General features: G+C 51.2%; 4 protein-coding genes across 6 annotated transcripts; 1 reads left to right on the top strand and 3 right to left on the bottom strand.

Annotated features, from left to right (window-relative positions):
* Positions 1-4,720: 4,720 nt before the first annotated feature.
* Positions 4,721-24,020, bottom strand: LOC102446958 (trophoblast glycoprotein-like). Its single transcript, XM_075908738.2, has 3 exons — positions 23,741-24,020; positions 22,928-23,241; positions 4,721-6,904 (listed from the first exon to the last, which is right to left on the bottom strand). The coding sequence occupies exons 2-3, from the start codon at positions 23,209-23,211 to the stop codon at positions 6,067-6,069; spliced, it is 1,122 nt and encodes a 373-aa protein (XP_075764853.2). The 5' UTR covers positions 23,212-23,241; positions 23,741-24,020; the 3' UTR covers positions 4,721-6,066.
* A 16,274-nt stretch (positions 24,021-40,294) lies between these two features.
* TMEM222 (transmembrane protein 222) lies at positions 40,295-52,884 on the bottom strand. The gene is made up of 6 exons (XM_075909194.2): positions 52,643-52,884; positions 49,651-49,735; positions 48,055-48,086; positions 47,000-47,096; positions 46,384-46,514; positions 40,295-44,089 (listed from the first exon to the last, which is right to left on the bottom strand). The coding sequence occupies exons 1-6, from the start codon at positions 52,765-52,767 to the stop codon at positions 44,002-44,004; spliced, it is 558 nt and encodes a 185-aa protein (XP_075765309.1). The 5' UTR covers positions 52,768-52,884; the 3' UTR covers positions 40,295-44,001.
* A 13,623-nt stretch (positions 52,885-66,507) lies between these two features.
* Positions 66,508-128,738, bottom strand: WDTC1 (WD and tetratricopeptide repeats 1). Of its 3 annotated transcripts, none has more exons than XM_075908836.2 (17): positions 128,411-128,738; positions 116,126-116,185; positions 103,732-103,879; positions 100,113-100,196; positions 99,159-99,205; positions 97,939-98,050; positions 93,434-93,621; positions 88,561-88,743; positions 88,153-88,247; positions 86,447-86,562; positions 85,301-85,376; positions 82,542-82,635; positions 79,895-80,068; positions 72,745-72,980; positions 71,761-71,929; positions 70,860-71,052; positions 66,508-69,623 (listed from the first exon to the last, which is right to left on the bottom strand). In XM_075908836.2, exons 3-17 carry the CDS (start codon positions 103,837-103,839, stop codon positions 69,426-69,428), a joined length of 2,073 nt encoding a protein of 690 aa, XP_075764951.1. In that variant the 5' UTR covers positions 103,840-103,879; positions 116,126-116,185; positions 128,411-128,738; the 3' UTR covers positions 66,508-69,425. The 3 variants fall into 3 exon arrangements, with proteins under 3 accessions (XP_075764951.1, XP_075764949.1, XP_075764950.1); XM_075908834.2 differs by having other exon boundaries at positions 82,542-82,638; positions 128,411-128,737; XM_075908835.2 differs by lacking the exon at positions 116,126-116,185 and having other exon boundaries at positions 82,542-82,638; positions 128,411-128,737.
* A 16,447-nt stretch (positions 128,739-145,185) lies between these two features.
* SLC9A1 (solute carrier family 9 member A1) lies at positions 145,186-210,626 on the top strand. Its single transcript, XM_006134233.5, has 12 exons — positions 145,186-146,284; positions 190,923-191,383; positions 197,631-197,881; positions 200,299-200,516; positions 201,465-201,667; positions 202,454-202,543; positions 202,928-202,998; positions 203,756-203,929; positions 204,117-204,231; positions 205,035-205,136; positions 205,646-205,718; positions 207,703-210,626. The coding sequence occupies exons 1-12, from the start codon at positions 145,933-145,935 to the stop codon at positions 208,026-208,028; spliced, it is 2,436 nt and encodes an 811-aa protein (XP_006134295.2). The 5' UTR covers positions 145,186-145,932; the 3' UTR covers positions 208,029-210,626.
* The last annotated feature ends 36,256 nt before the right edge of the window (positions 210,627-246,882 follow it).

The following is a 246,882-nucleotide window of genomic DNA, read 5'->3' as shown; positions in this document are numbered from 1 at the left end:
CTGAGGTGGCCACAAACCAACCCGCCCAACCTACCCAGGAAAGGCCTCACCACTCAGCCATTGGGCTCCAGCCACTATGGGTGGTAAGGGGGCACCTTTGAGCTCTCCTCACTAGGCCCACCAGCCTGACTGCACCTGAGTCTCTCCTGCTCCACCTGCCGCCCTCCTGCCCTGGAGAGTCATGGGGAGATGCCAGACAGGACCAGTGCATCGAGGGACCCCTAGCAGGGTTCCCGCTAAGATTTTCCATCCATGAGTGGAGTGAGTTTTGTCTTGTGCACCAATTAGGTCATGTGCGCTTGTTCAGATAGGTGCCACTGTGGCGCACACCACCCCCCGTGGCACTGCTCCCCAGTGCTATGAAATTTGTGGTTTTACCACAGAGTAACTAACATGCATGGTAAAAACATAGTGGAGACAGGACATTGTACTTTCACCCAAAGGCAAAGCAGGGGAGGGAGTCATTCATTTTTAAAACATCAGCAGCGCAAAGGGGTGATCATTTAAAAAACATCTTTGATTTTGGCAGCACAAACCAGTCAACGTATTGGGATAAAGATCATCACTGAAATGTACCATAAACATATGTAGAATACAACAGTGTATAAAATTAAAAGGAAAAAAGATGTATGCAACAAATGGAGTAATAAAGGATGCGTTTCAATGTTTGCAGGCTGAGGAATTACTTACACAAGCAAGAATCTGTAACCGATTTTCAATTAGTAGGGGTGTGGGTGTTACTAGAAGTCCAAAGTATTATAGAAATGTACTTGTATATGGATTCTTTGGGAGAGGGAACAGTACGTGCATGTAACTAGTGCACCCTACAGGCTCAGAAAGAAAGCAAGAACCACCCAAAATGTACTTCATGACTTTCAGGTGCATAACGCGTTCTCTTTTCATTCTTGTAGCTGTCGGTCCTGGCTGCGTATTTATGTTTAGTAAAAAGTAGAGTAGAAATTTGCCTTTGCAAAGGGTTCCATAGAAGATCACATACTATCCTTAGGCCAGATTTGTAAAAGTATTTAGGTAACTAGTGGGATGTTCAAAAGCATCTAGGTCAAGGGTGACCAACCTGTGGCTCTTGAGCCACATGCGGCTGTTTGCTCACAGAAATGCGGCTCTCAGGGTTACAGCTCGTTCAGAGCCGCATGCCCGCTTTGTGCTTGCGCCCCAGGTCCTGGAGAGAGAAGTGCATGGCTGGGGTGGTGGCAGCTCCAGTGAGACCTAGGCATTGGGTTAGAGTGAGGGAAGCTGGGGGGTCCTGGCTCTGGGGGAGGGGGAGGGCATTGGGTTAGAGTGAGGGGAGCTGGGGGTGCCTGGCTCTGGGGGAGGGGGAGGGCATTGGGTTAGAGTGAGGGAAGCTGGGGGGTCCTGGCTCTGGGGGAGGGCATTGGGTTGGGGGGTCTGGGGGGACCTGGCTCTGGGGGAGGGGGAGAGCATTGTTAGAGTGAGGGGATCTGGGGGGGACCTGGCTCTGGGGGGGGGGCATTGGGTTGGGGGGCAGGGAACCTGGTTCTGGGGGAGGGGTGTGTGGCTCTTTGTACTACTCTCCATGGCTCTTTTGGCTCTTTGAGTCTAACTGGCCGGCCACCCCGATCTAGGTGCTTTCAACCTGGTCTTTAGTGAATAGTTATGTACTCAAGTGGTAACATATGAAAAAGCACTAAAGTGCTGCCCAAGTGAATCAAAATAAATTCACACAGGACATCTCTCTCGTTGTCAGATCAAAGGAAACTGAAGTAAATGTTGACACCCATCCAGAAAGTCAGTCAGCCTTTAAATCAAATCATCCTAAAATGATAGAAAAACAAAAATGGAGACTCAACTTTATCATTACAAAATCACAATAAAAACCAGAAGAGCTTATATTAGAAACATATGTTCAATGATTATTCACTATTAAAATCTAAGGTAAATAGCACTCAGTCCTCCATCTGCACGGTGTTTACAAATGTAAATGATGAAGGGCAAAGACTCGTAAGAGCATCCTTTGAAGAGGTAAATTAAGGAGACCCTAGTGGGGGTTTCCTTGTCATCAGGAGAACAGAAGGCCCAAGTCTGTCGATTGCCATGAGGCTGTAGGCAGCCCTAGCCCCAGACGGTGGATTGTTTTTAACACTACAACGAACAAGGCCAGGCCAGGGGGGATCTGTACGACATTTACCCAACCTGGTCCCTTTGCAGCTCAGTGCAGAACTGCATCCAGAGCGGAACTGCCCTGCCAGGCTGGTCCCTCTGCCTCGTCTCTCTCCCTTCCCCGGGCCAGGATGCCACTGGGACTCTCCCTTGAAGGAGTCCTGGGGGTGGGCAGTCGCTGCCTGGCTGGGACTCCCCTGGGGACGCCCCATTCCGGTCCAGTCTGGCCTGTGGCAGAGCAGAGCCCGAGGAGCAGTAGAAAGTCGACCCCAGCATGAGGGGAAAAAACTGCGCAGCCGCTCAGGTGTCTGCAGCCGGCTCCTGCTCTCACCTAGCAACAGGGCCTGGCCCATCCCCACTCAGTCTGGGACACCTGGCACGGCACTGCGGCCCCGCCCAGCGCTGGCCACCTCTGGAGCAGCCGCGAGCCACCCACGCTTGCTCCGGCTCTGGCCCAGCCCCCTTCACTGCCGGAGCAGCCGCGGGCCACCTGTCACACGTGCTCCGGCTCTGGCCCCAGCCGCTGAAGCTAGGGCCAGGCCCAGCCAAGGGTTCCAAGGGCCCAAAGCAGGATGCTGGGAGCGGAGCCCTGGGCCTGGCCAGCGGATGCTCAGCAGCACTGGGCCCCAGGCTACATGGTGACTGCCCTGCTGCTGGAGCAGCTGAGCCAGAGAACGCAGTTCTGCTGCACAGGTGGGCGAGCCTCAAATTCTTGGTGTGTGGCCCCCCCCCACACACACACCCCTCCCTTGGGGGGAACTCTGACCCCTACGCACTGGGATCCTCCACTTCTCCCAGCCTCTGACAGGAAAGGGGGGAGTTTCACTGCAGTGGGGAGGTGAGGGGCCCCCTTCAGGAAGATACCAGGGGTGCTGCATGACTCCCCCTCCCCCCACCAGCCCAGCCTGCAGTGCACTTGCAACAGCATCTCCTCCACTGTGCAAGTTTCCTCCCAGCAGCACCCCAGCAAGAGCATTCAGGACTCCAGCTGTGGGAGCTTCCCCTCCCACCTTCAGAGCATCCCTTATCCAGCCTTCCTAATGAAGCAGCGGGTGCTGGCTGTGGTAATGCTCCTGGGTGGGCAGGGCTCAATCCCACAACCCTGGGGTCCTCAGGCCAATGCCCTAACCTCTAGGCCGCTCCAGAACCCACCCTACCATCAGGGCGTCCCTTATCTGTCCTTCCTAATGGGGCAGCTAGGGGGGTGACACTCCTGCATGGACAGGGCTCAAACCCACAACCCTGGGGTCCTCAGGCCCTGAAGGTCCCCTCCCCTGCCCCCCAAGTGCTACTGGGGCTGTTTTCCCTCTTGAGGTCATGGGAAGTGCATCTCAGAACAGAGGTCAAAGGCCAAGGAGACGGGGCTGGGTCAGAGCCATCTCCAAGCTGCGCAGAACTCTCCTGGCAGCGTCCTCTCCATGGGGCCGGCCTGCAGGTGGGAGCCAGTGGTTCCCCCACGCGGAGACTCATCTGACCTGGGCAAGCGGCGCTTGCCTGGGGAAGAAGGAAGCAACTGACAGTCCCTCCCTGCAGCTTCGTAGAGGAGCCAGGCAGGCTGTTCCTGGTGACTAATGGCGTCCTCGCCCAGACGCCCAGTACAGCTGGAAAACACCCCTAGGCTTGCGGGGAGGGAGCTCTGCCAAGAGCTGGGGGGGGGATGCTGCCGCCCTATGGCAAGGCAGAGAGCTGGGCTGTGGAGTCCCAGGGGCTCCCCACCTCCTGCAAGACACCCAGCAGCGGCCAGCGCAAAAGGGCAGCTGTGGTTTGGAACAGGGGAGAACAGCCTCGGACTCCTGGCAGCCGAGAGCCCTCGAACAAGACTTACAGCAGCATTTTCAAGAGGGGCCTGGCCACTCCAGGACCCCTGGAGCTGGGTTTCTGAGGGCCTGGGCTCCTGCAGCACTCTGAGGACTAGGCCGTAGCTGTCGCAGGGTGGTCTCCAGGAGCGGAGGCAGCTTACGTACATAGGCACTTCCGCCGCAAGGGGCCTTCCCCTCTCAGGCTCTAGTGCACCAGTCTAGACACACGTACCAGAGGAGCACAGAGCGACATGGCAGCCTTGTACACCCCTTTTACCTTACTGGCAAGAAGCCCTCAGCACTGGGCAGCAGTGAATGGGGCTATCAGTGCCTCAGTTTCCCTAGGTGGCCAACAGGATAGAACGCTGCGCTACAGCATGTCCCCCTCCCCCCCCCCGCCCAAAGAATCAGCCCCTGCAGAAAGCTAATGGGTCATGCTCTCAGTGTGTCACCATGTGCCACAACCTGCCCCACCACCTATGGCTGTTTGACTTCACCAGGTGCAAGGCCAGGCTGTCCCCAAATGCTGATCACAGTCTCTTACCGCAGGAGTTCAGCCAGGCCAGCTGCTCAGGAGCATGGCCAGAGCCCCTGTGGCTTTTACTGGCTCATGCCAAGACGACCCAGGGGGGCCAGCCCTGGTCCACAGCCCACGGGCACAGTCCAGCCCTACAGCGCTTGCCCTGGGCTATGCTCAGAAGCCATGCTAAGGGACCCCCACTGCTCCCCACCTCCCCCCCCAGGCTAAGGGATGCCTTTCATTTCACACCACCAGCAAGGCATGGTTTGAGAACTCGTTTATTGGTCAGAATTGGGCAACAAAACCAGATCGGAACCGGTTCTCCCCCGCCCCAGGGAGCAGCCAGCCGCCAGCCGGTTCAGGTCAGCACATACAGCAGGAGCACTGACACCCAAACGGGCACCGGAGCGGTGGGGGAGAGGTCTCGGGGGCAGCGTTTTGCAGGGACTGTCCCAGACCTGCCAGCTATTGAGGCTTTGCTGCACTCAGCACCCAGCGCCAAGCTGCCAGTTAGGCACGTGAGTCAAAGGCCTTTGATAATCAACGGAGGGGGACTCCTGAGTGCCTAAATCCCTTCTGAAAGTGCGATTAGGCTCCTAAGTCAATTGGGCATTGCCCCTGAGTGCAGCAAGGCCGCCCTAGCATTGACAAGGGGGCTCAGTTCGTAACAGGAATTTGTCAGCTGGGCCGGTTACTCTGTGAGCTCAGTGCATTGAGAAAACCAAAATCCCCCCTCCCACACCGTCCATTCATTCCCCTGCTTTACAATATTTACAGTAATAAAACCCCTAAAGAGCCCCCCAACCCCCCGCCCATGTCAAACTTCCCCTCTACCCAGGGATTGCCTCCTGGCCCAGCTGCAGGATGCCTGAGAGAGATTCCCTGGCACGCCCAGCGTTCAGTCATCATCTCAGAAAGTTGCCGGTCATGAACAACTCCGCCCCAGTCCGTCACACCAGCCTTTCCTCCAAGGATGCTTGTGAAATCCCAGCTGTCCCACCACTGCTGGCTTGGGGCCCCCTAGCGGGCACTCCAGACACAGCCCTGGCTTTTCACCTTCCTCTGGCAGCATCGGCCTCCAAGCTCAGCTGACCCCATCCACATGCTGTTGGGTGAAGGCTGATCATCGTCCCATAGCCCGGAGGTTAATTATTGCGTTATATCGCGGGTTTGCATTGATGCTGGAGGAGTGGGGGTGCTAAGCTAACAGAGCCAGCGGGTGGGTCTAGTTCTTGTGTTCCCAGGATAGCAACTCCCTGCATTGGGTAGAGCCTCCTACCCCCACAATGCCTGAATGGAAGCTTAAAACCAAAGGGAGGCAGAAATCCCCTTTACAATGTCCACAAAGATCTGGCCAAGGCCAAGACCCTCTGCCAGAGGACCCCTCGGGCCGCTAACACGGTGCAAGAGACCGACTGTGCAGGGGGCAGCTGCATCTCCCCCGCAGCCGGGTCCCTCAATAAAAAAAGTCCCAGGTCCATTACAAGGAGCGCGACAGCTGGTCCCCAAGCAGGTGAATTGGTTCTGGAGATGAGCAGCCCCCGGCCACCCCTGGAAGCTCACAAAGCCACCCGGAGAGCCTTGCATCGGCTCCCAGGAGGAACGCGGTCAGATGTCCAAGGTGGAGACCTGGGTGATACGGGGGTCAGAGTCGATCTCGTAGCGATAGCGATACTCCTCCATGAAGTTGCGGCAGGCGTCCCGTGTGCTGTTCACCCAGGTCTTGATGCCCTTGCGGTTCAGGTAGAGCACGAAGAGGAAGACCACGCCGATGACGCCCAGGACGACGCCCAGGAAGACGTACGAGGTCTGCAGAGCGTTCTTGCTGTGCTGGCTGGAGTGGCAGCCCAGCTCGACCCCAGCCAGGTCCAGCAGGGACGTGTTCTGGAGATCCTGGGGGAAGACACAGGCCAGCTTCTCCACGTCGGCCACCTGCTGGCTCTGATTCAGCCAGCTCACCAGGTCCTCGATGTCGCAGTTGCACAGGAAAGGGTTGTCCCTCAGGAAGAGGCGGAGGTGCAGCTGCCTCCCCAGCTCGGCCAGCGCCTCCACCCGCAGGGTCTTGAGGGCATTCAAGGTCAAATCCAGGTGCTCAAGGTCAAGGCCAGCAAAGGTGGCGTTCTTGATGTCCACCAGGGAGTTGTTCCTCAAGTCCAGGTGCTGGAGGCTGGAGAGGCTGGAGAACATGCCCCGCGGCAGGTAGACGAGCTCGTTGCTGGTCAGCTCCAGTTTGGAGAGGCTCCGGAAGCCACCCTGGGCTATGGCAGCTGCCACGGGCCAGATGGCAGAGGAGTTGTAGAGGGAGCGACTCAGGTTCAGCTCCCGGATGGAGTTGTTCCTGGAGCTGAAAGCATCGGGGTGGATGGTAACCAGGCAGTTATTGCTCAAGTCCAGGTAACGCAGGCTGGGAAGGGCAGAGAAGGCTTGCGACGCCACACTGCTGATCCTGGGGCGGGAGAGAGAAACGATCAGGGCGAGGATCCTAGGAGACCTAACAAAGTAGGACTCCAATTCGGCCCCTTGGCGATAGCCCACCACGTGGGACTGGGGCCTTTCCTAGGTCCCCCTTCCCACCCAGCTCCAGAGCTGCTCCCACACAATGACCCATCAATGCCTGCATGCAATGAGTTTGCTAAGTCTCAGTCTGCTTCCCAGGCAGCAGGGGTGAACGGGCCCTGGAGAATGAACCCCCTTGGAGGGATGTGAATGGGTAACTGGTAAGCATCACCCTTACTGGATAATGCTTATTGGATGCTAGTTAATGGGTACCCGGGAGCAGCCGCCCCCTGCCCTGCCCGTAGCCTGGGGAAGGGGAGGAGGAAGCTGGCCGACCTGTACATGGGGGGCTGGGAGCAGGAGCTGGCTGCCCTGTGTGCAGAAACTCCCCACCTCCCACTTGGGGCTGAGAGCCGGCAGCAGGAGTTGGCATCCTCAAGCACAGGGGAGGGCCAGCAGCAGCCCCACTTATGGGGTGGGATCCTGTTTAATTGGTTAAGCAGATAAACCTAAGGTTTAACCGGGTAACTGATTAACTAGGATTTCACATCCTGAGTCCCTTTGCACCTCTAGGGGTGCTCCCCCAGGCATCAAGCTGGATAGACAATCAGGGCCGGCTTTAGGTAGCGTGGTGCCCAATTCGAAGAGCTTCGATGGGGCCCTGGCAGCTATGATTTTTTTGTTGGGGGAAAAAAAAAAAAACCACCGCACACACACACACACACACACAAAAAAGAGTCATGGCCCCTTTAAATCCAGGGAAGCCGCCGCACTCCTCCTCCGGGGCCGACGCCCCCTCCCGCAGTGTGCCCGGCCGGCCACAGAGCCGTGGGAGGGGAGCAGCCAGCGCGGGGCCCTCTTATGTGCGGTGCCCTATTCGGGGGAATCGGTCGAATCGGCCTAAAGCCGGCCCTGTAGACAATGGCGATGCAACATAAGAGCAGCCAGACTGGGTCAGACCAAAAGTCCATCTAGCCCAGCGGCCTGTCTGCCGATGGTGGCCAGCGCCAGGCTCCCCAGAGGGAGTGAGCAGAACAGAGAAGCGTCAAGTGATCCATCCCCCTGCTGCCCAGTTCCAGCTTCTAACATGCAGAGGGGAGGGACAGCTCAAGCCACTAAACCCAGAGTTGTGAGCTCAATCCATGAGGGGGCCATTTAGGGATCTGGGGCAACCTTTCAGGGATGGTACTTGGTCCTGCCGTGAGGGCAGGGGACTGGACTCCATGACCTCTCAAGGTCCCTTCTGGCTCTATGAGATAGGTGTATCTCTATATTGTGTGTCCCTGCCCATCCATGAATGTATCTAGTTCTTTTTTTAAAGTCCTGGCCTTCACAACATCCTCTGGCAAGGAGTTCCACAGATTAATTGTGCTTTGTGTGAAGAAATACTTCCTTTTGTCTGAAAGAGGGTTGTGTTGCCAAGGCCCGTGTTGTTGCTGTGCTGTGGGCAAATGGAGGATTTCAGCCTATAGGGAAACCTGTATATACAATGACACATGGGTTCTCCCTCTGGAGATATTTCATGCATCCGGTCATGGGTGCCCTACCCTCAGATTCTTCAGGAAAAAGTTTTCTACTCCTACCTCTGCCTCACTGTCTGGTCTTGGACAAGTCACATCCTTCCTCTATGAGCTTAGGCCCCTTCGCAAAGGACTTTGAGAGAGCGGGGATGAACACTACCACAAGACCTTAAGTGTTACTTTGGAACCTGTCAGTGTCCCTTTAAGGGCAGCAGAATTTTAATCACACTCACAGAACCAAATTCCGCTGTCACATGCACACATGCTAGTCTCCAAAATGCAAATGTCTGTGGGTGGAATCAGGTCCCTGAGGATCTGCAGGAGTTAGCCACCCTCCCAGAAGGTGATGAACTCCAGATCCTCCTCAGCATTCATGCCTCCCACATGGGAGCAACAAAAGGCCCCAGCGTGGCCAAAAGGCCCTTTTATGCACTGTTTATTCCCATCCCCGCTACCAGGGATAGTGGGGGCAGGGGGATGCCACTTAGTGTTAGTCAGTTGCTGGAGCGGGAATCATTCCTGCCCTGAACGGGGCTAACATAGGGCTCAATCCTGCAAACTGCTGACCAACTGCGGTTCCCATTGACTTGGCGGAGCGTTGAGGGCACTCGGTACTTGACTCGCACCGGGCCTAGTTCTCCCCATAAAGGAGCTGGCTGGAGGCCTGAAACATTCCTGTGATGTCTGGGAACTGACTGATCCCAGAGGGATCTTTAATGTGGATTTGGGACGGTCCTGATTCTGGTTCCATACAATAAACAAAGGGCTGCCACTCTTCTTAATCAGCGGGTATAAATCAAGAGCCTGGGTGCTCCGGTGGACTAGAAAGCCAGGCCTGGTTTCTGGGTGCTTGAGGCACAAGTAACAGAGCCTGCTCCTCGTGGTTCATGGGATTACTGAAGGGGAACAAGAGAGGTTTGCCCCAGCCCCGAGACATAAGCCAGAAGGAGCGGCTTTCGCAGAGGAGCTCAGGCCAGGTTCAGCGCTGACACCAACTTTGCAACACCCGAAGTTTCAGGCTCCTGCCGGGCCAGGTACAGGCAAATTTCTACTAAATACCGGCCAAAGGCAGAGGGGAGGCTGCAACAGGCTGGAAATTACTTTTCAGAAACCTAGGGGTACGTGTGCAGCACTTTGAGATATGCTGGTCCCTTAAATCTGTGTTTGAACAGCCCTTGGCACTCACCTGCGCCCCTTGCCCTCCCCAACACCTGCCATCACACACCCCAACACGCCGCCCTCCGCCCCAACCCCGACACCTGCCGTCACACACCCCAACACGCCGCCCTCCGCCCCAACCCCGACACCTGCCATCACACACGCCAACACGCCGCCCTCAGCCCCAACCCCGATACCAGCCATCACACACCCCAACACGCCGCCCTCAGCCCCAACCCCGAAACCTGCCGTCACACACCCCAACACGCCGCCCTCAGCCCCAACCCCGACACCAGCCGTCACACACCCCAACACGCCGCCCTCCGCCCCAACCCCGACACCAGCCGTCACACACCCCAACACGCCGCCCTCAGCCCCAACCCTGAAACCTGCCATCACACACCCCAACACGCCGCCCTCCGCCCCAACCCCGACACCAGCCGTCACACACCCCAACACGCCGCCCTCTGCCCCCACCCCCCGCCGCCCTCCGCCCCAACCCCCACACCTGCCGTCACACACCCCAACACGCCGCCCTCCGCCCCAACCCCGACACCTGCCGTCACACACCCCAACACGCCGCCCTCAGCCCCAACCCTGAAACCTGCCGTCACAGACCCCAACACGCCGCCCTCCGCCCCAACCCCGACACCTGCCGTCACACACCCCAACACGCCGCCCTCAGCCCCAACCCCGAAACCTGCCGTCACACACCCCAACACGCCGCCCTCCACCCCAACCCCGACACCTGCCGTCACACACCCCAACACGCCGCCCTCAGCCCCAACCCCGACACCTGCCGTCACACACCCCAACACGCCGCCCTCCGCCCCAACCCCGACACCTGCCGTCACACACCCCAACATGCCGCCCTCAGCCCCAACCCCGACACCAGCCGTCACACACCCCAACACGCCGCCCTCAGCCCCAACCCCGACACCTGCCGTCACACACCCCAACACGCCGCCCTCAGCCCCAACCCCGAAACCTGCCGTCACACACCCCAACACGCCGCCCTCCACCCCAACCCCGACACCTGCCGTCACACACCCCAACATGCCGCCCTCCACCCCAACCCCGACACCTGTCGTCACACACCCCAACATGCCGCCCTCAGCCCCAACCCCGACACCAGCCGTCACACACCCCAACACGCCGCCCTCAGCCCCAACCCCGACACCTGCCGTCACACACCCCAACACGCCGCCCTCAGCCCCAACCCCGAAACCTGCCGTCACACACCCCAACACGCCGCCCTCCACCCCAACCCCGACACCTGCCGTCACACACCCCAACACGCCGCCCTCAGCCCCAACCCCGACACCTGCCGTCACACACCCCAACACGCCGCCCTCCGCCCCAACCCCGACACCTGCCGTCACACACCCCAACATGCCGCCCTCAGCCCCAACCCCGACACCAGCCGTCACACACCCCAACACGCCGCCCTCAGCCCCAACCCCGACACCTGCCGTCACACACCCCAACACGCCGCCCTCAGCCCCAACCCCGAAACCTGCCGTCACACACCCCAACACGCCGCCCTCCACCCCAACCCCGACACCTGCCGTCACACACCCCAACATGCCGCCCTCAGCCCTCAGCCCCACCCCGACACCTGCCGTCACACACCCCAACACGCCGCCCTCAGCCCCAACCCCGAAACCCTCACACACCCCAACACGCCGCCCTCCACCCCAACCCCGACACCTGCCGTCACACACCCCAACACGCCGCCCTCAGCCCCAACCCCGACACCTGCCGTCACACACCCCAACACGCCGCCCTCCGCCCCAACCCCGACACCTGCCGTCACACACCCCAACACGCCGCCCTCAGCCCCAACCCCGACACCTGCCGTCACACACCCCAACACGCCGCCCTCCGCCCCAACCCCGACACCTGCCGTCACACACCCCAACACGCCGCCCTCCGCCCCAACCCCGACACCTGCCGTCACACACCCCAACACGCCGCCCTCCGCCCCAACCCTGACACCTGCCGTCACACACCCCAACACGCCGCCCTCCGCCCCAACCCCGACACCTGCCGTCACACACCCCAACACGCCGCCCTCCGCCCCAACCCCGACACCTGCCCTCACACACCCCAACACGCCGCCCTCAGCCCCAACCCCGACACCTGCCGTCACACACCCCAACACGCCGCCCTCCGCCCCAACCCCGACACCTGCCGTCACACACCCCAACACGCCGCCCTCCGCCCCAACCCCGACACCTGCCGTCACACACCCCAACACGCCGCCCTCCGCCCCAACCCCGACACCTGCCGTCACACACCCCAACACGCCGCCCTCCGCCCCAACCCCGACACCTGCCGTCACACACCCCAACACGCCGCCCTCCGCCCCAACCCCGACACCTGCCGTCACACACCCCAACATGCCACCCTCCGCCCCAACCCCGACACCTGCCGTCACAAAGGAAATGACGTGACCCAATGCTGATTTTACCCGTCTAGCTCCACTGACTTCCTCCTGATGGACCCAACCAACTGTAAGGTCTGAATCCATCCTGTTCTGTTTGGTTATAGATTAACTAGCTGGAGTTACCCGACATTGCTCGGTCCCGCTCCCTGTCGGCCGATTCGCTTCCCCTCCCACCCCGCCAGCCCTGCTTCCTGCCAGCCGGTTCTCCTCCCGATCTCCACCGGCCAGCCCCGCTGCCCCCAACCCGCCCCCGACCAGCTCTGCTTCGCGCCAGCCACTCCTCCCCCGATCTCCCCCACTCCCACCGGCTGCCCCCCCCCCGATTTCCCCCAGTCAGCCCCACTGCCCCCAACCAGCTCTGCTTCCCACCGGCCGCCCGCCCCCGATTTCCTCCAGCCAACCCCACTGCCCCCAACCCCGCTTCCCAGCCAGCCCCACACTCCTCCCAGCCAGTTCCTCCCCCGGCATCAAGTGTGGCCAGGTTTCTTTTTTAAGACTACCTGGTAACCATAGCCACGGGAGGCAGGGCAAATGCCCGAGCCGTTGTGCTTGTGGGGGCGGGGCGAGCCCCAGACAGGGCTTTAGGGCCGCAGGCAGCCGGCACGTGACCTAGGGTGGGTGGGGCTGCCCCTGCAGCGCAGCGCGGTGGGTTATCTTTGATTTTCACTGGTTGAGATCAGGCCTGATCGGGTCCAAAAGTACCTTTAAACCTTCTCCTGGAGGAAAGGCTATCCCATGCAAAGTTTGGTTGTGGTAGGTCTTATAGGGTATGTCTAGACTACATGCCTCCGCCGACAGGCATGGAAAACAGGCTACCCGACATAGTCAATGAAGTAGAGATTTACATATCCCTGGCTTCATTAAAATAAAAATGGCCGCCGCGCTGTGCCGGCTCAGCTGGTCGTCGGCACAGCGCACGAGTCAAGGCGCGGATCGATCAACAGGGGAAGCCTCTGTCGACCGCTCCTGTAAACCTCGTTTCACAAGGCATAAGGGAGCGATTGACAAAGGCTTCCCCTGTCGACTGATTCGTGTCTTGACTCGCGCGCTGTATCGACGATCATCTGAGCCAGCACAGCGTGGCAGCCATTTTTATTTTAATGAAGCCAGGGATATGTAAATCTCTGCTTCACTGACTATGTCGGGTAGCCTATTTTACATGCCTGTCTGCAGAGGCATGTAGTCTAGACATACCCATAGTGTCCAAGTTATTAGAGCACAAACATTCTCCTTTATGTACAGGCAGTCCCCGGGTTACGTACAAGATAGGGACTGTAGGTTTGTTCTTAAGTTGAATTTGTATGTAAGTCGGAACTGGTACATATTGTAGGGGAAACTCTAGCCGAACATTTCTCCAGAGCTCAGTTCTATTCTCCCACACCTCACTTCCCTCAGTCCTTTATTCTCAAGCTGAGGTGTCTGCTGAGAAAAGCCGCTCCGCATCTCCCTGGTCTGCTGGGGGGGGGCGCTAGCTTCGCGTCTCCCTGGTCTGCTGGGGGGAAGCAGCCAGTGCGGGGTTGCCTCACCCCGTTTGTAAGTAGGGAGCCGATGTAAGTCGGATCCATGTAACCCGGGGACTGCCTGTATTAGCTATTCTGGAGGGTTTTCCAAGTGGCATGTAGATTTCCAGGGGGGTTGAAGTGACCCTTTTGGGAGGGCTATCTGACGTCTGTTTGCCGGGATCTGGGGTAATGTTTCTATTACTAAGAGGAGCTGGTTTTACCAAACCCCGTCAAGGGGGAAATGTGAGCTCTGAGCAAGCACCCCTCCTACTGACCCGGACACAAGCAGCAGGTTCATGTCTCTCTGACCCAACAGGCAAGACATTCCACTAGCTAATGCCCTGGATTAGACAGAACCAGAGCCTAGAAATTTGATGCCAAGACCTGCTCCCATAGAAACCAATAGCAAGACACTCAGCAAGGTATGTCTACACAGCAATTAAATAGCTGCAGCCGGCCCATGCCAGCTGACACAGGCTACAGGGCTGTTCAACTGTGATGTTGACGTACCCGGTGCATCTTGCCATTGGTTTCAATGGGAAATTTGGTTCTAGGGACCCTAAAAGGTGGAGGGTCTCAGAGCTCAGATGGCAGCCTGAGCATGAATGTTTACACTGAAATCAAACAGTTTCTTAGCCCGAGTCAGTGTCTAATTGCACTGTAGAGATACCCCTTTTCCGCCAGGCCAGGCCAGGGCCACCCTTTGAATAATAAACTGTGCTAAGACGGCAGCCACCTCTGCCCACTCGGTGTCCTGGCTCATTGCCGCCGTGGCTAAAGACAGCTCCAAAGCTTTAGTCCCTTAGCAGGGTTTTGGAGCCACTAGGGATGTTTAAAAGTGTTTATTTTTGTAAACGTGTAACCACTGACACTTACGCCTGCCCTCTCTCCCTTCCCCCGGCACTGGTGCCTCTACATCAGAGGCAACAGCTCGGGGTGGGGCTTAAAAGCCAGCTCCTCACATGTACCAGCTCCCTCCTGCTCCCCCCACGCTGCCTCTGATATACAGGCAGTGGGGAGGGAGAGCTTCATGTAACGGTTAGGTTCATGTCAACGGGTCCACAGTCACATCCCTAGTAGCCACTGGGGGAGCATATGCAGGCCCACCCAGGAAGGAGAAGCTACAGCAAGGTTTCTGCTCAGACATCTAGCTACCCAGATGCTAAAGAAATGCTGCTGGAGAAAGCTGCAGCCTCCTGACCCCCACAGGGGCTGTCCTGTGCTTACACCTCAGACGAGGAGGTCTCCCGCCCGGCCAGTCCTTTCGCAATCAGCTCCTGCACCCTGGCGGCACACAACGGAGGAGCCAAGTCACGAAGCAGGGCTGGCAGGCAGTGTTAATTTCTTTGGTAGATAAATGGGACACAGGGAACAGGGAAGTGGGTTCTGCTTCCTTACGCCACCGGGGCCTTGCCTTCATGATACTGCAGCGGTGGCCAAAGGTCCTAGTCAGGAGCAGAGGGCCCTGGTGGTAGGTGCTGGACAGACATATCGGAAGACACGGGACACGCCCCAAAGGGCTCATGACACAGGGTCTGATCCAAACCCCACTGAATCCACAAAGGCTTCGCACAGAACTCACGGGGCTGCGGCTCGCACTCCAGGAGCAGGACACAGAGGTGCGTGTGATGTGAGAGCCACTGGGCGACATCAGCCATCGCGTGCTCACGTCAGCGTTAGGGAGGTTAGCGATCGTATAACTGAATAGTTGTGTAATCGCATAAAATACCATCGGTTACATGACTATTCGATAGCCAGTGCGCTCCAGCCCCACTCCCGAGGAGTCCCCTACCACCCTGGGCCGCTGCCTCTGTAGCGGAGGCAGCAGCGTAGGGTGGCAGGGGAAGCTGGTCCTTGAGGGGAACCAGTTTTAAAACCAGTCCCCCCATGGACCAGCTGCCTGCCGCCCTGCGCTGCTGCCTCTGATACAGAAGCAGCAGTGCAGGGTGGCAGCAGCCTTTGCCTGTGGGGGGGTCAGGGCCTAGGCTCCCAGCAGACAGAGGCTGGCCCCCAGCAGCAGCCCCCGTCTATGGGGGGGTCCAAGCGCCCCGCAGACAGAGCCTGCTCCGCATCCTGCTCAGACCCCCCCGCAGCCTGGGCCCGCTGGAGACAGAGGATGCTATGTGGGATGTGGGAGCAGCCTCTGTCCGTGGGGAGCTTGCCCCCCTTGCTTTGCGGCAGCCTCCCATGGCCCCTCCCTCCATGCTGCTGCCTCTCATGGACGTGGCAGTGCAGGGCGGGGGGCGGCAGCACCACAGAACCAGTGCTGGGCTCCTCTCCTCCTCCCCCCGATGCCTCCGATATAGACGCAGCGGCGGGGAGCGGAGGGGGGGGATGCAAGTAAAGATTAACCGATAAGCCTCAGCTTATCGGTTAATCATATAATTGGCTACTCGCTGACATCCATAGTGAGCGCAGTCACAGGGACTCGTTTCCCCGTCCCCACCGCCCCCAGCCCAGCCTGGCTCTCTTGCTGAGAGCCCCATGGCTGGAACACTGCTGGTGACTCAACTACATCTCTGCCATCGAGAAATGGGCTTGTGTCACAAGAGGATACGACTGAGGTGGCTTCCGGCACCTTCCAAGCAGCTCTGCCGACACAGATGCATTACCCCTCACAGCCCTCTTGGAGCCAGAAGTACCATCCGCCCGTCCCCACCATCCTCGGAGAGACACAGAGGGGCGTCAAAGCGAGTGGCTATTTCTGAAAGTTTAGGCCTCAGTGACGTGATTGGACGATGACTTACCCTGGGTAGCAGCCGCCTGCCGTGGATGGTTTAGACCTGACAACGCCTGCCTCTCAGCAGGGGTTAGACGAGCTGACTCTCGTGGCCCTGTCCCACCCTGTGGCTCTAGGATTCTGGCTACGGAATCCTGGGACTTGGCTCCAAGTTCTTGGCTCCGAGCCGATGAGCTCGCTCCGCCTTGCCAGAGCCCCTCAGACACGCTCACGTCCCGCTGCGAGCGAGCGCAGACAAAAGAAAGCAATAAATCCCCAGTCCTTTGTACCGTCCCTCTGCGAGGAAGGCGGGCACAGGGCAGAAAGCAGACCTAGCCTGGTTTATTCCAGGATGCTATCTAGCCTGCTCTAAAGATTGCACTGGTGGCTGATGGAAGCCCGCTTCCAGCTGCCTCTGGGTGAGCGAATGCGCTGCGGTTTTGCCTCCCAGCCAGACCAGTTGCTCGCCGGCAGAGCTACCGCTGGACGGGCGGCCCTCACAACTGAGATATCAGGCCCCCGCTTCTTCCCTTCTCTGCTCCACATTGGATGTGGGAGCTTCTCCAGAGAACCACAGCGTGGGCAGCAGTGCGAGGCCCTGCCCCCCATGACCTCACCAGCGTGCCCTGGTCCAAGCCAGAGGGAGCTCCACCGAAGGACAGCAGAGCCCGCCAGCCTGGTTGCACAGGGCCCGGCAGTGCTAATGGGCAGGTGGCTTGGGTGATGTGGTCCCTTGCCCACTAAGGAGATGATCACTCAGACTTGGCCTCTGGCTGGCAGCACAACCTGTGCTCACTAGTGCTGGCTGGCTGTGGGGTGGAGACCCAGGCTCGCTGGTCCACTGCCTCGCCCCAAAGCCAATTACCAGGCAGCGGTCCTGACTTCCTCCCCAGCGGGTTGCAGGGCACTGGCAGGTCTCCGCCGACAGACAGAGAGAGGTTCCCACAGCGCCAGCCCCGCCGGAGTCTGTTTCCAAGCAGCATCTCCTGTAAGCTTGTTGCCATGGCAATGTCAGCACGTCTCCTTCCCTGGCGGCGGGGCGAGAAGCGACGATCCAGTGGAACGGACCAGGTGGGACCCGGAACATGGGGACCAGGCACCAGCCACATCCGGCCGACTGGTGGCTCGCCCACATGGACCTGGCAGAGACAGGCATTTCATCAAGCCAGGCCAGCTGCTGGTCCCCAAGTCACCACGAAACCTTCCTCTCCCTGCTGAACACTGCAGTGTACCTGATCAGGCGGCGGGCTCCAAAGGGATCTTTTAAAGAGGCCGAGGCAAAAGGGTCTGATTGGTTCGATTTCTAACCCATGGGCTTCTCCTCCGACAGCTGGTTTTGAAAAGTTACTGAGGACACAAGGGACATGAGTCTGACGGACTCAGCTCAGTCCCCCCCGTTCCCCCCCGTGTTTTGCTCGTATCACAAAAGTCACTCCACACCAGCCTGAACAAGGTGGGAGCCCTGGATCGGGGCGGAGAGGAGAAGAGCCAGGAATAATTGCCACTCGACACCAGCGCCAATACGGCTGCAGGTGCTAGAACTGGTCATTGATCAGTGGGGCCCGGATTCATAATGCAGGACGGCTACCTCTGCCCCAGGGCATGCTGGGAAACGATGAACGGCACGTGTCTAGCTCCTGCAGGAGAACAAAGTCACTGCCAAACTTCCTCCCATTCTCCCGTGAACAGGTTCAGCCGAATCAACCGCCCTGTGGAGCGATTGGCTCAGAGGGACGAAGGATCCAACATTCCTACTAGGGTGAGGCATTGTGAAGAGGTTGCAGATATTCCTCCCAGCAGACAGCTTTCCTGGCTGCTCCCGCCTCCTGTCCTAGCCAGTGAGATCTCAGTTTAGCGGCTGGCTGAACGACCGGAAGGGGCAGAAAAAGCAGCATTGAGAGGAGGTGGCCAGCATTCCCTCTGAACACCTGCTAGATCGGGCCCAAGGCGTTCCTGTCAGGGACACAATGGCGGGTTTTCCCTTCCTCGCTCCTGCACCAGCTGCAGCCGGCGGGACCGAATGTTTCCTCCTCACCGCACCTCCCTATGCTGGAGGCAGAGTCTTTGCCCTTTGGCCCCCTCCCTTCCCATACCTGGACTCCCCAGCCAGCATCCTCTGGCAGCTCCTGATCAGAATCATGGGCCTGTAACTCCACAGCTAGGCCCGGCCTGAGGATCTGAGCCCCCTCACCTCCAAACCCAGACGGGTCCATCCCACGCAGGATTACGAGAACAAGCCCCTCTCCACTGAGCCCTGAGAGGTGAGGAAAGCTGCAGCAACGGGCTCCTTTAAACCCTGCCAGCCTTACCCGACAGACTGGTAAACACGAGGTCAGGGACAAGCCAGAAGTATCTGCTTGGGGCACTGGAGCGCTACAAGCCAGACCCCTGAAGTGCACTTAGTACCATGGCTCTCTGGATCTGGGGTCTATGACCCCATAGCCTTCATGCTGGGGGAGGACCTGGCCCCCATTTACTGAACCAAACCCATGGGCTCTTCAGAGAGCCACCTGCTCTGGAAAGCCTGGGAGGGGGTTGTATCTTTTCGCGTGACTGGCATTTATTGTGCACATGTAACGGGGGGGGGGGGTGCAGAAGCAGGCTTACCGCCCGGGAGGGGAACAGTGCACTGGCAAGAGGCTGCTCCAGCCAGCCATCTGGCAGGTGCCCTTAGAGGTAAAGCACCCATGCAAGTCTCCCCTCTCCCCCACCTGCAAGTCATCCAGGCTAGCTCTGTGCCGCGGGGCCCCACATGGAACGGGGAGCTGGAATGCCGACAGTCGAGGACGAGGACGGCTGGGAAGGGAAGGGTTTACACTTACCCGAGTGACGTCCGATCAGAGGAGACACTGACCTCAGCACCTGTGCCTACTGCAGTTACTAGCCCCTTCCCCAAAGCACTGGCAGGTAAGAGACTGGTTCAGGTGGACCACGGTCTGACCCCGTCTGGCAGTGCCTGGGCAAAACAGCTCCCCATTTCCCACCTGTTTTCAGGCTTTCACAGCAAGGCTCATTTTCACAGCAAGGCTCGAGGGCCCGGCAATACTCTAAGCCAGGGGTCTCTGACCTTTTTAAGCACCAGATCACTTTTTAAATTGAAGTGCAATGTAAGATCTATCCCAAACCCCAATACCCCGGCCCCACTTCCTTCGTGCCTCTTCTCCGAGGGCCCGCCCCTGCTCACTTCGTCCTCCCTTCTCCATTCTCCCTCCCTTTCACCAAGCAGGAGCAGGGGGTTGGGGCGCAGAGTCTTGGGCTAAGGGATTTGGAGTGTGAGGGGGCTCTGAGCTGAGCCTGGGGCAGGGAGTTGGGATGCAGGATGGGGTTCTGGGTGCAGGCTTTGGGAGGGAGTTTGGGTTCGGGGGCTCAGGATTGGGGCAGGGGGCACAGGAGGGGGTTCATGACTGGGGCAGGAGTTCGGAACTGGTTCCAGCTGGGTGCTGCTTAGCTCAGATGGCTCCTGGGTGGGGGTGCAGTGGGGCTAAGGCAGGCTCACCCCTGCACTGGCCCTGCACCACTCCCAAAGGCAGCCAACAAACTCCCTCCCATCCCAAGCCCTGTTGTACTCCCCGCACCCTGTTCTGTGGAGATAGAGTACAGGATGGGAGCGGGCACCCTGACATCTGCACCCCTCCTCTCCCTTCCCTGCTCTGCACAGCAAGTAGGAGGCTCCCAGGGCGGGGAGGGGGCACAACAGGGCTTGGATGGAGGGAGTTTGCTGGCTGCTTTTGAGAGTGGGGCAGGGCCGGGGCAGGCGTGAGCTTCCCGGGGGCGAAGGGGGCAGCTCTAAGGCAAAGGCAGGAGGTGCGCAGCAGTGGAGGGAGGAGCCACTGAAGTGCTGCACTTGACAGCCTCCTGGCCAAACCAGTCAGGATCCCCTGTCAAAGGCTCCAAGATCTACCAGTAGATCCTGATCTATTGGTTGGTGACCACTGCTCTAAGGAGCCTTCCACTCACAGAATGCTGGTTTGACTCCAGCCGAGCTCGGCAGAGAGCATTCAGCTGCCAGCACGACACCAGTTAGTGAGTCTCACCCAATTCCTTCACAAACCCACTGGTGCAAAGGGCACTTTGCTGGCTGTCACGACGGACAGTTCAAGGAGCATGGACGGTCTGCACACCCCTTAACATGCCCCACACTGGCAGGGTAGCTGGTTTACTGCTGCTGGCTTCTCAGCAGCTAAATCAACTGCGCCAGTCATCAGGGCTGTCAAAGCAGCACTAAATTCACTTCTTCCACACCGCATAGGCCTGTCCCTGAAGGTAACGCTCCAGGAAGTGACTATAACTGATTTTCACTCCTTTCTGCCCATCTGCTACAGACACCCCCCACCGCGGTCCACGTGTTCGCTCTGGCGCAGACGGCCAAGTCACAGCACGTGAGCAGAGTACAGGCAAACAAGGCAACCCTATTCAAAATCCACCAGCACGACCCCCTGGCAGCAATGCCGAGACATCTCAATCAGCCTCCTCAGAAAGACCCCGTACAAATAGTCACAACACGCAGCGAAACCGGCAAGAAGGACCAGGCCTGACAGGCAAACTCAAGTCTCAAGTGACCCAGCAAAGTACTTGCAGTATCTTTCGTGCACCAGGAATGACAGGCAGGATCAGTCCAGTCTGCCCAGTAACCTGCCTCTGACAGCAGCCAGCACCAGCTACTCCGGCAAAGGTGCAAGAAACTCTGCAGTTCTAACTTGCTCACAGAGGAAATTTCTTCCTGTCCCTTTGGTTAGGGGTTCCCTGAAGCATTGCGGAAGGGAGAGAGGACTTTGTTACAACAAATAGTCTTTAAAGTGCTACCAGACTATTTGTTGTTGTTGAAGTTTTTCCTGTTACAGGCTAACTCGGCCACCCCACTGCAGCTTTTGTTATAACAGAAAGAGGATTCTTTCCTGAGGCTGCTAGGCACAGACAAGTCCTGTGGTTCCCTCTGGCTCCTGGACGAAACGTTCATGCTGCTAGTCCTCACACAGGGTCTCCCCAGATCCTGGGTTGGGCCCTGCTGTTGCAGAAGGATGGGCTCAGCACACCACAGTACCCAACCCAAATTCCCAGCAGAACTATTCGGAGGCCGCTCCTTCACATTTGGATTTAGTCACTTTCACCAGATGTTTTTCTGGTGGAGTCCTGCAGGAAAGTCACACTGGAGCAGCTCTGCACCCTTCGGAAGCTAACTCACTCCCAGCCAGGCTGAGCCGACTCTCTGCCCTGAAATCCGGCACAGCGCACAAGACAGAGCTCTCCAAAAAGCAGCATGCCCTGCCTGCCACGTGTGCACCAAGGCCAAGAGCTCCCTCCCGCCACCCTGAGCTGAGGACAAGTTCAGATTCAATTCAGCCTATGCCAGCTTCACTGAACCCATGAGACCTTGCAGATGGTGGGAAGTGGGACTCAGGCTTCCCCACAGATCTGCCCCCACCCCTCAAGCGCTTCGTCCGCTGCTGTGTGCCAGCCTGCTCTCCAGATACTTCATCACATTGCTTTCCTGCACATACCAAGATCAAATGAAAGATTCCTCAACAGGTCCTAGGCTCTCTAGACACAAACAGCCTCCTGAACGTGACCTGCAAGTGCCAAATCCAAACAGGTGCCAGCCTGCGGCACTGCCAACGGGCGCTTTGCAAGGCCAGCGAGAGCTTTACTTTCCTGTGGCTTCGCTCCCCAGGACTGGTTCCTGTAAGGTCTGGTGCACTGTGACGGGAGCCCTGTTTCTCCGGCTTGGGAGAGCTGGAGATGAAGACTTCCCCATGGGATTCAGCAGCACTTCTAATAGTTATAGCAAAGGAGAAATCAGACAGTTTCATGGGACTGAGGATCGGAGCTGCTAATTCCCATGTGAGCAAATTAAAGGCTCAGAAGCAGCTCAGTGTGCCCAGGCCTCTAGGTGTGAAATCATGGACGCACTGGAAATCTGGAGGCTGCCTTAACCTCTTGGGCCTGCTTAGCCAGCCCACTCAGAGGTGACCTCCTTGTGTCCCTTCAAGGAGTCAATGGGCTCTGCATGCGGCAGAACCAGAGAGAGCCCAAAGGCGCTTGCATATTTCCCCGTGGATGCACATGGAAGTAGGGTAGGTTGTACATTTATCACATACGTCGGCACATACACATTTCTATTGTGTAAATCTGCGCCCGCAGGGGTGCACGGTGCCAAGAACCTGCAGCCATGCCCTTTACAAACGCAGTGCAGACCCCAGAACAACCTGGCCAGATCAGTGCTCCATCTAGCCTGCTGCGCCGGCTCTGAGTGATGATTCAGAGAAAGACGCAAGAAACCACAAAACTGGGAAACTCTGGAATGCCATGCCCAGAAGGGAAGTATCTTCCTAATCCCCACCAGTGCACAACTCTCTCGTGCCCTGAAGCATGAGCATTTAGATCCCTTCTGAAATAAGCTGACCCTTCCTTATGCACAGTGGTTATGTGGATGATCGTTATTGATTATAAGCATCTCATCCTTTTTGGAATCCTGCTAAGCTTTCGAGTGCAGGGGCATCTTGTGGCAGTGAGTTCCGCAGGTCAGTGCAGCATAATGTAAAAAAAAAAAAAAGTAATTGTCTCTCCTCCATATGAGGAAACTTACGCTGCCCCACACACCATCCTCACCAGCAGTCTGGGGCATTACCTGTTGCTGGCCAGGGAGAGGGTGACAAGGTTGGGCAGCCCCCGGAAGTCCTGGCTGTTGATGCGAGTGATCTGGTTGCCGGTGATGAAGAGGTTGCGGGTGTATCTGGGGATCTCAGCCGGAACAGCGCTCAGCTCCTTCAGAACACACTTGACAGTCCGGGCTGGTTCCGAACACTCACAGGGGACGGGGCAAGCCTGGCAAGCAAGCTGGGCAAGAAGAAGGCTCAGGAGCAGGAGCCCCCAGGACCCCAGACTGGCAGGGGGGGGCTCCCGGACGGACATTTCCAATATGCCAGTCTCAGCTGTTTCCGCCTGCAGACAAAGGGGAGGGGGGGGGTCACTAGAGTCCAGCATGATGTAAACCAAGCCAAGTGCCCCAAAGCCTCCTCCGAGAGCTAGTAACAGGGATGCAGGGTCTGTGCAGAGACTCGGTACCCCCAGGGTGCCGGGCCTCACTGGCACCCAGAGTGGAGCACTGCACCCCGGTCAGCACGCCCTGCCCCCTTACACGGTGCCCCATCCCCTCACAGTCCTTCCCCCATTTCTATCCCCTACCTCCCTCTCCTCGAGGCCCCCCTGCCGCCACCCCCCTGCCTTCTACAGCCCCCCGCCAGCGCCTTTGCGCCCCCAGCTCCCCCCCTCGCGCCCGCCCGGCCCCACTGCACACCCCTTCCCCACCCCTTCTCCCCAAACTTTCTGTGCATTTTGCTCCCTGCCCGGATCCCCCTCCCCACGCGTGCCGTCTGGCCGGGCGGGCGCGAGCCTCCCCCGCGGCTGGGGACGGGCAGCCGGGACCCCGCAGGCGACTCACCGTGTCCCCGCTGCGGGCAGGACTCCGCTCCCCTTCCCAGCGGGCTCGGCCGAGAGCGCACAATGGGCTGAACGAGATTCAAAGGCAGCGGGCGGGGCCGGCGGGGAGGGGACTGGCCGGCCCGCCTCCTTCCTCCCAGCCATCGCGGGCTCGGCCCCCGCCCGGGGTACCTGCCGCCCCGCGCCGGCCCTTCGCAGCCATCCCCCCCGGCGGCAAAGGCTCCGCGCCCGGCCCGGGTGCCACGTGCTGCCAGCGAGGGGAAAACAAGACAACGCCCCGCGTGGGCTGCACACCCACCCGCGCCAGACGCAGGCCCACGCGCGGGCGGGCAGCCCCGCACCTCGCCGAGAGCCAAGCCCCGGGCAGGGCGCACACACAGGCCACGTCTGCACACGCCTGTGTGCGGGGTCAAGGGCCCTGACCCACAGGAAAATCCCGCACTGACGTGGCCCCCGACTCCCCACGTTCCTCTTGCCCACCGGAGAATAGAGGGGCCCAGCCGGGTAGATGTCTGTGTGCTCCAGCCTTGCCGTGGGGCAGCAGGGGGGCTGGAGCACCAGTGCAGGTGCCCCGGTGCTGGGGGGCTGGATCCAGGCAAGCCGCCCCGGGTCTGAGGTTCCCCACCCCTGACTTCCAGAGTCTGGCTTAGCCAGGCAAACCAAGCCTTGTGTATGTCTGCATAGACACACACCGGCTAGTCTAGACTGGCATGATTTTCCGGAAATGCTTTTAACGGAAAAGTTTTCCGTTAAAAGCATTTTCGGAAAAGAGCGTCTAGATTGGCACAGATGCTTTTCCGCAAAAGCACTTTTTGCGGAAGAGCATCTGTGGCCAATCTAGACGCGCTTTTGCGCAAAAAAGCCCCTATCGCCATTTTCGCAATCGGGGCTTTTTTGTGCAAAACAAATCTCAGCTGTCTACACTGGCCCTTTTGCCCGAACGGGAGCAGCGTAGTATTTCTGCAAAAAGCACTGATTTCTTACAGTGCTTTTGCGGAAATTCAAGCGGCCAGTGTAGACAGCTGGCAAGTTTTTCCGGAAAAGCGGCTGATTTTCCGGAAAAACTGCCCAGTTTAGACACAGCCACCATATACAGAGAGCCTGGCTGCCTTAGCCAGGCAGGCCAAACCCAGTGTATGTCTGCATAGACACACACCAAGTACAGAGAGTCTGGCTTGGCCAAGCCATGCTCAGGTTCACACTAGGGACGGAAAAATCCTGGTTTAAAAGTGAACCTGTTAAAAGTAATGTTTCACCAGTTCACTGTGATCCCATGGTCGGGGGAGGGCCTAGCTGGGTCTACCATTCCAAGGACTGCTCTGCCTAGGCCAGGCACGCTGCACAGGGGTGTTATGAAAATTAAAGATTGTGAACAGTTGAGATACTAGGGATAAGGGGGCCAGATCAATCCCATAGCTAGACGTTACCTTCCCCACCCCTCTTCTCTTGCTTGGCTGAACACTCAGAAACGCACACACAAAAGTATAAACATTCCCAATGACTTAAACCACCAGGTGCACCTAGAGACATGTTCACTCCCTAGAGACATGTTCACTCCCTCTCCCTGCATTTTGCTACCTCTAGTCCCTGGATCACAGTCATAATTTACACCATGGACCAAACTTAGCTCTTCCGAGGTCCAACATCATCTGAAGATTAAGTTAAAAGACCAAACCTGTCATGAGAAATGTCACACAACCAAAGCAGAAAAGAAGCCCCACCAAGTGATGATGGGTGAAATGATTTGTATTACTGTAATACAGAGGCGCCCTGATGGTAGCTGTTGTTTAGGTGATTGTAGCTGTTGTTTAGGTGTTGTCCGAGTGAAGATTACCATTTCTAACTCTGGCGTTGGATGTGGGATAGAATTCAATCTGCTAAATATTGAAGTTACACCACGGACAGAACACTGGATTGTAAGAGTTTTTTTAGAGGAAAACAACTAGATGAAGAAATTCATGTTTCCACTCATGTTTTATTGGTGGGACCCAAACTCCCCCGAGGCAGAAGAATTCCTTGTAACTCACTGCAGCAGCATCTAATAACTATTTTTGTTTTTATAGCTTCTTTCATCTTGAAGGACTGAAAAGCACTTTACAGACCCTCTGGGGCCAGAAAGCCTCCCTCACCCAGGGAACTGCATGGATCTACTCTGAAAGGCTGAGTTAAGCCTACAGGGCTTTGGGCCTGGGGCTTCAGAGAGCCCAGGTGTTCCAAATCTGAGGCTTAGCCCTGGAAGTCACACCCTCCAAGTGGCACATGCAATACACAGTTCGGCTACATCTACATTGGCAAGATTTTGCGCAAATACTCTTTAACACAAGAGTTTTTGCGTTAGAGTATTTGCGTTAGAGTATTTGCGCAAGAAAGCGTCTACACTGGCATATGCCTTTGCGCAAGAGATGTGCTTTTGCGCAAGAGCATCCATGCCAGTGTAGACGCTCTCCTGCACAAGAAAGCTCCAATGGCCATTTTAGCCATCGGGCTTTCTTGCACAAGAAATTCATGTTCCCTGTCTACACTGGCCTCTTGCACAAGAACAGTTGCGCGAAAGGGCTTATTCCTGAGCAGGAGCATCATAGTTCTTGCGCAAGAAGCACTGATTTCACACATTAGAACGTCAGTGTTCTTGCTCAAGAACTCCTGGCCAGTGTAGACAGGCAGCATGTTTTTGCACAAAAGCAGCCGCTTTGGCGCAAGATCGCACCAATGTAGACACAGCCTTCGTGTTTGTATGTAGTATTGGTTCCAAATTGCCAGCCCTGGTGACTGAAGGCCTCTCCTTCCCTATGCAAGCACACCAAAGCAGGAGGCAGGACAAGCTTCCTCCAACAGGCCTGATTCCTGCCTTGAAGGGAGTCTATGGAGCAGGGAGCGGAGCTCAGTTCCATGGACTGTTTAGCCCCAGGCTTTTCTGCAAAGGGACAAGCAGGGAACCAGGTATTGTCAATTCTAACAGTGTTATGTGTGATGGGGACAACTTCAGTCACTCCCAGCTCAGGATGGACTCAGACTGGCCACTCAGAGACAATCCCTATCTCCCCCTCCCCAGCTGTTCAGTCCTCTCGATTATATAGATTTATGGCAAAGCACCGAAGGTTCAGCCCAATGAATTAGCAGAGGGGCTGAATATCGCTTGATTTCTCATTTTGAACAAAGACCCCACCCACAGGGAGCTGGTAGGAGACACAGACTGTACCTGTGTGACTCAGTGTCCCAGGAAGGTGAATGGCATTTTTTATTTTGGAAGGACAGGTTGAACCTCTCTAGTCCAGCACTCTGGTTCGGCAACATCCGTGGTCCAGCAGGATTTCAGTAGCCAGATGTCCACTTATCCTGGGTGTGGCCAAGTTTCCTGCGGTCCCATAAAGTTTGTTTACAGCCACCAGTCCTGGTTCTGTGTTCTGTGCTGTTATTTCATTCTAATTTACCCCTAAATGTCTTCTAAGAACCCAGTAAGCAGGGGAAGTGTTGATGATGCTGCTAGTCAATATTGACCTCCCGTGGTTTGGCAAATTCTCTGGTTCAGCACCAGTCTAGACTAGAGCGGTTCAACCTGCTTTTGTTTCCTAACAGCTTTACAAATCAGGGCAAGGTTCACTTCTGCTTGGATCTGAGGATGCTGCCAAGCTGGTAGCTGGGATGCCAAGGGAGAGGATGACTTGTTTGCCTAGCCCAAGAGCCGGATCTGAATTCCCCCACTCACACAGGGACCTGCCAGTAATACACTATAACCTCATTCTGTAGAGAGCCTTTCACAGCTAAGGAAGAATAGCAGAGGGAGAGAGAAATGAAGGTGCAGAAGCAAGGGACGCAAGCTGTGTGCTCAGCTGAAATGTGAAAACAGACGAAGAGTAGAGCAGGTGGAAAAATAGAAGGAAGCTGCTCCAGGTGGCAAGAGCTGCAGAGAATGTTCTCACACCACCCATGGAAGGACAGCAAGGAGGCTGGTGTTATACGAGTGAAGAAAAGCGACGCAGAGTGAAATAAAGGTCCCGGTCTTGCAGTCCTTCCTCACATGAATAGTTCCACTGGACACAGTATACTTTTGTGGCGGGCTTTAAAAAACAGGGATCTTGCAATGAATGGGGAGTGAACATAATGGATGTACAATCCAAGGATGCAGAACATAAGAACGGCCATACTGGGTCAGACCAAAGGTCCATCTAGCTCAGTATCTTGTCTGCAGACAGTGGCCAATACCAGATGCCCCAGAGGGAGGGATCACAACAGGTAATCCTCAAGTGATCTCTCCCCTATCTCCCACTTCCAGAGAAACAGAGGCTAGGAACACCATTCCTACCCATCCTGGCTAACAGCCAGTGATGGACCTAACCTCCACGAATCTATCTAGTTGTTTTTTGAACCCTATTAAAGTTCTAGCCTTCACCACATCCTCTGGCAAGGAGTTCCACAGGTTTACTGGGCACAGAGTGAAGAAAAACTTCCTTTGTTTGTTTTAAACTTGCTGCCTATTAATTTCATTTGGTGACCCCTAGTTCTTATATTGTGGGAATAAGTAAATCACTTTTCCTTATTCACTTTTTCCACACGAGTCCTCTATCTCTCTATCATACCCCCCCCCCTTAGTCTCTTCTTTTCTAAGAAGTTAAACATTAGGAAAAATGTGCTATGGAGCAAATCCTATTTCCTACATCAAGGCCAAATAGGTGGGGTTGGTATGGGAGATCCCACAAAGTTGTAGGGGGTGGAAATCTGAGCAGTCCACAAAGCAACAATGGAATCACTAACCTTTTCAAGAACAGTGTCCCCCGCCCTGCCTACAGCCAGCAAGGGCCAGTCGATCAATGTTTCTGTCTTCGCTCCTCCACCATTGCTGCCCCCAGGTCTCCTAGGCACCAGATGCAGCGCCCCGCAAGCAGCCGAACACTATGGCATGCAGTGGGATGGAAAAGAAACCTGTACCCACCTTCTACTCTTGCCCTTGGGGGATCACTGTCTCCTTCTGAGTTCAATGGTTGGATAAAGGTAACTTGATCTGCAATTCCCAGACTGTGCCTGGCACTGAGATAGCTGCTGAGCAAGCAGCCAATGTACCATGCTGGTGCCAGATAGAGGGGAGTTCCTGGATGTTAGAGCAATGGCTTGGGACTTTCTCCACAGCTTGCTGACTACCGGAGCGCACCTCTCTCCCCTTTTATAAAAGTGAGCATATCCTTCCATCGCTTCTCATCTCCAAAATCAAGCTTCTGCCTGCACTCTGAGTGGAGCCAGGGCTGTAGGTCACCAGCTCTGCTGACCGTGCACACCAGGCTCATGAAGCAGGACACACGGCCAGCCTGGTCTGGAGTCACAGCTTTGGGCTATATCTACACTGGCGGCTTCTTGCACAAGTAAATTTACAGTCTAGAGTCGGAAAACAGGGCTTCTTCCGGAAAAGTTATTCCTCTCCCCACAAGGAATAAGCCCTCTTGCACAAGAGCTCTTGCACAAGAGGGCAGTGTAGACAGGCAACATGAATTTCTTGTGCAAGAAACCCCTATGGCTAAAATGGCCATCAGAGCTTTCTTGCGCAAGAGAGCGTCCACACTGCCATAGATGCTCTTGTGCAAAAGCACGTCAGTGTAGACGCACTCTTGTGGAAGACTTTTTGCACACGAACTCTTGCACAAAACAGTTCTTGTGCAAGAAGCTTCCAGGGTAGACATAGCCTTGGTGTTTAACCCGAGGGCCTTGCACTAGGTATTTGTGACCAGCAGAAAAACAGGAACCCAGGACTCCCCTAACCCAGGATGCCCAGACCCCCAGGATCAAAGAGGGTATCTCCACCCTCTGCAAAGAAGCGGACAGATGTCAGTGGGAAGGTGTTTCCGTCTTGTGCCACAAAGGAAGGGTTATAACCAGCAGGGGAGATTCAGTGCAGAACCAATCTGCACCTAGACACTAGGCTACATCTACACTGGCGTGATCTTGCGCAAGAACTCTTTTGTGGAAGAGTTCTTGTGCAAAAACTCTTCCAGAAGAGAGAGTCTACACTGGCACGTGCTTTTGCTCAAGAGTATCCATGCCAGTGTCGACGCTCTCTTGCGCAAGAAAGCTCCAATGGCCATTTTAACTATAGGGCTTTCTTGCACAAGAAATTCATGTTGCCTGTCTACACTGGCCTCTTGTACAAGAACAGTTGCGCATGAGGGCTTATTCCTGAGCGGGAGCATCTGAATTCTTGTGCAAGAAGCCCTGATTTCATACATTAGAACATCAGTGTATTTGCGCAAGAACTCGTGGCCAGTGTATACAGGCAGCAAATTTTTGCGCAAAAGCAATTGCTTTTGCGCAGGATCACACCAATGTAGACACAGCCTAAGACTATGTCAACACTGCAGGCTTCTTGTGCAAGAACCTTTCTGTGGAAGAGATCTTTCGCAAAAGTTCTTGCACAAGAGTGCATCCACACTGCCATGTGCTTTTGCGCAAGAGCGTCCATGGCAGTGTGGACACTCTCTTACACAAGAAACCTCTGATGGCCATTTTAGCCATAGGGGTTTCTTGCACAAGAAACCCCTGTTGCCCGTCTACACTGCCTTCTTGTGCAAGAGGGCTTATTCCTCGTGGGGAGAGGAATAACTCTTTCACAAGAAGCCCTCTCTTCTGATGCTTTACTGTAAATGCGTTCAGTGTAGACGCGCCACAAGTTTTTGTGCAAGAATGGCTATTCTTGTGGAAAAAGCCTGCACTGTAGATGTAGCCTAACTGGCCAGTTGGCAGGGTGGGGCCATATGGCAGAGTACTGCTTGGACTGGTACAAATCAGTGTGATCTAATTAATCTTAAAGTGCCCTTTCTCTGATGGTGGACAGCTTTTCTGCCCACCCATCTTGTGCTGCCATGATCCTGCTAAATCTCACAAGCTGATTGGGGTGGGTAAGGGTGACCCACGGAGAGTGGCAGGTGCTGCAGCCATGTAGGAGTTTTCCTGCTGAGTCAACAGGCAGCTGGAGCCCCACATGGTACCAGGCTGTAATGTCAAGGTCCTACCTGCTGACAGCCATTAAACAAACATTCCTTACGAGTAGGGCTATTAAGCCTGGTGCCCACCTCCCTAACTTTAACGTTCTGATCCCTGGCTTTCAATGTCAGCTGGATACAGCCTTCCCCTGCCTGAGTAGATCAAGCACTACACTTGAATGCAGGGGACCTGGGTTCTGTTTCCAGCTCTGCAGTTAGCCTGCTTGGTGGCCGTGGGAAACTTTCCTCGTCTGTAAAACGGAGATGGTGATGATACCGATCTCCTTGCAAAATGCTTTGCGATCTAGGGCGGGAGCGCACTCAGAGGTAGGGAGTGCTGCTGCTGTTATTATTATTATGCAGTGTTGCTCTGCACTGTTAAACAGCTGCTGTCTTTCCCCCCACCCCCCAGACGCAGTTGCAGCTCAATGCTGGATGAAGGGACTCCTCGTGAGTGAGGCTTTAATGAGAGTGCCACAGCCCACCGAGATGCTGGTGTGGAAGGCACCATGGCTGTGCCAAGCACTGTCACCACTTCAGTTCAAGTGGCAGATTGAGAATAAGCCGCCATAAGGCCATCTGGGCCAAACTCCCCCTCCTCTCCTCCCACCAGATCTATTCCCAGTGCTCTCTGCCCTCCCCTCATGTTCTCTCCTTTCATGTGCCGATCACAGAGTTCTCCCTCTGTGCTGGGGATGGAGCACTGAGCTCCCATGTGCTGAGAACTGAAGGGTTTTAGCTACATGGCCAAGCGGGATCTCTAAGCTTTTCTACCATGTTTTTGATCAGGGATGAAGTCTGAAACCTTCCTGGTGAGATCCGGACAGCTGGCAGCCCTAAACCCCAGCCTTCCTCGGCCTTCCCTGCCCCAGGGCTTCCAGTCCCCTCCCTCCCCTGAAAACAAAACGGATTATTTGGTTGCCCTGCATGACAAGGGGGGATGCAGCGGGGATGCAGCCCGTGAGGCACCAGGGCCGTAGGCAGCCTAGACACTGCTGCTGTCATTTCAAAAGCTCTTAATGTGCTAATGCTTAAGTGCAATTTGATATCATTCACCAGGAAGCCCTTTGATGCAGGGGCTGCTAACTGGATGAGAAAGACATCCCCCTCCATCCAGCTGTGATAAAATGACCCCACTTCAAAGCCAGCCTCCCAGCTAACCTCCCAACTATGCTCCTGACCACTGGTGCACACAGTGCGCTCCCTCCCTTTCACAGCCTCTCCCGCTGGGTGTGTTTTGTCCTGCCCTCCCTCCCCACCGGAAAGAAATTCTCTTTTGCCCAGGAATGTTAATTCACAAGGAGAATGTCAGGGGTTCTCCCTGGCAGCCAGGCGTCCGGCATGCAGTCCTGGAATGGAGCTGGGCCCTGAAGGTTTTGAGAGAAATGCACAGAAAACCTACTGGCCTTGGAAACTTTGGGTCTCACTGCCATGGGGGAAAGTTACCAGTTCAAGGCCCAGTGCTAGTGTGTTGGTGCCATTGTGCTGCCATGCGAGGAGCGTGGAACCCTGCATTAGTGTTGTGCATATTCCACAGTGCGCTCAGCAGCTGGTACTGTGAACCCTGGGCACAGGGGCATTGGGACAATTTTTATAACAAGGGTGCTGAGAGCCATTGAACCAAACCGTAAATCCTGTGTATAACGAACGGAAAGCACTTCAAGTCAGGGGATGCTGCAGCGCCCCATCTTCCAGCACCTATGCTCACATGTGGATTCTGTACAAGTTCCAAAGTGGTGAGCTTAAGTATGTGTCTGTTTTGCATTAGGCTCGTGGGCCACAGCTCAGGTTGGGGTTGACTATTACAGACAGCATGCTGAGACTGACCTGAGCTAAATCAAACCAAAGGGAGTTCTCATTAAAGGCACCTACCCTGGAGCAAATGATGGAGATCTGTTTAGTTTAAAGTGATGGCTTCCTTTCTGGAAGTCAAAAGGGTTAGTTTAGAATTTGTTTTTCCAGCAGGGATATATAAATATCTAATCTCAAACGGCCCCGTTCCCTCTCTTCTCAGGCAAAACCTGGTTCTGCACTGTAGATTCTCACTCTGGGCCACAAGTTGCCTAATAGAGGACAAACAGAGCATCATGTTGCCCTTTCCTGACTAGGTACAAGGGAGGGTGCAGAAACGTATACAAGTTGTAACCTGGCATCACAGTCTAAACTCCCCTTTTACAAAGTAACAAACCCCTCCAGGCTTTCTGTCTGCCTCCTTTCAACAGATGAGGAAGGCTGCAGGAGTCACAGCTCAGGCTTAAGGAATCAGGGCAGACGCCTCTAAGGAGAGAGTATGTAATGTCTTTGTCTCATGCCCAAAAACACCAATTAAAAGTGATCTGCAAAGGACAAAGGAATCAGGTCTGAGCCCCTTTTCATTGTTATGATAAAAAAGCTTTAAAGTTTTTGTTTAAAAAATGTCCGAAGGGGGAGGGGGAATTCTGCGTGGTTTTATTTTTTAAATATTAGAAATTCCAGTGCAGGATGGGGGGAGGACCATTTGGAGGTATACGGGGGGCGGGGGAGTTACCATGTTTTTCCAGAAGCTTTATGGATGACTAGAAAATTAGTATGATGGCAACTTCACAAGTGTATTTTTTTTATTGGGGGTCTCGAGAAACTAGAAAACTGGTGCAAAAGCTCTTGATGTCTTCCTGAAGAGGCTAGGCTGCTAAATCTTTCATCTCGCACCTGTTTGTCAGAGAGCTGAGTTAAATTGAGTTTAACAAAACAAAATGAAAACCAAAACGCTTATGTACAAAAAATCTCTCTCTGCTTCCAATCACTTCACTTTCTTGGTACTTGTGACTTGACAATCCTGTTAGCTTTGCAGTCCTCCACAGAGCCTTCCAGACAAAGAAACAAGGTTTTTTAAAAAAATTAAAAAGTAGAACATTCCCCAATTGAAACATGAATAATAAGTCTTCCAGGTTTTCTATGTGCGTCATAAACTTGCCTTTAAAAGTTACCTTTACCTATAACAGCTAAGTATTAATTATTATTTATTATTTATTATTGTTATTATTACTGGGGGCTCTGTATACTTCAAAGAGATGAGCCTACATGTTAGTCTCCAAGGCCCGAATGCTCAAAGGTAACTCCCATGGAAATGAATGGGAGATAGGCACCCAAATAACTGAGGATCTGGACATAAGGGCTTCACTTGCAGACATGTTTCCAACCACTTAGGAAATAATTTCATTTTCACTAAAGTCCCTTTTCCCACATTGTGACTGTGTAAAGAAGCCTTAAGATAAATGTGAATCTGGCCCTTATGATTTCCTAAAATAACCCAATGCTTTCTAAATGCCCATTTTGTAAATTGAGCTCTAATTGATTAGTGCCACTTTCTGGTGTTGGAAAATCCCGCAGCTATTGATGGTTGTCAAGGTGAATTTCTCACTCTGCCATCAAGTGCAAGGCAAAAGGAGCCCACAAGGGTGGTAGAACCCACATGCGGATATGAAAAAGAGCATTTGGAAGGTCGGCACCAGATCCCTGGTCAACACTTTCAGCTCACACTGAGCACCAGGGGATGTGACCACACTTAGGTCCAGATCCACAGAGATATTTAGGCACTTAACTTCCAGTGAAATCAATGGGATTTAGGAGCCTAGCAGATCAGAAAGTCACATTCCCATGTCCTGATGCTACAATGACAGAGTGTGGCTATTTTAGCTCAGTCAATTCCATACGTTCTCTGAGAGATGTAGCCCAAATGGCCTGATTCACATGATTTTAAATCCCATTGCTTTTATCCTGATGATTACTGCACTAATAACTGCATTGAGTCTGACGCTTACTGTGGTACATGCCTGAGTGATTTGGAAATGCACGGAGGCTTAGATCTATATAGTAAAGCTGTAAAAATAATGAATTCCCCAAGGGGGTTTCTGGTGATGACATAAGTCAATCAAACACTGCTCTGGGGACTTCTGATACCATCTCAATGTCTCCATGGTCTTATTTTCTGGAATGTCACTGCAGCCCATTCATTACTTTCACTCACATTTGGAAACTGTGCATGGAGCTTTCTAGTTGCAAATTGTTGGTTTACATCTAGCCCAGGGCTGTAATGACTGAAATTAATGCTCAGTTATTTGGAGGTAATTGTGAAGAGCTCTATCTTTTTTACAGGGTATTTTAAAAGGGCTTTCATCTTTGTCATGTCTGTGATTCTCAAACACATTGTGGTATTCAGCCTTGTAACACTCGGATGTAGTGCAGCCTTTTGATCGTGATGGATACTGAGGCTATGTCTAGACTGCAGGGTTCTTTCAGAAGAAGCTTTTCTGGAGAGACTTTCAGAAAAAACTTCTCCCGAAAAAGCACGTCCACACGCTGGCAAAGCGCATAGAAAAAGCGGTCTGTTTTTTCAAAAGAGCAGCCATACTGAATGGACACTATCTCGCATTTAAATTGTGATTACTATGCACGGAGTGGCAACCAGGGCACCTGTGCTTTTTCCTCTTCTTCCGAAAGAACTCCCTCGTCCCCGTCCACACATACCTTTTTCCGAAAGAGCTCTTTCGGAAAAAGGTATTTTTCCTCATAGACTACCAATGTCGGAAAACCCCCTCTGTTCCTTTGATTTTCTTTTGAAAGAACGTGATTGCAGTGTGAACGAATTTTAAGTTTTTCTGAAAAAACTCTGTAGTGCAGGAGCCGCCCTAGACGAGCTGCCGGCAACTGGCGCCCTAGGCGCAACGCACGATCAGCGCCTCTGCCTCCAAAGTCCCTGGCCTCTGTTTGTCAAAAGCTGGAGATGGAAGGCAGGAGACAAGTCGCTTGATTATTGTCTTTGGTCCACCCTCTCTGGAGCACCTGGCACTGGCCACTATTGGCAGACAGGATACTGGGCTAGATGGACCTTTGGTCTGACCCAGTCTGGCCGTTCTTGTGAGCCTCCACTTTGTCTTTGGAGCCTCCAAAGCCCTCAACGGCCGTTTATCTTGGTGCCTTAGGCGACTGCCTAGTTCACCTGCTGTAGTGTAGACATACCCTGAGACAGAGAGAAGCAACTTGCCAAGAGTTATACAGGAAGCCTGTTGCAGTGCCAGGAAGAGAACCCAGAACTCATGAGTTCCAGGCCAATACCTGAGCCACAAAGCCATAGTTCCTTCAGTTAGTTCCCACTCTCGTTCAGGCTAGAGAGGGAGTGTGTCCTAAAGGACAGGACTGGACTGGACTCAGGAAAGCTGGAGTCTATTTCCAGCTGAGCCACTAACCTGTTAGGTAACAGAGGGCAAATCACTTCTCCCTGGGCCTCAATGTCCCACCTGTAAATAGAGCTAATACTCACCTCCTTTGTAAGGCACTCTGAGGTCTACTGATACCAAGCACTAGATAGGAGGTTGGGTTTTGAATGATTTGTTCCCAGTAGGGTTGCCAGATACCTTCACAAAAAATCCCAACCAGGCAGGGAAAAATTGGTGGGGGGAGGGGGAAGGAGGAGAAAGTTGCTGCACCTTTAAATTACTGTGCTCCTCGCTCCCCTCACCCTCGCAGATGCCGCCGTCCATCCATCTGAGGAAAACAGAAAATACCGGACATTTTACATGTCCAGTATTCTGTTTTTTTTACAGGACAGAAGGCCAAAATACCGAAATGTCCGGGTGAAAACCGGACACCTGGCAACCCTAGTTCCCAGTGATCATCACACAAATCGGACTCTCAGCAGAGCACTGAGAGTACATCTACACTGCCCTAGAGGGGTAGTTTCCAGCTGACACAGATGTACAGGGGCTGCCAGCACAGGAAAGGCAGACAGGGAGGCATGGCGGCATGTGCTAGCTGCCCAAAGACAAGCCCTTCCGTGATTTTAGGTATGTGCATTGGGGAGAGGAGGGTCTTAGAAGTCCCATGATCAAATTACTCCACATTTGTTCCACTAACTCTCCTGCTGCTGACATGGTCCAGCAGTTTCTAAGGCACATCACTAGAGCTAGGGATGTAAAATCCACTCAATTGGTTAACCAGTAAAACATACTGTTTAACCGGTTAACTGATTAAAGGGGTGGGGAGAGGCTCCCCAAACTGGCTAGTGAAGCCCTCCCACCTGCCCCTGTCCATGGTAGGTGATCTGTGAGCCTGAAGTAGCTTCCTGCATGCAGCAGGCGGGTAGCCCTGCTCCAGCCCCCATTGCTTAACCTTAACTGCTAAGATTCACCAGTTAAGGGTGAGGCTCACTGGTTAAACATTCACATCCCTAACTAGAGATCTGCAGGGATACAAAATTTGTATCTTCCTCCATATCCACAAAAATGAGCTGCAGATATCCGCCGATTTGCAGGGCTCTATACATAACCTTGGCACGTGTATTTTAGAACACACTGGAAATAGAACCTGTTAACCAAAAAGCTTGTCTCATCCTTAGCCATGATGGAGCTAGTGCTCCTCTGAAAGTCAAGCTTGTCCACCCACAGGTGTTGTATCACTTTGTTGGTTTAGAAATCAATTCTGGTCAAGCAGTATAGTCCTCTAGCGGGGCCCCTGTTATTCAGGTGTAAATGTGCTTCGAGCACTATTACTCATTCCTATACATTTAATATTGCTGCCATTTACACACAGCAGCCCAGAAAAATGCAGGAGACAGTAGGGGGCAGATTCCTGAAAGCAAACTTGTAAAATACTCTCATCCCCTTCTCTTATGATCTGAGCTATGAGCCAAACTAGTTAGCCATTCCCCAAGCCTAGTGCCTTGGCAGAGCCAGCGCACCGTAACTCTACTGGGAAATGCTGCACCTCTCCATGTGGCTTGAAATGCTGCACACGCATGATTGAAACGCTTTCAACGGAAAGAGAGAGAAGATGATCCTGGTGTCTTTCTTGCAGCACAAATGGCAGCTAGGGAAGGGAACAGCCACTGGTATGGCTTCACGGGTCAGCAAGTCAGCACTGCGCTTAGTCATTGGGAGAATCATAGCTAGTGCTGCTTCAGGAACAGAGGTTGAGGTGGGGCCAGCCAAAACAAACAATGCTTCAAAGAATTTAATAAAGGAAGAATCAAGACAGGCGCCTCTCCTGCGATCCTGCAGCACTAAGCTGCATTTCATTAGGGTAACTTTGCCCAGTCACATACCTTTAAGCCCTGGTGCTACTGTGAGATTCCACCTTAACGTGGGCTCTGCCACATAAAGCAGACAATACCCTGTCACAAACAATAAAGGAGAACCTCTCCAGAACCCAGGAAGAAAGGAACTAGCCACCAAGACTCTTCAGCCGGGAATAGAGCCTTAAAGATGCAAGCTAATGAGAGCAATGCTGGGAACTGGTGCTAGATGGCAGCCCTGACGGGCTAAAGACTGTTTGCCATTTACAGAACAGACATGTCGGGGCTGTAGCTACCAGGGCAAGCTGCCCACAGCCTGGTCCCCACCAATGGAAGCAGCATAGGACAGTGTCCATACATTACCCTTTCAGTCCTTGTAAACGAGTCCAAAAATGGACAGAAACTGTCACATTGCTCCGAGGCCAAACAGCCCACGGTCACGTCTACTGGGTCTTTCCACTGCCATTGTAAGTGCTCTTGAGTTTTGCTGCTTTTTAAGGTGGGGCAGCAATAGGTTACCAGAGAGAGGAACACATCAAAAGCAGCCTGCTAACTGACATCAATGGGATGCAGAAACTTCTCACCAGTGAAGTTCCTTGAGTGAAGGGAATCAAAGGCCAATGTGCAGCTGCTAATAATTTTGAGCTCTGGAGGAAAGAGTGTTTCCATGTGTGCTTCCCTGCTCTCCAAGGGGCTTATTCAATACTGGCTCACTCCTTCCCAGGCCCTCTCCCCAGCATCTGATTAAACTGGCTGAGAACTTCAGGTCTGGTCGTAGTTTTGACAGGGTCTTTTGCAAAGCAGGACTCCTGAAGCCCCATGCAGCTCCCTAAACACGTACTATCAGCCCTCTGATCTGCATGGTACATGGGGGAGGGAGAGGAGGAGAGGAAGGAGGGGAATTGCAGAGTAGCCAGCTAGCAGCACAAACAGCAATGCAGGGAGCAAAACAGAGCCTTCTCCCGCTAGAAAGGAACTGAAGTTGAGCAGTCAAGGAGGCAGTATACAATCAGAGCAGTTACAATCAGATGTTTGGCAGTGGTCTTTGTGCACCCTGGATACATGGGGCCCTTGGTAACCACAGGTGGAGGCTTCAGCCCCCAGGGCCTGTGACAGAGAATGAGGGGATTTGGACAGAAAAGACTTCACTGTGTGCACTCTTGACTATTTTATAATTAGGGAGAATTTCAAAGGCCCAGGAAGAGTAGATGTGACCTATTTTTAAGGCTGGCCACGGGATATCCGACTAAATGGGCAGCTGGTTGCCTGATATGTACCAATCCTTCTATTCCAAGGCCCATTTTACACCCTGCAACCCCAGTGACTTAGGTGGGGGATGTAAAGGACAAAGCTCCGCCTGTGTGCACGCTACTATTCCATTCAGCCTTGCCACAGTGCGATTAGACCACAGCTCACATTGCACAGCTGTGAGAACTCCCTTCCCAAGCCCTGCCCCCAAAAGCTTCAGTGAAATTAAAGAGGCAGGACCTTTGTCTTGCTAGAGGAAAGTGGAGGATGGGTGTGCAGCAGGATAAGGAACTAGCCAGAGTCTCTCACAAGCCTCCTAGGAAAACAGGGAAGCAGAAGAATTAAACAATGAAACCAGGAATCTATTCACAGCTAAGTGGGCTAAACCTGCCCAAGCAAAAAGGGGCTTATCTTCTATCCCAGAGCATTCTTCTCCCAGGAGGTTGGCTCAGTGCCTGCTCTATCGTTTGTCAGTGATCTCCAAGGATTAGCAATTCAAACCTATTGAGTGGTAACAGCAGGCAGAGGGGATGGGGCAGGCCCAGTCACCAGGGTCAACAGCATTAATGGGAGCTTGGACACAATCAAAATGTTGAGCCCCATTCCAGAACAGGGAAAGGGCCCACTTACATGCCCCATTTTAATCTGGCTGCAACTGGCTCCCCAAATACAGTCGTAACTGTCACGAAGACAGACTGTGTGGTACTGAGTGGGGGAGGGAAAGGACACATGCCTGAAGAGCCCCATAGCAACAGCCCAATGCACAAGGCACGGAAGCAGGAGCTCAAGACCATACCTGTGCTGACTGAGCACCAGATAAGCAATGAGACGCCTTCTTCTGTGGTTCTGCAGGTGGCCTATGTAGCACCAGGTGGAGCTGGCACATGGCCAGCTTGACCCTGACCCCTCAGCTGGTTTCTGAAGAGGAAGCCAGAGCCGCTCTGTGTGAGGCAGGATAATGCTTGGGCCATTATTCAGTTCCACCAAGAATCCCTTTTTCTCCTGTCACAGATGGCAGGGTGGAATGCTGAGATGGCACTTGGATGACCTTTGGTCAGGACACCTGCAGTGGGGTGAAATCACAGACTATTACCGCTAAAGCAGTTTGCAGCCCTGACACCCACAGGATAGGGTGAGGGCAGAGTGAGCTGTGCATGGGTCATACACACACCTCTCCCGGGTCCTGCCATGAGGGCAGGGGACTGGACACTTCCAGTTCTAGTTCTATGATCCCTTGCTGACTGCAAGAGGAAGAAAGGAGATGGAACACTGGAAGAACTGGCGCTTGGAGACATACACAGAAATGAGTTTATTTTTCCCACCACTGGAATTATGAAATCACAGCAGCAGAATTCAATATTTACAAAATAGCCCTGATATAATGAGAACAAATCACAAGGTCAGGGGCCTGACAAAGAACAGAGGCAAATCCAAGGAGCTTGGCAACAGACCTGCTTGAGACAAGCAATGGATAGGTCAGGGGGCCCTAGACCCTCGTGGGAGAGTGTTCGTAAGAGGGAAATACTGAACAATGGCAACACCTCAGCAATAGGTGTTAATCCTTTACACCGCTATTCAAAAAGGAGCAGCATGCCCTTTGTAGGCAACATGAGGACAGCTGCAAGTCCATCAGTCAAAGCTACTTGCCTACACCAAAGGGAAAAATAATCAGATGTGTAGCTACTTCCAGGAGCAGCTCCCAGTTAGACAGCATGGGTCATAAAAAACCCCACCTGTCCCATCTGCACTATAGTAGTGACCATTATTATTGTCACTTCTGGAGCTTGGTGGGCCTGAATTTTACCAGTAGAGACAGGTGCCTGGTTCTCTGCTTATAGCTGTGGGAGCAACAGAGCTGTGCCAAGTTTCCTTTGGCCTGTCTTACTAAGTGTGACAGCTTGGCACATTCAGAGGCATCAGGGTACCCAAATCTTGGGGTTCCTCCTAGATTGTTCGCCCCCTTAGGCTGCCCTGAATAGCTATGCGTGACTCCTGCACACTCCTTCGGTGTCTGTGAAACCAGGGCCAGAGCCTGAGCAGGAGCTAGTCCTTCAGGTAGGACTTGTAGAAAGCACTGACAACAGCACCGTCGCTGCTGCAATCAGGTTCGTGCATTCATTCCCAGTCTGATGCCTGTATCAGCTAAAGGTGCACTGCACAATCCCTTCAGATCGGACAATCCTCTAGGTGGGTGCTATTAACGCGTTTCTAATACTCCTGACAGTGGGGGTATTGTGGGGGGTGTACGCAAGATGAGATGGCAAAGATACTTTCTGAACACACAGAAATGGGGATTGTGGCCAGTAGAAGGGCTCCTACTTCAGCCACTGAGAGTGTCAAAGCTTCAACTTTGGCAACACTTGCATTGCTTACGGGACATCTCTCACAAGTCGACCCAACATGTATCAGGACAGCTGCTTCTGCACCAAGCAGGTTGGGGTCTAGCTCTGGAAGAGATTTCTGGAGTTTCCCTGATACCATTCCTGGCAGGTCACTTCAAGCACTAAGGCTATGTCTACACTGCCCTCTCTTGCGCAAGAAAATATGAGTATCACCATGCCTCATTTGCATACTTAATGAGCCACCATTTTTGCACAAGGGGCAAAAAAGCGGCAGAACGGCTCTTGTGCAAGAGGAGGTTTTTTGCAGAAAAAGGAGCTGTGTAGATGGCTTTTTGTGCAAAAGCCCCTTGCGCAAAAATGGCAGCTCCTTAAGTATGTAAATGAGGCACAGCAATATTTACCACTATGCCTAATTTGCATATTTTCTTGTGCAAGAGAGGGCAGTGTAGATGTAGCCTAAGTGTCTTTCCTATTCAATTGGCCAGGCCTGTTATCTCAGTAGTAACTTGGCCAGGTGATAACTGAAACAGCATAGGGTAACTTGGTTAGACACCACACTCTCACTGTAAGGTTCACTTTGATGGGAGACCTTTAATATCTAATCAGCCTAGACTTTATTTAGCAGCAAGCAGCCTATTCTCCACTCGTGCTCGAAATAACTGACCCTTGGAGAGACAAGAAGAGGATTTGAGTTTTAGGTGTAAGGGAAAGACAATGCAGCATCTATGTGACCTTCTTAGGCTAGCAAGGAAAGTGATGCTAAAGAAAACTGGATGCCAGAGACGGAGCTGTGCAAGGGAAGTCCCTTTCCTCCTCCGGAGCTGGAGGATTATGCACAGAGATCTCTGAAAGCCACAAGTGTGGTCTGGAATGATCTTTCAAGAGGCACGGGAACCAGTGAAAGTGGCATGCAACTAAGCAAGGGTCCCCTTAGAGAGAAGGATCATGCGGTTGCCCATAACACAAGTGTCTTGAGGTGGGGATTCATTGCTATGGTAAAGAATTGTCCTTTTAAAGCAGCAGAGTTGAAAAATGAATCCCCCTCTGTGATTGTGTAGGCATGCTTGCCGCAGTTCATAACAGACAAGTGGCCACTGTAAAAGCCAGCCATCACAATGGGCACGCTGGACAGCACCCTGAGCAGAGAGGTTAAGGAATGCACAAACATGGAAACTGATTTTCTTAGGAAGTGCCTCCAGGTCAGGATTGAGGCACATTTATTGGCTTACATCTATGGGAAGCTTGCCCAGCCTACATCTGTGCTGCCTGGACTCTGGTGAGCGAGCAGATTCTAGGGATATCAAGTTGGTCTCTTCACCAACAATCTTTCTTTAGCTTTCATAAGGGATCCCACAAAGCAGTCCGGTGAATGCTTCTACATCAGTGTAACGTAACACTGATCTTTTCAAGGTATAATAATGCATCTGCCTTGGAAGCAAATAGATCTTCATGTTCAATAACTTGAGACCAGCTGTAGGAAAACCGCCACCACCCTGAAGTATGGCACAGAGGCTACCTTCCATAAGCCCTTGCTTAAGGGAAACAGCAAACTGAAGTTTCTCAAGTGCATGTCTTCAAACACTTCAATAAATATTTTATACTCACCGTCAAGTGGCTTGGAATTCAAAAGTTTTACTCCAGAGCAGAGCAAATAGGTTTTAGAAACCCACAGCTCAATGTACCATCCCACAGGTATGCTGCTGCCGCCGCCATATCACCATCCCTATTGCAATGGCATGGTTAAGCTGTAGTACGCAAGTGTTAGGGTCTACAGAAAAGTAAACTGTTGCAGGAAAACAAAATGGAAAGAGACAGAGCAGGGGAGGTACACTGTGTGCGTCAGGGACCAGATGTGCAGATTCTGATCACTTGTCTCTGGAAGTGCACAAACTGCTAGGAGCCACTCCCAGCCTAAAATCTATGCGTGCTTTAGTGCAGTTTCCCTCATTCAGAGGCTGCTAGTTGATAGCAGAGCTGTCCTGCCACAGGAGAATGCTCATGAATGTTATCAGAGGAACCACCAGCACCACTGTTTCACTACCAGGTGCAAGGGAGATTGTACGCAAGTACAGTGGCATTACATACCCCAGCAGGTGAGCATGGCCGCTAGGAGACTCCAGCCTCCACTTGGAAATGTGTGCTATAGAAGATTTGTGCAATAAAGGCACTCTCCCTCCCTACCCCAAAATTCAGAAATTCACCATATCTGGGAAGTGTAACCGATAAGCAGCACGTGATGAAGTTTGCTGAGAGGAAATAAGTAGCTATGTAAAGGCAGCCCCAGATCACAGAAAACCTTACAATGAGTATCTGCTTGTGCTAAGGAGGCTGTCCAGGTACTAAGAGGCAGGTTTAGCCCTTGCAACATTACCCTGTGTTGAGATCATAGCTTGCAGGGTGCACTCCCAAAACCAACCAGCAGGAGAGGTGAGCAGCCAAATTCAGAGGCCCCAGCCCCAAAATATGGGGAGACCCCAATGACATAATACGGAACAAAAGACATCACTCCCAGGATGGACACATCAGAGCCATTCCTATCAAGTCAAGATTCCATCTTCTTTTTTAGTGACTCCCAGCATTCTGTGTCCCCAGCCTGTTGGATCAGCAACCACAGTTTCATCCCTTGTGTACCAATGGGAAGAGAAGTTCACAATATCCATCACCGCAAATGAAGGGTCAGAATGACTGTCAGGATCACCCCCAAGAAAAGGACAAAGGGAAGCCAGGTCTTCACGAACCCTCCTATGCTGCAAGAGAGAGAGAGGATTAAAGAGATTAATTGGATAAGGACCTATGCAAGTGTGTATGGAGGTGGGAAGGGAGAGAAATGTCTGGGGATAACTGGAGGAGTTGCAAGCCAGAAAGGGAAGAACTATGCTACTTTATACCCATCACCCTAATTTGTACCTTTGCATCATGCAACTTACATATGTCACATCCCTGATGTTCTGTTCCTCAGATTTACACATGAAACTAGTGGACACAGGAATAACCAGATCTCAAAGGCAATTTGGTTGTGCCACTGCAAGGGATTGAGAGGTCTTCTAGTTCCATCCCCTGCACTCAAGGTAGGATTAAGTATGGTCCAGACCGTCCCTGACAAGTGTTTGTCTATCTTGCTCTTAAAAATCTCAAACGACAGAGATTCCACAACCTCCTGGTGATTTATTCCAGTGCTGAACTACATCAAAAGTTAGGAAGTTTTTCTTAATGTCCAACCATTAATGTTAAACTGTTGTTGCTGTAATTTAAGCCCACTGGTTCCTGTCCTATCTGCAGAGGTTAAAGAGAATAATTTTTACTTTCCTGTAACAATCTTTTATGTGCTTGAAAACCATTATGTCCTCTTCAACCTTCTCTTCAGACTAAACAAACCCAGTTTTTTCAGTTTTCCCTCCTGGGTCTTGTTTTCTAGACCTTTAAATCACTTTTGTTATTGTCTGAACTTTCTCCAATTTGTCTGCATCTTTCCTGAAATGTGGCACCCAGAATTGCACACAATGTTACAATTCAATAATGAGCATGAAGTAAAGCACAAGAATTGCTTCTCCTGTCTTACAACACTCCTGCTAATACATCCCAGAATGATGGTCGTTCTTTTGGCAACAGTGTTACACTGTTGACTCATGTAGCCTACGATCCTCTATGACTCCCAGATCTCTTTCCACAGTACTCTTCCCTAGGTAATCATTTCCCATTTTACATCTGCAGCTGATGGTTCCTTCCCAAGTGAAGTACTTTGCATATGTCCTTATTTAATTTCATCCTATTTACCTGAGACCATTTCTTCTGTTTCTCCAGATCATTTTGATTTTAATCCCATCCTCCAAAGCATTTGCAACATCTCCCAGCTTATCATCCATAAGTGTAACAGGAGTACACTCTACATCCTTATCTAAACCAGCGATGAAGACAGTGAACAGAACTGGACCCAGAACTGATCCCTGCAGAACCTCTCTTGATGTGCACTTCCAGCTTGATTTCTGCTGTCAGTTCAAATCCAGCCCAGCAGTTAGCACTGGCTGGCTATTTGGTGGCTATATGAAAGGAGATTGTGACATCAGATCAGTTCTTAGGTTTTAAATTCCCACGTTACAAAAATGCAATGAAATGCCATTACAATTGGCAACCTGAATGGACAGGCCAAGGAGTGAATAAGACACAAGGACTGAAGTCCCTAAAAGCTCCTAGAGATTCCTCCAGAACAGTACAGAGCACACTAGCAGGACAGCAATGGGGAAAGCTTGTCCTCTAACTGCCATGCTCAGCCTGTTCCGTGACTACACAGATTGCATTCGCCAGGACTGAGAAATTGGCAGTGAAGTTATTAAAAAAAAAAAAAAAAGCCCAGGTGAACACTTATGGTGCTGAAAGAAATTCTGGTAGTAGAGGATTGGGAGAAAAATCCAAAAAGCAGTGGGTAAAAGTCCTAACAACAACAACAACAAATGGGATTCATTTTATTGCAACACAAAAGACAGAAAAGAAAATCTGTGACTGTGAAATTCTGTGAACATTACAAAGGCAGCCAAAGATTTCATGGGAACCATAAACTAGGATTTGCTTTAGATCGAACTTTTCCTAGGCCAAGCCCCCCAAAAGGACTTCACAATTAAAAGTATTAAACACCAGTGTCCCAGGAGATACAGATGTCACCATAAGCTCAGCAAAACCTCGCACACCACACCCTGCTCTTTATCTGAGATATAGGGTTGCTCAGAACACTCATGATCTCTCTCCCGGTGAAACTCAGAGGCCAAGCTACCACTCCTGAGAGCTTGCTCTTAACATACCGGTAAAAAGGATGGCAAACCTGCCAACTTAGCTTAAGCACTGAGCCCACAGCTGTCTGGCCAAGGGCAGGTATGCTCTCAGCTGAGACCTATCATCCTCAATACACCATTGAAAGACATATAAATGAAAACTTAACCCCTTCTCTCTGGGGTAGTGAGAAAGGCTGAAGGATCAGAAACTTTGAGAAGCTAGCACTTCAGTAAACAGATCCTCTTGCCTGCTGGATCTGGACTGGTTCGCAGCTCACCTGACATACTTCCCATGCAGGAGGGAGAGGAAGCAAAGTTTGACCATGTTCCAGGAGGTGCTGTTATCGTATCTCATCAGGTTTAAGGCCAACGCCACATGAGAGTGACAGTTGTCACAGCAGAGATTGTGCTAGAACAAAAAGGGAAATTGAGTTAGAGTTTTCCTGTCTGTTAGGTCTGGGGCCAGATGATAAGTTCTCCGGGGCACGAAAACAATCTAATAGAACTTAAAAAGACCCCAACCCCACTGAGAGGGTATATTCCCCAGGACCTACTCCTAGTTTAGCAATAAGTGGCAGGATTCTGAGATTCCATATTTCCTTTGAGATGGAGGATGAATGCAAGAAAATAAGCCTTTTAATAGGCAAGCATGAAAAAACAGAGACAAGAGGACTGAGCATAACACAGAAAACAGCCAAGTACTGACTGTGATCACATAATGCTTCTTAACTGCTTCATAAAAAGGGATCAGCCCATCAAGATCAGCCCTTCAAGCTTCATTAGGTGAGCATTTTTTAGAGAAAAAATACACAAGGTAAATCCCGTTTCACTGTACCTGGTTAAATCAAGACCAGCCCATGTGGAGGCTGGAGTTTAACTTCAATAATGTCTTACCATTCGGTGCTTGTACTCTTCTGAGGCATCATGCACAGCTGTATCCCAAGCACTGGGACCACTGGAGTACACTTTGTTTGGATCCAGTTTCCAGTATCTGACAAGACAGCCAACAGGACTGCTAGTTTAATTGCTATACCTTCTGTTCTTTCATAGTGCCCTTTCCTTCCTCATTAGGAGGCTATTTAAAGCAGTAGTAAGCAGAGAAACCCATAGTCATTCCTTAATGAGGCTCAGTGAACTCAAGGAACTGCATTGTTCAAGAGAGGTGCATGTGATAAGACGGCAATAGGAGCCAGGCTTAATCTCCCAACCTAAAACAGCTTCATTTCATATGGCAAGATAGTATTGTACACATGGAACAAATTAGATTCTGAACTCCAGTTTCCTTGGGGAATTTAAAAACTAATTCCATCAATATATTTATTTGAATACAGGAGGCCCCCAAGATGCGACCGCCTGAGTTCCAACCCCTCGCACTTACAACCATTTTTGTAAGCGTGGAAGAGGCCAGAAACCCCCGACTTACATCCTCGGCCTGTATTTACGACAGCGCACGGCGCCTACCGTAAATGCAGGTTTGAGTTTCAACGCCCCCGACTTGCGACGCTTCCTCTAGAACGAATTGTGTTGCAAGTCGGGGGCCTCCTGTAGAGTACAAAAAATTAGAAGTCAATGTACAAATATTTTGATTTGCCCCATGATGAATAAAAACATGAGTATCGACTGCTTATCATTCAATTTTAGATATCATTTACTTGTAGCAACTCTCTGCCACAAATTCTACTTTAACAATGTCCTTACCATAATAGTCATTAAAATAATTAGAGATTCAATATTTGCACACCAGAACTTTGCAGTCATGCCTCTAATCAGATTTAATGTAAGGTTTTCTCTTGGGAAGCACAGACACACTAGCTGCCCTTTTGAATTAGGGCATTTGATCTCTGAGAATGTTACCTACATTATTACATGTTTATGTTGGTTTCAGTGAAGAAAGAATATTTGCATATTTAGTTGTTAGACATTTAATAAAAAGAAACAGTAGCACTTACTTCACCGGCTTCCCAAACGCCATGTTGTCTTCCTACAGAAAGGAGAAACATCTCTTAGGGGAACACAGACCACACAAAATTCAATATGTGCATCTTTTCTGTAAGGCTTATTTCATGGCATGAATAAGTTCTTTCCTCGGTAGTCTCATTTTACCTAGACACAGATCTTATTTGAGTGTACTCAAGGTTAGACTCTCATCGATACTGATGCAACTGCTGTTGAAATAAGTGTTTGGTTAAGTGTACTAGATACATTGCTACATCTTCCATATTTGATATATTTACCTTACCTTTTCCTTCTTGATTCCATTTACTTCTGTACTGAAACATATTTTTTACATATTGATAAAAGCTGTACACATTTGTGTCAGTGTGAATTACATCAACTGAGACTCCCTTACACTCAAAGTCCATCAAATTAAAAGTAAATATAACAAATGCTGGAAAATGGGGATGTTAAATTGTGGGTAATTGACTAATCAAATAGACTATTCAACTAGTTGATATGGCATCTCCGCCTTTGAAGTGTAGAAACAGCCCTTGAGCTGTTGCTATACTTTCAAGGTGAAAGCGCCACATGAAGCCCAGGGTCAGCTGGGGACCCCCGCTAACCCCAGGCTCCGTGCAGCACTGCTGCTTTGAAATGCTGCAAGCCTGGCATCAGGCTCAAGTGGCAGCGCCACATGGCTCCCTGTGAACTTTGAAACCTTGCCACTTTGAAACGCCGAGAGAACAGCCTGACACTTGCTTTGAAATATCCTCTTCTTCCTCCCCTAGCTGCCTCTCTCTGATAGAGACAGCAAAGAGGAAACTAGTCAACAAGCTTGCTTATCAGATAGTCAACTAATTGTTCACATCCCTACTAGTAATTGGGCATGAATTACCAAGGAAGTCATAACATAAAATACACCTTTTCCTAACTCAGTCAATCTGTAAGTTACCACAAAACTGAACTCCTGATGTTGACCCCAAAATGACAATATTCACCTGTGCTGTGGGACGCATCAGACTGACCCTTGCCACTGGCATCTAATGCTTCTCTGGAAGTAAAAGGGGTCAAAATACACACTTACATTATTGCTCAATAAAGCAAATTAACCTATCCTTGATTGCAATATCCAACTTAACTGCACTGGCCAGCAGTCAACACAAAGGTGACTAACATGGCTGCTTTAGACTGCCCTGAATCCAATACAGAGTTAGCCAGTGGAAAAAATGATACACAGCAGTATCATTTAGGGGGGAGGGATAGCTCAGTGGTTTGAGCATTGGCCTGCTAAACCCAGGGTTGTGAGTTCAATCCTTGTGGAGGCCATTTGGGGCAAAAAGTTTGTCAGGGATGGTTCTTGGTCCTGCTGTGAAGGCAGGGGCTGGACTCAATGACCTTCAAGGTCCCTTCCAGTTCTAGGAGATAGGCAATCTCCATTAATTTAAAATTAAATTTTTAAATTAAATTTAATTTAAAATTTAGTAATTTCAAATTTTCATTTCACTTTGGAAATGCAAAATATTGAGAGAAGTATTTGAGGAAGGCGGGAACTAGGCCAACCCCAAGTTCCTCATTTACCAACTAGAATAGAACCATAATTTACTTACGGAGACATAGTAAGGGCCCGCAAAGTCCCGAATGACTCCCGCCGATGTACAGATACCCATGTGGCCGATGATAGGGAAGAGCCATCTATCAAGGCAACAAATGAAATGTCTGAGTCAAACGTCTCATCCTGATCACCGCCCCATCCCCAAACAGGAGACTTCCAGAATGACTACACAACAAACTGTGTGGTACAAAATAGACAGAACAAGCAAATTAGATGTAAATGCAGATGGTAAGGGGAGAAGGAGATATGATCTCTAGTAAACCAGAGCTGAGCACTCATTGACAGAAGCAAGGTTACATAGACACACATACAGGCAGGAGAATATGAAAACAGATAAGAGAATCGGGGCCTGATGCTGCTCTCAAAAGACACCGTTATGCATTAGATATGTAAAAGTATAACCACTCACACAGTAAACCGACAAGCTGAGGCTTATCTATTACTGTGAACTGTTACACACAGACTCTCATCCAGTTCCCAGGGAGCCAACAGTCACCCTGAGGGCTCTGTATCAGAGCTGGCAGTGCAGGGCAGCAGCTGGCTCCCTGGGATTGGAGTAGGAGCTGGTACTTGCCAACAGCTAGCTTAAAAACTGGCTCCTGGCATGCACCAGCTCTCAGGGAGTTGGCTGCCACCCTGCACTGCTGCCTCTGTATTTCTGGTACGCTGCATAAAATACTGTATCTTTTCTCCCTCATCTCAGCTCTGCTACAACTAGCTCAGGGTAGGCAATAATTTTTGATGAGGGGCCCCTCCAAGAATAAGGTAGTGGTCAAAGGCTGCACTTTTCTAGGATATTAAATGGAGGGGGTGCAGGATTTGGAATGGAGATTGGGTACACAAAGGAGTCCAGGGTAGAGGACTGCAGAAGGGAGTGTGAGGTCTGGAGCTGTGACCAGGGGTAAGGGATGCAAAGGGTTTGCGTTATGACCCAGGACTGGGGTGCAGGAGGGAGTGCAAGAGTTTGGGACGTGACCTGGGGTGTAGTTGAGGGTGGGATGTCAGGTGTAGGCTCTAGCCGGGAGGCATTTACTCTAGGTGCCTCCCGGCCAGCAGCCCAGTGGTACCCTTGGGAAGGTGACCTACTTAGCATGCACCATAAAAGGAGAGAGTCTTTGTGCACCTGCACTGTAAGTGCATCCCAGGCAGCTCCCACTGGCTGGTTTCCAGCTAACAGGAGCTGCGAGGATTGTGCTGGTGGCAGCACATGGAGACCACTCCCTGGGGGCACACATTGGCTATGTCTACACTGGAGGCTTCTTCCGCAAGAATATCTTGAGCAAGGGTTCTAGTGCAAGAAGTCTTGCGCAAGAAAACGTCCACACTGCCATGTGCGCGCTGTGCTTTTGCGCAAGAGTGCCCATGGCAGCATGGACGCTCTCTTGCGCAAGAAAGCTCTGGAGGCCATTTTAGCCATCGGGCTTTCTTGTGCAAGAAATCCCTGCCAAGCGTCCACACTGCCCTCTTGTGCAAGAGCTCCTGCGCAAGAGGGCTTACACCTGTTAAAAAAGGGCGTAGCTCTTGCGCAAGGAGACCTCTCTTACTACGCCGTACTGTAAATTTCCTTGCGCAAGAGCGGGAGGGCAGTGTGGATGCTCTGCAGATGCTTGCGCAAGAACGGCCGTACTTGCGCAAGCAGCCGCGAGTGTAGACATAGCCATTGTGTGGAGAGGCACACGTTTTGAGCATGTGGGGGTGAGGCAAACAGAGAGCCTGCCTGAAGCTCCCCCCTGGGCAACAGGACACTGATAGCCCACAGGACTGTGGTGGGCCACATCTGAATGTTTAATGGGCTGGATCCAATCCATGGGTTGTATTTTGACTGCCCCTGCCCTAGCCACTAAAAGAATTAGCAAACAAAACAAAGTAATTTTATTATGGCTTTGGATATTTTAGTAGGATTGCAGCAAAAGGTTATATTGCTTCCATATGCCTCTGTGTAGTGAGCTAGTTTTGCATGTACTTGTTTGGACATCACTAGAGATTAGGGATGTAAGGAAGCAGTCGACTATTCGGTAAGTATATGCTTATTGAGTAGTTGAGTCAACTACTCACTCCCCCCTTGCGGGCTCTTACTACATTTAACAGGCAGAGACGAGCAGGGTTAGCTCCTGGGGCCAGTGGGAGCCAAGACGGCTTAGTCCCACCTTACGCCACCCCCAGTCACTAACACCACTGAGAATCTGCAATTTAAACGTAGCAGGAGCTGGGATGCGGCAAGCTGGGCTCTTACTACATTTAAACTGCAGAGCGGCAGCAGGGGTAGTGAGCGCTGCCCCCTCTCGCCATCAACTACTCGAGTAGTCAATGGAAACTCCAGCGACTACTCGATTAGCTGATTAACGACACTACGAAAGCTCATCATCTAATAAACCATCTTGTTAGTCTTTAAAGTGCTACATTGTCCTGCATTTTGCTTCAGCTACCCCAGACTAACACGGCGACATCTCTATCACTAAACTAGAGATGGCTGTTTGGATGGCTTCTCCCAATCACAGGAAAGAAAACTGGAAAAGGCACCAACAGCGACAATGCCCCAATCAGGGTCCAGCCCCCCTCTGGCCCCACCGCCCTGTCCCAGCCAGATCCTGGAGCAAGCCCCACGGTCCAGCCCCCATCTGGCCCCACCATCCTGTCCCAGCCAGATCCTGGAGCAAGCCCCACGGTCCAGCGCTGGCAGCGGCCCCCCCCGCTGTGGCGAGGGTAGGAGAGGATTCCACCACCGGGCTGCAGCGATCCCGGCCCACCCGCGGCTGCCCAGGTGCAGCAGCCCAGCCCCGGCCCCAGGGGGCGCCCTTACACTCTACTCCCCGCCCCCCGAGTCCGCTGCCGAGCCCTGCCGCAAGGGAAACCCAGGACCCTGTCCCCCGGGCCACGCCCCCCGAGCTCTGCGGGGCGCGGCGGCACCAGGCAGGAGGGGGCGGGGCGGCTCCCCTTGCTCCGGGGGCGGCCGCGGGCGCTGAGGGGCCGGCCGGCCGCGCACTCACGTCAGCACGGGGATCGGCGTCCACACCACGCAGTAGGGGAAGCGGCCTCGCTCGGGCTCCAGCCCGGCCCCCCCGCCGCCATTAAACTGCTTCATCTTCCCCCCCGCGGCCTCCGCTTCCGCCATCGTCGGGGGAGCGCGTCACTTCCGGGGGAGCGCGCCCGCTTCCGGGGCCGTCCGGTAACTAGGGGGAACGGGGCCTTCCCTAGTTCCTCCGGCGTCTGGTCCCGGCCCTTCGCCCTCAACCGGGAAGCCCCGCCCCCCGAGCTCCCTCGCCCCGCCCCCCGAGCTCCTGCCAAACCGCCGCGCGCCTCTCGCCCCGCCCCCCGAGCGCCCGCCAAACCGCCCCGCGCCTCCCTCGTGCCCCAGACAGCCCCATGCACCTCCCCCACCCCACCGCCCGTACAGCCCTACCCGTCTACTGCTGGGCTTCCCCTACAACCCCCCACCACCAGCCCCACACCTCCCCCTCCTAGCCCGAGCTAGCGCCCCCTACAGCTCCCCCCCCCCTCCTCCCTACAGCCCCACACCTCCCCCCCTCCTAGCCCCTAAGCTAATGCCCCCTACAGCCCCCCAACCCCAGGATAGCGCCCCCTACAGTCCCCCCCTCCCCCCCACACAGCCCCACACCTCCCCCCCCCTCCTAGCCCCTAAGCTAGTGCCCCCTACAGCCCCCTCCCCCCTAGCCCTATCTACTGCCCCTGGCTCCCCAGCCCCATGCACCTCCCCCCCCCCCCCGGCTGTCCCTAAAGATCCAGCACCCGGTGTGAGCACCCAGGCTCCCTGTATAGCCCCAGCTCTCCCAGCCCCCCACACGTGCCACCACTCATGGCCTCCTTGTGCCACCCCCAGCTCCTGCTCTAGAATGGGAACGGGGCTGAAGGGACGCAAGAGGCTGCAACTTACCCCGACCGCATAGTGGGCAAAGAGACACCTAAATAGTTTTAAAGATTTGAGCCTATTTGCTTCTGCTGTCAAATGTGGCAGTTGGAGCCCAAAGCCCTCTGAGGCTTTGGGTCAGAACCTTGCATTTCCTTCAGCCTCTCCCCCAATAGGACATTTGAATGTTCATCACCTCCAGGGTAAGATTTGTCTGCACTGGGGTGCTAATTCAAGCCCCTCGGCCTTGCAGGCCACCTCTTCTAGGTTATGCCCGCCTATGGGCTGGTGGCTGCCTTTAACATCTCACCTTTGTCCTCATCTTGCACCTGCTGAGTGTCACATTTTCACTGTTGGGCACAAAGGGAGACTTTTATGAACCAGGGGGTTAGAAACACAGAATGAGCCTGAACAAAAATGCCAATTCCAAAAGAGTCCCAGACTTGCAGCCACTTCACATTTGAACAGTTTTTTGTCCAAGCCCTTCTCGAGTTGTACTGAACCATACCATGTCTGCCTTTCAAAAGGACAGGGACTTTGCTATTTCCCATCCCTCTCTTCACCACAGCCCTGTAGCAAGTCTAGAATAAATAATTGAAAACCCCCCCCACCCCCCATAAGGATTGTGTCTTATTAAATGGGAAGGAGTTTGCACACATAGGGCCCAGTCCTCAAAAAACCCCACAGCCTTATGCTCTTAAAAGCAAATCTTTCCCCTACACCTCCAAGATAGTGTAATAGTTCTTTAAGTGCTGATTTATACATGCTAGATTCTCTGGGGAAAGGAAATGAAACATTTATATGAAGCAGAAGTTACATCAAAGTTCCTGGCTAGATGCCCAAAAAGGGGAATCTCTTCATTTCCTAACAAAGCACTACCCTACAACAGCTTGTGTCTAACCATGCCAAACTGAAGCAGCAGGCATAGTTATGTATTGTTCGTTAGCACTGCTCCAGAGGGATCATCTCTTTCTCTCTCCTGATAAGAAGTCTGCAGCATCATCGATGTTTCATCTGCATTGTGACAGGCCAATGGAGCTGGCTGGAGCACTCCCAGTTTGGAGCCAATACAAGCTGTCCTCTCTGCAGGAATGACAGATTTTTCTGCTTTGCCTTCTCTTGCAAGTTGTGTCAAGGTTTCAGAATCCTTCCTTTCTGAGACATGCTGAGAATTTATTCATCCATTGTTGCAGGAAGAGAGTGGGTGGTGCTTTTTGTTTTAGTGCCATTATCACCGTAGTGCTTTTTGTTCCTAGACAGTTCCCCCAAAATAGGGCGTTGTGTTCTCAGTTGCTGGGAGACCCTTAAAATCGAGGCAATGAGATTTGACATAGATGGATGGCCGTAACCTTTACTGATCATGTCTGCATCACATGGGTATCCACTCAGCAGCACTGGGGAAACTCCCACAGGCTTGGCCCTTTTCTGCATGCACTAGATTCAGTGTAAAACTTGAGAACAGTTATCTGGGTCTTTTCTTTAGGTTTTTCCAAAATCCTGGCTGGGAATCTGTAAGGCAAACTTGAGGACATTTATACTGGGTACAACAGTTAAAAGGAATTAAGACAGAGGGGAGAAATTGCTGGTTTAGGTGCAACGGTATCAGGAAGAAAGGAAATAGGTAACCATCAATCAACAAGAGGACAGAAAAATCAGGTAAAATACAAGAACAGCAAGGAAAAATATAACATCCCTGGTCCTTCCATTGTGAATCTAAGCCAAGGATCCCAAAGCATTTCATAAACATTAATCAAGTTTCAATTCACACACATGCCTGTGAGGTACAGAAAGGATAGGTGCTGAGTTTAGAGTAATATTTACAAATCCAGACTCAAATTAGAAAAATAAGTGCTTTATTAGGAAGTTGAATTCAACTACACGAGGAAGCTGAAAAAGAAATTTGTTTATTCCAGATTTCCACTACCACAACCTTCTCAGTAGGTTACTGAGTGATAACTTGCTGTATTAGCAGGAACATGGGTTAATTGATTGCTGTTTCCTGAGAGCAGGACACTTGATCCTAGCTCCTATCAAAAGCTGATGAGCTACCTGGATGAGCATCATGCACCACACACTCTATGTACCTCTTCTATTATGCCTCTAGAAGCCATTGATTCCTCCTTACAACAAGGAGGTGGCTATTTCCCTTCAAGATTAGAAGACTGCTATAATACCAGCACCCTGCCAAGCAGTGGGAGCAATGAGTAATGTCTGAAATGTTGCAGAGTGGGAAGCCAGCTGGTGGAGCTCTGGTTCTAATAAAAGTCTTGGACTAATTTCTGTGCTTGCCTTTGTTCTGCACAAGGTCTCTTTAAAACACCAAGGGGTTGCAGTACAACCCAAAGCACTGCATTAATAAAACGGCTGTTTTGCGAGATGCAGCTTGTTTTTAAATAGAGGCTGAGAGTATTATTCCCAATAGCCAGCAGAATATAAACTTTCAGATCAGGGGCTCAATTTTAAATAGGAGATCTTGCTCTTTCCTATGCTGCTGTTTCTGCTGTATTGCCTAGATGTCTCACTGTTAAACTGAATTAGCAGAGCACTGGCTGCCTTAAAGTTAACAGCATTATCTAGAGATGTTTTAGGAGAGAGGTATCAGGAGAAAAATAAGAGAGGGAGGGTTGTTTATATATGCACACATACACTGTAATTAGGGATGTTAATGGGTAACCAATTAAACTGTTACCAGGTAAGCATCACCTTCCCACCAGTGGCCCAGCCACAGGCAGAGGGTTACTTCAGCCCCGCTGGGCTTTCTGCTGGCTTTCTGCAGCCGCAGCCCTTGCACGGGAGCTGGAAAAGCCAGACTAGAGCAGCTCCTGGCTGCAGTGAAGGCTGCTCTTGTCCAACCCCAGTGGAGGAGCGGGGGCGGGGGGGGGGGGTCTACTCCATTACCCCACCAATCCCCCTTTAATTGGTTAAATTGTTACACAGTGCCAGCACTGCATTTACCCAATTAAATGGGATTTTACATCCTTAATTGCATTTATTTCAGGCTGGTGAAAGGTGCCAGCTAGAAAACCTTGGAGACTGATCCGCTAGTCACAGAGCATATGCAGTATAAAAACCCACACTGCAAGCTTCCCAAGCATGATTAAAGGTTTGCCTTGACTAAGATTTAAAGGTGTGCTGCTAGAAGATGACACCTAACATATTCTGAGAGGCTAGTATAGACAAAGCACTGTATATTTCCTGCTAACCAGTCCACTGGAGCCTAGGGGTCAACTGAACCAGCTAAGCATGTCAGTCTATATTGCCTTACCTACACTAATCTGTTCGAATATGGCAGTTATTAGCTAACATCCTACCTTAAACCTTGGACTAGCCAGTGCTTTGGAACTACTCCTCCTGGGTAAGAGAACTAAATTAAGTCTACCCAGCTCATCCACTCCCTGCAGTTGCTCAAAAGGAAGCTGACTGTCACAACAGTATCTCTGCTGTGAAGATTGATCTAGCATGAACTGGGATGTCACCCATCAAGCCATTTCCCAGACAACAGTGAAGCCTTCAGGTTGTGACATTTTTCTTCTAGGTCAGGCTCCCATTTAGTAACCTTGAGGTAAAAAGTTCTTTGAGATGTTCCATTACCAAACCTCATGAAGCAGCAGCAACAGGAGAGTGTTCTTGCCAAAAATCATTCCCACTCCCAGCAAGTGAGGCCTTGCTTGTTTCATGTGGCTTATATGTTCATGTCTAAGGAAGATGATTAACAAACAAAACCATCAAGTGTTTGTTGAAGAGAGACTTTGCTTTGTTTTCTAGACCACCCAGATAGATTAATGGATGAAGGGTCATTGGCTGCAGCACTTAGCAAAAGCATGAAGGGAGGAGGTTAAGATTTGATAGTTCTTCTCTGGCACCACTGCCCTCAGGAGCTAGAATATCCCTTTCAAATAACCAACAGTTGTCAGCATTGCAGTAGACTGCAAGCTGCATGGCACGGAGGCCCATGACCTCTCGGCACAGAAGTAACCAGGGTGGCACCAACAGGCTGGCTTCCCATGTGGTGTCAGAGAATCACAGAAACATAGGGCTGAAAGGATTCTGAGAAGTTGTCAAGTCCTCTCCCCTGTGCAGAAGCCAGGAGCAAGACCACCCTCCAACAAGTGTTTGACCAACATGTCCTTAAAAGCCTGCGGGGGGGGGGGGGGGGATTTGGCATTCCACCACTGCCCTCACAAGCCTAGGCCAGTATTTAACTATGCTTAGAAAGTTTTTCCCAATAGTCAACCTAATCTCCGACTCCTTTTCCTGCCTTCAGTAGAAATGGGGAACAATGGCAGGACCACTTCTAGCAATAATGAGTTTGGTCCTTTGACAGTCTATGTCTTTGGCTCTCTGCTGACCATGCCAACATCCAGTCCCCTCTTGCAGTGGTGTGGGTCAAACTGCCAAAGAACACTAGGAATCTTATTGCCCTGAGGAAGAATTTGGAATTGTAGCCCAGGAATACATATTTCTTCCCCAGAGTCCACTTAATTCCCCTCTCCCCCCCTCCCGTACATGCACAGGAAATAATTCTCAGCAACAGAGAACATTTACTTTGTTACACTCTACAAAGCCCTCCTCTAGGTAGAATTCCATCTATTTGAAGAGGAGGGAAGGGACAGCTACAAAGGACACTAAGTCTTGCCTCATAACAATTGGTAGATAGGTGATGCTCTCATTGCTGCTTAGAATACAAACACCCAAAGTCAGCAGGCTGAAGTGAGTGTAGTTGGAAGAGATGATGCAAGGAATTCTTCCATGCACAAAATTAGAATTGGGGAAAACAGTTTGACACACAAGAGAACTGCCAGCATGATTCATACATCACAAGACGAATGGAACATCAGTCATGCACAAGAAGCACTGTCTTAAGCAGCACTTGGGATGTTAAAATTAGATGAATCAACTAATCAAGTAGTTGATGGAATTTCAATTAGTCGATAAGGGCGCTTCTGCTTTGAAATGTAGCAAGAGTCATCTTGTGCATTTCAAATGAGGCTCTTTGTGCATTTCAAAGATTGAAGCAGCATTGAGCCTGGGACCAGCAGGGGACTCTTGTACATTTCAAATGTGGAACGCTGCTGCTGTGCCCCTAACCCCTCCCACAGTGCCAGAGCTGGGGGAAAACCAGCTTTTAAGCCAGCTTCCCTCGTCACCTCCTCCCCATCTCCTCCTTGCTGCCTCTTATTGGATAGTTGACAAGCTGCTTACATCCCTAAGCAGCACCATATTCCATTACTTTTTCCATCCCACCTTTATGTTCTTATGCTGGTGGGTTTACTACCACCGAGCCCGCTGCCTTGTGTTATTAGGAAGTGTTCTGCTGCCTCGTAGGCTAGAATTTACTAATGGAATTGACACTTGATTGCAAGAGCCGGTAAATCTCAGTCATTGTTCCCCAGGAGCACCAAGACCTTTCAGAGACAGGAACATGTCAGGCCTGCCCATTTGGGGCAGGAATAGCTTGAGGAGCATATCAGCTTGGATTCGCTCAAGCAGATGGCAACGGGGGCTGCGAGGAATTCAATTGCATCTCCTGCTTACTTCCTTTTGAGCATTGGCTAAGATGTTCATACCAGAGGCTTGAAAGAAGCAGGCATGCAGCCAGCTCTTGTTCATTGAGCTGCCTTCTCTTGAGCCTGGCCTGCTGTGACAGCTGAAGAATTACAGGAGCTGCCAGAAACAAACCACTCAGCAAAAAAAGGCCAAAATGTTGACAAACAAAGCAGCAGCCACATCGGGGCAGCCAATACCAAGGGCAAGAGGCTGGGGAAATAGTTTGGAATGGCAATAAGGTAAAATCTGACAGAGGACACTTGAAAAATACTTTCTATCCCCGTGAAAGGCTATGGGTGGGGGGGGGGGGTGCGGATATGTTGTTTTTGGGGGGTCTCCGTCTTCTGCAATCTGACAGCCTCTACGCGCAAACAGAAACGTCAGATTTTTCAGAAAACAAAAGCCCAGGCTGCTCCCTCATCCTCTCCATGACCAGTGAGGCCTTTTCTGAATCAGTGCCATTTCAGAGCCACACTGGCCCCTCCCTGCCTCACTTAAATTGGTGCTTGCCAATGCATCGGCAGCTTCTAGGACAGGGGTGGGCAATTTTTTATTGGGGGCTATTTCCGAAATTTTTTATGTGGCCCCAGGCTGCTCCGGAAGGGGCAGGACCAGGACACTTCCCTGCTTCCCCACCCACAGACCTGGACTGGTCTGGCATGTAAAGTCTTTGCCCCCCCATAGGTGCCCCCTAGGCACCCATGCCCCTGGCAGTGGGAGGAGACTTTGTGCGCTCCCCCTTCTAGTCCCAAGTCAATCAGGGCCTGGGGGAGGGGGAGCACACAAACTCTCTGGTTCCCTGCCCGAGCCCTGCAAGGGAGCACCACACAGAGTCAACTGCCAGCTTAGCAGCAGCTGGTGGTTAACTTTAAACGCAGAGTCCCTTGCAGGGCAGGTGGAGACTTCACATGCTTCCCCCACCCTGAAGTCCTGATTGGCCTGGGGGCAGGGGAGAAGCACTCAAAGTCTCCTCCCACCCTGCAAGGAGGGTGCGGTGCTTAGAAGCACTGCACTCCTCACAGGGCAGGAGGAGACTTCGCACTCTCCCCCTGCCCACACATGCCCCCTGCCCCCAGGCCAATCAGGGCTTGGGGTAAGGAGAGCATGTGAAGTCTCCTCCCATCCTGCCAGGAGCATGGTGCTTCTAAGTGCCACGTGCCCCTTGCAGGGCAGGAGCAGGGCGGAGAACACTTTGCACTCTTCCCCATGCCCCTGGGGGCTCTGATTGGCCTGGGGGTGGGGAAGCAGCAGGGCCTCTGCAGGTCAGATCAACCCACTTTGCAGATCAGATCTGGCCTGCAGAGGCCTTTTTGCCACTCCTGAGCTCTGTGTTTCCATTGCTCCCCCCTGGGGCTCTGTATGCCAATCTCAGAAAGCCAGAGGTGGGATTGTGCAGCTCTCATATCCACAGCCACCACTTGGTTTCAGTAAACACCCAGTGAAGATCTCTGGTAGGGGCCATGCCTGTTCTTTGTAACGTGCTTTCTGTACCCCTCTGCCACTCCTGTTAGAGAGGAGAGAGACTTCTTAGTCCCACAGACTGGGAGTGGCTACAGGCTTGTTCCTTACAGAAGTGGTGAGCAACCCATGGGTCACGGATATCTTTCTAGGGGGCCACCAATGGCCAGGCCCAGCCCCTGGCTGCCAGGATCTAAGCGCTGCGCTGCTCAAATTATCTTGGGAGTCACAACACAAGTATATGAGGGTCACGGTTGAAAAAAAAAAGTTGCACCCCACTGCCTTACAGTATGAGCCATTGGCTTAGCAATGTAAATCAAACTTACCCTACGTGGCTGAATTGAGTCCAAGAGCAAGTCCTCACTGTTCCCTTCCTTGGAGTTACAAGAGGCCTGAATTTACCTCTTCAGCATGTAGGTACACAACCTACACTTTCCATGTTCTTAATTTCATCCCACTAGCCTGAGTTCTACTTCTTCTGGTCCATCTTTACCACCATCTTTGTCCATAAAATTCAGCCCAAGCGCGGATGCGATTATTAAAACATTTTAACAAGGGACGAGTTGATAGAGTGCATCTGCCGCTGTAATAAACTGCCCTGACTGGAACAACTGCAGGCCAGAAGGCTCCTGCTGGAGTTACTTCCCCCTCTAAAGACATGCTCCCAGAGGAGGCTAAATAGCAGAGACAAAGCAAAACCTGCACACACCGTTGTGAGTCATTCAGAAACACACTGATCCATCAGAGACCACTTGGTTCCCTCCTCAGTGCAAACCACCCTTTCCTACAGCTTGGGGAGAAAGAAGCTGTGCTAGTCTGAAGAGAAATGAGGACCTGGAGGTTTTTCGCCTTCCTCTGCAGCATGGGGTACAGATCACAGCTGGAGGATTCTCTGCATCTTGGGGTCTTCAAAGTATTTGAAGGCTTCAATATCTGAGATATAGGTGAGAGGATTATTCTAGGAGGGGGTGGGTGAGATTCTGTGGCCTGCACTGTGAGAGGGGGTCAGACTAGATGATCATAATGGTCCCTTCTGACCTTAAAGTCTATGATTGCTTTTGTCTAGTAGAAGGTTGTGAGAACTCAAGATTCAGTTAATTTTAATAACCTGAGCCTATAATTGAGTGCAGAGTGGGGGTTGAGTAACAGCACATTTCCAGGAGGTTCAATTTTCTGGTTAGCCAGTAGCAGAGCCTGAGCCTATATCTTAAGATTAGTGCTGAAGAGCTGGATCTTTTAATAAACAGGCAGATGAAAGATGTGAGAGGGAGAAAAGGGAAGTCAGGTGGTTGGACAGCTATTTCACACCAGGGCTGAGAACCACAAACAACCCAAATGCCTGACCCTGGAAAGTACTGAACCCCCGCAACTCTGGCAAAGCCATGGGTACTGTGCATCGCTCAGGAACTGGCCCTAGGAAGCTGGGATTTGCTCGCTGTTTGACAGAAGCAGATATTTTCCTGTATAAGGCGAGGTAAGAAAAGTCTTGTGACAAACTCTCGTCATTCACAGCAACATCAGAACGGTTTGAATTATTCAAACGTACAGTAGCCTGTAAGTCAAAATGTAGGTAGGAAAAAGCCCTCAGTAGTTGGGGGTTAAAGAGTCTGCTGTTGAAGGGGAAGGTGCTCTCCAACTCCTGGGGCTATTTACATTCGGGATGTTAAAATGTGTTTAAGTAACCGTGTAACTGTTGACAATTTCAGCAGTTACATGGTTATACATAGGGTGGCAGTCAGCTCCCCAGGAGCCGGTGCACACCGAGAGCCAGCTAAAGCCGGCTCCCCTTGCATATCGGCTCCCACCTGTCCTGATACAGAGGCGGGGGGGAGGGGGAGAGGAGGAGGGGGCGAAGCAGTTCTGCAGGAGCCTGCCTGTAACCGTATACATGGTTAAACTGTCCCATCCCTAATTTACATGCTGCATTCCTATAACTTTTCGCTCAGGGCAGTAAGCAGGACAGGATCACTACCACAGTACGAAGGAGGAGATGAACTGGCTTTCCTGTAGAATCCAGTTACTGGGTAAGGGGTAGAAGGCAGCAGAGATTTTTCGTCCGTAACAACTGGGATTGGTACTGCCTGCCACTCAGAATGCAGCTGAGCTCACTGTGCTCTGTCAGAGCAGAGGTGGCTATTACAGAGACATCTCAGATTGCACATATCAGCCCAAGGATATAGCATGGAATCAGTGGGCCCCTAAAATGGCAAGAAATCACTGCCAAGGTCTCAGCTTAGGGCAGTTTCCAGAGCTCGGGATGGCATTGTCCTTGCACTGAGCTGGTGGCTGCAAGGTGGTGTTGAAAGCAGCACAGAGGAAGGGGTAGGAGACTGTCTGGCACGCATTCTGAAGGAAACAGCTTCCTAATGTTCGCTGGAGAGGGCACAACTCTGGATTTTGCCCAGCTTTAATGCACTAGGTACATAAGAATGGCCATACTGGGTCAGACCAAAGGTCCATCTAGCCCAGTGTCCTGTCATCCAAACAGTGGCCAATGGCAGATGCCCCAGAGGGAGCGAACAGAACAAGTAACCAAGTGCTCCCTCTCCTGTCACCAGCCTCTGACAAACAGAGGATGGGGACACCATACCTACCCATCCTGGCTAATAGCCATTGATGGACTTATCTGCCATGAATTTATCTAGCTCTTGTTTGAACTCTATTGAAGTCACAACATGCTCTGGCGAGGAGTTCCATAGATTGACACTGCGTGGTATGAAGAAAAGCTTCCTTTTGTTTGTATTAAACCTGATACCTATTAATTTCATTTGGTGACCCCCTAGTTCTTATGTTATGGGAATAAGTAAATAACTTTTATTCACTTTTTCCACACCAGTCGCGATTTTATAGACATCTATCATATCCCCACTTAGTCTCCTCTTTTCTAATGGAAAAGTCCCCGTCTTTTTAATCTCTCTTCATATGGGACCCATTCCAAACCCCTACTCATTTTTGTTGCCCTTTTCTGAACCTTTTCCAATGCCAATATTTTTTTTGAGATGAGGCAACCCCATCTGTATGCATTATTCAGAATATGGGCATACCATGGATTTATACAGAGGCAGTAAGATAGAGAATAAGACAGACTATTCCTTTTTTAATGATTTCTAAAATTCTGTTTCCTTTTTTTTCCCCCTGCTGCTGCAGTCAAACTACCTACAATGACTCCAAGATCTCTCTCTTAGTGGGTTATAGCTAAATTAGTCCATCATTTTGTAAGTATAAGGGGGATTATTTTTTCCAATGTGCATTACTTTAGGTTTATCAGCATTACAATTCATTTGCCATTGTGCTGCCCAATCAGCTAGCATAAGATCCTTTCGAAGCTCTTCAGTCTGCTTTGGTTTTAACTATCTTGAGCAGTTTAGTATCACATGCAAATTTTGCCACCTCACTGGTTTACCCCTTTCTCCTTTATAAATATGTTGAATAGGACTGGTCCCAATATGGACCCTTGGGGGACACCACTAGTTACCTCTCTCCATTTTGAAAATGGACCCTTTAGTCCTACCCTTTGTTTCCTATCTTTTAACCAGTTATCAGTCCATGAAAGGACCTTCCCTCTTATCCCATGTCAACTTACTTTACTTAAGAGCCATTGGTGAGGGACCTTGTCACCTATAAAGAATGGCTCAGGTTTAGATATCTCCCTGACATCCTCAGCCACGAAGATTGCAAATAATGTATTTAATTTGTCCGTGTTCCTTTAGCATCTAGATAGTCCAGTGGCCTCACTGATTGTTTAGCAGGCTTCCTGCTTCTGATGTACTTTTTGCTATTGCTTTGAGTTTTTTGGCTAGCTGTACTTCAAACCCCTTTTCTGATTACCTTTTTAAGCTTAGTTTGATAAAGTTTATACTCCTTTCTATTTTACTCACTAGGATTTAACTTCTACTTTTTAAACAATGTCCTTTCAGCTCTCACTGCTTCTTTTACTTGGTTAAGCCAAGCCACAATGGCACTTTTTTGGTTCTCTTACTGTGGTTTTTAATTTGGGGTGTAAATTTAAGTTGGGTCTCTATTATGGTGTCTTTGAAAAGTTTCCATGCAGCTTGCAGGAATTTTACTTTGGGTACTGTACCTTTTCATTTCTGTTTAACTAACTTCACTTTTGTGTAGTTCCCCTTTCTGAAATTAAATGCCAAAGTGTTGGACTGCTGTGGTGTTTTTCCCACCACAGGGATGTTACATTTTATTACATTGTGGTCACTATTTCCAAGTGGTCCAGTTATATTTACCTCTTGGACCAGATCTTGCACTCCACTTAGGACTAAACCCTCCTCTTGTAATTCCAGAACCAGCTGATCTAAGAAACAGTCATTTAAGGTGTCAAGAAACTTTATCTCTGCATCCCATCCCGAGGAGATGTGTACCCAGTCAACATGAGGATAGTTGAAATCCCCCATTACTATTGAGTGTTTTATTTTTATAGCCTCTCTAATCTCCCTTAGCATTTTATTGTCACTATCATTATCCTGGTCAGGTGGTTGTAATATAGCCCTACTGCCATATCAGACCACAGAATTTCTACCCATAGAGATTCTATGGAACCTTATGGTTCATTTAAGATTACTTCATTTGATTCTACATTTTCTTACACGTATAGTGCCACTCCCCCCGCAGCATGACCTGTTCTGTGTGTCTGATATATTTTATACCCTGGTATGACTGGGTCCCATTGACTGTTCTCCTTCCATCAAATTCTGCGATGCTTATTATATCAATATCCTCCTTCAATATGAAGCACTTTTGTTCACCCATCTTTAGACTTCTAGCATTTGTATACAAGCACTTTAAAAATTTGTCACTATTTAGCTGTCTGCTATTTCCTGACGAGATTGAATGGCACTCTTTTTTGATTGTTTCTCATCTGATCTTACACATATTTTATCCTCTTCCATCCTCTCCTCCATACTAGAACAGAGAATCTCTATTAATAGACCCTCCCCTAAGAGATGTCTCTGTCTGATCCATGTGCTCCGCCACACCTGTCAGCTTTCCCCAGTCCTATAGTTTAAAAACTCCCCTACAGATAATCTCAAGGTGGCAAATCTGCTTTTACAGGGTGCTTCCAGTACCAGAAAGCAAAGCCAGCTCAGTTGCTGAGGAAGGAGTGAAGCAGACACCTCCCAGCACCTGGAGCAGTTGAACTCATTCCTTCAGACACAGGGGGCCACTGAAGAAGAATTTCAAGAGTTCCATTTCCTCCCCTGGCAGAAGTAACAGTTCAATTCCTTCACCATCTTCACCCCTCTGCCCCAGAGTGGGGCCCTCCCACCTACCTTTGAATTTGGCACAAGACATGAGCTTCCCTTTCCCTCAAGCTAGCATGTCTCTTTAGAAGACATAACTAGGTTAAAACAATCACACATCCTTCCACAGGGCAATCTCACCAGCAGGCCAGTTAGTCCCCTCCACTAAGTGTCCTGTGTAGCCCATACAGCTGAAGCCCCAGGATATTTTTGTCAGAATTTCTGGAGATCAAGTTAGGCAGGAGGTTTCTGTTCCCATTTTGTGCCCAAGGTGAGGCACAACTCCCACTCTGCAGGACAGCAACGGCGCCTCCCACTCCACAGTAGCAGTCAGTTCTACATTAGGAATGTAAAACACCAGTTACTCAGTTAAATGGTTAAACGTTAGGTTACCTTGTTAACTAACTAAGCAGGATCCCAGGCGGGGGAACGTTCCAGCTCAGCTGGAGCAGCCCTGTGCCCGTGGGGCTACTCCTGGGGAGCCAGTTACTCCTTCACATCCCTATTCTTCATCCATTGAGGACTACTGACGATAGTCACTACTGGCTCTCTTAGAAAAACTTCTGTTATACCCTCCCCTAAGATGGCAGGAGCCTGCCTAATGTGTTTATTTAATAGTCATCCTCAAGTCAGCTGTTTCTCTCCCCCTCCCCGCCAAACACAGGCAATGGTATAGGCGGAAAAAAACAAGGGCAGCACAATCCCGTGAACAAATGACACCAAAAAGAACTAGAACAAAAATGTTTAATTGCTTAACCCTTTCTCTTCCAGGGACCAGAGAAACAGACAGTCTGTTCCTGTTAATGAGGACAGGAAGGCCTGCATGTTATCTCTAGAACTGCAGGGGCAGAGGTTGGCAGACTGTCATCTCTAATATTTAAAAAGCTATGAGCAGTTTCCTTTGCATATTGCAAAGACATCTTAGAGTGTCTAAGGAGATTCCCATTGCTAAAAAATACAAAAATAAAAGGAGCAATCTCTGCCTATCCTCAGTTAGAAAGAGTTAACCAAAAAAGGGAGGGACTTCTTTTCAAGAAGGGTAGAAGAAAATAGCAAAGGTAAATAAAAGCAACATCTCTTCTCCCAGGATGTTTTTCCTTCACCAATAAATATGGAATCTGTTCAAAATGAGGAGGTGTGGCTAGGACTCCTCCTTTCAACCCCACTATTATTTTTTTCTTTTTAATCAAAGCAGCCATTAAAAAAAGCTATCAACTGCAGAAGCAGGAAGTCTTGTTGCTTTCACACTGCAGATGGCAGGTAGAAGAGCTACACCGGTGCTTGGAAAAGCCAGCTGCCATGGCATACACTGAATGGAAAGAGAAACCCCAGGAGAGCATGTGGTTCTGTTGTCTTCAGAGTTTCCAATCTCAATAGATTAGAGTTTAAAAAAATTTAAAAAAAGTTGAAAGATGTATTTAGTGAAAGCCTGCAAAGTTTAAGGAGAGGGAGAAGATAGATGAGTCTATATGAATATTTTAGGCAAAAAAAAGAAAGGCCACTTAAAAAACCAAACCAGTAAGCCATTTTCTGCTGCCCCGGGGTTTTTAACATTGAGCACCTGGGAATATCGGCACACTGCTGTTGGGAGTAGCCTGTATACAACTGAACGGTCACAACTGTGTTAAGAGTCAGGTTTACCACATTGGTGGTAGGTTAAAAAAACCCACGCAGGCAAGAACAGGAAAGGCATAAGCCCCCTCCTCCACCAACTGATGGCCTGTCCCCAGAAAGTCCTGTCTGGATTGAAGAAAATCTGAGGTTATGTTTACTTGACAACCCTCTGTCCTAGTCCCCTGAGGCTCTTAGGAGTACAAGGACACTCAGTCTTCCCAGTGACCTAGAGAACATCAGGGCTGTGCCTCCCTTGTGTAAGATGGAGCAGACATTACCTGCTTTTTGCCTTAAAGGCAGAGATGACATGGTCCCAGCTAGCTCCACCTTCATTACAGCAGGTGCAAGATGGAGCACTGCCTGCTGGGGGCCCACTAAACGCTGCAGGGTACATCCTACACTATAAAGGGGGCAGACCATGGGATAGACCACAAACCTTTAGGTCACAGTTGGCTCATGCTAGTTGTACAGAAAAGCAGGTAAAAAGTGTGCTGAGGTGGTAGGAGGAAAGCTAGTCACATTGATCAACCAACACCCAGCCATTCCTGCCTTCAATGCATGGCAGCCAGAGAGGAAGGAGGGGCCGCTCACTCTTCCACAACAGGTACAGGAAGATCAGAGATTCCATGATGTGGGCCCTGATGTGCCCAGACACAACCCCCACACTCCTGGACCAATGGTAGCGTATTTAGACCCTTAGCAGCAAAAGGTAAAGAGTGCAAGAAAGTAGCAAAATCTCCAGGGGCTCTTTGGTTTTAGTTGATAGTCATAAAAAACAGTCGTGTAAGATCAATTTGATATTACCTGTTTGGTAAGGGCAAGAGGGGACACAGGGCTGCAAGTTACCTGGGGGAAAAGAGTGGGAAATACAGTGCTGTGTTCTAAAGGTATGAAGCACCAGGCCTGCCCTTGCAGACACAGAGCAAGGAAAATGTGGGGGAAAGCCAGGAGAGCTCCTGAGAGGATCACTGGCCCACCGTTCCTCTCTGCTTGTTGCACAGGAGGGAGGTCACCTGGGGATGAGGCAGGGAGCGGTCACCTCAGCTGTGGCCAGTAGTGGAGATTCTGAGAAGCTAGCTGCACTAAAAAAAATTCACCTTCTAGAAGCTCCAACTCCAGATGCAATAGTGCACGACAGCAGCATTCCCAACACCAGAGCACAGGTGCTAGGAGAAAAAGGTAAATGGCTCTAGAAAGCCTTCTGGGTGAAGGAGATGGAAGCCTTGGAAGAGGGCTATTAGCCACTTTCCTTGTTAGCTTTGCTCACAGCAGTCATCAAAGCCTCATACCCCAGACCAATATCCTCCCGCTCCTGTTTTCTCTACTCTCTGCGTTCACAAGCCAAGAGAACAATAATGGATATTAGAGCTGGGAGGGCAGGTTGCCCCCTCTCCCAAATGCATGTACTCAATGTATCCTTTCACTCATCAGCTAAGGTAGATGCCCAGAGATATGGATTGGCCACCACCTATTGCAAACGCAAACACAGCCCCTTCCAGGGCCATACGTTAACAGGTGGCGATCAGTTGAACACTAGTTGGCCACACAGATTTTTTCATTATGACCAACAGCCAAAGACCAAGGACCCCGGACTGGTGGTAGAGTAGCTAAGCCAAGCTTCAGGGATCAAGATCACTGCAGTAAAGTCATTCCATAATCCCTGCCCTAGTTTTACATTTTATTTAGGATGTTAAGAATCCTCTGCAAACGCATGAATGTAGCCACTGCCCCTTCTTCCAGCTCACACTGGAGAAAGTCACCAGGTTATACTGCTCACAGACAACTCAAAATCCCTGCAGGGACTAAATTCCACTAAAGGCCAAACCCAGACTGCATTGCCATGCTGCTCAGTAGTGTGACGGGGAGGAGAGGGAGAGGTGGTGGCGGTGGTTTGATGGGAAGGCCGCTCCTGCCCCTGCCAGCTTGTCCTACTCTGTGCATAGTGTGAAACAGTGCAGTCAGAGAAAGGTTAGAACCAAGGAAGTCAGGTTCCCCTTCAACAAAACAATTACAGGAAGGACAAGCAGTTCTGCTTTAGCTGGGCCGGCACTGGACTTGCCCCTCTGAGCTGTCTTCATCGTCTGAGCCTCCAGCCCCCCCACTGGTCAGTCCTGTGATACGGTAGCCCATGTTCAGCAACATCACCTCCAGGGGGTCTGCGTTCATTCGTCTCTGGTTAGCTTGGGAAGCACCTTCCATGTCTTCCACTACACGCCCATTGAGGGTTTCCGTCTGCAAACAAGAAAGGAGACAGCTTGGGGAGGGCAGGCGCACGAGGCAACACTAGGACTGATTTTTGCTCATCTCTACCACTCCCTTATGAAACTTTAAGGTCAGGTCTCCTGGACTGAATACAGGGTGAAAGTCATGTAGTGACACAGACTGGCGAACTGGTCCACTCCCTAGTGGGTATATGTTCACATGACAAGCCCAACAGTCTGATGCACATGTTGGGGGGAAGGAGAGGGAGAGACGGGGCAGGGACTATATTGAACTAGGATTTCAGTAGGGGTTGGATAGAATGGCTCAATAGCCCTGCTGCTGGCCATCCTTAAACATTTCTTTGCCCAGCTGCCTGTGCTTCATCTTGCTGGCCCACTAACTGGGCTGTGCCAGCTGGGGCATCAAACTCACAGCTCAGGCAAGATGCTACGGGATACTGCAGCACAGAGCTGCAGCAGGGGTTTCTGAGATGGGGCGGAGAAGGAGAAAAGCAAAGGCTGAGGTGCCGACTGACAAGTGCCCTTCCTCTCCTCGACAATTCTCCTTTTTAATTCCCTAACATCCTGCCTTTGGACACATTAAAAACGGGAGACTTGGGTTTTTAAAAAGCCAACCCACGAGTGCTGAAAAAGCAAGAGACTCATTCCAGGCCAGGGGAGGAACACTGGCGAAGTCCAGTGAAAAGAAGGCAGGAAACCTTGGAGAGCAGAGCCTGTACTATGCTACCCCTGGATCTAGTTAGACCTCAGCCTCACCAAGACATCTTTCCTCTGCTCCAAGCCTTCCTATAACACCAGGCCTTTCCTGCTCAGTTTTGCCACCCTTGCCCCCCAACATCCCAAAATCTTAGCATCTTCCTGGATCAGCCAGACCTGGCCTAGTTCAGAAAAGCCTGTCCACAGCCTAACCTGGAGCTCACTGGAAAACAAGTGTTTTGGCAAGAAGTGCAAAGCTGGTTCTCCCTGGGTTTGCCTGCACTACTTTGCTATGCACAAGATTTGTTCTCAGAGTATTACTGAATTGCAAGTGTCCTTCTCCCTTCTGCAAACTGGAACAGTGAGGCAGGCACAGAGTGAAATGGGAAAGCCAGAATAAAAGCCACAAGTCTCACTCCAAATCCATCCAACTATCCCATACCCAGTAATCAGTCTTTATCTTTCGCCTGCCCCAGGACAATGGCTTCCAGCATGGAGTCCTAAACCCCCTCATCCTGCCTCTTTATAGATGCTCTGTTGCTGCTCTTACCTCAGGCCTGGGATTCCAGAGCCGTACAACTGGGTCAATGCCGCTGGTGGCCAGGAAGCAGTAACTTGGATGGGGTTGGAGACAGTTCACAATAGACTCATCCCCCTGCAGCACCCGCACCAGGTTGGTAGTTTCTTTCTCCCAGATGAAGAAAGAGCCATCGTCGGAGCCGCTGACTATGTACTGCGCATTGCTAGGAAGGAAAGAACAAAGGGTTCCGCTGAAATCACAGGATAGTTATAGGAGACAGCATCAGGCCTAGAAGAAAAGGGTGGAGGAAGGCTCTGTACACTGCAAAGATTCACATTCATGGAACAGGCGGCTGTTCCAAAGGGTGTGAAGGATAAAGGTGGGAGCAGATAAGTCCATTAGGCAGAGAGGTCAGTTAGCCACCACTGCCTGGGTTAGCCTTATTCGCACCAACATACAAGGACAGGCTCAGGGAATTGGCTAGTGTGAAAACTCTTGCACATGGGTTTCACCAGTCACTTAAAGACTCATCAGCACAGTCCAGAGCAAGAAAACCAGATGGGTCTCCAGCACCTCCAGCGTCAGAGAACACTGTCCCAGCACCGCAACGAAAGGGACGTTTCTAAATGGGGACAACCTTAGTTTGTCATTTCTCCCATCCTTGGAACTCACATGGCTAGGCACTAAGAGCTGGAGCACTGAAAAGTTGTGATGAGCAGTCCCATCTCTGTGCTGAGCTACCATTTAGCCAGTAATGCATGGAGGAGGAGTGACACTTCAGCAGTCAAAAAACCCACAGACCAGGAGTGAAAATATATTCTCATAGCCACCCCTGCTGGGGCTCCACATCATGACAGCTACACTGAACCGCAACACTCGGCCATTCTGTGCAACTGAAGTCCCAAACCCTTACCATGCAAGGTCAGCATACCTGCCAAAGAAGTTGGCCTCCTTGATGTCTGTGGTGGTGTTACAGTGGCCACAGTACCGGAATTTGTAGTCATAGCTGCGTTCCCTGAGCACCATCTCGTCATCCGAGATGGAATCTTTGCGCCCGGTTGCTCGCAGCCGAATTGGCCCGCCCCCTTTCTTGTCTTCAGCTGGAAGGATAGAGCAAAGAGATATTTTCCTCCACACATCTCATGTTGGAACAGAGAATTCTTCAGCTAGGTTAGTATTTGTGAGAGGCATTCAAGTGACAGTGCTAGTTGAGAGCCAAGGCCAGTCTATCCAGAGGACAGGTACTTAGCGCGCACACTTTCTCGCCTCTGTACCTCAACCCTCTTCTTGCAATACCAACTCTAGAGCTCATGTGCAGCTCAAGACCAAAAATGATTACAACTCTTCACCTTAGGATCAGTCCATATAAGGGCAGTTTTCCATCTCCCAACTGACTCCCTTGTTGTTCGCCTCCAAAGACCAAGGATCCAACCAATCACAGCCAGGGGTGGGCAAGTCTTCCCTGGCCAAGTGACAGCTACTGGCAGGACGCGTGCACTGCGGCTGTCCATACTTTCCCTGTTCTCTGGCATCAGGACCTTCCTCCATAGCTGAGAAGTCAACCCTATGTATAAGCCCCAATTCATAAGCGCAGTCTCAGGAGCCAGGAACCTCTCTTGAAAGGGATGGTTTTCCGCAAAAAGGACAGACCATAATACACTACAGAACTTAGAACTCTCCATAAGTGACCAAGTAATGGCTGCAAGTCACCAGACTGCTGGAACAGTCCTTAAGGCATCTGTTATGGTGACAACTTTCAGTCAGGAAGTCAAACCAATCTATGGAAAAAAACTGCTTGCATCTCAGTGAGCCCCACTTTAAAGAGGGGTTGCAAGTTAGGGCCAGGCCCCCTTCCTGGGATATGCTGGATTCCAACCCAAAGGGTAGAGACACTGTGCTGAGCACTAGCACCCACCATTATCACTTTTCGAGAAGAGGGCGGCGTTGATGTCTCGGTCCAGCGCGTCACAAGCGCTGCTATGCGCCTGGTCCGGGAACTTCCCCTTGAAGTCATCCAGACACTCCAGCGCTTCTGCCACATACTTCAGTTCAAAGAGACAGCGGGCCAGGCGGAAGTGGGCTTTCAGGTGGCCTGGGTTCAAGGAGATGGCCTTCAAGCAGTCTCTTAAAGCATCGTAATGATCTCCATCCCTGCAGAGAGAAGAACAGTCGCTGGAGATAGAAGCAACCTAAATATCCACTACCCTCTTCCAGGCTTTGGGCAACCGGAACGCTTATCTACTTCTCAGCTCTCAATAGAGGAGTGGGGCTTCCTATTGGCTCGAGCATCTCCAACAGCACTTCCTTTGCTGGCTGGTTTCATCGCCCAGCTGTTATTTGTGAACTCAGCTGACAAACACCCTCACACAGAAGACGACGGATCACCGCCTGTTTGGAGGCCAGACTTCTGCCCCCCACCCTAGGGCGGCAGCACAACTGTTTCCTGTGCTACTATTTCAAGTCCTACAGATCAAGACCCACTGTTGCAAACTTATCAATGGTGGGCATTCCCCTCCCAAAGGAGCAAGGCCCCGCCAAGCCTGCTGAAAGGAGCCTCAGGGCACAGATACCTTTCCATGTGTGCAGTAGCTCAAGAGTTCCCTCTTGTGGCCAGACAGTGTAGCAGGACATTTCCCTTTGCAATGGAAAAGATAGATGCCCACCACAGAGATCTCAAATCTGGATGGTTTTATTCCTGATGGACATTTATCTCCAAAATTACATTCTCCTCCAGCTATTGTTTATATCCTCATGTTCATCCGGAGATGTTTTTATTGCTTTAAGTTTCTTCTATAACCCAAACTGATACCTATTGATCCAAATCATAATATCCAAATAGGTATACAATTATCTAGGCTAAGCACGCTTAGTTCCTCCAGAGGACCATGCCAGTCTGCCTCAGCATGCATCCCAAAAGCAGAAGCATGACAAATCTTTCGTTTTGGTATTCATTTATATTAGATGTGGGCTGAGGAAGGGGACACCAGCCAGGCCTGTGATGGGGCTGACAGGCAGCTGTATTAGCAACTCTTCCAAGCTGTCCTCATGTGCCAGCCTCAGCATATTTAAAAATAAAGTTTAAAAGCTGCTCTTTACATACTGCACTACGGTAGCACACCTGTGCCGCTGCAGTGCTTTAGCAAAGATGCTCCTATTCTAACAGGAGAGCTGCTCCTGTCCGCACAGTAGACCCACCTTCCCCGAGAGGCATGTGATACATCAGCAGAAGATTTAGCTTCACAGTGGGTTAGATCAGCATAACTGTGTGGCTAAGGGATGTGGATTTTTCACACCTGTGACCAGTGTTCCCCGTAACCTGTGCACTCATGTGGCTCCTCAGGATTCAAATGCCGCCCAGCTGATTAACAGAGTGCCCACTGCTAGGTTTGGTGTTTCTACTGGTAGTGCACATTCACACATGCCTCCTGTGCACATAAAAATTCATTCTACTCACGGATGGAAAAGATCAAAGAGAACACTCCCCCATTAACAACTGATGCAGGTCTGTAGCATAGTCCTGGCCTAAGCCCCTATTTGGGATGCAACAAATAACCTCAAAACGGAGCAGAGCATAGTGCTCTTCCAGAGTTGGGAACAGTATCTGAGACAGGAGCTGACCCAAAAATCTCAGTGACATGGTAACTCAGGTGCCCAAATCCAGGCTTTAGAACATTAACCTCGATAGCTCTTTCACCGCTTATTAAAACCCACAAGGAAAGAGGTGTAATCTAATCCGAGGCCAGCTCTACACCCCAGAGCTTTATCAGCACAAGTCATGTGAAAAATCCACTCCCTCAGTCACGTAGTTAAACCAGCCTGACTCCATGTAGACAGTGCTAGGTTGATGGGACAGCTTCTCTCGTCAGTTTCTCCAGGAGGAGTATGCCCATGGGAGAAACCGTCCCCACCAACAGGAGAGTGTCTTTACTGGAGTGCTAGAGCAGTGCAGATGGGCTAGGGCAGCGTTTTAAGGGATACACCTGTTCTGAGCAGGTCCTCGGTTTGGCACCATGAGGTGGACCCTTTGTTTTTCCTTCCACTATCAGAGAGTGTGGCCAGACAGACTATAACCCCATATCATCCATCTTATTTGCCTCTCTGAAGCACAGGGCAGAGAAGGAGCAATAATATCAGCATAGTCTATGCTGGCTCATCTGATCCTGAGAAGCTGAAACACAGATATGTGGATAGAGAGCAGCTAAGTCAATAAGCTGGCCTCGAGGCTGCGGCTGGCACCTATGTTGATTCGAACACACAGTCCCAGGAAGAGGAATTTCCCACTGAGAAAACAATGTCCAGTACTTCAAAATTTAATCATCTCAATTCTCTCTTACAAGTGTAAATTAAGTTCACAACTCCCTTGTAAGAACTGGTCTCACAGCAGACAGACCAGCATCAATTGGCATGACAGATAAGAAAGAGAAATACGTGACTTCATGATTATAAAAGATGGGCCCAGCACACACTCACTTTGAGTGTCATTCTACCCTCTACCTGCTGGTCGGGTTAGGTGTTTGACCTCCCGAGGTTCTATGGGGACGCCCACCTCATATTTTCGTCTTTCCTAGGAATTGAGGGACCGGCCCTGGCCTGACATGCTGGAGTTGAGAGGCACAGAAGGGGGTAAAAATGGTACCTGGATGTGGTCCTCTGTCTTAAGTGTACACATAGAAAGAGTAAGCTGTTACTTGGTACCATTATTTCTATTTTTCTATCTTTATCTTCTTTGTAACCATTTTTAAGACCTATATTTTGCTAATAGTTAAGAAATAGAGCAATAGCCATTGTAACCATATGATTTATAAGCTTCCTCAATAAACCTGTAACTGTTTAAGCTTTAACCTGACTCCTTCAGTTGCTGTAACAGAACCAAGCACAATTTAAAAGAACTTCAGCCGGTCATAAAGGGACAGATATAGGGAGAGCTTGGGCGTTTGGATTTGTGTCACACCCAGGTGGCAAAATTCAGTTGGGGCGCTTCTCAGTCTCCCCGAGGCTGCCCGCTGCGAAGGAATTATGAAATTCTAGCAGCTAAAATCTGAAGCGTAATAAGCTCTTCCTATAAACTCGGGGCGTCTGTTGGCCTGCTGGCCACCCTCTGCGATGGGACCCCGGTCCTAGCAGTAAAGACACGGACGTTAAACCTTTTCTCGGAAACATACACACACACACTGCCCTAACCGTCGGCTGACAGAGTCAAGCAGGCCATGTAGGAGCCCAGTCAGAACATGCACTTTTAAAAATAGTATCTGCACAGTCTGACTCCGTTTTGGGGACTCGTATGGGTGGCACTTGGAAGAGCAAGGCTACCCCATCCAACTTGACCCCTAAGGGAAGAGGGGCACAAGGCCACCAGCTTTATGGGATGAACCCAACCATAGACATGTCTTTTTGCCATCCCTGCTACAACAGCACAGCACTGCCCACAAGTCCAAACTTTGAGGGGGGCCTAAGAGGACTGTGGGAGGTAAGAGATTGATTGCTACTGAATGGAATTTGGAAGCAGGTCGTCAGCCCAGAGGCTTCTTATTTGTGGAGCCATATTTGCAGACCAACAGTTCTGCCAGCCGTATTACCACCTGCAACTTCTACTGCAAAGAAAAAAAAAATCAAAGCACTTAGCAAACATTGGATTCATTTCAGACTGTGTAAACAATGAAGTTGCACCCGCCTGAATTTAGCCCATAAAGTGTCAACTCTTGTGAGGTAAGTGAATACTGGCCCCTACATTACAGCTGGAAGAGGGTGATAGTGAAAGGTTAAGTGGCTTATCTGTGAAATTAGCAGCAGAACCTGCATTCACACAAACAGAGCACTTAGCACGTTTATACACCTTCAGAAGCAACTACACCTTCAGAAACATCACGCTGTCAATTCAGCAGTGGATGCAGGTTCCCCTGCTCAAAACAGGCCTTTACAAAACTTATTCTAGACTTGACCACAAAGCATTATGTGAAGTAGAGACAGAGTAGGGTTCTTGGTATTTTAAAGAGCTAGTTCTGCTGTTAACTTCTCTAGCATTCCAAAAATGCTTCAATCTTCATGGTCAAACCAGAAACAGCCAGAAGGATCGGTTATCAAGAATTTGCTATTCCAAAGTAGTAGCTTCCTTCCCCCAGTGTTACAAGATTTTATGCAAGCTCAAAAGCTTTGTATTTAAACTGGTTGCTTAGGAAAGTTTTCCTGTAAGTGCAAACTGGGGGGTTTTCAGATTCAAAGGGACAGAATGTTGGTTTGAAACACAGCTATTGAGCATAAGCAGTAGTTTTAGGGAGAGTGAGGGACAAGCTAAGACCTTACAATCCAAAGCCTTCCTCTTTCTATACGGGTGCATCTACACAGCTCAGTTACTTCAAAGTAACAGTGCGAGCGTCTACACAGCAATTCTGTTATTTCAAAATAATTTCGAAATAATGCACCGCTTATTTCAAAAACTATACACCTCATTCCATGAGGAATAACGCTTCTTCCAAAACAGCCATTGTGGAATAGCAGTAGCATGGAAGTGCCACTGCTGCTATTTCAAAATAGCTCCTTCCCTAGGGCCATTCAAAGTAATTACTCCCCCGTGCCTCCTGGGGCTCTAATTAGAGGTAGCACATCCACATTAGGGAAGCCTGCCTCAGACTAATTTCGAGGCTTCTCTGTAGTGTAGGGCTGAGTCTAGATTGGCATGATTTTGCAGAAATACTTTTAATGGAAAAACTTTTCCATTAAAAGTATTTCTGCAAAAGCACGTCTAGATTGGCACGGATGCTTTTGCGCAAAAGCATCCGTGGCCAGTCTAGATGCGATTTTGCGCAAGAAAGCCCTGATCACCATTTTAGCCATCGGGGCTTTTTTGCACAAAATAGTATTCTTGCGCAAGAGGGCTTTTTCCCGAGTGGGAGCGTGAAAGTATTTGCACAAGAAGCACTGATTTTGTACATTACAAAGTCAGTGCTCTTGCACAAATTCAAGAGGCCAGTGTAGACCTCTATGCCTGCTACTTATAACCACTTAAAACCTCTTTCTGTCATTAATCTGTTTTACATTTTGCCCAAAACAATGTGTTTTTAGCTGAAGTGCTTTAGGGTATCTGAGCTCAGGTTACAAAGGCTAGAGCACGTCTTACTTTCCTATGAAGCAGCAGCAAATTTATTGAGGAATTTGCACAATGCAGGGGAACCTGGAGTAGTGCAGGATGGTATATTTCTGGGGTGCAAAGTGCCTCTCTGATATTGTCCAGCTACTCATGACCTCATGTAACATGGTTGGGTGCGTCCCTGCTTGCGGTTGGCTGAACAACTGCAGTGCCTATTAGCACCACAGTGAGAGAGACAGTCCAGGATGGTGGGTTTGGTGGTTCATGGTCCAAGTTGCACTCTGGGTATCCTGTCACAATCACACATTAAGGAAACATGCTGGAGCTTTAACTGTTCACCTTCCCAGCTCAAGAAATATCCTGCTATTCACCTTGGCCCAGTATAATGTCAGATGTGCCCATCAACTGAGCCATCCTATTTCCTTAGTGAAGAGGATCATTTTTTTAAACACCTCACTAATTAAATTTGCCTCAAGGCTCAACCTAGGTTTTCCCTTTTACCATTCCATTCCACCACCCAAGAGACTTCTCCCTCCTTGGTTTTTACATCCTTCTGAGGCTGCTCCCAAGCTGTGCTCTCAGCAATAGAGATCACAAGTATTTTAAAAATTAGGATTTTAAATTGCATTTAATCAGCTAATCGAGTAGTCGATGGAATTTCGATTGACTACTCAATTAGTCAGTAATAGGGGGAAAATGCAGAGCTAGCCCCGGTACAGCTCTGCCTTTTAAACGTATTAAGAACCGCCAAGCTCTTAATAATGTAAAAGGAAGAGGCGCAGCAGGTGTGTGCGTGGGGCACCGAGCACATGCCAGGAATCAGCTTCCTGACTCATGCCTGGTCCCCTGGCTACACCTCTGCCTCCCCTGTTCTGCCCCACCCCATAGAGATGGTGCTGGGAGGAACCAGCTTTTAAGCTGGTGCCTCCCCCGTTCCCCCAGCACTGGCTCCTGCTCCCCCACCCCTCTGATAGAGGCAACAAGGGGAGGGGGAAGTGACTAGTTAAGTGACTACTCGGTAAGCATATGCTTATTGGGTAGTCAACTAGTCACTTACATCCCGATTTTAAATACGTGGATAGTAAGTCTCATTCAATGGCCCTACTTCTTGGGCAGACAGACGGACAAGGTGAGATTGTGCATGCATGAATGCCTGGCTAAACAGTTTTGCCATTTTATGAGAGCAGCCCTGGCTGCTATCAGAAGGGATGTTAACCACTGCAGATGCTAGCAGTACGCATTCAGCAGTGGATCAGATACAGCCTTTGGCAGCACCCAAAGCATTTACCATAACCCTGCAGCATCACTGAAAGAATCCCAGGTAGCGTACAGTGTGATAGATGTGGCTAGTTCAGGTAATAGCCAGAATGGATACACCTCATGTTAGATATAGTCTGGGTAAGTCTGCCAGAGATGGTGATTTGGATTAGGCTAGCAGTGGGAATCTACAACTAACCTGCAAGGGGTCATGGGCTTTAAGGCAAGTACAAGGATTGAACCAGATGAGGAACATGACCCCTCTCTCCTCAGGGGATAGATGTCTAGGAGTCCTTCCATTGGATTGTTCCCTATATCAGATCACAGAGCTACTGAACCTGCTTGACACACATGCGTTTATAGCTTTCTTTTTACAAAAAAAACAGCAAGCTACACAGTGTACCAGTGAGCAATGGGGTGAACTAACAACAGCATCTTGTGAGCAGACACTATCAGGAACCAGTCTCCAACATTCACAAATCTGTAATTAACCTTTATGTTGCATGGTAGGTTTTATCCAATTAGATGAGCCCCACTCTGCAGCAAAATGTGGCAAGAAGCCCTGCTGCGAGCAATGGCACCCATGAGAAAGGAACTCTGTTGGGTCATCCAAGTCCAGAGCCCGAAACTTTGTGTAGCTATGATGCCCCAGCCCTTTGGTAAAGGGCATTTGACAGCACACAATTGTGTTAGCCTTCCACAAAAGTAGCTCCAATTGACTTACCACTTGCGCTTCATGTAGGCAGCAGCTCTGTTTCCATACAGCATGGCGTTGTTGGGTGCTTTCTGAACTGCTCTGCTGTACAGCTGGATGGCTTGAGTCCACTGCTGGCATGCAAATGCCTCATTGGCTTGCTGCTTTATTTTTTCCAGGTATGGAGGCAGCTCCATCTGGGGACTACAGGGATGGACAGGCATGGGGTTACAATCACTATGGTAACACTGAAGAGATTAAACCTGGCCAAACAGACTTCCAACAGATGAATTCCATTGCACTGAGAATCAATGGAGTAGACCCCACCCCAGTCACACGGCCGCCTCTGGTGGCCAGGCTGGCAGCTATCTTGCCGAAGGCCACATGCGAACCCAGGAGCAGGTTTGCATGACAATCAAGTTGGTCCGGCGAGACCCCCAACCCCGAGCCCTGAGTTTCCCCTCCCCCTTCTTCCCCTTGCTTCCCCCTTCCAGCTCCCTCCTCCCAGGTTTCTCCCTCCTCTCCCCTCTCCCGCCTCCTTTCCCCAGTCTCACCAGAGTTTCATTCCCTCCCCCCCCAGTTTTGTTAAATAAAGAGAGTTTGTGTTCAAATAAAATACATGTATTTTCATGACACCAGGAAGGGGGGTTAGGGAGGAGTAAGCGGAAGGACATGAGGGAGGAATGAGGCACAAGCCCCCAGTGGGGGCAGACCAGGGAGGCTCTTAGTGCTCCTCAGGGTGGAAGCTCTCCTGCAGGGCCTCCTGGATACTGACAGCCCCCCAATGGACCTCCCAGATGGCAGCCTGCAGAAAGTGCAGCCAGGCTCACAGCAACGTGTCCAAGAGAAGCACCAGGGTGCCTAGAGGCAGCTCTGGCTCCATGTTGCAGAGTGCTGTGGTGTCCCGAGTGAAGGCAACCAGAGCACGCAGAGACAAAATGCTTTGCTGTCCCTCATTGAGGTAGACAAGCAAGCAGGGAAACCTGAGAACTGGCTGTCCGGGGGGGGAGGGGGAGGGCGGCTTTAAGCACAGACGTCAATTCGCTTCAGGCAGCAGCCCTACACAGTAAGTCCTGATCTGGTGCCCTGCCGGAACTGGTTCTGGCCAGCCTTAAATGTGATTCGGAGTCCACTCAGTGTGGATGCACTATTTCAAAATGCATTTTGTGTGCAGACACGTTATTTCGAAATAAGCTATTTCAAAATAACTATTTTGAAATAACACTGTAGTGTAGACCTATCATGAGAGAGGACTGCCCCAGCTGGCTCTCACTGCAGCAGGTTAGGGCTAAGTGAGAATCACCTCTCCATGGCTGCTGCAGCTCTGGCGGGCATAGCCAGGGGAAGGGTGCATGTCCCCTAGCTGGGGCAGGTCCAGGTTCCATTCTGGCTGAGGAACTCGGAGGCAGAGGAATAGATTGTGCATTTCCCCCTCACTCCCTGATTGAGGGGGAACAGCTATGTTCCTGTACAAAACTGGGGAAGGAGGGAGCTTCAACCTCCCCTGCCCTCCCTAAAAGGTCCCTGGAGGTGCCCCAAGCCAGCCCTTTTCACCTGCCTGGTGATGGTTTCTTTTCTGTGTGGTTTTATGCATGCCCCCCCCCCGCACAACCAAACACTTACTTCACTTTAAGTTACGATAAGAGGAAGCTGCATTCTGTTTAAGAGGATTACTAAATTCAGTAACAGCAAGGAGTTCTTGAACAGACGGACTCGCTCCCTCTCAAACAAAACCAAGCCTCTTGAATATATAGTAGACTACAATGTAACAATTGGTGCTTCTGTTATCGATATGACATATTTAAACTCTACTTGAAATCTACTAGGTATCACCTTGTTTCATCCACAGCTTGCAAGTTCCACAAGTTCTACTGTATAACCAGTATTTCTTCTATTGAGTTTCAAGTCTGCATTCAGCTACAACATTCTTTTAAAAAGTCAAATAAGCTAGCTCACCTGACTGCACTAACCAGCTATTTGACATTTTAAAAGATTGCTGATGAAGCACCTTAATCTAGAGGACTCCCCCAAAACCAGACGTGTTAAACTTCAAAAGTCTGCCTCTACTTTCCCAACTACAAGAGAGAGAGAAGCAGGGTATATTTTGGTAATGGCAAAGACTTATTCAACCCAGTCACCCATTCAAATACAGGCCGGGATGATCATGATTGAGTCATGACCCTCCAAGTGTTGTTCTGTGAACAGAGGCTGCCAAATCATTTCACAGCAAACAAGTGCCCCCATCCCAACAGATCCTATTGCCAGCAAAGGAGAGAAGGGCAGCATGGACCATTGAGACAGCCCATGCTGCCCTCCACCCCTCAAACATGGTTCTTTCAGGTTAGGAAAGAGACTGAGCTACGGATAAGTAAAAGAGGTTGGTTTCCACATGTGATAGGCCAACTGTGGATTTAAATCAGCAATAATTCACCACAAACATAAAAAGAGAAAGATCCTGATGGCCATGATTTCCCCATCTGGCTCTGGCCTTACCTGGCTCCTGTTTGTAGCCGGTTTACCTCCAGCAGTTGAGTGAATCCCAGAACAGAGCTCCTTGTGCAATCTTTGCATTAGTAAGCAAAGAATTCCACTTCACACCTGCGTCAGTAGCTATGGCTCTCACTGGGGGCACAGGGCAGAACCAGGGCACCTCGGCCAAACAAATGTGTCACCTCACCTGAGAGGTGTTCTTCCCTCAGACAGTCTGAATCCATTGCTGTGGAGATGGATGCCGTTTGACACTCCATTGGCTGATGTCTTTCCATTCTGCACTTCTGGGGAGAGGGGGAGGAAGAGTGTAAGAAAAAAAATTCAGTAAAATGGAGAATAAAATCCAGCTATGGATTTCACACCTCCGTGGGCTTGTCAGACTTGTAACTACAACTCCACTGACTTCAGCGAGTATGGTGCCTACCTCAAAATATATGAAAATATAAGTCTTGGGCAGGATTGGCTGACCCCCTCAGATATCAGCTACAAATACTCTACTGGATCCATCACAACAGAACTCCCAAGCAAGAAAGATGAATACATCTAGCGCTTCTCCAATCTTTTCCTGCCTCCCTATTCCCACATAAAATGGGGGACAAGATAAAGGTATTCAGAACCAGTCAGCAGATTGGGCCTGGCACAAGCCAGGACCCACTGTATTTTCATTTGATTCGTAGAGGTTCTAAGGTTATAGAATGGCTATTTCAGCCACCTCACTGAGTTACACTGCCCCAGCTAGCCTTCTGCTTTTATAAGTGACTAAAATACACACTGATAAGTTGAGTTAAAGCAAGACACTGTGACGCTAAGGAAGGTGGATGTGGAGCGAGATGCTACAGAAGAAAGCATGGTGACTGGACGCCATGTGGGCTGCAGTCTAGCCAGATTAGATTTTACATTTTTATGAAGGTGAGAGACAGAACATCTCCATTTAATCCTTAGGCGGCAAAGAGCAAACAGGTACTGCCACCATACCTGGAGCTTTAACTTCACCTTCACATTTTAGAAGCTCACTGGAACACCAACATGGCAATATTGTTTGAAGACACTAGTGCTTGCCTCACATTAGGAGGTGGGGGGAAAAATGGGCTAGGGAGGGACATCACTGAAGTCAGAGGGGAATTTATGTCTGAATTTGAATCCATGAGCTCTTGGCTCTCAATCCTGCCCTCACTTCCACTGGTCCTCTTGGCAGTGATTTTTTATTTGGCTACCAATTCTAAGGATTAATTTAGCTCTGATGAGGTTCGTTTCTACTTCCTAGCCAGCTTGTCTGTTGGTTGCTGCTCCTGTATGCAACTAACTGCTATCAGAGGAGTTACTTGTGGCTTGAGTATGTAAGGTGACCAACACCAACCTTAATAGCTTGGAGCATGAACAACAGTACAGACTCCCCTGAGACTGCCAAAAGATTGGGTATGGAGAAACTACGTGCAGGCAACGGTGAAAGTAATGTACATTTCTTCCAGATATTGTCTTATTCCCCCCTCTCTTCCCCCCCGAGGTGTGTGCGTGATACGACAGAACCTGTGAGAAATTCAAGTGTGGGATGGAGTAAAGGTGGGGGGCTCGGGGCGTGAAGGTTTGAAAATCCAGGAATTAGGGCAACATGCAAGCGGGTCAGGGCAGAGAGATGAGGGAAGCTCAGAGCAGGAAGGATGTGGGGGCCTGCAGGATTCAGGGCAAGGGGCGCAGGGGCCTGCAGCAGCAGTCCACACATGTTGCTTTTCTTCTCCTTCCTGCTTCCTTGGACTCTCAGCGAGTGACGGGAAATTGCAGAGCCTGCCGCGTTCCTCCCTTGCCCCTCCCCCGGGCAGCCAGGAGCAAGAGGAACCAGTAATGTGTGGCTGCATCCCCTTCATCCCCCAAATGGCAGTGGAGGTGGAGGGGACTCAGGACTGGGGCACTCCGGGATGTGGGACTCTCCAGCCAGCCCCTCTAACCTGCCTGTTGCTGATTGTGGCAGCTAGCAGGAAGCCCCGGGAGCCAGGCAGGGAACGCGCTGCCCCTCCCTCTGCACCTCTGGCAGGTTTCTTGCCAGAGTGCCACACCAAGGCACACTGGCTTACTTTCACCTCTGTGTGCAGGTGCCTTCTGCAGGCTAGACTGTCACAGCATAGCCTTTGCCTCAAATTTCTGTTCTCCAAGGTGGAGTTTGTTTGCTGCAAGTGCAGCGGAGGGGATAGAGTTAAGGAACAAGGCTACTCAAGTCTTACTTCCCTCTAGGTACCATTCAGTTGGAGGTACCTTTGGGTAAGGAAGTAAAAGGAAGACCAGCAGTCTGAAACTGACCCTGTCTGAAGACACTAAGGCAGTAACGGGCAACCTAGGTTAGTGAATGGGCCGCAAGTGGCTCTCCTTCACCTCAGTGGGCCGCAAGGGAGTTTTGCTAACGCTGCTTGTGTATCTAGCATTTGTGGAATGTGCTGACTGAACAGTAGCAGTGCTTGGATTGGCTGCAGAGGGAGCACATGGTTCTCAGTCAGACAATGCTGGGTGCCATCAACACTTTGGCAATACCGGTAGGAAAACCAATCTACATGGACAGAAGCCAGTTGAATCTGCACATGGGCAGTGGTAAATAAAATGTCTTGTGGGCCACACACAGAAGCCCAATGGATTGTATGTGGCCCTCAGGCTGCAGGGTTGCCCACCACTGCACTAAACCATCCCTTACTCTTTAGGCAGAATTTGAAGAACCCCTACATATTTTTGGGTATTTCAGGGACTTCTGCTTATTAGGCACCTGTTTTATTGCTCTGTAGAAGGGCTTTAGACACTATAGCCCTTACAGCACTGCAGAAAAATCCCTGCTACTGCACTGTCCTAATTCACTTTCCCAGTTCCTGCCCAGCTCAGATTTCACACTGGAAAACGGAATCGTGCCACACATGGCTTTGCTATGCTTCTCTCTCTCTCTCTCACTTCCCACACCGCACCACTTACCCCCTGAAGAGTGGCACTTCTTTGGCAGGAGAAAAGTGTACGGTCGCTGTTTGTAAGTCAGGTCAAACAAGTAGACCTACAAGGCAATGGGAGAGACACCAAGGACTGAGTGCACTGTAGGTGATACCATAGTGATGAGCAGGACACAACACCCAGCTGTACAGTTTGGTAGAATGTGTATAGACATGCATCCAATAAGGAGACAAAAGGATGGCAGTAGCAGCGCTAGGACCAGGTAAGAGGTCCAGAAAGAATTGGTACCTGTTCTACTAAACTAATGGCAATAAAGTCCCCTTGATACCAAACACGCTATACAAGCAAGAAATTGACAGTGACTAAATGGTTAGTAAGGGCACAAAAGTTTCAGCTACGGTGTTACCAGGATTTAAAAAAAAAGTCTACAAATGTAGACATCACATTATACAAGTGGCTACTTGAACCATTTGTCCTTGGGCCCATGACCTGATTGCAGGTCCCCAGATGACCCGGGTTCCATGGCTGCCCCTTTGAATGGCCGCAGAGGTGACATTTTAAAGAGGCAGCCGCCGTACAGCTGATCCATGGATCAGTTGTTCAGCAGTTACCCCTTTGAAAAGCCACCTGGGGATTTTAGAGACAGCAAAGGATTGAGGGAGGGGGAAATATATCGACTAGTTGACTAGTCAAAATACTTTCCAATAAGCAAATGCTTATGGGATAGTCGACTAGTCTTTTACAGCCTTACTTTACAGACATCCATGAATTTCATCAAATGCTTAGTAGGTGCAAGCCATTGCCTCTGTGGGAGGAGAAAGTGCTTCCTCCGCTAGAACTAGCCAGAGGCAGCAAAATAGGAGTTAGTGCAGGTTTCCTGGTCAGTCATGAAACAATTTCTGCAGCTCTTGCAGACAGGCAAACGTCAACTGCAAAACTAGAATGAAAATGATATTTAAGTCTAACACTACACCTATCGCTGATGTATGAGGGGAACAAATGAATAAATCTAATACACCAGCCACTTAAATCAAACTGTATTACAGACATGCACAAATAGCTCAGGGCAAAACACCCTGACATTACTCTCTGAAGTTTGAATCAAAACATCGTGACCCAACTAATTCAGTCTTATATAAAACACTTATTACTGAACTTCACTTAAGATCCTACCTGTTCCCCTCCCATATTGACCAATAGCTCTGTCCCATCAGGGCTGAAGGTGACATATGTGGCTACTAGAACTCTCAGTCGGTTGTTGTAGTCAGGGAGCTTCACTGGAAGGTGCCCTGCAGAAAGGAAAGAAACCAAGTTACAGCTCCCTTGCTTAATTGGTAGCCCCTGGTCATCATCTGCTCCTCACTGGCCACTAGGTGTTTTGGATTCTGCTCAAAGAGATACATGAATGAAATGTAGTCACATTTCAAGCTATTTCCCAGTTTTCTATTGGGATATATAATAAGTCTGAAAGGTTCTAACCCAAGGCAAGACTACTTGCTCTGAAACTTACTCGGCCACCTGTTCAGGGCCTTTCTGCTTGGTTGTGCCCAGGTGTAAAGGAACAGCCCCTTAAGAGCATGTTTGCTATCCTGCTAGGATCCAGAGGCAGCCAACACACTGCTTCAGTGAAAATATCCTGACACTCCGGCCATTCACGGGAGTCAGCCGTTCCCCAATTCACGAAAGATTCCATTTGAACATAGGTTTTTTTCAGCTCTAATGGTTCTGTGTGTCTTGGCTCATTGGCACATCAAAACATGGGCTTCTTGGACACACAGCAATTAAATTGCTCAACCCCCACATGGGTTCTTTCACTTCAGATGGCATTCAACACTTTTCTAGTCTAACAAAGAAGGATTAAGGAATTAAGGAACCCTATCCTATGGTGAGACCTTCTTAGAAATAAGGCTTGCCAGGGACATAATTCTTATTCTTTTTAATGGAACTGTTTCCTGGCCTAACCGACCGTTTTCACACTGTTTTAATACAGTGGTTAGGACCAATCCATATTATGGGCTTGGCGGGATAGGGGGGTGATTAGAGCTAGTGAAGGGAACAGAAAATCTGGTGGCCAAGTCTCCCTGAGAGATATTGAAAGTAAGGATGTTAAATATTGACTGATCAAATAGTCGATGCATTTTTGCATCGACTATTCGATTAGTCAATAGGGCACCTCCAACTTTGAAGTGTAGCAACAGCCCTAGAGTTCTCGACCCCGGGTTCTGTGTGGCGCTGCCGCTTTGAGGTACCCCCTCCCCTTCCCCCCCTTGTTGCTTCTCTCTGATAGAGGTAGCCGGGGTGGGGAGGGGAGGAGTGACTAGTCAACTATCCTGTCGACTATCTGATAAGCATTTGCTTGTCGACTAGTCATTCACATCCTTAAGTAAAAGAGGCCAACTTTCCTCTCACATTGTACCACAAATGCTTTCCCTTCTAGAGGGCAATGTATAATCCGTGGTTTATTTAGTTCTTGACTCTCCAATGAAACTGTCTAAAAGGGGACACCTGTGGTGTAAGAGCATCGAGAGCAACTTCTTCACATCAACTGGCCAACATGAACATCTCTAGGCCAAATCCATGTGCAGTTTACGTCAGGTGATGTACTCAACCCACACTTGAGAAAGGAGCTATAGCCATCCAGTCCCTCCACAGGTTAGTCAATGCATCAGTATAGCAAAGCAGGACAGTCCCAATTTTCATAATACGATAACCGGTGCTAATAGCAACTGATTGTAAGCTCTCTTGCACAGAGGTGGTTTTTGGGGCGGCATGTTGGTGCTGCATGTACAAAGACTCCTACAATAGGCATCTGATTAGTGATTCTGGCTCCTAGGCACTGCCTGATAGAAACAGTGGTCACATCGGAGCAGCAGTTGTACCTGCCACGTAGTACTGTGCTGCACCATCCGGAAGGGGTTTCTGCCGGTCACAAAAGGTGTGGACTCCCGCCGAAGGACTCTGCTTCATGCTTTTTCTAGCCAGAAAGGAAAGTGGGTTTAGGATTACAATGCTGCACTGCCTGAAGTCAACTGCCTGAGATATGCTTTCTGACTTGCAAGGAAAAAGAATGCACAAGAATGCTAGGCAGTTCCACCACAAGAATGTTGGGCAATTCCACTTACCTGTGTGTAAGGGACACTGGGGGAGGAAAACTTAGTACCATTGCACAGCTGAGGAGGATTGCCAGCTCCTCTAGATGCCCCATTCCTACCGTGCAAGGCCTCTTTCAGGTCTCGTGCTACTCACTTCCCTGTTGAGAAGGTCCTATGAGTGATGGTTGCCATTACCTGTGATTGTGGATCATGCGTATGTCATAGAGCCGTACGAAGGGTCCACTGGCTCCCACCGCTAGGTAATTGTTATCCTGAGGGTTGACAGTTAGGCACTTGGCCTCCACCAGCTGCCCACAGTATTCGGTCAGGTCTATCAGGACGTCTGAGCGTTTGCTGTTCTCTCGCAGATCATATTGCCTAAAAGGCAAAAGGGAGAGCTCATAAACCAGTGTCCAGCATAGCAACAGAGGGGACTTTAGCTTGGGCACCATGGAAAGCAGAGGAAGAATTCAGATACCTCTATATTATTACTGCTAAATAGTGACCTAGATTTCACAAAGAACTGGATTGTGTCTGAGGAGGAAAGAGGACACCCTTCCCCCTCCAAGACTGTTCCCAAACAGTCGTGCTAATACAACAAAGAGTCCTGCAGTACCTTAAAGACTAACAAAACTATATTTGTTAGTCTTTAAGATGCCACAGGACAATGGCTGCCCCTAAAAGTAGTAATGCTAAAGCTTCTAGTGTCCCAGGTTACTGCAAGCTCTTTGGTTTGATGAATTCAGCTTCACACCAATGTTTTCAACTTCATGTCTCTATCATGCGTGAATTTATTTAGCACCAACAAGAATGCTCAGTCTTGTCCTAACACACACAGAGGGCCCAGTGTTAAACCTGGAGTAAGCTGCGTGGAGGTTGGTATCTTTAATTTTTCTAGAGCAGGGGTGGGCAATAATTTTTGATGGGGGGGAGGGGGAGACCACTCCAAGATTTTGGAAGGTGGTCGGGAGCCACACTATCATGGTATTAATGGAGATGCGGGGTCTGGGATGGAGGTTTCGGTGCAAAAGTGAGACTGGGGTCTGGCAGGGAGTTGGGATGAAGCAGGCAGTTGTGACCTAGGGCAGGGAACTGGAGTGCACGGGTTTGGGATGTCACCTAGGGTAGGAGGGGATTGTGATCTGGGGCAGGAGACTAGGGTGCTAGATCTGGAAGGGGGTATGGGTGTAAGAGGGGGATAGAGGATTTGAGTATGTCAAATGGTGTGGGAGGGGAGGGCGTAGAGAGTTGGGGGCAGGAAAGGGCTGGGGTGCTAAAAGCAGGCTGTGGCCAGGATGGCTTCTAAAACTTCCCCCTTCCCCTCCAGTTTCAAGACAGAGGCCTACAGCCACTTTTCTGAATGGCACGTGGGGCAAGCTGGGGAGCTGCCTGGAGCTCCCCACTGCCTCCACGGACCGGATCTGGAGGCTTGGCAGGCCAGATCTGGCCCACGGGCCACATTTTGCATAGACCTGTTCTAGAGTCTTAATGAGGGATCTGCAGGGAAAACCTCACAGGCCTTTACATCAAAAAGGAGCAGAGCAGGCAGATGCAGATACGTTCTTTTCCTAACCTCTTTTTCAGTAGCAGGAAATGCTCATTTCCTTAGTTTATGAAAAGATCTCTTATTTCAAGCTGAATTATGCAGTTTGGAGGGAGGAAGGAGGTTAGGGGGGCAAAGGGAGGTGATAGACTAGTCTAAGGATGTAAAGGGTTAACCAGTTACCCAGTAAGCATCACCCTTACTGGGTGATACTTACCAGGTAAGTGATTAACTGGCAACCTGGCTGAGCTGAAGCACCCCCTACCTGTCGAATCCTGGATAATCAGTTAAATATTGTTTAACTGGTTAACTTTTTAAATAGGATTTTACAGCCCTACTCTAGGCCCATGGTCACCAACAGGTCGATTGCGATAAACTGGTCTATTGCGAGGCCTCGACCAGTCGATCGTGAGGCATCTTGTCAGTCCCGTCCCCATTTCCCTCCCACCCCCGAGAAGCCCCACTACCTACCTCAAGTGAAAATGGAGGTAGTGTCAGCTTCCCAGGGATGGACACAAGTCCCGCAGCTTAGCACCACTTCCGGTGATTCTGGAAGTGCGCTAGCTGCTCTACCGGGTGTACTGCGGGAGGGAGCATTGGCTCCCTGCACCACACGGGAGGGGTGAGTCAGTCCCGGGGGAGGCGCGCGCAGGGGGTGTTGGCCCCAGGGCAGGCTTCCCTGCACCAGTGGTTTCCCTCAGTGTGGGGGGAAATCCTGGGAAGACGCCGATGGTTTCCCTCCAGGGGGAGGGGAGGGGGGAGAATCCTGGGAGGATGCAGATGCAGGGTACTCTCTGCCTTCACTGGCACCCCACTCCCCAGACCACACTCCCCGGCCACAGAATGCTGTCCCCCCTCCCCTGTCCCCAGCCACAGAACGCTGGCCCCCCTCCCCAGCTACAGAACTCTGTCCCTATTCCTGTCCCCATTCGCACCCTGTCCCCAGCTGCAGAAACCTGTCCCCACTGGCACTCTGTCCACTGCTGCAGAACCCTGTCCCCTGCCCTCCCAGCACCCTGTTTCCTCTCCCCTGCCCCCAGCCGCAGAACTCTGTCCCCACAAAATGTATAATTATAAATGCTTCATTTTAGATTTAAATATCATGAATAAAAACCAGACCATTTATTTCATAACTATAAACAGGTGATTTTAATTTTATATATCGCATAATTTAAAAGTAAACGGTTTATCAGAGTGTGTAAGTAAGGGCTGGGGATAGCAAGTGATGGACAGGAGGAGAATAGAGAGGGCGGGGCTTCAAGGAAGGGGCAAGACGATAGATCTTCGCCTGTTCTGAGATTTAAAAAGTGATTTTGGGTGTAAAAAGGTTGGAGTCCACTGCTTTAAGCCAATCTCTTTCATTGTAGGCGTGTGCAGATTCCAGCACAAAGGGGCCCAAACCTGGTTGGCCTCTAGGCATTACAGTAATATTAAAAATCGAAGACACGGCCTCTCGTTCGCCTCTAATCTGAGTTCTGATCTTTCTTGATAAAACACAACCTTGCCCCATTCACATCCGTGGGGAATACTGCTGCCAAGGAAATTTTTCGAGCCATTCATATCACCTGTCTCTGAAGCCCTCCACCGCCTCCCCTTTAACTGGAAGTATCTCAGGGTATGTCTACACTGCATCCCTAGTTCGAACTAGGGATGCAAATGGAGACCATCGAAGTAGTTAATGAAGCGGGGATTTAAATATCCCGCGCTCCATTAACATGATCTCGCCGGTGCGCTAGTTCGAATCACAGCTGATTCGAACCAGGAAGTGCGCGCCGGGACGCGTTAGTCCGGACTAAAGCCCTAACGCGTCCCGGCGCGCACTTCCTGGTTCGAATCAGCTGTGATTCGAACTAGCGCACCAGCGAGATCATGTTAATGGAGCGCGGGATATTTAAATCCCCGCTTCATTAACTACTTCGATTGTCTCCATTTGCATCCCTAGTTCGAACTAGGGATGCAGTGTAGACATACCCTCACTTTCACGGATCTTCACAATGAATCCCAACCCTACTTGTGTCTCATTCACTGGTGAATGAGAGGCTGTGACCTCCGTTTTTAATATTACTGTAGTGCCTAGAGGCTAACCAGGTTCAGGCCCCTTTGTGCTGGGATCTGCACACACACTAACTGGCCCTCAACACCAGCCTCCATTGTCCAGTTGTTAACTTTTCAAACAAACAAGCACCTCTGTGCTGACTCCCCTCCCTTGCTGCCCCTTTTGTTCTAGATGAGGAGGGCCCCAGAGCTACCTCATCAGCCACCCTTCAATCCCTCCTCACCTGGTGTACTGAGGCTACTGCCCTACCACCAGTATTGCCTCACTGCTTCCCTTGTACTCCCCCCCCCACCTTTTGTCCATCTAATACTTAACTGTAAACTTCTTGAGGCAAGACCAACTTTGTGTTGAGTACAATGCCAACCGCTGTGGGGTCCTGGTCAGTGACTAGCATTCCTACATGACACGGCAACACAAATCTACTAGATATTTGAAAGAACTTGCGTGCCTGTCAGGGGCGGCCCGTCCATATAGGTGAATTAGGCGGTTGCCTAGGGTGCCAAGTTAAATGGGGCACCAAACGGTGGCGTGATATCATTGAGGGGTTTGGAGGTGAGGGTGCCGATTGCATGCTTTACCTAGGGCACCAGTTGCTGGCAGCTAGTCTAGGGCTGCCCCTGGTGCCTGTTCAAGAACTCCTCCTAATGGTAAGAGCCAGGACCACCACATTCGGTAATCAGCTGCCTCTTATCAATATTTAAAGCAAGGTAAAGGTTTGGTTGTGCCAGGAAAATGGGATGTGCCTGGAATGGGACTGTTTCTCATAAAACCATACAGAAGAGACAGACTCCCCCTCCATCAGAGACTGCCTGAGCCTCCCATGCCCCAGGCAACCTTTAGGAAAGGTGGGGGGGGGGGGGGAGTAGGAGGGCTGAAGCTCCTCCCTACCACACACTGATTCATACAGGAACATTCTGGCTTTATCAGGGAGTGAGGGGACATGCAAAGTTTGCTGCATTCCTCACCCTGGCTGGGGAGCGCAGGGGGCAGATGAACCTGGACCTGCCCCAGCTGGGGGACATGCACTCCTCCCCTGGTTGGGCCTGCAGGAGCTGCAGCAGTCATGGAGAGGCACTTCTAACCTGCCCCAAAGCTGCTGCAGTGGGACATCTAAGGTAATCCTCTCTCCCCAGGGCAGCCTGCATACTGAACCGGTCATCCCCAACCCCACCCCAGAGCTAGGATTCAAATGAAGCAAGCACTTTTTTTTAAAAATTAGAAAAAGAAAGAAGAAGAAAATCACCCCCTAAGAAGGCCCAAAAGAATGAATTGATGTAAGGACCTGAGCAACACTGGGTAAATCCAACCAAAGTTCCTCCATTTATGAATTGAGCTATGCCAGCCCCAGTGCTAACCCAACCAGAAGGGACAGAGAATTGAGTGAACTAAAGGAATCTATGACAGCTCAACATGACTACTCTGATAGAGATCTTACAGCACTCCCCGGAACAAGCACCAAAACGTCGTACCTGATTAGCCCATCCTCGGCTGCGCTCCAAAACGTGTTGGGCCACATAGGAGCAGTAGCAATACGCTTCACCCTGTTGGTATGGTCGCCAAACATATGGATGGTTTCCTTGACAGTCAAGTCATGAACATGCACTTTGGAGTCTGCAGCCCCTGTGATGAGGATCCGATCCCCTGAATGTGGCAAGAACTGTGGGAGGAAGATCCGACATTCAAACCTGGAAAAGCTTCAACTGCCACTTTCTAGTCATCCAACCTTGATCAGTTATAACCCAATTGCTGCTGCGTCTTTTTTGCAAGTTATATCCCAAAAGCACTTGGATCACACCAGGCATCAACACAACAAAACAGGAGCTCTTGGTTGGGAAACCAAAGCTTGTTGGATAGCAGGACATTCTTATTTGCAACAGGCAAAGCAACTCTTGCCTTCCTGCATAATTTAGAGAGCGCCCACTACTAGACTGTAGAGCTCTCCATGCAGTGCCAACTCTGGCTACCACTGCTCATGCTCCGCATGATACAACTGAACAGTCTCCAATTTCCCTTCTGTAAAGAGGCATGTTTTGAAAGCAAATTCTTCCTCCATTTAAAGATTTCTGTTGCATTTCACGGGGAGATGTAAATCACTCCCAACTGCAGGAGAATAGCGATCTAAGCCACGTTCTTAAATTATGCTAATTAAATGTAGTAATGGAGCAGATCAATCTTTTTAATTCTCACAGCACCGAAGCTGAGGCAGGGAAGTGCTATTATCCCCATCTGTAAAATGAAGAAACTGAGGCACATTCAAGACAGTAAATAATTTGCCCAAGATCCCATGAAATGTCTGTGGTGGAATAATAGGTCTCCTAGGTCCCTAACCACTGGATCAGCCACTCTCTGTGCAGATGAAGGAACCATCTGCATATATGTTCCTTGTACATGCTTGATGTAGAAATCTTTGAAAGTCTCCAGCTATGAGACACACAACAGTTCTGTTGAGACCTTTTTTTAAAAAAGGTCTCAATTGCTGTAACCACCACTACTAGTATTCTATGAGCCTGTAAAATATACAAACTGGAAGGGACTTCGAGGGGTTATCAAGCACCATCCAGAATCATCTTTTAGATGTCTGTCCATCTCTGGAGATATTTAAGAGCAGGTTGGAGATTCCACAACCTCCCTAGGCAATTTATTCCAGTGTTTAACCGCCTTAACAGTTAGGAAGTTTTTCGTAATGTCAAACCTAAACCTTCCTTGCTGTCGCCCCCTCCACCCCACCCCTTTCTCCCATATTTATTTAGTTCTGGACATCCACCACTTTGGTCATCTGAAGAAGTGGGCTGTGCCCACAAAAACAGATGATACCATCTACATGTTTTGTTAGTCTTTAAAGTGCTACCAAACTATTTGTTGTTTAAGTTTATCCTGTACAGACTAACCCCCTGAAGCTTTTGAACATGCAAGGCACTGCATTCACCCGTATGCAGTGGAAATCCATCAACTACACAAAGAAACTTGCACAGATCCAAATTGACATAATCTTTCTTTCCAAGTGCAAACAGATGAACATCATACCTAAGGGTTTAAGGATGAAAAACCCATTACAGTCTACATATTCCATGCACTACAGCCAGAGATTATGCCCCACACTTGCAAAAACACTAAGGAATCACCTTATCAGCATTCTATACAACAAATGGGGGGGGGGGGGGGGGGGAGGGAGGGGAGCTCTCAACATTAGAAACCATCATAAAAAACCAAGCCTCCACACACACTTCATCTTTTCCAGATTTTACTACAATTCAACAAACCGCCTACAAGGACCACTTGATCGCCCTTCAGAAGAAAAAGGACAATAAACTATCCAAACTGCTACATGCCTCAGGATCTCTCATTCTAGATACTTGCAACTCACCCAACATCATTATCAACCACTCTTAGGACAGATTCCTCTGCTGGGCTCTCGAGCACTCTCCTTCTGCCCCATTACCCCTACGAATATGATTCAGTTCTGCAGGGATCTGGAATCCTATTTGTGTTGCCTCCGCCTGAAGGAATACTTCCAGCCCACCAACGTACACCACACTGACCTTGCCGCTCCCCCCCGCCGATCCCATAAGAGGAAAGCTTCTATATGGACTCCCACTAACGGTCCTAATGAGAGAGTCTTGATTTCTACATCAACTGCTTCTGCAAACATGCTCGAGCTGACCTGGTCAGCAAACAACATATAACCTCAGTCATGCAGAACGCAATGCTATACACAGCTTCAAAAACAAAGAGGCTGACAAAGGAGGCGCTGTAGTCATCATGAACAGACCAGATTATGAACAGGAGGCAACCAGACAACTCACCAATACCAGATTCTACAAGCCCCTCTCCTGTGATACCACTAAGCAATACCAAAAAAAAACCTGAAACAACTGCTCATGAAGCTCCCTGACGCTGCTCAGGAACAAGTTTACACCAACACCCTCCCTAATCCCTGATCAGAAGCTTTCTATCTGCTACCCAAGATACACAAACCTGGAAATCCCGGATGACCCATCATCTTAAGCATTGGCACACTTTAAACAGGATTATCTGGCTATGTTGACTCCCTCCTCAGACCCTATGCTACCAGCACTCCTAGCTACCTCCGCGACACCACCGACTTCCTGAGGAAACTTCAAAACATCAGTAATCTACCTGAAAATACCATCCTAGTCATTATGGACGTAGAAGCCCTTTACACCAACATTCCACTTGAAGACGGATTACAGACCATCAGGAACACCATCCCCAATAACAGCACTGCACACCTAGTTACAGAACTCTGCAACTTTGTCAACTACTTCCGTTTGAGACAATTTGTATCTTCAAGTCAGCGGCACAGCCATGGGCACCCGCATGGCACTACAATATGCCAACATCTTTGTGACTGACCTTGAACGTTTCCTCAGCTCCCGTCCCCTAACACTGGTACTTTACTTACGCTACATCAAGGACATCATCATCTGGACCCATGGAAAAAGAGACTATTGAAGAATTTCACAAGAATTTCAACAACTTCCACCCCACCAACCACCTCAGCCTAGACCAGTCCACACAGGAAATACACTTCCTGGACACTACAGTACAATTAAATAGTGGACACATGTCCACCACCCTATACCGGAAACCCACTGACCGTTACACTTACCTTCATGTCTCCAGCTTCCATCCCAGACACATTTCTCAATCTATTGTCTACAGCCAAGCCCTAAAACACAACCCGATTTGCTCCAATCCCACAAACAGAGACAAACACCTGCAGCAGTGGTCCCCAACACGGTGCCCATGGGCGCCATGGAGCCCGCGGGGGCATTTGTGTGCGCCCGCCAAGTGCTCAGGGCTGGCCTGGCCCAGGGCACGTGGCGCATGTATGGTGCCGGAGCTGGCCTCGCGCGCACGGTGAGCGCCGGCCCCGGGAGCGCCGCTTGGAGGGGGCGCCAGCCCCGGGGGAGCTCCAGCCCCAGGTGCGCGGCCCTTGGGGGGGGCGCCCCCACCCCGGGCACGCAAGTGTCCCCGCCCTCTGGCACCTGGCGGGCGAACGGCTATGCCCCCTGGCGCCTGGCAACCTCCAATGGTTGGGGACCACTGACCTACAGGATCTATATAGACAAACTGGACAGTCCGTATGGGAAAGAATTAATAGACACAAATCAGATATCCATAAAGGAAACATAAAAACCTGTTGGGGAACACTTCAATCTGCGTAGGCATTCATTAACAGATCTTCAAGTGGCTGTTTTGTTACAGACCAATTCCACAAGCCAAATACACAGGGAAGGACTGGAACTACAATTCATTCACATGCTTGATACTCATGCTAATGGTTTAAATAAAGGTACCAGATGGCTGGGACATCATCAACCTACCAAACAATGAAGGTGCCAATGGTTCTTTGTCTGTATAGTATCTGATGTTAATACTCCCTCTCTCTAACTGCCTAGTAATAGTTCTTATCTGCCATTTTTGACTATCCGGTCTTTAGGTGCTTATAGACTATTTTTTTTCCTGTTACATTCCAGCTCTGCTTTTCCCTTGATATTTTTATACCCACTGCCTCTTCTCTCTTCCTCCCCTATTTATTTTAGTTCTGGACATCCACCACTCTGGTCATCTGAAAAAGTGGGCTGTGCCCACGAAAGCTCATGATATCATCTACAACTTAAAGAACAACATATAGTCTGGTAGCACTTTAAAGACTAACTCAGCTACCCGCTGAAGCTTTTAATTTCTATGTATATATGTGGCCCAAACAGAGACTGAGACGCATAATACAACATCTCATGCATCTTTCCCTAATACCGTAAGTCTTAAAATATTTTAGAGTGCTCTTTGGAGGATTTGCTTATGGAAAAGCATTCCCCTAGCAATGTTTTAAAAACAAGTCCATTTTCTTTTTAGTGAAGTTATTTTAATGTATGTCATCAAAACGGAGACCCATCTAGCTGTGTCCTCCTTCCAGTTCTCATTTTCAAACACCTGGGGCCCCACTCACCTTGACAGAGAAGATATTTGCAGTATGCCCCGTGTGCATAGAAAGAAGCTTCTTGTGATGCAGGGGATCCCAGACAATGGTGTGCTGGTCATCAGAACCAGAAGCCAGCAAGCTGAAAAAACCAAAGACAGGAGAGGGTTATAAACATTGCTCTACACCCAACTGTGATTAGCTTCTCAGCCAGCCAGCCTGTGAGCCCACATTCTGTCCTTCACAACAGGTCCTCAAATGTGCCCCATACCAGAATCTGTGCAGTGATTCATAAGCATTAAATGGCAGAAAAGGTGTATTTCAGTTGAAGAGGCACAGAACAGGTTGGAACTGCTGTCTGATCACAAATGCCAAATTCCTTCCTCAAGTACATGAAGCTTCCACTGAATTATGGATTTGGGTGAAAACCAGAGGCCACAACCACAGTAAAGACTCTCCCTAACATGAGTTTCCCAGGTGGATATGGCTTACTTCACTTGCACTAGGTATTAAACACAAATGCTTTATCTTAAAATAGTGCAAAGGAGGTTATCAGATGGATAGAGGGACTCTTCAGATGGATATCAGATGGTCAGAGGGACAGAGTTCAAAAAGAGAGCTAGACAGATTCATGGAGGTTAGGTCTATCAATGACTATTAACCAGGACAGGTAGGAATGGTGACCCTAACCTCGGTCTGTAAATGGGCAACAGGAGAGGGATCACATGAGGATTACCTGTTGTGTTCCCTCCCTCTGGGGCATCTGGTATTGGCCACTGTTGGCTGACAGGATACTGGGCTAGATGGATCATTGATCTGACCCAGTATGGCCATGCTTATGTTCTCACGTTCTTCAGCCCTCTCCCCTGCACTCTGCTTCCCCACCAGAGAAGGACTTGGATTACAACACAGGAAAGAAAAAAAGGCCACCACTGCAGCCCCATACAAGGATGCAAATCCCCACCTGTGCCACAACAGGATGAAAAAAAACAAGACCCTAACCCTCCAAGAAGATCCTTCACTTCCTACCAGTCCTAGTTTCTGTTACAAGAGAAGCATTTTCATATACAGCCAGCAGAACAAGCCTCAGTTGCAAAACCGGGATTCTACTATAGTTCAAGACTTATAGCCTGAACCTTCCTCTTTCCAGTAAAATAAATGAAGTGACCTCTTCTGATATGATCCACAGCCCACTGATGGGAGAGCCTGGGGCTGTCAGTTCCTCCACCCCTGAATCGAGACATACTTACTCTCCTTTCTCATTCCATTCTAGACAGTTGACGCATCCAGAGTGACCCTGCGCAAAGAAGGGGAGAGAACGTTATCAACTGCAGACTTATCAAGCAGTACTATTAAAGACAAGGACACCGCAAGCTCCCCACATAATCTGATACAAGCAGCCTTCAGTGTCAGACACCCCTCAGACAAGCACCTCCAAGAAAGGCATGCTCTAGTTTGTTGGGGAAAATACCACCTTTACAACTTGATCCAATAGCAGCTCTGCCTTAGCAGCTAATACAGAGATACTGCTGCATGCAAGGAACAGTGTCTTTCAAAAGCTCTTGGCTACACTGAGAATCATGTGCACAGACACTGGGGGGCATTGAAGGAAAGTGCACTTTCATTGCCACCGGCTGAGAAGCACCTTGCACTGGGTAACTAGGCTGAAAGTATATTGCACATCTAACAAATGACTAGAAGATAAACTGTTGGAGTGCCCAGTGAACTTTCTGGGAGGTTGGAGGGCGGAGGGGGGGGGAGGAGGAAGAGAGGAAAATGGTGTTGAAGAGGGGCATGGAAGGGAAAAAACTGAATTTGTACCAACGTGAAGACAAACACACTTTCAATTTGTACTGGGAGTACCAGACTGCAGGGTGACAATTCATGCGTCAGTTTCTAAGAAACTTACTGCAGTCACAAGCATCATAGGAAGAAGTAGTCAGGCCCTCAGGCTTAGCTAGGAGAGGTTTGCCCATGTCAAGACATCTATGACTAGGATTGGTTCCAGGCAGCTAGTGTTATAAAATGCACAGACACTAACTTATTACACTGTTGCTGACTAGCACTGTGCCAGAAGTGCTGCATGCTGAGAAGACAAACCAGCACTCTTAAAAGTTTATAAGTCTACAGGGCTCAGATTAGTGGGTGTTATGCAGTTTAATGTGGCACAGGTAGGTAATTTTGCTCTTCTGCTGTCCCCTCACCTGCAACTCTGCTTCGAGGCCCAGACGTCGGATGAATGGGTCAGTGACATGATAGTGCCGCTCAAAGCCCAGGGCGCCTTTCTCCTGTGTGAAAGACAACCACTCCATTTACTACACAAAGCACAGACCATTCCCTTATACCAAGCAGGAGAGTCAACCATTTAAAACACACTCAGAAGCCCCCCCCCCCCTTCCAAAATGGGTCACAGCACCAGCTAGTTGCCTTTCCTTTGGCAAGGGCACAATTTTCTTATCAGCCTGAAGAGAGCACTTTGTACTCTCCAGTTCAGAAAGAGAGAGAGAAATCAGTTCAGTACCACTAGTGGTAAAACCACAATTGCCAGGCTCAAGTCCTGCAACTGAGATAAGGATCAGGGCAGCCCAAGGAAAGGGAAAACACACAAACACACACAAAGCAACCCTGTCTTTTCTGGTTTACTTTTACCACAATGATACAACCAAGAGTTTGATAAGGGGAGAGGGGTTAATCTTTTAGCAAAAACAGGCCAAAAACCAGAAGCTTCAAGTCACTGCTGAGGATAAATACAAGCACTTTATTAGAGCTATTCAGAAAGGGCTGCTATGACCTATACCTCTTTCCTGAGGAACTAAGTGTCATTTTAGAACAAAACACACACCCTCCTTGCATTTTCACTGTTCTCAGGTTCGTCTCATTCTGGGACCTTTAACAGGAGACAGTTGAGATATTGACCCTTTCCACAGAACCACAGTACCGGCAGCACAGACTGTTCTACAGAAAAGAGAACAGTTGCCACAATGCTGTGCCAGTACAGATGAAAGGGAGGAAGACACAGGATGGTTGTTTTCCTTGTCTTCCTTAATGAGATCATCAATGTGTTAGCAGTTGGCTTGGATGTAGGGAGGCTAACTGCAGAGGCAGAGCAATCGGAGTTACACCATCCACCACCCCAACTCTTTATTCATGAAATGCAGAAAGGTGCTACACTATTAAGCTTTTTATATAGATCTTGTCTCCTTAGTATCCGAAACCCCTTATGGAAGCATGTTAAGTTACAAGATCTTCAGGGAGTAGCCGAGTTAATCTGTTACAGAAAAAAACAACAGCAAACAAATGGTCTGGTAGCACTTTATAGACTAACAAAACATGTAGATGTTATCATAAGCTTTTGTGGGCACAGCCCACTTCTTCAGATGACCAGAGTTATGATTAGAGATAAGGAAACTCAAAATAAATAGGAGAAGGGAAAGGGGGTGAGAAGAAAGATGTTCTGTCACCTACCCCCCCCCCCCCCCCCCCCGCCTCTATGCATAAAATATCAGGAGAAAGGGTGCTAAACCTGAGTAGATAAAGATCAAAGTCAGTGGATAGATAAGGCAGGAAGGATACCATTCAGAAAGTAGACTAGACGTTCTCTACGTGAAAGAATCAATGGACACAAATCGGATATACATAAAGAAAATACTCAGAAGCCAGTGGCAGAACATTTCTGTTTACTGAACCATAATCTCACAGATCTGAAGGTGGCGGTCTTGTCACAGGCCAGTTCCTCAAGCCAAATCCACAGGGAAAGCTTGGAATTACAATGCATATGCAAATTCAATTCAATTAATTATGGACTTAATAAAGATATGGGGTGGTGGAACCTTTATCAGTGAAGGTGCTAACTACTTTCTGAATGGTATCCTTCCTGCCTTATCCATCCACTGACTTTGATCTTAATCTACTCAAGTTTAGCACCCTCTCTCCTGATATTTTATGCACAGAGATTGGGGGTGGGCGACAGAACATCTTTCTTCCCTGCCCCCTTCCCATCTATTTTTTCAAGTTTCCTTATCCTCTAATCATAACTTCGGTCATCTGAAGAAGTGGGCTGTGCCCACAAAAGCTCATAATACAATCTACATGTTTTGTTAGTCTATAAAGTGCTACCAGACCATTTGCTTGCTATTAAGCTACAAGATTCACATCAGTCATGTATAGTTCTTTCTCCCCACAAAGATAGTTTACTTTTAAATAATACAATATGGTTTAAATTTGAAAAAGAAAGATCAAAGAGTGCATCTTGCAGTCAGAACAGAAAATGGCAGGGTCTGATGGTTAATTCCTGTAGAAGTTCCTTGTACGCTCTTGGATTAGCCCTTGAGAAAGCTCCAACTAACACAAAATGGGATCAGCTCTTGCTGTGCACAGTTCTATTGTACTTGAACACAAACAGTTAGGGTTGCCAATCCTAATTACAAAATACAGGAGGTCCAAGGGCTGTTTAGGAATGACAGAGGGGTGGCTGGGCTGAATGAGGAGCACTGTGACGCTGTGCACCAGATCAAATTACCAACCCGTAGCACTGCCCTGGTTGAACTATGGTAACACAGGTGTCTGTTCCTTTTTCTGTTTGTCAGAAGCTAGAAATGGGTAACAGGATGGACACTTGATATTACCTGTTCTGTTAGGTTGCCAGATACTGTCACAAAAGATACCGTACATGGCAGGAAGAAAAAAAATTGGTTGAGCAAAAAATAAAAGGGGACCAAAGTTGTTGAGCAAAAACAAAACAAAAACCCCACAGCCACACACAAAAGAATCATGGCCCCTTTAAATCACTGGTATTTTCTGGGGGTTTTTACTGGGCAGAAGCCACAAGTGACAGACTGTCAGGGCCAACAACAGACACCTGGCAACCCTACTGTTCCGTTCATTCCTTCTATGGCACCTGGGATTGGGTGCTGTCAGAGGATAGGATACTGGGTTAGATGGACTTTTGATCAGACCCAGTATCAACACAGGACACTATTTTATTTTAAAAAGGGACATCCCTAATAATACAGGGCTATTGGCAACCCCACCTTAGCCCTGGAACTTTAGATAATCTTTTAAGTGTATCCAAACTATTGAGCACCTAATATTTTAGTCTGAAGAGAGTGTACACTTTAATAACCTGCAATACGGCACTAAAAACCACTGCGGGAACAGGGCCAGAATGCAGGAAATTAAAGCAGAGCATTGGACCTTCTGCCCAGTGTTTGGAAAGGAGGCACATTGTTATAATATTTGACTGTTCCATCCCATTCACTCTGAAGCATTTACAAATTTATGACACTACAACTGCAAGACACAATGGTAATGAGTGCCTGAGGAACACACACACATACACACTAGCACTAAACAGGTTAGGATGGAAAGGAAAAAAAATTAAGTATCCAAATGAACCTGCTCAGGAAGCTAAAGAATAGAATTATCACAAATGAAACTTGGTCAGGACTCAGAGGTTAACATCTCTAATCTGTATACTAACGGGGTTCTAACTGATCACAAGTCACCAGAATCTCTTGGGTTTTATCTAAAGATGGCGACCCCATCAGTACAGTATCCCCAGCACTACTTGGGAATTATTTTGATATTTACTCTGATTGAAAGTGCCCGACCCCTCACTTCAACCGTTCCCAAACGCCCACTCCACAGCACAACTTCCCAGCCAAGTATCAATCCTTCGCAGAGCTAATAAGACCACAGCAAGAGGGGGTATATGGTGGATATTAGTACTGTGAAAACAAGCTCCACAGAAACTGCTCTGGCATGAACATTAAGCTCTCCTTACCCATCCCCCCACCACAAATAAGAATCTTGGCTGACACATACCTTGATCTGCCTGTGGATGAGGTCTTGAGTAATGTTTACTTTTGCCATCTTCTCACAATGGGGCAGACAAAAGAAAGCTACAGGAGGAGCTGCAGTGCATCCAAGCATTCCAACAAAGCAGAGCTCCACAGTAAAGACATTTAATTACCTACCAACAGAGAAGAGAGAAACTTAACAGGTCATTTATACACACCACTAATTAAGTGTTGTCTCTAATGGCAATGCTGAACGCCCTTCACAAAAAAAACTGGTGAGCACTGCGCAAGCCTCCTTCAGGAAACTCAGGAGTGGAAGGCAGCATGACTGACAGTAAGAGCACATCTCCAGTTTAGGAACACTCTGGGAACAAGCCTACACAGAACAACTGTTTCTAGGGATATCCTGTCAGCAGCAGAGACCTTGCAAGTACCAAGACTGAACGATGAAAGACTTGGGGTCCCTCCCACCCCCATCCCAATCAGTGTACTAAAAGTACTTAAACTCTTGAGCTAGTCTATGCTAGAAGCTCTACAGTGTCACATCTGTGCCAAAGCTGCGCATCTGGTGAAGATGCTCCATGCTGAAGGGGGACACTTCCACAGCAGCATAATAAAGCCACCTGGGCAAGAGGCAGTAGCTATGCTAGCAGGAGAAGCTCACATTGGCACTTAGGTCAGTGTAATTTCCACCACTTTGTGGGGAGGGGGACGGGATTATTCACACCCTGGAGCGACAGATGTTAGACTAATAAGTGGTACTGTGTACAAGCCCTTTCTTATGTGTTTTCTAGCCCTTCTGCTTTTAGCCAAGAGGCTCCATTTTTAAAAGGAAAACAAGTTGCAACTGAATACAATTGATTATGAACTAGGGAGTCAAGTGGACTTGGGAAAGGCTCACTTCCGAATCTCAGCACAGCCCCTCCAATTCCCTCAGGGCCGCTCTGCACAAAGGCACTGGCTCAGTCTCGGGTCCCACACAGCGTCTCAGGACAACCCTCCCCCATGCTGCCACTCTGCATTCTGAAAGGGACAGAAGTGGCAGCCCGCCCCCCGGGTCTCTCACTTTAAGGGTGCAGAGTGGCAACAGGGGGAATGGAGGGGGCTTGTAAGGAGGCGGCTCTGTCCCTTTCAGAATGCAGAGTGGCAGCACAGGAGAGGGTTGTCCTGAGACCCTGCAGAGGATCAGAGACTGAGCCAGCGTCTTTATGCACCAGCTCCTCTGTCCCTTTAAGAGTGCAGAGTGGCAATGGAAGGGAAGTGATCGAGTAGTCAATTACCCAAAAGCTCCTGCTTATCGGGTAGTCGGCTACTCGTTTATATCCCTATTATGAACAACACTAAATTACTAGATGGACCTTTGGTCTGACCCAGTATGGCCGTTCTTATGTTCTAGAAGAGCCGAAGCATTCCTTTGGTATGATAAAAGATAATTAATGATCAGATACCACCACCATCCTTACAGTCCAAATTAGCAAGTGATGACATTTTGAATGCAAGGAGACATATTTTAACCCCCTGAAAACTTAACCACATTTAACATAACTTGCCTAAAGGGTTTGAAAGCTTAGTCTCAGCATACAAACAGTGAAGTATGTTTCTTGTCTCTCAATCCTGGTCCCAAAAAGAGGGCCAGTTGATGGAGTATAAAACAAAACATCAGCTCCCAGTGATGCTACCCTCATTCAGTTACCAAGGATGCTGTAACTCTCACTGTTTCAAATGTTTTTAAACTCAATTTTGAAAGGACAGGTTTAATACACAGTCTGTTACAGGATCCAGAAATAAAGATGACATTCTCTTTAGTATTTGATCTCATGAATATAGCTTGCTCTCAGGAAGCAATGCCAAATAAGGGTAACATTAAGGGTCTTGTTTAAAACCTGTAAGAGTCTAAGCCAGTGTTTTTTTAAACTGTGCTCAATAACTTCCCTTCTCCCCACCCCCGGCCTTTTTTTTTTTTTGCTCAACAAAAAATCCTTGGTGTTCCTCATAAAAAAATATTGTTTGGTGTTCCTTGGTCTAAAAAGTTTAAGAAACAACGGTCTAAGCAGAGACTGAAATTCAGGCTAACATTCCCTGCTATCAACTCCTAAACATGAACTTGTTAGTAGCGTGTAGTACTCATTGGATGAAAGAAACGCATCTTGGTGAGTGGGGTTGGGGAGAGAAGAAACAACAAGGTGACAGTCTGTCACCCCAGAAGTCTGGGAACAATTCCTAGGATAGGTCAAGAGACGCAATGAAGGTTAGTTACTGTCTTATTCTTACCTCTGCTCACATTTTCAGACAAAATTTAGTAAATAGTGCACATCAAAAATCCAGGGCTTGAGTAGCAGAAGCTATTGCAGATCAGGAGGAGAAGGGTGTTTGTACTGTATCTTGTAATGGACAATGCTTAATGGGCCTTTGCAGTATTTAGGATTTAGTATTTAGCAAGGTTTCCTCTGGACATCTAGGCTGATAGTGTCAGTTTGCCACCACATATGCATGATCAGTCCAGATTTTGTTGACACATGAAGATTTACCAGAAAAAGCTAGTATGTATGTCCATTAAGAGTTTTACATTTTAAGTATTCTTAACATTACCCATATTAATCCCATCTCCCAGACTTGATGTTAAAAGGCGGCACTGTGAATGCATGATACGAGTCACTAATATTTCAAATCTTCGTGTAAGATAGCTGAACTATCAGATTTTTTTTTTATAACTAACCTCAGGTTACCCAAGCCAGTTTATCAAACAATGTTGTTGTGTCAGTCTATGGAAACATATTCCACAAGGAATAGAAAATCTTCCTCTGCTATAGTCAGCATAGCAGCAAACTCAGTGGCAACAAATGAGGTTGTTACACTATTCCAGATACTTTTTGCGAAGAAGGGGGATGGGCAGCTGCTCTTACTTCCCCTTCTATGCCCAACACTGAGCAAGGGAGATCAGCCTGAGTCAGCAACTCTGAAGCAGACACAGAACTGTAGGGCCCACAACCATTACTTGTGCACCAGGCCAGTCCTGGGCAAATAACACCAATGTGCAAAATAAGCTGCTTTATCAGAGAAACCAGAAAAGGCTGTTTCCAGTCAGTCACTTTTCTGCGAGGCTCAGAGTGAAGATAAGAGTGTCTACTAGCCTCTCGGAGAAGGGAAAAGAGTTCCTCACCTTGTACAGTAACGTTTGTTCTTCGAGATGTGTCCCTGTGGGTGCTCCACTCTGGGTGCCGGTGCGTCCTCGCGACGGCGACCGGAGACTTTTTCTAGCTGTTTCTGCCGCGGCGCGCAGGCGCCGTGGCGCCCTCTAGTGTCGTTGGGACTGAAGGGCACCTGCGCGCGCGCGGCTCCTCCATTCCTTCTCTACCCGCCAGAGTATCAGGCTCCAAGCAGGGGAAGGAGGGAGGGTAGTGGAGCACCCACGGGGACACATCTCGAAGAACAAACGTTACTGCACAAGGTGAGTAACTCTTTCTTCTCCTTCGAGTGGTCCCCGTGGGTGCTCCACTCTGGGTGACTACACAGCAGTTGTCGGCTCGCGGAGGTGGGTTTGGAGCCGTGTGGTAGTAACTGTGGATAGCACCGCTTGTCCAACTGCCATAGAAGATGCTATCGAAGTGGAGAGAGCATAGTGTTGCGCAAACGAGTGGTCAGATGACCAGGTAGCAGCATTGCAAATGTCCTGCAATGGAACATTACGAAGAAAGGCGGTCGTGGAAGCTACCGCTCTAGTGGAATGAGCTGTGATAAGTCCAGGTAAGTCTTTGTTATGTAAGGTATAAGAGGTTTTAATGCAGGATGTAATCCATTTAGAGATTCTCTGAGATGAGACTGCTTGTCCCTTAGATCTTTCAGCATATGAGATGAAAAGTCTAGGCGAGGCTCGCCAGGGTCTCGTGCGATCTATGTAAAATGCCAATGCTCGTCGGACGTCCAGAGTGTGCCACACGGTGTGGATCGGTTCCGTGCGCGGTTTCGGAAAGAAGGCAGGTAAGTGTATGGGTTCATTCACATGGAAGGGAGAGGGTATTTTAGGTAGGAACTTAGGGTGCGGTCGGAGTACCACCCTGTCCTGTAAAAATACGGTGTATGGAGGGTCAGCCATTAAGGCTGCAAGTTCACTCACCCTCCTACTGGAGGTAATGGCGACGAGAAAAGCCACTTTCATGGACAGATGAGACAAAGAGCAAGTCGCTATTGGTTCAAAAGGGGGTTTTGTGAGGCTCTTAAGGACATGGTTCAGGTCCCAAATGGGGACTGGTGGCCGAACCGGAGGGAAGGTGTTCTGCAAGCCTTTGAAGAAGCGCTTGGTCAGCGGGTCAGTGAGAAAGGAAGAGCCTCGTAGAGAACGGTGAAAAGCAGCTATGGCCTCAGCATGGACCTTGATAGTACTGAGTGCTAGGCCGGAGTGTTTTAGAGAGAGTAAGTAGTCCAATAAGGTATGTATAGGAGCAAGATGTGGTGGGCTTGCATGGGTTTGAGCGTACCATTGGGAGAAACGCGTCCACTTGTAGCGGTAGGTTTTCCTGGTGGAGCGTCTCCGACTATTAATTAGTATGTGTCTCACTTGTTCCGAACAGGCCGTTTCAGCATCTTGGAGCCATGAAGGAGCCAGGCGTGGAGCTTCAGCTTGGGGATGTCCAGGTGAAGGGTCCGACCGTGGTTTTGTGAGAGGAGGTTGCGATGTGGAGGGAAGGGATACGGTTCTGTTACCATCATCTTGAGGAGGTAAGGGTACCATGTTCGTCTGGGCCAAGCAGGTGCCACCAGAATCACCCGTGCCTGGCTCAATCTGATCTTGTCCAGGACTCTGTGAAGGAGTGGGAGAGGGGGAAAGGCGTAGAGGAGGGAGGCGTCCCATGCGATGGAAAGGGCGTCCCCGAGGGAACTTCTGCCCAGAGCTCCCCTGGAGCAGTAGAGGTGGCACTTTAGATTGTTCTTTGTGGCAAAGAGGTCCACTTCTGGTTGGCCCCAGTGAAGGAAGATCGGAGTTAGGGCATGTCTGTCGATCTCCCACTCGTGCTGGTCCATGAACATGCAACTTAGGGTGTCTGCCGTGACACTGAGTATTCCGGGAAGATATACAGCGGAAGGGGTGACCCCATGTGAGAGGCACCAGGTCCAGAATTTGGTGGCTTCCGAGCATAGAGAAGGGGAACGGGCGCCACCCTGATGGTTGATGTAGTACATGCATGTGGTATTGTCCGTCATAATGGTGATGGTCTTGTGGGCTATATAATGAATGAAATATTGGCATGCATATCTGACTGCCCGTAACTCGAGGAGGTTGATGTGGAGTGTGTGTTCCACAAATGACCATTTGCCTTGGGCTGTGATGCTTCCCAAATGGGCTCCCCATCCCATGAGTGAGGCGTCTGTTATAAGCGTGAGATTGGAAGTTGGACGTTGAAAGGGGACGCCGTGTAGCATGTTTTGAGGAATTGTCCACCAGAGCATGGAATTGATAATGTGTGGTGGGATAGCAACGTACTTGGTGATTTGGTCCCTGAAGGGTCTGTGTACCGTAGCGAGCCAGGACTGAAGAGGTCTCATGTGAAGTCTGGCCAAACTGACGACGTAAGTCGTGGAGGCCATGTGTCCGAGGATTTTGAGGCAGTGGCGGACCGTGACAGTAGGTACCGCTTGTATCGCTCAGATAAGGTCGCAGATTATCGCAAACCTGTGTTCGGGAAGAGTGGCCCTTGCTGCGATTGTATCGAGGAAGGCACCTATGAACTCCAGTTTCTGTGTTGGGCGTAGAGTGGATTTTGCATAATTTACATGAAACCCGAGACTGAGTAAAAGGGCTACTGTGGTATCTGTCATGGCCTTCGTTTCGTCGAAAGACGCAGCTTTTATGAGGCAATCGTCCAGGTATGGGAATATTATGATGCCTTGGCGTCGCAGAAAGGCCATTATTACCGATAGGGTTTTGGAAAATACCCTGGGGGCTGCGGAGAGACCAAACGGGAGCACTCTGTATTGGTAGTGTTGGGTACCCACTGTAAATCGGAGGAAGCGTCTGTGAGCAGGATGAATTGTAATATGGAAATATGTGTCCTGAAGGTCGAGAGCCGAAAGCCAATCGTGTTGGTCAAGTGCAGGAATGATAGTTGAGAGGGTAACCATCTTGAAATGGTGGTATGCAATGTATTTGTTGAGGCGCCTGAGATCTAAGATGGGGCGCCAACCTCCTGTCTTCTTCTGGGTTAGGAAGTACATTGAGTAGAATCCCCGGCCTCGGAATTGTGTTGGTACGTGTTCTACTGCGCCCAGTTGAATGAGGTGTGAAACCTCCTGCAGGAGTACAGCTTTGTGAGAGGGGTCCCTGAAAAGGGATGGGGTAGGAGGGCGGTTGGGCGGGGTAGAGGTAAAGGGGATGACGTAGCCAGATTGGACTAAGTTCAAAACCCACTTGTCCGAGGTAACGAGGGACCATTGGTGGAAAAACGCTCGGAGGGGGTGGTGGAACTGAAGGGCAGCAGTTGGGCGGGTCGGCGGAGTGGCTTCCTGGCTCTCGACCAGGCCTTCAAACCTGCTGCTTGCCGGCTGAGGGATGAGGTGTGGCATGTTGTTGTTGACGTTGACGTCTATGACGCTGGATCTTTGTTTGCGGAAATCATATTTGGGTTGTTGGCGGAACGGTTCTCTCGGCCGTTGGTAAGGCTGGTATCTAGTTCTTCTAAATGGAGGAGTATACATTCCTAGGGTCCTAAAGGTTGTACGGGAGTCCTTCATAGAATGCAACACCTCATCGGTCTTGATTGCAAATAGGTTGGTGTGATCGAAGGGTAAATCCTCGACCTTTTGTTGGAGGTCCCTAGGGACGCCGGAGGCTTGTAGCCATGACATTCGGCGGAGCACTATCGCCGAGGCCGTGATTCGAGCCGCAGTGTCTGCCACGTCCATAGCGGACTGCAAAGCTGTGCGGGAAATGGTGAGACCTTCCTGCATAATACTAAGCAGGGTTGGCCGTTTATGCTCCAGGAGATGTAGGAGGAGGTCCTGGAGCTTTGAGTAATTGGCATTATCATAGTCTGCGAGCATAGCAGTGTAATTGGCCGCCCTAAGGAGCAATGTGGACGAAGAATAAACCTTTCGGCCCATAATGTCCACCTTTTTGTGGTCCCTGTCTTGTGGGGTTGTTCTTAGGTTAGGTTGTTTACCCTTGTGACGTACAGAATCCACTACTAAGGAGTTAGGGGGTGGGTGGGTGAAAAGAAAGTCCATATCCTTTGGAGCGATGAAGTATTTGCGGTCTGCTCTCTTATTTGTTGGAGTGATGGACGCTAGGGTCTGCCAAATATTGTTAGCTGGGTCCATAATGGCCTCATCCATAGGGATGGCAATTCTGGAAGCAGTTGGAGGTTGAAGCGTGCGAAGGAGTCGATATTGTTTGACCTGCACCTCTTGAAGATCTTTTTCCTGCGCTACGGCAACTCTTTTAAACAACTCTTGGAACTTTTTTGTATCTTCTCCCGACAGTGGGGCATCTGTGGTGACCACTTCGTCTGGGGAGGAGGAGGAGGAATTGTGTAGCAGAGATCTGGTCTCGCCCACAGAGAGGGAGTCATGGCCGCCTGAAGGAGCTGGATAATTTGGCTCTGTGGGCGATGTGGTGGCAGGAGGAGAGGCTGGAAGTGGCCTGGAAGTGGTAGAAGAGGGTCAATGGTGAGACCTCTTTGGATGTGAGTTCCACGGTTGCCATTGGGTGGCATATGGCAGGGGTGGATAGGCATACTGGTGTGGATACCATGGATGCGGAGGGGGAGGGTATGCATATTGAACCGCAGGCATTTGCCAGGATGGAGGTCTGTGAACCGGGCTAGAATGTTGCGACGAAAACCTGCTTCTGGGTTCGGTGCCGATGTCACTAGCTAGCAAGAAGCGGCCGAGGAATGGTGCGATCTCGCTGAGTGGATAGAGGAACCCGGGGACGGCGGTGCCAAAGAGGTGTGGCTCCGCACCGGGGATCGGTACCGGCTTCGGCTTTTGGGACGATGCCGAGCGGTGCGGTCTCGGTGGAGATGAAGGTGCCGACATGCATCTCGGCACTGAAGTGTTAGGAGGTGGATTATCGGTGCGGGCCCTTTTCGGTGCCAAGCCCGGTGCCGTTTGGTGGTGCTTCGATGCCGAGCGCTCTGTAGGCGGCCGTCGGTGCCAAGGACAGCTTAGGTGCCGTAGCGGTCGGTGCCGCTGATTTTTGTTTTGGCTCAGAATGAGCTCTCTTGTGCGGTGCCTGCGTCTTAGACCGCGGTGCACCAGAGGTTCCCGGCATGTTCTCAGTGCTCACCCGCAATGCTGAGGGTGTCAAGGATATAGCTGGAGCCGGAGGGAGTACGGTTTTTGACACCGCAGAGGAAGAGTGCGTAGGGGTTTGGTCCTTTTCCATACCCTTAGTCGGCTGAGGCGGAGGCGAGTCCTCTGAGGAGGGATGGAGCGACTTCTCATACAAGAGAGTCGTCAGTCTATTGGCTCTGTCACGGCGTGCCCTCGCTGTCAATTTAGAGCAATGCTGACACTTTTGGCTCTGGTGTGCCTCCCCAAGACACTTAATACAGGCGGAATGTCCGTCGGACGCCGGCATGGCATCCCGACATGTCTCGCAGCATTTGAAGCCCGGCGAGATGGGCATGAAGGGTAGGGGAACAAGCGGCAAGCCGCAACGAGAGAATTTTTTTTTTTTTTTTTTAAAGAACTAGTTGGGGGGGGGGGGGTTCGAAAACTTGGTTGATGAGGTAACTAGGGGGTAAAACGAAGAATTTAACTGTTTTTTTCCCCACAGAAATAGGGTAAAGAGAGGGCTCCGTCTGCTGCCGAGGACGGTAGAGAAGGAACTGAGGAGCCGCGCGCGCAGGCGCCCTTCAGTCCCAATGACACTAGAGGGCGCCATGGCAGAAACAGCTAGAAAAAGTCTCCGGTCGCCAGCGCGAGGACGCACCAGCACCCAGAGTGGAGCACCCACGGGGACCACTCGAAGGAGAACTTCAAGTTTTGTAAGCTTACTACTGAGCAGTCGGCCTTTACCTGCTCTCCCAGGCACTTTTCCCAAGCAATCGGCCTCTACCAACACTTCTCCCAGAGCAAATACCCATGGTTCGCCCATCTAGAATGTTGCATTTCCAGGCTATAGAATCCCCTATTCTCAGTGTATGGTCAGTATTCTACATACCTTTGCAGTCCCTTAAGAATGCACCCTCCCATGACAGACAACACTAATTACCTTTCCCCCACCTCTCTGATGAGAGCCCACAGTTCTACAACTCTGCTCAGGACATCACACCTTATTTGCCACAGCAGTAACATGACAGATCCATCTGGATTTAGCATCTACAAGATGCTGCCCTTCAGGAACCTGCGACCGGTTGATAAAAATGCTTCAGAAGCAGCACTCCTCAACAGATATTCACCCCAAGATACATAGCACACAGATAAAAGGGTTATTATCCCAAGAGATCTGCACAACTGTGTCTTGCCTAAACCTTATCACTTCCAAAAACATAGGCAATCCTTGGTGCCTCAGAAATGCCACAAGGCATCTGTTTCAGACGGACCAGCCTATTGCGTTCTCTGCCTCTCAGTCTCTCTTCTTGCAAGTCTTTCATAGAATCACAGAGGTGTTTGACTGGAAGGGATCTCAAGAGGTCTTCTAGTTCAATTCCCTACAGTCAAGGCAGGACTAAGTATTATGGGCCATCCCTGAGAGGTGTTTATCTAACCTGCTCTTAATCTCAAATGATGGCCTGTGCTTAACCATTGACAGGAAGTTTTCCCCAATGTCCAATTGAACTGCCTGTGTTACAGTTTAAGTCCATTGCTTCTCATCTATTCTCAAAGGTTTGCAAGAACAATTTGTGTCTCTGCTCCTTGTAACAACCTTTTTTGAAAGCTGTCCCCACCGCCAGTCTTCTCTTCTCCAGACAAAAACAAACCAATTTTTTCCCAATCTTTCCTTAAGGTCATTTTTTTAGACATTTAATATTTTTGCTCTCCTAGGGACTGTCTCCAATTTGTCCACATCTTTCCTGAAATGTAGTGTCCAAAACTGGACCCAGTACTCCTGCTGGCACCTTATCAACACACACTACAAAGAAGAATTACCTCTCGTATCTTGCTTACGACACCCCTGCTAATCCAGCCCAGAACCATGTTCACTTGTTTTGCAATATTGTTACACTGTTAAATATTGTTACACTGTTTTGCAATATTGTTAAATCAGTTAATTTAGCTTGCAATCTGCTATATTCCCCCAAATCCCTTCCTGCAGTATTCCTTCCTAGACAGTCATTTCCTAGTGCACGTGCATGTATAACTGATTGTTCCTTCCTAAGGGGAATACTTTGCATTTGTCTTTATTGAATTTCATCCTGTTTACTTGAGATCATTTTTAATTGTAAAAACTTATCCTCAAGAGCACTTGCAACCCTCCCCATCTTAGTATCATCCACAAACTATCAGTTTGCTCTCTGCGCCATTATCTAAGTTAAGATATTGAACCCTGTTTCCCCCTAAGCAGCTAATGGCCACTCTCCACAGTTCCCTCCTCCTTCCCAGACATGGATTTTTAACCATTTCATGTCCGTCTGATCTGGCTGGAAACAGGCATCAATTAGAGAACTGTCAGCTTGGTATTTTGGGTAAGATCCAAACTAATATTGACCTGGTAACATGGCTGACCAAAGGGTCAGCCAAACATTTTATACAAGGGAGCAGAGTTCTAACTAACTCCTCACTGTATTGGATCTATGTGTTGACTAGGAGCCAGACAACTGAAATGGAAAAAAAAGGGGGGCTGTGTTAGCTCCTTGATGACCAGTGTGCATGTGGGAGGTGAGAGTGGGGAGAAATCAGGAGCACAGTTTGGAATTAATTGATGAGTTTAACTTCAGTTAACTCCCCAAACTGGTGGCTGACATCTGCTCTCCCTTTGTAGCCTGCGCTGACCTTGGCATTTTTACGGAGCGCTGCCCGAGACACACCAGGTCAATCTTACACAGGAGGTCCTAGGGTTGCCAGATAGTTTCAATAAAAATACGGGACACACTTGACATGACATCACAATGTACATGACATCTTATTTAGAAAATAACGGACATTTCTATTTTCTCAATTTGTTTCCCTTCCAGGAAGCTCAAATACTGGACTGTCCGGTTCAAAACCAGACACCTGGCAACCCAGGAGGTCACATTAGATCAGCAGTTTTCAGACTGCGGAGCATAATTTGCTATGGAGGAATGTTTGGTGGAGCTTGCAGAGGGAGCAGCATCTCCAATGCCATCCTATCCATGGGATGGCTGGCCTCAACTGTCCTAAGCCACCTCGGAGCCCAGGGCATCATGGGAGATTACCAGGGAACCAAGGGCCTAGTGCAGGCAGCAGGGGTTGGGCCTGCCCCCACACTCACCAGCAGGAGCAGGAGCTGCAAGAACCAGAGAAAGACCCAGCCCCAGCCCGCTCTACCCCACTGTCTCCTGGCAACAAGAGGCAGGACAATGAGGCTCCAGCTCACTGTGCTCCCCGCCTTTGCCCCAAGCGATGCAGCATGGAGCCGGACTTAAGGTAGCAGAGTGGGCAGTTTGATCCATTTTCTGCTGCCCTGGTGAGGGTGCATATGTGGTGTTGCTCTGGGAAAGGGTTTGGAGGAAAGGATTCAATGGGGTAGAGGTAGAGCAGGGGTTGGATTTGGGAAGGTGGGGGAGGAGAGCAGGAGCAGAGGGGTTGTCCCTGATAAGAGGCAAGCATGGGGGGGCACAACCAAACATTCTAACTCAAAGGGGAGAGAGTGTCTCAGCTCAAAACGTTTGAAGCCCACTGGATCAGATGCTCACAGTTGTCTTCTGGCACTGGGAATTTGTATTTTATCTCCAGCCACTGTACTGCTTTCTGCTTGTTCTAGTAACCCCTTTTAATTGAGCTCTAGGTGGTCAGAACGTGAAGCAGGAGAGTTGAGGTACACGAATATTCATTTTAAAAAAATGCAGATTTCCCTCCTTCTCAGACCAACACTAATTGCATTTTGCCAAGAATAGGGCAACTCCCAAATTCTGCCACTTGTTAACAGTGGCCCAAAAGAGGCATGTGCAGTCTCTCAAAGTTCTACTAGGAGTAAATCTTTGCCCTTTCCTGCAATTTTGAACACCCCGACCTACCAGTTTGCCAGAGAAGCACAGAGACAAGTCAGTTGTTTGCTATTTTTCCAAGGACCAGCCAACTGTTTGGCAGCTCATTTGGAATGAGTTTGGGAGATCACAGTTTAGTTCTCGGTAGAAGTGTCTACATAACCACCAATGAAACCTTTTATTAGGATTCTCCGAGCAGTCAATGGGGCTCAGCTACCCCTTTTTGCTTGTACTGATGGTCATTTCAGGGCATAGTTTAGGAATGTTAGTGCAAAAAGGCACATAAAAGCCCCACTGCTTTCCATACTGTACCTGTTCTGCAGCTATATGAGGAATTTCTGTCTTCAGGTCTGCCAATCCCGCGTATCAATACTGAATGACAAGAAAAGGGAAAAGAGCAAGTTAAATCTTACAAGACACTTGTCTTTCCTAAGGACAGCCCCAGCTTAAAGTCAACCATCTTCACTGCACAAGTCTACAACTGAACCTTTTGCAGTTCTATTAAATACCAATTGTTGCCAATGCCCCGACCCTGGAAAACGCATAGGTACATTTTTTAACATTTGGCTGACACAAGAGTAAGAGAGGAATGGCTTGGGACAAAATGGTCAAGCTGGAAAGCAGGAATGTATGCAGTTTACTTTTGCATAGAAAGATTTTTGTTTTGATCCTGAATTTTGTAAGATTATTAAACACTGGTCTGGGAGAATTTTGTAAGTCTGTCTCTTGGAGGCAGTGATGGCTTGAAGAGGAAGTATGAACACTGCTTTCTTCATCTAACCTTTTGTTGCTCTTTAGGCGTTCAGAACCCAGCCCGCAAGATCTTAACTCTTCCTTCAAGAGAACTTATTTTAAACTAAACATCTGTCCAATTGAACTGCAGGCAATTGTCACCTCATAGATTAATAAGGGGACTGGGAACCAGAAACTCCTGATTTCTAATCCTACACCAGGCATGGTCTGTAGTCCTAGGAAAGCCATAAAAGTGTAGGACTACAAGAGATGTGGAGAAGTCATCTAGTCCAGATGCCAGTACTGAAGCAGTGCCAATGATCTGAGAGGTGTTTGTCTAAACCAGCAGTTCCCAACCTTTTCCAGATGGGGACCCATTTTGACAATTCAGGAAGACTTGGTGACCCAAGGCAATTCAAAAACAGGGGGAAGAAGGAGGGCAGAGCCACTCGGGAAGACACTTGGCGAACCTTTTGAAATGTAACAGCGACCCATATTTGGGTCCCGGCCCATAGGTTGGGAAACACTGGTCTAAACTCTAAACTGTTCTTAAACTCAGGGGATCCCCACAACCTCCCTTGGAAGGCTACTCCACCGTTTAACTAGTTTAAAGATTTTCTCCACATATCTGACCTTAATCTCCCTTGCTACAGATTAAGCCAATTACTTCTTGCCTTACCTTCAGTAGACATGGAGAACAATTGACCATCATCCTCTTTGTCAGAGCCCTTAACATATTTGAAGGCTCCACAGGTCCTATTCTCTTCTCCAGTCCTCACAAGTCATCTTGTCTCAAGACTAAACAAGCCTTTCTTTATAGGTCAGGTTTTCCAAACCATTACTCATTTTTGTTGCTCTTCTGGACTCTCTCCAGTTTGTCCACATCTTTCTTAAAAAGGGTCAGTGCTCAGACTTGAACACAATATTCCAGCTAAGCCTTCATCAGTGCCAATACAGCAGGACAATTTTCCATACCCTCACAAGTGTCACACACACAACACTCCTTATGATGCACCCCAGACATACTGGCCTTTTGTACAACTGCATCATTGTTCAGTCATTTGATTTGTGATCCACTGTAGCCCCCAGATCCTTTTATAGCACTACCAGGGATGTTAAAATGCATGTATTTATGTAAACATGTAACCACTGAAAAATACAGTGGTTACACATTTACAAGCATGGGGGAGCAGTTCCCTGGGAGCTAGTGCACAGGGAGTCAGCTTTTAAGTCAGCTCCCAGTGAGGCCACCAGCCCCCCTCACACTCTTATGCTGCTGCTTCTCTATCAGAGGCAGCAGCACAGGGGGTGGGGCAGGAGTAGATGCTCGCAGGGAGTTGGCTTTTAAGAGGCAGTGGGAGGTGGGTGGGAGCTGGCATGCTTGGCTCCTACCTGCTTCCCCCACCCCCCATGCTACCTCTGATACAGAGGAAGCAGTGGGGAGGGCCTTGTGTGTAACTGTGAAGGTTAACAGATGACCCCAGGTTCATCGCTTAACCATGTACACTATCACATCCCTAGAGCACTACTACTGCCAAGCTGGTTATTCCCTATTTTGTAATTAGGGATTTGACTTTTTTCTTCCAAAAGATAGTACTCTGCATTTATCTTTATTGCATTTTCTCTTGTTGATTTCTCCAATTTATGAAGATAGTTCTGAATTCTGATCCTGTCCTCACCCCTTTCCCCAGTTTGATGACATCATCCTCGAATCACAGTCTCTGCTCCACTTCCATCATATTTGTGATGCTTACCTAACCCACAGGAGTGGCTGCGCCGGTTAGTTAGTGTTTAAAGTGTTTTGTGGACTATAAGCACATGCTCATTATCAATAAACTAGAGTGCCACTCTGCCGGCCGGGCTTATCTTACTCTTACGATAGAAAGATAATAATCCCCGATTAATTTAGAAACAGATCCCAAAATAAAGATTAGATTAGAGGTTGTTAGATATACTTCCCAGGAGATCCACAAAGTTTAGGCATGTTAATTTTTAATTCTTCTTGGCCAAACTATAATTCCATGTCCCACGAAAGGGCATACACATTTATTACCCCCAACAGAATGCAACAGTCAGTGTATGTTTCTCTGGCACTGTGGCGTCCAACCAGCTCTGAAGCAGTAGCCACTACTGTAGTGGCTACTGCTATAGCGAACTAGCCACTCAACTGGCCAAATAGCCACATGTGGCTAGTGCAGGAGTGGGCAATAATTTTTGATGGGGAGCCACTTTAAGATTGTAGTAAGTGGTCAAGAGCTGCACTTTTCTAAGAAGGGGGTGCAGATTCTGGGATGGAGGTTGAGTGCAGATGGGAGCTTGGGATAGGGGATGGGATACAAGAAAGGGTGGGGGGGTCTGAGAGGGAGTTTGGATGAAGGAGGGGTTTGCAGCACACAAAGCTTCCCCCTACGCCTCATCTCAGGTTATAGCTACAGCACCTCAAAACTATGACCCAGAGCAGATTAAAACTGAAATGGGACAGAGAGGTCATAGGGAAAAAAAACAAGGAGCTCCAGGAAGTAGCTTGGGACCAAGTACTTTAAGGAAGACAACTGACCAGCAGAACAATAAGGAACACTGATTTGCTGTTACAAGGCTTGGGTTAATATGACAACTAGTTTCTACCATTTTCTTTACTAGGAATCCCTCTTCACTCACTGGGTTTCTTTCCCTGCACTCCATATGACATCCTCCACTGAAAAAACACTAATTGAGTTATTTTGTTACCTTAAGGTTCAGTATTGGCATCTTGTTGACACAGAAAAATCAGAAACTTAGATATTCTCAGGTTTCCTGATTTCTCCCCTGCTCACCTCTAAAAGAAGAGATTTATTTTCCTACTACAGGATAGGGAAGACTAAGCAGGTCAGGGGTATTAGTAATGAAACAGCTTTTTTGCTTCCAGGACCTGGGCTGGATTCAAACCAGTGACAATAGTGACTTTGGCTTTTCTATAGTTTGTGCAAAACAAGTGGGTGTTTTTCAGATCTGTTCCTAATGGAATATCATTGTGAAAAAAATCAGCAGCAGGACATCCCCTCCTGGTAGTCTCAGAGAGGCAAAGGAGCAAATGCATTTGGAACCTCCCCTCTCAAACAGGCATTGCCATTTCTGGGGAAGAGAAAATTGCTCCCTATTGTGCCACATTTAAGGATAAACATACACTATTACAGCCAATGTAATATCTGTTCTGTGGGTAACTTCCCTCTGGTAACATGTAAGATAGAACTTTTGTTTACTAAAGAAAAAAGCAATATAAATAGGCCAGGGTAGAAAGCCACATTGGAGCACATTTTCCATACAAAATGTAATGCAATTGTCCTTATGATCAATTTTAATTATCCAGAATAGATTTTTCCTTTAGTTACCTGCTGCTCACTGTTTCACAAAGTCTGAAGATACTGCAGATGGGATTTCATCCTTACACATCATCTCTCCCACCCCATCCCCCAGCTACCCCATCCTCTGTAGCACCTTTTCCATAACTAACAGAACATAAGAATGACCGTACTGGGTCAAACCAAAGGTCCATCTAGCCCAGTAGCCTGTCTGCCGACAGCAGCCAGCACCAGGTGCCCCAGAGAGGGTGGACCGAAGACAATGATCAAGCGATTTGTCTCCTGCCATCCCTCTCCAGCCTCTGACAGACAGAGGCCAAGGACACCATTTTATCCCCTGGCTAATAGCCTTTTATGGACCTAACCTCCATGAAATTATCTAGCTTCTCTTTAAACTTTATTATAGTCCTAGCCTTCACAGCCTCCTCTGGCAAGGAGTTCCACAGGTTGACTACATGCTGTGTGAAGAACTTTCTTTTATTAGTTTTAAACCTGCTACCCATTAATTTCATTTGGTGTCCTCTAGTTCTTCTATTTAGGGAACTAATAAATAACTTTTCTTTATCGGCCCTCTCCACACCACTCATGATTTTATACACCTCTATCATATCCCCCCTCAGTCTCCTCTTCTCTAAAATGAAAAGTCCCAGTCTCTTTAACCTCTCCTGATATGGGACCCGTTCCAAACCCCTAATCATTTTAGTTGCCCTTTTCTGAACCCTTTCCAAGGCCAAAATATCTTTTTTGAGGTGAGGAGACCACATCTGTACACAGTATTCAAGATGTGGGTGTACCATAGTTTTATACGGGGCAGTAAGATATTCTGGGTCTTATTTTCTATCTCCCTTTCTTAATAATTCCTAGCATCCTATTTGCCTTTTTGACCACCACTGCACACCGCGTGGAAGTTTTCAGAGAACTGTCCACGATAACTTCAAGATCTCTTTCCTGATTTGTCATAGCCAAATTAGCCCCCATCATACTGTACATATAGTTGGGGTTATTTTTCCCCGATGTGCATTACTTTACACTTATCCACATTAAATTTCATTTGCCATTTTGTTGCCCAATCACTCAGTTTGGTGAGATCTTCTTGGAGTCCCTCAGTCTGCTTCTGTCTTGACTAGCCTAAACAGTTTGGTATCATCTGCAAACTTTACCACCTCACAGCTTACCCCTTTCTCCAGATCATTTATGAATAAGTTGAAAAGGATTGGTCCCAGGACTGACCTTTGGGGGACTATCCTGTGCAGGTGATGGAGAAATGACAAGAGCTAAAAAGTCTCAGAGGGGTAGCTGCATAATTTTTTTTTTGTAGATATAAAAACACAGAGTCCTGTGACACCTTAGAGCAGTGATCTCCAACCTTTTTACACCCAAGATCACTTTTTAAATGACAGACCAAGCCAAGATCTACCGCCCCTTCCTTGAAGTCCCTTGCTTGAAGTTCAGCGAGGGTGCACCACGCGCCACATGGACTGGCGCAGAGGAGAAGCTGCCTGGCCAGCTTGCTGTGGCCTTCAGCCCGGAGGAGGCTGAACCGCGCTCCAGCTGATCGTGCGGCTTCCCCTCTGCACCTGCCCACGTGGAACTTGGTGCACCCTGCCTGAGCACCATGGCCAGCTGGCCAGGAAGCCGCTTCTCTTCACTCCCGCCTGGCTGCCCTGCCCTCAGCCCGGGGAAGCTTGCTACAGCACAACTGGAGGCTGACACAGCCTCCCTGGGCTGAGTGCAGGGCAGCTGGGCTGGATCAAAGAGAAGCAGGTGCCCGGCCAGCTGGCCATGGCGCTCAGCCAGGGTGCACCAAGATCCACGTAGGCAGGCGTAGAGGAGAAGCTGCAGATCAGCTGGAGCACGGGGCAGCCTCTTTCAGCTAAAAGCCACAGTCAACTGTCTGGGGTGTTTCAGCCCTCCTGGCCTCCCAGCTCCCATCATTCCTCACAGCTACTCACCTGTGTTGTTGCTCGGTGAGTAGCTGCTCCTCAAATGAGGAAATCTAATGTAAATATACTGCGCAGGGGTGCAGTTCAGAGAGGGCTCAAGAGCTACTCTAAGAGCCCCTGAGATCTACCGGTAGATCGCGATCTACTGGTTGGTGACCACGACCATAGAGACTAACAGGTTTGTTAGGACATAAGATTTTGCAGGTAAAATGCACTTCAAATGAATTGGAGTGGAGTTTACAGTAGGGATGTGAACAACTAGTCAACTAGTTGCTCCCCCACTCCCCGTTGCTGCCTCTATCAGAAAGAGGCAGCATGGGCGGGGAAGAGAGGGAAAGGGTGCTTCAAAGCCTTAGCGCCGCATGGAGCCTTGGGCCAGACCCCAGGCTCCATGCGGCACTGCCACTTTGAAACGCTGCCTGCAGCCCGGGGTCCTCAGCTGGCCCAGGGCTCTATGTAGCATTTAAAAACAGTAGTGCCGCATGAAGCGTGGGGTCATCTGATACCGGGCTCGATGCAGCACTGTCGCTTTGAAACACCACGGGGAACATGGGGCCAGCAGGGGACTGCTTGAGACTCCCCCACCGGCCTCATGCTCTCCGCAGCACTTTCACCTTTGAAGTGTAGCAACAGCCCCAGGGCTATTGCTACACTTTAAAGGCGGAAGCACCCTTATCGACTAGTTGATACAAATTGCATCAACTATTTGATTAGCCAAATAATTGAAATTTTAAATCCCTAGTTTACAGAGGCATGGGTATATATTAGGGCTGTCGATTTATCTGCGTTAACGCCTGTGATTAACGCAGGGCAGGATTAAAGCATTAAAAAAAATTAACACAATTGCAGGCGTTAATGCTGCACTGCCTCTCTGAAGTGCTGCTCCGGCGCTTCAAAGGGGCAGTGCACTAGGAGCCTGGGATCATCTAGAGGGACCAGCTGATCCCAGGCTCCACGTTCCGCTGCCCCATTGAAGTACCACTCTGCCACTGCAAAGGGGCAGCACTGCACAGACCACAGGCTCCTCTGAAGCTACCCCTTAGAAATGCTGCCGCTGGGTTTCAAAGAGGCAGCTGCACTGAGCCTGGTGTCAGCTGAGAACTCCAGCTGATCCTGGGCTTCCGCAATGCTGCCCCTTTGAAACACCGCCACAGCGTTTCAAAGGGGCAGTACACTTGATTAATCACAATTAAATTTAATATTTTTAATCGCTTGACTGCCCTAGTATACCTACGAGATCTAAAAAGGCAGCTAACACTTTTGCAATGCTTGAGCTCTTAAAGTTTGCGGCCAAAGTTTAATGATCTGCTGAATTCTACAGGCTTAGGCCTTGCCAACCTGCCAGTTAATGTTTGTGGAGTTACAATACATTAGGAACACAGACAGCAGTAGTTTCCTAGACGGGCACTCCCAAAGCACTCTACAAAAGAGTTACAAGATTCACCAGACTAGTTTTCACCCAGTGGCCCTGCTAATCATTCAACACCAACTGCTCCCAGCAGCAAGATTTAAGTTACTACAGTCAAAATGCAGACTACTGTAGTCCTTTATCTGTTTTGTATCTCAAGGTCCTACCGAAAACAAGGAGTCTGGTAGCATTTTAAAAATTAATGTAGAAGGTATTAGGGCATAAGCTTATGTAAGCTACAACTCACTTTGACACATGCTGGGAAAAAAGTGTCACACTGCTTTCCCCGTATCCTTTTTTCCCCTCCCCTCTTTAGCATCTGATGAAATGAGCTATACCTCACAAAAGCTTATGCCCTAAAACCTTAATAAATTAGTTTTTAAAGTGCCACCTGATTCCTAGTCTGTTTCAGCAAAAACAACAAACATGGCTACCTTCAGGGTCCTATCAGATTTTTATATGAAAAGATTTAGTTGAATCTACTAACTAGCTATCCTTCCCCAAATTATCCTTACACTCCCCTCGCCCCTCTTCTCTTTTCCCCCAGACAGGTCTTATACATACAGTATCATACATATGCATAGAAAAGTTTCCTTTGAAGTTAACAGTTTTTGCACTTCAAAGTTCAAATCTGATATCAGTTACTCTTCAAAAAAATTTCATCAATGTCAAGTGAATAGGAGTCATCTGGGAAATCACAGAGTTTATTGTTAAATGAGTGAGCTAATCCCAAGTCTCTTGACATATCCATCCTTCTCAAAATCTCAATTCAAAGCCACCATAAAAAAATGTTTTTATTTCTATAGGTTGAACCTCTCTAGTCCGGCACCCTTGGGAACTGACTCGTTCCAAACCTGAGAATTTTCCATACCATGGGAATTTTCCACACCAATATAATCTAGCAGCATTACCAACATTTCCACTGCTCACTGGGCTGTTAGAGGACATTTAGGGGTAAATTCGAGCTGAACAACAGCACAGAATACTGAGAGCTAGGACTGGTGACTGTAAACAAACTTTATGGGACCACAGGAAACTTAACCACACCCAAGATAAATGGACATCCAGCTAATTGACATCATTCCAGACGATGGATGTTCCTGGACCAGAAAGGTTCAACCTGTGCCTCCCCGTGGACCTTTCAGAAATATCATTTATCTCAAAAACTTCCATGACTTTCCCCGCTCAAGACACAACTTATTTTCCGCCTATCCAATTAAGGATGTTAATTTGCGGTTAACTAGTCGAGTAGTTGATGGAATTTCCGTCAACTAGTCGATGTACATTTCAAAGGAAGAATGTGGAACTCCATGTGAAGCCTCAGGCCAGCTGGAAGTCCTGCTGACTCCAAGCTGCACATGGGCATGCCTGCTTTGAACTGTACAAGAGTCCCCAGTGGGGGCTCTTGTGCATTTCAAAGTCACAGGGGACTCAGAGTCCCCTGGTGACTCCCGGCTCCATGCTGCGCGGAGCCCAGGGTCAGCTGGGGAGTCCCCAGCCAACTATGGGCTCCATGGCACTGCCCCTTTGAAATGCCCAGGTGGCATTTTAAAGGGGCAGCATCACACAGCTGAGCCAGGGATCACCTGTGTGGCGACTGCCCCTTGGAAATGCAGTCTCGGTGTTTCAAAGGGGCAGCGGCATGGAGCCCAGGATCAGCTAGCGACTCCCCAGTTGACCCCGATTTCTGCACAGCATTTCCCCAGAACCCAGGGTCAGCTGTGGAGTCCCCAGCTGATCCTCAGTTACACCGAAAGGAAGCACGGCGCCTGGAATCTGCTGGGGAGTCCCCAGCTGACTCCAGGCTCCACGGTGCTGCCCCTTTGAACACCACTTCCACGTTTCAAAGGACAGCGGCCACACAGCTTATCCCAGGCTCAGATGTGCAGCGCTGCCGCTCTGAAGTACCTCTTCTTCCCCCCTCCCCACTTTGCTGCCTCTATCTGATAGAGGGAGCAAGGGCGGGGGAAATCAAGTAGTTGACTATCCGATAAGCATTTGCTTATCGGATAGTTGACTAGTCCTTAACATCCTTACATCCAATGCAAACAGTTACTCAGCAAACCTACAACGCACTAGTTACACTCACACCAAGGAGTCCTGTGGTACCTTAAAGACTAATAAATTTATTTGGGTGTAGGAAGATGTCTGCAGCTGCACAAGTTTCATGAAGCTCATAGACTTCCACTTTATATGGCTAAATCCAGTACCTTGCCTGGTGACAAGTTTCAGAGAGGTAGCCATGTTAATCTGTTAGTTCCACCCCCCTTTTTTACCATTGCCTACCACAGTGTTATTGCTCTTCAATAAGATTCTCTTTAAGAGATTCAGAAAAAGAAAAAAAGCTAGTGGGGCTCAGAAACCAAGTATGATGGTGTTAATCAGCATGAGTCAACCCCTAGGGACAAGGGGAAGGAGATAGTAGGGACAGAGTTGTTATCTAAACCTTCAGTCACCAGAGGAAGAAGCTGGTTAGCATGGGACGGGGCAGGTGGGAGAGCAGCTGAAGATCTGGCAGATTCAGCTCACAGCATGGAGGGGGTCCTGGCTTTCAGTCACAGGGAGCTTGGATGTGCCCAGAACAAAGCTAGCCATACAACAATAGTGCAAACTTACTCTAAAATTGCACCCTTCCATTGCCAGTCATCCCTAAACTGTCATAATCACCCTCTTGGGATGAGAAGGAGAATAAGGAGCCGCTAGATGCAAGCAGCTCATTTGCCTGGTAGAAAAAGGGGTCCAACAGCAGGAGCAACAAAAGTCTGGCAACCCCTTCAGGCACAGTTTATAAATTCTAAAGGCAGGAGGGACCATTGTGGTTATCTAGTCGGATCGCCTGCCTAACACAGGCCATAGAACTTCCCCAACAGTCATTCCTTTTGAACTAGGGATGCGAACAGATAAAGGTTATGCTTAATGTGTAACTGGTTATTGGGCAATGCATACCGGTAACCCGGTTAACCAGGAGCCCTGCCCACGGGTGGGGGATTAGCTCCAGGCCCCCAGCCGCACTGGAGAGGCCCTCTGTTGATGGGATTCCATTTAACTGGTTAACGCAGGAGTGATGAACCTTTTTTGAGTTGGGGGCCACTGACCTACAGAAAAATCAGTCGGGCAAGGGATAGCAGGGGCTGGAGTGCCAGTGTGGGCTTCCGTATGCTGGGGGTGGAAGGAGTCCTGAACCCCAGGGGCTGGATCCAGGCAAGCCATGGACTGCATCTCACTGCTGGGCCTAAGGTTCCTCACCCCTACATTAACCCGTTAAATGGTAAGTTTAGCAGGTTAACCGATTAACAGGATTTTACATCCCTATTTTCAACTAAAGCATGTATCCTTTAAGAAAATGTCCAGCCTTGGTTTAAAAATTGCCAGTGACAGAATCTACCACAACCACTAGTCAATTGCTCTAATGGTCAGTTACTCTGACTGTTCAAAATGTACATCTTGTTTGTCTAGTTCCACCTTCTGGCCTTTGGCTCTCTAGCATCCAATCTAGCAGACAAAGGTGAGCCACTTGCAGGTACTTCGACTGATTTAATCATTTCAAAGTGAAAATTAACTAAACTGAGCTCCTTGAGCCTATCACTACATTTTACAACCCTTTCATCATGTTGGTGACACGCCTCTGAATCCTCTCTATTTGATCAACATCCCTGAACACAGGGTTCCAGCAGCAGTCCCAGGAGTGCTAAATGCATAAGTAAAATAACCTCTGTACTAGAAATCTGCTTGGGCCTAATTTTTAGGCCCAACTCAAGCCTGAAGGAGCGGAGTAGATTTTTTATCCTACCTTGACGCTTTCTACCAAAGGTGAGCCAAAGCCACACTTGCCACCATTCCTTCCTGACCTCTGATCCAGGATGGCAGCTATCCACGAGGGTTGTGGCATGCCTTATTCTTGCCTTCCACCATCCTTATCCCCACCCCCCTGTGTTTATGCACTGCAGATGGAGAGGCACTACCACCCCTTAGCATGCTCATGCTAACACAGCAGGCTGGGAATGGTGGACAGCAAAAGGGCTGTCACCGGTGTGTATGCAGCTGCCACTACACTGACCTCATGAGCAGGCAGAAGAGAGTAATCTAACCCCAACCCGGTCTAGTTCGTTCCCCACCTGACCCTCCCCATCACTTGCAGTTGGGTCCCATTGGGTTCAGGTCATGTTGTAGGGTTCCACTCTCTACTCCTAAAATCCTGCATGTGACATTCCACAGGTATCAGCTTAGGTGGAGAAGTGCTTGTGGAGGAGTACTGTTTTTAAACAAACTCAGACTTATAACAGGCCTTCAAACTCAAGCATCCAGAGCTGGGTGTCTGTGGCATAACCCCAGACACCGAGGAGAAATAAAGAAGGTGACAGTTGCTTGGCTGGGAATCAGGAGGATGGGTGGCAGCATATCACCTGTCATGGGAGAGGAAGCCAGACAGCTGTCTATGGAAGAAATGTCAGGGCAAGGGACATTGCCAGTTAGGGATGAAGAAGGAAGTGGGGAGAACAGGGAAGACATGGGGGGCACCAGCCAGGGAGGGAAGCACTTACTTAAGGGAGTGGACAAACAATTACTGCCAGGGGGGCACGCATAGGCAGTTGGTATGCAAGGGGCAGGCAGGGGGAGTAACAGAGGGACAGTTACCTGTTGGAGGGCAGGAGCAGAAAGAAGCGAGGCAGTACAGATCGGAGCAATTACCGTGCTTGGCAGATGTAGGGCAGAGTATAGCCGGGAAAGGAATGGGCAGTTACTTGTTGGGCGGAAGATAAAGCAGCGAGGATGCAAAGACAGAACAGCCACCGCGGTGTCAGACCAGGAGCTGGTGACCCGACAGGGCAGGGAGCCTAGTGGGGACAGGACAGGGCTGTGACCTGGCACTGCTGGGAGGCCACTGAGGGCGCCAGGGGAGAGGGAGCTGGGTGCAGTAGCAGAGAAAGGAGACAAGTACGGGAAGGGGAAACCAGTTGCCTGCCAGGGGTGGAGGGGAGGGGGGGGGAGGGGGTAATTCCTCGGTAGGGGCGGGGGAGGGGGGGCAGTTTTCTGACAGGCGGGGGAGGGGGGAGTTACTTGGGGGGGGGGGGGCAGGCCAGCGCCGCGAGGACGGGGGGCAGCTGCCTGGAGGTCACGTTGTAGGGCACGGCGGGGGGAGCGGCGGGGAAGGGGGCGGGGAAGGGGGGGCCGTTACCTGTCAGGCCTCCTCAGCGCAGGCTCGGCAGCGGGTGGAAGTTGAGAGGCTCCATCCATGCAGGGGGCAGCCCGGCCCCTGTGCCAGGACAGGGGGACCCCTCAGGGGTGGGGCCGGCCGCCGCTAGCCCCTCGCCATGCTCCGCAGCCCCCGGCTGGCCGGGGCTCGGTCCCTCCTCAGCCCCCCTCCCCTGTTTATCTCCTCCAGCTGTCTGGGGCTCAGCAAACTCCCCGCGCACTGCGCCTGCGCCACGCTAACTGCGCCACCACTCCTTCCGCGAGGCCGCCCGTGCGCCACGCCAAGAGCGCAGAGCCGCTCTTAGAATTCCCCTTGCCCGCGCCTCGTAACGTCTTGCTGCCCGCGCTCGGAGTGACAGCGCGCGCGGTCCAAAGGGAGTTCCAGCCCGCGGGGCGGTTTGGGCCAATCTGCGCGCAGAAGCGTAAAAAGGGCGGGACAGGGGGCGCCGCTGCGCCTGCTGGGAATTGTAGTTTGTTAAAGGAGGGCGGGCGGCCCATGTCAGAGTGTATAAGAGTTGATAAGTGGCAGCCCCGCTGGGCGGAGCCATGTGAACTGGTGTCTTCCTTCCCCTTCCAGGACTTTCCTAGGCAGCACCAGACTCACCTTCTTAGCTAGGGTTGCCAGGTGTCCGGTTTTGAACCGGACCTTCCAGTATTTGAGCTTTCTGTTTGGGAAACAAATTGAAAAAATATCAATGTCCGGTATTTTCTAAATGAGACGTAATGGAGATTGTGATGTAATGTCAAGTGTGTCCAGTATTTTTGTTGAAACCATCTGGCAACCCTATTCTTAGCCCACCTACCTGCTAAGTCCCTCAGCCAAGCTGAGCTTCAACCTCTCCCCCCCATACCCACCGGCTACGTCTAGACTGGCATGATTTTCCAGAAATACTTTTAACGGAAAAGTTTTCCGTTAAAAGCATTTTCGGAACAGAGCATCTAGATTGGCACGGACGCTTTTCCGCAAAAGCACTTTTTGCAGAAAAGTGTCCGTGGCCAATCTAGATGCACTTTTCTGCAAAGAAGCAGAAAAATCCGTTTTCGCCATCGGGGCTTTTTTGTGGAAAACAAATCTCAGCTGTCTACACTAGCCCTTTTGCGCAAAAGTTTTGTGCAAAGGGACTTTTGCCCGAACGGGAGCAGCATAGTATTTCTGCAAAAAGCACTGATTTCTTACAGTAGGAAGTCAGTGCTTTTGCGGAAATTCAAGCAGCCAGTGGCAAGTTTTTCCGAAAAAGCGGCTGATTTTCCGGAAAAACTGGCCAGTCTAGACACAGCCACCCAGTCTTTGGGCCCAACTAAGATCTAGCCCCCACGGCCCATAAGCTTCCCCAAGTGCTGGTCACCTCCTTGCAGTAGGCATGCTTCCCTAGGCCCTTCTATGCCTCACTGTCCTGGCAGGCAGCTTCAAATCCACGTCACGCTCTTGTTCACCATGGCTACGTCTAGACTATGGGGTTTTTGTGGGTACCAGAGGTATCCTGCAAAAACCCCGCTGTGTCCAAAGAACACATTTGCTCTTCCACTTTTTTGCGTGGAAGAGCAAACGCGCTCTTTCGAGGAGCCCTGTATACCTTGTTTCACGAGGCATAAGGGCTCCGCCGAAAGAGAAGGTTTTTCCACCATTTGGCCTCATCTAGACAGGGCCAAATGTCAGAAAAGCTCTTCTGAAAAACAAAGCGGAAAAAAGTGAGAAAAAAAAAAAGCTGAAAAAGCCGCAGTCTAGACCTAGCCCATGACACCTGGTCTGCTTGGAACCTACCCTCCCAGGTGCCCAGGCTTCCTTACATGCCTTCTGGGTGTGGTTCACTGTCCCATGGCATGGCACTGAAACCACTTACAAAGAGAAAGAATGAGTTTGCTCTACTGCTGGCTTTAAGGCTCAGAGGCTCATGTGCAAAGCTCCAGAGGTCTTAGGTTCAGTTCTGCCTGTCAGCGTTGCACTACCATCCTGCTCTAACGCCTTATGATTTCAGAGTGTCCTGAAAGCCCAGTCTAACATGTGACAGGGTCATTCTCTTCCTGAGCCCCCTGACTTCTGTTCCTTCCAGCCCACCTGGGCTGTCCTGTCTCAGCTTACTCTAAAGCACAGGCTACTCTGAACCTCCAGTTTACTGTATATCACTTCTCTCCACCTGCTGCTGTAACATCTCCAATTACATTGAGTCAGGCCAGGTAAGTAGATGTGGCTAAATCTCGTAAGGAAAATGCAAATGCCTAACCTTGCCTATATGGTCCGCACACCAAACTGTCTTAGAAATCAAACAGACCTTGTCTTGTCTTAGGAAGCTCCATGCAAGGACCTTTTTGCTGTGTTAAAGTATTTTTTCCAGGTGGTGGCACTGTTTGCAAAAATGTTCCCTTCATCATTCAAGCATACATCTCTGCAGTTCTGGAAGAACTAAACATTGCTCTTTGTTTTAGAGACTAACAAAGATTTTTTTGTGCCCCACTTTTCAGATCAGAGTCATGGGGGAGGAAGTACAATGCCGATTAGGGCTCGTCAGGATAAGTGTGGTTAAGTCATAATCAGCTGATTAGAAAGATGCAAAATGTTATACTTAACAATTCCAAGAATCACTACAGTCCATTTAAAATAAAATATCCTCTATTTTGCAATTCAATATTTTAAACTATTTATTAATTAATACTTTAAAGTGCATTTCAAACCACAATCTCATGACTCCAGGTTCAGCTATGGCACTATTTCAGGAGAAAACTGATGCTGCCTTCTCCAACTTCTGCAGCAACAGCTTCTTAAAACAGCTTCTATAGGTAATTTCCATGACATCCCTCCCATACACACATGCACATTGAAACCCAGAGAAGTCATAGACGCAATGATCAACCACTACCTCTAATTATGCAATCTCTCACTCTCTTTTTGTCCTCCTCCTGTGGCATTTCTCTACGAAAATGAGTATACTATCATCACATCTATCCACTTTCTTGAGAAGGTCTCCCATGACACAATTGACTTTCTCCAAAAACTCTGCAACATTAACAGCTTTCCTCAGAATACTGTCCTTGCCACCATGGATGTCACCTCCCTATACACCAACTTGACAATGGCCGCATCTCTGCTTGCCTCAGATATCTACACGACAATGGACAACACTCAGATACCGACCCCCAAAACAATTACAAAACTCAGCCACTTCATCCTCATCCATGTCAAATGCACCATGAAACCAGTGATACATCAACAATATTTCCATCCTCTGGACAGATAACCCAAACTCCCGCATAGATTTTCACCACAACTTCAACAACCACCTCCCATTCATCAAACTCCCCTTAGAACAGTGTTTTTCTATGACGAGTGTGTGACTAGGTACTGGTTCCTGAGATCTCCCTGACACAGTCTAGGAAGGCAGCAAGCCTATCCTTTGTATCAAATATCATGGACTGAATAGAGACACTGGATTTATGGCTTATTACAATGTGTAACGCACTGACATCCCCCCTTTTCTCCCCCTGAGACTGAAAAGGTGGTAATTGGACACTTCATCTTGAATGTCTCTTACAATATGTGTTAAAGTCTCAGAAGGGTAGCTGTGTTAGTCTGTAACTTTAAAAACAATTAGTAGTCCTGTGGCACCTTAGAGCAGTGGTCACCAAGCAGTAGATCTTGGAGCCTTTGACAGATGATCCTGACAGCTTTGGCCAGGAGGCTATCAAGTGCGGCACTTCATCTGTACCTCTAAGCACTGCCATGTTGCTTCTGCTCTCTGCCTTAAAGCTGCTCCCCAACTCTGGGAGCTTCTAGCTTGAGGGCAGAGCACAGAAAGAAGAGGGGGGTGGTACTGATGTCAAGATACCCCTCCCTTCACCCTATACCCGCATCTCCACAGAGGAGACCAGAGGCAGGAATGGAATGAGTTTGCTGGTTGCTTTTGGGAGTGGTGCAGGGCCAGAGTAGGGGTAAGCCCGCTTCAGTCCCCTGCACCACCACCCAGAAGCCACCTGTGGTGCCCAGCTAGAGCCTGCATGCCAAACCACAGCCCCAGTCCTGAACACCTCCTGCCTTAGCCCCAAACCACTGCCCTAGCCCTGAATCCTCCTGTACCAAAACTCCCTCCCAGGTCTGAACCACTTCCTGCATCTCAACTCCCTGCCCCAGGCTCAGCTCAGAACTCCTCCCACATTCCAAATTCTCAAGATCAGAGTCCGCATCCACCTCCCCCATACCCCAGCCCTCTGCTCCCAGCCTAATAAAAGTGAATGAAGATCAGGGAGGGAGGGAAGATGGTGTGAGCAAGGGCGGGAAGGAGGTGGGGCAAGGGTGTTTGGGTTTGAGGTATATCAGGGATTGCATTTAAATTCAAAAAGTGATCTCATGCTTTAAAAGGTTGGAGACCACTGCTTTAGAGACTAACAAAAATCCATGTAGTATCATGAGTTTTCCTGGGCAAAACCCACTTCTTCAGCTAAGCTTGAGTGGAGAAAAAAATGTTAACAATGTGTGTTAACTTCTTATGCTAAACAATCTGGTTCACCCTGTATTTAACTATTTAACAGGCTGAATACCTTTCCCAGACCTGCTTGTGTAGCTTCAAAGCTTGTCTCTTTCATTAGCAAAAATTGCCCCAATAAGATATTACCTTACCCACCTTTTTTCCTAATATCTTTGGACCAATATGGCTACAATACTACAAAAAACAGATTAAGACATTTTTTAAAAAGTCAGAATCCATTATTGTTGCTCCTATAACCTAACCTTCTTTATAATATTTTCCATTTCTTTAATGACTTCCATCTGGGGATCTCAACGTGCTGTACAAAAACTAATTAAGTCTCAGAGGCCCTTGGAACATAGGTGTCATTATCCTACTTAACAGATGAGGAAATGGAGGAACACGGGGCCTGATTTTCAGAGCTGATAGGCCCTGGCATGCACAATTCCAGATGAAAGTCAGGAGAACTGCAGCTTTTCAGTAGCTCTGAAAGTCAGGTCCTGAGAGTCTGTGACTTCTTTAAGGTCACCCAGAAAATTGGTGGCAAAGCAAGGAATGTAACCAAAGTATTCTCATTTGGTTACTCTACTTGTTATATGAACGGTCTTTTCACACAACTCAGGGCAGGAAGAATGGAATAAAACTACTCTGAGAAATGATCATTTTTCTATTTTGCAAAGCTCACATGAAAATAGTTAGACATTTATCATGTCTCCAGAACATTTACCCAATGTTGCTTGGATCCTTAATTCAATTAATTTTGGGATTTTGGAAATGAAATAATAAAAATGTACATGCTTAATTGAGTCATTGTTCTGGGGTGGGGCTGAGAGGTTCAGTATGCAGGCTGCCCTGGGGAGAGAGGACAACCTAAGCCCTGTCTCATTGCAGCAGCTTGGGGCCAGGTGAGAAGAGCCTCTTAATGGCTATCGATCCTTCAGTGGGCATAGCTGGAAGGGGCCAGAGCAGGTTCAGTTTCCTCTGCTCCCCAGCCAGAGTGAGGAATGCAGAAAACTGTGCACTTTCCCCTAGCTCTGTGACAAGGGGAACAGCCGGCAATGTTCCTATATGAATGGGAGAGGAGTGTTAGCCCCGGCCCCCAAAGAGTGCCTGAGGAGTGGGAGGCTCAAGGCAGGGGCACTTCAGATAGGGGGGCTGGGGCCACACCCACAGCCAGCCCCTTTCATTTTAATGGAGTTGCCAGAGCTGGCTTAGACTTGCTAGGGCCCAGGGCCAAAGCTTTAGAGCTTCCATTTAGTGGCTGGGTTAAGGTTATAGGTCCCCTACCTGGGGCTGAAGCATTTGAATTTTGTCCCCAGTGCCCAGGCTACTGGGGCTCAGGTTTTGGCTTTGACTCCACCTGAGACCGCAAAGCTTAGGTGGACTTGGGTTCTGGTTCCCTCTCCTGGGGTCCTGTAGTAATTTTTGTTGTCAGAAGGGGATCACGGTACAATGACTAGAGAACAGAACCCCTGCGCTTTACAGCAATGTTAAGTAAGTGATACTGAGTCTATGTATTTTGTGAAATTCTGTATGCGCAAGGGGTTGAAATATAATATGAACCAAATGAAATTCTCTCATTAGGGTTGTTATGGCATTACTAGGAAAACAGTTCACATGGGATTCTGATCAAGAGTTCTTACATGAGAGAGAACCAAGTAGACTTACTGTCTCCTTTTATCTGACTGCTTCTATACACCATATAAGCTCTGTAACGTCAGCTTCATATTTTCATTATACTCTATTTTTCATTTCCATTTGTAAATTAGCCTCTGTACTTAAATAATTATGCTTTGCACCTATATAGCAATTTTTATGGGAGAATCTCAAAGTCTTTTATACACATTAATTAATTAAGGCTCATAACACTCTGTGAAGTAGACAAGTATCATTATCACTTCTGTCATGCAGATGAGGAAACTGAAATAAAAAGAGAGAGGGGATGTGATTTGCTGAAGTCGGTTACAGAGCTGGACTAGAATCTATATTCGCAGGTGTTACGTGTTAGCCCACACCAATTATAATGAAATGCAAAATTAAATAGTATGTTATTTACATACTTTTACATATTCTTTTGGTGCACGCATCAGAAGTAGAGAAAAGAACAGCAGTGCCATTCTAGGCTTCTTTAGATTCAGTTTACAAGGGGATGTGGAAAAGCATCAAGCAGAAAGGGGAAGGCTGGATCTCATCTACTGTGCTCAACTGATTGTACATTACTGATTGTAAGTAATCAGTCGGGAGAAACAGGAAAAGGATGTAGGAAAAGTCTTAAAAGGAGAGAGGCAGGCATACTAAGATATCCTTTATAAGTGGAAAAAAGCAGTAGGAACAGAGACATAAATGGGTCAGATACGGGAAAAGACTGTAGAAGAACTACAGAAGCCTTAATAGCTGTGTGGTCTATTGGCCAGTGCCTGGGCTAAGTAGTCAGGATTTCTGGTTTCTATGTTCAGCTCTGCTACTATCCCAGTGTATGTTTTAGGACAACGTAGTCCCCGATTTACACCATGGCTACGTCTAGAATGGCCCCTTCTCCGGAATAGTCATGCAAAGCAGGTAAGTCAGAATAGGGAAATCCTACTTTGAAGTAGGAATAAGAGATCCTCCGGAAAAGGGCTTTATTCCGGAGGATCGCGCCAGTCTAGACGCTTTTTTCTGGCTTTTCCCCAAGCCGGAAAAAAAGCGGCGGACATGTTTATTTAAATCCCGCGGGGGATATTTAAATCCCCCGCGGATTTCCCTATTCTGACTTACCTGCTTTGCATGACTATTCCGGAGAAGGGGCCAGTCTAGACGTAGCCCATGTGTGTAATGGATATAAATAATGCTTCCCTTGGGGTGGGGAACCTTTTTTGGGTTGGGAGCCACTAACAAATCAGCAGTTGGGGGCCACAAAAATGAAATGCAAACAAACAAAAGCCCCGCACTCCCCCCAAAAAACTCTTGATGTGATGTGATGTTCTTCTATTATTTTGGTGTGATGGATGAGTTTGCTTTTCTTTGCTGGGCTTCTGAGGCTTGCCCAGCTGCGGCCTCCCCTTTCTTCCCTTTTCTGGGCGTCTCATGCAGGGAAAGGGCTCAGGGAGTCCCCTTCCCTCCCACTCCTGCATGCCTCCTTACCTGATTGCAGGAGGAGTTGCTAGCAGCATCTGGCCAGATCTGGATGCTGTTGGAAGCAGCTGTCTGGTGTGGCTCCCTGCTGCAGCCACCCCAGGAGGGGAAGGTTTCCCTGCTACCACCTAGCGCAGTGAGCACTCAAGTGGAAAGGGGGGCTCCTGCTATTTCCTTGCTATCAATTGGCTACTGTGCATGGCTGCTCCCTTTGGCAACCTCACCTGTGCATGTCTCCTCACCTATGTTCAGGATGGGGAGCCACAGCACTGTATGACCACTGGACACACATACCCTCCACCCTCAGTGCTGCGTGCACACTGGATCCTCTGTAGGCCAGACTGGATTGCCCAGGGGGCTGGATCCAGCCTTCAGGTTGTAGGTTCCCAACCCCTGGCTTATGTCCTCATTAGTTAATGTCTGTGAAGCACTTTTAGATTCTTTAATCAAGGATGCTATAGAAGGGCAAGTGAATGTTGTGAATTCCTCCAATATGGCTCCAGTGCAGCTGAATTCTGCATGAATGATATGCAAATAAAACCGAGAAAGGGCTCTTGAAACTGGCATAATGTAGGCTGCTCTCATGAGTTCTTGGTTGTGGAACATTAAGTGTATTTGTTTGGGATGCTGTGGGAGGGTTTTTACCTTTACCGTCTGAAAAGGAAATTGGGTGGATGACAGGTCCTAGCTTCACTGATGAAGAGACAGGCTGCTCAAAGGGAAGAAAGTGTTTTCAGAGTCTGGGGAAGACAGTAGTAACCCTGGATACAGAGTTGATTATTTTCATGGCACTGGCTTCTTCCTCTCCCCTCCCCCCAGAATACAGCAGAATAAGTTCTAGTCCAGAGGTTTTCAAACTTTTTTTCTCATGACTCAGTGGAAGAAAATCGTTGATGCCCATGACCCAACATAATTTGATTAAAGTGTGGGCTCCAGGATGGGGCAGGGGATGAGAGTTTCAGCTTTTTTTGGGGGGGGGGTAAGGCTGTGTCAGGAGGCAGCTCCTGGTCAGCAGTGCAACGGGAGTGGGGGGGGAGGGGGGACTAAGGCAGCTACCTGCCTTTCCTGACACCACAGATCATGCTGTGTCCCAGAAGCAGCCAGCAGCAAGTTCCCAGCCAATGGGAGTACAGAGCTATTACTCAGTGCAGAAGCAGTGCACAAAATCCTATGCGCTCTTCTGCCCCCCACCCTCACCTCGGAGTTGGGCATGCTGCTGGCTGCTTCTGGGGCACAGCACAGTCTGTGGGGCCAGGACTGGCAGGAAGCTACCACTGATCACCTTATAGCAACAAGACCCAGTGCCTGACATTCCAGGACCCAGTACTGGGTTGCAACCCATAGTTTGAAAACCACTGCTCTAGTTTGTTATTACTGATGTAATGTGCTTGACTGGATACTTTTAAAGGCCTGGGTTGTATTTCTTTAGTCTTGCAGCTCAAGAAGCATAAACTGAGTTAATTAGGCTTTCTCCTGATGTGAAAGTAAATGCATATTCTAAAATCCATAAAGGGTAGCTCTGGTAGCTCTTAAAATGCTGAAGATTGACTCCTATAAAATGTGAGTCATGAATAATTAGTAATCTACCCTGAGACAGTTGCTGAGGAATTGAAGAATATGTTTATACACTTCAAGGTAGATCTAATTTTGTATGGGCAAGAGAACGCTATTATAGACTTAATTGTTTGTACCCAATTTCTCATGATACCTGTCAGAGGGATTATGGGCAGCAGAGAACATCATTCTGCAGTCTCTGGAGTTTGCACTAAATTACAACTATTTTAGAAAAACAACAACAAATGGCCTGGTAGCACTTTATAGACTAACAAAACATATAGATGGAATCATGGGCACAGTCATCTGAAGCCATCTACATGTTTTGTTAGTCTATAAAGTGCTATCAGACCATTTGTTGTTTTTTTTCTGTAACAGACTAACTCGGCTACCCCCTGAAGCTTCTGAACTATTTTAGAAAGCAGGATTGTACCACACAGTGGATATACTGCAGTAGATGTCACCCAGCTACAGCAGTTCTCAGTCCAATTGACTGTGAAATGTCTGACCAAAATAGCAAAAAATGAATGTGGAGCCTACATTCTACCTGGCAAAGATCCTATTTTCAGAGTCTAGGGAATTTGCAGCTACTTACTACTATTAGTGAGTGATCTAGATAAAGTCTGGCACCTTGTGAAGTTGGAAAGATTTGACCTAGTTACTTCCATAGAAGGATCACACCACCTTAGCCTCTGAGCATTATTTCTGGAAGAGATCCAGCCCTGGAGAGGTCCCTGAGCAAGTGTCTCTACTTCCCTGCATGTTCTTAGCAGAATTTTTTTGTTTTGCTGCTACATTAACCAATGGCAAAACTCGTCGGCTACGTCTAGACTGGCATGATTTTCCGGAAATGCTTTTAACGGAAAAGTTTTCCGTTAAAAGCATTTTCGGAAAAAGCACGTCTAGATTGGCAGGATGCTTTTCCAGAAAAGCACTTTTTGCAGAAAAGCGTCCGTGCCAATCTAGATGCGCTTTTCCGCAAAAAAGCCCCGATCGTCATTTTCACGATCGGGGCTTTTGTGCGGAAAAGAAATCTCTGCTGTCTATACTGGCCTTTTTCAGGAACAGTTTTCCGGAAAAAGACTTTTTCCCGAACGGGAGCAGCATAGTTTTTCCGGAAAAGCACTGATGATTTTACATTAGATCGTCAATGCTTTTCCGGAAATTCAAGCGGCCAGTGTAGACAGCTGGCAAGTTATTCCGGAAAAGCGGTTTATTTTCCGGAATAACTGGTCAGTGTAGACACAGCCTTATGGTTAATAGTTCAGGCATAGGCCCCTACTCAGGAGCATGTGACAAAGTCCTTCCTATAGGTAAATATAAAGCCCAGGACTTTCTTGCTGATGAATTTGCTTGTCTAGAATGTATTCAAGCAGAAGTAAGATGTTAGCACATCTGGTTGTTCCTGTTCAGACTCGTGATTCATTTGAACAGTTCTCCTCTTTCTAGTCATAGATTAGTCAGGTTTATTCTTTGTTGGTTCTCTTGAGTAACTCAAGACCGTTAGTCCTCCCACTCTGGAGTAAGGATCTGTTGAGCAACGTATTCTTCAGTGATACTCAGTTCCTCCTTGCCCAGTGTTCATCTCTCCTCTTGTCTTCAGTCTCAACAGCAGCACATTATGCTGGGAGGAAATTTAAAACAAAGACGATTCAGGTAAAATCCAAGGTCCTCAATCTGCTATGCATGGGTCTCTGGTTTGCTTCAGTGGGAGTGTTGCAATCTGAGGATTTGCTTTATTCCCAGAGTATGTGAGTGCCTTTAAGCTTAGTATCTAAGGTGCCACAGGACTACTCATTGCTTTTAAAGTTACAGACTAACCCAGGTACCCCCTAAGACTTTTTACCGTGCAAGGGACTTCATTTAGCCGTTTGAATTGGAAATCCATCAACTTTATAGAGAAATGTGGACAGATACAAACAAAAATCATATTCCTCTACAAGTGCAAAGTAATGAACATCATACCCAATGGACTGAAAGAGAAAAATCCATTATCATCCACATACTACATGGACTACAGTGAGAGATTATGCCACACACTCAAAGAAACTGAAGAACCACCCAATCAGCATCCTATACAACAAACAGGAGAAAATCAAAATGTGGCAGTGTTTCAAAGTGGCAGTGCCGCATGGAGCCCGGGGACAGTGCCCAGCTGATCCCAGGCTCCACGTGATGCTGCTGCTTTGAAATGCCATGAGGAGCCTGGTGCTGGGCTCCCCGTCGCATTTAAGGTGGCAGCACTGCACAGAGCAGCTGACCCTGGGCTCCATGTAGCGCTGCTGCTTTGGAGTATCCCCGCTTCTCCCCCCCTTGCTGCCTCGATCTGATAGAGGCAGCAAGGTGTGGGGGAAGCGACTATACGCTGCCCCCAACTTGCGATGCGATTGGTTCCGGGAATAGCGTTGCAAGTTGGGGGTGTTGTAACTCGAGCCCACATTTACGAAAGGTGTCATACGCCATCGTAATTGCGGGGCCAAGGATGTAAATCGTGGGATTTTGGCCCCTTCCACACTTACAGAAAAGGTCATAAGTGCGGGGGATCGTAAATCAGGCCGTCATAAAGCGGGGGTCTCCTGTAGTCGACTATCCTGTCAACTATCTGATAAGCATTTCCTTATCTAGAGACTTTCATAAAAAAAACAAGTTTCCACACAAACTTCCATGTGGCTGGACTTTACAAAAACTAGACAAGCCACTTACAATGCTCATTCCACTTCCCTACAGAAGAAAAAGGCCAATAAACTATCTAAATTCCTACACGCCACAGGGTACTACTACTCCGGTACCCTCAACTCACCTAACATTGTTAATCCATCCAACCACACACTGAGCGGGGCAGAAGAGTCTGTGGTATCTTGGGGACTCTCTGCCTCACCACCCCCACAAACATGATACAGTTCTGCAGTGACCTGGAAGCCTATTTTCGCTGACTCTGACTAGGGATGCTAAATTTCAATTAATTAACTGATTGAATAGTCGATGGGATTTCCATTGACTTTTCGTCGATAAGGGTGCCTCCGTCTTTCAACGGTAGCAAGAACCCTGCTGGGGCTCTTGTGCAGTTCAAAAGCAGAATTGCAGCAGAACCAGTGTGAGTGGAGATTACTTCATTCCCCACTCACACTGTTTCCTGCTGTGCCTCTACCTCCCCTGTTCCCTGCGGAGACAGTGCTGGGGGAAACCAGCTTTTAAGCCGGCTCCCCCCAGCACCGGCTCCTGCTCCCTTCCCTCACTGCCTCTCTCTGACAGAGGCAGCAAGGAGGGGAAGCAACTAGTCACATCACTAGTTGACTATCCGGTAAGCTTACACTTATGGGATAGTCAACTAGTCACTTACATCCCTACCTCTGACTGAAGGAATATTTCCAACACATCACTGAACATTGCATTGACCCACAGGATCCCTTCTACGAACCCTACATGAAGATTTCTACATGGAAGATGGTTGAAATGACATTCTGGACTTCTACACTGATTGCTGCCACAAACGTGCACAGCATTGTGAACAAACAACATCACATGACACACAACCTCAGCTATGCTGGACGCAATGCTCTCCGTGGCCTCAAAAATAACTCTGACATTATAATCAAGGAGGCTGACGGGGGCGGTGGGGAAGAGGGGACTGTAGTCATCATGACAAAGTCAGATTTCAAACAGGAGGTTGCCAGACAACTTGCCCACACCACATTCTACGGGCTTCTTTCTTTTGATCCCTCTGAGGAATCTCAAAAGAAACTATACCATCTGCTCAAGAAACTCCCTGCTACTGCTCAGGACCAAATCTACACAAACACCCTCCCAGAGCCCCAACCAGGGGTATTTTCTCTACTTCCCAAGATCCATAAACCTGGAAATCCCGGATGTACCATCATCTCAGGCATTGGCACCATTACTGCAGGATTATCCAGCTATGTTGACTCTCTCCTCAGACTCTATGCTACCAGCACTCCTAGCTATCTTCGAGACACCACTGACTGTCTGAGGAAACGACAGAGCATCAGTAATCTTCCTGAAAATATTATCCTGGCCCCCATCAATGTAGAAGCTATTTACACCAACATTTCACATGAGGGTGGGCTACAAACGGTCAGGAACATGATCCTCGATGATGCCACAGCACACCTGGCAGCTGAGCTATGTGGCTTTGTCCTCACCCACAACTATTTCCGATTTGGGGACAATTTATACCTTCAAGTCAGTGGCACTGCTAAGGGTACACACAATATGCCAACATCTTTATGGCTGGCCTAGAACAACATTTCCTCAGCTAGCACCCTTCCTCTACTTACACTACATTGATGGTATCTTCATCATATGGACCCACAGGAAGGAGACACTTGAAGGGATTTCAACAATTTCCACCCCACTATTGACTTCAGCCTGGACCAGTCCTCACAAGAGATCCACTTCCTTGACACTACAGTACACATAAATGCTGGTCACATAAACCTCTGCTGGAAACCTACTGACTATTGTTCTTACCTACATGCTTCTAGCTTCCATCCAGGTCATATCACACGATCAGTTGTCTACAGCCAAGCCCTAAAATACAACCAGATTTGCTCTAAATCCCACAGAGACAAACATCTATATGATCTTTATCGAGCATTCTTAAAGCTTAAATATCCACCCGGGGAAGTGAGGAAACAGATTGACAGAGCCAGACAAGTACCTGGAAGTCACCTACTTCAGACCCAATAAGGAAATTAACAGAACATCTCTGGTCATCACCTACAGCCCCCAGTTTAAACCCCTCCAGTGCACGAATGACAATCTAAGGATGTTAAATTGCACTTACTGACTAGTCGAGTAGTTGATGGAATTTCCATTGACTATTTGATTAGTCAATAGGCACTTCTGCATTCCTCCTTGGAAATGTACAAGAGCCCCTACTGACTCTGGGCTGCACATGACGTGCCAGCTTTGAAATGCACAAGAGTCCCCAGCGGGGTTCTTGTGCATTTCAAAGCTGCACAGCATGGAGCTTGCTCACCCTGGGCTCCATGCTGTGCTGCCGATTTGAAATGCGGTACGAAGCCCGAGTTCAGCTCCGTGGCATTTCAGTGGAACCTGGGCATTTCAGTGGAACCTGGGATTTCAGTGGAACCTGGGATCAGCTGGGGAGTCCCCAGCTCCACAGTGCCACCTTGAAACGCCGCCTTGGCATTTCAAAGGGGCAATGCCACACAGCTGAGCCTGGGCTCAGCTGCGCACGGCTGCCCCTTTGAAGAAACCCTTTCTTCCTCCTTTGCTGCCTCTATCTGATAGAGGCAGCAAGGTGGGGAAGTGACTAGTCTACTCAACTATTCAATAAGCTTTTGCTTATTGGATAGTTGACTAGCCTGTCACATCCTTCTGACAATCTACAACCTATCTTGGGAAAATAATCCCTTGCTCTCTCAGATCTTGGGAGACAAGGTAATCCTCTCCTACAGACAATCTCCTGCTACCTGAAGCAAATACTTACGAGCAGTCACACACCACACCTCAGATACATTCACCCAGGAGCCTACCCCGCAACAAACCCCACTGCCAACTCTGTCCACATATCTATACAAGGAACATCATCACAACACCTAACCATATCACGGCTCATACAACTGCACATCCATAAATATGATGTATGTCATCAAGGACCAGCCATGCCCGTCTGCCATGTATATTGGCCAAACCAGACAGTCTCTGCGACAAAGGATAAATGGACACAAATAAGACATCAGGAATGTAGGGGAACATTATAAGCCTGGACATTCAATCATGGATTTACAAGTAGCCGTTCTTCTACAAAGGAATTGTACCACCCATTTGCAGAGAGAGTCTGCTGAACTGGAATTCATTTACAAATCTGACATTGTCAACCTGGCTTGAATAAAGATCTTAATTGGTTAATGCACTATAAAGCCAGTTTCCCCTGCCTTTGATATTTGCATTTTCACATCTAAAGCTATGAATGGGCCACATTTAGTCTACTTAATTAGCTTCATTAACACAGGCCCTACAATTGACAGGTAACTACTTTTGCTGTTATTATCTTGTATTCTGTTATTTCCACTCCAAGTCATCTGATGAAGTGGGTTTTACCCACAAAAGCTCATGATCCTATATATTTTTGTTAGTCTCTAAGGGTATGTCTACACTACCCCCCTAGTTCGAACTAGGGGGGTAATGTATGCATACCGAACTTGCTAATGAAGCCCGGGATTTGAATTTCCCGGGCTTCATTAGCATAAAGCCAGCGCCGCCATTTTTAAAAGCCGGCTAGTGCGAACCCCGTGCCGCGCGGCTACACGCGGCACGGACTAGATAGTGGAACGAGGCGTACAGATAGTTCGGATTAGGAAGCCTAATCCGAACTATCTAGTCCGTGCCGCGTGTAGCCGCGCGGCACGGGGTTCGCACTAGCCGGCTTTTAAAAATGGCGGCGCCGGCTTTATGCTAATGAAGCCCGGGAAATTCAAATCCCGGGCTTCATTAGCAAGTTCGGTATGCATACATTACCCCCCTAGTTCAAACTAGGGGGGTAGTGTAGACATACCCTAAGTTGCCACAGGACTAGTCATTGTTTTTAAAAATTATAATGTTTATCCTACCACCCCCTCGTGAAGGATGGACATATTCTCCCCATTTTACATTTAGCAAATAAATGTGTGTATTTTGCCACTAAAACAATACAAAAGAGTGGAGTAAGCTCAATGGCAGAGCCAGGAATAAAGTTCACATCAGCTGACTCATGTTACTCCCATGGTTTTATTTTACAGGGCAATATTTCTGGTACTCTTTGACGGGAATTTACAACCAAGAACCAGATTTGTAAATGTATTTAGGTGCCTAAATATACAGATAAGCACCAAGTGGGAGTTTACAAAAGGACCTAAGCATCTAACTCCAATGGGAGTCAGGTGCTTTTGTAAATCCTTGTAGGATTTACAAAAGCACCTGAGTCTTTAAGCGCCTAAATACATCTTTTTAAAAATCTGGTCCCAAGAAGCTGTGTAGGTCTTAAAGTTTGGCCATGTCTGTATTGGCTGTATTTTTGGTAGTAAATCTCTCTTCTACCGGTACACATGCATAAAAACTAAATTAAAACAGTCTATATTCCCTGGGTTGGCTTTGCTTTCACAACGTCCAGGGTTCCTGGGTGTGCTTTGCTGCATGAATTGCCTGGCCGAGTTTATTTTATGTACATGCTGGAACTTGACTTCCAGGGAGCTTGCGCTAAGCAAACAAGTTGTTTGAATGAGACCTGGTCTAAGCTCCTGTCTGTTTTATGTTATCTGCCTGTCTCTCTAGCGGAGCGCTCCTAACCGCGGCTCCCCTCCCTCCTCCGGCTCCATTAATGACCCTACAGCAGTTTTCCTAAGAGTTGGATTTTGTCCCACGGCCCTTTGCTACAAACTCCTCCCCTCTCGCACTGCTGTTCCTGCTCAGGGGCTGCTACCACCTACTCCTCTGAGAGGTGGCGGCGTTCCGCACAGAGGGGGGCGCTCTCCCGCACCGAACGCTGCGCCTCCCGGCCCGGCCCGTCCCTTGCGAGCGGGGCCGGGCCGGCAAAAGCGGCCCGGGGAGCGCGCGCGCACTGGATGCGGGAGGGGCCCCAAGAAACCTGCGCGCCACGTGGGTCGGGTTAGGGCCGGGCCAGCCGCGGGCCCGGCTGCGGGACCCTGTGCAGTGCTGCTCCCGGCCGGTGGGTGCTGCTGTGGCTGCGGTGGAGCCTCGGCCGCTGCCTGCCTCTCCCCGCGCCCTTGGCTCGGCGGCTATAAGGCTGGGAGCCGGCCGGGCAGGGGGCTCAGTGAGCGCGGCTGGAAGAGCGGCGCTGCGCGGCGGCGCTCCCTGGCACCCTCCGCGGAGCGGGACGAGCCCCCCTGCCCGCAGCAGCGGGGAGCCCCGGGGCGGACCGCCAGCCCTCCCCTGCCGGAGGGAGGAACCTGGGCGAGCCCTTCCCCAGCCAAGGGGAACCGGCTTTTCCGGGCTGCACCCTGCGTGTCTGCAGCGGGGCGGCTCCAGCTGTCTCCTCCCCCCGCCAGTCCTTTGCTTCTGCACCTTCCCTCGATTGGCCGGGGGCTGCTGCTGCACCTTGGGGCCCCCGCCCTGCCCGCGCCGGGGCGGCTGCTGCTGCGCCCTCTCGCCGCTTTCCTGAGCCTGGCGGGGAGGGTGCCGTGCCCGTGGTTCCGCAGGGTTCTCGCTTTCCTGCCCGCCGGCTCGGTTCTGGTCTTATGGGCTCTTTTTTAAAATCCTCGCCTGGGGGGGAAGCGAGCGCTGCATGCGTGTGGCCCGGTCCCCTCCTCCCTTCCCGTCCCCTCTGCAGCGGCGCCTTTGCGCTGCCCATGACGCGCTGTGGAACAGGCTGCCTCTGAGCTAGCGGGGCCCGGGAAAGATGCAGGCGAGGCGCGGCCGCCGTGTCCCTTCCCTCCGCGCTTTGCCCTTCCTGTTCATTGTGGCAGCTCTCCTGGGTCTGCTGCCCTTGCTTCACAGCCATGGCTTGCAGCACATGCTGACCTCCGAGCCGCCCTACCGCGACCCCGCAGTCCTCAGTGCAATTGAGCCCGGGGATGTCACCGCAGCTCCTCCGGACGTCTCCCAAGAGATTCGCCCGCTGACCAACCACTCCAGCCCTGGGCACTCCAAGCCGCGGAAAGCCTTCCCGGTCCTGGGCATTGACTACACCCATGTGCGGATCCCCTTTGAGATCTCCCTTTGGATACTGCTGGCATGCCTCATGAAACTGGGTACGTTGGCACCACTTTTCTGCATGCCGGGTGGGGGCATGGGGCAGTGCCCAAACTTGCAGGTTTAGGAGTTGGGAGGTCTGGGCTCTCTTCCTGATGAGTATCCCATAAGAGTGGACAGATTGTAGGTCCATCTTGACCAGCATAGTGCCTTCCAGCAATGGTCAATGCCAGGTGGCCCAGAGAGGATAAACAGAACTGGTACTCATCAAGCGGTGCATCTCCTGTTGCCCATTGCCTGCTTCTGCCAAACAGGCTAGGGACACTCTGTGATCTTGGGGAAGTTACTCAACCTTTCTGGTCTGTAAAATGTAAACACACTTCGCACTTATAAGATTTGTTGGTAAAGCTCTCAGAGATCCTTGGATGAAATATGCTATCAAAGTGGCTTCTGTTGACCGTTCTGTTACAAAGAAATTCATATGACTCTTTTAACAATCATTTGTTCCCTATTATTGCTGATCCTCCCTAAAGAGGAAGGATAGCCCAATGGTTAGGGCTCTGCCCTGTGACCAGGGAAATTTCTATTCAATTTCTTGACCTACCTGAGAGCTTAAGCAAGCCCCACTTAATAGCTCTGTGCCTCAGTTTCCCATCTGAACCATGTTCCTCTTTCTCAACCATGTTGTAGGATAAATATATTAAGGATTGTGAGGTGTTCAGTACTCGGAATGTTTGGGTGCCTGAGTATCTAGATCCCCTGGAGAGATGACTAACTACCCTGAACGGCTCTGGTGTACTGAGTTTCTGACAGCAGATTTCTTAGGACTTCTTTAGCAGGGTTGATACCTGTTGAATTCTCCGAGAATGTGATGTGAGCACGCAGGGCCCTATCCCATGTCAAAACTGGCTTTGGTGTCACGCAGGGGCCAAACTGGCCACTGGGCAACTGGTGATGCTTGCTTATACTGTATTATGTGGTAATGCCTAAAGCGCAGATGAAGCATTTGCCTGTTCCTGTTTTGGGATGGTTATGTGAGAGAGGGGGAAGAGATCTGCATTTCCTTTATTCCCTTCCTGATTTTCACCATTAATTATTTTACACTTAACACTGCTACAGGTTCTCGGGAACTCTGTAATGCGCTGACTCTTATGCCAGGCTCCTAGTTAGCCTCTGAGTGCTGACAGAGAGAGTGGTGCTTGCCCTGGGAAACCTCATGATTGGCTCTGACTGTTGTCTAATGTTCTAAAGGTTCTGGTGTAACCGACCGCAAGGCCTGGACTGGTGTAGGAATGTTAAATATCGGTTAATTGAATAGTCGCGTAACCTCATGAATTCTTATCCGTTACTTGACTATTCTGTAGTCCCTCGGGGTGGGGCCAGCAGCCGAGGAATCTCCTTCAACTCCATGCTGCTGCCTTTGTATCAGAGACATCAGCGCAGGGTGCCAGGTGGGAGCTGGTCTGTGAGGGGAGCCAGTTTAAAAACCCGCTCCCTTCATGGACTGGCTGCCTGTCGCCCCGCACGACTGCCTCTGATACAGAGACAGCAGCGCAGGGTGGTAGTAGCCCCTGTCGGGGTGGAGGGGCTGAGCTTCCGGACCTGGCGCAAGCCAGAACAGAGCTGAGTTGCCTGGCCACCTGGCTCCTAACGTACATTAAATGCAGAGCCGCAGCAGGCATAGGTCCCAGACCAGTCGAAAGCCAGGACCGAACCGGGCTAATTACTGGCAAGGTGTGGGGAAGGGAAATGTGTGTGGTCTATAGCATTAACCAAGCTTTTGCTTATTGGTTAATCGACTACACTGTTACATCCCTAGACTGGTAATTCAATGTAAACTGCTGATCATGGCCTGAGATTATAGAAATGTCTTTCCCCCAGAAAACTTGGGTCTAGATGGGAGTGTGTGTGTAGATATGAACGTTCTTTAAGACTCTTCTGTAGGCCTCTCAATCTCTTATTTGAAACTAGGAATATAAGTGTTAACATTTAGGCCCAGAAGGCTTCCTTGTGTGTGTCTGTGTAAGATCTAGTGGTAAGAGCTGGTGTTGAGAATTGGAACTCCTGGGTTTTGTCTTTCCCTCTCACTCCGACATTTTCTGGGAAAGTCTTTTCAGGTGACCTTAAATATCCTTAGAAGAAGGTGCCAGACTAATGAGCAACACTGTTGCTTTTCACTTCAGAGCCCAGTCCCTCCTCAGCTGGCCCTTAGTCCATATATTAAGTAACTAGAGTAATGGAGTCCAGTTTTTGGGCTGCATTTATCATCTTCCTTAACTCTGTTGGGTGGAGAAATCAGAAACCTCTATGCAGCTGCTGGTAGAAGGGGGTGTTGGTGGTGGTTCTGGCCTTTAGCCTCACAGAACCTGACTTTAATCCAGAGTCACAAATGGCATGCCAGTCACAAAGTGCGCCTGGAGAAACTGGTGTGAAAAGCGCCATGACATGCGGCAGAAATTCCCTGTAAGGAAATGCAACGTGCTGAAGGTGGGAAATGGGGTTAGCGCATTTCTAATTTCCAGTAGGTTTGCTGACTGCCTTCTTTTGTGAGCATCTTCATTTATCAGAGTGATCTACAGTGTCTAGGCAGAGGCTGCAGCACAAAGCAGCTTCTGCTATAGACGTAAAATCCCCTGTAAAATGTTAACTGACTAAACTATATATTTATCTGGTTAGCTGGCCCACTGTGTCATGCCATGGGTCGGGGTGGGGGGGCACTGGAGCAGCCCCCGCCCATGGTGCAGTTAGGCTGGATTACCGTTGGCAGGGGCTGCTCAGGACAGGTGCCGGTGAACTGGTTACCGGTAAGCCTCACCCAGCATCGTTTTCCTTGTGATATCTTTGTGTGGTAGTTTAATCTGTCCCAAAACAACGTTGCAAGCGACGCAGTGTCCTACGTGCTTGGGCTAACGGCCCAATCTTGAGGCACCTGATTCCTTGGAATCTCAGGCACGTGCATAGTGGCTGACCTTGGAGCACTCTTCTGGTGACGTGCTTCAAGGAGCCGCTATCTGGCAAACTTCAGTTACCTGACGGCCTGTGAGAATGTAACCAGCTCTGGAAGTGAGCTCTAGTGTGGAAGTGAGCGCTAGTGTAACACAACCGCATTGGTGGCCAGGATCTCCACCAGCCACGTAGACGGGAATTATTGCTGGCTCGCCAAGTCCTAGCACCTGAAGTTAGGACTGATGCTGACTTATCTACAGTATATTTGAGAGTTTGTCCAACTGTTTGTTTGAGAACTCCTCCCTAAACAATAAGAGCAAGGACCACTAAATTCCGTATCCAGCTTCCTCGTATCATAACTTAAGGCAAGGTCAGGGTTTGGTTGTACCAGGAACATGGGACATTCCCAGAATGGGATTGCGTCTCCTAAAACCATACAGAAAAGAGACAGAATCACCTGGCAGATGAAAGAGGCTGGCTGGGGTGGTATGGCCAGCCTCTCTCCCTCCCAGGTGCCATTTAGGGGGGAAGCTGTTCCCCAATTCGTATGGGAACATTGCTGGCTGTTCCCTGTTGTCACTGAGTGAGGAGAAAGTGCACAATTTCCTGTATTTCTCACTCCGGCAAGGGGCAGGGAAACCTGGACCTGCCCTAGCCAGGGAGCTTGCACCTCTCTCGCTGCTGGAGCTGCAATGGTCATGGAGAGTCACTTTTCACATGGCCCCATGCTGCTGTGGAGAGAGAGGGTTAGGATAGTCCCCTCTTCCCAGGGAAACCTGGATACTGAGCCCCCCATTCCCAGCCCCCCGCCCCCCCAGAGCAATGATCTAAATGAAGAAAAACAAAAGTGAATTGAGTTAAGGACCTGAGCAATGCTGGGTAAATCTTCTAGTTTATTAAAAGGGAATTTTCATAAAATCATAGAATACAAGAATTGGAAGGGATGCTGAGAGGTTGAGTCCAGTCCCTTGCCCTCCTGGCAGGCCCAACCACTCTCTAGATCCGTGTTTCTCAACCAGTGGTGCGAGTACCCTTAGGGGTACTTGAGAGAAGTCTGGGGGGTACGTCAACACAACTGAAAAATTGAATAGCGCTTTATTATTTGTGTACTTTTTACATCCAAAACTTTCATGGCCCGCCCGGCTATGATAAAGTTGTTTAAGCAAATGTATTGCAATGGTAGAAAATAATTTTGTGTGTCTGAAAACTGTGAGGGATACTTATCATTTTTTTTGTTTTGAAAAAGAGGTACTTTAGTGTTTCTCAACTTTATTTTAAAAAAAAATCTAGCTCATTCCTGAGAGATGTCTATCCAAGGTGCTTTTAAATATCTAGTGATGAAGATTCCACAACCTCCCTAGGCAATTTATTTCAGTGTTCAACCACCCTGATAATTTGGACATTAGGAAAAACTTCCTACCTAAACTTCCCTTGCTGCAATTTAAGCCCATTGCTTCATCAGTGGCCAAGGAGAACAATTTTTCTCTCTCCACCTTGTAACACCCTTTTAGATACTTGAAAACCTCTATCATATCCCCTGTCAGTGAAATGTTGTATATTGGGTTATAGGGGTGTAACTTGAATCTCCTGCTAGGCCCACTCTTGCTTGTGGGAAATGTAACAATTTTGCTTCACCTGTCCAGATGGAGCCATACTTCTATATAACCATAATAGAGTATGGAAACATTGCACCCTGATCTTCATTTGCTGGCATAGTTATATGGCATCTGGCCCCAAGTAAACTAATGGAAACCAAATTATGGCAACATTATTTGCTGTTTGGTAAGTTCTGTGTGTAGATAGGCTCATGATCACCACCCACTCAGGAAGAGATAGTGATAACATAACTTCTAATTAGGGATGTGAATGGGTACCCACATACATGGTTAACTGATAAGCCTGGGCTTATTGGTTAAGGTGCACAGTTACATGCCCTCTCCCCCTCCCCCTTCTCCTCTCCCCTCCCCCCGAAGGCAGCAGGTGGGAAGCCAGGTGGGAGGCGGTGCTCGCTGGAAGCCAGCTTTTAAAATGTCAGTGGTTACACATTTATCTAAATAAATGCATTTTAACATCCCTACTTCTAACCAGTGATTCTTCAGTGCAAAGAATCCTCCATCTGCATGAAGCAGGCATCAAATATTTCCCCTGACTTTGGCATAGAGTATGTGCTCTGGTAGGGCAAGTTGAGAAGAAATTTTAAGACCGTTTCTGACATGGCCTCACTAGAGACAAAAGTGGATTCATGTGCTGTTGATTCACTTTCTCCCCCACTGTTTTCATTTTGATTCTTTAAGGTTTCTCCTAGGTCTGTCTTTAGTCTATACCTGCTTACCGTGTTTGAGAAACGCTGCTCTAAAGAAAGTTCACTGAGAGTATGTTGACACAGCAGGGCTAACGTTGGAATAAGTAACGCAACTTCAGCTACGTCAATTGCATGGCTTAAGCTGAATTTAGCTTCGTTCGGCTTTTGGCGCTGTCTACACAGCAGGAAGTCAAAGGAAGAACCCGCCTCCTTCAAATTCCCTTACTCCTCATGAAATGATGGTTACAGGAGTCTCAGTAAGATGTCCTCCAGCTTGACATTATTTCGGAATAAAGGCTTGTAGTGTAGACTAAGGAGGTTAAATTTAATCGACTAGTCAATAAGTAGGGGAACTTCAGTGGGGCTAGGTCCCAACTCCGGGAGTTAATGCCAATGTGGCTCTGCCTTTTCTGGCAGGCTCTTAATACATTTAAAAGGCAGAGGTACAGCTGATTCCCAGCTCACACCTGGTCCCCGTAGAGATGGTCTTGGGAGGGGGGAAGGAACCGGCTTTTAAGCCAGCTCCCCCCAGCACTGGCTCCTGCTCCCCCCTTCGCTGCCTCTGATAGAGGCAGCAAGGAGGGGCAAGCAACTAGTCGACGGACTAGTTGACTATCCGCTTACATCCCTAGCGTAGATGGGGACTCTGTTGTTTTGGAATAACATCAGTTATTCTGAAATAATGCTGCTGTGTAGATGTACCCTAAGTGGGCTGTGGGCCCGGTTTGAGAGAGCGGCTAACGAGCTGCTCCGGTTTTACTGATTGGCTCCGCAGCCACAGAGCTTCATGGCTCCCGTTCACCATTTGCAGCCAAGAGGCGCAGTGGGAAGCTGTGGCCTGGGTCATGCTGCTTCCTGTGGTGTCCCTTGACTGCAAATGGGGAACTGCAGCCAAAGGAAGCTGCGAGGGAGCAGTAGGTAAACAAACTGGAGCAGCCCTCGGCCCGTGTGGAGAAACGCTGCTTTAGAGCAAGATGAGTTGATTCAAGTGCTATCATCGGTGACTTGAGCAATCAAGGTTAGCTAGAGGGAGCTGACCTTCGGTGCCAGGGGCTCTCTAGGACACAGGCATATAATTCAGACACAACGAAATATCTTCCATTTCCATACGCATGGCAAGAATGAGCAAGGAATGCACATAAAGGTTTAATAACAAATTCCAGGAATAGTGCCTATCATGTCTCTTTACAGTGCCAGAATATAGCACAATAGCTCAGGAACTGCCAGTCATTCTCCTTTATCACACTTGCTGTTTGGCCTTAGGTAAGTCACCTCACTTTCCCTACCTGTGCAGTAAAAATACTTTTCAGGCATGTTGTAGTTTTCACTTCATTACTCAAGCACTTGGAGACACCCTCACATGCCAGATTTGTTCTGTAGAAGGGCAGGAACAATATTTTGCCTATGTTGGGTATTGACCAGGTTTGGCCAAATCCTTCTTTCTAAGCCTTTTGTATTTCACTGAAGGATGCTTTGAATGTGAACTTAAATAATTTTGGCTTTGCTCTTGGGAGCAGCTTGCTCCATGTTCCCTTTACAAGTCTGTTTGGCGGCAGGAGGTACGGCCTGTCACTCCTCTCCTAAGACTTGCTTAGCTCAGTGATGGGACAATTGAGTTGTACTTGTCTGCATGGTGGTGATTAGCTGTCTCCGCCATGCTGCGAGTCTCTGAGTGGCAGTACCTATTGGTGGGTATGCTCTTCCACCCTGCCTTTCTCCGTCTAGCATCTGAGACGTTAAATCACCAGCTGATGCAGCCCTGTTTGGTTGGAGCCTGCTATAATTACTGAGTCATTGCTGCTTTTACTTGGCAGCACTTGGTTATTCTGAATGTCTGGTCTACAACCACTGCTACATCAACTTTTCTCTCGAGCAGCCGACATCAACTAGTGCTTAAAAAATGTCCATGTAATCATTAGCAAAGTTAAATTAGCTGTAAAGTGATCTGAGCTGGGCGTCTATTTTGAAAACAAATATGTGTGCAGACTTTCCTCCTGTTCCACTTAGACATCCAGTCCCTGCATTATGGAGAGTGGTCCATGTGCCAGAGTGGACTGGTGTCTGTTAGGCTAGGCTTTTGGGGCCAACTTAGATCTTGTATTTCAATAACCCCGTGTTACTGTCTCAGATGTCCCTAACTCCAGCAGGCGTCTTCCTGCAATGACATCTGATTCCTGTAGCCAAATATTCAGGACTCTTGGTTTTATTGTTCTGATTTAAAGTGCCACATGAGCACCTATGATAAAGAATTAGGACGTTAGTGCCTCTGAGGACTTGCAATTTGTGCTAAAAAAGGGATTGCAAAGATTGAACCTGCAAGTGGAGTTGTGGGGGGTAGGGTAAAAGATCACAGGATACTTTTATTATATACATGTCTTGTTGGTTGATTGCTTCATTTGTAATGTATGGGCTTTTCAAAAGTACTTACATTTCACTAACTGCCAGTGCTTCTAAGACTCCTAAATCACATAGGTGATCTTGAAAATTTTACTCTTTGGTTCCTACGTGCCTAAGCCACTTCTGGAAATGGGATTTCAGCACTTTTGAAAAGCCCACCCATTATAGAAAGAAGAACTCACAAGATGTGTGCACTGGTATTTATTGTGTTGCTAGATTTTTAAGTATCTAAGGTGTGAGTCAAATTCACTGAGATACATACCAGGCTCCTCATTATGCTATGTAGTATGTACCACCAGTGTGTGGGAAGTTTGACTGAATGACGGGAAATGAGAGAAGCTGCATAGTGCACAAGATTGAGAAGGTATCTGGGTATGAGGTCAGGCATGCTAGAAAGCACTGACTCACAGGTGGGAGGAGACCCAGGATGCATTCTAAGGCATGTCAGAGCTTATGCCGTGCAGGCGGCAGGGGTGGGGGAGAGCTTTCGCTGTTGCTGGACTTTGAAACCAAAAATCTAAGAAATGCTTTGAAGAGTCAGAATTTACTGGTGTAGTGACCTCACGGATCTCCTGCTCCTTCAGTGAGAACTGTTTGGCTGCATGCATGTGCTTCTCTGTGTGTTGTGTTGGTTTGTGCACGTAGCTGCCAAGTCAGACTCTGAGAGAGACCCCAAAGACCACAAAATCCGCTAAAGATCAAAGGTGACTGGCTGGGTTTATTGTCAAAGTACAGTGAAAGTTTCAGTCAACTCTTCCGACCCAAGGTCCTTTTTAACGAGGGGTTACCACCCTTTTGGAATGTGCTTTCAACTTATGACCAGGGCTTGACAAACTATTGAATCTACTCGCCCACGGCGAGTAGATTTCAGCCGGCGCCCCGTTTACCGGCGGCATGCGCATGCGCAATGCGGCCCTTGCGCATGGGCAGTGCGGGGCTGGCAAGCAGCTTTCGCCGCCGTTTGTCGAGCCCTGCTTATGACCAATACCAATTACTGTTCTATACCTGTGCCCGTTACCAATTAGTGTTTTACACGATCAGCCTTGTCCGGGCCAAGTTCTGTGAGCAGGGGCCTGCCTCTTGCTCACCGCTTAGCTTTGCTTTGTGTTAGCAAGGCTTGGACTATTGTTTAACCAGGAGTGTGCTAAACCTTGCTACATGCATCTAGTGACAAAATCGTAGCGCAGATTTCTTTAAGTATCCTTCCGCGTCCTAGAGTAACTTCTCTTCCTAGGAAAAAATGGGGAGCTGCTCTGAATTTGGGAGGTTAAATATTGGTTATTTGAATAGTCGATTAATCTCATGAATTCTTCGTCGACTCTTCTATTGACCCCGGGCAACCCCTGTCCAGGGGAGGGGTATGAGCTCCCAGACCCGGCACAAGCTGGAACGGAGCCAGGCTGCCTGCCCGTCTGGGTCTTAATACACTTTAAATGCAGATCCGCAGAAGGGGTAGGTCCAGGACCCAGCACGAGCCGGGACTAAGCTGGGCTGCTGACCAGCCTGCTAAAAAATTTACTGGCAAGGGATGGGGGGGAAATACATGTAGTCTATAGCATTAAGCTATAAGCTTTTGCTTATCAGTTAATTGATTATACAATTACATCCCTATTCTGAATGCCACAAGAAGCTTCTAACAGATTGGAAGCAGAGCTGGCAGAGTGTCAGAGGAATAGTGAGCAAGAAAAGAACTGAAGTCCAGATCGGTCCCTTGTTGTGTCAGCTGAAGTCTGACTGAGAGCATCCGGAAAGGAGACCAGAAATCTGACCAAAGGACAACAATCCAATTTCTGACGTGACCTCTATCAGGGACTGGTCAACTAGCCATGGCTTGAGAGAAGCAATTTGAAACCAGGATATCTGTATGTTTATCCCTCTCCTCCATCCTCCTGTTTTGTTCTGTTTGATTACAAGTTCTTTGGGGAAATATCTTCTGATGTGTATGGAAAGCAGTGTATGGAAAGCAGCTAGCACATGGAAGGCCTCATGTAGTGGGAAATTATAGAGTAGCACTAAGGCAAGTTGCCAGAGTGAAAGGTGTCTCAACTACAGAGCTCTTGTCCATTGTTCGTCTAGGTGGGGCTCTGTGGCGGGGGAACTTGGGGCCCATTGAATCCAGTAGAGCAAGGCCAATTTACAGCACCAGCTGGGAAGCTGACCCATTAAAACCAAGTCAGGTACATATGGGAGGGATCTGGACTCCAGTTCGCTATGCGGCTGCTTTGGTTAAAACACCCCAAACCATGTTCCCTTTGAGATTCCTGGTGCATCCTCAGCAGCTCATGGGAGACTGAGGGGATCTCCTCCTGGTTTGGCGGGTAAAGCACACACTGTGGGAGTAAGGAGCGCTGGGTTCTGTGCTGCCTTTGCTGATTTCTCCCTCCCCCCCCCCCCTCCCCAGGGCCTGTTTCCCCAGTCAGGATAATGCCTTCCCTGCCTTGGTACTGAATCTCGATTCATGAACACGAGTAAATGATTCTGAGACTCTTGTCTGGCTGATGCTATAGAAATGCAAATTATTCTTAATTATAATAAACATTCTTTTCAGAAGCAGACATGTTGGACTTTCTCGCTTCCTTATCCGTGAGTGATCCTAATGCACGCAGCGATTTCTTTTCACACTGTTTGCCAGCATGGCTGAGGGCTGAAAGGGGGCTTAGCTGTGGCCTTCCCTCCCTTGCTTGTCTGTCTGTCTGTCTGCTGCACCAGTCTAAACAGAAGAACGATGCAAATGGTTTCGTCCAGGGGACTGTGGAAAGTACTCGTGTGGTTAGGGCCTGAGCGGGGAAAGATTCCTGACATGAAATCTGGTTTATTTATAGTGTGGGAAGAGCATGAGCACGTGTGTAAGCTCAGGCCAGCGCTGGACCGAGGCATTCTGGCACCCTGGATAGACAGTTTAATTGTGCCCCTGGGTTGGGGGAGGGAGCATGTGTGGCTCTGCTCCTGCGTTGGCGCGTAGGGGAGGGCTCACGTATCGTGCCCGACCCGGCCACTGCTGCTGGCGCGCCGCCCGGGACAGGCCGAGCCTGGCCGTGCAGGGCCCCGCGGCCACGGGGGAAGGGTGCTGCTGGCTGGCGCTGCGGTGGTTAACTCAGGGTGACCATTTGAAGCTGCTGTAGCCTGTGATCCAGGAGCCGGTCACGCGGCGCCTGGTGGCAGCTATAAGGGGCGCTGTGTGCCCCTTACAGCTGCCATCAGGCGCCCCCCATAGGTTGACGCCACGGGCAGCTGCCCAGCTAGCCCATGCCTTAATCCGTCCCTGGCTCAAGCAGTACCCGTTCCCACCTGGAGAGCACTCCCCTGGAAGCCCTCGTCCACTAAATTGACCACTCCAAAACTGAAGCTAGTGTGGAATGTCCCGGCTGGAAGTCTCGTACTGAACAGTTTGAGGGCACATCACAAAACTGCCCTTGGATCTACCTCTCCCGCCCAGCAGGTTTCTGGATGGAATTCAAGGTGGGGTTAGGTTAACCTATAAGGCCGTACTTGGCGTGGGGTTGTGGTTCCTAGGATAACAAGGAAGATAGTTGGACCAATTTACGTTGGGACACCCGGCTGCCTCTCCATCACATGCAGTCTTTAAACCAAGAATAGTTTTAGATTTGCTATCACTCAGCAGAAGTGACCGGTTTGAGGCGGAGATTATTGGGTGGGTTTCTCTGGCCCCTGTTAGGCAGCAGGCCAATCAAGATGGTCGTAATTATCTCTTCCATCTTTAAAAACATTGAATCGGTGTGAGATTTTTGCCCTACTGCCAAACTGTAATCATCAGAAGCACTTGAGCTAACATTCCCTAGCAAGTTAATTGCTGGGCTGAGTGCTGGTAGGTATGCCAGATACCCTAACATAGCATGTGCCCCTGAAAGCTCATGATTCCATCTACATATTTTGTTAGTCTCCAGGACTGTTGGTGGCTTTTTAAGTTTAAATGTGGCGTGTTTAGAGATTCTAGGAAGGCCAGATGTAAGTGCAGAATGGAGCACAGGGCAAACGTAAGCTAGATGTTGGCAGCAGTACTGAGGGAGGTGTGTGTGGGAGGGGAGACAATGCTGTTCTCACTGGATTATAAATAGGTAGAGATCTCGGATGCTGAAGACATAATGTTTAGTTTTTCTTTTTGAGGATGCTTTTTTTTTTTTTTCATTAGGCAAAATGGGTCTTTTGTTACTGTTGACAAATAGGCCTGTCTTGTTGTAAAGCTATTCTCCCCTCAAACTTCTCTTCCTGCTGTGAAGCTGCAGACTTCTCCGTAGGAGCGTGTCCGTAAAATGCTTCCAGTAATGTGGCAGGTTTTGAATCAACTTTGCGTAGCTGGTCCAGTGGTTCTGTGATTGGATTGTGGCTACTGAGGGAGGGAACTTTAGAAGCAGACGATAATGAGGAATGAATTATTGCAGCAACGCTGTAAACATTTTGATTCTTTCACTCCCCAAGGCTTAATTTGTTCAAATAAAAACTGAAATCCATTAGGAATAGGCTGCATTTTCAAAGTGTTACTGAGCTTGCCTTAAGTAGCATTGGCTAGGGAGGAACTTTCCTTCCATGCTCCCACCTGTTGCTACGACAAGACTGTAGCATTTGTGTGACCTTTTTGGGCCTGATCTGCTTCGGTTGATTTTTTTTCAAAGGGCTCATGGTGAAAGGCCACCAAAGTGAGCCACACACCCCTTTAAAGCAGCAAGGCGGTCTTGGCTGTGGATTGGCTTTGGAAGCACAGTGGGGTCTGAGCCATGACGAGCCCCTTGAGGCATGTTGCTGTACTGTGCTCATGTTAGCATCTGAGTGCTTTTGGCTAGCATCTGTCTGGTATAGACAGACACCCACAGAGCGATGTAATGGAGAAGTCAAGGGTGAAGAAATGGTTGCCCTCAGCAGAGTGGCTGATGGTTAGTTCCTAGGGGATTAGATTCCACAGTCTTGGGCCTGCTCATGAGGCAACGCCATTTCGTGCCTCCATTTTTAACCCCTCCGTAAGTTGGATCTGTGATTTAATGGGTCCTTGGGGCACTTGGTATTAAAGTGCTGTGAGCTCCTCAGGTGGAAAGTCCAATAAGTGCAAAGTATTTATAACTAGAAGAAAGCAAATGCATTTTCCTCAATTAGGAGTGACTCATAGGCATTACAGCATCTAGTACTGTCACCAAGTAGGCTGTGCAAGTCTCAGTACAATGAGCTCCTGGAGACAGCTGTTGTGTTCTATTCAATGGCAGAGGGGAAATGAATTTCTCTAGCTTTACCGAGCCGGCGAGGGACGTGTTTGCTAGAGCAAACTCCTTTCTGTTAATCTGCAGTGGGATGTTTTTCTTTCCATTCTCAGAAATATTCCCGGTTTGGGAGTCGCTTTCTTGCCATACTAAATGTTAGCGGCAGACCCAGCTGAGGTGGCCGCTTCTAAGCCTGATATATGAGGTTTCAGCGGCAGAAACTCCGCTGCTGCACGCTGAGGCATATATAAACCCTTCAAGAGAGAGGATGGCATACGGAGGCATGTCGGTGCTTCAGTTTCCTCTGGGGAGGCCTCTTTCCCTTGTAATCTGAATTCCTTTGGGTTTGAAATTTACTTAATTCTCCTTTCCATACCCCAAAGTTTAAAACAACAAAGCATCAGCTCCCAGTAGTGATTCTGTTTAACCTGTCTTCGAAACTGAGCTGGCTACACAGGGTATAATCTGAGCTGCAATCATGGAGCTGAAATAAGCGGGGACGCCTCAGCAGGGTTAGCTCCCAGTCTCAGGAGCTAACCCTGCTGCGGCTCTGCTTTTTAAATGTATTGGATCTGCTCAGATCCAGACAGACATCATCTTTCTATGCAAGTGCACAAAGATGGACATTGTACCCAAAGGACTGAAAGTGAACAACCCATTAAGAGCAACATACTGTACTGATTATAGTGAGAGACTGTGCCACACACTATCCAAGAAATTAAGGAACCACTTGATATTCTTCCGTTTCTTGTATAGGATACGGATCAAGAATGACATATCTAACCTTGAAACATGTTAATACCAACCCTGGAACTTTCCCTTGCAACAAACCCCGTTGCCAACTTTGTCCACATATTTACTCTGGTGACACCATCACGGGACCTAACCATGTCAGTTTATACGATCAAGGACACACATTCCTGTTTGTCCAGAAATATAATTGATGCCATCATGTGCCAACAGTGTCCTCCTTCTATGTAGATTGGACAGACTTCTCAGACACTTTGCCAAAGAATTAATGCCCACAAATCAGACCTCGTCACAAGGAAAAACCTGTCACCGTGCATTTCAACCTACCTGGACGTAATCTTAACGACCTTACTACATGCATCTTACTTCAAAGAGATTTTAACACCAGATTACAGAGAGAAACTTCAGAACTTTCTTTCATGCTTACATTTGACACTTTACGAATGGACCTTAACAAAGATGCTAATGACCTTACACATTATAAAGACAGCTTCCCCCCCTTATCATCCCTGATTAGCCATTCATTTACTTATAAACAGCTATTCCCTCCCTCTCTCCCTCTCCCTCGCCTCACCTTCTGTTCTAAATCTGATTTGTCAGTTTAATAATGTGTTCACTTTTTTCCTTGTATTCCTTTGGTATATATGGTCATGCCAGTTGTCTTCCAGAATATGATCTGAGGAACTGTGTCTGGCCCACGAAAGCTCATCACCTATTAAACCATCTTGTTAGTCTTTAAAGTGCTACATTGTTTTTCCTTTTGTTTTAAATGTATTAAGAGCCTGCTGGCTGTTAATACATTTAAAAACCAGAAATGCAGTGGGAGGAGGGGGGCGACTCAGCACAAGCTGGGACAGCTGATTCCTGGTTTGTGCCGGGTTCCCCCTGCTGCAGACCAGCCTTTTAAATGTATTAAGAGCCTACATTTAAAAGGCAGAGCCACAGCAGGGTTAGCCCCCAGGGCTAGGAGCTAACCCCGCTGCGGCTCCCCTGCTTATTGAGGGGAAAATCCATCCCCTAGTCGGTTAGTTAATTCACCTATATTTAACATCCCAAGGGCAGGAACAGCACAGCAGTGCTGAGAAGGGCAGATGAAGTGCTGGCACTTGATAGCCTCCCAGCCAAATCTGTCAGGATCACCTGTCAAAGACTCCAAGATCTATCAGTCGATTCCGATCTACTGGTTGGCGACCACTGAGTTAATAGAAGCATGGACGTTTTTCATTTTATTTCCCCCTCCTTCCAAAATTAATTGAGTTAGGGGCCTGAGCAATGCTGGGTAACTCTTCTCGCTTAAGCATAAGACGAGAGACAGCAGATGGGTGCAGACAGACTGGTGGGGGAGTACAAGGTAACAAGTGAGAGAGTACTGGTGAGTGTGATAGACAGCCGTTACTTCTGTGTCTGAATATAGCCCTAAAACTGGTAACAGCAAGGCCCCGCGAAGCTCCCCAGCGCGAGGATTAAGTGCTGGGGATTTCTGTAGATCTGCTCTGCAAAACTGCACTTCTCTCACTTCTGTGCAACATTGCCCAAGAAGCAGCAAGTGGAGCCTGATGCGGATGTGGAATTTACAAAGTGGCTCATGTCTCCCAGAAAGCCAAGGACCAGCATGCATTGCCAGTTGTGCTGTTGGTTTTTGTCTGAGAGGCAACAGGAGTGTTTCTATTGTGATTCCCATCTCTGTGTGAAGGGGAGTGGTGGAGAGACCAAAGCTATTTCCTTAGTAGCTTTATCTTCTTCCCTTTCTAATTGGAGAACAGCTGTGCTGTTTTACTTGGTAAGTTTATTTATGGCCTCTTTGACTTGTGAGTCCTATGATCCTAGTAAGTGCACCATTTTAAGCTGTTGTGCAACAGACGAGAGGCCAGGAATTGCAATTATTCCTTTAAAATGAGGACTACTTGGACCACCTTGTTCTAGAGCAGGGGTGGGGGAACCTTTTTTTGGGCTGGGGGCTGCTGACCCACAGAAAAATCAGTCGGGGGCCGCACAAGTGAGAAGCCACCCCCCCCCCCCCAAAAAAAACCCTGCAAAAAACGCTGACATGGTCCTGACCGAGAAGGAAAAAGACATTCCCTTCGCCCACCAGAGCCTTGGGGGGGCCTAGGCTAGTAGATTGTGTGTTCCAGCCCTGAGAAGGGTGATCTGGAGCACCAGCATAGGCTCCCAGGAGGGGAAAGCCCCAAGCCTGGGGTTCCCCACCCCTGTTCTAGAGTGACTTGTGAATGGAATAGCGGCTATCAGAAATCAGCCTTAGCATGCCACATTGCAAAGCTGTTGAATAATTGTGTTTAAAAGCTGCGTTGTGACCCTGTAAAGGTAACTTGCACAAGTTTTATGATAAAACTCCCACAGCTGCAGCCAGCTATGCTAAATGGTCCCTCCTAGTCTGGTTATTTGTGGCATTTGGCATGTGTTGCGACAGTTGAAATCTGGGAAAAATGTGTAGGTCACATCAGAGACCTTTTGCTGTGGAGTGATGTTTACTTATGCAGCCTTCTTTCCCCCCACACTCCTCCCCCAGTATGAACAACTCTTTACTGGAGTTATTTTTATTAGCGGTATTGTCTTTAAGCTGAGCACTTGGGCAGCTGCCTGGGGAAAAGATTCAGGTGCTGCCCAGCTGATTATCAGGCACCCACAGCTATTGTGGTGCACAAGCTATTGATGGTGCACATCTGCACATGCCTTGGTGCACACAGTAATACTTATTCTACACATGAATGGAAAATTGAGAGGAAATGTTGTTTTAAGCCTTGTCTAAACGTGCACGCTGTAGCGCATTAACTATATTGTTCTAACGCTCCTGTCATCTGAAGAAGTGTCTTGTGCCCTTGACAGCTCATGATACCATCTACATGTTTTGTTAGTTTTTATGGTGCTACTAGACTATTTGTTTAGGTTTTTTTATATTGATACGGTTAAAGCATCTGTGTTCTAGATGCAGTGATATAAGCATGCTCACACTGGTATAGCTTATTTCTATACAGGGAGAGGAATAAGCTATACTAATGTTAGGCACCGTTATACTGGTTTAACTATGTCAACAGTAGGGGTTAACCATTATAACTGTATTCTAAAAAAAACCCTCCCTAACTTACATAGTTAGACCAGTGTAAAACCTGGGTGTAGATCATGCCTTTTAAATAGTTTTGCTAATCTCAATTTGTTGGGAGAGGACTTGGGAAATCTGTCTGTAATATGTATAATTTAGGGAGGGTTTATGATACAGTATCCCAGGGAGGAACATGAGTCTGCTTGGGTCGGACTCCATAGTTGGACTAGATGTAGGATAATGTTTTGTCCAGCCCAGTGTCCCATCTCCAGCAGTGGACAGAACTAGCAGCATCGAAGGAGCAAAGAGCCCTGTTGTGGGTCATTCTGCAATAAGGTGACGGGAGAAGTTTCTGCTGGACACCAGACAGTTGGTAATGGGCTTCTGTGATGCTTCTGGACATAGCTGCATTTCTTCCCCCCTCCCCTCAACAACTATGATCCTTTCCAGTTTAGATGGAAATGTGTCTTCTCTGGGTGACAACTGAGGCTTTCGGGATAGGGTTTTAGTCCCTTATCAGCAAGTGGAAACTGCTTGGTATCTCTTAACCCCAGCTTCAGAGGTTTTCTTGTGGCTGCAAGTGACGCATTATCTAAACCTAGGATTGGGGCTAAAACCTGCTGATTTCTATGGCTGGTTCCAACACTAACTCACTCTGTGGCCCTGAGTGAGTCACTTAATTCCCTTTTTATAGATGGGGAAGTGAGACAGAGGTTAATATCTACTCCAGAGGGGAGTCCCAATTGATTTGTTAACATCTGCCAAGTGCTCTGCAGATGAGGTGTGTCCAAACATGACTTGTTGCTTTAGTTCTCGAGGTCCTGAAAAAGAACAGAAATGTCTTGTGGATACTCCTGTTGGTAGATGATTTTATGGAACCCCAAGGTAACTCATGGAAGAGTCCCCTCTGATCCTGGACTCTGTGTACAGTCTGGCTTGTTGAACTTGCTAAGTCCGCTGCTGCTGAGACAAAGATGCTATTGAAATAATGACCAGGCTTGCTTTGCATACGTGGGGGGTGACCGAGAATATCTCAGCTGCATGGACCGTGGCAATACACTGTCCTCTCCTGGATTCCAGCACCGTGGGCCTGGCTAAAGGGAGCTCTGTACCAACGGGCCCCGGCTTTTCCGTTCTTGTCAGAGGCTGTTCCTGTGACTCAAGGCATAAGTGTTGACTGTCTCCTCTGTGTACTTCTCTGTCATATGACAGGGGCATGTGTTTCAGCGTCTCTCTGTGCACTGCTTGTGTTTATCTCTTTCCTCCCTCTGTTTTATCAGCTCCCTCCAGAGTCTTTTCCTGTGCCCCATGAAGGAAAAAGAGTAGGTTCTCTTAGTTTGTATTGTAGCTTGTTCTTTGCCAAATTGGGAGGATTTAATGGTAAACCTTGACCAGATCCATCCTGGGCAGGAGGAAGGAAGGAAGGCCCTAGCAATGAGCCTTCCAGTCCTTGCCAGTGAGACAAACAGCAGGTTTTCTTCTAAAACTGTTGTAGAAGAGACTTTACCGTGGTTAGCAGAGCCATGACCAAGGCCTGATAGAAACACTGCTCTGGCAGAGGCTGCAGCGCACAGGCGCTGTCCCCCTTCCCTTCACCCCAACGTGGGTGAGCTGAAATCTATTACAAACCAATGTCAGATAATTTCAGACCCTCTTAGTTGTGTAGAGCTAAGTCGGTAAGTAAGCAAGTCAGGCTCCTTGTGGTCTCGTGCAGGAAACGGATGCACCAAATATGGGTCTGAGAGTTGCTCACCCCTGCAACGCTCAAAGAAGCATCTGAACAATGGATCCACCCAAATTCATTCATTCATATTGGAGGTGGCAGAACAAGGAAGCAGTCAGACTTGTTTAGAACTGGTTCGGATGAGCCAAGCTTCCTAGGCCAGCGTAATCATGTTAATTGGTGGAAACTTGAGGTGCCTGTTTAGTGATGGCCTGGAAATTTACAGGCTTGTAAGAACAAACCACAAGTAAGATTTGCAGTCTGGTTTGCCGTGTGGGTGGAAGTGGGTTGGCTTGTTAATTGTTAATTGTCTGCTATACTCTGCAGTTTTCTGGCTTTAGGGCCAATGCTTTTATAGAGGGCTGGAAGGCAGGGACAGTAATCAATCAGAATTCACTCGCACCTTATTTCTAAACAGGAAATCGGATGTGTGGTGCTTTTTGACTTAGTAATCACTAGCTGTAAGATTGGATGGAGGAAAAGAAGCAGGACTGTTAGACACTAGTGTTATAGCACTGAACCTGCTAGGCCAATTACGGCCTTAGCACATGAGCAGTAAGCGTCAGGCAACAGAGATTTTGGCGTTAGGTGTGATGGATGGAGGACGGGCGAGCCGACTGCCCTCCAGTCCTAGCACATCCTGCTGCTGGAGAAGGTCATGGCCACCATTTGTGCTGAAAGGGACTCTGATGGCAAGTGACAAACAAATGTTGAAACCCCTCCCCCTTTCCATTTGAGGGGCTCCTGGGTTTGTGGCTATTCGTCTCTGGCTTGTACCATTGGTTGAGAAACACTGCTGTGAGTATCCTTAGGAGTACTCGAGAGAAGTCTGGGGGGGTACATCAACACAACTGAAATCTGGAGAAAACTGTATTGTTTTTGTACTTTTTACACCCAAAAATTTCGTCCTCTGCCTGGCTACAATTAAGTTGTTTAAACTAATATGTTGCAACGGTAGAAAAGAATTTTGTGAATCTAACTGTAGGTACTGAGGGTACTTATAATTCCCTTTTGTTTAAAAAGAGGTACTCTATTTAAAAAAAAAAAAAAAAAGTTGAGAAATACTTGCCTATCCTGCACAAAGCTTATGTAAGCTAACTTCTCCTCTTCCATCCATCCAGCGGGACCGCCTTCCGGGGCCTCTGTCTGTTGCTGGTTAGGATTTCTTTCTTGGCTGCTTCTGCAGCATTTTGCTGTCAGCCTCTCTTCTCTCTCTCTGCTGTGAGGCTTAGCTCTGTTACAGGGTTGACCCTCTCACCCGAACTGAGGCCAAACACTGCATGAACGGTTCCAGGGCTTGCAGACCTTCTGTTCAGCGTTAAAGCCTCTTCAGCCCTCTAGCAGCTTTTAATGCCTTAATGTCACAGCCTTTTAAAGAAGGGATCGGAGCACCCTACCATTACATCACTGTGTTCATCCTAAAGGATTCTATATACAATATATGCAGTGCCACTGAAATGTCACCACCTTTGCGTAGCAGGGCTGTCACCAGGCAGACAAGCTGCATGCAGCACCCTGAACTGAGAATGGGATGGTGGATTTTGGTGGTGGACGCACGGGTAAGCCTCCACCAGCAAGATCCACAGACCGCACGTTACTTCTAAGATGTCATCTAATAGACCAGCTTGCAGAAATGGCCTTCAGCTCGGTTCATCTCCCTCAGAAGGGCAATAAGCTAATTCAATCCTATTGAGACTTGAGCCTGTTCCTCCAGGGCAGTGGTTCCCAAATGCTGTTCTGTAGAACCCCGGGGTTCCACAAAATGAAAATGAGGGTTCTGCGAGAAAATTCCGTTACAATAACGTTTTGATTAAAAGAATCATATTTAAGCATTTATGAACTTTATTGAAAACCATTTTCATTTGTTTGCCACAATAAGTGTCCCTGTGTCATGCCAGCTTAGCCAAAGAATGGGGACAATGTCACGCTCAGCACTGCGCACACAGTCACCGTAAATCCTCATATTCCCTCTCAATGGTCTACTTTTTCAGATCCTTATATAAGACTATTATTAGGGGTTCCACAAAATTATTTTGCGTTTAAAAGGGTTCCATGGCCAAATAAAATTGGGAAACGCTGCTCCAGGGAATAAAGATCTTCTGGAGCTGATGCTGGGCTGCATGAGAGAAGTGGGGGGGTCACAAGAACCTGCAGAAGCTGCAATACCTCTTGTATCTGTGCGGAGTGCTGGTGGCAGCTGCATTTACTCTGAGCAAAGTTCATCATTGCAGCCACTGCAGAGGCGCAGCGACCCAGAATCCCTGCAAACTCCCACCTCTGTTCCTCATGAGCTTTCGTGGACAAAACCCACTTCTTCAGATGAGCTGGGGGGGGGGGGGTATGTAAGCTGAGGGTTTGCCTCTTACAAGCAGAGAACTGGAGAAAGCAGTGGGCAGTGTCTTGTGGGGGCCTGTGTGGTTGGTACCTACAAGGCAGTGCAGTAGGGATGCTGTGTACGGACATGATTACCTGGCCGGGCATGAACTTGGGGACACTGGGTAGTGTTGCAGCTTGCAGGCTTGCAATGATGCAGTTTCCCAGGCTCTTCTCTTCCCTTTGCGCTTTGCATGGTCCTGTGCTAGAATTGTTCTGCTAAAAATGATCCACCATTGCAACTGCTGATGGAGGGGGGTTTGCTCTTATAATAGATGGGGCTCCAAATCGGCTGTCACTCTGCTGTAGAACTACCCCAAGCAGGGTTAGACAACGTGGTGCTTAAAGTACCCAGCAGTTGCTTTTGGAGCCCCATCTACACCAGTGTTCCTGTTGGTGGAGCTGCACCCATTCATAAACATGGGCAGGAAATCTGAGCTAAAGGATTCCCTCCTGAAGACCAGGCTCTTGGCACTGATCCACATCTCAGTCACCTGAAGCTGCAGTAGGGTGTGATTCAGAGCAGTAGCCATTCCTCTGCCTAGGACTCCTCACTATGATTGTGTCACCTCTTGATGGGCTGAAACAGAGACATCTGATTGACTCAGTCGTGTCGGCATTTCCCTCTTGCTGTTTCTCAAGGCGATCAGCTCTCATCCTAGGGGGCTTGTTGCTCTGAAAGGGGAGGATCTGCAGCCTGTGCCCCTCTTCTCCTGTCTAGATGTCTCAACCTTTTTAATATCTAGTGAGATTCAGCTGTTTAACGACTCAATCTGCCCGTTCTAGCTACTGCTTGTGGCCTCTGCATATCCTGGTAGCTGGCATTCATCAAACGCTCTGAGTAGTGTAACTGTTCCATACAAGTAACACCCAGGTGAGTGTCCTAGACCAAACAGTTTGTGGAAGTTCCTGTGTTTTGGGGCTTGAGAGATCTGGGAAGTCACCTCTTTACTTCTAGGGCACGGCTAGGCTACAAGTTTTTGTCGGGAAAAGGTACCTTTTTCCGATTTTTGTCAAAGAGGCTTTTCCAACATTTGGCCCGTCTAGACTGGGCCAAATGTTGGGGGGGAAAAATCTCTTTTGGAAGCCCCCTTGTTCCTCGTAGAACGAGGAATACAGGGGGCTTCCGAAACAGCACATTTGCTCTTCCACAAAAAAAAAAAAAGTGGAAGAGCAAACCACGTTCCCTGGATGCGGAGAAGTTTTTCTTGGATGCCTCCAGTATCCCAACCTTCCCCTTTCTCCCCCCAAACACACACACACAGTTTAGTCGTACCACTAGTGAGAAGGGATGAATGTGGCGAGCTAGAGCAGCCATGTAAAATTATTAAATCTATGGACTCTGGCAGCTAAGGTACTTACTCACCATTAAACTAATAGTGAGTGAGATGCTGATGTTTTACATGCCCTGGGGTGGGAGTACTTTTTTTTTTCTCCTTTTTTCAAGGGGGGTGGCTGGGTTACAGTAATTTCCTTTTCAGTAGTAACACTAAGCTTGGAGTCATTCATAGCTTGAGGGGCTGGCCTGATATCACTCGCATTGTTCTCTATCTCATCTGCAAAGTGACTGGCTCTGTGCAGGCTGCTTTTTCTTACGGGATGGGGGAGGGTTTGGTTTCTTGTTAGGCATGTGAATTCAGCAAACTGTACCAGGTACCTGTTAATCTGCTAATACGGGAAATGTCCCCTCCTGCAATTCATTAGTGTCTTTGTTTGCAGTAGTAAAAGAAGGTGTGACTAGCAAGGGCAGTGTTTTATTGTTGTAAGGTGGGGTCTCTACATGAGCACAGATATGGACTTTTTTTTAAATTCCAGGAAGGAGTAGGAAAGATCACACTTTTGGAAGCTGGTAACAAATCTTCATAGCTGTTAAACAGAAAACATCATTGCATCTTAAATTGAAGCAAGGGAGGTTTAGGTTGGACATCAGGAAAAACTTCCTGCCTGGCATGGTGGTTAAACACGGGCATAAATTGTCTACGGGAGTTGTGGAATCTCCATCACTGGAGATATTTAAGAGCAGGCTAGACAGACACCTTTCAGGGATGACTTAAGCAGGGCTGGATTACCCAGTAGGCAGACTAAGTACGTGCTTAGGGCACCAGCAAAGCAGGGGCACAAAAAAGAAGAGACTTTATGGTCTAGTATTGTTTTTATTTTGAATTACATATGGGGGGCACCATAACCTTTTCAGTGCTTAGGGCCTCTAAAGGTCTTAATCCAGCCCTGGATCTAGGCTAGTGTATCTCAACATTTTTTATAAAGTACCCCCCTTTTACACCCCCCAAAAGTACCCTTAGTACCTACAGTTTTCAGACACACTTTTTTTTTTTCTACCATTGCAACACATTTGATTAAGCAACTTAATTGTAGCCGCACAGGCGATGACATTTTTGGGTGTAAGAAGTACAAAAATAATAATAACTCTGTAAAACTTAAAACAAACATTCAGTTTTCTTAAAATTTCATTTGTGTTGACGTACCCCCCAGACTTCTCGAGTACCTCTAAGGGTACTCACGCCGCTGGTTGAGAAACACTGATCTCTCTAGGTAGTGCTTGGTACTGCCATGAACTGGACTCAATGACCTTTGCGGTCCCTTACAGTTCTGGTGTTCTATGATCTTCCTTGCTTGGTACCTTCCAATGACACGCTCTTGAATTCAGTGCAAAGGCAGGACATGCCTCGTAGCTTTGGTCACAGCAAAGCAGTTAGACACTTAATGGAAAACCTGCCTATGTTATTCTGTAGTTGGCGTTGGGGCCCAATGCTCAGTCACTCTCCATCAGCCAAGGATCTGCCTCTGTGAGATGGAAAAAAGCCCAGGTCTGTACATGAACTAAATTGGGAGTGTTTTAGAAAGATCGTCTCCTACCCGTCTCAGTCCAGTCATGCAGGGCAAGGTGTCTTCTCTAGCCCTGTGCCCCAATCGGGTATGAAGCGCTGCTTAACGAAGTGCAGCAGAGCTGTGAATTTTTCCTTTCACCCACCCAAATGCTCTGTTGGCTTGAATGTCAGCAAATAGGGCTGATGGTGTACGGTGTCCACCAGCTGCAGACTGGAAATCGCTAGAAACTACAAACCAGGGTGTTGACACTAGTCGATCTTATCTAGCTCCAGAAGGGGCCCATGCATGAAACGGCTCAATGAGTCCACAGTTCAGTTAGCTGATTGAATTTGGCTGACATAACAATGATTGCTGCTTAGCAGCCTGTGTCAAAGTCAAGGAGGTTAGGGAAAGTTCCGAGGGAGCTTGCAGCTGACTTCTGAGGTAGCCCCAAGACTTCCCCCCCCTTCCTTTTTGCCTCTTCCCACCCTTTTCAAGGAGGATTTTGGGTGGATTTTGGCTTCATAGTCTTTGATTAGAACTTTCTCTTGCCTCTTGGTGTTTTGGAGGAGCAAACTGTCTGGCGCTACCCTAACGTACATCACCTTGGGGAAGGAGAGCTGCAGTGGGAGGTGAAGCCAAGAAGTTTGGAGAAGGGGGCAAGAGTGTGTCGGGGTGGGAAACCTTTTTTGGGTCAGGAGCCGCTAACCCATAGAAAAATCAGTCAGGGGCCTCATCACACAACGGGGGGGGGGGGGGGGGAGAACCAAAACAAAACACCCAAACCCTCACAGACATGGCTCCCAGGTGAGTAGCTTGTGTGTGTTCCAGCCCCGACTGGGGTGGGGGAAGCTGGAGCACCAGTGTGGGGTCCCCATGAGCTTTGGGAGCCGGATCCAGGCAAGTGAGGCCGAATGTGGCCCCCGGGCCTTAGGTTCCTCGCCTAAGGGCCTGGCAGATGCGGCAGAGTTGTGTGATCTCATTAGGGCTGTTGGTTGATCGCAGTTAACCCATGCAATTAATTCAAATTAATCACAATTTTAATTGTTCTTTTAACAATAGAATACGATTTGAAATGTATTAAATATTTTGATGTTTTTCTAAATTTTCAAATACCCTAAATTACAAAGTGCCCAGTGTTCACTTGCTATTTTTTACAACTATTTCCACTGTAAAAATGATGAGAGTATAACAACCTCTTTGAGGTGAACTGAAAAAGAATACTACTATTATGAAAGTGCAAGTTACAAATGTAGTGTGTATGATTGATTGGTTTGGGGGTGGTTTTTTTTTTGGGGGGGGGGAATTACACAACTCCACTCAAAGCAAAGTAGGCTCTAAAGCAGGAGTTGGGGAACCTTTTTTGGATCTGGGACCACTGACCTAGAGAAAAATCAGTTGTGGACCACACAAGTCAGATGTAAAATAACCTCAACTGAGGTGCCTCACTCCTCTGGTGCACCAGCCCCACCTGGCGAGGGGTGAGACAGGGAGGACTATGGTTCAGGGTTCCCATGGGCTGGATTTACTCTTCTGAGGTTCTGGAGTTAGTGGATTTTGTGGACCCACCCCCGAGCTGGGAGTGGAGGGGGGCGGAAGGACAGACACACAAATGCAGGACAGGGCTGCCAGTAAGTGGGATGGGGGTGCAGGATCTGAGTGGGAGGTGGAGTGTAGGAGGGGGTGCAGGTGAGAGGTCTGGGTGGGAGATAGGGGGCAGGAGCAGACTGGGAGTAGGGTGTCTGGCCGAGAGGGAGGCACAGGACCAAGCTGAGGGTGTGGGGTCTTGGTTGGGGGTATGAGTGTGGGGGAATTAGGGTGCAGGATCTGGGCATGAAGGAGCACTTACCTGTCCCTGCTGCTCCCATTGGCCTCAACTTTGGCCAATAGGAGCAGTGGGGAATGCCTCCGGGCAGCTGTCACTGAGCTGTTCCCCCAGCTGGGAGGTGCGGAGAGGCAGCGCCTGGAGCCACTTACTCTTTCTCTGTGAGTGGAGTCTGGCAGGAAAGGTTGGGGCTTTCTTCACTCCCCACTCAGAGGGCATGCAGGGAGATGGGGAAGCCAGAACTGGTGCTCTAGCCTCACGGTGGTCATGAGACTGGAGCACCAGCGTGGGTGCCCCAGTGCTGGGGAAAAAGCTGAGCTTGAGCTGCGGACCATGGGCTTCTGTCTGAGAACCACTGCATTAGAGCAGGGGTGGGGAACCTAAGGCCCCTGGCTTTCCTGGATCCAGCCACCAAGGCTCAGGAGACCCCCCCCCCTTCCTCCTCTCCCATGCTGGTGCTCCAGCCCCTCCCACCCTCTGCAGGGATGGAGCGCACAGAATGTGCTAACCTGGGCCCCCTTAGGCTCTGGGAATGTGGGGAGTGTCTTCCTCCTTCTCATTTGGGGGTCATGTCAGTGAGGGTTTTTGTTTTTACACTTCTCATTTGTGGGCGATCCCTGACTATATGGGGTGGGTGTGTGTGTGTGGGGGGTTTTTTTTCCAGTGGGTCAGAGGCCCCCAACCCAAAGAAGATTCCCCACCCCTGCTTTGGAGTAAATCTCCTCTCTTCCCTGCCACACTCTAAAGCTGTGGTCACCAACAGGTCAATCGCGAGCTACTGGTCGATCTCGAGGCCTCGATCAGTAGCTCGCGAGGCGTTCTGTCCGCCCCACGCCCATTCCCCTCCCACCCCCCAGAAGCCCCACTACTTACCTCAAGAGGTAGTGTCGGCTTCAGAAGACCCGCAGCTTAGCGCCATTCTGGCAATGCCAGAAGTGCGCTAGCTGCTCTGCCAGCTGCCTGCACCACACAGGAGGGGTGAGTCAGCCCTGCGGGAGGCGCACAGGGGGTTTCTGGCGCGCGAGGGGGGTTGGCCCGGGGCAGGTGTTCGCGCGGGGCTTCCCAGCACGGGGACAAGCGCGCGCAGGGCTTCCCTGCATGGGGGGGATGCTGGCTCTGGGGCAGGCGTGCGCACGTGGCTTCCCTGAGCGGGTGGGAGGGTCGGCTCCCTGGGCAGGCGCGTGGGCGCGGGGCTTCTCTTCAGGGGAGCGGCGGGTGGCTTCTGGGCAGGCACGCGCGTGTGGCTTCCCTGCACAAGGGAAGTTGAAGGCTGCTATCAAATCCCCCCTCACTCTTCTCTTCTGCAGACTAAATAAGCCCCAAATCCCTCCTCATAGATCATATGCTCCATCCCCCTAATCATTTTGGTTGCCCTCCACTGGACCCTCTCCAGTGCATCTACATCTTTCTATAATAGGGGCCCCAGAACTGGGTGCAATACTCCAGATGTGGCCTCACCAGTGCTGAATAAAGGGGAATAATCACTTCTCTAGATCTGCTGGAAATGCTCCTCCTAATGCATCCTAATATGCCATTGTACTCGTATAGCCAAGAAGGCTACTGTTGACTCATATCCAGCTTCTCATCCACTGTAATCCCCAGGTCCTTTTCTGCCAAACTGCTCCTTAGCCAGTCAGTCCCCAGCCTGTAACAATGCTTGGGATTCTTTTGTCCCAAGTGCAGGACTCTACACTTGTCCTTGTTAAACCTCATCAGATTTCTTTTGGCCCAATCCTCCAATTTGTCTAGGTCACTCTGGACCCTATCCCTACCCTCCAACATATCTACCTCTCTCCCTAGCTTAGTGCCATCCGCAAACTTGCTGAGGGTGCAATCCATCTCCTCATCCAGGTCATTAATAAAGATGTTGAACAAAACTGGCCCTAGAACTGATCCTTGGGGCACTCCACTCGAAACTGGCCACCAACCAAACCTCGAGCCATTGATCACTATCCATTGAGCCTGATAATCTAGCCAGCTTTCTGTCCACCTTACAGTCCATATATTCAGTCCATACTTCCTTAACTTGTTGGCAAGAATATTGTGGGAGACTATCAAAAGCTTTGCTCAAGTCAAGGTATATCACATCCACTGACTTCCCCATGTCAAGAGAGCCCATTACCTCATCATAGAAGCTGATTAGATTGGTCAGGCACGACTTGCCCTGGGTGAAGCAATGTTGGCTATTCCTAATCACTTTCTCTTCCTGTAAGTGCTTCAAAATTGATTCCTGGAGGATCCCCTCCATGATTTTTCTGGGGACTAAGGTAAGGCTGACTGGTCTGTAGTTCCCTGGATTGCCGTTCCCTTTTTTGAAGATGGGCACTACATTTGCCTTTTTCCAATCATCCGGGACCTCCCCCAATCTCCACAAGTTTTCAAAGATAATGATCAAAGGCTCTGCAATGACATTTGCCAACTCCCTCAGTACCTTTGGATGCATTAAATCCAGACCCATGTATATGTCTAGCTTTTCTAAATAGTTCTTAACCTGTTCTTTCTCCGAGGGCCGCCTAGCTCCTTCCCATACTGCGTTGCCTAGTGTAGTAGTCTGGGAGCTGACCTTATGTGTGAAGACAGAGGCAAAAACATTGAGGACTTCATCTCTTCCCACTTCATCTGTCACTAGGTTACCTCCCTCATCCCCAGAAGGGGTCCCACACTCTCCCTGATCACCCTCTTATTGCTGACATGCCTGTAGAAACCTTTCTTGTTCCCCTTCACTAGCTGCAATTCCAATTGTGCTTTTGCCTTCCTGATTACTTTCCTGCATTCTCAAGCAAGATATTTATACTCCTCCCTAGTCATCTGTCCAAGTTTCCACTTCTTATAAGCTTTCCTTTTTGTGTTTAAGCTCGCCAAGGATTTCCCTGGTAAGCCAATCTGTTCCCCTACCATATTTGCTTTTCTTACTGTGCATCGGGATGGTTTGTTCCTGTGCCTTCAATAAGGCTTCTTTAAAATACTGCCAGCTCTCCTGGACTCCTTTCTGTTCATGTTAGCATCCCAGGAGATTGTGCCCATCAGTTCTCTGAGGGAGTCAAAGTGCAGGGTGTGTATTTTGCTGCTCTCCTTTCTTCCTTTGGTCAGGATCCTGAAATCTACCATCTCATGATTGCTGCTGCCCAGGTTGCCACCTGTATCTGCTTCCCAGCTTTGTTAGTCTTTAAAGTGTTACCAGACTCTTGGTTTAAAAAACAACAAATGGTCTGGTAGCACTTTATAGACTAACAAAACATATGCTGTAGATGTTAAGTTTATCCTGTACAGACTAACTTGGCTACCCCTCTGAAGCTTTAGTTCCTCCCTGTTTGTAAGTAGCAGGTCAAGCTAGGGAAGATTAGCAAGGGGGAAGGGGGTGCCTTTCATCTTATGGATTTTCCAGGATCTGCTGTTCAGAGCCATGGAGGCCATTGGAAACTCACTCAATAGCTGGGTAAATGAATAACTGGAGCGTTGGGTTAGGGACCAGCTTTTCACCTAGCCAGGAGGTGAAATAGTTGGGGAGGCAGTTGGGGGATGGGATTTCTCTGCTTATTCCCCACTGCTTGATGTTTTGATGCTAGTCAAGAACAAGTGGATTCGTCCCAGATGCTTATCTCACAAGCCTACGCTGCAAACTGCATTGAAATACAGGATTCTAATTAAGAGTAAGCTCTGGCATTCCTGTGGATCTCGAGGCTCTCATAAATACAAATTATGCCTCGCAGCTCTTGGAGGTGGCCGTGTTCTTACGGTTGCAGATGGGGAAACAGAAGTGAAGTCGCAGTGCCCTTGGAAACTGTCACAGTGGTGGAGCCGGGCATGGTGCTGGGGAGGAGTTCTGACTCCTGTCCTCCGCTTGCCAAAGAACATTCCCTCCCCGTCGTACACGCTGCTCAATAAGTGTAAAGAAATGGTGGGCAGATTGGAGGAGTCATCCTGCTTAATCCTGAAGAGGGCTTGTCTGTCCTGCCTAGCACAGACAGCTTGCGCTCGGCTAGTCAGTTCAGACAAAGAAGATGCTAATCTAGCAGAAGCTTCCCCCCCCCCCCCCCCCCCGTCCTTCAGCTTTTTAAGTTTGTAGCTTCAGCCTAATGGAAACTTGTGTTGCTGGATGCGAGGCCCAGAGATGCCATTTGGCAAGCGGTGAGGGGAATCAGGTGCACTGGTTAGCTTATTGGGGAACAGGCCCCTTTCATGATGCTAGTTAAGCAGTGGTAAGGGGCCAACGAAAGAGCCATGAACGTTTACATGGGTGCGCAATACGGTGGTTTTCAAAGGGCCAACTGACGGATAAGGGAGAAGATGCTGGGATGTGTAGGCGGTGGGTGTAGCAGGTTACTATGGCAACAGGGACGGGCCATTATCAGTACCATGCTAGATCGGGATAACCGTATTACGAGGGGCTCATGCTTGTTTCCCTGTTAAGTGGCCGTGGGCGCCTAATGACTAGATCACAGTTTATCTGCCTCGAGTGACTCTGGCTTCTCTAGTAAAGCAGCCAGTGGTATAGCTGGGCTGATCCTCCTTATAGAGAGGAGCAAGAACCTGTCAGTCCCTCTGAAAGCTGTAAATACAGCTTGTCTGGCTGCTGAAAGGCCTCTGTTTCAGCCCTTCTATGCTCTGTCGAGTCTTGGAAGAGCATCATCCTTGTTCAGCATCTCTTGCTGATGCCTCTTCGGTGTTGACCTGCCCAGCTGCAGCCTCCGAAAGAGTTAAGGCAGCCCCAGTGTGAAAACTCCTGTGTTGCACCATGTCCTGAGGTGTGTGCAGCTGTCTTACTCCAGCAAGACAATCTGCAGTGTCCTTCACAAGGGCAGCCCCCACTGAGCATGCTCCGCTCCCCTCCTGTGTTAATCTATTTTCCCGCTGTTCATGTCCCTCCCTCCCTGTGCTGTGTATGGAACAGGGATGGATCTAGTTCCATGGTATAGCTGCAGGGAAGTGGGAGCCACATGGCTCTGTCCGGAGCATCCCTGCCTGGGCGGTAGGTAGCTCTGGGATCTGCAGTTTTGCTGCAGACAAACTTTTTTTGCTCTTCGTTCTGTGCTCGCTGCTCAACCAGCTAATGCACAAGCTGGAAGGAGGGAACAGTGTGTCTCCCTTAACTGCTCCCAGACTAACCTCCCATCAGGGGACTGAGGATGAGGGATGTTAAATATCGGTTAGTTGAATAGTCAATTAGCCTCATGAATTCTTATCAGTTACTCGACTATTCTGCAGTCCCCAGGAGTGGGGTTGGCCCCACCCCCAAGGAGTCCCTGGCACTCTGCACTGCAGCCTCTGTATCAGAGGCAGGAGCATGGGGTGCCAGGTGGGAGCTGGTCTGCGAGGGGAGCCACTTATAAACCAGCTTCCCTCACGGATGGGCTACCTGTTGCCTCATGCTGCTGTCTCTGATACAGAAGGTTGCAGCAGCCCCTGTCCGGGGTGTGTGTGTCTGCCCTCCCGGACCTGGCGTGAGCCAGGACTGAGCAAGGCTGCTCCTGGCTCCTAATACACTTTAAATGCAGAGTTGTAGTGGGAGTAGGTCCCGAACCTGGTGCAAGCCAGGATTGAGCTGGACTGCTAGCCAGTTTGCTAAAAAATGTCCTGGCAACAGGGAGGGAATGCATGTAGTCTATAGCAGTAACTTATAAGCTTTTGCTTATTGGTTAATTGACTACACTCATCCCCACTAAGGATTTCACAACTTTAGATACAAACAACAAGGAAAAAACCACAGTTGTTAATTGGGGAGCGGGGACTCTTTGGGGTCTTCCACTAGTGTGTTGCAACCATATTCAATAAACTTGATGTCCTGGGAATTTTATTCTTCATCATGTCTGGTGCCTAGTGTCGCCTAGAAATAGGGGAAAAAAGTAGCATTCAGTCCTGAGCATTCAGACCTCTAAGAAGGGCTGAGTAAAGTATCGACTCTATGGAAAAGCAGCATGGGTTCTGTACCCAGCTCTGGTGCTGACCCATCGTATGGTGGGGGGGGCCTCTCGGTGCCGGTGCCTCTGCATCTCCCATTCTGGGAAAGGGGGACTGTCAGATGCGTGCAAAGAGGCAATAGGGTGGGGTTTGTTCTTAAGGGCACTGAGTTTTTAGAGATGCTAACGTTGATGGCGGCTGGCTGGAGGAGACAAGAGAGACTGTTCCAAGCTGAGGCTGTCGTTAGACACCCGGGCTGTGTCTACACTGGCCACTTATTCTGGAAAATCAGCCGCTTTTCCGGAATAACTTGCCAGCTGTCTACACTGGCCCCTTGAATTTCCGGAAGAGCACTGACGATCTACTGTAAAATCATCAGTGCTTTTCCGGAAAAACTATGCTGCTCCCGTTCGGGCAAAAGTCCTTTTCCGGAAAACTGTTCCAGAAAAGGGCCAGTGTAGACAGCACAGATTTCTTTTCCGCGAAAATGACGATTGGGGCTTTTTTGCGGAAAAGCGCGTCTACATTGGCACGGACACTTTTCCAGAAAAAGTGCTTTTCTGGAAAAGCATCCTGCCAATGTTGACGTGCTTTTTCCGGAAATACTTATAATAGAAAACTGTTCCGTTTTAAGCGTTTCCGGAAAATCATGCAAGTGTAGACATAGCCCCTGTGTTCCATTCAAGAGGAAGGATTTTGCAGCGTTTCAGTCGGTGACTTTGCTCCATGGTCGAGGGCAGTAATTTCTCACGGGAGTGTTGGGAGGATAAACATCTTAAAGACTGAAGCTTTCACATCCTCTCCCATTCCACACTTGACTGTAGTGCGGACAGGATGCTGAGTGTGGGAAAGGAGGGTGTTAAACAGTGGAAAAGTGCTGTCCTCCCCCCCCCCCCCCCCCCCTTCATGGCATCATATAGCTCTGGCGAAGAGAGGTTTCTGCTCTGGAATATCCCTGTCCTGGACTTCTCTCCATTCAGAAAACGAGTGAAATTCCCATGGCCATCCATCCTCTGCTCAGGGCTGAGCTGGGTGGGAGTCTGCTCTGTTACGACCGGCATGTAGTACCATAGCCCTCCTTGACTCCAGGGGGAGCGTGGGATCAAGCCCTGCTGTCCTTGTGGATCTTTCTCCCTTAGTTGGAGAATGCTCCTTAGCAGAGCTGGGGCAGATGATACCAAAGGAAGCTCCAAACAGCTCGCCCTTAGTCACACCGGAAAGGAGGCATTCCCTGCACCTGACAGTAGGACAGTGTTTTAGTAAAACCCAGGCCACTGTCCTGCATTGTCATCTGCACACTGGGGAGCCCGAGGCAGAAAAGGGAAGGCTCCAAGGTACGTCACAGGTTGTACCTGAGATGTACCCATGGGCTTGGCTGGAGTTTGCAGGCTGTGTGCCTGATTGACGCCCCATTGCTACCGGGTGTGGATGGTGGCCATCAAAGCGATCTGATTTGTAGGATCCTCACGGTGCTGGGGCAGTGGCCTGTGCAGAGCATGAGCTGTCTTGCTGGCAATCATCCTTCCCCATGTAGAGAGCCGTGCGGGCTCCGGCTCCATTCCGGTGCCATTGAGCAGCGACCCGTGTAAATGCAAATGTTGTCATGGGAACTTGGCGCGTTGTGGCTCCTGTCCCTCTGCTTTATTTCGTGATATTGGTTTTACAGGACTTGAATCGAGCAAAAGCAGAGTGAATATGGGAAGTGTGTTTTCCTCCTGCGTTTTTTCATCCCTCCTCTGATTCACAAGATTTTTAACTATGGGGTCTGGGCCATATCCTGGTGTACACATTCTGTCTGCCTAGAATTCCTGCGCAGCTTCTCCTGGACACACAGCAGCCTCTGGCAGGTGTTTAGGAACCAGGCCATAGTCCCTCTCGTCTAGTGCACTGGCCTACTTTCTAACTGTGGCCAGTATCAGCTATTGCAGAGGAAGGTAGAAGAAAACCGCCATAATAGGGATGTCAACATGTAGTCGATGAGACAATTAACCAATAAGCCTGGGTTAATCCTGTTGACGACATACACATCTTCACCCACACACACCCTGCCTCTGATACAGAGGCAGCAAGGGGGGGGGGGAGCCAGGGAGGCGGGAGCTGGTGTCCGTGGGGAACCAGCTTTTAAGCTAGTTCCCCACATGTACTTCTGGATACCACAGAGCCACCTGCTTTTGATAAGAGAGAGCGGCGCCGGGGTGGAGGCAGCTCTGCCGGCGCTTGCAGGCTCTTAAACTGGCTCCCCTCTCTAACTGCCTCCCACCTGCAACCCTATGCTGCTGCCTCTGATAGAGGCAGGAGCATAGGGTGCTTCCCAGGAGTGGAGCCAGGAGTGTACAGACGGCTGGCCCCACCCCCGGGGACTATCGAATAATCGTGTAACCACTGATATTTGCTGCAGTTACAGATATCCAGAAATTGAATCGTTCACATCCTTACCCACAGTGATTCAATTACGTGATATCTAACATCCTTAGCCAAAAGACACAATCTGTCACTTGCCATGAGACGAAATTTCTTCTGAACCGCAGGCAGTTAGTGACTCGTTCCAGCCCACTATGTCTTTATACTCTCTGACATAATTGGGTGTTTTTTAAGAATAGACTTGTGAGCAATCCTCTTTTGAATCCTGCCACGCTGTTAACCTCAGTCAGACTTTGCGGCTGAGAGGTTCTCCAGGCTAATTGTGCAACATGTAAAAAAAAAAAAAGGGGGGGGGGGCTTGCGTGTATTAGTTCAACTTTCTGCCTTCCCGTTCCATTGGGCTCGTCCTGGTATAGCACTAGGATAGAGCAAACAGACCCCCACTCTGTCTGCCTTTCTTTCAATATCCATGCAGCGCTGCTGCCATTTTCCAGAGCTGATCCCATTTCAGTGCGAGATGAACTGGTTCCTCGACGGACCCTCGCTAATCTAGCAGGAAAACACACTGGAATTCAAGGCACAATATGTTCCTGTTAGTGAGTTGCCTGCTGGAGTTCCAGCAGAACTGCGTTGGAAGTTCAGGTCGGCAATCTAGGGCTACGTCTACACTGGCACCTTTTTCCGGAAATGCTTAAAACGGAATACTATTCCGTTTTCAGTTTTTCCGGAAAAGGAGCGTCTACATTGGCAGGCTGCTTTTCCGGAAAAGCCCTTTTTCCGGAAAAGCGCCTGTGGCCAATGTAGACGCGCTTTTCTGGAAAAGAGCCCCGAGCATCATTTTCGTGATCGGGGCTTTTTTCCGGAAAAGATTACTGGGCTGTCTACACTGGCCCTTTTCCGGAACAGTATTCCGGAATAAGGACTTATGCCCGAGCGGGAGCAGAATAGATTTTCCGGAATAGTGGCTGATTTTGTACAGTAGGTTGTCGTTGGTTTTCCGGAAAAGCAAGCGGCCAGTGTAGACAGCTCGCAGCTTATTCCGGAAAAGCGGCTGCTTTTCCGGAATAAGTGGCCCAGTGTAGACACAGCCTAGATGTTTCTCTGATTGGGGGAGCTTTTCCTGCTCCAGCCCTACTATTTAGCTTCTTTCTTTTCCAGTCCCGTTTTGCAGCTTCTTCCGGCTCCATTCCTTGCCAAATCTGACCGGTCCCAGGGCACTTTAGATTAAATGAGTAGCTGTAATCTAGACTGTCACTGCCAGTGCCCCAAGAGCTATCGTATGTCCTGTTAGCCACCGCATTGGGATTGCAATCTGACAGATTGTTCATGCATCGGTGGATGGGGGAGGGGAGAGGAGATAAACGATCCAAACGCTGTCCGTGGATAGGGTAGGGTATATACTAAGGCTGCTCTCCAGACCACCCTTCTGAGGGCAGCAGTGTACAACCAGCCGGCAGCTAGAGCAGTGGTGGGCAATATTTTTTTGAAAAGGGGTCACTTGACAAACTTCTGGAGTGGTTGTAGGCTGCCCCGGAAGGGGTGGGGCCTGGAGGCTTCCTGTGCTTTCCCCTGTCTACCTACAGCTATCTGTCAGCTGTTTTGAACAGTCCAGGGGAGGAAACTTCTCACGCCCCCATCCCCAGGACTAGATTGGCCTGGGGGCAGGGCAGATGTGGGCTGGATCAACTGTCTTAGTGGGCTGGATCCAGCCTGTGGGGGCCCCTTTGCCTACCCCGGGGTAAGGGATTAGGGTGCAGGAGGGCCTGTGAGGTTTGGGTGAAGGAGGCAGTTGTGGCCTGGGGCACAGGATTGGGGTGCAGGGGTTTTGGGTTGACCTAGGGCATGAGGGTGTTGTGATTGGGGTGCAGAGTTTGGGAAGGGGTATGGGCTAAGAAAGGGGGGCAGAGGGTTCGGCTTATGTGGAATAGGTTGGTAGGAGTGGGAGGGGGGAGCAGAGGGTTGGAGAAGGGAGGATTTGGGGTGCCAGAGGCAGGCTTTGGCCGGGAGACTTACCTGTGAGACTCCTGGCCAGCAGCCCAGCACATTTCTCAGGCAGGAACCTGCCCTGCCCCGCCCTTGCACAGGCTGCAGGGCCATGTGCTCTGTGAATCAGAGCCTGAGAGGAGGGTGGAGTGGTGCTTTGTAAAACCGGTTAATGAGATTGGGCTGGGGGCAGGAGCAGCCATGAAGCACCACTCTCTTCCCCCCCCCCCCCCCCCGACCCCCGCTCACAGTTTATGAAACACAAATGGCCCAGCAACTGCTTTCCTGAGCAGTGTGTGGGGGCGGGGCAAGCAGGGGAGTCTGCTGCCTCTGAGGGCCCGATCCAGTGGCGTGGTGGGCCAGATGGGTGTTTTGGGTGGGCCTACTCTAGAGATAGGAAGAGCACCTAGCCCAGTGCTTAGGCCTGGACTTTGGAGATCTGGGTTCAATTCCCTGTTGCATAGACTTCTTATGTGACCTTGGGCAAGTCACCCAGGCCTTGGACCATAAAGATCTTCCACTGAGTTCAGAAGTCAGCCCTAAGTTTCCCATCTGCAGACCTGAGATCTCAGCACCTCTGTTTCCCATAAGGGCGTGGCACAGGTTAAAGGTCCTGGAGTGCTTTGAGATCTCCTGATAAAAAATAAAGTCTACCAAGCCTTGATAGCTCTTCTGTCTTCGCTACAAATGTTAGCTCTAGTTAAAAACTCCCCTCCCGTAGCCACCCCTCTCTTCCAGCCAGCGGGCATGATGGCATCCATGGCTCGCAACGGTGACTAAAAAGCAGGAAGTGCGTTTTTCATTCTTCAGCCCCATTTCTTCTCTTGTCACCCGAGGGCTTTCCCTTCCCCGATTAGGACTCTGCCTGAATGTGACTTCTTAGCATGCTGGAGGAAAGTCAGCATAGCAGTTTTCAGAGTCCTTAATGAGAAAGGAAAGTGCCTCTCTCGCTGCCGGCTTGCCGACATGAAGCGGCTGCATTAAGCTGACGTGGCTAGCTGCAGGCATGGGGCGCTGCTTGTTTAACCTAATTCTCAGTGCCAGAAGGAAAACGCCCCATGCAATCAAAAAGCAAAAAAGAAAGCAGGCTCTCTGAAAAGTTACTTTATTCATGTTTATTCAGCACTCCACCTGCAGATGTCAAAGCACATTAGCAGGGAGCTAAGCTCCATGCCTGCGGTGGGTCGTACCCAAGGGTTCCTCGCTACTGGTTACCCAGATGTAGGTGCAGGGCCTTAGCCGTCAGCATTCTAAAATGGAGTGCCTGGGCGTGCAAACAGAAGTGGTTCTATCGAGCCTGCCAGTGATGGGTAACCGAGGCTAGTGCGTGGGCAGCATGAATGGCCCTCCATCTCAGTGGGCCGCAAGCGTGTGTCCTATCGGAGACAGTGTTGCTAACTTGTGCCTGAGTTAGGGATGTAATAGCGACGCCAGTCAAACGATGAGCCATGAAACGATGCTTCTCGGTTAACGCCACTGGCTACGTGCAACCCTTCTCTCCTTCTGCCACGTAAAGGATTTAGAGGCAGAGCTGCAGCAGGGGTAGCTGCCAGGATCTGGTGTGAGCCGGGACTGAGCTAGCCTGCCTGCCCGCCGGCGCTCAGTGCTTTTAAATGCAGAGATGCTTATCGGTTCATCATGTAACGGACAATTGTTGGCTATGTGATTACCGAATTACATGCTTCCTAACACCCCTAACTTGCGTACCTAGAAGTTGCAGGATGGGCCGATGGAGCTGTAGCAGCACTTTGGATGCAGAGGGCACAGAGAATTCACAGTCGAGGTTGTTGGCAATCCGCCTGCACCTCGCTTCACGTGCCCTGGCTTTACGTGCCACTTAGTAATACGCGTAGGTGAAAAACAACACAGATGGAAACCAGTGGAATCTGGCAACCTTGCACACGGGCAGTAGTACACACACTGTTTTGTGGGCCACACCTAGAACCCCAACAGGTCACAGGGGGCCCACCACTGGTTTAGAACATGGAGCATCTGTTGAAACACATCAGTTTAGGCCTGTGGTCACCAACTAGTAGATCGGGATTACTGGTAGATCTTGGAGCCTGACAGGGGATCCTGACTGGTTTGGCCAAGAGGCTGTCAAGTGCAGAACTTCACCTGCCCCTCCTCACACTGCTGTGCATCTCCTGCCCTTTGCCCCTCCACCCCCCCCCCCCCCCCAGAGCTGCCTCCTTGTGGTACAGGGAGGGTGCTGGTGTCAGGGTGCCCTCTTTCCCACCCTGCACTCTATCTCCACAGAACAGGGTGGGGGGCACAACAGGGCTTGGGATGGAGGGAGTTTGCTGGCTGCCTTTGGCAGCAGTGCAGGGGTGAGCCTGCCTTAGCCCTACTGCACCCCCACCCAGGAGCCACCTGAGGTGAGCCGTGTCCGGCTAGAGCCAGCTCTGAACCCCTGCCCCAGTCATGCACCCCCTCCTGTGTCCCCTGCCCAGTCCTGAGTCCCCTGAACCCTAACTCCCTGCCCCAGGCTCAACTCAGAGCCCTCTCACGCTCCAAATCCCTTAGCGCAAGACCAGAGCCTGCACCCCAACCCTCTGCCCCTGCCTGGGGGAAGGGAGGGAAGATGGGGGGGGGGGGAGGGAGTGAGGGAGGACAGAGTGAGCAGGGGCAGGGCCTCAGAGAAGGGACACAGGAAGGAGGTGGGGCAAGGGTATTTGGGTTTGAGGTAGATCCTGGATTGCATTTAAAAAGTGGTCTCCAACCTCTGTCTTCATTGCAAGTGGAGGATTGCTCCTACCCGGAATTAGCACTCTTTGTGTAAACGATTATTGCTTTGACTAGTTAAACACAGGCAGGGGCCACTCTTCTGAGAGCGTAGGGTTGACCACATTGAGGTTAAAACAATCTGTCCCTTGCCTCCGCTGAGGTTTTACTCTGGCAACTAGAGATCTCAATCAGTGTAAAATCCCCTCCTTTTTTTGCAGTGACGGTACAGTCTCGGAGGGAGACATCCTGAATTGCTTAAGACATGCATTTTAGATGTGAGGCATTTAAGGGCAAGAGGAGATTATGCTGCATTAAATTTCCCTGGAGTGAATGGTGAGAGCTCCGGTCAAGAACTTGAAAACATTGTGTCAGTCTTAACCCAAACTTGACCACACTATGGATAATAGTTTCTACGTCTGTCTCCTTAAATGTACCTTGAACGACTTACTGTTTGTCCCGGTTGTGCCAGAACAAACCCAGGATGTGACATGGCCCAGCCAGTGTTTTAATAGAAACTCTTATCTTTTGGCTTTCCTTTTCCTTGATTGTTTGATTTCTCAGCACCAGCGTTGATTCAGCTTTCTTGCATTTGATAGTTTTTATGGCCATTGACTTGTCTGATAAGCAAAAGGCATTAGCTCCAGAGAGTTCCTTCTCCCTCCCCAGCATGCTGCCTGCAGCCTAAATGAGCTCCGCACGCTACTGTGTAAGCCGGCTTGCTGCTTAGTGCTCCTAGCTCATTAGCACAGGAAGGCTGTTGACTCTTCTCAGGCATCCAGTATGAGTCACGTTGTAATGCTGCTCTGTCTGAGATCCTTCCCAGCTGGGGTTTTTCCTATGGGGACTTAAAAAAAAAAAATCTGTGTTTTTGCCCTGTACTGCAGTGAAAAATGAGTTGCTGCTGAAATCAGGAAATCGAGGAGCAGTGAAAGCCTCCCGGGTCAGTTGCATTCATGGAATGTCATTTCTTTGGGGCTTGGGCCAACTTCTCTTCTATCTGTACAGTGCCTGGCATCCTCATGGGACCCATCGCAGGGGCTCCTGCAGTACAAATAATTGGTGCGGAATTTGTGCCGAGACTGAGCCCCGGCTCCCTCTGGCTTTGCGGCATCCGTTATGAAAGTTTATATTAAAAAAAAAAAAAAAAAAGCCTGAGCTCTGGCATATCTCCTTACAAATTAAGCAATGCACGTAATTAATATTTTACCTGAGCTTGGTACTCCCGGTTCTGCATGCTGACTGTCCATGGGTGATTTGCTTGAGGTCAGCATGAACCTGGCCCAGGTATTAAATTTGTTTAAAATAACTTGAGCCCTGACTTGATTTTGTTCATGTGGCTAGTAGCTCCTTTTTCTTTGCTATGGGTGCTGCTCTCCCATAGCACCTCCCATCCCGCAGGGTCCTAGAGCACCCCTCCCCCCCAGCCTTATACAGAGAGGAATTGCTTTGCCAGGCTCGAACGCAGCAGGTGCTGAAGAGCGCGCAACACAACTGGTTAGGGCAGGAAGTGAGGAACGTGCGATCCGTGTGGAACCGCTGGCCAGCAGCAAAACGTAGTGTCGGTCTGAGTGAACCCATGCTGGGCTTAGCCCGGAGAGGGCGAGAAATCGCTCGTATAGCCCTTGTGCAACACCTTCAGCAGGTGAGCTGGCTCCAGCTGTCTGTGCATCTCCTGCATGAAAACCACCAGGCCACGCGTGCGATGCTAAGCTCCTGTCAGCCTGCTGGGAGCAGTCCTGAAGAAGCTTGTTTGGGAGCCCAGGGCTGTTCTGGTTAGAAGCTGTTGGTAGCGGAGCAGGCTTTGCCTTCGGAGGCACAGCGTACGCCTCTTCCAACAGGCCCTTGGAGAATGAGCTGAGCTGAGTTAGTGGCCTCTCCCCCTTCTGTGGGCAGCTGTATCAAGTGCCCATCCACGAGGTGCAACAGGCTGAGCGCGTGAGAAGGCGGGAGCATCTAACTAGGCGGGGGAAGGTTCCCTGGGTAGCAGCAATGAGAAGCTGTGATGTGAATGGGTGCTGGGGGACCTTTGCTCCGGTGTCCCGTGCCTGCTTCACTTCATGCAGGCAGGATGTAAATAACTGTCTCCTGAGCCGTCCCCCCGAGAGCTGGGGATGCCAACAGCTTTTTTGAAAGCCTGCCCCTGTGGTTGGAATAGCCTCTGTCTTGCCGAGGGCGGCAAAGCTCGTGCGTGGGCTAATGATCAGAAAGCCAACTGGCACCTCCTGCCCACAAAACACCCCGAGGCGCTTCACTGAATGAACGAGGGGCAAACGGGACCGGAACGCTGCTGTGCCCTGCTGATCCGTGTGCTTCCCCCCAAAGGAGCAAATTGCCTCTGCACAGTTCCTCTGGAATAAAGCCTCACTTGGAGGCTCCAGAGAGGGAAATATGATCCTGCAGTTTACAGATGGAGGGGGAGGGGATGGACACACAGACATGTGACTTGCCCAGGGTCTCATGGGAAAGCGGTGTCGGAGCTGGGGTTAGAAGTTTGCTGTCTTGAGAAAATCATCCTTGCTTGTGTGCCCCAAGCCTGCACTGCAAGGACCGTTCTTTCCCACTCACTTGCCTGCCTCCCTTTTCTCATCCCAGCAAGGGGTAGGCTGCTGCCGTTACTGTCTGGTTTTACCCCCACACTTGTCTGTCATTGGTGGGCTGAGGCTGGTAATTGTCTCACTGAAATCACAGCAGTCACCTGGTAGAAAGCCGTGTTCATGTGCCCTTTGAGAGAGGAAGGTGGGGAGTGAATGTGTAGGAATTCAGCAAGATCAAAGGCATAATTAACGTGCAGCCCATGTACGTTTATTTTTAGGGCTTCACAAAAAGACTCAACCTGTTTAATTCGCACTGACACGTGGCTGCTCCATCGTAATGGAACTCTGAGAGCTATCCGGACCAAGAGAGACGCTGCAGTGGTGGGGGAGCGGCTGTTATTCAGTACTTTGACATATCTAGCAAGTGGCAACTGACTGACTCACTGCAGTTTCTTGCAGTGCATGGAGCTTACGGCCTGAGCTGGCGTGGGCTGACATGCACTAGATCACAGTTGCTCAACAGCCAGGCAGGAGACTCTCACCAGCAGCCTCCGGGCTGGTCCCTAAGACCTACCTGATGCACTTTAGGAAGGCACAAGCTGGTCCTTGCTCTCAAAAAGGGTTGAGAAACAATGTATTAGATGGCACCGTCGTCCCATGTGCTGGAAGTAGGAACCGTCTCGACCCTCTGCCTAAAGACCCATCCCCTAGGAAACAGACCCGGGTATTAAGGAGCAACGTCACCCTACGCGGCGTGGAAAGGGAGAGATGCGGCTAGGTCGGGTAGTGGCAACGGAAGTGGGCTAGTCCGAAAAGCCATGTGTCCTGTAACCAGGGGATCGTCTGCCCTGCGTCTTCTCCCAGCACTAATGTTCACCCATTTAAAAAAAAAAGAAAAGAAAATTGTTTGGTGCTAGTGCCTGTGACCCCCTTCTCCCCCCCCCCCCAAGAGTCAGCAGTGAGCTACACCTGCTTCCTCACAGTATGGAGCCTCTCCCCTTGGAGCAGCCAGGTGGCCTATGCGGTCAGTCCAGTTCAGACCGGCAGGAGCACGAAGCATTTTTTCCTTCTCCCCTCACCGTAGCTGTATGAGCCAAGGCCGGGAAAGGCCACTTCTGCCATTGGAGCTTTGCAGAGTCCTGTTCAGCCGGGAGCCCGACCCCAGGCTGACTAGCTCCGTGTGGTGGGAATGGAAATGAAGACCCCCCGAGCCACCTCTCGCGCGCAGGGGGGCGCCGCAGTTGGAAGGCGGCGAAAACTGCCGTGGCAACTTCGTCTGTTTCTGCCCTTCAGACCCGTTCATTGCAAATCCTGCCTCCCGGGGAGGACGTGGTCTAGTCTAGCGATCAGAGCAAACTGCTGACTCACTGCCTGACCCGAAGCCTTGCACTCAGATTTATGCTGTGCCGCTCTAGCCACGAAATCAGTGGCAAGCAGCAGGCAGTCCCTGCAGAGCAGAGACTCAGCCTTCCCTGCTCAACTAGGCGCTTGCCACCCAGATCTGTTTGCTCCCATTGCCAGGTGCTGGCGTTGCCCCATTAGCTTGGAAGGCAGGAAGCCCCCTCTGCCTCATGCGTAAGCTGCAGGTGGCCTCGTCCCTGAGCTTCAGTTACTGGCTCGCTCATTTACCTTGCGGCTATGACACCTGCTGAGATGGAGGGGGGGTTGGGTTTTGTTTCCCTCCCTAAGGCAGCATTAAAATGTTACCAGTCTCTCCGCTTCCTTAATTAGTGCCTTGAACAGCCTGCCAGCAGTCTGCTAGCCAGAGAACTAAACCGACTAGCCCGAAGCTGGGGGTGGAGAGGGCAAATCGGGATCCCCATTAAGTTCTAGCAATGATGCTCTGGTGAGCCGCTCCGTTCCCCCTAAGCTCCTGGAGAAGAGAAGGGGCTTGAGATCCGTGGCAGGAGTCTGCCCCAGGGTTCCAGCTCTCCTCCCCGTCTCTGGCTGGTAGGTGGCTGATAAATTGTGTCTCCCTAGCCACCGGTACGTGTTTTTTCTTTTCTCCCTCAGCCCTGTAGGACCCTTTAGCCCAAAAGGTGCCTGTGCCCTGCAGGATGCTGCTCTTTAAAAACAAACAAAGTTTGTTGATGTGGGGAGGCCCAGAGGGGGGTTCATCCTCCCCCATGGTAAGTCCCAAGGCCCATTGGTGCCGCTACCTTCATTTCTCCAGTCAATCCTCAAGAGAACCAAACCCGATTCTTATCCCTTCAGGGCCTGGAGGCTGGGTTCTGGATAGCAGGAAACTGACCAGAGCTTTGTTAGCTTTCCTCAAGCAGCCTGGTGGTGAAGGGATGGGCAGCACCAGAATCTCTGCACATGCTGAATTGGTTCTCATTCGGGAATTTATCTGTGCTGCCATAAGGGCTGCAGCTTCTGTATTTATGTATCTGTAGTGCCTAGAAGCCACAGTCCTGGGCCAGGACCCCAGTGTGCTAGATGCTGGACAGAGACCGAACAAAAAGATGTCCCTTCTCCCAAAGCTTATGATCCACGTAGAAAAGCGTAGGCCTGACAGTTTGGTAACTTAGTCCCCTTCTCTCACTTGGGGAAGGCTTCCTGTTCGCCAGCACACCGCGAACAGATGGTACAGCCGTGAGGGCGGAAGAAACTCAAGAACGAACTAGTCCAACTGCTAACAAAAGCATGGGATTTCTCATTTAAAATCCCCCCCGTGACAGGAAACTGGCGAGGCACATATGCTACCCTCATCTTAAATACAGCACTGGATAAAATCCAAGCGTTACAGCGGCGTTGGAGGAATGGGTTGAGCTGGTGATTTAAGGAGGATTGTCAGATGCTTGTGGCGCAAGGGCCGGAGCAGGTGTGAACAATTCTTGCACCCGGGGAAGGAAGCTCTGTGGGTGTTGAGTCTAGTATACAGTGAGCTTGCATGCTGTGCTCCTGGCCCCACCCCCATGCCCCAAGTTAAGAGCAAGGTCCCAAGTCCCTAACTCTGTTCCTGCAGCAGGCGTGACCCTGGTCCCCGAGGGGGGATGGCCCAGCTGTTTGTGCCAAGCGATCCTCCTGTTACAGATGGGTTGCAAAAGCCAGCTTGGGCTGGCCTTGTGTCCTTTGTAGCAGCGTTCTTGGGGCAGCCTGCTCCCCACCAGGGTCCATAGAGGGCGTGTTTGAATATAGGCTTTGTAGGTCTGATGAGCAGAACTGTAGCAGTCAGCAGCTTGAGCTCTCCGGACGGGGCAGTGCTGGGGTGGCCGCAAAGCCACGCCATTAACAGGTGGCAGCTACTGCCTGGGGAAGTTCATAGACACTTTTGTTCCCTGGAAATGAGCAGCATTGATCTGCTGTGTCATCTTAAGTGTAGGAGCATAAGCTTTCGTGGGCAAAGACCCACTTCGTCTGATGCATGCATCTGACGAAGTGGGTCTTTGCCCACGAAAGCTTATGCTCCTACACTTCAGTTAGTCTATAAGGTGCCACAGGACTCCTCGTCGCTTTTGCAGATTCAGACTAACACGGCTACCCCTCTGATACTTGTATCATCTTAGTTTATCACACTTTTATCGGAGCTGGTCACATGCATTTGTCTGCAGTTGCAAGGGAGGGCAGTACTAATACCCCTCATTACAGCTGAGGCACAGTGATGAAGTGACATGCCCAAGGCCGCACAGAATCGGTGGCAGAGCAGAGCATAGACTCCAGGACTCCTGGGTGCCAGTGCCTTAATGACAAGGCCATTCTATTGTGTATGTCACTTGTTTGATGCCTGTTGCCATGGGGAGGACTGCCTGTTGTAACGTGGCTGCGGTTGTCTTTTCTCACCTAGGTTTCCACGTCATTCCCTCCGTGTCCAACATTGTGCCAGAGAGCTGCCTGCTCATCGTGGTCGGGCTGCTGGTTGGGGGGCTCATCAAGGGTGTGGGGGAGAGCCCCCCGATCCTGAAGTCCGACATCTTCTTCCTCTTCCTCCTCCCACCCATCATCTTGGATGCCGGCTACTTCTTGCCCCTGCGCCAGTTCACGGAGAACCTGGGGACCATCCTGATCTTCGCCGTGGTGGGGACGCTCTGGAATGCCTTTTTCCTGGGCGGGCTGATGTACGCCGTGTGCCAGATCAGCGGCACCGGCCTGAATCACATCGGCCTGCTGGCCAACCTGCTCTTCGGCAGCATCATCTCAGCGGTGGACCCGGTGGCCGTGCTGGCCGTCTTCGAGGAGATCCACATCAACGAGCTCCTGCACATCCTGGTGTTCGGGGAATCCCTGCTGAATGACGCCGTCACTGTGGTATGTGGAGCTGCTTGCGAGGCCCTGTGTTTTGGAGGGCAGCAGAGGCTAGATGGGGCGGCAGGGAGGGGAGCGGGCTGGGTGTTGCTGGGTGTTGCTCACTCAGCCTTGGCGTGCGAGTTGCACTGACTTAGCCCCCTGCTTAGACTCTGGTTGGGTGAGTCAGTGGAGTGGTGGGAGGTTACTGCCGTCTCTGCAGCCTGTGGTGCGACTCGCGGCCTGTGCAATGGTGCTGAACCCAGCTGCGCTGTAGCGAGCGGTGCGGATGGGTAGTGCAGGCTAGTGTGCAGGGGTGAGTGCTGGCCTGGGGGAGGGGACAGGCGTCAAGTGAGCTTATGCTGCCTGTGCCGCCGCATCTTCACTGCTATTTTTAGGACGCTGGCCAAATTCCAGCTTGCACAGGCGTGTGGCCAATGGACACCCCCCCCCCCCCCCCCCCATGGGGCAGACGTAGCCCAACTTACCTGTTGGGGATGATGCTGTTAGCCTTTCGGCAGGGCTTGTCATCTGGAGCTCTCAGGGCCAGTGTTCTCTCTAATCTTTTCCATCCATGTGCGGAATAATTTTTTTCCTGTTCCCCGAGGCATGTGCAAATGTGCACCACCAATAGAAACACTGAATCTAGCTGTGGGCTAATCAGCTGGGAAGCATTGACATGTCTCGCAAGTACACAGCTTGCAGGGACCACTGGTGGGGAACCCACCAATGCCTACTCCTTTACGTGCCCTGCTGAACCGATCCCTGGGAGTGCTGATGCCCTCTGGTTGGTGGGAGGGGGCAGCTGGGTTCCTGGGATCTTCCCCGGTAGGGATGTAAAATCCTATTTTAAATGTTACCTGGTTAAACTATATGTTTGATCCGTTAACCGGCCCACTGCACGACATTGCGGGGGGTGGGCCCGGGCAGGCCGGACACTGGTTAACCAGTTACCGCAGTAAGCCTGCCAGTAAGACAGTGCTAACCAGTTAACCCTTTACATCCCTATTCCCTGGTATGGCAGAAGTGCTGCCACGATCCCCCTCTGAGGGCTGCAACAGGGCTGGAGAGGAACCAGACAGAGAGGAAACAGCCTGTCTGATACGCACCCGGTCGCTTGATAATGAAGCAACCCAGCTACAGTTCTCCCTGCCCCCTCTTCCCCCCGCAAAGGCTCCTGAGGCTGGACTTAGCTTGACCTTTTTACTCTGTGTTTTGGGTAAAGCTGTACAGTTCCTCCCTGCCGCGAGCCTATCACTGCCCAGGGCAGCGGCCTCTTCTCTCCTTTCCTACCGCCACTATGCAGCCTGCTCTGACCTCTCCATCTGGCTAGATCAGCGCTGCCTGGGACTGTTTAAACGAGAGCGGATGTGCACACTTTGGAGCGCTTGGCCGAGCCCCTAATTCCTCCCCCCGGCCCCGGAGGATTTATTGAAATGTCTATAGAAAACTCTGCTGAGCTTTCCTCTAAGGGCAAAACTGCAAGCCTGGCTAAACTCGTGCACAAGGGCAAGGGGTGACCTGCTTTGCTATGTGCTGCTGCCCAGCCAGGCAGCCCCACGTCCGGGAAAACCTCTCCCAGGGCTGGGCTCAGAGGTCCAGCTTAGCTGGCACAGGGTTATTCTCCACACCCGGGTCTCGCCCAGCTGGCACCAGCTTCCCCGTGGACTGGCTATGTGCTCCCAGCCTCGGGGGGCGGGTGGGGCTTGTGGTGGGAGCCGGAGCTCAGCAGCAATGGGGGGGTCGTGACAGGAGAGCTGCCTGCCCCTTGCTCGTGGGAGAGGAGGGACGGGCAAGGAGGGGACGTGTGGCACTGACCGAAGGGAGCAAATAGTTGGAAATCATCCGGCAGTTTGCCACGTGTGTTGGCATCAAAACTCGCCAGGGTCTTGGCAACCTGCTTGGAGGCATTTGTGGTCCCTGACAGTCCCATCCATGCGGACTGGAGCAGTGTTCCCTGTAAGCTGAGCGCTTGTGCAGGAAAGATTCGATGGCCACCCACAGTTAGGTGTGCTGTTTCTATGGGTGGTGCACACTCTTGTATGCTTCTGTGCACACAACAAAATTTATCCCCCACACAGTTTAAAAAAAATGAGCGGGAACAGTGATCTAGACCTAAATAATGGCCTGCCAGGATCATTCAGGGGAACCATCAGGCTGCAGAACTAAGGCATATCCCTTCAGACAGGGTATTGCTGGATAGCCAGGAGCTCTTACACCTGTCTATGAAGGTCTGTGACTGTGGCAACAAGGATGCTAATCTTGGAGTGAAATCAGCGTCTCTTACATGTGCTGGCTTCCAGCTCAGTTGTGCTGAGCTGCTGTGTGGGCAGGGGCCATGGGCCTGTAAATAGGCTCAGTGTGTGCTGCAAAGCTGAGGGCTAGAAATGCGGGACTGCTCTTACTCAGCAGTACAGCGCACGGAAGGCACCGCCCCCGCAGAGCCCTCCTTTGAGAGGTGCTGTGCAGGAAGGCAAACGCTCAGGGCCCACGCTGCCGCGGGGGAGGCGCAGCGCCCCAGTTGTGCCGGGTGCACTGGGTGGACGTGAAGCCTGCCAAAGCCTTTGGCACAGGGATGTGGATCTGGGGAGACTTGCCTTGTGATGGCAGGAGCAGTGTGATCGCCGCTGACCTCCGCTGCCTGGCTGCTCTGTGTCCTGTGGAAGTGACCGGCTGCCTCCTTCCTGGAGGATCTCTCAGGAGGCACCTTCCCGTTCTGCTTTCTACAGAGCCCCAGGGAGCCTGCTCGGCTGTTCCCCGCAGCCAAGTCGACCAGGGCAGTGACGGGGCCGAGTGGCCGTTTCCTGGCTGGGCCAGGCGTGTTGCCACAGGGCTGCTTGTTGCCTTCGGTCGCCTGCTGCTTGGCCCTGCCGAAGGGGAGCAGGTGCCCGGCCTGGCGTGGGAAAGGAGGGGGAGGGGGTTGGTCCGTGCGGGCGAGGCGGCATTTCCCCCGGCTGGGTGAAGAGAGGTTTCTGGTGCTCCCTGGATTGGGAAAGGGCCCAGGGCTCTGCAGTTGGCAGCTTGTCTAGCAGGCTGGGTGCTCAGGTGTGGCTCACGGTGAGGGAAGGGATCCAGGCTCTCCCCCTCCCCCTTCCATCTCTGCAGGGCAGAACCAGCCCCTCCCCACGGGACCGGTTCCTCGGGCTTCAGAAGCCTTCCCGCCAGACAGCTGTTTTCGGTCCCCCGTTCTGAATAAGCAGCTCGGCCTTTCCGCAGGGGAGGCGGCAACGCTCCGGCCATGGAAGCTGGAACAGGCGCTTCGCCGGGCAGTGGCTGGGAAAGGGAAGAATTAGCAGGATGCGCTAGCTAAGCGTGACCGGAGCTCTGGCAAGCTGGATGCGGGACCCGCCCCGGCGAGCAGCATGATTTTGCTCCATGCCCGTGTCCTAGGCAGGACCATCCCTCGAAGGGTACAAGGCCAGGGATGACCCCCCTTCTCCTCAGACCTGCCCCGTCCCGCCTCTTCCAGCCCCTGCTCCTGCCCCAGCTCCATCCCATTCCTGCTCGGGATGTTAAATATCCATTAATCGAATAGTCGATTAACCTCCTGAATTCTTATCGGTTACTCGACTATTCTATAGTCCCCGGGGTGGGGCCAGCAGCCAGTGCGCTCCGGCCTCACTCCCGAGGAGTTCCCTGCCGCTCCACGCTGCTGCCTGTGTCAGAGGCAGCGTGGGGTGCCAGACAGGAGCTGGTCTGCGAGGAGAGCCAGTTTAAAAACCAGCTCCCCTCATGGACTGGCTGCCACTCACCCCACACTGCTGCCTCTTATGCAGAGGCAGCAGCGCAGGGTGGCAGCGGCCCATGTCCAGGAGAGGGGCTGAGCTCCTGGACTCAGCACAAGCTGGAGCTGAACCGAGCTGCCTGCCCATCTGGCTCCCAATACACTAAATGCAGAGCTGCAGCAGGGGTAGGTCCCAGACCCGGCGCGAGCCGGTACTGAGCCAGGCTGCTGGCCAGCTTGCTAAGAAACACTGGCAGGGGGTGGGGGAATGCATGTAGTCTGTAGCATTAACCTCTATGCTTTTGCTGATCTGTTAATTGACTACACTATCCCCACCCGCGTTGCATCCCTTCCCTGACCAAGGGGATTACGGGGCCTGGCACAGAGGGGCAGAGGCCTTTGCATTCACCGCGGCGCCAGGAGCCGCAGTAAACGGAGTGACCCAGCCGCCTGCTGAGCTCTGCCGGGTTGCTCCGCTCCGTCGTGGCCGCCCGGCGGGTGAGGTTGGAGCAAACCTCCGTGTGGGGGACTGTCCCAGGAGTGAAACGAAAGAGAAGGGATCTGCATTGGCCAGGCCTCTGGGCTGCGGAGAGCACTGAGCCAGGGGCTTGGCTGTCAGAGACACGCTGCAGGGGCAGGAGCTTGTGCCGCGGAGGGGAGGGGGCAGGGGTAAGCTGGCGGCTGAGCTAACCGCTCCCCCTCTGGGAGTTGCCTGGCTGGAGCCCTGAACAGGAAGCGATTGGCCTTGAGCGTAACCTCCAGGACAGTAGCCTCCCCTGGCAAGGGACGGGTTCTTCCCCCCCAGGAGGCTGGGAGCCGTGGGCAGGGAACAGTAGCTGCAGCATGGGGCCGGGGTATTTCTCAGGAAATCCTGGCCCACATGCTGGTTGGGAGAGCGCCGGCCTCAGCTTTCCCCGGTGGCTGGAGCGCGGTGCTCCGGACGGCAGAACACCTCCCGCTTTCTTCTATTGGAGGCTCATTCCGCACTCCCCGCTCTGGAGCGTGGCCGCTCGGTAGCCTCCTCAGGGGCAACAAGGAAACTGAGGTACGACCGACGACGAGAGGGAGGTGTCCTGACTGGGTGTGGCCTGGTCGCCCATGGTCTGCCCCACACTGCCGGAGACCCCCTGCCCCAGAGGCTCTGAACCGTTCTTGCCAGGCCTCGGGGAAGGTGCCAGCTCTTTTCTCTCGTGGCGTGCTGCTCCGGGGCTGACGCTGCAGGCGCCGGTACCTAGCCCCAGCGCACTGCTGCAGCTGGGATTGGCTAATGGCTCTGCCCCCTGTGAGCAGCTCACAGGGCGCAGTGAGCGACAGGGCTGCTTTGGTTGTGGAGATCAGAGATGTTGGCGTGTAGACGATTACACGATTGACCGATGAGCCTGGGCTTGCAACCCCTCCTCCCTTGCTGCCTCTGATACAGAGGCAGCAAGGAGAGGGAGAGCTGGTGCCCTTGGGGAGCTGGCTTTTAAGCTGGCTCCCTGCTCATGCAGGCTCCTGCAGAGCCACCGCCCACTGTCTCCTACAGAGGCTACCACATGCCCCCCCATGCTGCTGCCTCTGGTGGGGGAGGCAAGTGTGTGTGGGCGGAGGGGGCAGGCGGGAGCCAGTGCTGGGGGAGAGCTGGCTCCCCACGAGCACCGGCTCCCATGGAGTCGCCTGCCTCCCCTTCCCCCACCCCCAAGCTACTGCCTCTGATAGGCAGCAGCGTGGCGGGTGAGGGGGGCAGGCAGGAGCCAGTACATGCGGGAAGCAGCTTTCAAGCCAGCTCTCTACGCATCTCGGCTTCCATGGAGCTGCCTGCCCCCACTGCTCCTGCCTCTTTATCAGAGGCAGCAAGGGGCCAGAGGATGCAAGTGGCGGTGCTCGTGGGGGGCTGGCTCAAAAGCCGAATTTTGGGCAGGGATTCTTGGACGTTGAGGGCCTCCCCCTTGTAGTACGCCACTCAGAAGCTGCCCGGGGCTGACTTTTGTCCATTTCCGCGGCCCTGGGGGACGCCAGCCTTAATCCGTCGTGTCCGTTTTAAGCTGTAAAGCCTCAGGGACAGGGGCTCTGTCTTGCTGTGCTAGGAGCTGTACAGACACAGCGAGGCCTGCGTCTCTAGACATGCCCTCCTGGAACGCGCCAAGGGGAGCGGTGAGGCTTGCTGCGGAGAGCCGTGCTCCCTGCAGGCAGGCAAGTGGGGCAATCAGGGGAGGTACCAGCACACCGGACGGGAAGGTGGCCAGGGGGCTGGTCCTTCTACTGTTTCCCAGTTGCTGCGTCCCTGGGTTTGTCTGTCGTGCGCAGCTGAGCACCACTTGTGTTCGGATTGGATTGAACAGCTATCCCGGGCCAGCCGCTACACGCAGCAGGACGGGGGCTGGCGGAACCAGGAGCTCAGATCTGTGCTTCCTTGCCGTGTCTGAGGCTAATGTCTTGTCCCTTTGATGCAGCTCTCATGTTGGCGGCCTCTGCGCAGGGCTCCCCGAGGGGACTGCCCGTCTTCCCTGTGCCTCGGAGGAGCAGGGCTGGCTGCTGGAAATAGCCCCGTCTCTCTTCCCTTTCCAGGTGCTCTACCACCTCTTCGAGGAGTACGCCAACTTTGATCAGGTGACCGTCACCGACATCGTCCTGGGCTTCCTCAGCTTCTTCGTGGTGTCCCTGGGCGGCGTCTTCGTCGGCGTCGTCTACGGGGTCATCGCCGCCTTCACCTCCCGCTTCACCTCCCACATCCGCGTCATCGAGCCTCTCTTCGTCTTCCTCTACAGCTACATGGCCTACCTGTCGGCCGAGCTCTTCCACCTCTCCGGCATCATGGCGTGAGTCCTGGCTGGGCGGCCGGGCTGGGAGCCCCCCAGACACTCGCCACCCTGGCTGAATTCTCTGGGCAGAGCTCTAGAGAATACGTTGGCCTCATGAAGTCACTCGGGGGGGTGGGGGGGGAATCCGCATGCTCCTCTTCTCCCCCCCACCCTCTGCCCAAGCAGCAGGCTGAGTCCCTGGGGAGGGATCGCCGGGTGCCGGAAGAATTCTTCCTTTCCCCTTGCTACAGCCTCGAGAATCCCTCCTGCCGGCGTAGGTGGCGTCTAGTGGAGCAGCTCTGTTCCTGGGGCCTTTTAAGTGTAGGTGCACCTGGGGAGGTGAAAGGTTAACTGGTAACCATCACTCTTATCAGGTGATGCTTCTGGTTAACTGTTAACCGGTGGGGGCTGGCGCAGCCCCTGCCTGCGGTAGGGGGGCCACTCCAGTCCTGCCTCAGCAGATTGGGGGGTGGCTCCCACCCAGCGGGGCTGACGCAACCTCTCCCGCCCGTGGCCCCTTTAATCGGTTAAACATCATGCACCCTAGAGACACCACTGGGGACGTAGCATGGCAGCACTGAATCCCTGGTTCACTCAACTGGTGTCTGTTCTCTAAGGGCAGCTTCAGAGGAAGGCGGAAGAAACCCCCCAGTAGGCAACTTGGGGGTCGTGTGCCCCTCCCGACCCCTGTTAGTTTGTCTGAACCCTGGGACAGCCGGTTACGATCCCTCGCCGGGCGCTCTAGCGTTCCCCGCAGTAGCGGCAGGTAGTATGGTTCTCTAGGCGCCTCCGTGCGCCGGGTGCTTGTCCCCACCGCTGTCTGTGCTATGGGCTGCCCCAGTTTAACTACATTGAGCCTGCTGGTCGAGGGCACTAGTGCAGACTGGCTGCGCTGGGGGAAGCCTGCGCCCTGCCCGTGCAGTGCCCCCATGGCAGGGGTCTGCCCTAGACCAGAGGAACGGAGCTGGAAATAAGAGGTGAGGGTGGTTAACCCTTAGAGCAGCTTACGGATCCTCCCCCCCGGCCTGTTAAATCGAGCGGGGGGGTTGTCTAAGGTCTGCTGTCGCGCAAACAGGAAGTCATTCAGAGAAGTGTCAGGCTAGTAACTGTAGCAGTCCCTTCCGGCCTGGGAGTGGAGTCGCTGCATCGCTGTGGTTTCCCACACGTGAGTTTCCTGCACGTCAGCTGGACCCGGGGTGATCACCAGCGAGAACCAAACCCTGCAGGGATCAGAGGCCTTTTCAGGCTTTAAATTGCTCCCGAAGAGCGAGCTGGGGTGGACCCCTTCATTCCTTCTCCGCAGTGCAGCTCTTCTGCACTCGAGTCGCACGGCCGTAGGAGGGCCTCCAGGCATGTTCAGTGGGGAAACTGAGGCACGAGAGACCTCTCTCTCAAGCTCACTCCAGCTGGGGCAGAACCCAGTCTCCTGATCCTGCGACTCTAGCTCTGGCAGGCCTGTGGGCAGGGTCCATTTCGCTGCCCCAGCCCCACCCTTGACAGCCAGTGGGAGCCCAGGTCCAGTGGCTCAGGCTCATGGGACTGCAAATAGCCGGGGGGGGAGGGGTGTAAGGCCTGTGCGGCCGTTGTATTGCCCTGCAGCCTGCGCGCTGGGATTAGCCGAGTCTGGGCCGAGCTGCGAGTCATCCGTTGCAGCCTGGTGGTTCCTGGAGCGATCCTGAGGACCTGCAGGTGGCTGGAGCTCCTGTTACTTCTGCAGCCTCTCCCCGCCCTCCCCACTCCCTATGGGTTGCATTGTGGGCCTAGTGAGTCACTGCAGAGCTTCGTTGCCAGAGAGGGCCGGATGCTGCCTGCTGGGCCCTTCCTAACAAAGCTCCCTGTGCCGCAGCAGCCGGGGAAGGGGCTGGATTCCAGCAACGGCTGCCTCCAGTCCCCGGCCTGAGCTGGGCCCGGCCCTGCCCTGCCTGGGGACTCCTCTGCTGCTGAGCGTGGAGGCCCCAAGCAGCTGCCGGTGGGCCTGGGGTAGGAACCTAAATGGTTAATTGGTTACCCGGTAAGCATCCCTCACCAGGTGAGACTAACTGGTAACCGGCTCCTGGCCAGGCTGGAGGCAGCCCCTGCCTGCGGTGGGTGGGCCCGGCCCGGTTAGGCTGGAGCAGGGGCAGGAGGCTGCTCCAGTCTGGCTGGGCCGGTCGTGCCCAGCGGCTGGTCAAACACGGAGTTGGCCCGGTGAAGGTTTTAAACGAGTTTTTACCTCCCACGTCCCAGACTCCGGCCCCACCTGCCGGGTGTTGGTCCTTGGGGCTGTGCAGCGCTGCCCTCTCTGCTGACTGGCTGAGCTGTGGTACGACCAGAGGAGCCCTGAGGTGCCGCTGAGGCCAGCCCTGCGCCAGGGCGAGGTGTTGCTTGCCAGTCCTGCCAGGCGCTGGTTTCCATGGCTGCTATTAAGTCCTCTCCCCTCCCCCTCCTCCCTGCAGGCTCATTGCCTCCGGGGTGGTCATGCGCCCTTACGTGGAGGCCAACATCTCCCACAAGTCCCACACCACCATCAAGTATTTCCTGAAGATGTGGAGCAGCGTCAGCGAGACCCTGATCTTCATCTTCCTGGGCGTCTCCACCGTGGCCGGCCAGCACTACTGGAACTGGACCTTTGTCATCAGCACGCTGATCTTCTGCCTCATTGCCAGGGTGCTAGGTGAGGCGCGGGGCCCGGTGGGGTCGCTCTCGTGCCCTAGTCAAGCGCGCAGACCTCCCCGCCCCCCCCACCCAAGATGGAGAGCGGCAGTCCGGCCACGTGAAGCTGGCTGCTCCCGCTTCCCTTTCAGCTCTAAATAGGAGCTGCTGCTGTTCTCGTCCGCGCCCGGCGTCGAGGGAGTGTGCGGCACGGCGGGAGGAGGTGGCTGGGAGGCGCGTTGATCGGGCTTCGGAAGCGGCAGGCTGCGTTCACACCCTGGCACCTCCCCACTGGAGGGCCGGGGCCCAGCCTGCCTTGGCTCACAGGCTGAATGGGGCTGGGGGTCAGAGGGGCCCCTCGCTTATGTGTCCCCGTTAGGAAGATCCCAACCCTTGGGTGAGCCGAGCGCTGGATCCACAGCCCTGGCGCCCACAGGCCACGACTTATCCTCAGACTGGGTGTTCCCGTTCCCTTCTCTGGCACTGCCTGGGCTGCGGCGCCCCCCTGCTGAGCCCGGGCGCGGGACTCGTGGGACGTGCCTTTGTAGACACGTGTCTGTTGGGAACTGGACTGAGACCGGCCCAGCCCTGGTCACAAGCCCCTGAGCAGCCTCCCAAGTGGTGACCTCTGGCTTCTGCCTGCCTGGGCTAGGCGCCGACCGGTGGGAGGTTCTCACCTAGGCTCCGCCAGGTCCTATGCTGCACCTGCAGGCCTGGAACGAGGATGCTAGAGCTGGGGGGTTGCAAGCCAGGAGCTGGGATGGGGAGAGGGACCCCACGGAGCAGGGGGGTTCTAGCAGTGTCAGTCTCTTGCTTTCATGTCCCCCCCCTTCCCCAGTGTAGCTCCCTCGGCGGAGACAGCTCGTGCTCCACGTGGCTGGTGTCCGCCAAGGGCTGACCTTCTCCGGGCCGCGTGTGTGCACGTGACAGTGTGACTCTGCTTGGCCCCCTGCCGGTTCTCCCTCTCCAGGTGTCCTGGGCCTCACCTGGTTCATCAACAAATTCCGCATTGTGAAACTGACCCCCAAGGACCAGTTCATCATCGCCTATGGGGGCCTGAGAGGGGCCATTGCTTTCTCGCTGGGTTACCTCCTGGATTACGAGCACTTTGGCATGAGGGACATGTTCCTCACGGCCATCATCACCGTCATCTTCTTCACGGTCTTCGTGCAGGTAAGCGGGACGCCCTTTCCTCGCCGTGGTGCGTCGCCCGGCACCCTGGCCGCGTGGGGAGGGGCGTCCGGCGGGAGCGTTTCCCCGGCGCAAATGTTGGGGGGGCTGCTGGCGAGGATGAGCTGTGAGAGCCCTCGTGGGCTGGATAGCCCGGTGCGCTGCCAGGGAGAGGGACAGGCACGTGACTCAAGATGTTCCTTGCCCAGCTGCTCGGACCCTGGCCATGGGCCCGTCCTGTCCACTGTGCGGGCCTCACTGGCTGCCAAATGGGGTAGTGCCAGTCCCCTGCCTTTGTCCTGCTCTTCGGGACCGCCTGCTGGGGAATGCCACGTGGGCCAAAGGTTTGTCGCTTGCTGAGCTCTGTGATTCTTAGCAGCTTTCAAAGGCCAGGACAAGTCCAGGGTGGCCTCAGCCTCTGCCCGGCATCCTCTGGGTGCGTCAGTGTCTAATATAGGGAGGGGTCCCCTAGAACATGAGCCTGCTGGGGGCTGAGCCCTGGATTCCCATGGCACAAGGGAACAGCAGGGTGGCTTGTACCTCACCGGTGGAGGATGCGACCCAACTAGAAAATATTCAGCCTGGTTCCTGTCTCCAGCCATGGCTGTCCCAGGCCTGGGAGGTAGGGGGGACCCGGGTCCGTGCTATCCTGTGACAGGACAGGGAGCTGGTTCGCTGACTCCAGGGAGGGCAGGGTTGCTCCAGCATAAGGGGGGAGCCTGAGCGTCGCTCTCTGCCAGGCGAGGGCTCTTTGACTGTGTAACCCCAGCCCCTTCCGTTCCTCCCTAGGGGATGACCATTCGCCCCTTGGTGGACCTGCTGGCTGTGAAGAAGAAGCAAGAGACGAAACGCTCCATCAACGAAGAGATTCACACCCAGGTAATGGCGCCCCCCCAGCTGGGGTCCCTCCCACCTTCTGCTGCTCGCCCTCTCCAAATACTGTAACCTGGGCAGGCGTACAGAGCGGGCGCTGCCCATGAGCTGGTATCCAAGGGGCCAGGTGAGTGACTGCCGGTCTGTGCATCTTCTGCACCTCCCCGAACCAAGACCTTTCTGCTGTAACTAGTAGCAGAGCAGCCAGTCGTAGGCCGGTGCTGCCCCCCAGAGGCCAATCCTGCTGGTGCCGGACCTGCTATCCCCACCAGTGGCTGAGCAAAGTTCAGCGTCCCATCTGGGGGTGAATTGGGGAATGGAGGGGCAGGGGCCTGGCTGGTGCATGCTGCCAAGACTGAACCTCTGGGGCTTGCTTTGCGCCCTCTCCAGTTCCTGGATCATCTTCTGACGGGCATCGAGGACATATGCGGTCACTACGGCCACCACCACTGGAAAGACAAGTGAGTGCGGATGCCTCTCATGCAGGCTTTCTGACCCCCGGGGGAGGTGTGTGTGCGGCAGGAGCTGGGGGGGAGAAGCAAGAATTTTAGACACAGGCTAGTGAGCTCCAGTCCCCCTGTTCTCCGAGCTCCCTCCCGCGCATGCTGGGAACCCCTGGCTAGAAGCCGCTGCATGGAGCCATGCTGCATCGGAGGCCTGCGATTCCTTCCCTCCCACTGGCCAGAATGTCCTCGACTTCCACCTCATCGGTTCCCACAGCCCAGGGCGAACTCCATAACCACCTTCCCCTGCATGGGAAGTCAACGTCACCTCCTGCCTAGTGCAGGGGACTAGCCAAGGGGCACTGTCGAGGGAGGGAGGGGCTTGCCAACCCCAGAGGAAGAGGGGGGGAAGGAGGCTGCATTTTGGCCCTCGTTTTCCTCACTGAGTGACTCAGCAGCTCTCTGCCGTGCGCCGTGGATCCGCCGCTCACATGGCGCTCACTGGTCCCGGCTCTCTGGCCCTGATGTCTCGTGGAGGCGAATGGAGCATCAGCTGATGGGCATGTGCATGTTCAGTCTCTGAAGTGTTCTGGGACCGGGAGGTAGAAGGGGCATGTCTGACCGCTGGGCCCAAACTTTTGCACCCAGAGCATCTGGATCTGCTGGGCTGGCCAGCCCGAAGGGAAGGCGGAGATGCTGGGCGTGATGCTGATCCCATGGGGCGGGAGGGACTTGAGGGTCGCTGCCTGACACCCCCCTCCCCGCCCTCCTGCAGGCTGAATCGCTTCAACAAGAAGTACATGAAGAAGTGCCTGATCGCGGGGGAGCGGTCCAAAGAGCCGCAGCTGATTGCCTTCTACCACAAGATGGAGATGAAACAGGCCATCGAGCTGGTGGAGAGCGGGGGGCTCGGCAAGATCCCCTCCGCCATCTCCACAGTCTCCATGCAGTGAGTGCTGCTTGCAGGGGGCTGCCCTGGGGGAGCCAACTTATGTCCGTGGCTCTGGGCTAAACCTCCTCCCCCCTCCCCTGTGTCACCTGGGCTGGAGGCGGTGGCTGTTCTACCCAGCGCCTCCCCCCTCGGCTGCCGCGAAACCCGGCTTTGAGCCTCGCTTCCTTTCTGTCTGTCCGTCCAGGAACATCAATCCCAAAGCCCTGCCCGTGGAGCGCATCCTGCCAGCGCTGTCCAAGGACAAAGAGGAGGAGATCCGCAAAATCCTGCGCAACAACCTCCAGAAAACCAGGCAGAGGGTAATGACCCTAGTTCACGCCCAGGCCGGCCCCTTGTGGCTCAGCTGATCCCCGGGGAGGGCAGAAATGGGAGCATTTCTAAACGGAGCAGCTGGGACTCCTCATGCCCTTCCTGCCCGCCCCTTGGTGTACTTGCCTGCTGCATCCCCTTGTCTACGTGGTCCGTCCCTTCACCCCACCCTCGTTAGGTTGGGCCCAGCCTGAAGTGGGACCGCCGCTGGCCTGAAGAACCACACAGCTGGGCGGGAGGCTGAGCATGTAGGGAAGAGAGCTGGCCTTGTGGTTACGGCCCTGGGCTGGGCCCCAGGACAGCTGAGTTCAATTCCCCAGCTCTGCCACGTGACTGTTGTTTCTCGGTGCTTTGGTTCCTCAGCTGTAGAACAGGGAAATCCTGCCTGGGGTAGGAGCTGTGGGTTTTGTGGGCATGACGGGGCCAGGAGGTGCTAATGGGGAGCCCTGAGAGCTTCTTGGCTGTGTAGTGGGGGGCTGATGTCTCTTGTGCTGCCGGGTGAAGGAGGGAAGCTGGGCTTTGGTAGCCAGCCAGGAGGGTGAGCCGGGGTAGGGAGGACAGGTGTTTTTCAGAAGCTCCGGGCTGCACTAGGAGCACAGGTCTCTCTGTGTGGGGGTTGAACTCGATGGCCTTTGGGCGCTAGCTCAGGAGACTTTTGGGAACGCCATGTTGGGTATTGCTTGGAAACCTGCAGACAGCTGTGTCCCTGTGCTGGTCCCCGCTTCTCGCCTCTGCTTCCCAAGAGAATATTTCCCGTGTGTCTAACTCTGATCCCTTACCGGTCCCTTCTCAGTTGCGCTCTTACAACCGGCACACGCTGGTGGCCGACCCTTACGAGGAAGCTTGGAACCAGATGCTGCTGAGGAGGCAGAAGGCCCGGCAGCTGGAGCAGAAGGTGCGCTGGGGAGGCAGGAGCTGATGGCTGCTGCAGGCTGGTCGGGGAAGGGGGTATTTGCACAGAGTGTTTCTCACCCCTCCGGGAGGAGACTTTACAAGCTGGGCCCAAGTGGCAGCCAGTGAAACGAGCCAACCCTCCTTCCAGCTAACGGCGGGGTTTGGCGCATCTAAAGTAACCCAGCTGCCTCCCGCCGTTGGAATCGTGCCCTCCGCAAGTTGCAACATAGAAGAACTTTCCTGGGAAGACCCTTTTATTCCTGCCCTATGGGACCACTTGTGGCTCCCCTGGCTGGTTCTACAATGCCTCCCTCATCAGAGCAGCTGGGCTGGCCAGAGCTCCTGTCTGCTGGCCGTGCCGCCGGGGATGGTGGATCTATTTCCGGTGGATCCGCTGGGCTCCTCCCTGCCTTTCGGTTCATCCCATCCCCGGTGGGATGTTGCCCCCGCCAAGGCTCCCGGCCCGGTAGAACTGGGAGCTCTCACGCCTGCTCTGCCTTCTCGTTCCAGATGAACAATTTCTTGACGGTCCCATCGCACAAGCTCGACTCTCCCACCATGTCCAGAGCACGCATCGGCTCAGGTACGTGGGGGCTGCAGGAGCTGGGGGTGGTCTCCAAGGATGGCCCAGGAGAGACTGGGTAATGGGGTGTTGTCTACAGCAGCTGTTCCGTGTGTGTGCAGCTCTCTACGCTTTCCTGAAAAGGCCGGCTCTGGTCATGGCGACAGTCTCCTGCCGTTTCCTGTGCCTCTTCCAGACCAGCCGTGTGGGTGTGCGTCCCCCCACCTGCCAGCCCTCGCTTCGGCAGCAGGGCAGCAATCTCTCTGTGTCTCCCCCTCCCTTGCCCCCAAAACATGCTCCGCACTTTAGGGAACACTGTTAGGGATGTTAAGAGGGTTAACCGGTTAGATACTAGCACTTAACCAGTTAACTGTTTTAAATTAGAGCCCAGCCTTAGGTTCCCGCTGTGGCCTTGGGTTCCACTACCCAGCCCCCTGGTCCCTCTGTGGCTGGGGCTGCTTGGGCCCTGCTCCAATAGGGGCTGGTACCCATACCGGCAAGCCTCATGCTTACTGGTATGCTTACCGGTTAACCATTTAACAGCCCTAAACGCTAGGGATGTAAGCGACTAGTCCAGTAATCGACTACCCAATACTAGGCTTATTGGGGAGTCAAGTCGACTGCTTGCTCCTCCCTCGCCCGCAATATCAGAGGCAGCAATGTGGGGAAGGAAGCAGGAGCCAGCTTAAAAGTGAGTTCCTCCCTGTACCGTCTCCGCAGGGTGGAGGGGGCAGAGCCGCAGTGCTCCTGGAGTCGGCGCAAGCCAGGACTGAGCAGTCCCAGCTCTGGGAGCTGCCCTCTGCGGCTCTTCCTGCATTTCAAATATAGAGGCATAGCGGTCCCAGACTGGCACAAGCCAGGACTCCTTAGTTCCTGCTTGCACCGGCTCCGTGAGCTACCCCTGCTGCGGCTCTGCAGTTTAAATGGAGCAGGAGCCAGGCTGCTGTGCACCCAGCTCCTCCTACATTGAAGCTGCAGCGGGGGTAGCTCCTGGACCCAGTGTGAGCCGGAACAAAGCGCCTCCCCTTATTGACTAATTGTGTAGTCGATACAAACTGATTCAGACCTTGCCAATCACTTGAGGGCCAGGTCAGTGAGGGGTATGGTTTTTTTTTTTTTTCTCACCTGTGTATGGCCCCTGACCCAAAAAAAGGCTGCCCGCCCTGGATTTTAAGGATAGAGAAATAGTCCAGAACTGTGACCATTCTCACCTGTAGCCACCAAGGGGCAGCCTTTGCAGCTGGCTGGAGTGAGCCGTTCCTGGCCAGGTGCGGATGCTGCTGCATATGTGACCTGCCACAGTTCAGGGCCCTTTTCCTGGCGGTGCTGAGCTCCCACGGACTTTGGCTAGAGCAGGGTGTGCTCGGCATCTTGGAGACCAGGCCCGGAGTGTGAGCTGAGCTTCCTGCTCGGGGCAGGTATCGCGCATGCAACTCAGTGGGCAGGGACCATACGCTGTAGGTCCCCATGCACTGGCCCGAGCCCCAGGCAAAGCAAATATTCTTAGGGCTCTTGGAAAGATGTGTGCAGCTCAAGCTGGCACCTGTGCTGCCCTAGCAGTGCCCTCTCTCCCAGGCGTCCCCGCCATCAGGGTGAAAGGCGCTTCCGGAAAGGGGTGATTTCATCAGTGATTTAAGTGCTCGCTCGTTCTCCCGTGAACGTCGTCCTTGCTGTGGGTGCGAGGCTCGTGGCAGCTTGTTGCCGTGTGTGTAAAGCGCTTTGAGATCCTCTTTCGAGACCTTTAACCAAGGAACAGATCTTTGAAGTCTGTACTCTGAGCACCCCCGCTTCCTCCATGACTAGATCATCTTCTCCTGAAGAGCTGGGAATAGAACCAGGGAGCCCTGACAGCCATTGCCCTGCCCTAACCACTAGACTCCACTTCTGCATGCTATTTTTTTAACTCACGGTCTAAGAGAACTCGGCCTGGCCCTCCGGATGAAGGGAGGGCAGCTGTGTTGGGTGCCAAGATGCTAACTGTGTTCGCCTCGCTCCTTCTTTCCAGACCCGCTGGCCTATGAGCCCAAGTCGGACTCGGAGAACCTACCTATCATCACGATCGACCCGGCCTCGCCCCAGTCGCCGGAATCTGTTGACCTGGTGAATGAGGAGCTGAAGGGCATGAGCCGCCTCCCGCCGTCGCCCGAGGAGGAGGAGGAGGAAGGGCTTGTGATGCACGTGAAGGAGTCTTCCTCCCCGGGCACTGACGACGTCTTCACCCCGGGCGCCGGCGACAGCCCCAGCAACCAGCGAATGATGCGGTGCCTGAGTGACCCGGGGCCTCGGCCTGACCCCGAGGAGGGCGAACCATTCATCCCCAAAGGGCAGTAGCAGCGGGTGCGCTGCTGCATCTGGCCTGCAGGGGGAGCTGCTTGCGCGCACATGGATTCTTTGATTTCCCTTTGCCTCCCCTAGTACTACACTGGGCCGGCTGCTGAGTGAGCAATTGGCTGGGGCAGGTGAGGAATCCCTTGCACCAGTGGAGGAGGGGACCCCAGTGACTTTCAGCAAAGTGGGGAGCCCGTGTGCGCCAGCCTGGGTCTTCAGCTTTCCTGTGCTGCCCTGGACTGCCTTCCCTGGGCCGTGCTGCGATGCTGGCTGAATGGAGGGAATCCCAAAGGAGATCTCTGACCTACAGAGTTGGCCCACCCAGGCGCTTCACAGCTGCTGGAGAACTGACCCCCTCCCCGGGCAGATCTGTGCTGTGTCCCCTGCCTCAGACGCAGCCTGCATCCATGCCAACTCAGGGACTGTTGCAACCCGCGTGTTTGTGAGTTACTCCCCAGCTGGTCGGTGGGAGGAAAGCAGGACTCAGGGCTTAGTCTCTGCCCAGCTTTATTCCCTGGTGACGGCGCGGCAGCCTGCCTCGCTGTGGAGGCTGCGGCACCCAACAGGCGTTCGTCCGCAGAGGAACTGGGAACTCCCACCACCCTGCATGTGCCGTGCTGTAGGTGCTAATGTGCACCCCCTGCTCTTTCCAGCACCCTCTGCCATGCTCAGCTCACCCTCTTCCCCCAACTCGGCTGGGGGCCAGCCTGGCTTAGACTTGCAGCGTCAGGGCTGCAGCCGCTGCTGCCTTGCATTGGCTGATGTCAGGCTATCACCCCCAGCAGCCAACTTTTTAAATGTCTTGGTTCAGGGTGGGTGTGTGTGTGCAGCGTTTTAGATTCTTGAAGGGGTGGGTAGAATTTAAAAAAATTTATATCGCCATAGGGGGTCACTGCGGTGTCAGGCCAGATCTGGGTAGTCCTGGAAGTCTCCTTTCGCTCTGTGTGCTCTCTCATTTAAAAGCTGTTAGAAATAGACTGCTGGGGAGCTTGCTGCAAGGCAGAACCCTGAGGAGCAAGGTCCGAGCTGGGATGGGCAAGACCCCGCCCAACTTTGTCCCTCCAGGACCAGCCCTCTCCCCCCTCCCTCCCCCCGTTAGGTCACTCCCCATTCTGGGCCCAGTCTCTGTGTGGAATGCTCTGACCTTGCCCCTCCGCTTGGTTGGGGACTTGGTTATCTGATGATCTATACTCTGCTTTTTACTCTTCCCCCCCCCCCCCCATCCCCCGGATCTAGAGCAATGAGTGTCTCTGAACCAAAGATGGCTGGGTGGCTTTATTGTAAATAGGGAATTGGGGGGGGGGTTGTGAGTTAGTGGTTTTTTTTTTGTTTTTTTGGTTTTTTTTAATGCTGCGTATATTTTCTTAGGGAACCTGGGCTAGGCCTTGACGTGTCCAAGCCTCTTGCCCTGCCTGGCTGGGGATGCCTCCTCCATGGCTAGGCATGGCACGTTCCTTACTGCAAAGCTTTAATGGCCTCCGACAGGCAGGGAAGTCTCTCCACCAGAGGGGAGGGGGCCAGGCTCCAGGAGCTAGTTTACCTGTGGTTCTGGGTGGGGTCCCATAGCTGGCATCCCTACCCCCAGTGATGGACCATTCAGGAGCATCTCGGGTTACTTCCTGGCATGTCGTTCTGCCTCCTGCTCCCAGCCATCCCCTGGGCTGTCCCTGCATTGCCCCTGCCCCTGTGCGGCTGGTGGGCTGCTTTCCTCCTGCCTTGCGTCATTCTCCCCACCCCCACCTCCCGCTGGTCCTGGGAGTCTGGCCGTGGTCTCCTCGGCTGCAAAGCTTTGCTCCCCACTGTGTGTTCAGGGAGGGGCTCTTAGGCCATTGTTGGCCAGGAGAGGTCCTTGGGGCTGCCTGTCATGTGGCTGTCACACACGGCAGCTGCTGCTTTGGGTCTGTGTATAGAAAATGGGGGCCGGGGGTTGCAGACATGGGGGGAGGGGATGACCATTCCGGAGCGGGCTGACGGCCTTCAGTTCTTGAGATCCCGTCGGTGCCACCTGTCCTGTAGAGGGCGCTGCAGGGTGTGCGGGGAGCGTGGCTTTCAGGGCACCTGCCCGTCCGGCGCCTGTCTCCCTCCAGTAGCGCTTCGCCAACCCTGCCGCGCCTGCCGGCGTGCTCGTCTCTCTGCCGTGCGTCGTGCCTTTTAGCCACACAGTGTCTGCCTGCACCAATGGCGGTGGCCTAGCCTCTCCGCCTTCTGCCAATGCTGCTTCTGTGTGTCCGCTGACGTCGGGGGTCTGGCCGGGGCACCTTCCTCCCCCCCAGCCTGCTCCATATGTGACTCCATTCCACCATCCACCCAGCGAGCCTCCCGCACGCCTGGTGGCCCAGCCCGTCCGCAGGGACCGGGCGGGGAGGGCGGGGTGGTGTTCCCCAATGTGCAATATCTGTCTGACATTGGGCTCTCTGCAGCTCATGGCTTCTGAGCGCCCGGAGGCAGGGAGTCGACCGGAACGGGGCCGTCTCTGGGTGCGTAAGCAGTGCTCCGCCTCCAGGAGGAACAATTAAGCAATGAAAATTCTCTCTTGTATAAAACACCTGTAAAGAGGATCTTTTTTCATGACTATTCTAAATAAATTAATGTTAATTTTTAGTGGCTTTCATTCACCTTGCAGCACTTTCCACCCTCTTCTCTAGAAGTTTCCTATCATAAGCAGCCCAACCCACTGCCTTGCGGCAGGTGAGTTCTGTCCTCCTCCTCCTATGGGAAAACCTGAGTTACCCTGGCTGCATTTTACCAAATGATGAGTCAGCCACAGGACTGGCACTAACAGCAGATCTCTTCACTCCTCTTCTGGGCTCTGCCTGCTTCCCTGTAATAGCCACAACCAGACGGTCCGGCTCCTTCCTCTGCACGGCGAAGGGCTGTTGTGGCACTGAAGATGAGCAGTAATCTAGAGCATTCTGGTCGTTCTGCAGCTAAACCTGGCGGTGCAAACCCAAAGCTAGACGCAATCTAAGCCCACTGGCACGAGTTCTGCCCTCCGGCTAATGGCCGCTCCTGTTCCTTGCAAAGCGAGACCCGTAGGGGATCTTCCTGAGACCAGGAACATTCCCAAAAGCTGAAGGAGGCAGGGCTCGCTTATAGTGATCTGGGGATGCTGAGTTCTTGGCAGGTTGGCGAGGCAGCAAGGAGCAGGCTAAGTTCCACCCAGCAGCTGGGGGTGTGCATTCACCGTGATCTCGCTGATGCTCAAAGATTGAGGGGCTGTCTTCACTCTCCCTAAACTGGGTTTAGGAGAATGACAGAACTATTTTAGCTTGATCCCTAATTTTTATTGCAGGCAGCCCTGCCTCTCCAAAGGAACAAAGAATCTCTTTTTGGCTTCTGTCTCCAATAGCCTAACTTCATCTCGGCTGGGCCTCCGGTTGGGAAGCTGGCTTTAAAGCATGGGGTATTGGGCAGATGATACTTACGCTCTAAGCTGAGAAAGTGGCCCCATTGTACAAGGTGCCGTCCTCCACTGGAGGCCGACAGTCCCTGGCAGAAGGCATTTGCAGCCTAGCCACCCAAGGCCAAGGCCAGCTGGGAGGGGGCGAGTGTTGTTATCCTCACTTTCCCCGTGTGCATGGAGGTGCAGAGAGGGGGAGTGACTTGCTCGTGCTCACACGGCCTCTGAATCAGAGCCAAGAAGTTAACCCAGATCTGCAGCCCAACCCATAGCCTCCCTTAGCCAAGCCAGCCTCCTGGAGTACAACCTCTCCTCCTTCCTCCACCATGCGCAGCTCCGATATTACTGCCTGGGAGGGGGATGCCAAGAGAGGAAACTCCACCTTTGTGTGGCCGTTTGGTCTAGAACTCAGCCCCCACTCAGGGCGGGTGAGCAGAATTTCCTAGGGCGTATCTGCCCCAGCCAGGACTTTGTGTTCCTGCGGGTTGCACCTGCCCTTGTCCTGTTGCTGTAGGGTGGGACTGGCCTGCTCAGGGATGATCAGAGACTTGCTGTCCTAGCAGAGCTCAAATGTAAGCACCAGTGTGTTCCTCTCCACCTTCTTCCTCCAGGCCAGGGCTGGCGTTCTGCTGACCTGCTGAGTCCTGGCTGTCCCATAAGAGAACCTGGGGGCTTGTCCCCACGGATCCGCGTGCCCCCTGTGCCTGGCTGCTGCAGCGTTGTCAACAGCAAACTCCGCTGCAGCAGAGTTCCATAAATCACCGCTTGTTCTAATGTCCCCGTGTCTGGAGCCCCGAAGCCTTGTAGGAAATCGTGTATTCCTGGGGGGCAATACCCTTTCTCCGGTGCATGTCTCTCTTTTGGAGGCCGGTTGGAGAGGCGCTTCTCTGGCCGAGCGGCTCAAGGCCTGTTTTAAAATGTTAGTCTAAGCCTCTCAAAGCCTGTAACCCAGGAAGGAGAGATGGGGAAACTGAGGCGCACTGAGCAGTGACACTCACACAGCGTGCCAATGGGAAGGGAGCCAGGAGCCCTGACTCACAGGTCTGCCCTTAGCCGCAAGACTAGCCAGAAATGGAAAAGGAAAGAATGGGCCCAACCGAGGGACCAGAGAAGTGGAGTTGGGGGTTCTGCCCTTGTCCCGGCAGGGGGGCAGAGCAGGTCCTCGCTCCTTCCTGGGGGCTGTGCTGGAGGAGTGGCACGAAGCCAGGTGGGACTCTGCTCTGGGGACTGGACTCCTGTGTTTCTCTTCCCCTGCCCCCTGGCGCCTTTTCTCTCCCTGTGGGTTTGGATTTGGATCAGGGCGCTGGGACTCTGGGACTGCACCAGTTTCCCAGGTGTTTTACAAAGGTGCTCTGACTCATAGCCAGCGGGGTGGGGCGCGGAGGGGTGGGGATCCTTCTGGAATCTGCCAGCAGCCAGGCCTGGCTGTTCGCAGGGAGGCTGCTTGGATCTTGCAGGCTTAGCAGGAGGTCAGAGGTCTGGCCAGCCCTGGCAAAACAGCTTGCTGGCTACACGCCCTGCTGCCCCCTATTCCCTGCAGCACCAGCTGGGCAGTGCGATATTCACTACCCTTGCCGCATTCCCCGCCCAGCTGCCTGGGTGTGATCATGTCCCTCCCACCCCTGATTCTGCACCATGAAGGGGAAGAACAAAACCTCCTCCAGTCCAGCATTCAACTCGAGGGTGCCAGCACCACCTTGTGCTGGTGAGCATGAGAGTCAAGGAGGCGCTGGGTCAGAAGCCGGTGGCTCCCCTGGCTCCTTGCTTGGACCCTTTGGAGGAGCACATGGTTCTGGGTCAATCTCTGCAGAGCTGCTGTATGTGCATCCTATTCGCCCCTGCAGCTGACCGGCACAGGGCCTTCTGCTGCCCTGGGCATGGAGCCATGAGAGCTAGCTCTGCCTAATGAGTGTCCAGCCGCTCCTGGCCCCGGCGGGAGACTGCTGGCTTTGTACAGAGCGTGTATGAAGCAGCCTAGGGTTCTGGGGCCGTGTCTTTGGAAACGGCTGCTCGCTGCAGGGCTGGGGGGAGAAGCGGTGTCCGTGTGCTCTCTTTGCATTGCGCCTCTTGGGCACGGGGGTGGCAGTGGCTCAGCACTCCTGCACGACTGCAGCGTCAAAGGAAACTCGCGTGCCAGGGGGAAGTGGGCACCCGTTCAGCAGCACCCAGCTGGAGGCTAGGAAGCGAACCGGCTCAGCCTGCCCTGCGTCGCTGGTGCTGTCTCATCCTTTGCAAGCCGGTGCCTGTTGGCATGAGGCCCCCCAGGCCTGGGCTGAAGGACAGCGAGGGGCTGGGGGTCTCCCATGCGTGCAGTCGGCCAGCCTGCCCCGGCTTCCTTGAGAGAGCCCACGCGCTCAGCTGGCGTTGCGTAGCTGCAGACTCAAACATCTCTCCTCCTAGCAACCTGCTGAGCCCTGGGCGCGGCGTTCAACACCGCACAGGAGGGGCACGCTGACACGGTCTGCCTTATTGAAATAATGAGCTCTAATTGCAGAGGCGCTAATGAGTGGTGAGCTTCCCTGGTGGAGGTCTCGGGCATGGCTTTAATTGAGTCCCCTCCTCTGTGACGTGAGCCCATTAGGACAGGAGTCAGCCGTCTAGAGGAGGGAGGGGGCACTGCAGAAAGCCGGCCTGGGAAGGGTTTGTTCATATGACCCACACTCATGAGTGTGTTGCAAGGGTCTTCCCTCCACTTCCTGTTCCTTTACCTGCTCCCCCCCAAGCACCTCTGCCCCATGTAAGGTGTTGTGCAAATACAACAGGAAGTCCCTTCCCTGCAGAGCTTGCAATCTGAGGAAGACATTTGTGTGTCATAGGCCCTGTACTGCTAACTGCCTGGGGTGATTCTCCTTTAGGTCAGTGGTGGACTCATCTGTTTCAAACATGTGTGGGCACCGTGAGTTCTTCATACCAGCAGTCCGACAGGCCTGGAGAAGCTGTGCTCTGCAGCAGAAGGAACAAGGAGTTTTCAAGCTGACACCAGGCTTGTGAAGATGGCTTTGGGCAAAGGGTTTAGGCTGTGGGATGGGGAGCTACCATGGACAGAGTCTCAGAGCTCGCTGGAGGCCAGGGCCGCCCCACTCTGCTCCTGGACACCTGGGCCCCCCACTTAGCAGCTGGGGCACAGAGAAGCAGACCCGTGCAGCGAGTAGAACGTGGGAGCGCCTGGCTCTCAGGCCCAACCCAGTCCTGTTGGGCTTCTGTTGCAAGGGCCTGGGAGTAGGTGGCTAAGGCGGCAGTGAGGTGGCCAGGCTAGGCCAGTCGCAGGAGGCTCCGTTCAGCCTATGTGCCCACCTCCCCTTAGCTTGGGCCGTCCTTTCTAAAGTGGCTGCTGGTTTGGGCAGTCTCCGCCTTTGGGGCCTGAATCTCCGTGGTGCTGAGCCCTGGATTTGGGGTGGGGGAGGGCCGAGCACCTTCAGTGGTGTGAGGTGGGCTCAAGCAAGAACTGGGAAATGTCAGACCTCCCCCCACCCCCCAAAATTCAGGGCCAGCCTTTGAAAATTCTAGTCTCTGAGCAGCCGCTGACCTGGGGCGGGGTGGCCAGTGGGACAGTGGGCCCTGGGGTGGAATTGCACCCCCAGCCCACTGCTCTGTGGTGTAGTTGCCAGGGATATGGTGCTAGGTGGACACTTGGTTGCAGGGCCCTGGGCACACGGGGTGGCCAGCATGTCCCCATCTGGCTGTGGTGGGTGCTGCGGCAGCAAGACCATGAGCCGCACAACTCGTTTGAGGGTGATACGAGCTCTGCCCCCCGGTCCCATTCACCCCTCCTGCCGTCGCCCCCCGCGCTGGCCCGGTGCCAGCAGGCCCCCTGCCAGGAGCGAAGGTGAGGGGGTTGGCGAGCACTCGGCTTCCCCTTCCATGGAAACGCTCTGGGGCACGTGGCTGCTGGAAACACACACACAAGCCGGGCTGTTTGCCTGCCAGTGGCAGGCTCAGCTTGGTGGCTGGCACGTCTAATCGCCTGCCCTCTTCGACTTTATTTTCCAGCCCTGGTGTGTTAAAGGGCCAGCCGGGTCTCAGATTCAATACGCACGGCTCGTGGCCCTGATTTTCTTCCACCTAACAGCCAGACACTGAGGCGGATGCTTCGCGGGGGGCTAGGTGCCCTCGACGCGGCTGGCTGGTGGGGTCCTGGGAGGAGGCTAGGACCGGTATTGATTGCTAGGGATGCCTCATGCCCCCCAGCTGCTGCTCCCTGCACAAATCGGATCTTCGTGCTCTACGGGAAGCACTTCTCCCACAACAGAGGAAAATCTTTCGCTGAGGACCTGAGGTTCCGTTGCTCTGCCCCATTTCCCCGTAGTCCTGAGGCGGGGGGGCTGGTATTTATCTTATTCAAATACTAGGCCAGGGAGAGGGACTCCTGGCTTGGTGCCTGGGAGGGGTGTGTGACTGGTTTAGCCCCCGAGGCAGCTCGCCCTGGGGGGAAGAGCGCAAGGAGCTGGTGACCTGTGGCAGAGCAGGGTGGGGAAGCTGTAGCGTTGCATACCCAGCTGGGCCTGGCACACCAGCCTGCCCCGGAGCAGAGAGGGGTCTCTGCCCTGGGGAGTGCAGCTCTTGGAAGGCTGGCTTTGCAAACTGGGTGCTGACTGGCCCCTGTTCCCTCCACCGAGATCCACCCCAGGGACAGCCCGTTTCCTCCTCCCCGTGGCCCAAGCGTAGCAGGGTCAGTTGGCTTCTTGTCTGCTTTCAAATGGCTGGATGCTGCCTGCTGTGGCTTCGGGCCCTGGCCTCGCGGGGGCGTGAACAAGACTCCGCTGCCATACGGGACTGGATGGAGTTTCCACGCTGCGGTTGGGACCGGTGCTAACCCCAGACCCGGAGCTGGCAGAACACTGCAGCGGCTCTTGGGGGTGAAAGTGGCCCCTACCGAGGTGACAGGGCCCAGCCTGACCAGCCTTTTCCTAACCCCTGGGACTAAGCGGCTTATCCAGATTTTGCAAAGAAACTCTTATTGACACTTAAACTCTCCTCTAGGGTGTGGGAAGCTGAAAATCCACAGGAAAATCGACAGCAAATAGGGCAGCTGATGGCTCTGATAACCGATTTTTAAGGTCAGGCAGGGATCATTCACTCCCAGCGGCTGACCTCCTCAGGGGCACCATGTTTAATCCAGTTTCACTCTCTTGCAGCCTGCCCTAGGGTGAATCCAGCACTTATCTGAGTGTAAACTGAGGACGGGGGCTAAAGAGAGTCAAAAACCCAGAGAGCTGCCAGGCAGGAGAGAGCGTTTGGCTCTCAAGAGACTTTCTGGTTAAATACTTCATCGTGATTGGCATTGAGGCCTAGTGAGATGGTGCCCTCCCTAGTGAAATTACAGTCTGAATGGCCAGAGCAGAGAGAGGATGGGAGGGAAACTGAGGAAGAGGAGGGGCTGGGACTTGCCCAAGGTCACAAAGCAGGTCGGTGCCAGAGCTGGGAATATGGGTCTTGATCCAGTGCCCTGTTCTCTGGCCCACACCAGCCCTCTGCATGCTTTAGTGGGGCATTAACATAGGGATGAGATGACGTTTCTTGCCACTGTGCCTTTAAAAACTGTACATCTGATTGGCTGGTTCCTTTGGCAGTGAGAAGGGTTTAAGAGGAGGGCTTATAGTGGGGCGGGGCTGGGGGTGAGGGGTGTAGAATGGGGGTCAGGACACTCCGAAAAAGAGCAGATTCAGGTTCTGCTAGAGGTTCCGGTCAGGCCTAACTGAGGAAATACACTGGGCGCAAAGAAGCTGGTGATTTTAGGTGCCCAAAATATTAGCTTGGCCCTTATTTTTTCAGGAACGCCCCTCCACTCCCAGAGGGGATGCTCGGGGGGTCTGAACATCAGCCCTCACCTGCATGGGGGTCTCACCAGCGGTCTGCATGTTGTCTGCTGTCCTATACCGGCTGCCAGGATCATAGATGGGGCAGCTGGGTGCGGAGCACTTGGGTGCCTACAGGGGCCTTGTTAAGGGTGCTGAGGGCTTGGCCAGATTTTCAAGGGGTCCCCCCAAATCTGTGGTCTCCTGGGTGTCTGTCTCCTACTCCACATAGAAGTGAGCGCCAGCGGTAGATGCGCGGGGCTGGAAACAGGACAGACCTGAGGTCTAATCCTTCCACCTCCAGCAGGGCTTGGAGAAAGTTCCTCTACTCCCGTTTCCCCGGATGTGAAGGGATCCTTTCTCCTGTGCACCCAGGGCTGGCCTGAGAAGGGAGAGAACTTGTGGAAGGTGCTTTGAACAGAAACCGTGCCAAGTATCCTGTGTAAACACATCGACTCTGGATGCAAGCTCAGCCATGGAGCTGCTGCTCCTGTTGCAGAACAATCTCTTATCTGCACTGGCAAACTGGAATCAGAAGGCGGGGACAGGAATCCTCATGTTACCACTGGCTCTATCCAGCGTGGACCAGCCACTTCCCTTCTGCATGCTGCAGTTTTCTCACCCATCAGAGGTAAGGGATTTAATACTGCAGGGAAATGGGAGGATGTGTTTGTGTGTGTCTCTCTCTCTCTCTTTTTTGCTCTGACTACCTCTGCTACTGACTTACTCCTTGGCCTTGCCCAAGTCACTTCATATCCTTATGCTGTAGAACAGTGGTCTCCAACCTTTTTACACCCAAGATCACTTTTTAAGTCTCAGAACAGGCGAAGATCTACTGCCCCGCCCCTTCCTTGAAGCCCCGCCTACATTACATGAGGAAATCTAATGTAAATGTACTGTGCAGGCGCGCAGTTCAGAGAGGGCTCAAGAGCTACTTTTAGAGCCCCTGAGATCTACCGGTAGATCGCGATCTACTGGTTGGTGACCACGGCTGTAGAAAATGCCTGCAGGTGCTTTGAGGTAAAACTGGCTGTTTGGACAATACAGAGATAGTGAAATGTAGGGCCTTTGAGAGGTCATCTCTGAGGTATAGCTCAGGCAAACACCTAAAACCCTTGGGCTACGTCTACACTGTGCATTGTTGTGCAAGAAGATATGCAAATGAGGCACGGCGCCGTACCTCATTTGCATACCTAATGAGCCGCCATCTTTGCAGAAGGGGCTTTTGCAGAAGAAGGAGCTGTCTACACTGCTCCTTCCTTGCACAAAAAGCCCCGCTTGTGCAGGAGCCGTTCTGCTGTTTATTTTCAGGAAGAACGGCTCCTGTGCAAGAGGGGTTTTTTGCGCAAGAAGGAGCAGTGTAGACAGCTCCTTCCTGCACAAAACCCCCTTCCACAAAAATGGCGGCTTATTAGGTATGCAATATTCATCGCCGTGCCTCATTTGCATATCTTCTTGTGCAACAATGCGCAGTGTAGACGTAGCCTTGGTGATCCCACAAACTCGGTCAACTCCTCACCCTCTTCCAGAACTTAGCTGCCCTCAGGAAACTTCTCCTAATATCTAAGCCGGGGTCTCCAATCTTTTTAAGCACCAGATCACTTTTTGAATTGAAGTGCAATGTAAGATCTACCTCAAACCCCAATACCCTGGCCCCACTTCCTTCGTGCCTCTTCTCCGAGGCCCTGCCCCTGCTCACTCCATCCTCCCTCCCCCATTCTGCCTCCCTTTCACCAGGCAGGGGTAGAGGATTGGGAAGCAGGCTCTGGCCTTGGGCTAAGGGATTTGGAGTGTGAGGGGGGCTCTGAACTGAGCCTGTGGCAGGGAGTTGGGGTACAGGAGAGGGTTCAGGGTAGGGAGTTTGGGTCCTGGGGGCTCAGGGCTAGGGTGGGGCTTGGGGTGCAGGAGGGGGTTCATGACTGGGGCAGGGGTTCGGAGCTGTCTCCAGGTGGATGCTGCTTATCTCAAGTGGCTCCTGAGTGGTGGTGAAGCGGGGCTAAGGTAGGCTCTCCCCAGCCCTGGCCCTGTACCACTCTCAAAAGCAGCCAGCAAGTTCCCTCCATCCCAAGCCCTGTGGCTTCTCCCCCCCCCTCCCGCATTCAGTGGAAATAGAATACAGGATGGGAGGGGGCACCCTGACACCAGCGCCCCATCTCTCCCTTCCCTACTCTGTACTGTGAGCAGGAGGCTCCCAGGGCGGGGGGTAGCTCCAAGGCAAAGGGCAGGAGATGCACAGCAGTGGGGGGGAGGGACAGCTGAAGTGCTGCACTTGACAGCCTGTTGGCCACACCAGTCAGGATCACCTGCCAGAGGCTCCAAGATCTACCGGTAGATCCAGATCGACTGGTTGGTCACCACTGGCCTAACCCAAATCTCCTTGGCTGCAGCGTAAGCCAATTTCTTGTCCTACCTTTGCTGGACACGGAGAACAATTCATCGCTCACCTCTTTTCGCTAACTCTTAATATATTTGAAGACTTATCAGCCCCCGCCCTTGGCCACAGTCATCCTTCAAGATGAAACATGCCCAGATTTGTTAATCTTTCCTCACGGATCAGAGTTTCTAGACTTGATCATTTTTGTTGCTGTCTTCTGGCCTGTCTCTAGTTGGTCCAGAATTGGATCTAGGACTCCAGCCGGGGACAATCGCCTCCATGCAATTAACAAGGACACTCCTGTTAATAGGCTCTAGAATGAGATTAGCCTTTTTCGCAACGGTATCCCATTGCTGACTTATTCAATGTGTGATCCACTAGAACCTGCAGAGCCTTTTCTGCAGCATTACCCTCTAGCCAGTTAATCCCCAACTTGGAGCTGGGCATTTGATTTTTCCTTTCTAAGTGAAACACTGTGCACTTGTCATTACTGAATTCCATCTGGTTAATTTCTGACCAGTTCTGCCATTTGCCAGGGACTTTCTTTAATTGGAATTCTGTCCTTCAAAATGCATGCAACCCCTCCCAGCTTGGTGTCGCCCGCAAATTGTTGTCCAATTACGGAGGGGAGAGTGTGCTAAGTCGTTAACGAAAATGCTGAATAGCGCTGCACCCAGGACAGACCCCTCTGGGACTTCGTAGATGTACATGCCCCCTGCCCAGTGTGCCAGCCAGGCATTGATAGCTACTCTTGGCGTATACCCTTCCAACCAGTGGCGCGCCCACTGTATAACAGAGTTGTTGACTTGAGTCCCACGACTTGGACTCGAGTCCGACTTAAGTCGCCTAGGTGACTCGACTCGAGACTCAACTCGGGTTCATTGTTTGTGACTTCAGACTCGACTTGAGACTTCCTAATTTTGTTAAATCGACTTGGTGAAAAAATTGTCCGAAAATGCCGATATTGAGGGCTTGTACAAAAGTGATTTGACATTTTTTAAATTAAGACTTGAGACTCGACTTGGGACTTGACTCGACAGTGACTTTGGGGACTCGAGACTCGACTTGAGACTTGAACTGTAGTGACTTGAGACTCAAATTGGACTTGACAATCACGACTTGAAGACAACACTGCTGTATAATAATTCCATGTAGGCTTCATTTCCTCACTTTGGTAATATCGTGGGGGTCTGTGTCAAACGCCTCACTAAAATCAAGCTCTATCACTCTTCCTGCTCCCCATGACCCACCAGGCTGGCTCTCAGTGGGGGTTACGCTGTTAACAAGCCTCTGCTTGTGCATATGTCCCCCATCTCGGACTTTCTTCTCCTGTAGTCCAATGGGGCTTCAGGGCTGGGGCCGGTGACTGTGTTGCACCCCGGTTTGAGGCACTGCTGCAGTGGCAGGAACATGCCATGGCGTGAGCTGAGAGGAAAAGAGGTGTGTTACTCAGGAGAATTCCCCCAACTCCTTGCTGCTGGCAAACCTCCGAGGTGCTCTGGTCTGGCTAGGTCAGGAGGAGCTTGTTGGAGGACTAGGAGACTAGGCCTGATCGCTAGTGAGTACAGGTGTCGTCTAGTTCAGCAGCTCGCCAAGCCCAGTTCACACTGAGTCAGATTGTTCCCTGGAACAAGGGCCTTCCCCCTGTGGAGTCTGGCGGGAGGCTGGGTTAGGGTTAGGGGAGGAGAGGAGGAGCGCGCAGTGACGTGGATGCGTGGGGTCTCTGCACTCGCCTGTCAAGAAGAGGATGCCAAGCAGCCTGCAGGCGGAGGGGTGTGCTGAGCGGGTGTAGTTACCATGGCTTGGTGATGTTGCCATGGGGGAGAGACACAAAGGAGAGTGCAGACAAGGCTGTTCACCTCAGCAGAGTGCTGCAGGGCTGAGGGGGACAGAGCTGTCACCTGGGGCCCCTGGGGCCAGGTGACCTGTGGGACTGCAGTGCTGCCGCTTGTGTGGAGTCAGATCCTGTCCCTTGCACGTTGCACCCGTAGTGAGATGAAGGCTGGTCCCTTGGATTTCTTAGTGTGTGTGTGTGTGTGTGTGTGTGTGTGTGTGTGTGTGTGTGTGTGTGTACACTCTGCACATCCTGTGTGTGTGTGTGTGTGCGTGTGTACACTCTGCACATCCTGTGTGTGTGTGTGTGTGCGTGTGTACACTCTGCACATCCTGTGTGTGTGTGTGTGTGTGTGTGTGTACACTCTGTGCATCCACCTCCATGCATAGACCCATTGGCGTATGCACCTGCCGTTCCCTTAGGAACACAGTGAAACTGGCTTTTCAGGAACCGGAGCTTTGCAAGGTGCCTGATGCCTGCCAGGGACTCTTCTGCACCCGTGGAGTCGTTTTTGTGTTAGAAGCAGCAGCCACTGCTGAGCTGGGACCATCTCCCTCCACCCTGAGCCTTAGCTCTTCACACAGCACCGTTCAGCCCCCATGCCCCAGGAAGGTGTTAGCTACAGACAGGGATCCGGGTATGTCTATGCTGCAAAGTTAAAACCCCAGAGGAACTACTGGGGCGCATGCTGCAAGGCTAAACACAACAGGGCTGATGTTCCCACTCGGGTGGGTGGAGCTCAGACAGCCTCCCCCTCGCCAGATTTTAGAGCCCAGACTCCAGCCCGGTGGGAATATCTACATCCCTACATTTCACCCTGTAGCACAAGCTCCGTTAACCTAGGCCCCGAGACTCACTGCTGCAGGGTTTGGTTTAGTTTGTGCCATGGAGACATATCCAGAGCAAGCCTCCCTGAAATGCAGCTGTTTCTGGGGGGAAACCAAACCGCTCCCAGGCAGCGTACAGCCCAGCTATAAAACGTTTTAGGAGAGGAAATGGTGAATGCCAACGGTGGCAAGAAGATCAGTGTCCCATCTGGAATTTGTCCAGGCCACTAGACTTAATGTTGCTGTTATGTCAAAACGTTCCTGGAGATCTTTCACACTCCGGAATCTCTTCCGACACCCAGCAGGAAAGCAGCCAGGTCAGAAGCGCAGCACAAGAGTCCAATGGAGAGACTGAGAAGCCGAATGAAGCGCCAGAGAGAGGGGCTCGTCGTGTCCTTGAATGCACGGCTGGGGGGTGCTCTGTCCTGCCATGAAGGGAGTGGTCTCCAGAGAAGAGACTTGCCCTCAGCTCGGTCTCTAAGGCTGCTTGGGGGGAGCGAGAGCCGGGAACGTGCTGCTCTCGGAAGGCTCCAGCTCCCAGGAAGAGCCCATCAGCTTAGGTGGGTTTCTGGACTTGGCCTTCTCCGGGGTGAGCTCCAAGCTGAGTACGGAAGAGAGGGTGAAAGGCCCAAGGGATCCTCTCCAAGGCAGGCCTTGGCTGGAGCATAGGGTTACCAGATGGTTTGAAAAAAATACCGGACACACTTATCTCAGACGGGTGTAGGGGGGATTGGCTGGGGGGAACGGGACTGGACGGGAGGGTGTTGGGGGGAGTGGGGGGAGATTGGGGGGGGGAGGGGGGGAGTGGGGCAGGCTGAGGGAGATCGGGGGGGGGGGAGAACCGGCTGGTAGGAAACCGGGTTGGCTGGGGGCGATCGGGGGGGGGGGGCAAGAAGCAGGGCTGGTCGGGATGGGATTGGGTGGAGTGGGGCTGCCTTGGGGAGATTGGGGGGGACTGGCTGGGAGGGGGTTGAGGGGGAGAGGGGCTGGCCAGGGAAGATCTGTGGGGGGGGGGGGGAACCACCGGCAGGAAGCAGGGCTGGCTGGGATGGGGTTGGGGAGAGCAGGGCTGCTTGGGGAAAATTGGGGGGGGGGGGGAACTGGCCAGGAGGGGGTTGAGGGGGGCAGGGCTGGCCGGGGGGGGGGGGGAACTGGCTGGCAGGGAGCAGAGCTGGCTGGGTCAGGGGGAGTGGGGCTGCCTGGGGTGGGGAGCTGGCCAGAGGGGAACAGGGATGGCCTGGGTGCATGCAGATCTCGGGGTGCTGCCCGTCCCGTGCAGCGTACTGGTGGGGCGCACAGGTGAGTCTGGCACCGGGGATTCCATCCCTCCCCCTCCCCCTCCCCCCCCTCCTCCGTCTCCCCCCCCCCCCCTCCTCTCTACTGCGTAGTTGCGTACTTCCTGGCTGGTAGACGCACTCGTGCAGTGTGAGCGTGTCTACCGGCCAGGCAGTACACAACTACGTACTGATACTCCTGATAATAAAACTTCCTTCATTAGCAAATATCCGACATTTCTGTGTCTGTTTTCTCAATTTGTGTCCTGGACAGGAAGCTCAAATTCCAGACTGTCCAGTTCTAAACCGGACACCTGGCAACCCTAATGGAGCACCCGGGGTCAGGCTTGTGGCACCTCTGGGGAGCCACAATCCACCCCCAGGGTGGATCACTTATAGAGGAGGGAAGCTAGTGGATAGACCCCACCCCATCCCCTTTTCCTTGCCTGCTGCTGAGCAGCCCCAGCCCCGGAGCCTGGCCATTCTCTGCCCCTGCCTGGCGACAAGGGCGCTTCCCGCAGTAGTTGTTGCTTTAGGCCTGCGTTCCCCAGCTAACAGGAACCTTCTGTTTACAAGACCCGGGCCCCTCGCCCTCCACCCGACTCCTGTGCCTCAGCCTTGGTCTTGAGTCCGGCAGGCCCGATGGGTGTTCTAGGCTCCCCATTGCACCCTGGGTCTCCGTGCTGAGATGGCCGACTAGAGGGACAATCTGCTGCAGACGCTTGTCCCTGGCCTGAGCCCCCTTCCCACGCGTCTTGGGGAAGGAGGCGGATCGGTGACCAGCTTTCTCCAGCCCTGGCCCTGGGCTCACACAACAATTCTGGCACGCGCAGGCTCCCCCCCTGAATTTGTGCTGCTCCTTGGGCTGCATCAGGCCGGCAGGGCCTGGCTGGGAGTGCAGAAGCCAGGCAAAGAATGGGCAGGGTGGGGGAGTGGGACTCTTCTCTGGCCTTGGGGCTTGGGATGAGGGTTCCTCTGCAGGAGGGGAGCAGCTGTGACCTGGATTTGGCTGTTCACAGGCTGGTTCGGCCAGGCCTTGCTATTGAGACGTGTGGGCTTGTGGCTCAGGTGGGAGTCAGCGCCTGGGCACTGTTCCTGGCTCTGTGGATGAGGTGGGGTCCATTTCTCCAGCTGTAAATGAGATGCTAAATTAATAGCACCCAAACAACCCTGTTCCCGGGGGATTGCGAGACCGACACCTCGGCAGCTGAAATCTCTGAATGAATTGTCCTTTGCCATTCATGCAGCTTGTTATTTCTTTGCTAATAGCTGGGCTTGGGCTCCAGCAATTAATTACCTCCTAGTGCATGGGCATGAGCCAAGGCACCTCCATCCTCCCCGAGCTGTTAGATGCGGCTTTATTTTATATCAGGAGACAATGTAGCAAACTGGTTGTATTGGTAATTAACATAGGACTAGCATGCAGAGCACTAAACGATCCTGTGTTGTTGTTGGGCACTCATCTAATGATGAACTGGGTTGTGCTTGTGTGCCCTTCTGCCCTCTGCTTGATGGAATTGGAATGACTTGGGCTGTGTGTCATATCCCCCATACTGCTGACTCGTAATGCGAATTATCCTTTAAATTTTAAGTGGCAGGAGCATCTGCTTGTGACGGGGAGTGGGGACTGAAAACTGCCTTCTTTCTGCCATTGTGAAATTGTGGTATGCAGTGGAATGACAGCAGTGAGGCATTCAGGGGCCATGTGTTTTTAACAAGTTTTTAATTTTAATTTTCTTACTAATTGTTGATTCAGCCAGGGACTTACGCACTCACTTTATTCGAAGCACGTAACAAGACAATGTTCGTTATTATTGTGTATTACGTACCTAAAATTAGACGCCTGCTTAAATACCTTGCTGAAATGGGGCCTAATGTCGTTAGAGGGTGTGATTTTGCTGTCTGCATGTCTCATGCGGTATAGTTGACACAGAGACAGATATAGTCTGTATAGCTGACGTGCTCTGCCAGACTCCCAATTCCTAGCAATTTTCTGGGAGGCTATTCCACCTTCAAACCCTTGCAAAGATATTTGTAGGCAGAACAAACCACCACCCACTCCCAGGGACTTTTTTCACTAGGCAGCCTCAATCTGTTGCTTTCATGGTGCCCTTAGCATTGATTTCATGGCTTTACACTTTGCACTCTGAAAAAGTCCATCCATTTGACTGGCATTTTAGCCATTCGCTGCCTTGCTCTCCCCCACTTCTCTGAACCTTTGACTTGACAAGGTTCCCAGGCAGAATCCTTTGTACTGGTGGCAGCTAAGCCTCAGCCGGTTGGGGTGAGAGGATATCAACAGGAAAAGCATGAATTCGGATCTTTGCAGGTAAGTTGCAGCCAGATCCTGTAACCTGAGTCATTGCACTGACGATAATAGCAAACGTTCACAAACTGTGTGGCTGGCCTGCCAAGATATCTTAAAAATCCTGATTTGTGTGTGTGTGTGTGTGTGTGTGTGTGTTGTGTTCCTTGTCCTTGCCTCCCTGCCCCCCTTTAGATTGTGCTTGCTTCATCGAATCAGGCTTTTCTCTGCAACTATGGGGGCCAGAAACTTTCTTTTTTAAAGGCGAGCCAGGGTTCTCCTGAGTGCAGCACTGGAGGCTTTAAGAAAAAGTGAAAAAAGATAGCAAGGCTGCCGTGATCCTTTTACTGCCCAGGTGAGTGAGGAACTCAGGATCAAGCCTGAACCCCGAAATGCTTTTCATGTGGCTTGTTCTCCTGTGCCTGTGTGAAAGCCAGCGCCCGCTCTCTGCTCTGGAGCTGGGATCCTTATGGTGCAGTAGCCACAGCAGGCTCTTGGGCTTGGAGTGTCCCCACCATCCTGGGCATGTCCAGGGACGCACCCACGCTTTCAGCAATGGCAGATGGCAGAACAAGGAGCAACGGTCTCAGGTTGCAGTGGGGGAGGTCTAGGTTGGATATTAGGAAAAAGCATTTCCCTAGGAGGGTGGGGAAGCGCTGGGATGGGTTCCTTAGGGAGAGGATGGACTCTCCAGCCCTAGAGGTTTTTAAGGCCCGGCTTGACAAAGCCCTGGCTGGGATGATTGAGTTGGGTTTGGTCCTGCTTCAAACAGGGGGGTTGGATTCAACAGCCTCCTGAGGTCAGTTCCAAGCCTACTCTTCTGTGATTCTTGCTGTTTTAAAAGAGCTGCCCCATGGCTGAAGGTTGCCCGCCTAAGCCATCAAAACACCTCTCTGGCTGCAGAAACGCTTTGAGTCCTTTTCAGGGCTCAGCTAGCCCCAGAGCAGTTGAATGGCTGCAGCACAAGACGGTACCTGGTTATTAGCCATCTGAGTTCACCCCTCTGCCAGTCCTACTTCGCGCTTCTCTAGAACTTCAACAGGAAGACTTTGCCCCTCAACGGTCAGTGCCGTTAACCCTGAACTACAGGCAGGGAACATGAGATGGGGAAGTGACTTGCCCAAGGTTGTACAGCAAATCAGTAGCAGAGCCAGGCCTTCTGAGTCCTCATCCTCTGCTTCAACTATACTCCCTCCCGAGCAGGGAGTAGAACATTCATTTCCTGGCCTCTGGACCTGACTATGGGCCCCTCTGCTCCAACTTCGTTCCTGGCCATGCACAAGCAAACTTTCCACCGCAGAGAGAGTTTCCCCAGCCAGGGGATGTGCAAAGGAGTTGCAAACACCCTTCCTTTGCTTTCCTCTGTACTCTGGCACTCTCCTTCTCTCGCGGATGAGTGGGAGGAGAGAGGATCCCTTGCGAGGCTGGTCGGGACCATCCGTTGTTGAAGGGTGAAAGGGTTGGTTCTGGTTTCATAGCACGGTGGTTTTTGCTGGGCTGTGTGAACGGTGGCTTCCCAGCTGCTGGAGCAGCCAGAGCTGTGATGCAAAACTGGTTCTATGCCCAAGCTACCCGCCCTGCTGCTTGCATTGTCAGAGCCAGGGCCCCAGACAAAGCATTTGAGTCACTTGTCTTTGTAGATAAGTGCTGAGAGTGAAACGCCAGCATTTCTTAGGGGATCAGGCTGCAGTGCTGCCTCAGCACTGGGCTCCCCACACACATGCTCAGCAAGGAACCCCAAGTAATCCTTCTCTGGATGTGAAGCCCTTTCCTGTCCAGCTGGGGCTTCCGACAGCAGCTGTCTGTGGCATTTCCAAGCCCCCACGCCCAGGAATGAAATCTGCCCTTCTAGCTCCTTGTGGGAGGCAGGGAATTGCTAGTTAGCCCCATTTTATAGAAGGATAACTAAGTCACAGCATGATTAAGTGACTTGACCAAGGTTGCACCCTGAGTCTGTAGCAGGACTGGCCGCTGAACTAAGATCTCCTGAGTTCTAGGTCTGGGTCTCAACCAGCACATGCACATAGGAGTGTTCAGTCTCTATCCCTTTTACTAGGTTAAGGGAAAATAAGAACAAAAGTAAAGTCTCCTGGGGCAAGTCTGGAGGGAATGGAGATGAGGGTTGGGGGGCATCCCTGTAACTGGCTGTATCTCATCTGCCTCCCAAAACGGCATCTGCCCCTGCCGATTGGGCTTTCAACCTGCTAGGTGCCTGGGGCAAGTCATTCCCCTTTCTAGGCCTCCATTTGGCCATCTGTAAAATGGGGGTGACAAATTCACTGCAGGGGCTTCTGGCTGCTGCAGTAACACGTGTTTAAAGGTCCTCCCGGGAAGCGAATGGGGGGTTGGAGGGTTTCCATTGTACCGGCCAGGCTGGTAGAGGGTAGTGTCTGGGAACAGCAGCAAAAGGATTTAATAAAAACCATGTCCAGGCGCCAAGGGAAGTTTTCCAGCTGGGATACTGGTGGGAGGGGCAGCAGGCACTGAGTCTTGCTTCCCTATTGGGGGTGGGGGGCGCACAGGGTCAGGCCCCACCCCAACGGGGAAAAGAGGCTAGAACCGGGAATCCCTGGCTGCTTCCCCCCCATTTAGTGCTGGGGTGCATCCCCTGGGTCACCCTGTGTCTGACATCCATTCTCAGCCTGGGGGTATTCTTAGGCCACCTCACCAGGCATTTGGGGGGGCTGCAGCGAGGGGTGAGAGCAGAGCTGGCAGCAGGGCGAGGGACCTCGGCCGGGGGCAGTAACCTCTCGGAAGGGGACGGGGTAGATCCTCCGATGAAGCTTCTGGTGCTCACCCTGCCTGGGCTGAGCGGCACAGCACCAGCCTGCAGCTCCGCCAGCTGTGTGCGTGGGCTGCACAGGCAGGGTGGCAACATGCTAGCAACCGTCAACACTTGGCACAGAGCTGCCCTCTCTGGAGCATCGCTCCCAGCTGCTGTCTTTGGCGGCCACGCTGGGGCCTCACCCAGCAAGAGCTGCAAGCAGGTTTGGGAACAACTGGAGCCGAACCCTGCCAGGGAGGGGAGTCACAGGCTCCTATCCGGTGGGATCGGGCACAGCCGAGGGGGCTTGGCAACACCTGTCCACTAGTGGGTGACGCTGTCACACCTGCCGCCTGGCCAAGCAGTTGGCGGTTGTTGCTGACAATCGCAGCCCCTGAAAGCAGCTGCACTCCCCCGGGAGCCTATTGGGGCTGTTTAACTTACCCTGGGATCCAGAAGAGGGTCTCCCAGGCTGGGGCGAACTGTCTGTTCCCCTGAGCAAGCAGCTGCATACAGTGACGGGTGGGTGAAGGCGGATCTTAGTGGAAGAACCTGTCACCGTTTCAGGGCAACTGCATCTGTATTGCCCACTCCGTGGACCACGCCAAAGGTTCCCAGGCAGGTCTGCAGCCATCCTCTGTCTCTGGGCAGGGATGCTCTCCCGTGCCCCTTGGAAGGTAGCTTTTGAGGCTGCATGGCTCTGGGATGGCTCTCGGGACACCCAGGACTCAGAGGCCCCTCGTTAGCCCCCCCCCGCCGCTAGCACGAGGGAGTCTGGCTCAGAGATGTAGCGAGGGTGTTATGTGCCTGGGGACAAAGGCAAAATTAGCGCCCCCATTTGTTACTACCTGTGCGACTTTACACAGTCCAATCTGCGCTGGGAGGGGAACATGCGAACAGGGTTTGGCTTGGACCCTGCATGCTGCCCCTGTCTGGCCAAAGTGCAGAATTTGCCACGTGGGAAGTGGGAGCCCACAAGGAGAGCGGGGCCCAGCGGTTTGGGGTGACAATGAATTGCGCCCATGTGGGTGGCCGAGGCCGGAGAATTGCTTGAGCTCTGTGTGGGGGCAACGCGCTGTGAGCATCTGGTGTGTCTGCACCAAGCCTGGCCACACGACGGTGGCTCGTGGGAAGTTCGAGACCTGGGGCTTCTGAAGGAGGCTGATGAGGCCGGGCTGCAAAGGGACCGGGGTTAAAACTGCTGTGCAGGTCCCGGATGGCCTTGCGTAGCGAGCAGCCGCTGCAGCGTAGCTGGAGTGGGAGCCAGTCTCTGTAGGGCGCCGAGCAATGTCCCTGTCTGTCTTTGCTTGTGTTCTTAAGCAGCGGGATGGGACATGTAGGGGGGCTCAGGGCAGGAGGTTCTGGTGTCAGGAGGCGGGTTCGGGACAGGGAGTTGGTGTTTGGAGGGGCACGGGGGGAATTCAGGAGTCAGGCAGGGTGTTGGGTGGGGGTGCTCAGGGAAGGGGATGAGGGTGTAGGAGTCGGGATGGCGGTGGGAGGTGAAGGGCTCACGGCAGGGCGCTGGAAGGTGGGGGTAGCTTATCGGGGCTGGCCAGTGGCGAGTGTGACTCAGCTTTTGCAGCGGATCTTCCTGGGGGCAAGGGACTCCTGGAGCTGGCCCCGGTTTCCATCTACTCCCCTCCAGCGAGTGGAGAGGCCTAGCTCTAGGGGTCGACCCTCGCCTGCAACTCCCCCTGCAGCTCTTGGGGGTTTCGTAGCTCCAGGGGTCTGCCCGGCCTGCGGCTGCACCCCGACCTCCAGCCGGACCGGGAGAAGGTGGAAGTCGGAGTCAGCCCTGAACTCCAGCTGCCAGCCCTCCATCCCCCGAATTCAGGGTCGCCATGGTGGGGGCGCTCGCTGCACCACTGGTCTGGCTTGTGGTAGGTGGGTGTCGTGGCCGCCAGCCTGTCAGCCACTCGAGCGCTCTGCTCCAGGCTCTGCCCTTGCTGTCTTTGCCTCTCGGGGAAGTAAGCAGAGAACCTGAACCTCCTTGAGGCATCCTCGCCTGACATCCAGCCCCTGACGCTGGCTACTCACAGGCATCCCAGCTCCTCTGCCCCCCCGGAGCCAGGTACCGCTGTTTACCAGTGAGCACCAATGGGCCTCGGCTGAGATGCTCTCAGCAGGCCAGCCTGTCTGCAGTGTTTAGTTCCCTCACCGGGGCAAAGCCCAACCCGCCGTAAACCAGGCACTGACAGGGTACAAAGGTCCCCAAAGCCATTGCGTAGGGCTGCACTGTCTCACGTCCCACCTGACTGAGGCCAGCACACGGGTCACCAGGCCAATAGCTTCCTGCTCCATCAGCCCAGGCCGGGCGGGACCTGACCCCATGTGAATGGCTGTGTATCTGCAGCGTTCTGCAGCCCCTTTCTGCCCCCCCAGGCAAAGCCAAACGGGAACTGGGTTGCTGGGCGTGTGTTTGGAGCCACCAGACTGGGGAAGGAAGGAGCAGGTCTGATCAGGGAGGGGCCAGTGTGGACATGCAGGGTAGTAACTGTGCTGAGGTTTCACTGTTCCTGTGAGAGCTTGTAGGGCTGAGGCGGGTCCTGGGGGTGGGGGTGCCGTCAGGAGTCGGCGTGGCAATGTGCAAATTTCCAGCCCGCTTCCATGCCCAAGCAGAACTGCCCTTGGCAGCAGCAGGAGGTTAGCGGGAGTAAAGCAGGAGGAAGCAGTGAGTAAGGGAGGACACCAGCAGGAGTCTCAAAGAAAACCCAGAGCTGCAGGTTCAGGACCCAGGGATGCCACCGGCTACTAGCCAATGGGCATTACGCTGCCACCATCAACCCTGGAGCCAGGGCTGGAAAAAATGGAGCAATAACAGCCCAGTCCCTTGGCTGCCAGGCTCAGCTGCAACTGGTTTGAACTGGTGAATTGTCAACCAGGGCAGGTGCTGGTGAATTGCTGAAGCGAGTCTCTCAGGTTGCATCTAGATGGGCATGATTTTGCGCAAATACTTTTACCGGAAAAGTTTTTCTGTTAAAAGTATTTGCGGAAGAGAGCGTCTATACTGGCACTGCTTTTGCGCAAAAGCATCCATGCCCAGTGTAGACTCTCTCTTGCGCAAGAAAGCTCCGATGGCCATTTTAGCCATCGGGCTTTCTTGCGCAAGAAATTAACTTGTCTGTCTACACTGGCCCTCTTGCGCAAGAGGGCTTATCCCTGAGCAGGAGCGTCGGAGTATTTGCGCAAGAACCACTGATTTTGTACAGTACAAAGCAATGTTCTCGCGCAAATACTCGTGGCCAGTCTAGACAGGCGGCAAGATTTTGCGCAAAAGCGGCCGCTTTTATGCAAAATCGTGCCAGACTAGACGCACCCTCAGTGCCCTTCAACTCCAGTCGCCGTGGAGACGGGGAGCAGCTTGCCCTGGGCAGCAGAGGTGCATTTCTGTCCTACAAGGCAGCAAAAATAAAAAAAACCAGCCGTGGGCACAACAGCCAGGCAGACCTGTGCCCCAGTGCAGCCGGCCAGCATGGCTGTGCTTTGCATCTCCCTTGCTCTCTCGCTCGCTCTGCACAGGTGCAACTGAGCACACAAAACGCAGGGCCTCAGGGGACTGGGCCCGGGGCTTACTCAGCCCCCTCTAAGCACTGGAGAGAGGAAATCACTGATTTCCCAGGGAGGAAATCACTGATGAGCTGCCACCCTTTTGTGCTGGCCTGGCCAGCTCAGGGGGCGGTAGGCCGCAGCCTGCCAGGGAGATAATACTCCTGGCACAAGAGTCCGTCTCTCGGGGGTGGGGGGGCGTGTCTCAGAGCCAGGAGCAGCAAAGGAGGTTCAGGGGCAGAAGAAAGCATAACTGGGGGGAGTCGACGCCCCAGCTGCTCTGTGGCCCTTAGGAGCTAAACCGGCCTTTGCATGGGGCAGGCGCACGTCCCAGCGCGGGTGCAGGAATGGCCCTGGAGTCCAGGCCTGGCCGCGCCTGCCTATGATTTACAGCCCATACAATTCACCCCGGCTCTGTGGGGTTGGCAGGGAGGGAGGGAGGGAGCCGTTTCAGCCCAAGGACGGGGCGATCGTCCCTTTCGTCGGGTGAGGGCAGGGGCGGGAAGGAGTCATGAAGCCGAGGGTGGGCGAAGGGAGATCAAGTCCATGGGGCAGGCAGGGGCAAGAACAGCTGACAGGCAGCAGCTGGGTTTCGAGGGGCCAGTGAGAGCCTGCCCTGGCTGCGGGGGGCGGGAAGCAAGGGAAGGGCCTGACCAGAGAGGTGGGCGAGGAAGAGGCTTTGAGCAACGGGGTTTGCGGCCGTCAGACTGGTTCTGCCAGCCCAGGCCTGACTGAGCCGTGTCCAAGCACACTCGGCCTGTTGCTCCCACTGGTGAGTGAGTCTGGGAGGTGGTATCATGGCCAAGGCAAAGCGCCTGCAGCGCAAACGAGCTCCAGGTTTGTTGCCTCCTTGACGAGTGTCACTGTGACAAATGGATGGAGATTGTCGCTGGTAGCTAATTAAATAAGCCGAGCAAATATTTACCTGGCAGATCCCACTCGCTGGCCGCCTTCCTTAGGTAATGGGCTCATTGATTCAGCAAAGGTCAGTGTTTGAAAAACAAACCGATTGTCAACGGCTCCAGAAACGCGGTTTGGCACGGGCGCCGACGTCTCTGCCGGGTGCGCTCAGCGGCTGCAGGCAAAGTGCCTGGGATGGACACGACAGGTGGGACCAGGGAGGGGCCTGCCCCCAAAGCGGCTCACCCCTTAATTCTGCACAGATGGGAGGGAGCCACGTCCCAAACTGGCATCGGATCTGGATTTTGCGGGCCTATCCCGCGGAGTTAGGCGCTCTCCAGCGGGCCTATCTGTTGCTGGTTGTGGGAGGCAGCTGGATGCTGCAGGTGAATAGTGTAGGTCCGTAGCCAGGGCTGGTACATAGGGCACGAAGGTGATTCTTTGGCAGTGATCTGCACCAGGGTGGCTTCCCCCGCGTCTTCATGCTGCATAGAGAGCAAGGACCCAAGTGGGACCCTGAGCAATAGGCAAGGGATGCAGAGCTCAGCTGCACTTGGAGGCCTCTGGCCTAGCCCTGCTCCTCCTGAAGCGATGAGAGCCCCAGCTGAAGGGCCAAGCCTGCGGATGCACAGTCCCCTCTGGCAGCGGACTCTGCAGCACCCCGCACGGCCGCCCTTGCAGGAGCGGGGCCGGCTTGGCAGCAGCGGCCACAGGCCCTCCCAATGGCGGATGCTCACGGCCACTTAAAATGGCTGGTTCTTATTTCCAGTCAGGTCCCTTCATTCACTTCTTTGGGGGTGGCGGGGGGGAATCAAGCTGAGCAGCTGCTCAAAGGAATCATCAGGGAGCTGCTTATTGCGGGGCTCCTTGACTCGCTCCGCCAGGGCTCTGTGCCCCGGGCTGTGCTGGGGCAGGAAATGAGCCGCCTGCTGCCGCTGATCCTGCCTGAGCAGAGCGGGAATGGCAGGCCGTGTGCCTGGGGAGGACCCCAGCGCGCCCCTAAGGAAGGAGCTGGGAGGGTGATTTGACTCTGTGGCTGGAGCGGTTCCACATGCATCCGTAAAGGGGCCACTTTACCCAGCCTGCCTGCTTGTTCCCTTCAGTCTATGGGCCTGGCTGTCAGAGGATCAAACGTGTTCTGGGAGCCACCAGCTCCCTGCCCTCTTTGCAGCCGTACCAGCCGTGTTCAGGCAGCCCGGCCTGCGGCGTAGGTGGGTCCCTCTCCAAGCTAGCTGGGAACAGGCAGTACCTACTGTCTGCTCCCCTCCGGAGGCCGGGAGAGCAGGCTCAGAGCCTCTGCCTGGAACACGAGCTGCAGCTGACGCTGCTCCGACATGCCGAGGAGCGGTATTATCGGTCCATCTCCCTGCTCTTTGGCTGTGCAGAGCTGACGCACCTCCCCGCCCGGGCCTGGGAGCACGGCAATAGTGCAGCCCAGGAACGAGGGAAGGAACGTGAAACGTGGTCACCAATGACCAGCAGCATGGATGGCTGGGCCACTCTGTCATCGCGTGTCCCAGCTCTCACGTTGCTACCCGCTTGGCCTGAGTTAGGCTGGCTCCTGGTATGTTTGTTACAGGCAGGGGCTGCCCACTGCCCATCCACCAATAGCTGCACGGAGGTTTCATTGCACAGGCGGGACTGGGACTCAGGACACTTGGGCATGGGGGTGCCCATCTGGGCTTCCATTGTGGTATGCTGGTGGGGCGAGGGAGGGGTAAGGCCAAGAAGCCCCAGGTAAACCTGTGTATCTCGGCAGCACGGTACAATTTCTCCCCTGTCAAGTGGAGTGAGTGGATGAGCCCTGAGGTTGGGGGTGATTCCCTGGAAAAAGAGGCCCCCCAGGATTATTGCCTGGGTAGGGAATGCCTTGTTCTTGGCTAATGTGAGCTCTGACGGACAGGCAGCCTGACACCTCCTCTACCTCTCACTGCCACCTGAATCCAGCTCTCTTAACAGCAGGGGCCTGTGGAAGACAGAGGGGGTTGCCCAGTTCTCCCCGGACACATCCTGCAGGTGTCCACGATCCAGTCCTTAAGACTGTGGGTCACCGATTCCTGAACAGTCAGACAGAGGCGTCTGGTGTCATTCCAGGACTCTGCGTCACGGCTCATGTTTGTGTAATAACACCTTGCACTGCTGCAGCACCTTTCATCTTGGGCCCTCACCGCCCCATTACTGGCTCTCATTAAACCTTGCAGCAGCCCTGTAAGTATTAGCCGCATGAGGCTGATTATAATTTCCATTGTGCGGAGAGGTAAACTGAGGAGCAGACAGGCTTCAGCGACTTGCCTCAGTTCCCAGAGGAAGTTGGTGCCAGAACTCGTAATACGCAGGAACTCCGAAGTCGTTTTGCTCCTCCCCATCACCGTAAACGCCCTGCTGCAGCCCAGAACACGGTGTATGCTCTAATCCTAAACCGATGCAGTCTAATTGCTCTTGTGACATACGGGAGCTAGCCACAGCCAAGTCTGATATCTAGTATCATGAGCTTTCGTGGCCAAAACCCACTTCATCAGATGAGCTGGAGTGGAAAGAAGAGGAACCCAGAATTTATAACAGAAAAAGAAGATCCGGGGAGGGGGGGGGAAGGTTCCTGTCAATTTTAGGAGGGGTGCTAATGAGGCTAATTGAGCGGGCTGGCTAATTGAGCATCCCCTACTTAGCTTTCGATGTAAATGAGGTGTTAAATGCAGGGAAGGATGGAGATATAGTGAATGTACATTAGGCCTCTGTATGCTCTAACACAGTCTTACTTCCAAAATCTGATCCCACCCTTTCTAAGGCCAAAATATCTTTTTTGAGGTGGGGAGACTACATCTGTACACAGTATTCAAGATGTGGGTGTACCATAGTTTTATACAGAGTCCCTGCCTCATGAGCAAAATAGATGAGACAGGCCAAGGAAGTGGGTGGTTGTGCCCATTTTACAGATGGTGAAATGAGGCCCTGAGTTCGCATAGGCGAGTCAGTGGCATAGGTGAGAACTGAGCCTCTTAGCCTCAAGACCAGCCTTCTTCTCTGTGTGTCTCAAAGCCCCAACCGGCGGCAAAGCACAGCTCTTGGCAGCTACCACGGGCTGGGGGAAGGTGCTGAAATAAGCATTTTAGCACAGTCTGGGCAATCTGCTTGTGCCAGGTGTAACCGCTTTGCTGACGCTCTGCCAAAATGCTGGCAGGGGATATCTCAGCTTGTCCTATTTGGGTAGATGTCAGTCCAACAGGGGTTGAACCCTGTGTAAGCGGGGGAATGATCCCGCTATTGTGGGGAACTTTCCTGGCTTCTATACACCCTGGTGAAATAAACCAGCGAAAGGATCTGAGTCCCCGCTCCCACTTCCTTTACCCCACGGCCTCCCTGATCCTGAGGGCTCCCCCTCCACTCTCCTGAGTAGCAGAGCCCTTGAAACCCCAACAAGGCTGGGCCCAGGTTTCCTGGGACTTAATCCCCGACCTTGTAGTCACTAGGGGCAGGAGTTAGGGTGTCCCCACTCCGAGGTGCTCTCTTTATACTGCAGGCCTTCTTGGCCCAGTGATCACTTCATAAGGTTCAAAGCAAATACAATTTATTAAACAACAACTGATTAAAGAGAAAAGAATAAGAAAAAATGAGAATGGTTAAATGAGAACACACAGCCCTGCTCTGTAGCACAGGGACATCAAAACAGCAGTTTGCAGAGTGTAAGGACAGTCCACAGTCTCTTTCTTAGCGGCCCTGGATATGCTGCAGGGGGGCTACAGGCAGGACACGCTAGCTCTGGTAGTGACCACACAGTCTCAAGCTCGAAGTGGCCAGACCCCTCTCCCAGTCCAGAGCCTTTCCCCACACTTTGCTGGTCCCAGGTGCTCACCACATCCAGCTGCAGGCTGTGCAGCTTGGCCAGTTCCAGCTCCTTGTGTTGCTTCTCTGTTCCTTTTGGCTCTCTGAGCACTGCCAGTCTGCTGCTCAACACAGGGTCTGCGCTCCCTGTGCTGTGTATGCCTGGCTCTGCTGTTGCAAGACAGTCTCTCCACACAGCTTGTACTCCTGGCCTGTCTGTGTCTGGTTCTGTCGCTGCAGGACTTCTTCATACAGCTTGCACTGCTCTTTCAGCTCTCTGTCTTTTTAGGACCTCTTCTGCACACAGCTTGTTTGTTCAGAGAGAGAGCGAGCCAGAACAATCCCAGCTCACAGGGAGGACGGGGCCTAGCCTCTCCCCTTCCTCACTGGCCTATCCAACCTGTCAATGAGGCTGAGCTGGAGTGTTGGCTGCTTTCCATTGTCTCTGGGGTCTGTCAGCCTCCTGAACCCTTCCCCCTCTGAAAGTGGGAGCTGGCAAACCAAAAAACTCCCACAGAGTTTTAGTAAGGGGTAACAGTCCCCTTACACCTGCACAGCCAAGTGTGGCCTGGGAGAACTTTAGCAGTCTGAGCACAAAACTAGGAGTCAAGTACTCACTCAGTGGAGGGGTCTGATCCCAGCTCTGATGTACACTTTTCTTGGGCATGCACCCTTTCTGACCGCGGCTCCCCCTGCCATACAATAGGCCAGCGGTTGCCCCCATCTTACAGTGCTGGGAGCCTTTAATTAGTTCCAGCGTTGAGAAATTACGCCCCCAGCGACCACATGGGAGAAAAAATTTCCATGGAATGAGAAACCAGGATCCTTCCTGAGAAATCAGCAACAGATTTCCCTTGGGGGCACTTCTGTTCTTGCCTCCATTAAAAAAAAAAAATACCTGCAAGGAGAAGGGAATTGTGGAGACTTGCAGAAATCAGGGAAGGCAGGAGCACAGATTGTCAGTGTGAATTCACAGCAAGGGCAGAGGTGGGAACGCTGCCCCAGGCCAGGTGAGCTGATCACACATCCAAGGCTGTTCTAAGAAGCAGTGCCCACAAATCAGTGGTGTCAGCAAACCCTCTTGCACATTCTGACTGTGCCTTCTTCTCCAAGGCCTGTGCATTCACAGAGCTGCTGCAAAGAGCTAGGAAGAAGGAGTCAAATGCTGAAGAACCCCTCCCGATGGCTTGTTGCCATCATCTCAAAGGGACCAATCCAGCAAGTCTAAGCGGAGCTGAATTCAGGTCAGTCGCTCATGGGTCGACTGAATCTCGGTGTCCGACTTAGCAATGATCTCACCCTGGAGGTCCACTATCCACAACAATGGCAGGAGTCTTCTCCAGCCTCAGGAATTCACGTGTCACCTGTAGGCCACTGAGCATAGGTTGGATGGATCTTGACCAGCCACCAGAAGGAGAGAGAGCTCCTGGTGACCCCCGAATGTGCTCAAGCAGATGGGCTGCCTGGCCAGAGAGGTATGAAGTGCTCGTTAAGTCTGCTCAGCACATTACGAGCCAAAGGTTGAACTGTCCAATGCAGCTGATGGCGAGAAGTCCAGCCAATTTTGGGAAGGACTTCGCCACAGATCCTGGGCTATACTAGTCGTTAATGTACGGGAAGCGTCAGCTCATATGCACCTTCGCCCACTCCGTGCTTCACCTCCTCCCCTTGCAAACCACATCTCTCCATTCTGCTGGGGCAGATCTTGTCAGTGCCACTTCAAGGCATTGGAGTCCGCTGAGGGTGAAATTCACCACTGGGTCAGGGGACTAGCTACAGCAGGGGTCTCCAACCTTTTTAAGCAGGAGGTCACTTTTTTAATTTAAGTGCAATCCAAGATCTACCTCAAACCCAAATACCTTTGCCCCGCCTCCTTTGTGACCCTTCTCCGAGACCCCTCCCCTGCTCACTCCAATCTCCCTCCCTCCTCCATCCTCCCTCCCTTTCACCAGGCAGGGGCAGTGAGTTGGGGTGCTAGCTCTGGTCTTGGATTAAGGGATTTGGAGTGTGAAAGGGGCTCTGACCTGACCTTGGGGCAGACAGTTGGGATGTGGGAGGGGGTTCTAGGTGCAGGGAGGGGCAGCTGAAGTGCTGGCACTTAGTAGCCTCTTGGCCAAACCAGTCAAGATCCCCTGTCCCAGACTCCAAGATCTACCAGTAGATCCCGATCTACTGGTTGGTGACCACTGAGCTACAGCATAGGCACCAGTAGCAGTATTCAGAGCATATAGGACTTGTGCTGGCCCCTTGCATGCAGGTGGTTTTTGTCCTCTGATCTCTCAGAATTTTGGCTTGACAAGAGGGATGTGAACTCTGAGGTCTCCTCTCATTCATTCCATATGCTGGAGCCACCCAAATGAGACCTTACCCATCCTGAGAATGAGGCATCCTGATCCGATTCCTAGTGAATCACAGAAATCCTGACCCAGATCAGATGGCAATCCAGACTGACAATCTGAGCTGTTTCTATAGTGGAGGACACAGGTAATCTCAGTGACAACTTCGTAACCAGACAATGGGAATTCTGACGCCCTGGCCTGTTCCAAAGTCCACCAAAAGTCACTGGAAAGCCTCCAGCTTGGGTCAGCTTTGGCTCAGGCACTAGCTGTAGCTATCTAGTTGTAGAACAACCTGTAGAGCTTATTAATACTAGCACCTTCCAAAGTGCTTCATAGCCACTAATTAACCAGTACTCACAACACCCCGGTGAGGAATTTGAGGGTTGTTATCCGTCATTTGGCAGCCGAAGCTCAAGGTTACATGGTGAATCAGTGACAGAGCTGTCAACAGAAGCTAGGCTGTGCCCTAACCACTAGACCACACTTCCTCCCCAAGTCATGCTGTGGTCTAGGGGCTCGTGCTCACAGGTGCTTTGGTAGCACGACTGGCACCTGCAATGCACGTCTCTCTCCTGGCACCTTTTTTCACGCACCTATCATCCCTGCCCCATTTCCGTTGGCTTATTCAACAAAAATTGTCCCAATTTGCTGGCGCACTCCCTTAGGCAGATCTGTGTTGTGTGTCTGTAACTCTCCTAGCACAATGGGCCCATGTTTCCTGCTGAGGCACAGGAATAAATAACACCTGTCATTTGAAGCTTTCAGGCCAATGGAGTGTAATTTGTTTAAGCTTACTCTATCCCCCCCTCTCGGCTCTTGGCTGGGAATTTAAAAAAAAACATCACCGTGGCAAAGCTTAACTCAAAAAGAATCTGACTGGTCATTTTCAGGTGCCGGTTGGCCCATTCCTTCAGGGATTTTTAAGCCCCTTAGTTCTTGGATTGTCTGTGAGATTGAAGGAGACCCTGGCGTCTTTAGTGCAGGCACTGGAATTCAACAGGAAGGTATGTGTATAAAGGGCTTTACTGATTGTATCTACCCTCCAGGTGAAATTCACCGGGACAGAAGTTCCACTGTTGTACTGAAGTGGGGGAGGGGAGCAGTGACGCAGTCTGTTGTGTGCATAGCTCCTTATCTGCCCTTCTGAACTGCATCACTATTCTGTGCATCAGCATCTGCAGTGTACTGGAGAACTCCCATACTGGAAAGGCAGCAGTGTCTTTGGAAACATGACAGGCATTCACGGAACAGGAGCTAGCGCAAGAGATCCGTTTGTTCAGGGCGGTTTCTGGCACAGAAGTGAGAGAGCGCGCTCCACCTCCTAAATCCACATCCACCACCTCAAAGGCAGCTGTGTTTGTACAGAGGGTGCCCTCTGCGTTTGCATCCGATCTTGGGAAATCACGCCCAGCTACGTGTTTGGAGAGGACCAGCTGGTGTCTGGACAGTGCAATCAAGTGACAGAAGAAGCCCCCATCTCATGGGATGCAGGCAAGAGACATCTCCCCCCATGACAGTGTAGTTGGACAGGCTCCCATGGGCTTATCCCATTGACATTGGTGTGAATGAGATCAGAACATGGCCTCATTTCGCTTGGACGTTGTGGCATTCATTTGAGTAAGAGCAGCTTTTTTTAATGCTGGAGCCCCGGCAACTGGAGGAAAGGTGTTTAATGATGTCCTGCTAGGACCAGAGAGCCTCTGAGATCTTCTTTTCCTCCCACGTAGGGTACGTCTACACTAGCCCCCTAGCTCAATCTAGGGAGGCTAATGAGGATGACCGAAATTGCTAATGAAGCGTGGGATTTAAATATCCCGCACTTCATTAGCATGTTCCCAGGCGGTTGCCGTTTTAGAAATTGACTAGCCCGAAGTAACTGCCCCTGTCTACACACGGCAGTGAAACGGGATTCTGAATTAAACCCCTTAAATCGAATTAGCTGGTAAACCTCATTCCAGGAGGAATACCAGCTAATTCGAGTTAGAGCTTTAAATCGGAATCCTGTTTCACTGCCGTGTGTAGACAGGGGCAGTTACTTCGGGCTAGTCAATTTCTAAAACGGCGACCGCCCGGGAACATGCTAATGAAGAGCAGGATATTTAAATCCAGCGCTTCATTAGCAATTTTGGTTGCCCTCATTAGCCTCCCTAGATCGAACTAGGGGGCTAGTGTAAACGTACCCTCAGTGGAGTTGTTCATATCTTATTTTTTCCCACCTCTTCCCTGCCTCCTGGCCCCAAGCCCAGCTCTGGCTATGTCTCATTGCTCTGCAATGTTACCTCAGCTCCCTTTTTCTCTCTGGCAGCCATCCCCATCCCTCATGGCTGCGGGACCCAGGACATCCCCCTACTTTGCCCCCATTTCACCCCTTCCCTTGAGCGATGTGGCCTGGGCATCCAGTGGGGGATGGGGTGGCTGACGATCTCTGCTGCTTCCCGGCCTTGCTCCTGCCCCTCGCAGCGTCTGCCCCAGTGGGCCTGTGTGCAGCCCCTCTGACTCTGCAAAGGCGCCACCCCCACTCCCTTGCAGGGGGCTGTGTGGAAAACCAAAATGTCTAGGGACAGCCCTGCTGAGCACATACACACTAGCCAGGTCATGGCCGTCTCAGAATTACAATACATTTCATAATTACACTGCATGCTACCCAGCACAGAACCCAGTCCCAGTGCTGAGTGGTTGCTCTGCCAGTTGGATGCATTTGCCATAAATAGCAGCTGAGATGGACTCCCAGCTCCATTACACTCACCACTCACTTTATATGGGGCAAAAATCTACATGCTTGAGGGTCATTTGTTAAAAACGGCACATTTGTTGCTCAATGAGTGGCTGGGACAGTCATTACGGAGCAAGAAAGCAACCAAGCCTGGCCTGATTTTTTGCCTCTGAGTTTGCTTTCTGAATTTCTTCAATGGCTCCCTTTTCCCACCACATCCGGCACAGACTCCTGGGCTGTGTCTAGACTGGCCAGTTTTTCCAGAAAATCAGCCACTTTTCCGGAAAAACTTGCCAGCTGTCTACACTGGCCGCTTGAATTTCCGCAAAAGCACTGACTTCCTACTGTAAGAAATCAGTGCTTTTTGCCGAAATACTATGCTGCTCCCGTTCGGGCAAAAGTCCCTTTTGCGCAAAAGGGCGAGCTGAGATTTGTTTTGCGCAAAAAAGCCCCGATTGTGAAAATGGCAATCAGGGCTTTTTTGCGGAAAAGTGCGTCTAGATTGGCCACGGACGCTTTTCTGCAAAAAGTGCTTTTGCGGAAAAGCGTCCGTGCCAATCTAGACGCTCTTTTCCGAAAATGCTTTTAACGGAAAACTTTTCCGTTAAAAGCATTTCCAGAAAATCATGCCAGTCTAGATGTAGCCCTGGAGTATATTCTTAGGTCCTATCTCCCCATGGGCTAGCATCTCGTACACATGACCAAGCCCCCAGGTCTGCCTCCCCTCGACCAACAATGCCAGCTTGGAGTGCTCTTCTAGTTTGTCTTTCTCCCATGCCACCCCTAAATCACATTAGCTGGTAAACTCATTGGAGGAGGAATACCAGCTAATTCGAGTTAGAGCTTTAAATCGGAATCCCGTTTCACTCCGTGTGTAAACGTGGGCAGTTACTTCGGGCTAGTCAATTTCTAAAATGGCGACTGGCCGGGAACATGCAAATCAAACACGGGATATTTAAATCCCAGGCTTGATTTGCAATTTCGGTCGCCCTCATTAGCCTCCCTAGATCGATCTAGGGGGGCCAGGGTAAACATACCCTTGGGGAGTCCAATGAGCTCTACATGGACTCCGCAGGAGCCCCAGGCAGGCACAGGTGGCTGTCTGTGTAGAACTTATTGCAAGCTTGGGGCTGAAGGCTTTGGCATAGATTAAAGCCAGTTATCTACAATCTAAAATGGAGCAGAGCTCCAATCATCTTGGAGTCCCCTGTGTTGTGAGCAGGTTCCTGGAATGTCTGACGCTCTGGGGCAGATGGACTTTTCGATTGTAAGTTCCCCAAGTTAGTGAACGTGTTGTGTCTCACTTTCTGGTTCATCAAATGCTGCATGCATTTGCCGTGCCATCGCAGCATATACATCACCTGCTGTAACAACAGTAACCATTATGGTTAAAGGATGCGTTTCAAAAGCACCAAAGGGATTTAAGAGCAGAAGTCCCACTTGCTTTCAGTGCCATCTGTGCTCCTAAATCTCTTAGGGTATGTCTACACTACAAAGTTAGTTCGAACTAACGGACGTTAGTTCGAACTAACTTTCATAGGCGCTACACTAGCGCTCCGTTAGTTCGAATTTAATTCGAACTAACGGAGCGCTTAGTTCGAACGAGGATTAAGCCTAGTTCAAACTTACTAGTTCGAATTAAGGGCTGTGTAGACCCTTAATTCGAACTAGTGGGAGGCTAGCCCTCCCCAGCTTTCCCTGGTGGCCACTCTGGCCAACACCAGGGAAACTCGTCTGCCCCCATCCCGGCCCCGGACCCCTTAAAGGGGCACGGGCTGGCTACGGTGCCCGTGCCAGGTGCAAGCCTGCCAGCACCCAGCCAGCAGACCCTGCACCTGGCACGGATCGAGCCACCAACCCGATGCCCCCCAGCCCTCCCCCTCTTCCCGGGACCAGGCTGGCGGCTCCCGGGAGCTTGCCCGGGACCGCAAGAGGCGGGCACCCGCCTGGGCTAGTGCGGACATCGTGGACCTTGTCCACGATCTCCGGACTAGGCACAGGAAAGTGGACGGCTAGGGCAGGAGAGCTGCCAGCCTGGCCACCCAGGAGCAGGTGTGCAAGAGAATCAAGGGGGTCCACTGAGACCCCCGACCCTGAGCTTACAATGGCCGTCCTGGGTCAGACCTAAGGTCCATCTAGCCCAGTAGCCTGTCTGCCGACAGCGGCCAACCCTAGGGACCCTGGAGGGGATGGACTGAAGACAGTGACCAAGCCATTTGTCTCGTGCCATCCCTCTCCAGCCTTCCACAAACCCTGAGCAGGGACACCACTCCTACCCCCTGGCTAATAGCACTCCATGGACCCAACCTCCATGACTTGATCTCACTTGCCTTTAAACTCTGTTCTAGTTCTAGCCTTCACAGCCTCCTGCAGCAAGGAGTTCCACAGGTTGACTCTTTGCTTTGTGAAGAACAACTTTCTGTTACTAGTTTGAAGCCTGCTACCCATTCCTTTCCTGTGGTGTCCTCTAGTCCTTCTTTATGGGAACTAATGAAGAACTTTCCTGTATGCACCCTCTCCACCCAACTCCTGCTTTTAGAGACCTCTATCCTGTCCCCCCTCCGTCTCCTCTTTTCTAAGCTGAGAAGTCTCAGTCTCTTTAGCCTCTTTTCATATGGGACCTGTTCCCAACCCCTGATCATTTTAGTTGCCCTTCCCTCTCCCAGCCTCTCTCTGCCCCTCTCCCACCTCCTTTTCCCAGTCTCCCCGAGTTTTGTTCAATAAAGACAGATTCCATTTTTGAACACAATTGTCCTTTATTTTGTACATCAAGAAAAGGGGCTAGGGAAGGGTAAGTGGAAGGAGGTGAGGGAGGAATGGGATACGAGCCCCTGATGGGGAGGACTGGGCTGGCTCTGCGGGCTTCTGGAGGTGGAAGCTCTCCTGCAGCCCCCCGATTGCCCCCTCTCCCCAGATGGCAGCCTGCGGCAAGTGCAGCCGGGCTGATGGCTGAGTGCTGTGATGTGCCCAGTGTGGGTAGTCCGGGCACTCCAAGCCAGGACTGCTTTGCAAGCGGGGCACCCCTGAGAACTGTCTGTCCGGGGTGGGGGTCGGGACCCTTTAAGCGCAGCCCTCGGCTAGCCTGAGACAGCATCTCCACGCTCTAAGTCCTCCTCTGATGCCCTGCCGGCACTGCTTCCGGCCATCCTTAACCCCGGTTCAGGGTCCACTTAATGTGGACATGCTAGTTCGAATTAGCAAAACGCTAATTCGAACTAGTTTTTTAGTCTAGATCCGTTAGTTCGAATTAGCTTAGCTTAGATTCTGAAATGCAGCATAGAGCTGGCTGCCTGCCAAGACTTTATCACAAGATAACAGCCTCTGTGGAACAACAATGCCAGGCTAGACAGAGTGTTACGTGAAAACTACCCAGCTCGAGAGCATTGGGGCCAGTGTTATGTGCCGTCTCCCGCGTGGGATTCCTGGTTGGTGACGGAGCTGAAAGGGTGGAACTAACCCAACGGAGGCACTTTTATGGGCTACGATCTTCTTCGCACGTCAGGTCCAACTCTCTTTCGTTTCAGGTTGTTCTGGCTTATTGTAAAACACTGAATTACACCCTGGCAACTCCATTGAAGTCAAATGGATTGAATGGGTGTAACTAAGGGCAGGGTTTAAGCCACAGGGACATGTTTAGCCCTGATGTAGCAACAGAATGCCCCTGGGTTGTGCTGACCCAGAGGAAGTTAATAACTCGGAAGCAGGTGTGCTTGTGCTTTTAAGCAAAAAGCAGCAACTATCATCCCTGTCTGACATACCTGTAATCCTCTGTTCCAGGTGTTAGGATCATCTCTTGGCTGGAGGGAATGATCGATTCCATCACTCCGTCACAGTTCAGGGAGGAGCTGGGGTTTCCATGAAAGACAGGACACTGCTGGCTCTTTCCCGCTTTCCCTAAAGAGCACCATCCGGGTCTTCTTCTCCAGGGTTGGGTGGAATCTGCGCTGTGAGATGTGCAGACACCACGGGCAGATAGGCATTGTTTTAACACTTTTAGGGATGCCACTGTACCCGAGACACTAGCATTCGGAGTATCGCAGGGTGGCATCTCAAGGGGTACTTAATCTTGCCTCAGTGCAGGGTGGACATCTTGGCTGGTCTCATGAGGTCCCTACATATCGATGACCATCTTCTTCCACAAGTAGATGAGTCATTTCTCATATTGACCCATCTGCCAGAATAGCCTCCTGTGCACGACAGAGTCTCCTCCTTCATATCCTCCTTCCCCAGCCCAGAACTTGTTCTGGATGCCGCCCCCAAACTTTAATATATTACAGTAATCTGCATAAATAATGCTAAGGACACCACAGGCTTCTACTGTTGCAACCTTCCTTCCTCCATATCCACCTCCTCTACTCTTTATCACTTCTGAAGAAATTCCAGTTTCCGTTGTAAGATCCTTGGGATGGATTAGCTATTGCTTTGCTCTAAATTCCACCACTTGCAAGTCAGGGGCTGCATAAATGGCCTTTTTGAAATGTGGACCCTTTAGAATCCAGAAATAAAACGCTGAAAAGAGAGAAAAAAACCATTATCATAGAATCCTAGAGCTGGAAGAGACCTCAGAAGGCCATCAAGTCCAGCCCCCTGCCCAAGGCAGGACCAATCCCAATTAAATCAACCCGGCCAGGGCTTTGTCAAGCAGAGACTTAAAAATCTCTAGGGATGGAGACTCCACTACTTCCCTAGGGAACCCATCCCAGTGCTTCACCACCCTCCTAGTGAAATAGTTTTTCCTAATATCCAACCTGGACCTCTCCCACCACAACTTGAGACCATTGTTCCTTGTTCTGCCATCTGTCACTGCTGTGAACAGCCTTTCTCCATCCTCTTTGGAACCTCCCTTCAGGAAGTTGAAGGCTGCTGTCAAATCCCCCCTCACTCTTCTCTTCTGCAGACTAAATTGACCCAACTCTCTCAGCCTCTCCTCGTAGGTCATATGCTCCAGCCCCCTAATCATTTTTGTT

The sequence above is a fragment of the Pelodiscus sinensis genome, chromosome 26, assembly GCF_052426305.1.
Source record: "Pelodiscus sinensis isolate ZL-2025 chromosome 26, ASM5242630v1, whole genome shotgun sequence".
Taxonomy (NCBI): Eukaryota; Metazoa; Chordata; order Testudines; family Trionychidae; genus Pelodiscus; species Pelodiscus sinensis.
Note: the sequence above shows the minus strand (reverse complement) of the source record. Positions and strands in the feature narration are given on the sequence as shown.

What these genes read in the sequence shown, in the direction of transcription:
- LOC102446958 (XM_075908738.2), bottom strand. Translation starts at nt 23,211, where the DNA reads ATGTCCGTCCGGGAGCCCCCCCCTGCCAGTCTGGGGTCCTGGGGGCTC. An exon ending in CTCTCCCTGGCCAGCAACAG is followed by an intron (nt 6,905 to 22,927) that starts GTAATGCCCCAG and finishes CTCCCGCCCCAG; the next exon opens with GATCAGCAGTGTGGCGTCGC.
- TMEM222 (XM_075909194.2), bottom strand. Translation starts at nt 52,767, where the DNA reads ATGGCGGAAGCGGAGGCCGCGGGGGGGAAGATGAAGCAGTTTAATGGC. An exon ending in CGGGCCCTTACTATGTCTCC is followed by an intron (nt 48,087 to 49,650) that starts GTAAGTAAATTA and finishes TCCTTTCTGTAG; the next exon opens with GAAGACAACATGGCGTTTGG. An exon ending in AAGAGTACAAGCACCGAATG is followed by an intron (nt 46,515 to 46,999) that starts GTAAGACATTAT and finishes TTTTTGTTCTAG; the next exon opens with CACAATCTCTGCTGTGACAA.
- WDTC1 (XM_075908834.2), bottom strand. Translation starts at nt 103,839, where the DNA reads ATGCTTGGATGCACTGCAGCTCCTCCTGTAGCTTTCTTTTGTCTGCCC. An exon ending in TCATCCACAGGCAGATCAAG is followed by an intron (nt 100,197 to 103,731) that starts GTATGTGTCAGC and finishes TCTTTCACACAG; the next exon opens with GAGAAAGGCGCCCTGGGCTT. An exon ending in AGCACAGTACTACGTGGCAG is followed by an intron (nt 86,563 to 88,152) that starts GTACAACTGCTG and finishes TCCTTTCTGCAG; the next exon opens with GGCACCTTCCAGTGAAGCTC.
- SLC9A1 (XM_006134233.5), top strand. Translation starts at nt 145,933, where the DNA reads ATGCAGGCGAGGCGCGGCCGCCGTGTCCCTTCCCTCCGCGCTTTGCCC. An exon ending in CCTCATTGCCAGGGTGCTAG is followed by an intron (nt 200,517 to 201,464) that starts GTGAGGCGCGGG and finishes CTCCCTCTCCAG; the next exon opens with GTGTCCTGGGCCTCACCTGG. An exon ending in CCCGGCAGCTGGAGCAGAAG is followed by an intron (nt 205,137 to 205,645) that starts GTGCGCTGGGGA and finishes TTCTCGTTCCAG; the next exon opens with ATGAACAATTTCTTGACGGT.